The 288,358-nt window shown below is 41.5% G+C and overlaps 1 protein-coding gene and 1 long non-coding RNA gene across 8 annotated transcripts; one reads left to right on the forward strand and one right to left on the reverse strand.

Annotated features, from left to right (window-relative positions):
* Positions 1-19,630: 19,630 nt before the first annotated feature.
* Positions 19,631-219,160, reverse strand: CTDP1 (CTD phosphatase 1). Of its 5 annotated transcripts, XM_089682342.1 has the most exons (13): positions 218,787-219,149; positions 189,514-189,597; positions 183,934-184,027; positions 181,786-181,914; positions 168,615-168,765; positions 159,042-159,132; positions 154,641-154,807; positions 147,293-148,339; positions 140,323-140,464; positions 136,108-136,338; positions 119,045-119,213; positions 61,170-61,339; positions 19,631-21,293 (listed from the first exon to the last, which is right to left on the reverse strand). In XM_089682342.1, exons 1-13 carry the CDS (start codon positions 219,086-219,088, stop codon positions 21,140-21,142), a joined length of 2,931 nt encoding a protein of 976 aa, XP_089538468.1. In that variant the 5' UTR covers positions 219,089-219,149; the 3' UTR covers positions 19,631-21,139. The 5 variants fall into 5 exon arrangements, 4 of the variants coding, with proteins under 4 accessions (XP_089538468.1, XP_089538466.1, XP_089538465.1 ...); XM_089682340.1 differs by lacking the exon at positions 61,170-61,339 and having other exon boundaries at positions 218,787-219,159; XM_089682339.1 differs by lacking the exon at positions 136,108-136,338 and having other exon boundaries at positions 218,787-219,157.
* Positions 219,161-219,170: 10 nt separating this feature from the next.
* Positions 219,171-225,485, forward strand: LOC149458461 (uncharacterized). 3 transcript variants are annotated; one of them, XR_016313468.1, is made up of 3 exons: positions 219,171-219,284; positions 224,934-225,082; positions 225,178-225,485. It is a non-coding gene; the product is annotated as an uncharacterized LOC149458461 (long non-coding RNA). The 3 variants fall into 3 exon arrangements; XR_016313466.1 differs by lacking the exon at positions 219,171-219,284 and adding an exon at positions 219,299-219,454; XR_016313467.1 differs by lacking the exon at positions 219,171-219,284 and adding an exon at positions 220,857-221,896.
* The last annotated feature ends 62,873 nt before the right edge of the window (positions 225,486-288,358 follow it).

The raw sequence follows: 288,358 nt of genomic DNA on the forward strand, positions 1-288,358 counted from the left end.
TAGTGAATTTACTATGTATAAACAAAGGGGCTAAATCGGACACAAGGGGGTGTCAATCTCAGTGTAGAGGGTTATAGAGTTATTGGTAACAAGAGGTTTAAAAACTACTCACAAACGTAAGAAGTATAATAGCATAGTAAAGGAATGCCTTTGGTAAGCCCTCAGTCTGCCAGTGATGTGAAGATGGATCCTGGTTGTGCAAGATGAGCAGAGATGCAGCCGTCAGTGTTCAGCAGTGCAGAGTTTTTTAAAAATGGCGCCAAAACCAGCATGGACAGCAAGGAAGTCAGGACCTCGGCAGGCGACCAATGGTAAGGCAGGGGCAGGGTCAGGTGACGCGTTTCGAAGCACTTGCTTCTTCTTCAGTCCTGATTGGCTGTAGGGTTCTCCGGTGTTTTATAGGCAGAAGACAGGAGGGGGCGGGATGATATCACTCTGACTGGCAGCTGGGGGAAGATGTCAGCAGCTAGGATTGATGGATAGGGATCGGAGCAGGCATATACAATAAAAAAGTAGTAACTGGCATAATGTTCTAGTGTGGTTTTTCACATAATGGTGGCAATGTCTTTGGTGAACATGATTCATGATAATATAGAGTTATATGCAAATAAACAAATAAATAAACGGGGGGGGGGGGAGGAGGAGAAGAGAAGGCACATGCAAGGGAAAAAAAAGAAGGAAAACAAGGAGTGGGGGAGTGAAAAAGGAATGCCGGAAATCATTGGAATGATAATTATTTGGCAAAGAACATGTCAACCTAAAAGGGGGGGTGGTTTGTCATGAACCAAATTTATTATAAAACAGAGTGGGATTAGATTATAAATAAACAGATAAAAAAAAAATATATGGAATATAAAAAAACTATATATATAAAAAATATATATATATTTTTTAAAAATATAGTGGTAGCACTAGTCACTTTATAGCACATTAAGGAATGTTTAAATGAATATTTGGAATATTGAGCACTGGTCACTTTATATTAACGAGGGTTTTATTTAGGATAATGATTGCATATTAGCTCAGTTGAGAGGAGTGATTTTATTATATTTACACTGTTGAGTGCTGTATTTTATTTCTTTTTTGGCTAAAGGTATCAGGAAATATTTGATACAGCAGCTGTAGGGTTCCAAATATTGGTGTGGGAGTTACATTAGGGTAGATAATTTTAAATTTCAACGTAAGTTATCTGTCAGATCTTGGGCAGACATCATCAGCAGCCCAGCACAAAGAACAAAAAGAAAAAGAAGCCAGCCACCGATGACTTGCTATTTTTAAAGGAGGGACCAGTGCCGGAAGAGAAAGGAAGTTAAATATACTGTCAGTCTATTCTTATATGTGAGTAACCATGTTTTACCAAAGAAATGTAAATGGTATGGCATTGCATTAGGAAAAGGGGGGCCCATTTTAAGGAGGCAAGTATAGATCCAACGGTTTTTATATGGTACAACTTAAGAAGTGTCACATATCAAAAAACATTGAACTCAAATGACAAAGTCTGGAACTATGGAACTGTATAACCCATACACATTTGTTACTAGTTGAGAGCAATATTGTACTTGCATTTAAAACTGTGAAAATAGCACATACCTGCAAATCACTCAAAGAACAAGCAACCATGTTTTGTCCAAAAGAAGCATAAACCATTGCACAAAAAGAGGGGAGGGAGAGAGAAGTGCAACAACCATAGTGTAGCATGTAAAGTGTAATTTTAATAGAAAGTGTAAAAAAGCACTCACAAAGTTAAAAAGGAGCTCAGCATGATAGTCAGGTAGCCTCTGGGACAGAGATCGGACAGGCAACCAGGATGCCTTGCCTTGGCCACCGGCAAGGGAACAGAAATGGAATGGAGGCAGGGAACCGCTGTCACTGGAGAGCCAAGGCTGTGGAGGGAACACAGGGCCCAGGATATGAAGCCACCTTATGTTGTTGGAGAATGCTGGAGCTGGAACAGGAACACATTTCAAAGCAACCTTGCTTCTTCTTCAGCCTGTCTACAATTGAGCTACCCACCAACATTTATATAATCAGGAAAAGGCAGGCTCCAGGGAGCCAGCACACACCTTCTCAAACACTGATTACCACAGCTGTCAGCAGGGAGAGCAGCAAATCACCCAGAGCTACCGGAAATTAAAACAAACACCAAAAGCTAAAAACAAAAATTGTAAAAAAAATTGTGTTTGACTGGGCTGTCCGGGGAAAGGGAAAAGAGAAAGGGGTGTGTGTAGGCACAGAAGTCACCCGTTTCTGCCAAAAGCAAATAAAACAAAAAAAATGAAGGACTAAACTGGGTTTGATCACTAATCTGTATGAACTGAAGCCCGCAGCCATTAGGGGACATAATGTCAAGTTTAAAAATCCAGTATGTTTCTCTGGCACATGGTGTTTTGAATCGTTTGAGGTACTATGGAGAGATAAGTTTGTTTTAGACAAAGTCTATTCAACTGTGGAACTTGTCAGCCCTCCTAGTATTTCCTCATTTGAGGTTTCCCGATTATGTTCCTCAAGAGTTTTAGCAGTCAATCATTTTTAATTTTTATTTTTTTTTTCACTTAACATTGTTTTAAATATATTTATATAAAGATACGTAAACAATTTATACTTCGATATTATGTATTGATCAATACCCATTCCCATACTGCACTTATGTTTCCATTATGTCTTCTTTATATTTTCATTATTTTACATGTAATTTTCATTTGCTGTATGCATTTACCTACTCCACCCCACTATTATCATTTTGAATTCATCTATGCTCAGTGTCAGAAATGGGGCGTTGCCAGGTATAAGCCCATTATTGACATCCCTCTCTGTAGTATAGTGTGGCGGTTGCCCCATTTCTACACCTGGCATCTGTAGCGGCACAGTGTATGCACCCTTCCTGCACTGACATGTCTGAGCTTATTCATCCCTCTGTACCTGTCAGTTCAGTTTGGCCCAGAGCTGGCCCTGCTTCAAAAGGAGATGTATCATTTCAATGGCAGTGGCCACTATGGATCTCTTACTGGTCACTTCAATTGGTAGTCCTAAGCGGTTGGCTACATAGACTTGGCTGCAGGCTTCGGTTCACATAGACTCAGTCCTCACTCAGTTCAAACTCAGTCTAGCCCAGCAATGGGCAAACTACGGCCCGTGGGCCTTATACGGTCCGGCGGACCTTTTAATCCGGCCCGCGGAGCTAAGCTCCCGCTAGGCTCCTCTCACAGTCCGCCCTGAAGACCGGTGCAGCATGAAAATCTGTCTCCTGTGAGGATCTGTCCCCCTCGACGTATTTGCGCATGTGCCGGAGATCGCCGATCGGCTGCTAATGCCTGAAACTGGCACATGCGCAGATACGTCGAGGGGGACAGATCCTCATAGGAGACAGATTTTCATGCTACACCGGAACGAAGCGAGAACACGGCGAGAGGAACGCGCGGAGCAAAGGTAAGTGAATTGACACAGGGGGGACTTGGGGACTTAATATGGGGGGTGAATTAATATGGGGGATGAATTACTATATGGGGGATGAATTACTATGGGGGATGAATTACTATGGGGGATGAATTACTATATGGGGGATGAATTACTATATGGGGGATGAATTACTATATGGGGGATGAATTACTATATGGGGGATGAATTACTATATGGGGGATGAATTACTATATGGGGGATGAATTACTATGGGGGATGAATTACTATATGGGGGATGAATTACTATATGGGGGATGAATTACTATGGGGGATGAATTACTATATGGGGGATGAATTACTATGGGGGACGAATTACTATATGAGGGACGAATTACTATATGGGGGACGAATTACTATGGGGGATGAATTACTATGGGGGATGAATTACTATATGGGGGATGAATTACTATGCTTACTATGGGGGAATATTACTATACTTACTATGGATGACACATACACATCATTCATCTACTCTTGGTCCGGCCCCCGGGTCCAATATATGAACCCATTGCGGCCCTCAAGTCAAAAAGTTTGCCCACCCCTGGTCTAGCCCTTAATTTGATTTCACTCATTGATATACAGTATGACATTTTATTTATTGCTTTATTTGCTATTGGCAGTCCCGGGTGACTTATGTGCCAACACACACCTTCTCCTGTTTTCCCCTTACCTGGACAGCTCAGTTGTGGTCAAACACAATATTTAAAATTTTTGTTTTTAGCTTCTATTATTTGTTTTCATTTCCAGCAGCTCTGGGTGTTTTGCTGTTCTTACTCTCTTCTAAATAAACTAAATGCAGGAACTGTGAATGTAGCTTAAGTCATGTAGAGTCGATTGACTATTTGCTAGTTGTGGATAATTTATATATAAAATTGTTACAAAATCTGATAAAGCACACAATGCAGATTTATAGGGGTGGAAAACATCCTCTGGGTGTAAGGTCTCATTTACACTTGTGATTGAGGGGCAGTAAAACCCTGTGGCAAGTGCAAAATTATAATAACAATAATGGATAATAAATATCTTGACAAGAAAAAGATATTTGTGCTAAAATCTGCACTCAAATGAGAATAAGCCCACAGTCAAAAAACATAAAGGTGACATTAAAAGCCTCCACCAAGTCTCCCAAGGGTGTGCGCTCACCTCATGAGTTGACATTCATTACAGGGGTCATTTAGGCTTTTTAATGTTTAAGCCTGAATCACAAATGGTAACAGAAGGTGGGTACTCTCATAGACACATGGATAAAGCCTCTATAGATGACTGGCAGGAACCATAAACTTTATTGTAGACCCAGCCTCAGAAGCACTGCCATGCACCCAGCTCAAAGAAAAATTAAAGCATCATAGTGTTCAATTTTAATAAAAAAACCCAAACAAACAAAAAAACAAAACAAACAAAAGATAAACATGCACTCACTTGTACATAAAACTATGCAAGAAAGTACCAAGCCACTGCCATGCTGGTTACAGTGCATTTCTCTCTGATCCAATGCTGCATCTGTTCCCTGCCAGCTCTAAGGGCTAGAACTGAGCAATCAGACATTGCTGATCACTCAGTTCTCCCTGCTGCTCTGAGAAGGGAGTGGTGACTGTCATCACCGCTGTCTGCTCTGCCTCTACAGCGCTCACTGATGGAAAGGGTGGGAGTGGCTGGCTCAGGATCTCAGTGGCTTGCCAGGTGCCGGACCAGGCTCCTGGTTGGATCCTGACCATATGGTCATGATCTTTCCCTAGCCTGGACTGGCTCTGTGACATCAGCCTGCAGCGGGTTTTAGCCCACTGTCAGCTGAAAACAGGTCACAGGAGTGCAGAAAGAACTGCATTCCTGTGTTCCAAAGGAGAAGTACAACCAAACGAGCTTTGGCTGTACTTCTATAAAGCAGTAGTATATTCCATTTTTAAGTGTGATATGTTACTCATGCACTGCCAATTCTATCTAACTTAAGATACTATTACTAGAGTGAGTTGCTGCTGACACCTAAATGTGCTCCCACACACATTAAACAAATCAAACACTGTTTTTTATCTTGTACCTATAGGTAAGCCTATAATAAGGCGTACCGGTTGTTACAGTGAATATCTCCTAAACGTGCACCATTTAGGAGTTATTCCAATGTGTAGCAACCAGTGACGTCACCTGCGCACGCACACTGCTCGCAATGGGTGGCATTATTTTGAACATGCCCCTTTCAATTAGTGATTCAATTACACAGAATCAGCAGCATGCATGTCATGACTGTTGGGTCTGTTGGATTTCTATTACTCTACTACACCTGCTAGTAAATTATTTGCCATGTAGAAATATCATTTCTACCAAAAACAGTGATTGATCAGGTTAGTGATGTCTGACTGCTATTATTTTGAACACAACTGTATGCCTAACTTTTATTTTATGTGGATTTGGGTTGTTGTAAATGTGATATACTATGAGGTAGTTAAGGTGCACACTGATCTTGCATTTCTTCTTTTTTTTTTTTAAACAAGGCACTTTGAGCTTCCTATCAACATAAAATAAAATAAAAAAAACACAAGAAATAAAAACCTCAAAAACACTGCTGAAACAAAAACCCATGTTTTAAAGACAACCCTAAAAGCAAAACAAAATTTGCTATAGACAGGACAGCAGTTAAAGCAAGCAACTACTGACCTCAAAAATTCAATCGCAGTGGTTGTAAACCCTTACATGCAGTACCTAGTGAAGTGACTGGCCCCAGGTGAGGTGAAACAAATCCTCCTACATTAGTGCACCTGCTTATCTGCAGTCTTGTCTTCTTTACAACCAAAGTGTTGAATTTCTAAAGCTAGTCTGAAAGTTCAGAAAAAAGGGGGCGGGGAGCTGAAATCGCTCTCTACAGAGCTCAATGAGGAGAGCTATAAGAGCTAATTGGAGGGAAGAAATATCCCCCCCCCAGGGGTGAACTGACAACACATGGGGCCCCTGGGCAATAGGGGATCACGTGGCCCCTGTGTCCTCACCAAAACTCAAACCACACCCAAAAGAGCCTATAAAAGGTACCAGGGGCATCTCATGGGGCCCCCTACTGACCCCGGGCCCTCGGGCACTGCCCGAGTGCTCGAATGGTCAATCCGCCCCTGCCCCACCATCCCCACTACACACAGAGCTCACAGGAACAGAGCTGAGTTGGTCAATCTGATGGAGGTCTCTCCCCTGCCACCAATTTTCTCTTGGGGTCAGGAAAACATTTTAGACAGGACTCATGCTGATAGCAGAGGACTGAAGCAGCAGACATAAATAACACTTAGTGCTCTTAATTGGGACAAGATATATGCTTTGTTCATATTTCATGTCTGAGGTTTAGAACCACTTTGAAGAAAAAACAGTCCACATAATTGGAACAACAAAGGGGTTGATTGGCCCTTCTAAGTCTGCTGGGCATAGTTCAAAGGCCATGCAGTACATGGGCTATAAAATAAAATTTATCCAGATGACTCTGCACATAAATTCACTGGGACTACAAATCTTGAACCTGCAGGATTTACTTTAACCATTGGAAGCAGCAAACCCGAACCTCATCCCTAGTCCCAAGTCTTTCACTGCCACTACAATAAGCAACCCAGTTCCTAGGTAATGACTCCTGCATGTTCCAAAGCTTTCTTTCTAATTTTCAGCAGCAAAAAGAACACCATCACTATTTTTGAAGAAACAGCCAGGCATCTGCTTCAACCCATAAAAACCTTTTTTCCTGCACTGCAGAGCAACAGTGAAGGTAGAATACAGTATTTGCAGACTTAATAATAGTAATGGCAGGTCTAATAGGAAAAACAATAATGTTCTACGATTCAGGGGACCTTGTCCTATAAAGGTCTCAGCTGTAGAAGTATCACAAATGACAAAAAGCTTACTTTTGTATATTACATGCCCTGTGCAAGCTCACAGAAATCATGTCAATGCTGTGAGTAGAAAATTTGCTAAATGGAGGGGTGAGCGTGCTTTCTATAACTTTCTGAACAAATGGTTAGTGTGGGAGAGAATGTACCCCATGGAGCAGAAATAAAAGTCATTATAGAAAGCTCTCTGATAAGGAAGCCAGACTGTAACATTATGACTTCCAGAACAAGCACGCTTTAGAAGTTGGCAACTAAAATAATTTAAATCTCCACAGGCCTGACTAAGGTTTTCAAAATCTAAGTGGTTTGCACTCAACAGATTATCCCATCTCTATAGAAAGAACTATTGTTCAATGTAATAGTAATAAACTGCCACTACAGTTAGGCTTTTTGGCTTCTTATGATGGTATAAAAAAAGCCTTATGTGGAAGTTTAAATGATAATGTTTGGATGCAAGTGGCCTGCGGAGTTTGCAGACTATTTCTTTCCTGTGGCTATGGAATGATTTTTCTATTCATGATTGTAGATATAGTTTTGGCTTATAAAAGTGTTTGAATTAAACTTTCATTCTGCTTTGAAAGGGATTGTAGACTAAATATGGATTTGTCTGTGATAAAGACAGCAGATGAAGTTTGAACAGACAATTGTGTAATTGTTTACCATGATACTACATTTCAGAGGTAGCAATATAAATACTCATTCGAAAGGCAATAAAGGAAATGTTAAAGTGGTCCTATTCTTAAAATCCAAACTTCCCATGAATCTTTAAAGTTTACATTTATTTTGTCCCCGACTATGATAGTGAGCCTTTTTTTTAATTATTTCTTGAAAAGTATGGCCATACACTGCTCAAAAAAATTAAAGGAACATTTTTTACTCAGAGTATAAGCATTAAGTCAATTAAACTCCTGGGATATTGATCTGGTCAGTTAAGTAGCAGAGGGGGTTCTTAATCAGTTTCAGTTGCTTTGGTGTTAATGAAATTAACAACACGTGCGCAAGATGGGCAACAATGAGATGACCCCCAAAACAGGAATCATTTTACTGGTGGAGGACATTTACATTTTTTCTGACTGTTTTTCACTAGTTTTGCATTTGGCTAGGGTCAGTGTCACTACTGGTAGCATGAGGCGATACCTGGACCCAACAGAGGTTGCACAGACAGTCCAACTCCTCCAGGATGGCACATCAATCCTTGTCATTGCCCGGTTTGCTGTGTCTCCCAGCACAGTTTAAAGAGCATGAAGGAGATTCCAGGAAACAGGCACTTATTCTAGGAGAGCTGGACAGGGCCGTAGAAGGTCCTTAACCCATCAGCAGGACTGGTATCTACTCTTTTGTGCAAGAAGGGACAGGATGAACACTGCCAGAGCCCTACAAAATGACCTTCAGCAGGACACTGGTGTGAATGACTCTGACCAAACATCTAGAAACAGACTTCATGAGGGTGGCCTGAGGGCCCGACATCCTCTAGTGGGCCCTGTGCTCACTGCCCGGCCCCAAAGAGCTCGATTGGCATTTGCCATTGAACACCAGAATTGACAGGTCCACACTGGCGCCCTGTGCTTTTCACAGATGAGAGCAGGTTCACCCTGAGCACATGTGACAGACATGAAGGGTCTGAAAAAGCCGTGGAGAATGTTATGCTGCCTGTGACATTGTTCAGCATGACTGTTTTGGTGGTGCGTCAGTGATGGTCTGGGGAGGCATATCCATGGAGGGGCGCACAGACCTCTACAGACTAGACAATGGCACCCTCACTGCCATTAGGTATCAGGATGAAATCATTGGACCCACTGTCAGACCAAACACTGGTGCAGCGGGTCCTGGGTTCCTCCTGGTGCATGACAATACCCGGCCTCATGTGGCGAGAGTATGCAGGCAGCTCCTGTAGGATGAAGGAATTGATATCATCGAATGTCCCCCACACAAACCTGACCTAAATCCAATAGAACACCTCATGTTTTGCTCCATCAGACGCCGCCAGGTTCACCTCAGACTCTCCAGGAGCTCAATGATGCCCTGGTCCAGATCTGGGGGGAAATACCCCAGGACACCATCGGTTGTCTCACTAGGAGCAAGCCCCAACATTGTCAGGCCTGCATACAAGCGTGTGGTACCATTTTGAGTTGCTGCAAGGAAATTTCAGCAAAATGGACTAGCCTGCTTCAAAATTTTTTCACTTTGATTTTCAGGGTGTCTTTGAATTCAGTCCTCTGTTGATAATTTTCATTTCCATCAAACGATGGGGCATCCTTACGTTCCTAACACATCAGTATAAATATTCAGCATGAAATTTTTCCCCAATGAGATCTGATGTTTTCAAAGTGTTCCATTCATTTTTTTGAGTAGTGTACATTTAAACACCTGGTCAACCTGCCAGTTCCATTCACACTAATTCATGTTGGCCACACTAGGCATGGATACAGATCTGTCCAAATGTGGCCAGTTTGCTGCTGACATGCCTCCTCTGCCTTCTGTGTGGGAGCTACAGGATACTGTATGCACTTGTCTGGTCAAATCTCTGTGTAAATGCCCTGCACCCAGCTCTGTATTTTTGAGTGGCAGCAGCTGTGATATGTGGTGTCAGCAGGATCTGGAGATCACCTTTCCCACCCCTTGGGGCCCAGGATGCATACCTTACATAGCAATCCAGTGATCGCTTGTAAACTTATAAAAAAGAAGTATTTACTATAAGATTTTTTTTCTGTAAAAGTTTGCCTTAGATTGTTATTGAACATGAATACAATGCTTTAGAATACGTAATTTTCACTTTAAGGTCTATACTGTATATACGAGGCGTGACAATATAATTCCCAGAATGGACTGTAAAAAATATCAAATACCTCTGCATTCTTCAAAAGATTGGATAAAATTTTCAGACGGCATTATTTTTGATCTTCTGTCCAAATCTGAGGCATCTTTGTGGAAATCTCTCTCATTCCCAAGTCCTCCATTAGAATATGCCACACTGTTTCCCTATTCACATTCCATTCTTCTGCCATTATTCACACATTCAAGCTTCAGAGAGTGTATGAGGGTTTGCACTCTGTTTGCATCCATCCTTCATGTTTTTGGCTACCCACTTCCTGCCTTATCAAGGACATCTTCCCAACCCTCCCTAAACTGCCCACACCACTGAAACATTATTTTTCATGGAATGGTCAACATAAGCCAGTTGTAACAGCTAAAGTTTTGCTCACAATATTGCCAATTTTCAGATAAAATTTGATGTTAATCCACTGCTCCAGTTTCTTGTTACTCATTTTCCACCAAATGCACACATTGTTATTTCTTCTACTACTCCTAAAAAGAGTTAACTGGCCTGCAACCCAGATGCGTGAAAGTTAGAATATATACAGTATCAGAACACCCTTCAGTGTGAATGCTATGTTGCAGGCATTCCTGGAATTGTTAAATTGTGTGTGTATATGTTTATATATACACAGTATACAGGCACAAATATCGCTGTAGCCAATATTACAGAAGGTAAAAATCATGTTAAATGTATAATTTTTTTTAGTCTACTTTTGGGAATTGCTGCAGAGAGAAAATTCTAACACCCATCCCTGTCCTCATGCAACTATCACCCACCCACTTACCCGTTCTTAAAACTTTCAGCTGGCTGCTCAAATCTGTCCCCACAACTCCACCCTCCCCCTCTTTCCACTACCCACACACCAAAGATTAGTGCAGCCATCCCCCCAAAAAACTACCTATGTAGGCAAGGGCAACCTGTAGAAGAAAATCAACTGTGCAGCTTTGATACAAGTTTAATAATGGCCCTGCTGTAGTCCATTTACATACCTCCTGAAGCCTGGTCCAAAAGCTCTCAGAGATGGCAGCCTTGTTGCTAGAATGTTACAAGATGATCACTGCCATTATTGCTTGCCCCCACTATTACAAGCTCTCTCTGATTCTCTCCCTGGAAACAATTCAAAACCAATGCAATTTATTCTCTTTTTTTTTTATCAAAACCAGGACACAATTGCATTTAAAATCTGACTGAACACTTTAATTAACCACTTACCATCCAGGCCAAATTTTGAAATTTTTGCTAGAAAATTAATTAAAACCTTCATTATACAGGTGAAACTCGAAAAAATTAGAATATCGTGCAAAAGTTCATTTATTTCAGTAATGAAACTTAAAAGGTGAAACTAATATATGAGATAGACTCATTACATGCAAAGCAAGATAGTTCAAGCCGTGATTTGTCATCATTGTGATGATTATGGCTTACAGCTCATGAAAATCCCAAATCCACAATCTCAGAAAATGAGAATATTACATGCAATCAATAAAACAAGGATTGTACATAGAACAATATCGGACCTCTGAAAAGTATAAGCATGCATATGTACTCAGTACTTGGTTTGGGCCCCTTTTGCAGCAATTACTGCCTCAATGCGGCGTGGCATGGAAACGATCAGCCTGTGGCACTTCTGAGGTGCTATGCAAGACCAGGACGCTTCAATAGCGGCCTTCAGCTCTTCTGCATTGTTCGGTCTCATGTCTCATCTTTCTCTTGGCAATGCCCCATAGATTCTCTATGGGGTTCAGGTCAGGCGAGTTTGCTGGCCAGTCAAGCACAGTAATCCCACAGTCATTGAACCAGGTTTTGGTGCTTTTGGCAGTGTGGGCAGGTGCCAAGTCCTGCTGGAAAATGAAGTCAGCATCCCCATAAAGCTAGTCTGCGAAAGGAAGCATGAAGTGCTCCAAAATCTCCTGGTAGACAGCTGCGTTGACCCTGGACTTAATAAAGCACAGTGGACCAACAACAGCAGATGACATGGCTCCCCAAATCAACACAGACCGTGGAAACTTCACACTGGACTTCAAGCATCTTGCAGTGTGTGCCTCTCCATTCTTCCTCCATACTTTGGGTCCTTGGTTTCCAAATGAGATGCAAAAGTTGCTCTCATCAGAAAAGAGGACTTTGGACCGCTGAGCAACAGACCAGGTCTGTTTTTCTTTTGCCCAGGTAAGACGCTTCTGACATTGTTTGTTGTTCAGGAGCGGCTTGACAAGAGGAATACGACAATTGAAGCCCATGTCCAGGATCCGTCTGTGTGTGGTGGCTCTTGATGCACTGACTCCAGCCTCAGTCCAATCCTTGTGAAAGTCCCCAACACTTTTGAACATCCTTTTCCTGACAATCCTCTCCAGGCTGCGGTCATCCCTGCTGCTTGTGCACCTTTTTCTTCCACACTTTTCCCTTCCACATAACTTTCTATTAATGTGCTTTGATACAGCACTTTGGGAACATCCAACTTCTTTTGCAATTACCTTTTGAGGCTTTCCCTCCTTATGGAGGGTGTCAATGATAGTTTTCTGCACAACTGTCAGGTCAGCAGTCTTTCCCATGATTGTGATTCCTACTGAACCAGACTGAGAGACCATTGAAAGGCTCAGGAACCCTTTGCAGGTGTTATGGCTTAATTAGCTAATTAGAGTGGGACACTTTGAGCCGAGAATATTGCACCTTTTCACAATATTCTAATTTTCTGAGATTGTGGATTTGGGGTTTTCATGAGCTGTAAGCCATAATCATCACAATTATGACAAATCGGGGCTTGAACTATCTTGCTTTGCATGTAATGAGTCTCATATATTAGTTTCACCTTTTAAGTTGCATTACTGAAATAAATGAACTTTTGCACGATATTCTAATTTTTTGAGTTTCACCTGTATGATGTCAAAACCAGAGACAGCAGGGTGAAAGACTGGCCCCTCGGTACCGGAAAGCTTTCCGACAGGGCAGCTGTCAGGGAGCATCTGCAACCAGTCAGACACCAAACTGGAATCCTTTCAGCCATCCCTGTGCAGCCAAAGAGGCAGGAACTTGAAAGAAAAGGCATAAATGAGATGATACTGGCCTACGGCGCTACCAGTGTGCCCTTCGCAACCACCCCTCCCTGTTGAGGCGAGGCACTAGAAGGTCCACATCTGGGGTGCCCCACCATAGAGAGATCAAGCGAAACATGCCTGGGTGTAGAGGCCCCTCTCCCTGAATCAGCATCTGATGACTGAGGTAATCTGCCTGCCAGTTCCCAATGCCTGAAATGCACATGGCAGAGAGCCGGTACGTGGAAGTCCACTCACCGAAGAATGCGTAAGGCCTCTTGCAATCCACATACTGTCCTGGATTTGACCCAAGCCACCTCAGTGGCATTGTCAGATTGGCTACTGACCGGGCACACTCAGAAGATCCGTCCATTTATCTACACCCAGCCCCATCGCATATAACTCCAGGATATATAGGTGGGCAGTTGAGCCACCTACGGTGTTCAACAAATCCTCCCCAGCCAGACAGGGTGGTGTCTGTCGTGACTACAGTCCAGTGGAGAAGAAGGACCTTCCCAAACTGTGGGAGGGAGACTGAAGCCACCAGAGGGGAGAGGCTATGGCCAACAGACCCAGTTGAATCTGGTTGATGAAGGAAGCTAGGAATCCTCTCTGCAAAACTGTGCATATGGAGCATCTCGAAGGGGGGCACCATAGGACCCTGCAAGGCTACAATGAAGACTGACTGCTGGACAGAAGCAACAGGACTGCTATCCAAGCAACCAAAGCTTTTTCATCAAAAGAAACATTTAGGCTTGTGCAGAGTTGAGAATCAAACCCAGATACTCCCACCTTGCAGTCTGAGTCAAGATGGACTGTTTGAAATTCAGGACCCATCCAAATTCCTGCATCGTGATCATCATGTATTCTATCAGCGTAGAATAACTCTCTGCCAGCAGGAGGTGGTCATCCAGGTAGCCATTCCGGTGACCCCCCCAGTGTCCCTGCAATGCCAGCAGCCAAACCAACACCTTGGCAAAAATCTGAGAAGCAGAGACAAGGCCAAAGGGAAGCACCCCAACTGACAATGTGCAGCCCCAATCGCAAAACATAGGAAGCACAGATACCTAGCACAGATGGGGACGTGCAGGTACGCATGCTCAATAACTGTGGAGGTCACAACAGAATGGATGGATTCCAACTTGAACCTCTACACCAGTAAAAGGCATGCAGGGCCTGGAGGCCCAGGATAGGGTACAAAGACCTCAGGCGAGACGGGGGAGGTGAAGATTGGACAGAAAAAATTCCTCTGGAGGATAAGAAAAATTCTTTTTTTGAAGCCAGTTTGCGGATCCAGTTGTCGGAGATGAGCGAGGTTCACAGACCCAAAAACCAGTAAAGATGACCCCCACCCTTGAAATGGGTGGGGATACACCTTCCCACCGAGGGGATCTTGTCTGGAGACTTCAGGGCCATGTGAGGCCAGGAACGCTTGGCACCACAGGCGGGTGCCTTGAAGGGGTTAGAACCCTAGTATGAGGAACCTACTGAGTGCAGAGAAAGGAGGACTGTGCTTCCAATGCGGTTCCTTCAACTTTTGGGCTGTGGGAACAAGGTCCTCTTGCCAGTGGCAAAGTTCTTGAAAAGGCCATCCAAAGTTACCCCAGGAAGGGTATGTCCGTCCAGACAGTTTAGGAAGTCTGGTCAGTGGAACAACACTGTAGCCAAAAGGACACCTGATCTGCACCCAGATTTTTTTTGTCTGAGACAGCAAGTTCCCAGGCAAGGAGGGGAGTCAGGAACACTCCCCCCCCTCTTCCCACCATCAAGAAACCTAAGTCTCCATACAAAGGCTACCAGATTCAATGCTTGCCCGGCATGGCCCTCCACAGCCTCTGCGTGCTCAAGCAACCCAGGAAGGGGGGGGGAAGGCAGCATGCCAACCAGATACCAGCAGTCCCCTCTGACCTAGAACGGAGACTGCATGTCCATCTGGGGGTACAGATAAGGGCCATCCAAGGGGGAAGACAGTACACAGGCACACACAGCCCGGCATCCCTCCACCTACAACCTGTGATGCAGCTTGGAGCCTGGGGAGCTAGGGAACCCAACCCCACATCAATTTTCCCCAGAGGATATTGGGGTAACAGGAGAGACATGCCTGGATGGGAGGAGAACCCCACAGGTCTGACTACCTCAGGGAGTACTCAGACCTTGCAAGGGAGGGAGCATCTACTTACCGATCCACGGAGGTTGCAGTCAACTCTCCCACGACAGATCCTCCTCACAACGGAAGTGGGGGGCTGTCTATCAGGGCACCATTGACACAAACTCTGGTGCCCAGTAATATGTCTCTGCAAGATGTTTAACTCACTGGCTGCCATGGTTCAGGATGGGTCTGTTGCAATGACCCAGCGTGTAGCTAAAGGTCTACGTGTGCTTACTGGCCAGACTGGGGGTGACCACTGGATCTAGATTATCCAGCCCGGCTGTTGACTGAAGGTCTCCACAAGAAAAGAATCCCAAAAAAAAAACAGGGAACTTGGTCCTTACTCTTGAAACACTATAAGAAATAACTGGTTTGACTACAGAGATGAGGTTTAGAACAGCTAGGACTGCCCATAGGTGGTGCCGAGTTGTTTTCCTGCTTAGTGTCCTACTTCTGTAGGTGACACTATAACCCTATGGTAAATAGAATATCTTTGTCCGTCAATGAACATAAGATACATTTTTTTGTTTATAGTTTATTTTTTTTTAATGTAAAATAAATGTAAATTATTCAACTTTATTGCTATCACAAGGGATGAACACACATACCTACATACCTTGTGATAGCTTGGGCAGTGACAGCTAATCTTTATTGAACGATCAGGGACTGCCGTCCTGCAGCCATTGCATGGAACCTAAAGCATCCTGGGATATATGATGTGAATATCCCAGGCAGCTTCAAAACAGAGGAGATGTCATTCTCATCTAGGCAAGATAGATGACCAAGGGATGGGCTACACTGAAAAATAGGGGGGGGGGGGGAAAGAAAAAAAAAAAAAAAGTGCTTGCTCTTGGATCAAGATTTAAGGCAAGAACTCCTCTTCTCCCAAAGGCCATGGCACAAAAGATACATTCCTAATGTTCACTTACAGACGTTGTGGTACTTCCCCTTCAATAATTCATCCCATAGACTCTTCAGAGTGTTGGAAACTCCAAAACAACAGTTGGAAGTACAGAAATATTGTATTGTATAGGACTATAGCCAGAATACATGTTGAGAACTCCTACCAAAAAAGACCCGAATAAAGCAGGTTCTTAAGGCAGTTTTTTAGGCCATGCACATCTTTTAAAGCTTGTAATTTTTTTTAATGTAGATAGCGTTTTTTCCCCAATATCATATACAGAACATTAGTGTATACAAACGTTTGTCTGCCATAAATATCTATACAAAGTTTTTGCAAGGAACTGGTGTGTTCTATAGCGAGTATCATGAAAGTAAATCCTGATGTAGTCCCTGCTAAGGCCATTTGTTACAAAGGCACTTATATTTTTTTTTAATTTGGCTATCTGTACTCTATGCATTTACATTGCAATTTCCTGTACCAAGCTGCATTAATTCTCTGATGTAGTTTTGAAGCACTGCTAGTTAGGCACATGTGCATTTCCTGACATGCAGAGGTGTAAACTAGTTCACCATTTGCCAGGCAGATCAGCATCCCAGTGAGCTACCTAGCTGGCAGATGCATACCTTGTTGTCCAACTGCAATAGAGCTAGGCTGGATTTGTACCTCTGCATTATTCTCCCTGATGTGATTCCCTTTTAAAAGAAAGGAAATGCGAGTCGACTTGCTTTTGAAGTGTGTTGCTTTGCATTTTGTATTAAATGTGAATTTGCATCATAACACGTATCGCTACATGTCATGATGCACATCAATTTTGATGTGTTTGCTGATTTCAGTGGAAAATCATAGCAAAAACATGGCAAATGTGTACCACAATGTCCAGAAATCCCTCTTTAGCATATGAATAGCTTAGTAGTATGTAGTATTAGTTAGAAAATGAGTTCTGGTGTACTATCCATGTGTTCAGAACCTAAAACAATAACTACCAAGATAATAATGCATTTATGTATCTTGATGCCCTACTTGACAGAATGGACTTCCTAGTATTCGATCAACAGGAAATGCCTGAATTTCACTGTTTTGTCTGTCCAATACACCATTTTATATCTTAAAAACCTGTCTTCCAGTTATGTTACAGATCTTGCTCTGTCAACCAATAAGATGCAAACCCTACGGATTTGTTTGCTAGGAATTAGAACGTCTGATTCTTTTATCTTCCAGGAGGGTTCATTCCTAAATTTTGCCTGTCTGAAATATTTTCTTGTATTTTGTCAGTCAGTAATGTGCATTTGATGTGCTGCTTGCCCAAGATTTTTTTTTTTTTCAACCATAATGAATTGCCTGCCAGACAGTGTTGCAACTCAATGTACTGCACAGTAAACCCTATTTAGCATATATTACCATGGTTTTTAGGAAAGGAATGTTTAGAAACTCAACTCTCCAATTTTAAATTACACCAGGTCTGTTTAGCATGCATGACTTTTATTAAGAACTGTTGACATTTACACACAGTACAGTTAAAATTGTATCGGTAGTCTTGGTGCAAATAAAAGTTAGTAAATCGGGAGTCTTGGTTAAATAACAGTTAAAAAGAGGACAAAAATGATTTGGGCAGAGTTTTTTTTCTCCTCTTAGCATGATGTTTTTGAGATGCTGAATGACAGAAGAGCCCATAACACCTAACTATTTGTTAATCTAATTTGCCAACATTGTCATGACAGGCAAGTCACACAGAACTAAAGATGAATTATTCAGGGTGCTTCCAAAATACACTAAAAGATCCTCAGTATTAAAAGAAGCATGAGTACCTTCCAGGGCCTCGCCTTTTTCAGCATTTGTTTACTACCTAAAGTAGAATTGTAGCTTTAATAACTTAGCTTTAATACACATTACAGTATACAGCACACACAGTGGCTGAATTATTATGGAATAAAAACAGTTGCTGGGTCAGCTTTGCCCAAACAATTTAACCGCTAGCCTACAGGGCACTTTCAGCGCTGTCGCACTTTGAATGACAATTGGTGGTCATGCAACACTGTACCCATATGACATTTTTATCATTTTTTTGTGACAGAGCTTTATTTTGGTGGTATTTAATCACCTCTGGGTTTTTTATTTTTTCTTAAACAAACCAAAAACCACTGAAAATTTTGAAAAAAAAAATGTTTTTTCTTAGTTTTTGTTATAAAATTTTGTAAATAAGTGATTTTTCTCCTTCACTGATGTGCGCTAATGAGGCTGCACTGATGGGTGGCACTGGTAGGTGGCACTGATGGGCATTGACAGGCATCACTGATACATGGCACTGATAAGCTGAACTGACTGGCACTCTTAGGCGGCACTGACAGGTGGCACTGACGGGTGACACTGAAAGGCAGCTCAGATGGGCACTGATAGGCACCGATATGTGGCACTGGCACGAGGCACTGCTGAGGCTACACTGATCATCAGTGCCCTGATGATCAGTGTAAATGTCCCCTCCGCGGAAAGCCGATTACTGGCTCTCCTCTCGAGCTGTCAGTGTGACAGCTCGAGAGGAGAGAAATGGCGATAACCGGCATTTCCCTGTTTACATGTGATCAGCTGTGATTGGACACAGCTGATCACATGACCGAGCCGACATCTTCGGCTCTTTCCGTGATCGGTGATCTGCTGTGTGCGAGGGACACAGCGCACCGCCGATCGCTCCCTGAGCCGCACATGCGCAGTGAGAATGGGAGGATGTCATATGATGTCCTCCCAGAATGAGAGAACCACCTTGCTCCCGTCATTGTACTTTATAGTGGGCAGGAGGTGGTTAAAGTGATATTAAAGCTGGAATTCTACTTTAAAGTGCTTGTAAAGGCTCAAGATTTTTTACCTTCATGCATTCTATGAATGAAGGTAAAAATAAAAAAAACCTTAACTGTTCAGCAGTTCCCCCCCCCCCCATAATACTTACCTGAGCCCATCACGATCCAGTGATATGCAGGAAAGCCCCGGCTGTCCAGGGACTCTCCCTCCTCATTGGCTGAGCCATGGCTCTGTGTAAATGGACATGCAGAGCAGAGGCTCAGGAGTGAGCCTGCTTGGGTGCTCCCATAGCAAGTTGTTTGCTCTGGGGCACTTGCCAGGAGGGAGGGGCCAAGAGCGCTGGCACGGGACCCAAGAAGAGGAGGATCGGAGCTGCTCTGTGCCAAACCACTACACAGAGCAGGTAGGTAGAACGTTTGTTATTTTAAAAACAAAAAAATTACCTTTAATAGTGCTTTAATTATGGCAATCATACAAAAAATAGATTAGAAAATTTCAATCAACCTTCAATTCTTAGAAAAATACTCAAATTAGGCATTTTGTGTTCAATGACCAACCAAATGCAGAATTCATTTTTTAAAACCAAAAGAATGCAAGAGCCACATACATTTAATAAAAAAACACACACTAAACTATACAAAATGAATTTGTTTTATTAAATGAAAGAAATCTGCTCTGTGGGTCAAATATGAAATAGAATATACAAAAACTTTACATTAGTTCTCTCAATTGAATAAAACCCTATTTGCATGTTTAGCTGTAGCAACAATTTCCTCTGCCTAGGGAACATCCAATATATACGTTCCCTATGGCGGTGGTACAATGCTGCACTTGGCAGCCATACACACTTGCAGGGAGGTAAGGTTAAAAATCTAATCACTGCTTTTCTAACAAATCCAAACTAATGCACAGAGGAATGTGTAAAAACAAGAAATTTACTCAGTGACATTAGTTAGAGGCAAGTGACAAGTCTGTCAAGTTTACAATTTTCTCATATCACATATCCTAGATCTATACAAATATATATATTGTATTCCTTTAAAAAAAAAAAGAAAAGAAAAAAAAAGTCTTGTTTGATACAGATATATATATACACACCAGGAAAGTACACAGGTACAGATTAAAGTGGAACTTCAGGGAAACTTTTTTTTATACTTCAAATTGGTCTAGCTAAGGTACCTCTAATACTGTATATACTCTGCCTGGATAGCTGCTCAGGATGCAAAAGATCTTACTTGAATTCATGCCAGATAATACTGTCAGCGTTGATCTTCTGGTTCCACTGCAACGAATTCCGGCGCTTGTACAGTGATAGTATCATTTACTCTCCTCCTTCCTCCATTTAAAAAAAAATCTTTTATTCTCTTTACAGAATACAGGGCATTATATGATTGAACAAGGAGTGTTCCTGTTGTTCATTGGTCCTTCTCTCTCCTTGTCTGATTACAGCAAGCCTTGTATTCTGTGAAAAGAATACAAGATGTGTTATGAATGGAGGAGAGGAAAAGAATGGTGAGAGTAAACAAAACTATCCTTCACTGTATGAGAACTGGAACTCTGAGCAGGAGGGAAGGAAGATCAAAGCAAACAGTAGTATCTGTCAAGAATTCAATTAAGATGTTCACCATCCACAACACTTATCTGGATGCAGTATATCCAAAATTAGAGGAAACGCAACAGGACCAATTAAAAATGTTGTTTTCCTGGAGTTCCACTTTAAAATGCCCTTCCCCTCATGATTGAGCTTTTGTCCACTGCTGGACTGTACTCGCCCTCGAACCCCTTTCAGAAAATCAAGACAAAAATAAAATTAAAAACAGACAGACACAAAGCACAGCCCCCTGTCAAAGTCTAGAAAGCTCAGACAAAAGCTTTACGTCTTTGGCATAGCACAACCTTTCCCGTTAACACTTCTCGTTTAAGAAAAAAGATGAAAAAAATGTTTAGCTTGCTTAACTAAAACACCTTTAAAAGAAGTAACCTGAAAGGTGTAAAATAATGTGTTCCCATCAAAATATACAAAAAGATACTTCTGTCATGGAAATAAATCCGTACATACACTGAAGTAGCAGACATGAAAGGTCATTTTGTGTAAATGTGCAAGTACACAGGTTACTGATGTTTTCCCTATTGACAAAGATGTCAAATGAAATCATTAAGCTCTGCTTCAATCGCTGCTGCCATCTCATCAGCTTCTGAGCTGCTTCCTTCCTCATCCTCATTGCTAGACTCACTCGCTCTATCGTCTTCAGCATCCTCCTCATCTTCATCCACATCCAGTTTTCTCTTGTGGCCTCTAGAGGAAACAAGCAAATAAAAACAAAACTTCAGCTTGCAGAGCAGAAAGGAATAAAATGAGTAGGCTATTTATGCCTAATTGTCACAACAGTGCAGTTTTACAAAATTCTGCAAAGCAAAGTTTCATTAAGTGGAAGACAGATGCAATATTCATTTTACGGTCAAGAGAAATTAAAACCAAAAGCAAATAGTTGGGTTTCTTATGTCTTGCCCCCCCCCCCCCCCCACATATCTTTAATAGCAAGCACACTACCCATTATGAATTAAAGTGCACCTGAGCCCAGACTACTGACATCAAAGTTCTTACATATACTTAAGCAGTAAAAGAGCTTTAGGCCTGAATCACACATAAGTTGTATTACTTACATCATACAACAGCTACCTGTTAATTACGTCACACAACAGGTAGCTAAAAATAAAGGATAGCTTCTTTTAAGGCCTCATGCAGAAGGATATATTATCTAAAAATGAATGCTCCAACAATTTTACACTTGAACAGCTAAGAAATGTCTATGTGCATGAGGCCTTATCCCTAGCTGCAAGTTGAGTGAAGTAATTGTAAGGCTCCATGCACACTAGAATTTCTTTAACCTGTTCCCAACTGCGCTATAGCTGAAATATTGCTACAACGTGGTCGGCTAGTTCTGGGGGGGCGTCCATGGACGCGCACTGCGTGTGATCTGTGATCTCTGTGTCCTTCAGACACAGCTGATCTCATGGCTATGGAACGGCCAATCACAGCTACTTTTACCATGTGACCAGCTGTGTCCAATCACAGCTGATCACTAGGTAAATAGGAAATGCTGATTATCGGCAGTCCTCTCCTCAAGCTGACAGTGCAGGAGAAGAGGAAAGCCGATAAGCGGCATCTCGCAGGGGGACATCTACACTGATCATCAGGGAACTGATCATCAGTGTAGCCTCATCAGTGCCCATCAGTTCTGCCTATCAATGCCCATCCGTGCTGCTTAACAGTGCCCATCAGTGAAGGAGAAAAATTATTTATAATACTTTAACAGAAACTAAGAAAAACTTGTTTTTCCAAACATTTTTTAGTTTGTTTAGCATAAAATAAAACCCCCAGTGGTGATTAAATACGACCAAAATACAGCTTTGTCTAAAAAAAAAAGAAAAATTTAGTTTGGGTACAGTGTTGCATGACTGCACAATCATCATTCAAAGTATGAGAGCGCTGAAAATTGGTCGGGCATGAAGGGGGTAAAAGTGCCCAGTAGGCAAGTGGTGGAAGCTAAATGGTGTTATCTTATGTGTCCATGCACATTACTTTAGGCTATTCGCATTTTTTTTCATCTTCAGCAGAAAAGAAATGGTTTTCGTAGAGTTTTTTGGAGCGCTTTTCCAGCAGAAAAAAACACCCCTAACATCTTTTTTTCTAGCTTTTCCTTTTCCGCTACATGTACTGTAAAAATTCTAATAAAATGCTAACGCTCCTAAATGCTACTACCAGCATTTTCTGAGTTAAAAAGAAAAAACCCGCTAGTGTGCATGGAGCCTTAAAGTTCCTCAAAAGTACCAAAGAAACTGTTCCAGTTGGTTTCTAGCAGCTTACGAGCACCTGGTGTTTGTTTATAGTGGAAGGCTAGCAAAATTCTGTAGCAAGAGAAAATACAGGGAAAATAAGTTGTGATTTCAGAGCCTTTGTTGTGATCTTTGAAGATTAATTTCCTCACAATGCCTGTAAATACAGATGTGAATGAGGCCTTATTTTGAGGTGTTTTACAGCTTGTCCAGAAAATGTAAATTCTTTGATATTCACACACTGAAGCCAGTTGGTCAGAATATTAACCAGGAAACTAGTACTTTTAGAAAGGAGAACAGCAATGACAGCCTCTATATTTATCTTGGGAAAGGTTTACTTGATAATTGTAAGCTTTGTTTTCCCATCGTGTGTTTATACATGGTTAATAAACCCATGTGCATTAGGCCTGCAGCTGTGGAAAAAAAACCAAAACATGCCAAATACGATGCACACTTGGAGATGTATCTGAAAAGGTTATATGGAAATTTAATGAGCTATTTCTAAAGTTAATCATGGATGCACTCCATCAAAAGTGAAATGTAGACGAGGCATATAGTTGTCCATTACATATACAGTGAAAAATAGGCTCATAAAATTTCTGAAGCAAAGTTGAACAGAGAAGACAGTACATCAATACAAAAGGTCTTATTTTTGTAATTTAAAAAATCTTTATCTCTTTAATCACTTTGAATCAGCAGAATGTGCGCTCATTTTTAAAGATATAGATAGATAGCAAGTTATGTTTTGGTACTCAGCACTGGATGGAAAACTCATTGGAATATGTTACATATACAACTCAGAGGCAACTGCTTTGATACTGTGTTTTACAGCAACAATTCATTCTAAGTACACAATTTCATTCTAAATAATGTCAGCAGCTGAGATACAGGTCTTCCCTAGGTAGAAGTACTCCGAGGTTCACTTTGTTTAAATCATGTCTAAGTGATAAAAGATAGTCATGTCTAAACATATGGACCTGCATAGAAGTTTTTTTTTGCAAAATGCCATTCCTAAAAGGTCACACGTTTATTCACCTTTGACACTGAGAAGACTAGTGGCAGATTCAGCACAAATTACACAGGCATGGTCCACGGTTGGTAAACTCTGCTTTGAGAAATGCCATACAATCATCAATGAAGGGCATGTATTTATGCAGAACTTTGCTGCAAAAAGGCTGTATGAGATCAACAGTACTTTAATGTAACAAAGGCAGATAAAAATGTGAAAACCTGCATTTTAACCACTTTAAATCCGGACACTTTTACCCCCTTCCTGTCCAGGCCAATTTTCAGCGCTGTCACACTTTGAATGACAATTGCGCGGTCATGCAACATTGTACCCATATGAAATTTTTTGCATTTTTTTGAGACAGATAAAACTTTATTTTGGTGGTATTTATTCACCACTGGGATTTTTAGTTTTTTGCTATATAAATGAAAAAGTCCAAACATTTTGAAAAAAATATATATATATTTTTTAACATACTGTCACCCAAGCAGTACAATGTCACCATGGTGACACTGTACTACTTGTGGGGGGGTTATGATTTTTTTTTTTTTACACAGCTTTAGAAAACGAAATATCGTTAAGTTAGGGCTCCACATCCACTTTCTGAATGGCTTTACATCTACTTAAAAAAAAAAAAAAAGTTAAGCAGGCTATATCAAAAACTAAGGAATCTTTTAAAGAAAAACATTTGTTACATTTACAAAAAGAATGCCACTGTTGCAATTTAACCTGACAAAAAATATATTTTCAAGTATTTAAAGTGTTGCTAAGCCCAGGACCCTGCATTCACTATATCTGGTCTCCCACCGTACACAGAAGTGCAATTACTTTAGTAAATATAAACTGCTAAATACCTTTTCTCATCAGCAGTATATGGCAGTCTTGAGACTTCTATCAGTGTCTGTCCAAGCACTGGTTAATCATGCAGGAGTTTTCATTCTGCTCTGACTGTCCTATGAGGCTGCACGACCCCTGATACTCTGTATGAACAGTGCTGATCGGTCCTGTGCTGATCACATGCACCCTCCCCACAAAAAAACTCTAGCAATACACACCAAACTGAGCAGGCGCAGAGTACCTCCTAGGGCTTTGTACTATCAGCAGATGAATTGGGGATTGTGGAAGAAGGGGATGATCAAAAAGGCCAGTCTAAACAGCCTTTTTACACAGTGAGTATGACCAGCATGCTTTACTGCATATACAGACTGATTTTACTGTTGTGGGTATAGTAACCCTTTAACCACTTGCCCTCCTGAGGATTTACCCCCCTTCCTGACTAGGCCATTTTTTGCGTTACAGCGCTGTGTTACTTTAACTGACAATTGCGTGGTCATACAAGACTGCACCCAAATTAAATGTACGTCCTTTTTTTCCCCACCAATTGAGATCTCTTTCTGTGGTACTTGATCGCCTGTGCATTTTTTGCGCTATAAAAAAAACAAAAAAACCCCAAAAAAACAAAAAACAATGTTTTGGACTTTTTGCTACTAAACATGCCCAGTAAAAAATTAAAAAAAAAATCAAATTTCATCATAAATTTAGGCCAAAATGTATTCTGCTACGTCTTTGCTACAAAAAATCTCAATACGTGTAAATTAATTGGTTTACGTGAAATTTATAGCATTTACAAATGGCGCTATATATACACTGGGATTTTTTTATTTTGTAATGCTATTAGTACAATGCCTTAGTACTTTTTATTTTTTAGTTCTGATCACTGTATTGGTGTCACTGGGGACATCAGTGACACCAAGTTAGTTCCCCCCAGTGTCCACGCTATAAGAAACTTCCTTTTTCAGAAACTTGTAAAAAAAAAAAAAAAAAATTTTAATTTTTATTTGAAAAAAGAATCTTTCAAAGGCTATACATGACTCTCAGCAAATACCTTGGGGTGTCTACTTTCCAAAAAGGGGTAATTTGGGGGGTGTTTATACTGTGCTGGCATTTTAGGACCTCCGAAAATGTGGTAGTCAAGAAATCCAATGTGTAACTAACAGGCTCATTGGATTTTGGTCCCCTGTGTGTGGCTAGGCTGCCAAAGACTCCCATATGTGACATCCCCATATTTGGGAGAAGTAGCAGAATGTGTTTTGCGGTGTAACTCCACATATTCCCATGGCACGTGTGAGAAACATCTCATTAAAGTGACAACTTTGTGTTTAAAAAAAAATGTTTTTCCAAACACTTGTGGCAAAAAATAAAATCTTCCATGGACTCTCAGTAAATACAGTACCTTGCGGTGTTTACTTTTCACAAAGGGTCATTTGGGGGGGTTTTAATGCCTCAAGAAATGTGATAGTCAGAAAGTCAGACTTCCGTTAATTCCAATATATACCATAATTTGTAGATGCTATAACTTTCCAACAAACCAGCTAATATACACTTATTGGGATTTTTTTTTAACAGACATGTAGCAGAATACATTTTGGACTAAATTTATGAAGACATTTGATTTTATTAGATATGTTTTATAACAGAAAGTAGAAAATATTGTTTAAAAAAAACCCAGTGGTGATCAAATACCACCAAAAGAAAGCTCTATTTGTGTGAAAAAAGACATATTTCATTTGGGTACAGTCTTGCATGACCGTGCAATTGCCAGTTAAAGCAGCACAAAGCTGAATAGCAAAAAATGGTTTGGTCATGAAGGGGTTAAAACCCTCCATTAGGTCAAGTGGTTAAACTATTCAATAGTCACAGAGGATATTAATCCATTTGTGAGTCCCAAATGCCTCTGCAAAGCCAGTTACAACTTTGTATTGTTAATGTTCGCTTCTGCATTCTCCTCTGGGCTGCTAGAACAGTCCCTGCACTCTGGCAGTCTATGGCCCTACACTGGACATGAGGATGTGAAGGGCAGTCCACTGCCAAAGAGGGGAGTGCTGATTGCCAGAGGAGTGGAGGATCATGTAAGTAAAATTCTCCTACTGTCCCCTAGACTAAATGAGTAGTTAACCCTTAGAATGTGGGGTAGACCCAATGCAAAGGAGGATTTTTAGTTTTTCCAGGGCTCAGCTTTAATAAATATTGCCATATATTTTGGAGATAAGTAAAGTGGATGTAAATAGGACCAATGTCATGTTAGAGTAATTTTGCATTTTCTGGTGCATCTTTGCAACAAACTCCTGTACATATTTCTGCATGCAGGGGTTGGCGCACGGAGGCAAGACACATTTCTGTGTGCCATTCTTTATGAATTCCAGGGATTACCCTTGTTCAGATGACAAACAATATAACACAATATAATTAGAGCCTGAGGTGGATGTATTAAAACACAAGACCCAACTAGGCCCGTTCACAGATTGAAACTAAAATGAACTACTTTAAAGCAAGGATCATACGCTTGTTTACTGTTCAAGGAATAATTCAGAAGATTTAAAAAAAAAAAAATGCATCGTTTGTACTGACCTTTGCCCCATTATTTAAATGCAGTCATTGTGATACATTTTTATAATCATAGCTTTTCACGATACCTGTCCAAAGCATGTCCTCAGTTTTTCATTAAGTCAATAAATTAGGACTTTTACATTGGTAATTAAACAGAGTGAAGTCAGAAAGACAAAGCGTTTCAACTATAGCTGTATAATTAAATATAATTGTGTGAAAATTCTGTCTGCTCTCTGTATGAAAACTTTCTCCTCCACTAAAAGCACCACTCTCTGATATATCATTACTTCCACTAGTTTGTTTTGTTAGCAAAGGCCAGGCTTACTGCACTAAAATGGTAGGAGGTGGAAACATTTTTAAGTAAAACTGCAATAAACTGCTATTTTAGTCTATGCAAGTTTAACTAGCAATGAAACAAAATTACATTTCAATTTATAAAGCACTTTTAAAAAGGCTCTCTGATCTTTATGGTTTTCCCTGAGTTAAGCACAACCTCCTAAACAGTGCAAAATTGTTGATAGTCCAAAGGATGTGAAGTGGCTGACATTAGGATTGAAATCAAACTTTTTTTAATTGTATTTTTTTCATTTTCATTTCATTTTTTGCCATTTGTGCCTCTTTACAGAATTGCCCCAATATATAGGAAATTTCTTCTAGAACAGTTGCCTCGAGAACAAGTGTCCCCTTTGGAGAGTTTCCCCTATACTCCAGTTGTGGAGGCAACTAAAAATTGTTTTATTGCTCATTAGTGATCAAGACTATTAGAGAGAGTGAATCTCTCTAAAAGGGAACACATACAGCAATAAAAACCTGACAGTAGTTCCCATTCCTCCGTCCAATGCCCAAAAAAGTTTAGCTTTTAGCTATGCTTTAATTTATAAAAACAAGAACAGAAACCTGGATTGTAAGTGTGGAATAAGTCATGGAACGCTTTCAAAATGTTCAAATATCTTAGTGACAAATATTTTTTCTGATAATTTTGGTTTGGAAAAGGAATGATTTCCATGCAATTTGGAAGCCATTTCAGTTTAGAAAGAATCGTATATGACTCTACAATATTAAACTGGAATGATAACAAAGACCATCAAGACATGTACATACCATCTTGTTGCTTTTTTACCCTGAATAGCAGTGGGTTGTTTCTCTGTATACGCATTTAACATGTCATGCCAAATCATTGCAGCTCAAATGGAACTCAAGATATGGGCAATTAAGGCCTCGTTTACACCATGATGCAGAGATGTTCGTTTTCTGCACACGTTCTGCAAGGGCACAACAAAATCAATTGTTCTCAATGTGTCCTGTTAACACTACAACTCTAGTAGCACCTACATATTTTTTCTGTGCAGGAATTGGCAACATGTATAAAACGTATTGAAATTTACATGAAAACTTATGTAAACGGATGTCTGTGCAAGTGAAATCGGCACAACAGTTTCCATCAGTTTTTCTGCATGTATGATGTGAATGAGGCCTAAACCTTTATTGCTTGCAGTTGTATGTGTATACCATTCCACTGACTTGTATTAAGGCCTCATTCACACAAGGCAATTACATACTCTTCTATTTGGTACTGACAACAAGATAAAGAGCACAGCTATGATCACCAGATAATTATCCTAACTCTCTTATCTGCCATGCAGAAAGCAAATGCATCCACACTCCACATTGCTAAAAAAACAAAACAAAAAAAAACACAAAAAAACAGTGCACATCAGTCTATCTGCAATAAATTACATTTAGCAATCAAAAGCTGCAATGAAAATAAACTGAGTTAACATGAATGCCCCATTTGTTTAATAGATGGGTATTCATGGACTCGAAGTTATATCAGATATAACTATGTGATCTGGTACATATGATTTTTAATTGCGTAACACTAACATTTATGCCAGCGTACCGTGTAAACTTTCCGCATTTAATTGTCTTCCCTAGCCTGAATGAGTTATGATATTAACAGAATGCCCAGGAGAGCTACATGTGCATGACTTATTTTAAGTGATTACAGAGCTTATGTGCAATAGCTGTAGGGAATTAGGACTGTGCAATTAAAATGATCCAGGTAGTTCAGCTATAAAGAAACTACCACTGGTGTTTGTGCAGACACTGCATAAAATACAGTGGTGCAAAAGTAAAACTGATTTATTCATAATGAAATGAACCTAACAACTATTTTAACATGAAAAGACACATTAACTGTGCAAACCTTACCTCTGCACTACAAATACTCGGTGTGAACCCCGAACGGAAGCTGTTGCTGTGCAGAAAAGAGCGATTCACCAATGTTGCTCTAGCCTCTTTGTACCCTCCTAGCCACTGCCTTTGTAGCATAAAGAGGAGCAATGAAATCATGGCTCAACTGCATGGTTTTAACACCCCACCAAATGCTAGTGTAAATGAGACCTTAAAAGGGGTTAAAAAAGGCAATACTGCATATCCAACAGTATTTTAGAGGTGGGCTTCTTGGTTTCTTTTGTACCGCCTCACTGCAACCTTACAGTTCACAGACCTGTTAGCACTGGAACTCATTTTAATTCCTGGTTAGAAGTAAAGGGTTCAGCACAGGCAAGCAACCACAGAGCAACAAAGGTTGTCTCAGGATGGGTGATGTGAAAAGAATACAGCATGAACTGTCTCCTTTACATATTAAGAATTTTTAAGAGGATTAGAAAACTTTACAGGTTAAAAAAAAAAAAAAAAAACTCCGCTTGCCACATGATTCCTATATTACAAGAAGATACCAAGATTCATACTCTGCGACATCACAATAGTAATACCAAGAAGGTCCTTCCAGCACTGAATGTACTTTTCTACTGGGCTCATTGTCATTTACACTTCCCACAAAAAAATAAAACTTCATAGACAGAAATATAATTAAAGTACTCCACACTGTACACACATTACCATTTTCAATTAAAATGCCACACAATGGATGGATTTCTTTATATATCATTACCTAACAATGAAGCAGGTCACATGTAAGCATAATTGCCAAAAGACGAACAGTAGTATTTTTTCCAGAATGTTTGCTAAAATATACAATTAATTATAATCATAATCAGAGTTAAAAAAACTGTTTAAATAAATATGTTTTTTTACTTTCAATGTAGCAAATGAACCACAGCTTTCTAGTTAAAGCAGACATTTCAGTAAAAATGCAATTATTTCTCATCTTTCGCCCCTCCTAACCTTACAATTTTTTTGTTATCTTATCAACTACAAATACTTGGATAGTTCAGTAGCATCCTCACACTTTTTCAATTCTTATCTAGGTGAGGGTGATGTGTACTTTTCCCTCACTTGGCCCCTGAAATAGCTATGTCACCTATCCCAGTAGGCAGTGATTTCCATTGCCTATGCAATGCTGTAATATCCTTCTCCAGAAATGCATAAAATTGGATTCATTGGATTTCCCTGGTGAACGCAATTGGATTGCGTTCACCAGGGAAAGGCTGCAATGACCAGAAAAATACAGGCAGATCCTGATTATGTGGAAAAACAAAGATGGTGGCATGAGAGAGAACTGGCAGCAGAAGAGTGGCAAGTGAGAAGTGGATGCTGGACTTGTAAACTACGTCAAAGTAAAAGAGAAGTATTTTTGTGGTGGTTTAAGGCTCACTTTAAACCTTTCCTATCATCAAGTAGGAAAAGCCCTAAGAGCAAGCAGTCTGTGGGATCTCATTAGGACTATGCCAAACGAGGGTGCGTGTCCCTATACACCATCTGGCCAATTGATGAATCAAAAATAAAACCTTTATTCAGAGATTTTATATATATATATATATATATATATATATATATATATATATATATATATATATCATAAAATGTATGCTCAGCTGTAATTAATGCCTCTTGGAGTGGAATATACTGCGCACAACAATATGACTGGATACCATTACAATTATTTACCTTACATCCAAATTGTTAATAACACCAGACCAGATCAAATACCATACCATTTTAGATGAAGTGACGGCATAAAAAGAGACACTGTAATTTGATCATAAACCTATCAGCTTGAATATATAATCTCTATTAAGGAAATGGAGTTACCCCATGGACAAAACTAATTAGATAGTATGATCTGTCTTGCTACAGATATGTAATACGGGTACACTCATCCATGGGCCTAAATGTCAGCCCCTGATGGATAAGCCCCATACATCACCATATCCAGTCAAAAATACCTCACTGTCTTGAGGAATGCAAATGATGAACTGTAAAACGCAGAACAGACCTCTCCAAAAAGGGGGGGGGGGATGGAGAGGAGTAAATACCATGTGCATTCAAAAAGTGCTCTCAAAGAAAAAAAGAAACTACATGTTTCACTAAAAAATAAAAATAAAAAAATAGCGCTTCATCAGGAGTATAAAGAATTAAAATAGGTGGCATAGCGGCTGGAAGTTGTGCTTCGCTTCACATGGTGGCAAAATGGCACCTATCGTTTGTTGCAGCCATTTTTTTTTTATTTTTAATTATTATACAGGATTTATATAGCACCAATAGTTTGCGCAGCTCTTTACAAAATGAAGGTAGGCATTACAGTTACAACACAATTTGGTACAAGAGGAAACAGAGGGCACTGCTCGTTAGAGCTTACAATCTAGGAGGAAGGGTTGAGTGATACAAAAGGTAATAGCTGTGGGGGGGGATGAGCTGATGGAGGAAATAAATGGCGCTTTACTAGGTAGAAGCAGGATAGGCTTCTTTAACCTCCCTAGCGGTATTCCCGAGTGTAGCTCGGGGAAGAGTTTCAGTACCAAAAGCGGTAACCCCGAGCTACACTCGGGCTTGCCATGCAGCGTTGCATAGGGAGTCCCTGCAGCGCTTACCTTGTCCTTCGCTCCCGCGATGCGTCCCCTGCAGCGTCCCTGGCCATCTCCTGCAGCTGATGCCGGCATCCGGCTTCTGTGTTCCGGTCCCTGTGACGTCGGGACGTACGGGTGCCGGAAACGGCAGCAAATTTGAAATTTTTAATAAAATGTTATTGGTCAGTAAAACATTGCTGTTTCAAAACATTTCACATACATTTTGTCCCTACTGCTTTGTCCTGTGCCCTGCCTGCATTTTGACTGTTCTTTCTGCCTGGAAACTTAGAAAAGTCCATGGTGTCCAAAAAGCATCCCTTTATGTCAAAAGCGGCTTTAGACCAGCTAGAGAACAGCGATAGTAAATCAGAACCACTTGCAGAATTGAGTGATGATTCGTGGGGAAATTCGTCACCAGACATTGAAAACGATTCTGCGACTTTGCTCAGCGATGTGCGAACTTGGCGCTATATTTCAAATTTCAGTGTTTTTGGTTTGATTATATTATTTAATTAAATTTATTATTTTTTATGATTATTTATTAAATTATAATTTATGATTTTGTGTTTCAAGTTTTATCATATCTGGAATGTTTACTAGACTCTTGTTCGGACAGATTTCAATGAGTTATTCCTAAATTACAGGCCTACAATAAAAAAAAAATACATATTTCCATGCAAAAAAATGGTACCGCTTTCAGCACCAAAAATCTGAAATAATCATACCGCTAGGGAGGTTAAAGAGAAAGGTTTTCAGGGATCGTCTAAAGGTGGATAGATTAGGAGACAGCCAGACAGATTGAGTTCCATAGGATGGGAGAAGCTCGGGATAAGTCATGGAGGCGAGCAAGGGAGGAGGTGACATGGGAACTAGAGAGCAGAAGGTCTTGGGAGGATCAAAGAGAGCAGTTTGGTTGATATTTTGAGACCATGGTTGGTGATGTAGCTGGGGGCAGAGGTGTGGATGGCTTTGTAAGTTGTTGTTAGTATTTTTAATTTTATTCATTGGGCAAGTGGAAGCCAGTGGAGGGATTGGCAGAGTTTGGTAAGCTGGGTGAGCCTGGCAGCAGTATTCATGATGGACTGGAGGGGGGATAGCCTATGTAAAGGTAAGCCAATGAGGAGGGAGTTGCAGTAGTCGAGGCAAGTGATAACCAGGGAGTGAATAAGGTGCTTTGTGGTATCATTCGTTAAAAAGGAGTGTATTCTGGGGATGTTGTGGAGGTTGAGGCGGCATGATTTGGACAGGGATTGGATGTGGGCCTGAAAATATAGTTCAGAATTGAGGGTTACACCTAGCACCTTGGCATGCAGGAATGGGTTGATAGTGGTGCTATTGATCTTGACCGAGAAATCAGGGGAAGAGGCACGTCGGGAGGAAATATTATAAGCTCAGTTTTGGATAGATTGAGTTTCAGGAAGTGGTGTGACATCCAATCTGATAGGTCTGTTAGTAAATTGGTGATATGTGAAGAAACTGATGGGGTGAGCTGAGGAGTAGAGAGGTAGATTTGTGTGTCATCAGCATAGAAATGGTATTGGAAACCATGGGAAGCTATCAGCTGACCCAAAGAAGAAGTGTAGATCGAGAATAGGAGAGGTCCAAGGACAGAACCTTGGGGGACCTAGACAGTAAGAGGAGTAGGAGAGGAGGAAGTAGAGTTGTAAATTATACTGAAGGTGCAGTGAGATAGGCAAGATTCGAACCAATGAAGAGTACAGTCATGGAGACCAAGTAAATAGAGTTTTTTGAGGAAGAGGAGGTGATCAACTGTGTCAAAGGCAGCGGTGAGGTCCAAGAGCAAGAGTACGGAATAGTGACCGTTGATTTTAGCAGTTAGTACGTTTTAGGAGAGCAGTTTCTGTGGAGCGTTGTGGGCGAAATCCAGACTGAAGGGAATCGAGAAGGTTATTCTCAATAAGGTGGCAGCTCAGCCAGTTGTAGACTAAACGTTCAAGGAGTTTGGAGGCAAAAAGGGAGTACGAAGATGGGTCTTAGGTTGCTAAGCTTGATGGGCTCCAGTGAGGCTTTTTTAAGTATGGGGGTGACTAGCACATTTTTTAGAGAGTTGGGGAAGATGCCAGTAGAAAGGGAGAGATTGAAGATATGAGTTAAAGAATAAAGGACAGAGCTAGAGGTTCACCGTAATATTTGCGAGGGAACAGGGTCCAGGGGGCAGGTGGTTAGGTTGGCTTTAGAAAACAGTTTATCAACCTTCTCTATAGTAGCTGGGTTAAACAAGGGAAGTATAAATTGTGCAGGTGGACAAGGAGTGTAGGGTGAGGGTGATATCTGTACAGTCAAGATAGCGTCCCGAATTGTATCAATCTTATTTTTGAAGTGATTATTGATCTCCTGGGCAGTGAGTGAGTTAGTGGGTGGAGGTAAAGAAATATGAAGTAAAGAGTTAAAGGCAAAAAAAAAGTTGATAGGGATTGCGTGAGAGGGTGTTAATGAGAGTGATAAAATAGGTAGGTCTGTTTGGCAGTGTGGAGACAAGAATTGTATTTTTGAAGGGCAGAATCTCTAAATACCTTTGAATGCCCTTATTCCTGATGACAGTGTCTAGGGTTGATGGTCTGAGTAGGACAGGGGAGCAGCAAGCTCCGGTGTCACTGCTGAGACAAACTGGCATGCTGGCAGTTTACGTTCAGATGACCTGATTTGCCAACTGCTTGTAATCGCTTGTTTTAAAAGTCACAGTTCATGTACAATCCACATGAAAAGAATGAACATTTATGGGGATTGCACACAAACGCTGACTTTTGACACTAGCACCAGGATTAGTAGAAACAGCTCCATGGGGAGTTTGAGTGACTTTAAGAGCACTGTATAAAAAAATGTGGGATACTAGATTTAACTGCAATATCAGGGATGAGAGAAGGCTGATCTGAAAATAAATTGTCAGTATATTGGGCTGTCCTAGCAGTAACTGGTGAAATCGCTGCCCCTCTATCCTGCTCAAAACACATTATTTTACTAGTATCAGTAAGGTCACAAGCAGAGAAAGTTTTACAGAAATTGGTATGCCAGCTCTGGCACAATGATAGTCCATCCTGAAGGAAGAGGGCTATTAGAATATACAAGACTGCAGAATGCTATACCACTTAGCAAAGATATAGCATGCCCTGCAGACCCCTGCCACTGATGTATACTTTTCAGAGTCCTGTGATGACCACACAGGGTAGAAAAAAGGCTTCAATAACAATGCAAGCTAAAAAAATGTTGCTGTAGCACCCTCTGTGGGGGGAGAAGGTGGGGTGCTCTAGAACTGGTGCTTTAAACTGAAAATCAAGCCTTGAAAATGTAGAGAGAACATAGGCTTGTCTGTTTCATTGTGGCTTCAGTTTTTTACAAAGGGAAAACTATAGCACACAGGTCCACCAAAAGTTCTTTGGTAATGAAAGCACCCTTTTTTGCTCACCAGTTTGGTAAGAGGAGATACTCCCAAACACAAATACTGCATGTTCTATTCACAGAGAAAGCTTGATGTATCACAACATCAGTACTAAAGAGTTTCTCACAGGACATAAACACTACTGTATTTTGGGCGTGCTAGCTGTATTCCCAAGCCTTTGGCACAGTGTCTTAGAGAACTTTTATAATAAGCATTTTGTGTAAAGTAACCAACAAAGAGACTATGGATCTGAATGACTAGCAAAGATGTCAATGCTCTAGTGGAAAAGCATTCCTATCAATACTCTAGTTTTTTTTTAGTGGGAAAATGTTCTGGTCATCTACACCTTCCAATATACAGCATCTCACAGAAGTGAGTACACCCCTCACATTTTTGTAAATATTTTATATCTTTTCATGTGACAACACTGAAGAAATGACAAGCTGTATACTCACTACATTGTAGCAGTGTAAATTTGATGTTCCCTTAAAATAACTGAACACACAGCCATTAATGTCTAAACCGCTGTCAACAAAAGGGAGTATACTCCTAAGTGAAAATGTCCAAATTGGGCTCAATTAGCCACTTTCCCTCCCGGGTGTCAAGTGACTCTTTAGTGTTACAAGGTCTCAGGTGTGAATGTGTTAAACTTGGTGTTATCGCTCTCACTTTCTCATACTGGTCACTGGAAGTTCAACATGGCACCTCAAGACAAAGAACTCTCTGAGGATCTGAAAAAAGAACTGTTGCTCTACACAAATATGGCCTAGGCTATAAGAAGATTGCCAAGACTCTGAAACTGAGCTACAGTACGGTGGCCAAGACCATACAGCGGTTTAACAGGACAGGTTCCACTCAGAACAGGCCTTGCCATGGTAAACAGAAGGTGAGTGCACGTGCTCATATCCAGAGGTTGTCTTTGGGAAATACACATGAGTGCTGCCAGCATTGCTGCAGAGGTTGAAGGGGTGGGGGGGGGGTCAGCCTGTCAGTGCTCAGACCATACGCCGCACACTGCATCAAATTGGTCTGCATGGCTGTCATCCCAGAAGGAAGCCTCTTCTAAAGATGATGCACAAGAAAGCCCGCAAACAGTTTGCTGAAAACAAGCAGACTAAGGACATGAATTACTGGAACCATGTCCTGTGGTCTGATGAGACCAAGATAGTTATTTGGTTCAGATGGTGTCAAGCGTGTGTGGCAGCAACCAGGTAAGGAGTACAAAGACAAGTGTGTCCACAGTCAAGCATGGTGGTTTGAGTGTCATGGTCTGGGGCTGCATGAGTGCTGCCGGCACTGGGGAGCTACAGTTCATTGAGGGAACCATGAATGCCAACAAGTACTGTGACAAACTGAAGCAGAGCATGATCCCCTCCCTTCGGAGACTGGGCCACAGGGCAGTATTCCAGCATGATAACGACTGACCCCAAACACCTCCAAGACGACCACTGCCTTGCTAAAGAAGCATCTGTGGGGCATCCCTAAACGGAAGGTGGAGAAGTGCAAGGTCTCTAACATTCACCAGCTCCGTGATGTCGTCATGGAGGAGAGGAAGAGGACTCCAGTGGCAACCTGTGAAGCTCTGGTGAACTCCATGCCCAAGGGGGTTAAGGCAGTGCTGGAAAATAATGGTGGCCACACAAAATATTGACAATTTGAGCCCAATTTGGACATTTTCACTTTGGGGTGTACTCACTTTTGTTGCCAGCGGTTTAGACATTAATGGCTGTGTGTTGAGTTATTTTGAGAGGACAGCAAATTTACACTGGTATACAAGCTGTACACTCACTACTTTACATTGTAGCAAAGTGTCATTTCTTCAATAAAATACAATAAAATATTTACAAAAATGTGAGGGGTGTACTCACTTCTGTGAGATACTGTACATAAAGCCATCCTGCATGTTTGCTGACTAAAATAAAGCAAGAAGAATATAGGGTGGGTCCAGTAGGCAGCAAAGCATTACTTAACATGAATAGTTGTGTTTACCAGAGATCACTTGTCTGTATGGTGGACGTTTTACATAAAAGCAATTACTTTTTCTACTGTGTGCTCTTAATGGCTAAAAAGTCTGAACTGCACAGCTTAAAAAAAGTGCTTCTCCAAACCGTAAACGCTATCTTAAAATGCCATTTATTTCAACAGCTAAAATTATCATTATGCCTTAAATAACATTCTGACAAATGGAAAATTTATGATCGTCTGAGTTAAATATTAATCATTGCACTTAGCATTATGAATATTGAATGGGGTTTCTTGCAAACATTTCCACAAGTTGCATTATTTTACAGATCATCAATCAACATTTAAAAGTCCTTTGAAGTACAAGACAAGACTAAGTACCAACAATTACTAAGCATCTAGAGCAAATTTTCTTGTTTTGGTTTACACTATTCTTCACAGGTAGACCAGCCGAACCTCACAATTTTTAAATGAGCACAAGAATGAATTCTTCTATAGAGTTCAGTGCTGTCAGGGCTTGAATAACTAAGAATATCAACAAGGTGAAAAGGTCATCCATTAACACTTTTGGAAAATAAGGCACAGGACATGGTCTCATGATGGCAGAATCAGGTTGCTTCCTTTGTGAGCTCTGCTCCAACACCTCTTTCATTCGAGCTGATCACCACTCTGTGCAGTGATCTCTCATGCGCAAAGGCAGTAAAACAATCCACAGATTGGGACCCGCTACCCACAGCTCAGTGGTAGCAGAGTTCTTCGCTTCCTGCACCCCAGTTTCCCATAAGGCTCCAAAATGGTGCCTGCTACTGTCAGTGATGGCACTTCGATGCCCTCAACCGCAGACTCTCCTCTTAGAGACCCTTTATTCTCCCTCATGGGTGAGGGTCCCAGAGACCTCTTGCCATCAGGTACTGGGAGAGAGATGGCTACTTCCTCTACTGAGTGGGGACCAGTTTCCCCTGTCCTGGTGCAGCTTCCAAATTCAGACTGGCTGGAAGCAGTAGACCAGGGATTGAGTCATTCCTCCTCTCACTCAGTACCAAGCGGGACCTGCAGGCTTTTGCAGCCATGATGCAGAAGGCGATTTGGGATGAATTCTGTGATGTGAAGGATGCCATGCAACAACTCACTACTCATGTGGATATAGCGGAGTCGGGCCACTCATCTATTGAGCATTGTTGGGATCAGCTGGAAGCTAAAGCTGCGCAACAGAAACATCATCTGCTCTCCCCCTGACCTAGAGCAGGGGTTTTTCATAGTGCGCCCTGGGGGCCAGATGTGGCCTCCATGCGACTGTGTCCTCCATCTTGAATACTTACAAATGTGTGGTTTGGTTCTCACATTGCCATCATCCCTAAATTCAATATGTGTACAAATATGTAGATTCTCTGTGACCTTATAGGCAATTCAGGGGTGAGGAAATGTTTTTAAGAAACTACTTGTCTGGGGACTAATTCGGGGTCCAAATCTCCTTGGCCATCATGACAATCTACTTATCCTGATTTAAAAAAAAAAAAAAAAAAATTTTTTTTACTAAAACCATATTTAAATAAGGTCTTATTTGTTATACTACTGAATGAGACCGTTTTATCACTAGGGATTTACAATGGATGTATGAAAAATACAAAGGGTTGATGTTTTTTATGAGGCAGAGCTACTTTTAGGAATGTCTGGGGCTTTCAAAAATGAAAAAGGGTTCATGGTGACCTAAACTTTTAATTTTTTTTAACATTGCATAGTTTATATCCTACTTAACTCCCTGCCCATCTCCAGCACTGAACCCGAGGACTAGCAGGGAATGGAGAGACCTTTCTGTGTGACGAGCACTGATTGGGTGCTCATCAGGAAAAGGGAGTGTCGGTCTCTCAATGCCCAGAAGAGACGCATCTGCTGAGCGAGTAAATTACCTTCGCAGAAACACTTGGGTACTCAGTACAAGCACATGCAGAGCAGAGAAATCAAGCTCCGTTGTCCATCAGGGTCGGATAATTTTTTTTGTTCAACCTGCTGGTTGAATGAAAAATATGACTAATGTATGGACTGCCTTACTGAGTCTACCTTAAAAAAGAATTTCATTAATACCAGCAACTGTTGGGACAATAAGCATCTTAGTCAGGTCTATGTACAGTATAATGTATAGAGTACAGGGGTCAGGAGTAAGTAAAAAACAAAACAGATGGAGTGCAGCGGTCAGGATGAGAACCATGTTCACATCAGAGGCCTCCTTTGCATCAAAGTCCCCAGCAATTACCTCTATACATTAGAGTGCGCCCTTTCGTTGGACCGCGGCAGAGTGCGCCCTTTCGTCAGACCGCGCCCTTACATCAGAGTGAGCCCTTACATCGGAACGCCGAGGAGTGCACCCTTACATCCATTGGAGCGCGGAGGAGTAAGCTCTTACATCACACTGGAGTGCGCCCTTATGTCACATCAGAGCACAGCAGAATGTGTCCTTACATCACATCAGAGCGCAGCGAAGTGTGCCCTTACATCACATCGGAGTGCACCCTTACATCACATCAGAGCACGGCAGAATGCACCCTTACATCACATCAGAGTGGGGTGGAGTGCGCCCTTATGTCACATCGGAGTGCGCCCTTACATCACATCAGAGTGCGGCGGAGTGTGCCCTTACATCACATCAGACCGCAGGGGAGTGTGCCCTTGCATCACATTGGACTGTGGCGGAGTGCATCTTTACACAATTCAGTTGCTAACCGCACATGCAATGGTTAAGTGTGTGAAGCGCCTGGAAGAACAGGGGGAGGGGAGGGAAGGGAGATGAGCTCCATTAGTGCAGAGATCCTTCAATGCAGGCTGCTCTCTGCAGACTCAGACAGAGGCATTATTGGTACAGCCAGGTGGATCATCAAATTTCCCACCCACACATGCCCCCTTCCTCAAGCAATTACTGGCTGGGGGGGTTGGAGTGTGGGCGGGGCAGACACAGAGAAGAAGGGCGGGTAGAGGTAGAGCAAACTGATACCTCTCTCTTCTGCTCTCCTGTACGTATGGGGAAGGAGGGTGGAGAGAGTGCTTGCTGGACGAGTATTACACTCACCGTGCACCACAGCAGCTGTTCTGCCCGTTTTTACCGACAGCCCAGCTGCTTTCCCGCAGCAGGGCCAAGTGAAAGAAATAAGCTGCCCAACGCCCAGAACTACAAGTCCCAGGCATCGGGCGATATGATTTGCACATCCCTGCAATTGTATAATTGTTCACAAAAGTATAGCAAAAACTTATTTACAACTTTATTGCACAAATATATATATATATATATATATATATATATATATATACACACACACACACACACACACACACACACACACCATAAAAACACATTTGTTGGCACAATGCAATCATACATAATACCCCTGTAAAAAAGTCAATAGCTGGGGAAATTATAGAAACATATCCAGAATACAATAGTAGTCAAAGTCATCCCCAGACATCTGGACCAACCCGATGTGTTTCGGTTGGGTTCCTTCTTCAGGGATACACTGGGTATCAATTTATCTACAACATAATTTCAATGCTCATTATTGTTTAAAGATGGCATAACACAGAACACCACTAATTGGAAAAGAGTTCCATACACAAAATATATACATTCAAACAGCAATGTTAAAATCATATGTACAATGTCTTGTCACTCTTCACCTGCTGCATAAGACTTCCCAACAGAGCAGCACACATCTGCTGAGGCCACTGGCTCTGTGCCTATGGTGAATAAAAAGTGATTTTCAGCCACAAAAAAGGGGTAAATTATCCTTATAATCACCTCTAAGGTATCCATAGGTATGTATACCCAATGTCCCCAACAAATTAATTCAGACAAAACATTCTGTAAGGTAGGGGCCTGATCCATAATTTAACCAAACTCATAAAAATATTTATAAAGTAGTTAGCTCCCATAATGAATATACTGTATACCCCTCTAGGGAAGATATTATCTCAAAGGTATGTATGCATGTGACCCCTATGGTATAGTCTGTTCCACCACATACCCCTTACCAATGATTTAAAAACACACACACCTCAAAAACATTAAAGGAACACTTTTAATCAGAGTATAGCATCAAGTCAATTAAACTCCTGGGATATTGATCTGGTCAGTTAACTAGCAGAGGGGGTTGTTAATCAGTTTCAGCTGATTTGGTGTTAATGAAATTAACAACAGGTGTATTAGATAGGAAACAATGAGATGTCCCCCAAAACAGGAATGGTTTTACAGGTGGAGGCCATTGACATTTTTTTTCCCTACTCACCTTTTCTGACTGTTTCACTAGTTTTGCATTTGGCTAGGGTCAGTGTCACAAGTGGTAGCATGAGGAGATTCCTGGACCCAACAGAGGTTGCACAGACAGTCCAACTCCTCGAGGATGGCACATCAATACATGCCATTGCCAGAAGGTTTGCGGTGTCTCCCAGCACTGACTCAAGAGCATGGAGGAGATTCCAGAAGACAGGCAGTTACTCTAGGAGAGTTGGACAGGGCCGTAGAAGGTCCTTAACCCCTCAGCAGGACTGGTATCTGCTCCTTTATACAAGGAGGAGCCCTACAAAATGACCTCCAGCAGGCCACTGGTGTGAATGTCTCTAACCAAACAATCAGAAACTGACTTCATGAGGGTGGCCTGACGTCCTCTAATGGGCCCTGTGCTCACTGCCCGGCACCATAGAGCTCGCTTGGAATTTGCCACTGAACAGACCAGAATTGGCAGGCCCGCCACTGGTGCCCTATGCTTTTCACAGATGAGAGCAGGTTAACCCTGAGCACATGTGACAGACGTGAAAGGGTCTGGAGAAGCCATGGAAAATGTTATGCTGCTTGTAACATCATTCACTTTAATTTTCTGGTGACTTTGATGGAAAATAAAATTCTCAACCTACAGAGGACTGAATTCAAACGATGGGGCATCCTTTACGTTCCTAAGAGCTCATGTACACTGCAGCTGCTAAACTGACGTTCAAGAGCTGTTGAGCGTTTTTTTCAGCAGCCCCTGAACTCTCCTTTATGTTTTCCTATGTGTCCATGTACACATAGTTGTTTAAAGGCAGTTGAGTTTACAGTCATTTCCTTGAGCGCAACAAAATCACGTTCAGGAGTAGATTTTACCAGCATTGCAAACGCCAAACGCTTGTAAACACGGTTAACCACATTTATGCGCGTTTGCGTTTAGATGCTTTTTTTGGCTGGACCATATCTAGGGCACAATTCTCTAAGCGGTATCTTACCGCATAGCATTTTGAAAAAAACCCATTTGAATCCACTAAAAAAGGCTAAAAATACCACGAGTTATTTTATCAAGTCATGCGGTATTTTAGTAGTGAAAAGCATGCATTAATGTTTCAGCTGTCAGCGGGGGTTCACACTGACAGCTGAATGTAAACAAAAGAATTGTCGGCAATTAAAAAATAATTTTAATAAAAAATGGCGTGGAGTCACTGTCAAAAAAAAAAAAAAAAAAAAATTGGCTTGGGGGTCCCCCCCAAAATCCACACCAGACCCTTACCCGAGCATGCAGCCCGGCAGGTTAGGAAAGGGGGGGGGGGGGGAGTGAGTGCCCCCCCCATCCTGAACCCTACCAGGCCACATGCCCTCAACTTGGGGGGGGGGGTGATTTGGGGTAGGGGAGCTCCCCCCCAAAGCACCTTGTCCCCATGTTGATGCTGACAAAGGCCTCTTCCCCACAACCCTGTGCTGTGGTTGTGGGGGTCTGCGGGCGGGGGGCTTATTGGAATCTGAAAGCCCCCTTTAGCAAGCCCCCAGATCCTGCCATGTGAAAGAGTATGGGGTACATGGTACCACTACCCATTCACAAAAAGGAAAAAAGCTGTAGTGTGAAAAAAAGACAGGAGACATTCTTTGACAAGTCCTTTATTAAAAGAAGGAAAATAAAAGAATGTCCCCTGAAGTCAATCCAAGCAAATAAATCACTGAACACAATACCACCACAAGGCCCCGCTCACACGATTGCTTTGGCGCATCCAAAATTGTAGGCATATTTCCATCCCTGGGCTCTAGTATACAGCTGTCCATAGTAATGAATGTCTGTATGCTAGCTGTACGTGACTATCTGCTGTTCTTACATAAAGCTTTTGCACATTACGGGAATTGCGACCTGTACAGGGTTATTTAAACACAGCACTCATACCCACGTACAGCTATTTATTACTATGGACAACTGTACACTGCAGCAGTCTATATCCTGGGCATGGAAATACACCCACAATTTATGTCAGAACCCTCAAACCAACCATGAGGTCTAAAGAAAGCCCTGCTTGCCTCCCCCCCCCCCCAATGCTGAATAAATAGTGTTGAAACTGAAAAAGGCTCTGCACAAAACTGGTTACTACCCTTATCACTTGTAAGTCATGACTCCTCAATACTAAAAACTCATGAAAGGAATTTATCCAGCAACTACAGAATCAACCATATTTCTAGTGCAAAAAAGGCAACCTCTCATATCCATCCTCAGCAAAGAATTTTTGGCAGGTTTTGTGTGTACTTGCCATCCCTGCAATCCTGGGCATACACCTGTGACAGTGTACCACGTAGAGATCTGGGACATCGCTACAGAAACCCACAGCAACAAAAGACAGAAATGCCATTTTCTGCAAAAGACATGAACCGTCATCAGTTTTTTATTGCTGTCTGTGTCCTGGTTTGTGGCCATATATATTTTACCACTTCAAGTTCAGACACTTTCATCCCCTTCCAGTCCAGGTCAATTTTCAGCTTTCAGTGCTGTCACAATGAGTGAATTACTCATTCATGCAACACTGTACCCATATGAAATTTTTATCAATTTTCTTTGAGACAGAGATTTCTTTTCTTGGTTTTTATTTTTTGCCAGTTTTTTTTTTTTTTAGTGAAAAAATACTGAAAAATGTGAAACAGTCTTTCTTCAAAAATGTAGGCCAAAATGTATTCTGCGACAATTATGGGGTAATAATAACCCAAAACTGTCTATATTATTTAGTCTGTGTGATCAGAAAACGCTAGAATGGAATATGGGGTGATCCGAATGCTGGTATGGGGGTGATCAGGATGATGGTATGGGGTATGGCATCGATCAGGATGGTGGTATGGGGTATGGCATCGATCAGGGTGCTAGTATAGGGTATGGCGGAGATCAGAGCACTGGTATGGCATATGGTGGTGATGAGGGCACTGGTAAGACTTATGGCAGTAATCAGGAAACTGATATGGGGTATGTTGGTGCTGACAGCACTGGGACAGGTGCTGACCTCATTATTTATTATGGCTACACTGGGGCAGTGATCAGGGACACTGGGGCAGGCTGGCACTGCAGACAGTGTACATGCAGCCTGAGAGGCTGCTGTACACTCACAGGCTGCAGCATTGGTTCTCTCTGATCTCACAGTGAGAGCAGAGAGAAACGATGCTTACTTTCACTTTGCATTGCTTCCTATGTGATTGCTGTAATTGGACAGTTGTGAGTGTCCGAGTGACACACTGATCGCTGGGCTCCCGGGTGCACGCTCTGTGAGCCACGCAGGAGTCGTCAATGCAGGCTGACGTATAGGTATGTTAGCCTGCATCGGCACTGCTTCCCATCAGCCATTTATAGGCTGTCGGTGGACAGGAGATGGTTAAGGACCCCAGCAACAGGCCTGGCCATATTTATTAGTTTCAACATTTCTTTTTCTCTTTTAATTTTTCTGAAAGTGATATTGAGGGACATGTTTGTTTACAATTACACCAGTCAATTTTGTACATTTACTATAAAATGTTATCCCAATAATGACCCACCCAAAACCAGTTAGTGAAGTTTAAAAGCTTCACAAATGGTACAGCAGCACCTACTTGCAATTTAGAATTTTACATTTCTTCAGTTACACAAAGACACTATAATCTTGCATTTTGTACATGTTCTCTTGGATTTTACAATACAGCTGACTGTAAAAGTAAATTTACTTGTACCATAAATGCATCAAATACTGAAAAGAATAAATCCCATATACATCTGACGTTTCCTTTGTAATAATCAAGATGTCCTTATGACTTTGAAAACTCTAAATGATTGTGTTCTTTTGAAAAATGTTCATCTTATTCTAGTAATGAAGTAGACCCTAAAGCTTCACATTTGCCGGCTTTCTGCGCTCACCTCCTTTGCTTTCTGTGCTAGGCACAAAGTATTATAATAAGGGACACCCCCAAGGTGTCATTGTATAAAAATAACTGTTAATCTTTTTACGCATACTTTCAGAATTCAGTAGACACAAATGTATGAGTCTTTTGGTGGATCTGTCGGGTTTAAAAAGGATTTAGACAAACTTGCCATCTCTTAATATGTATGGTCATTTAAAAAATCTAATTATTTTCAAAATACCAGCTGGAGTGGGGTGCATAAGTTTAGCAGATGGGTGCCCTCTGTAGGTGTTGTGTCACTCTGACAAACATGCAGCAGTTGAATTTGAGCGTGTCTTCCTATATTAGGCTTGAACATATTTTTTCATTAACAAGCTTCTCTCTAGATTTATTTTATTCATTTACATAGCACCGACAGGTTTTCTGCATCATTTTATAAACAACATTTAACTATTCACAGTTATTCACAACTATCCTAGCTGCCCTGCAGCATCCAATCAATGTTCCTTTCATAATCATGTACACACAGGAAAGGTAATTTGGGTGCAAACCATTTATTTTCCAGTATCCTTTTAGGCTTATGGTGAAAAATGTGAAGAAAACTAACAAAGACACAGGGAAAGACACAAATTTTATACAGATAACAGCGTTGGTGGGAACAAAGCACTGGACACTGCACAGCAAGGCAAGGGCACAAACTACCTATCAACCATGCTTTTAGACACCCATCAGTTCATTCATTTATTAGTAAAAGCTACCACAGATATACATTTATCTGTTTATGTACAGAGATGTTGCACATCATATAATGCAATGAAATTAGGTAGGAATGTCTGCTGTATACACTGTTGGGCAGTAAGATTAAGTATAAAAGTTTAAAAGAGTATCCTTAGATGTAGTGGCTTCATTAGTTTTTTCCTTCTTTTTTTCCTTATTTTCACTTGGCGAGCCTGCCCTAGGGTAACAATGCTTACAATATACTTTATCTATTAAGGAGCAATGTTGTCACCCAAGGCTGCTTTCTTGATTTGGACTACAAACACCTACCCTTACCACCTACCATTCTCCCCATCTCTATTACATAGAAGGGAATTGCTTAGAGGTTCAAAGAAGATTATTCATGAAAGCGGATAGCTTGGTATGAGATTTTAGCTCAGTATGCAAGAAATTACAAGGACACAAGATTTTTTGCAAGATCAACAGGAGTGTGTGATGCCTCAAACAGTAACATCAAAACTGCTTAAAGAATTGATGGTTTAAAATATGAAGATTTAAAGCCCAAACAAACTACTCCTAAAATACTGAGGAAAAAAAATAGATCTTAAAATCAATTAAAGCACCACCGCTTAAAAAAAAACACAAAACAAAAAAAACAAACTAGAATGCATGTGCTCAGTAACCCATGAAAGATGCAGCTGAGCTCTGCACCACTGAGGCATCAGATCGCATTTAAGACCCTACCAGACATATAGTCATGGCCAAAAATATTGGTACTCCTGCATCTCTGTCAGATAATGCACCACTTTGCCCAGAAAATTGTTGCATTTACAAATGTTTAGGAATTCTCATGTTTATTTCTTGTGTTTGTATTGGTATGACACAAAAAGATAAATCTGAGACATTCCAGCAAAACCCCCAAAATGGACTGAACACAATTATTGGCACCATCAATTTAATATTTGGTAGCACGCCCTTGGAAAAAAATCACTGAAATCAATTGCTTCCTGTAACCATCAATGAGTTTCTTGCACCTCTCTACTGGAATTTTGGACCACTCTTCTTTTGCCAACTGCTCCAGGTCTCTCAGATTCCCAAATGCTGTTTTGAGATCTCTTCACAGGTGCTCTATGGGACTGAGATCTTGACTCACTACTGGCCAGTTCAGTACTCTCCATCGCTTTGTCTTAAACAACTGCTGGCTGCTTTTTGACATGTGCTTTGGGTCATTGCCCTGCTGTAAGACCCATGACCTCTGATGTTGACCCAACTTTCTGACACTGGGCCCCACATTGCACCCCAGAATTCTTAGGTAGTCTTCAGATTTCATAATGCCATGCACACGGTCAAGACATCCAGTGCCTGAAGCAGCAAAGCAATGTCAAAAAATCAGTAAACCTCCACCATATTTGACTGTAGGAACTGTATTCGTTTATTTAAAGGCCTCATTTCTTTTTCTCAAAACAGTAGAATGATGGGCTTCGCCAAAAAGCTGTAATTTTGTTTTGTCTGTCCACAGCACATTCTCCAAAAATAACTTTGGTTTCCTCAGGTAAGCTTTGGCAAACTCCAATCTGGCTTTTTTATGTTTCTGTGACAGCAGTGGGGTCCTCCTGCATCTCCTACCACAGCTTCCCATTTCATTCAGATGGTGACATAGTGCGAGTTGACACAGTTGTACCCTGTGCCTGAAGGTCATCTTGAATTTGTCTGGAAGTTGATTGAGGGTTCTTTATCCACCATTCGAACAATCCTTTGTTGTAATCTTTGATCAAGTTTTTCTCTTTTGTCCATGTCCAGGGAGATTAGCTACAGTGCCATGGGCTGTAAACTTCTTGACAATGGTGCACACAGTGGACACAGGAACATTAAGATCTGTTAATTGATACAGGTGAGTATAATTACAAATTACAGGAGCATCACAAACTTGGAATGCAATTATTTCTTACAATTTTGAGAAGGTGCCAATAATTTTGTCCAGACCATTTTTGGGGTTTTGGTTGAATGGGTTAGATTTGACTTTTTGTTTCTCCACTTCTTTGCGTCATATCAATACAAACAAAAGAAATACACTTTTTCTTTTTATTGTTGAACTGGATGGACTTTTGTCTTTTTTCAGCCAGACTATGTAAAAGAATGCCTAAACATTTGTAATTGCAACGATTTTCTGGGTGAGGTGGTGCATAGAGAAATGCAGGGGTGCCAATATTTTTGGCCATTACTGTATCAACCTCTGATCTGCATTACTTCCCCCATCCACCTGCTGCCATGGATATGGCTCCATCAAGCTCAAAAATAAAGCAAAGAAGCTGTTCTAAAAAGGATGCCTTGATGCAGGCTGCAGCGTAGAGGACACCTTTAGAAAATCCTTCTCATTAGGCCGCACTTAGGCTTGTTTCAGTGCTGGTTCACATATATGCAGATTGGATACGGTTTGAACTACATGACATGTGAAAAAACACTGCTTCCTATGGTGCCTGTTCACATATGTCCACTGGAAGTGCAGATTCAGTGCAGACTGAAAAAAAGTTGTGTATGATTTCTGAGCACTGTGGTCCTGTTCAGGTACGGATTACAGGATATTGACTTCTATGGGAGTCATTTCTAAAACCACACGTCATTATAGTTGTCAACAGGATAAAATCCTGACCTGTACCTAATGTAAACCTGGCCTGAACAGCTGAACAACTACTGTATTAATTGGCTGTGAAACCTGAGCTTCAATCCGCTTCAAGCATATATGCGAACAGCAAGCTTTTAGAAAGCAATTGCAGAGCTTTCAGCAAGCTTTGCTGAAGCTTTCAAAATTCCATTCAGCTCCAGCTTGTAAACGTTGAACACAATCCTAATAGGAGTGCTGATTGCCAGTTTAAACAAGCTGCTAGCAGGCTTCAGCACTAATTGAAGCTTGCTGAAAGCCTGCTAACAGCTTGCATAAAGTGACAATGAGTACTCCCCTTAAAATCTGCATATAACATTTTTTTTAAAAACGGGAGCAGAAGAGCACTTTAAAGGCTTAAAGAAAAGCTTGCTGTTCACACAGCTGTTATATAAGATGAAGGCAATGTGAAACAGGGCTCATTTACGTGGAGGATGACAGACAGTTGAGGAAGTTCATCTTATCTATCCCTGGAACTCTCTGCCCACAAAGACCTTCTCAGAAAAATTGTCTGAATGCTTCACAAAGCTATGCAGGTCACCTCAAAGAAAATCTGCAAGCAGCTTTTTAGGGAGATTCGTGAATTAGGCCAATGTACGGTGGTCCTGAAAAACACAAACAGGTGATACACACAAACATTCTGATAGATAAGTACCATATGGAACTGGACATGCCCAAGGAGGAAAATAAAATGCTGCATTACAAACTCCGTGACACAGAAAACTGGTCACGGTGATCCAGCCACCACAAAAGCAGTACACCTTAGATGGTGCTAAACTTCCAGTGGACCTTTACCATGTTCTTTCAAAAGAGATGATCCCTGCTATCTGGATTGAGAGTAATCTTCAAGCTAATCATGATAAGCCATTACTCTACTTCCAGGGTTACACTTACCAAATATTTGCAGACCTTGCCCCCTCAACCACTGCCAAGCACCAAGAATTTAAACTTGCACTATTACTCTTACAAAAGCAAAACAGCATATGAGTGGGGCTCTCCGTTCAAGCTGACATTTACACATCACAGCCACTTATCCCACACCACCACTCTGACTGAAGAACAATGTTACTTCCTACTCCTGCGTGTCACTAAGATATCATCCATCCCAGAGCAGCCTATACCATGCCACCAGCCTGGCTGAAGTACAATATCCTGAAGCACTGCAACCTCCTTAAACTCACCACGAGCCCACGGCAGCTTATTTTACAACACCACTCTTGCTGACATACACCACCATCCCTCAAGACTTGTGTACCTCTCCTACAGCCCAGAGCAGCAAACCACCAACCACAGAAATGCTGTCCAACTGCTGGGATCTCACTCAAGTTGCCAGCATCACTCAGAGAAGATAGAATAACCAGAGGAGGTGATGAAAGGAAGAAAGAAAAAGAGGGGGCGCTTTATGCTACATATTATATGCCACCAACCACAGTGCAGTTATATAGCTATAAATATCCACATCAATCTCATAAAAACAAAAACAAATCCATACAAAAATTAGTCGATAGTGTCCATAAATTCTTCCACTTCTATAATTCACCTCCACCATAGGGGATTACACCACCCAAAGTGCTCTGGCGAATAAATTACTCAACAGACCAAAATGACCCCTTTAACCGCTTCCTGCCCGCCATATAAGGAAATGACGGGCGCAAGGTGGTTCTCACTTTCTGGGAGGACGTCATATGACATCCTGCCACTCTAACTGCGCGTGCGCTGCTCCAGGGGCGCGCAGCACGGTGATCGGTGGTGCGCTGTGTCCCTGGGACACAGCGGATCACCGATCAATGGAAGAGCCGAAGACGTCGGCTTGGTCATGTGATCAGCTGTGTCCAATCACAGCTGATCACATTTTGCTGACAGCTTGAGAGGAGAGCAGGTAATCGGCATTCCTCAGAGGGGACATGTACACTGATCATCAGGGCACTGATGATCAGTGTGCTCTGATGATCAGTGTAGCCTCAGCAGTGCCACCTGTCAGTGTCCATCAATGCCAGCTGTCAGTGCTCATCAATGCCACCTGCCCGTGCCCATCAGTGCCACATATCAGTGCCTACCAGTGCACATCAATGCCACATATCAGTGCCCATCTGAGCTGCCAGTCAGTGCCACCTAACAGTGCCAGTCAGTGCCAGCTAACAGTGTCAGTCAGTGTTGCCAAACAGTGCCATATTTGAGTGCTGCCTTTCAGTGCCCGTCAGTGATGCCTATCAGTGCCACCTACCAGTGCCTCATCAGTGCCACCTATCAGTGCCCATCAGTGCAGCCTCATTAGCGCACATCAGTGAAGGAGAAAAATCACTTATTTACAAAATTTTATACCAAAAACTAAGAAAAAAAAGTATTTTTTTTTACATTTTCAGTTGTTTTTGGTTTGTTTAGCAAAAAATAAAAACCCAGAGGTGATTAAAGACTACCAAAAGAAAGTTCTATCTGTCTCAAAAAAAATATAAACATTTCTTATGAGTACAGTGTTGCATGACCGCACAATTGTCATAGTGTGACAGCACTGAAAGCTGAAAATTGGCCTGGGCAGGAAGGAGGTAAAAGTGCCCTGTAGGCAAGGGGTTAAACAAAAGGTCATTGTCTGCTTTTGCCTTAAGATCCTCAAAACAGCACTCACAGAGGGTCTAATAGCTGTGTCTGGCATTTCTCCTCCACTCCACCATAGAAAGCATGAAATAAAAACTAATATAGTGTAGTAATTTTGTTTAATACTCATAAAAAGTATACATATAAAAACTGCTCATATTTAAAAGGAAGCGATGAGACCTCCCAATCGACCTCTCCCAGATCTGCTTGCGACAGCTGACCTTGGCTTACAAAGCCTTCTGTTTTGGATCATTGACAGTTAAGTTGGTTGCTCTGCCCTTTATCCCCAAACCCTCATATGTGGCCTTTAACACTCCTCTCCAGAATTGGGCTAAACAATCTGGTACAGCACACCTAAGGTTAACTCACTTAAGCCCATTATTAAGGCTCAGACCAAGGGATCACTATTGTGGTCAGTTTGATCTACCTTGAGGCTGCTGTTGGAAGTGAATACCAGAGCTGTAACCGCATTCTATGGACTGGCTGGACTTGGAGCAGTTGTTATTTTGACACTGACATGCCACTGCTTGAAGATATTCTTATAGCTGAACCTTCACATTTTTCTTCACCGTATTGACTACTTCCATGACCTCTATTTCATTTGTGTTTACGCTGCTTAAAGCATCTGCAGTTTTTCAACTGTATTGACCTGCACTCTTACGCCTTCGCCTGTGAGGTAGCACATCATACAATTTTGTTTGTATTAATACGAATGCTTATGGCACATTGTTCTCCAGGGACCCTTTTTCAGGACTGTGAACTGTACTATATTACACAGCTGGCACAGGATTGTCACATTCTAGCCAATACCATACAAGGCGAGTGAGCTGTAAATGATGTAAATATCCCATCTGAGTGAACACATTCTGTACACTTTCTATCTTCTGCTATCACTGCCCCTTCCCCCCCTCCTCAAGGCTCAAAAAGAGCTTCCTTGTGAAGGCTGGCAGGAGTGCAAAAAAAGCTCAGGAGGATTTTTGTACTTTAGAGTGTAAGAGCTGGCGATGAGTTCTCTTAGCCATCTAGCAATGGTGGACTTTGAAGCAGGATGTCCCTTGCGAGAGATGAATTTGGGGTGTCTTCCTGAAAGCTGTTGCTTCGAAGTAGAGTCTGATGGCTTTGTCTATGTCCAGTCAATAAAAAGTGGTTCCTCTTCACGTTAAGCTTTCTAGCAGCAGCCTGAAGGTTTTGTGCCAATATTGACTGGTATTTGCAACTGTTCATAATTCCCTCTACCTTGACTAAGACCCCAGTTCCAGTTCAAGAAAAACAGCTCCAAAGCATGATGCTGCCACCAAGCTTCACTGTGGGTATGGTGTTCTTTTGGTGATGTGCAGTGTTGTTTTTGCACCAAACATATCTTTTGGAATTATGGCCAAAAAGTTCAACCTTGGTTTCATCAGACCATAACACGTTTTCCCACATGCTTTTGGGAGACTTCAGATGTGTTTTTGCAAAATTTAGCCGGGCTTGTTTTTCTTCGTAAGAAAAGGCTTCTGTCTTGCCACTCTACCCCACAGCCCAGACATATGAAGAATACGGGAAATTGTTGTCACATGTACCACACAGCCAATACTTGCCAGATATTCCTGCAGCTCCTTTGATGTTGCTGTAGGTCTCTCTTGGCAGCCTCATAGACCAGTTTTCATCTCGTCTTTTCAATTTGGGAGGGAAGTCCATTTCTTGGTAATGTCACTGTTGCCCCATTTTCTACACTTGATGATGACTGTCTTCCCTGTGTTCCATGACATATCAAATGCCATGGAAATTCTTCTGTACCCTTCTCCTGACTGATACCTTTTAATAATGAGATCTCTCTGATGCTTTGGAAGTTCTCTGCGGACCATGGCTTTTGCTGTAGGATGCGACTAAGAAAATGTCAGGAAAAACCTACTAGAACAGCTGAACTTTATTTGGGGTTAATCAGAGGTACTTTAAATGATGGCAGATGTGTACTGACTCCTATTTAACATGATTTTGAATGTGATTGCTTAATTCTGAACACTGCTACATCCGCAGTTATAAGAGGGTGTGCACACTTATGCAACCAGATTATTTTAGTTTTTTATGTTTACTTCCTCCCCTAAAAGATTTCAGTTTGTTTTTCAATTGAGTTGTACAGATTATAGGTCACATTAAAAAGGTGGAAAAAGTTCTTAAATTATTAATCTTTGTCTCATTTTTTTACATCACAGAAACCTAACATTTTAACAGGGGTGAGTAGACTTTTTATATCCACTGTATGCCCCGTCATGGTTGGTGGCATCTGCCAAGCATGACCCATTCAAATGAATGAGGCCACTCTACAAGTGCTCTGCAACCTTGTACAGTACAGAAAACAAGGGGTTAAAGCAGGCAGTGCTGTTTTGCTTTATCACTACCTACTTTAACCCCTTGGAGCCAGCAGGAGCATGCAGTTGCGGGACGCTTGCAGAGTGGCCTTATTTGCTTGAATGGGTTGCGATTGGCAGGCGGTAGCACCCATAAAAAGCAACAGGGGGTTTACTACCTGCTGTGGCATGTGTACACCTTTGGCTACCGCATCAGCAGCTAAAGGGGGTAGGGATTGGGGAGATAAAACTGCAACTCAACCACAGGGTTTTACCAACCCCCAGCTGTACGTGTGAACAAACCCTAAGGGTGCCGCTGCAGAATGTAACTAAGGGCTCACTCAGAACTGCAGAAGGCACTGCTGCTCCTCTGAAAAGCGATGCAAGTGTGTTTGACAGGTGGTGAGGAGGCGTTATGTTGCCTACTCACCACCAGATAACCCATGATTGCTGTGCAATGCACACGACTGCAAAATGGTAGTATGGCAATTAGAGGTTTAAATCAGGTGTGATAAGGTGACACTGTGCCCAATGAGCTTTGACTTCTTCCATGTTGTTCAGATAGATCTCCACCTCTTTAAGGTTACCTACCCCTGTACTAAAAGGAATCAAAAGAGAAAAGCAGGAATTGCTCAGTTAAGGCAAGATCCCAGGACACAGGATCGTGTTGGTTGTTCATTGCTCAAGTCTAGTTGGCTGCAGTTTGACAGACAGAAATCGTAGCGATAGATGGTTGCAGAGCTGGGCCTGCATATGAAAAGAGAGCCTTTAAGAGCACCTCATACTTTCTACCTACATAATAATTAAATGAAGGAAGATCTTCAATTTGTACAGAAAGATGTTGTTTGTTTAAAGCCAATGTGTTACCAAAATAAAAAAAACTGAAAAATCAGTATAAAGGAACAGAACTTTAAAACGTGCAGTCAATAGGATGTGTCCCTTGTGTGGATTCCTCTTGTTAGAAGGAATCATCCTCAGTCCATGCTCTCTCCACCATAATCTTCAAGTGAAGCAGGGGTTAAAAAACTAACTGGTTATCACGGGCTCTCATCAAGAGAGCCCAAATATGACCGCCCTTTCGCCCCACTGCTCCATTCACAGAAACCAACTACAATGTCTATGAATGAAACAGGATCTATCAATGGAGGACAGGCAGATGATTGAACATTGCGCTCTCTCCATTCATAGATCGCTTTTCATTCACAGGAGCTGAAGTACAGCTTCTTTAAATGGAAACGATGGATGGACATACCGCACCGGAATATTACAGCAGAGGGGGCGGGGAGGCACAAACTTTGGAGGATTTTTAAAACAGAAGAGGAACCAGCAAAAGGGACATTCTGACTGTAGATTATGTACATCGTGCTGATTCTTCTGTTTTTTCTTTCAAATACACGTAGGTTTTAATACTGCGATAGCACGAACCACTGAACAGACCACTTTTTAGTGCTCTTTTCTCACTGGATGGAGCTTGGCAATGATATTTGGATGAGTGAAAAACGTTCCTGGATTGATCCAATTGTCATGGATTGCCCATTCTATTTGTTCAAGAACAGGAAATTTTAGATTTAGCAGGTTCGTTTGTACCCAAGAGAGGCATAGTAAGGCAGGGGAGATTCAAGTGCAACAGTGAATATGCTTTAGTGCACATCAGAAGTGAAATTCAACATTTGCAAGCATATTGCATGAAGGTGTAACTTCGGATCTATAAGAGTCTGGTGGTGAAAAATATTCCGCAGCCTTCTCTAACTCTGCCTCTGGGTCCTTCTCATTCCCTTTTTATAAGTGTGCATCTTGTGGTGTGATTTAACACCTGGTCATCCACTTGAGACGAAGCTCTGGGTAGTTGAGTTTTAGCACCAAGTTTGAAAAGTGAATATATTCCAAGCACAGCCCCAGTTTTAAATATTAACAGCCAGAAATACAGAGTGACCTTGTCTTACCTGTCCACAGAGTGGGTCCCAATATAGGGTCCATGCTTTGTCCATCAGAGTGAGCATACACCCGAAGGGGCCTTCTGGGTATGTGCTCCATAAAGATGGACCTTGGACCTGTACCTGTATAGCACCCTGCAGCTAACTACACGTGTTGCACAAAATGCTGAAGTGAGTGTCCAAGTGGGATCCAGTGCCTGAAGCCACATTAAAAGCTGCCCCCCACTGCTTGGAATCCAGGCACAGCTCACAAGGTTTTAACAAGATTACACCAAGACAGGTGCACTGCTTCTATTGTTGTATTAAAAAACTGTGAAGAGTTGATTAAAGAATCTGAAGATACAATAAAAGAGTTATTTCTCTGTAAGTAGAGGAGATCCATTATTTTTGGACACTAGCAAAAAACCGAGGTCTCACAAAGTGGGGTAGGGTTATAGGAATGTCCCCGGGGGATGTGTCCTCAAAATCTTTGCCAGTGTTCAATCATCTGAACGTGCAGCCTATAACCCAGGGTCTAAGAATACTCAGCTTGTGTCCAGTACTGAATGATTAAGATAACTGAATTATCTTTCACAGCAACTGTCCAGGTCTTAAGGGAAGAGACCGCTGGGTCCACAACAGGGATGGATCACCAAAAAGCGAGAACTAACTTCTGTACAATGAATGTGTGTAATACTCCTGTGCTACCCGTAACCTATGTGTAGATATTAGTGCAACCAACTGCCACAATCGTGTGTTCCCACACTACAAATCGATGCAGTAGTAAATAAGTGCAACATTGCTACTATTCACAAAACTACTAATGTTGGAAGTGCTAAAGAAAGCATAAACAAAAGAAAAACAGCCTCAGGGTCCAAGAACGATTGACCTGGGAGTTCCTAATCAATTATAAATTCAAACCAGCCACAATAAAGATTAGATGAATCAGAGTAACTTGCGAGCCACAGGTGTGATAATTACTAGAGGGTCGCAAACATGAAAACATAACTACAACTGTGTTGGAAATATCTACAAATATATGTTGCGCTCCTAAATACTTCTCAATAAATAATAATTAAATTATTACCATTAAATTAATTCAAATTATGATACAAATAATAAAAGTGTATAAATACCAAAAAATATTTAAATAGATAGTTTCAACTAATCAATCTCCTCCAAATAAATATCAAAATAATTCCACATGAAATACTCCTCTAAAAAAAAAATTTTTTTTTACCAAGTGCTCATAAATCATAATACCCTAATTTAACATAATAAAAATAATAAACCAACTAATAACCCTCAACTAAAACGCATTTAGATGATCCCCCATAAATAAAAATAACCAAATGCTCATAAATAATAGTGATTAGTATGAATCCAAATATCATCAAAATAATAGTCCCATTGAATAAACAATTGTTTATATATATAGTGACTTGGTGCTTGTTGTTCTTCAATTTGTGACTTTTGTGAATCCTTCAAATAGTGAAGATGTGCGCTCACCTCCTTTGATGCCTGCAATTAGGCTATACACGCTTTCGGTTCACTTTCCCTGGAACCTGCTAGACATATACTTTTACTGGTGAAATAGGGAGATCCTTCCTTTAGGAGTAATGGATGTATCCTCTATCACAACCCCCTGATGAAGCCACGGGATTGGAGGCGTAACGCGTAGGGGAGGGGCTACGTCATCACTCGGAGAGGAGCCGCACAACACGATAGACAGCAGGTGTATGACTCAGAGGCCAGCAGAGGATTTCCAATGGGATATTGCGTTACTTAAACCTGTGTAATGTGAGTTTAATACTTGGATGGTGGGAATAAAAAGTTTTAAAAGGTAAAGCACTATGTCCTCTATTTCTTCCTGCATGCGGAGTAACACAAGGAGAGGATAATTAGGAGGTCTGGGATAACAAAGGAGTGTGTAATCCCTGAGGGGATAATCAGCCACCAGAGGATACATCCATTACTCCTTTCATAAGAACCTCCCCCATACACTGGAAATGTAATTGAATGAATGTCCTCATGGAGATAAAATAAAGCAGAGTCCTCAATACATCTCTGTGTTTGGTGTGATCCAGAGGATAATATCAAATAGCATATATCAATGCAAGTTCCTCACCTCCCTCTAGCGCCTGGAAAAAGGGGGTTGTCCAGAGGAGCATAGAGTATATGTATCATGAACCTCTCTCACACACCAACAATCAACAGAAAATCTCAATCCATGTTAGGGATCTCAAAACAAAGTCAAATAATTATGAAAATTCCACAGAAGGAAGACTTGTCCTTGTATGTTAGCCAAAGTCCTTCAGTAGCAATAAGGCTTTGTATAGAGCAGTGAGGATAATGATGTAAGCAAGTTGGATAAAGTTATCATGCTGTTGCTGGCATAAAAAGGTCATCACCACAATTAGAAGCCATGGAGAGTGAATGAGCCATCCTGAGCAGTTTTGCCAGATCGCCCGGCTGCCTCAGAGATAGGCTTGTGTTTTGAGGTTGTTCATATATTTTGGCCACTGGTGTATTTTTGATATATGGTTTAATGCAAAAACCCACAGATTCTGGTTGAGTCCATACCTAATCTTTATTGTGGCTGGTTTGAAGTGCTAAAGTAAACACGCAACATATACGGTGCAAATACAGTGATAAAACCTAATTATTCCACCTGTGTAACAGTATCAAGATATACACACATCTAAAAAAAAAACAAAAAAAAAACAAACTATGAAATACAAATAATTTGTTTCAATCGTTTTTATTAATTTTCAAAAAAGTAGTAGAAAATGACATGGTACAAAACCAAAAGTAATATCATTGCATACATCCATAGCATCATTGAGGAGTAGCTGGGAGAGCCAAAGAAGCGAAGCACCTCAGTCAAAAAATGTAAAATGTCCATCATGCTGGAAAATATTTTCTTAACACACAAGCACTTCTTATATGATCCTCATTAATAAATACTGGTACAAATTAAAACGATGCAAAAGTGAAAAAAAAAAAAAAGTGCCACGCTACTACTTCCTACTGCTTACTTATACCAATTATTATTACACTTATTTATTTCAGGTACTTATATAGTGCCGTCAATTTACACAGTGCTTTACATATATATATTGTACATTCACATCAGTCCCTAACCCTCAAGGGGTGTACAATCTAAGGTCCCTAACTCACATTCATACATACACATACTAGGGACAATTTGGACAGGAATCAATTCACCTACCAGCATGTCTTTGGAGCGTGGAAGGAAACCGGAGTACCCGGAGGAAACCCACGCAAGCACAGGGAGAACATGCAAACTCCATGCAGGAGGTGCCATGGTCAGGAATCGAACCCATGACCCATTTACTGCAAGACGTGCTAACCACGAAGCCACTGTGCCGCCCTAAGCCACTTGCTAAAGTGCTAACCACTAAGCCACTTGCAAACTGGTATAAGTAAGCAGGAAGCAGTAGCATGGCACTCATTTACTATTGCACCAATCTATATATGGTGAAGATCATATAAGTAGTACACGTGTTTTAAGAAATGTCCAGCATGATGGACAATATTTAAAATTATAGTATTTATTTGTATTTTATATTTTTTTTTTGTGCGTAATTTTTGACGCTGTTACACTGATGGAATCATTAGATTTTTATCACAGTATTTGTTTGTTTAATGTTATCACATTAATGTGATAAAAACCCAGCACAAAAAATGTGATATACGGCAGCTTACCAATCCCTCAATGCAGTGGTCGCTTTAATTTTCTTTTTGGCTTTTCCCTCGGTTATCATCTGGTGATCTGATTATCTGACCAGTAATGCACTCTCAGTATTAGAGTGGCCCCACTCTGAAGGAGCACAGGGGGTACCTTTGGACAGCAGCATTGTCAGTCTGGGGTGGGAGCGGGTGGTGGGGAGGTGTTCAATAGAAGAGCAGATTTAGATACACTAATTGAAGCCAAACTCCAGCTTACACTGCAGTTACACAAGCAGTTACAGCAACAGGTTTTCCTTTTCATACATTCTGATCATTGTAAGCAACCTGTCAGTAGTAAATGGTATGTCTCAACACTCTAATTGCTATGTTTGCAGGACAGCTTGGTCTGTTGAGAAACAATAGACTCACTGGCTGGATCAAAAGGGGAAAATAAAAGTCTTAAAAAAAAACACCCAAAAACAAAAAACTAAGGCAGCAATCACATCCATTCAATAAGAATTGGTAAGATGTAATATAATAAAATGTTTTCCACTGGGTTTAATACCACTTTAATTAGGTGAGGTGAAGGAGAGACTAGAAAGAGTGAGATTGGAAATGGTCATGAGTATATTTAATGGAAAATTACACTGTGCAGTGCCGCTTTTGAGAAAGTAAACTTGTGATGAAATGGAACAAAGGCAGAGAGCCACGTCATCGCTCAGCGCTATGAGTATGTACATGGAACAGTCCGTGCGACATACACTGATTCTAACTAGTTTAAATAATCTAACCCTGTAGAAAGCAGAGGGTGTAAATATAGGAGACCCAGCCAGGTGACTTGTTAAGGCTTGGGACAATTTGGGAGATGCTGTTAAGCCCCTGGGGACCATCCCTAAAAACTGGGTTACATCCAAGTTTCTTGGGTGACTTGACAGCTCTGCCTTTCTCCAGCAGACACTTATCTTTCATATGTCAAAGCTATTTTACCTCAACAGAATATTTACATCCTTTAATTCTCTTGATACAAAGAAAGAGTAGTATATTTTAGGAGGAAAAAATGGGCATGTAGGATCTGCATCAGACTGGCTTGTGGCAAATAAAAGCCAGACAAACCATGCCCCCATAGCCTTTCCAGAGCTTGCCATCGTTCTCTTGTTTTATGCTAACAAAAATGGTAACTAATCTCAGAATTGATCATGCTGAAAAATCCTTTCAAAAACAATTGGGAGAAACACCAATTCAGTTGTTCTAAGCCAGGATGAGTAGCTAATTTATTGATCAACCATTTAGTGCAACTGATTTCTGAAATATATAATTCTTCATCAAAATTATTGTTATACTATATGACTTTCAGATGCATGGGTATTTTAGGGAGTGGTGGAAAATGTATATACCATGCTGGCTCTGGTACAGGTTGGAGAATTGGAAACCAGTTCTTATGAGAAAAAGGTACCTATTCTTATTTACTATAGCGTGTACCACAGTATGTAAACCAACTTTTACACTGCTGATAGGATGACTGCAATCAGATTCTACCCTACTCTAAGGACAGAAGCCTAAAAAATGAATATAACTGGCTGGTTTAGAAGAACACGGACAGTTATGTACAATATTTTACAAAGTAAGAAGAAATTATTTTCACTGAACTGGTTTACTAAAAACATACAAAATGTATACATTCAACAAAACAAAAAAAAACTTAGCCTCTCTTTCTAACAAACAGTAATGTATATATTCACTCACCGTGGCGTTCTGTCTGACAGGCTTTGCTCACTTGATGAGGATGATTCTGCCCTGGATACTGAAGTTTTCTCTGAACTCTCTTGTTTTGTATTCTGAGACTTCTTTACCTTTACAGTCTTCTTTTTCTCACTGTCACTGTCATCACTTCCTTCTCCCAAAATGTCATCAACCTAAAAGCAACAGGGGAGATTTTTTTAGGAAAATGTAAAGGAAATCATGGTGTCTGCAACAAGGGTACTATATATTCACTATCTTTAAGAATCAGCCTCCAGCTGAAAGTTCCCAATAACCTACAACAGACATGCCAACAGTCTGCTGTTCCTCCAAGGCAACTCTAAGGCAGTGGGCGTATGCCAGATAAAGAAAGTCATTCAGTACAAGTATGTTCAAATAACAGAGTTCAACTATCAGAATCTGCCCTCACCCTAGACCAACACGCTACTAATAACTTCTAGCTTAAAGGGTTCGTTCACCTTTATAAAAAAAAAATAAAAAATACCTATGCAGGAAAGGGACATTTGTTGATAAAAATGAACTGTGCAAATCTGAAAAATTTGAATGATGTCCTTGCTATAGGTGTAGGCCATTTACATACATCATGAAGTAATAACAGATAGGCCTCACATCCTGGGAGTATTTCATTCAAGCTTCATGAAGTACATAAATGGCCTACACCTATAGCACCTATAGCAAGAGCATTGTTCAACTTTAGTCAGAGCTGAACAGTTTGTTTGTATCTACAGATGCCCCTTTATGTGCATAGGCAGGTGAGCTAACCCTTTAAAAGATAGCCTTTGTGGATAAAAATACACTGCTCAAAAAAAAAAATGAAAGGAACACTTTTAATTAGAGTATAGCATCAAGTCATTTAAACTCTTGGGATATTGATCTGGTCAGTTAAGTAGCAGAGGGGGGTTGTTAATCGGTTTCAGCTGATTTGGTGTGAATGAAATTAACAACAGGTGCACTAGATGGGCAACAATGAGACGACCCCCAAAACAGGAATGGTTTTATAGGTGGAGGCCATTGACATTTTTTTCCCTACTCATCTTTTCTGACTGTTTTGTTCTCGCTTTGCACTTGGCTAGGGTCAGTGTCACTACTGTTAGAATGAGGGGATACCTGGACCCTACAGAGGTTGCACAGGCAGTTCAACTCCTCCAGGATGACACATCCATACGTGCCATTGCCAGAAAGTTTGCTGCGTCTCCCAGCACAGTCTCAATAGCATGGAGGAGATTCCAGGAGACAGGCAGTTACTCTAGGAGAGCTGGATAGGCCCTTAGAAGGTCCTTAACCCATCAGCAGGACCGGTAATCTGCAAGGAGGAACAGGGTAAGCACTGTCAGAGCCTTCAAAAATGACCTCCAGCAGGCCACTGGTGTGAATGTCTCTGACCAAACAATCAGAAACAGACTTCATGAGGGTGGTCTTAGAGCCCACCGTCCTCTATTGGGCCCAGTGCTCACTGTCCAGCACCAGGGGGGTATTTGCCACGAGGCTAACAAGGCACTTGCCTAGGGCAGCACTTTTCAGGGGGGCGGCGCCATGCCTCAGAAGAAGGGACGTCAGTGAAGTCACTACAGCAGAGGAATACAGTGAGGAGTGGGAGTATCAGGCCTCCACTGGACACTGCCAACATCCAGGATCATTTCTCAGCCCTGGTTCCCCATCACCATCCACTGTGGAGAGCTCAGTGAGCTCCAACCCTCAGAGCAGCCTACAGCCTGGCCGAGCGCACTGCCTGCTGGGAGTTGTAGTCCTTCCCCCACCTCAGACCTGCTGCCTCCACAGGAGCGAACTACAATCCCGGCAGGCTGTGCGGGGGAAGGACTACAACTCCCATCATGCAGTGCCCGGCCAGGCTGTAGGCTGCTCTGAGGGTCAGAGCTCTCCGCAGTGGATGGTGGTGGGGAGCCAGGGCTGAGTGATGATCCTGGAGGATGGCACTGTCCAGGGGAGGCAGGGATCGATGTCACAGAGATGAAAGAGGGAAGGGAAATGCGGCTGTGAGGGGGATACTTATCAGCAGTACATGGCTCCTCCCCTTGGTCTCCGCCCCTCCACCAGGCCTGGTGAGTGATCTCCATCCTACTACTGTGTATACCATGTATACTATGGGGAAAGGGGGTGGGGGTGGCAGATACTGACCAGAGACAGCCAGGTGACTGACTCATACCACTGACACCTTCACACCACTCATACCACTAACTGACACCTTCTCGCTGCTCATACCACTAACTGACACCTTCACAGAAAGATGTGGCTGACCACTAAGCTCGTTGATGCACTTGAGACAGTGGGGGTGCTCTGGGGGGGGGGGGGGGGGGGGGGGGACAGTTTTTGTGTTGCCTAGGGCAGCACAAAACCTAAATGCACAACTGCCCAGCACCATACAGCTCAACTGGCATTTGCCATTGAATTCCAGAATTGGCAGGTCTGCCACTGGCGCCCTGTGCTTTTCACAGATGAGAGCAGGTTCACCCTGAGCACATGTGACAGACGTGAAAGGGTCTGGAGAAGCCATGGAGAACATTATGCTGCCTGTAATATCGTTCAGCATGACCGTTTTGGTGGTGGGTCAGTGATGGTCTGGAGAGGCATATCCATGGAGGGACACACAGACCTCCACAGGCTAGACAATGGCACCCTGAACGCCATTACGTATCAGGATGAAATCCTTGGACCCATTGCCAGACCCTACACTGGTGCAGTGGGTTCTGGGTTCCTCCTTGTGCACGACAATGCCCGGCCTCATGTGGCAAAAGTATGCAGGCAGTTCCTGGAAGATCAAATAATTAATACCATTGAATGGACCCCACGCTCTCCTGACCTAAATCCGATAGAACACCTCTGAGATATCATGTTTCAGTCCATCCGATCCTGCCAGGTTGCACCTCAGACTGTCCAGAAGCTCAGTGATGGCCTGGTCCAGATCTGGGAGGCAACACCTCAGGACACCATCCATTGTCTCATTAGGAGCATGCCCTGACATTGTCAGGCATGCAAACAAGCATGTGGGGGCCATACAAACTACTGAGTACCATTTTGAGTTGCTGCAATGACATTTCAGCAAAATTGACTAGCCTGCTCCATCATCTTTTCACTTTGATTTTCGAGGTGTCTTTGATGAAAATAATCAACCTACAGAGGACTGAATTCAAACCATGGGGCATCCTTACGTTCCTAACACATTACCCAGTCCATCAGTATAGATATCCAGCATGATATTTTCCCCCAATTAAGAGCTGATGTGTTTTCAAAGTGTTCCTTTAATTTTTTTTGAGCAGTGTATAAGAGCTGCCACTGCCAATTTGTGTTTAGGGTATAGGAACTGTGGCCATCATCCTCATTGGGCTTCTTTGCCTATTTACTAACCTGGAAAAAGCATGCATCAAGTGATGTCTGATATTCATCCTGCATGCTAGTTCCAGGTCAGGGACACACTTGATACTGAAGCAAGAAAATATTGAATCCTTGGAAGAAGGATTGATGACGAAACCGGTCGGATGGGACATCAGAAGTGACGTCAGACGCTGGAATTGACACAACTGTGTATCCTGGAAATGCAGCCATTTTGGAAGTGGTTACAGGTGTTTTTCACACTGAAAGATTGTAAGTGTATATATTTTAATAAATATTTGATTTTATAAGGATTTACTGCAACATGATCTCTGTATGATATCTCTGGCATGGGAACCCTGGAGAGAAGCTGGAGTTAAAAAGGGGATTGTTGGAAGTGGAGGAGTTTGATGGAAAGTGATTTGAAAGGCACCGATCTGGTAAGGTGCATGGAGTGACACTATTAAACACCTGCATGTGGTGGATCTGTATCATTTAACCGCCTCCTGCCCGCCATATAAGGAAATGACGGGCGCAAGGCGATTATCTCGTTCTGGGAGGATGTCATATGATGTCCTCCCACTCTTGGCGCAGGGACACAGTGGATCACCAATAAACGGTAAGAGCCAAAGATGTCGGCTTTATCATGTGATCAGCTATGTCCAATCACAGCTGATTGCACATAAATAAGGAAATGTCAGTTGTCGGCATTTCTCTCCTCACGCTGACAGCTCGTGTGGAGAGGAGAGCCGGTAATCTGCATTACTCAGAGGGGACATGTACACTGATCATCAGGGAACGGATTATCAGTTTGCCCTGATGATCAGTGTAGCCCCATCAGTGCCACCTGTTGGTGTCCATCAATGCCACCTGCCAGTGCCCATCAATGCCACATATCAGTGCCTACCAGTGCACATCAATGCCACATATCAGTGCCCATCTGATCTGCCTTTCAGTGTCACCTATCAGTGTGCATCAGTGCCGCCTAACAGCGTCAGTCAGTGCCACCTATCAGTGCCATGCCACTGCCTTTTAGTGCCCATCAGTGACGCCTGTCAATGCCCATTAGTGCCACCTACCAGTGCCTCCTCATCAGTGCAGCCTATCAGTGCCCATCACTGCAGCCTCATTAACGCACATCAGTGAAGGAGAAAAATCACAGCAGTGCATGACCGTGTAATTGCCAATTTAACTAGTGAGGCTGAATAGCAAAATATGGCGTAAATTCCAATATCTACAGTGAGGAACAGAAGTATTTGAACCCTGTGATTTTGCAAGTTCTTCCACTTATAAATCATGGAGGGGTCTGAAATTCACATTGTAGGTGCATTCCCACCCTGAGAGACAGAATTAAAAAAAAAAAAAAATTCAGGAAATCACATTGTAGGATTTTGAAAGAATTTATTTGTCTTGCACTGCTGAACATAAGTATTTGAACACCTGAGAAAATCAGTGTTAATATTTGGTACAGAAGCCTTCGTTTGCAATTACAGAGGTCAAACGTTTCCTTTAGTTCTTGACCAGGTTTGCACACACTGCAACAGGGATTTTGTCCCACTCCTCCACACAGATCTTCTCGAGATCTGTCAGGTTTCGGGGCTGTCGCTGAGCAACACGGAGTTTCAGCTCCCTCCAAAGATGTTCTATTGGATTTAGGTCTGGAGACTGGCTAGGCCACTCCAGAACCTTGATATGCTTCTTATGGAGCCACTCCTTGGTTATTCTGGCTGTGTGCTTTGGGTCGTCATGTTGGAAGACCCAGCCACGACCCATCTTCAATGCTCTGACTGAGGGAAGGAGGTTGTTGCTCACAATCTCACAATAATTGGCCTCATTCATCCTCTCCTTAATACAGTGCAGTTGTCCTGTCCCCTTCGCAGAAAAGCACCCCCAGAGCTTGTTACCCCCCCCCCCCCCATGCTTCACATCAGGGATGGTGTTCTTGGGATGAAACTCATCCTTTTTCCTCCAAACACGACGAGTGAAGTTTAGACCAAAAAGTTCTACTTTGGTCTCATCTGACCACATGACTTCCTCCCAGGTCTCCTCTAGATCGTCCAGATGGTCACTGGCAAACTTCAGACGGGCCTGGACATGTGATGACTTGAGCAGGGGAACCTTCTGTGCAATGCATGATTTGAAACCATGACGGCGTAGTGTTCTACCGACAGTGACCTTTGAAACTGTGGTCCCAGCTCTCTTCATGTCATTGACCAGCTCCTCCCTTGTAGTTCTGGGCTGATTCCTCACCTTTCTTATCATCAGTGATACCCCACGAGGTGAGATCTTGCATGGAGCCCCAGTCCGAGAGAGACTGACAGTCATCTTTAGCCTCTTCCATTTTCTAACAATTGCTCCAACAGTTGATCTATTTTCACCAAGCTGCTTGGCAATTGCCCCGTAGCCCTTTCCAGCCTTGTGGAGGTCCACAATTTTGTCTCTGGTGTCTTTTGACAGCTGTTTAGTCTTGCCCATGGTAGTAGTTGGCATCTGACTGTGGGGTGGACAGGTGTCTTTAAAGAGCTCAGACAGGTGCTACTAAGTTAGATTAATGAGTGGAGTAGAGGTGGACTTTTTAAAGGCACAGTAACAGGTCTTTGAGAGCCAGAATTCTTGCTGTTTCTTAGGTGTTCAAATACTTATGTTCAGCAGTGCAAGACAAATAATTTTTTTAAAAATCATACAATGTGATTTCCTGATTTTTTTTTAATTCTGTCTCTCAGAGTGGGAATGCACCTACAATGTGAATTTCAGACCCCTCCATGATTTCTAAGTGGGAGAACTTGCAAAATCACAGGGTGTTCAAATACTTCTGTTCCTCACTGTATACCACAGTTTGTAGACACTATATCTTTCACATAAACCAATTAATATACACTCATTGGGATTTTCTTTTACCAAAAACATATAGCAAAATACATTTTGGCCTAAATTTATGATGAAATTTGAGTTAATTGGATGTTTTTTATAACAGACATGAGAAAATAGTTTTTCTTAAATATTTGGTCTTTTTTTGTTTATATCACAGAAAATAAAAACCGAGCAATTGTTAGTTGAAATAGTGCAACACTGAGTAGCAAAAAAATGGCATGGTCAGGAAGGGCGGTAAATCTTACAGAGAGCAAGTGGTTAATGGCCACCAGGAACAGCACCCAGTCTCATGCACATCGTGCTTTATGCTGGCAATAAGTGACATTCTCATGTACAACAAAAGAAGTTTCAGCTTGATGCTTGCGACTTTGGCCATCTGGCCTATCTTAAATTTTTGCTGCCCCCAAAAATGCATGCATTACTAAAAGTGGTGAGTAAATGATCCCTAAATCTTGCCCTGACATTTATATTGGTATTGCTGCACCACCATTTCTACAGACTTTTCTCAAAGTGACAATATAAATAGTCAATGTAGAAAAACAATGAAACATTTTGCTATCAATTTATTTAGCAGCAATTGTGTTTATGTTCTTAAAAGCAAACACTTGCTGAACCCAAGAACAAAAATGTTATAAAACTACAGCTTACAAGTCTTTTCATGTGGTAGCTGCATTTGTATACTTTTTTAAGGCTACAAGTGCAGAAATACCTGTTGACCCTGTAAGAAATCTTGTTTCCTTATAAGTTCCTATGGATTGAACTGAAATCTCAACCCCCCCCCCAAAAAAAAAGCAACCAGCCTTCTCAGCCATCTTCTGTGAAAATAAAAAGAAATGCCCTTCTATATAATAGAAATGAGATGTTTATAGAAATGAGAGCAGCCTAGGGTGACAGTGTTGCTGCTTTATATACAGTACAATGAGAGTAAGTGTGGTCACAACCAAGTATGAAGTGTGTTTTTGGCAGAATCAGGTCTAAAGTAAAAAAAGCTTTTTTAACCAATTGCCCTCCAGAGGATTTACCCCCCTTCCTGACCAGGCCATTGTTTGCAATATTGGGCTGCGTTACTTTGACAATTGTGCGGTCATGCAGCATTGCATTCAAATTAAATTTTACCACAAATAGAGCTCTCTTTTGGTGGTATTTGATCGCCTGTGCATTTATTTTTTGCGCTATAAACAAAAAAGACCAGCAATTTTGAGAAAAAAAAACAAAAATATTTTTTACTTTTTGCTATTAAACATGTCCAGGAAAATTTTTTTTTAAAAATTTGCCATGAATTTAGGCCAAAATGTATGTCTTGACTAAGAATAAAAAAAGACCAATACGTGTAAATTAATTGGTTTATGCAAAAGTTATAGCATTTACAAATAGCGGTATATATACTGGGATTCTTTATTTTTACTAGTAATGGTGGCGATCGGCAACCTATAGCGGGACTGCGGCGGGCTTTGGGACACTGGGGGGGAACTGACTTGGTGTCAAGGACATTCCCACTGACACCAATACAGTGATCAGTGCTAATAAAAAGCACTGACACTGTACTAATGGCACTGGGCAGGAAGGGGTTAACATGTGGGGCGATCAAAGGTTTACCTGTGTGTGCCTGTGCTTTACAGTAAGCACTCTGCTTTGCATGGCTCTGCTATTCAGAGCCCTTCAAAACAGTGTGCAGGAGCTGACAGGGGAGAGAACTGTATTGTTTACATACAGTTCTCTCCCTCCGTTGGTAATGCTCCTCGATCACCGACCGGGTGCTGGTAAGTAATCACTGGCTGGGACCTGGTGATTGACAGCCGAGACCACAAATGGCAGGGGGGGGTTTGAGCGCACACGGAACGGCAAAATTTTATATATATATATATATATATATATATATATATATATATATATATATATATATATATATATATATATATATACATACATACATACACACACACACACACACACACACATATATACACATATACACACACACACCCGTGCTGCCCTGCAGCAGTATTTCTCCTATAGGGCAGAGGGAAAGCGGTTAAAAACTCCAAGCGTTCATGTGTTTTCACTTAGGAGATGCTTCTATCTAGAAACTCTTCCATAAAGCCCAGATCAATGGAGTGCTGCAATGATGGAACTTTGTCCCATCTCCACACAGGATCATTGGAGCTCAGTCAGAGTGACTGTCTGTTTCTTGGTCACCCTCTCTCCCTCAATTGCTAAGTTTGGGAACACAACCAACCCTTAGAGGAGTCCTGGTTGTACCCTTGTACCTTGTGCTCTTGGGAACCTTCAGTGCAACAGAAACTTTTGGTAGCCTTCCCCAGACCTGCGCCTTACACTAATCCTGTCTCTGAGCTCTCCAGGCAGTTTCTTTGACCTCATGGCTTTTGCTCTGATACAGTATGCATTGTCAGCTGTGAGGCCTTCTATAGAGAAGTGCGTGCCTTTCAAGATCATGTCCAATCAATTTAATTTACCACAGGTGGACTCCAATCAAGGTGTAGAAACATATCAGCAACAATCAAAAGAAACAGGAGGCACCTGAGCTAAATTTCAAGTGCTGTTGCAAAGGGTCCAAATACTTATGTCAATGAGATATTTTAGTTTTTCTTTTTTCATAAATTTGCAAACATTTCTAAAATTCTGTTTTCACTTTGTCATTATGGGCCCTTTCACACTGAGTTGCTGAAGCGCTTTTGTGTTATAAAAAAAGTGCAAGAAAAAACCCATTAAAAATTATTTCCTTGTATGTTTTCACACTGGGGTGTTGTGCTTCTGTTGCGGTGCGGTTATGCTTCCGTTACAGCATTTTTGGAGCATGTTTGTTCATAAAAATAAATTAAAAAACGCACCAAAAATGCACCTTCCCATTGAAACAAATGGAAAAAGCAGCAAAAACACGAAATCAGCACCAGAGATGCATTTTTGGTGCAGTTTTGAGTTTTTTTTTGTTAAAAAACACACAAGTGTGGTGAAAACGCATACGCGTTATTGAGTTTTTGTGGCGGATCAGTGTGAAAGTAACCTAAGGTACGGAGAGTAGATTAATGAGAAAAAAAAATTTATTTAAACAGTAGTATCAGGCTGCAACATAACAAAATTGAAAAATTGAAGGGGGTCTTAATACTTTATGAATGCACTGCGTGTGTTTATATATAAAAAATATTTTTTCCATACCGTCACCACAGCAACCAACCTTGACACAAAGTCACCATAGTGAGACTGCACTGGCTGCTCTGATGACACAGTGTTATCAAAGTAGCCAGCCATTGTACATGATTACCATTACAGCAGTGCAATGTCCCCAGACCAGTGCAGCCAGTCACAGTAGCCGCAATTACCATCACACTAGTTCCAGTGTCACCAGAAGTCTTCTTTCACGTGTGGTGCTCTCTGAAGAGAAACCCGTGTTAAGATCACTCTGACAAGTGGTGTGGAGGCATTGTACAGCCTCCTCACCACCTGCTGTAACCCTCTGGATCCTGAATAAGCACCTCCATTCACTTGAATAGGTAGCGGTCAGCAGGCGCTATGCCTGCCGAAGTGACGGGGTGCAGAATTCCTGCCATGGCTGCGAAGCAAAGAACAGAGCTGTGAAAATGTGAAATAGGCTCCCTCAAGTGTTGTTTCTGGCCAGCTCAGTGGATTGCTTTAAAAAAGGCCTGGATTCTTTCCTAGATACACATACTATAACTGGATACTAACATTTATAGGTAAAGTTGATCCAGGGAAATCTGATTGCTGATCAGGAAGGATTTTTTTCCCCTGCAGGAACAAATTGTATTGTGTTTTGCTGGGTTTTTTGCCTTCCTCTGGATCAACTGTGGGTATAGGATTATAACTTTTTTTTTATGGTTGAACTAGATGGACTTTTGTCTTTTTTCAGCCAGACTAACTATGTAACAGCCATGGCATGTGTACACCCTCAGCTGCTGCCTGTGCAGCTAAAAAGAGGAGTGGCTGGGCGTGGCAGGCAGTAAAACCATGGCTCAGCTGTGAGATTTTACCACACCTCAACCTGATGTGTATGAACAAGCCCGAATAGTACAGCCAGTCAGTGTCTATAAATGTCAGGAAATTAGATGTAATTTATGACACTAGAATGTCTGAAGGGGCTCCATGTACCTTGGGCCTCTCTATGTGGCTAGGCCAGGGGTGGGCAAACTTTTTGCCTTGAGGGCCGCAATGGGTTCATATATTGGACCCGGGGGCCGGACCAAGAGTAGATGAATGATGTGTATGTGTCATCCATAGTAAGTATAGTAATATTCCCCCATAGTAAGCATAGTAATTATTCCCCCATAGTAATTCATCCCCCATAGTAATTCATCCCCCATATAGTAATTCATCCCCCCTATAGTAATTCATCCCCCATAGTAATTCATCCCCCATAGTAATTCATCCCCCCTATAGTAATTCATCCCCCATAGTAATTCATCCCCCATAGTAATTCATCCCCCCTATAGTAATTCATCCCCCATATAGTAATTCATCCCCCATAGTAATTCATCCCCCATATAGTAATTCATCCCCCATATAGTAATTCATTCCCCATATTAATTCATCCCCCATATAGTAATTCATCCCCCCTATAGTAATTCATTCCCTGATGTGTATGATGTGTATGTGTCATCCATAGTAAGTATAGTAATATTCCCCCATAGTAAGCATAGTAATTAATCCCCCATAGTAATTAATCCCCCATATAGTAATTCATCCCCCCTATAGTAATTCATCCCCCCTATAGTAATTCATCTCCCCTATAGTAATTCATCCCCCATATAGTAATTCATTCCCCATATTAATTCATCCCCCATATATTAATTCATCCCCCCTATAGTAATTCATTCCCTATATTAATTCATCCCCCATATTAAGTCCCCAAGTCCCCCCGTGTCAATTCACCCCCCATATTAAGTCCCCAAGTCCCCCCTGTGTCAATTCACTTACCTTTGCTCCGCGCGTTCCTCTCGCCGTGTTCCCGCGCCGTTCCGGTGTAGCATGAAAATCTGTCTCCTATGAGGATCTGTCCCCCTCGACGTATCTGCGCATGTGCCAGTTTCAGGCATTAGCAGCCGATAGGCGATCTAAGGCACATGCGCAGATACGTCGAGGGGGACAGATCCTCATAGGAGACAGATTTTCATGCTACACCGGTCTTCAGGGCGGACTGTGAGAGGAGCCTAGCGGGAGCCTAGCTCCGCGGACCAGATTAAAAGGTCCGCCGGGCCGTATACGGCCCGCGGGCCGTAGTTTGCCCATTGCTGGGCTAGGCTGTAAAACAATCTCACACATGTGGTGTTACCATACTCAGGAGTAGCAGAATGTGTTTTGGGTTGTAATTCTAAGTATGCCCATGCTGTATGTTATTAATATCTTCTTTACTGATAACTTTATGTAAAAAAAGGCTTCATTTTAATTCTGCATTTTACAAAAAGTTGTGGCAAAAATTAAATCTGCATAAGACTCACCTTGAGGTGTTGTTTATCAAAATGTGGTCATTTTGGGGGTATTTCTGCTGTTCTAGTGCACCAGGGCTTCAAAAAATGTGATGGGTAGTCAGGAAGTTTAATGCATATTTTATGCCTATTACAAGCCTGAAGGTGCTCCTTAGATTTTGAGTCTCTATACGGCTAGGCTATGAAAGTCTCACACATCTAGTATCTCTATACTCAGGAGGTGTAGTACAATATGTTTTGGGACGTAATTTTAAGTATGTCAATGCTGTTTGTGAGAAATAACTTGTTAAAATGACATTTTTAGGAAAAAAAACAATTACATTGCTTCATTCTCCAAAAAATTGTGACAAAAAATAACTTGAAGAAAACGCACTATGCCTCTTAAAAAAAAAAAAAAAAAAAAAAAGGTAAATTTCAGGTATTTGTATAGATCTTGCATTTTAGGGCCTCAAGTAGACAGATAGGCAGTCAATACATCAGGATTGATCAATTTTCAAATATATATACTATAGTTTATAGACTCTAATTTCTTTCACACAAACTATTATACACCTGATTATTTTCACCAAAGAAATGTAGCAGAATACATTTTCCCTAAATGAATGAAAAAACTTTATTGAAAAACAGAACCAAAGAAAAAGGTTTCATTTTTCCAGAATTTTTGGTATTTTTTCCTTTATGTAGTAAGAAAGTAAAAACCCAGTGGTGAATAAGTACCACCAAAGGAAAGCTATCTGTCTCAAAAAAGAAAAAATATATAAAAATTAATTTGGGTACAGTGTTGCATCACTAAGTAATTGTCATTCAAAGTGTGTCCGTACAGAAAACTGAAAAATGGCCTGGTCTGGAAGGGGGGTGAAACAGTTTGGTCTTGATGTGGTTTTAGGATAAATTCTCACCTTTCTCCATTGTGGCCGACAGCTTGTTCTTCATGAACTGCAAGGGTACTCTCGTAGTCCATTGAGGCTCCTGGACTTCTGGACTTCAGTAAGCGCCTGCCCATATTGGAGTGTACTGGCAGTCTGCAAGAGCCTGACATTGCACCCGTGATCTTCTAAATGTGGGTGCAATGCTTTACAGGCTCCCAAGAAAATAAATAAATGCGCATTTTTACCCGCAAAAATGGTTATTCATTTTTTTTTTTTTTTTAAAGGTAAACTTATACTTTAAGCAGTACTAGGGTGTTTGGTGTCTGCCAATCAAGTTAAAAAGCAATATTCCCTACGCACACGCTTCTGAAAATGGCTATTCTGTCTTGCTGGGTGCTGTAGAGACCACAGGCTCAGAAATGCAGACAATTCAAGTGCCGAAATGTCACTAGGCGTCACTTGCCTGCCGAAGAGGCCCTGTGTAGCCCTGAAACACTGCTGTGTTCACCATGTGAACACGAAATAAAACTTTGGACTCCTTTTGAGGAAACCTTGGTGTGCTGGAGACATTTCTTCACTTGCTTTGCCAACTGAGTCAGATATCTGCAGCATATGCAGTTTCATGGCAATGCTGGCGGTTAAAAGAACGTTGTGGAGGTCTAATGAGCATGGAGGCCTTCGGCAATAGCCCAGTTTGACATTCAAAGGCAGTGCCTGGACAGCATTAATTGGCCTTCTTCCAATCCAGCACAAATAGAGAGTTTGGGAGTATCGTATATTGAGGAGCCCTTGACAGCCCTGAAAGACTCTGAGACAAAGCAACTGTACCGCTTAAAAAAAAAAAACTATCAATTCAGAAGAGAAAAGCCACAACAGCCATGTGCAGCACATTGCTTGTTGCCCTTATTGCCGAAGCAGAATATGGTTGTGTGACCACAGCATTGCTGTTTAAGGCAAAAGCTATATATTTACACATTGCAAGACAGTAGAATTGTGTGTGCACAGCAGATTGTTCTCCACTGTCTATGGTGCATTTAACAGTTAAAAGAAATCTTACATTAAACAAATTCTATCAGCAGTATTTCCAGCTTAGAAAAGAAGACAAAGATAACTCATATATATAAGCTATTTTTTTAACATACTATTTCAGACATATCATTCAGCTTAGTAACTTTGATATTAATGATCAAACATGTTTATCTATTATTCAAGCTGGTGAAGTGACCTTTAAAAATAAGTAACATACAAAAAGAAAACCAAAAAACAAACAAAAAAAAAACATTAAAATACATTGTTCAGTATTAAGCTGGGACACTATAGAAAACACAATTTAACCCTTAATGTGCATCATCAAATCTGTTCATCATAATAAGTAACTTTCATTATTTAGCACATGAAATATGCATCACACACTGAACTATGCAGAAAATGGCAATATGTTCAGGCACTGAATACATCACATTTAAGAAGCTAAACTAAAGATGCAAAAGTATTACGATTCATAATGTAAAAAACCAATAGCGCCTCTTAAAATGTAAATAGCAAAACATAATAAGATGCAGGTGACAGAAGATAAATCCTGCTTTCAGCTTGCAATACATTCAACATTGGCTATTCAGCAAACGTGCTTAGCGGTATGCAAATCGGGAAATATAGCACATATACGTTCAAAAAGATTATTTTAACCACTTGACCTCCAGAGGATTTACCCCTCCTTAATGACCAGGCCTCTTTTTGCTACTCGGCGCTGCACTAATTCAACTGATAATTGCGCGGTCATGCAATGCTGCACCCAAACAAAATTTACATCCTTTTTTTCACACAAATAGAGCTTTCTTTCGGTGGTATTTGATCACCTGTGCGCTTTTTATTTTTCACGCTATAAACAAAAAAAGGCCACAAATTTTGAAGAAAAATAATATTTTTTACTTTCAGCTATAAAAATTATATAGTAAACTCAAAGTTGGTTAGAAATTTAGGCCAAAATGTATTCTGCTCCATGTTTTTGGTAAAAAAAATCCCAATAAGTGCTTTGTGTGAAAGTTATAGCGTCTACAAACTATGGTATAGATACTGCAATTTACGCCATTTTTTTGCTATACAGCGCTGCGCTAGTTTAACGGACAATTGCGCGGTCATGCAATACGATACATAAATGAAATTTACATCCTTTTTTTCCCACAAATTGAACTTTCTTTCGGTGGTATTTGATCGCCTGTGCGGTTTTTATTTTTTGCGCTATAAAAAAAAAAGGCTGACAATTTTGAGGAAAAAAAACTATATTTTGGACTTTTTGCTATAAAACATGTCCAGTAAAAAAAAATTTAAAAATCAAATTTAGTTATAAATTTCTGCCAAAATGCATTCTGTGACATGTCTTTGCTAAAAAAAAAAACCCAATACGTGTAAACGAATTGGTTTACGTGAAAGTTATAGCGTTTACAAATGGCGGGAAAAATACTGGGATTTTTAGGGTTTTTTTATACTAATAATGGCGGCGATCAGTGACTTATGACGGCGATCAGTGACTTATGGCGGGACTGCGGCGGTCATTCTGACATTGGGGGGTACTGACTTGGGGTCACTGACACCAATACAGTGATCAGTGCAAAAAAAAAAAAAAACACTGACACTGTACTAATGGCACTGGGGAGGAAGGGGTTAAGTTTATTATTCAGGGAAAGGGTTGACTGTGTGAGGGTAGTGTTTTACTAGGGGGCGGGGTGTGTACTGCAGGGAACACCGCTGATCGGGAGAGAGAAACTCTTCTGTCCCGATCAGCGAGTCCTGGAGCTGTCAGGGAACTGACAGAAAGCACAGCTACTGCAGCTGTGCTCTCTGTCAGCGATTGCCGCCGATCGCCGGGACATAGCTGGTAACGACCTGCTGTGACCTGGCGACTGACATCCGCAGCTATGATCAGCGGGACAGGTAGGGCAGGAGCGCGTCCCCTACCCGTTTACAAAACACGCGTTTTAAAACGTGCTTTTGCCCAGCCGTGCCATCGTATTTATACAATAGCTGGGCGGCATGTGGTTAAGCTGTCACAAAACAACATACACTAGAATCCTAACAATGTATAATACAATATTATTACATTCAACCTTATGACATTCAACCGGAGAAGTTCAAGGAATGAGCCAGGCACAAAATTTTGGACAAATTGAGAAAAATACCCACAGCTGTGCTGAGCAAGATTCATAATAACTAAAAATGCCCATACACCACAATTCAAGCCAATTCTGGGCAGTAACTCACCTAACATAATGTGTGTCTGTGGCAAATCGCCCCCAATCCCAGTAGGTTGATGGACAACAAGCTCTCCTGTGGTGACCAAGATCTCTGGACTGAGAGGTAGTTCAGAACTCACCATACTGGTATCTCTTGTCAGGACAGTCCAAGCTAAAAGGAAGACAGCAGAGCCAGTATCCATGTGGAGATCCACCAGTCCAGTGACAGTCTTATGCTGGGGAGTAATGACTGTGTCCTCTTGTCCCATGCCTCCAAGACATTCCGTTAGCGGGCCTGGAATATAAGTGGGCAAAGTGCATGGTCTCAAAGGGGGTAACTGTCTTTCCCAGAACCCTCATGTAAAGAAAATCAAGGGATTTGTCAGCGTCTTGAGCAAGGTCACTTGAGTCCTCAGACAAAGACATTTGTCTGAAGGGAGAATCACACTCATCTGCAATAGTATTCAGCATCAGGCCAAGATATTCTAACCTATAAAAGAGCTTGCAAAAGTTCAAGTCTTTACTGTGGATTCAAAGAAACATTTGAAAGCATTGTGAAGATGACTTTTAGAACTAGGATTGGGGTTTAGATTTAAATCTCGAGGCTTAAGAATGACAAAAGGAATGCCTCTTGGAAGGAGAAGCAGCATCATGGTTTTGAATCATAGGTTTTGCCTTTTTTGCACACTGGGAAAAAAACAAAAAAAAACCCCTCCAGTTCCCTTGGCAGAATAAATACGGTCGTATACTCTATATATAGAGTGTTTTTGTACATGAAGCGGCAACATAGTACTCTTAGGCCATATGCACACTGCAGCACAAAGAAGCTGCTCCTACAGGTGTTTCAGCTGTGTTGAGCTTTTACTTTTCTCTGCCTGTTAACTCCCCCCCAGTGTCCATGCACACTATACGCGTTTTGCAGGAGTTTAGTAGCAGGAGAGTTTACAGGCAGAATCCCCCCCCCCCCCCCCAAACCCTCCAGCGAACCATGGTTACAGCCCTTATCCACATATTTAGAAAAGCTGGAACAGTGGTGAATCTTCCCAGTAGTGGCCGGTCTAGCAAAATTACTCCAAGAGCACGACAACAACTTATCCAAGAGGTCACAAAAAGAACCCAGAACATCTAAAAGAACTGCAGGCCTCACTTGCCTCAGTTAAGGTCAGTGTTCATGATTCAACAATAAGAAAGACTGGGCAAAAATGGCATCCATGGGAGAGTTCCAAGGCGAAATCCACTGCTGACCACAAATCACAAAGGCTCGTCTCACATTTGCCAAAAAACATCTCTATTATCCCCAAAACTTCTGGGCAAATATTCTGTGGACTGATGAGACAAATGATGAAGTTTTTGGAAGGTGTGCGTCCCGTTACATCTGGTATAAAACACAGCATTTCATAAAAAGATCATAATACCAACAGTCAAACATGGTGGTGGTAGTTTGATGGTCTGGGGCTGCCTTAGGACCTGGATGACTTGCCATAACTGATGGAACCATGAATTCTGCGCTCTACCAGAAAATCCTGAAGGAGAATGTCTGACCATCAGTTCATGACCTCAAGCGCACTTGGGTTATGCATCAGGACAATGATCTGTAAAAACACCAGCAAGTCCACCTCTGAATGGCTCAAAAAAACAAAATTAGGGTTTTGGCGTGGCCTAGTCAAAGTCTGGACTTAAATATGATTGAGATGCTGTGGCATGACCTTAAACAGGGTGTTCATGGCTGAATTAAAACAACTCTGCAAAGAGTGGGCCAAAATTCTTTCACATCGATGTGAAAGAATAATTGGCAGTTAATACAAATGCTTGATTGCAGTTTTTGTCACCAAGGGTGGCACAAGCAGTCATTAGGTTTAGGAGACAAGTACTTTTTCTCATAGGGTCAGGCAGGTTTGAACAGCTTTTTTCCCTTAATAAATGAAATCATCATTTAAAACCTGCAATTTGTATTTACTTAGGTTATCTTTGTATAATATTAAAAAACTTGTTTGATGATCTGAATCATTTAATTGTAACAAATATGCAAAAAAAAAAAAAAAAAAATCAGGAAGGGGCAAATACTTTTTCACAGCACTATATGAGAAATCCTCCAGACTACTTGTCCACTAAGAAGTTAAGAGCACATGGGAAATCATCCAGACTGCTAGTGGTTTTGTTATCTTCACTAGTAAGATCCCTCTCTCTGGTCACACGACAAGTTCAGACTGTAAGACTTTGGCCCATACCAGAGCACTGAGACATCTTTAAATAACAGACACATGAGGGACTTATTGAGATGAGAAATTGCCAGATCCACCGATGACATACTCCATATCTTAGCAAACTACCATTACATGGGGCATTGCTGAACCTTTTGTGCTGAACTAACACCTTGCTAAGGAGAGCCCAGAATGTGTACAAAACATCCTTAAAATGATGTGCAGAAAGGACAGAGTATGTTGTGCCAGGTTCCAAATCCTGTAACGTCTGGAGTAGAAGACTCAGGAAGCTGGGTTTCTTCAGGAGTAGAGATTTCAGATGAGAGGTCTTCAGTGTCCCATTCTAATAGAACATTTCTATCTTTCCCTACCTTGTCCTCCACTGGTTGCTCTTTTGTTAATAGAGAGGTTGGGGGAGAGGGGAACACTTCTGTTTGCAACTCAGGTGGTCAAAACCAACAATTATCTTGGAAAGCTGACACCGTACCCCAGCAACAGCAGATGAGAACTACTCCCTTGTCACAAAGGACCTGGAGGAAGGCACCCCGCAAGCAGCGGAGATACCAGATATGTGGAGGGAGTCGGAGCTGCATGGAAAAAATGAACCTTCTGGGGATACATGAAGATCACTTAAGACGGTATCTGGGACCCCTCACCCTTACATCCCACCCCCTCTTTGCTGTTGATAAAACATGGCATGCTGACCCTCCTTGGGAACAGTTGTCAAAGTCAGCTGAGAGAGCACTGAGCCAGTAAAAGTCCGCTGGTTACACCAAGAGGTTTCCCACTAAATCTGCCAGTGCTCTCTATCCCCACAAGGAAAGGTGGTGTGGCCCCTCAATACTTTCTGCGACCTGTAATGCCACAAGGAATGCTCTGCTGTGACCAATAGTTCCAGAAGGGATGCTCTGCTCTGACCTGTATTCCCAATAGCAAATTGTAGCAACCTGTAGTCCCACAAAGTACTTCTGCTGTGAGCTGTAGTCCCACTAGATGTTGTCCTCCGCAGCCTGTACTGCCGATATATGTGAAGATGGCTGTCCCCAGAACGCTCCACCCCAATCATGATGTCGCATTTGCATGGCACATGAGCATGTGGCCAGGAATGTTCCTGAGTGGATGCAGGGGGTTTAGGAAAAAAATTTCTGCCTTTGCCACCCAAACCCTCCGGGACCACCCCTACTGTGCTATTGCTATGTAGGGTCCGGGGCAGCCTGGGTATACCAAACACTACACCAATTGTGAAAAAACATAAAAAATAATATTGCGGGCCACCTTTCCTGTCCTGCCCCAGGGATGGAGAGGTCACTAGGTTAGGATACCAGTAGGGACTAACCAGAACATATTGCAGAATCCCCTAGGGAGTCCAATCTTCACATAGCACAGCAGGCAATACCACAAGGGCCTTTTGGAGACTTGATTCCTCAGTTGGGGATCACTGCCTTGGACGTGGATGCTATTGGGCCGCAAGAAATTATATCATTGTGCAGGGACTCGATCTGTAGGGTTCAGTGCTAACTGGTAACATTACAGGCCATGTTTGCATGTCCAGGTCCGAGTGAAATGCCTCAGCCTCCTTAGTGGGCTAGAATGCATGCAGTGGAATTTTGAAAATCTAAGACCCTCAAGTCCAAAACAATTATATTTTTGTACCCATCATGAAATTTCCGTTCATTGCTTGTTCTTTATCTATATAATTTTTCCTCCTTTTTAATTTTTTTTCTCTCTCTTTCTCCAGATCACTCTCGGGATGGGTCTGGCTCCAGTCCTGTTGAATGGTCATCCTCCTTAGCATCCAGAATGGGATATGGCTGGATCTGCTGGGTTTTTCTTTCCTGCGGCCCACCCCACTCCTTTTCCCCTTGAATGTCCTTCCAGGGCAATCTTCCATGCTGGGGGCATCCTGCAACTGCCCACACGTCACGTTGTACTGTTCAAGTGCCCCGTCTTGGGATTGGGATGCACTGCGCAGGCGCTGACGTGGCGTCATCAAGCCATCTCATCATGGCGGGGGTTGTCGGCAGAGGCCGAGGGTTTTCTTCCCTCATGGACGCCAGGGTGGCCATATGGTGAAGTCCCCTGGCATCATTGGCGGCACCCAGCCGCCTACTCCAGGCCTAGGCACACAGGTGTACCAATTCACTCCCTAATTGGAGAACCACGCATCTTCAGCCCTATTTAATGAGCACACATACTACATTTGGTCCCTGGTCTCCTGACTCCTAGGCGGTTTTTGGATCACTGACGATTTGGTGAGCATTGCATCTGTTTTTGCGCTTCTGTTACGAAGAGATTAGCTGTGACTATGGATGATTGTTCAATGCATACATGGTTTGACTTGACCCCATTCATAGATTACTATTTGGATATATTGATTAATCTCTCAATGGATACATGGTTTGATTTGTTTTGATCTATAGTTAATTACTTGGATGCAATTTATACTAATTGAGGCTCACCATTTTTTCTACCTACTAGGGATCTGGTGGAACGGTTTTCTACAGCTGCTTTTTTGTGTCTCTTTGTAGACTTGGTGAGCAATAATTTTTGCTGCCTGTTAATTGTAGGATATATAATATACTATACAATAATGTGGTTTTCTCTTCCTCTTTTTCCTCCAATAATCTGCATTGATATAAATCTCCTCTAACAAGATATCTACTATTTGGCATTGATAATGTTCAGTTCCCTGTGTCACCATTGGCAACTACTGCTAATTGCATATACAATATTTTTATTTTTATTACAGCCTTATATGCCTTTTTGGTCTCTGTCCTATAGGATCGGTTATCCACAGCAGCTTTCTGTCTTTTTTGCAGACTTGGTGAGCAATAATTTTTGCTGTTTGCTCTTTGTATGATATATTACTATATATCCCATAACTAGGTAATCTCTTTCTCTCCAATAATCTGCATCAATATAAATCTTCTTTTGCAGTAAAATATCCTATATTTTTATACTTTGCCCTTGGTTCCTGGTGATTTACAGCTGACCACTCTTGCTTTGTTGGATGGTGCATCCTGCTGGAACATGGAGTCCTGCCTCCCATCTTGAATGTCATCTCTATTTTGCTCTGACACGCTTTTGTAAATATTTTTGGCTATGTGATAAAATTCTTTTGATCATTTGTTTATTTTCTTATATACTCAATTCATGATTGTTTATATATTTTACTAGAAAGTTTCCTTGTCCTTATGGCCCCTGAGGAAGATCTAAAATGTGGAATGATCAAAACCCGTAGGGTTATTCTTCCTTTTGTGTGGTCTTTGACCTTGTATAAAGAGTCCTTTTGTAAGAACACTGTTAGAGCAATGTTTCTTTTAAAAATTATGTATTTAACATAAAATGTGCATGTAATAAAACTGACTTTTTTTTAATAATGTCTTTTTGGATATATGCATGATCTTTCATTGCTGCAATAAAGTCCCACTTGGGGGGGGGGGGTCTTCTGGCATATATTTTAGTCCCCAGGAGCTGCCTGTCATACTGAAAAAACATTTTACAATTTCTGTTTTACACAGCAAATATATTTGGTAGTACTCTGTTAAAAAGATAAACACCATTACCTTCATGATGAAGTGCCATCAACAGACTGAAGGCTAGCTTTTTTTCAATAAGTGATCACTATATCAGTTGTGACAATGATCACATGATCAGGAAACATTCTGATTGGTTCCCCATCCTCAGTGGAGACCAGAGCAGTTACTGACAGCTGAGATTCAGAGCTTCTAGATGTGTCAGCTGATTGCTCTCAAAAAAAGAAAATTTACTTAATGTATCCCCTTCATGAGCTGAAAATCCTTAACAGATTGTGGGTGAGAGTTAAAGGTAATTTCAGTAGGATGTTTAATATTTTTAATTTGCACAGTTTAACCACTTGCACTCTACAGGATTCCCCCCGACCAGGCCATTTTTTTGCGATACAGCGCTGAGTTACTTTAACTGACAATTGCGTGGTCATGCATCACTGCACCCAAATTAAATTTATGTCCTTTTTTCCCCCCACAAATAGAGCTTTTTTTCAGTGGTATTTGATTGCCTCTGCGATTTTAATTTTTTGCACTATAAACGACAATTTTGAGGGAAAAAAAAATGTATATTTTTAATTTTTTGCTATAAAACATATCCAGTAAAATTTAAAAAAAAAAAAAAAATCAAATTTCATCATAAATTTAGGCCAAAATGTATTCTGCTACATGTCTTTGCTACAAAAAAAAAAAAAAAAAAAAAAAGAACCAATACGTGTAAATTAATTGGTTTACGTGAAAGTTATACTAGTAATGGTGGCGATCAGAGACATATAGTGGGACTGCGTCGGGCATTCTGACACTGGGGGGGGGGGGCACGAAGTGTCACTGACATCCCCAGGGACACTAATACAGTGATCAGTGCTAATAAAAAGCCCTGACACTGTACTAATGGACACTGGGCAGGAAGGGCTTAACATCTGTGGCAAAGGGTTAACTGTGTGCTTTACTGTGTAAGCATACTGCTTTGTATTGCTCTGTTATTCAGAGCAATGCAAAGCAGCATGCTGGAGCTGACAAGGGAGAGATCTGTATTGTTTACATAACGACCTTTCCCCCAACAACGTTCCTCGGCGATCGCCGAGTGCCGGTGTGGAATCTCCGGCCGAGACCCGGTGACCGATAACTATAGCCGCCAATGGTGGCACAGGTAGGGCCGCGCACGGCCCCTACCCAGAAATACAAAATCATGTATATATACATGAGTAGTTCTGCAATAGGGCGATTGGGAAGCGGTCAATGCAGCTTGCTATCATGAAATTTACTTTTTATATGCAAGTACTGTAAATACCGACTGGCTTGGTATTGTGGTGGTTTATGTAAGGATTTATTCTACTTATAAAGGGTGGTGTCCCTTTCCCTTAAATAAGATATTACAGTGCCTCCAGCCGTCAAATACGGCAAATATTTAATGAACCAATAATTTGGACACCTTGATAATTTGATCACCACTTATTATACCTTGAATCCTTTTAGCCAGTATGATTTCGTACCATACACACAAAATTTGCCTTATAATAGATAAATATATAAATTTATTTATGTACAAAAATTATATATATATTAACACAAAACGCAAAAGACTGGTGATGAATGAATACTGGTACACACGATCAAAGATATATACTATACCAATATTATACACAATACAATATTTCTAGATAATGGTAATACAGATTACAATATTTCTAGGTAATAATGATTAAAAATTAAATTTAGTAATAAATGATAATTTAGAGTCTCTCAGAAGTCATTTTCTTCCAAATATTCCCTGATAAATTATACTCTAACCAATAAAAATGTATGATTTATGAAATATGTAAATTTTTAAAATGACACCAAACAATTTTAGCGGTAATACATGGATCTCTCTCTATATATATATATGAACACCCAATGCAGTTATTATCACTCTAATGTAATTCTTATCACTCTAAGCACAGAGGAAATATGCAATACAATATCAGATTTAAACAGTCTCACCACACCGAAAACGGGGTTATGACGCTTCCCCAATGGATTCAGCTGGCAATGGAAACGCCTTCAGAATAATGGCCGCAGGGGCAAGTGAGAGATAGCGCAATAGGTAGTGAGGTTGGAAAATGTAGGAAGTTAGAGGTACAGAGATTTAGAAGTTTAGTAAAAAGTTTAAAAGTTTGAAAGGATGAAGTAGTAGTTCTTCAGCAGGGATGGATTTTAGCCTCGTCAGATTTCTTCAGCTTGTTTCAGTTTGTTGTTTTTTCAGTGAGGTTTTTTCTTTCAGTGAGTTTTTTTTTTAAATGAGGTGCATGGCTTTTTTATACCATCTAAACTATTGTTCTAAAAGACCCTCCCAACAGGCTTTTTGATTGGCCGGTCGAGAAGTGTATGTACCTAAGCTATCTCTCACCTGTCCACCAGGTGTCAGTCAGGGATCACAAAACAATTTGAGTATTTATGATGACTCATACCTCGGGTGGAACCCAAGGTGATTTCAGGTATTAAAATATACGTCTCATCCAGATATATATATTTGATTATACCTATAATGTCCTGGATAGGAACCATAGAAGATATATGTGTATTCAGTTATTCATTTCCCTGAGATACAAACGTGTGTGAAAGCATTTGTTTTCTGATAAAACATACGACTGATACTAATTCACAATATATCTTACTTTTCATCATTTCATACTCAATTTAGTGGTATACAATCCCCAACTCTGCTGAATATATTTTTGTTTGAGAAAGCGTGTGAATTTTGTGTCTTTCTTTTAATGTCTCTGTGGGTAACAATATAAGTTTTGAGTTTCAACTTTTTGGTCTTAAGAATGACACAGGAAACCGCTGTTTACGTCCATTGTAAAGATAATAGGGCAAACAACCAGTTCTCTGTGTGGTTCTTTGAGAAGCCTGTTGGTTTATCACTCTCTTCAAGGTTTTGTTTACTCTTCTCAGACTTACAAGTATGGTCTTTATATATTGTTAACTGGGTCGGTGTGGTGACTCACTGTTTAGAGGCCCAACGTTGTATTTGACTGTCTGATTAACTTTTGTAGGTGCAATCTCCTCAACCCCAATAGACAAACAGCATTTGTTGACATATATACACTTTAGCTAGCCTTATAGTGGCCAACCTAAGTTCTCAGGATTGTGGGTCTTAGACCACCTGTAGATATTCAAACAGTCTATTGTCTCTGGAAAGAGCCTCTTCCACCCATTGTTTGCGTGTAACTTCACTAAAAGGCCTTTTGAATTCCAACCAGGAAAAGTTAACCCTTAACAGATGGCTAGGTTGGTTGGCTGTTGAAACGAAATTATGTTTTTGATAAATAATCTCAAAAGGCACTACAGTATGGACCTCTGACAGTCACTGCAGAGCAGAAAGGAGGCAGATATAGTCAATCAGGTGTGCTGTAGTGTAAGGAAGATGCTGAGGTGAGAAGATGGGAGGCCAGGGTAACATATGAGCTTATCATTGTGTTGCTTTGCCTTTCAGTGTCCAATCATAGGCTGGGATGTTTAAGTGAAACTGCAGCAGAGAAAAATCAGGTCCATTCCCCTGCTAGACAGGATTGTGCTGTGTGTCAGATCTGCTAATCTCAGGACTGAATGAACAGAAATACAAATCTTTTAGCAGATTAAACTCCTCATATATTTAATTCATTTGTGCAACTTAGCAGTTTGCTGAAGTTCAGCAGATGTGATGAAATATAGGCAAATCTTCAACTACGACTTGTATTTCGAAGAAAAAAAAAAAAAAAAAGCTGTAATATAGAAGTACTGTGTAGAACTACAAATCATGAAAAGTGAGCATTATATCCTCAAGGTACAAGAGAAAAATAGTGATTAATCTTTCAGGATACTCATCTTCTATTATCTCACGCATATAGCGCTTGAGAGGGAAAATGTCAAAATATATGCATAAAGTTGCCATGACACATTAAAATTGGTGCGAATACTGGCTGATATAACCCACAGGGAGTTACATTAGACAAAATTGTATTTAAAGTTTTCTGGAGATGTTGTAAAGAGGATTTATTATGAAAAATAGAGTATATTGAATGCATACATTAACTAGTTCCTTATTTGCATATAATCCTAGTATATGTGTATATAAATAAGTATAAATATTTACATTTTGAAAATGAACAATTAAATATATGGAACATGAGCACTTGCCTACCAGACCAATTTTAAATATTTTTGTCATATATGTCAAAATCTGCATTTTAATTGCTAGAAAATTGTTTAGAACGCTCAGGTATTTTATGTATATATACACACACACAATTTTTTTTTTTGTTTTTTTTAAGCAGAAGCCCTAGAATATAAAATGGTGGGTGTTGCAATTTTTTATGCAACACTATTTGTGCAGTGGTTTTTCAAATGTAAATTTTGTGGGAAAACACACACTTTAATGCATTTTAGTGAACACAAAAACAATAATACCCATTTTTTGGTAAAATATAAAAAAAGTTACGCCAAATAAATACAGTGCTCAGCATGAGTATACCCCAACAGATTTGTAAGAAAACCTTTACTTTACTTTCAAAATACTCCCACAAATGCAAGCAAGATTTTCCGTGCCACCCTATAGCAGAAATACTGCTACAGGGCAGCATGGGTGCGCAAAATCACGTATGTATACGTGATTTGCACTACCGTGCGCCCCTGCCAACTCGTGGGTTCCGTGATTTAATCCCCAAGGGATCAATCATCCAATTTAGGCCAGTGATGGTTGGCCTAAGTCGGATGATCGATCCCTGTCCTATCAGGGATCTTCCTGTACCTTTGTTTACAGTTACACAGGTACAGGAAGTGATGTCATCTTCCCTCTCTGGGCATGTTTGCCTATGAGGAAGTCGATTCAATGACAAAACGCCTCAGCCGGATGTGACGTCAGATGCAACCAAAAGTGCCACGGCAGCCATTTTGAGTACAGGTAAAATCAAGCTGCTTGTATTCCAAACACATGTAAGCGCAATTTGTATAATATTAAACTGGATTTTAAGCAATGTTGCACTATGAGAGTATGTTTATCTTGCATGGTCAATGAGAATGTGAGGTGAGGAGGCGATAGGGCACGTTGATATTTGGCTATTTACAAGACATGCAGTTTGAGGTGCATGACTGAAGGGGAAGGGATCGAGCACGTTGTTATGGCTTTGCACACAGGTGGTTGATGAATGACAGACACCCGTGTTGTGGATTTGATTCACGTTCAAAAGTGAAATGCACAATTTTCACTTTTAGAGGGTAAGAATAATTAGGGGAGGAGTGGTTCCCCTTTTTTTTTAATGCACACTTTATTGCCAATAGCTGCATATGCAATTTTTGAGCATAAGAAATACTAAACTATAATAATTTTTCTTTTTGGAGATTTGGATCAGCACATTGGAAGATCACAGGAGAGAGAGAGATTGAATGGTATACAACACATTCGGGCAAAAGGAGATCTCGATGGGAAAATAGGAGGATTGGAATACGAAGTGGTGTGCTTTTGCTGGCATAACAAAGACTTTCATACCCAGGGGGGTATTGGACTGAGAGCTGCACTTTTGTTTGTGTGATCAATTATTTTTGTGGCACTTCATACTATTATAATATGGCTCTATATAATGCTTTTGTGCTTTACAAAGCAACTGGACAAAGTGGATCCTTCCTAAAATTTCAGGAAGAAATCATCATGGCCCTTTTGTATCCAGAAGGTGCTGTGGCCCAAACCCCCAACCCAGATGCAGGTAGCTGGCTGTATGAGAAGCATTTTCCCGATGCCATTCCTGAAACCCCAACCCAAAAGACACCCCAAAAAAAGATGTTTGGTCTATAGCAGACATGGAATTAGGCATGACACCCACTTTTATTGTCCCTCCTGTCCTGGCCAACTTGGTCTCTGCTCAAGGACTGCTTCCGTCGCTACCACAGCACAGTTCAGGGTACAGCACAGCACAGTTCAGGGCACATATTTACACAGGGTCTCAAAAGATGTTAGATAGTCAGGAAACTGGCTATCACATTTTGAGAGACAGTACAATCTGTCAATCTGTTTTAAAAAGTAAAAACAAAAAAAAGCATAAAAATTCAAAAAGTATAAATCCCCCCAAAATGAAACATTTTAAAAACCAAAAATAGTTTTTTGTTGCCGTTACTGTTCTACTGTTACAATTTTACTGTTTTATTGTTAACCATTGCTGTTTTCTTTGCAGGAATGCCATTCAGCTGCAGCACCGACTTGTTTATTCTGACAGCAACAGGGTCTTGCTCTCAGAATATACATAAGTAGGTGTGTGCAGTGCTGTTGGATGAGATTTTTCATATGCAGTTAAAAAAAAGAGCATATATGCCTAAGCATAGGGGGCCTGGGGAGGCCAGTAGGTGGATGGTCCCTATGCTTCGGCATATAGATTTTTAGAATATTTTTTGCCATATTTCATCTGTGCCCACCATTAGAAGTGGGTGGATGCAGGGCCGTATATTCTAATGGTGGGCATACCACACACTTTCTGGCAGAGATTTCTTCTCTTTTGTTCATTCAGCCCACAGGCTGCATAAAAAAAAAAAAAAAAAAAAAAAAAACCATAGCATATACACCCAACAAGGACCAGCAACGTACTGGTACATCACTGGACTTTTAATGGTCATACCAGGATGATGCCTGCAGCTGGCATCATCCTGGTAGGTTTTTTTTTTCCAGCCGGTGATCGGCTTTCATGTAAAAGCATTCCTAGTGGCTAGGTAAAACACACAGGGAGCGCTCTCAAAGAAACAGCAGCTGAACATCCAGGATAAAACGCATATAAAAATCCTCAGTAAAACATATACATATAAAAATGCAGCGCTGTAAAATGATCAAATCATGCAAATCAACACAATACTAGTCCTGAAAAGGTGCTCATTAATTCCTACTGCCAATGGAAAGAATGCAAACTAACCAGAAGCGCATTTAAAATACGCATGTGTGTAAGAAATCCTGGAGATTCCCCTCTCTCCCTCTGGTCAGAAAATGGATATGTGCTGAAATGGATGACGATAACACCCTCTTGTGGGAAAACGAAATCATGCAGGTCAGGAAGCTCCCAGGATAGAATATTCCTCTTCAGTGGAACCAGAGCTGGGATAGAAATCACTCTATGGCTGTGAAATTGGGAGAAAGACCCCTCACAGAGAACACAGAGAGATACTCATAGTGTAGTATATTACTTCAATTTATTTAAAAAAACCAAGTAAAACATATAATCAGGTGGCAAGTGAAAGTGACCCACTGACCCTCTTAAAATTATAGGTGGCCGCCGGGCCTCCACATGGCACCGGCGGCGTAGTGTCAACGACGTCCACAGGCTCCTCCTAATCGTCATCCATTTCAGCACATATCCATTTTCTGACCAGAGGGAGAGAGGGGAATCTCCAGGATTTCTTACACACATGCGTATTTTAAATGCGCTTCAGGTTAGTTTACATTCTTTCCATTGGCACTAGGAATTAATAAGCACCTTTTCAGGACTATTATTGTGTTGATTTGCATGATTTGATCATTTTACAGCGCTGCATTTTTATATGTATAAATCCTGGTGGCTAATCAGCTGCAGGATTGCTTTTACAAGTAGTGGCAGAAGATGCCCCCCCTCCACGGCCTTCTCGGGCAGTTGTGTGCCATCGGGGGAATCTGAGAATGCAGTCGGTGTTTCTGCCAGCTGACCATAGAGCTGATTGGAGACTGAATGGTGCCAACCATCTCTATAGCCTAAGAAATCGGAAGCTACGAGCATTTCATCACTTCCGTTCCACAGGATATAAACAGCGCCATTTGTAAATTACACCGATCTTGGTTTGATTAGATAATGTAAGGGCAGAGGAGATATCTAGAGTCTGACAGATCCCAGATTTCTCAAAAAAGAATATATGACAATGCCCATTGACGTTATAGGGGATATTTGCATTCCCTGTGATAGCGTTAAAAGTGATAAAATATATATATATATATAAAAATAAAAGGGACAGTGTAAAAATAATAAAACAAAATCTCCAAATGTGATTTTATGCATTAAAAACAAGTTTTTTTTCCTTCAAAACATTTGCGTTTGAAAAAAATCACTGCGTGAGTACTATAAACCTAAAAAAATTGCAGCACCGCCATTTTAGTAACTAGGGTGTCGGCTTTAAAAAAATTTGTAATGTTTTGGGGTTCAAAGTAATTTCCTAGCAAAAAAAAAAAGTATCAGAAAAGGCTTGGTCTTCAGGTGGTTAAGAAGAGTGAGTGATGTGTGGCATAAACTTCTAATGCTGAGCCACAAGTTTTTGGAAAATGACAAGAAAAAAAAATGTATTTTTACACAAAATGGTCACACATGCCATGGGTACATTCTGCTACTTCTCCTGAGTATGGGGATATCACGTGAGACTTTTTGGCAGTCTAGCAAAGTTCAGGACCCCAAAATACAATAAGCACCTTCAGGCTTTATTTCCTCATTACACTTCCTGACTACCTATCAGTTTCGGAGGCCCTGAAATGCCAGGACAGCACCAAACCCCCACAAATGACCAGTTTTTGGAAAGTAGACACCCCTTGGAATTTGATAAGAAGCATGGTGAGTATTTTGCAGATCTTGTTTGTTGCCAAAAGTTTTTAGAAAATTAAAAAAGAAAACAAACATTTTTTCTTTTTTTTATATTTCAAAACCTTGTGAGAAAAATGAGAAGTGCAAAATACCTCAAGAAATGTGATAGGCAGTCAGAAAGTAAAAGCAATGTAAATTCCATTATCTATACCATAGCTTGTAGATGCTATAACTTTCACACAAAGCAATCAATATACACTTATTGGGATTTTTTTTACCGAAAACATGTAGCAGAATACATTTTGGACTAAATTTATGACGAAATTTGAGTTTGTTTTGGATTTTTTTTTATAGCCGAAAGTAAAAAATTTTTTTTTTCTCAAAATTCTCAGTCTTTGTGTTTATAGCGCGGAAAATAAAAAGCGCACAGGTGATCAAATACCACCAAAAGAAAGCTCTATTTCTGTGAAAAAAAAAGTACATAAAAATTTAATTTCTGTACAGCATTGCATGACCATGCAATTGTCAGTTAAAACTAGTGCAGCGCTGTATAGCAGAAAATGGCGTAAATTGCAGTATCTATACCATAGTCTGTATACGCTATAATTTTCACACAAAGCAACCAATATACACTTTGTTGGATTTTTTTTTTTTTTTTTTTTTTACCAAAAACATGTAGAAGAATACATTTTGGCCTAAATGTATGACTAACTTTGAGTTTACTATATATTTTTTTTATAGCCAAAAGTAAAAAACATTTTTTTTTCAAAATTTTTGGTCTTTTTGTTTATAGCGCAAAAAATAAAAAGCGCACAGGTGATCAAATACCACAGAAAGAAAGCTCTATTTGTGTGAAAAAAGGATGTAAATTTCATTTGGGTACAGCATTGCATGACCGTGCAATTACCAGTTGAAATAGTGCAGTGTTGAATAGCAAAAAAGCCTGGTCAAGAAGGGGGGTAAATCCTCAGGAGGGCAAATGGTTAAAGAAAGCCTCTTTTCATCTCATGCTATCAGCAATGCCACCACATGGAAGAGGAATGTCACAAGGCCTGAGAAAGAAAAAATTATTTCTTTACACAAAAAAGGTGAAGGCTAAAAGAAGATCAGCAAAGTTTTACTATTTATCAGAATACTGTAGCATAAGTGATACAAAAAACTTTAAAGATGGAACTGTAACCATCTCACAGAAACACCCAGGCCATCCACAGAAGTTAACACCTTGACTGGAGCACCTTCTGATGAGAAGGTTTGAAGAAAATCGCCATGCAAGTTCACTGCAGTTAGCTAAAGAAGTAGAAAGCCAAACTGCGGTCACTGTTTCCCGTGACACAATACGGCGTACACTGCAGAGGAATGGCATGCATGGGAGTCGTCCACAAAGGAAGCTTCTCCTAAAGCCCATGCAAAAAAAAAGCCTGCCTACAATTTGCCAGGCCCCATGCTGAAAAACTACTGGGAACTCTGTACTCTGGAGTGATGAGACCAAGATAAAGGTTTTTGGAACTAATGGCTTCAAAACTGTATGGTGCCACAAAGGTGAGAAGTATAAAGAAAAATGCACGGTGATGGCAGTGTCCTTAGGTGGGGCTGTATGAGTGCTGCTGGTGTCAGGTAGCTGTATTTCATTGATGGTATCAGGAATTCATGGATGCACTGCTGTACATTGAAAGAGAAGATACTACCACCACTCGGTGCCTTTGATCGTCATGCACTTTTCCAACATGAAAAAGATCCGAAACACACATCTAAGGCCACTGTTACATTGCTGAAGAACAGGGTGAAAGTGATTCAGTGGCCACGTACATCTCCTCATCTGATCCCAATGGGGAATTCTGAAGAGACAAATTGAGCATCACTCTCCATCCAGCATCCAGGCTCTAAAAGAGGTCTTTCTTGAAGAATTGAATAAGATAGATGTTGCAATATGTCGCCTGCTTGTTCAGTCCATGCCTAGGAGACTTGTTGCTGTCCCTACAAATCATGGAGGTCATACAAAATACTAGATGGAGTAGTTTTTGTTGTGGGGTGTATTCATTTTTGCGTGAACTAATTTGAGTAAAACTGAAAATTTGTAATCAAAGTTATATTATAACATGCTATACAAATGTTCTATAAAACTCAGTTTTCGCAAAATTTTTAAAATTGTTCTTGTGTTCATTGAGATATCCATTAAATTTTTACTCATTTATGCTAAGCACTGTATATTGTACATTCACCTCAGTCCCTAACCCTCAAGGGGCAAACCATCTAAGGTCCCTGGCTTCCCCGAACACAGTGAGAGGAACTGATGTTTCTCCCACTGTGCGATGTCAGAAACCAGAAGCAGGGAGGATTTTGTCACTTTCGGTTTCAGCTTTTGTTTACAAGCCGTTACACCAGCTTGTGAAGCCAATCTCTGATCTGCTGCTTGGCCAGGGGTCCTCCCATGCTTCCGCGCAAAGGAGAATGCACATGTCGGTCCTGCACACATAGTTAAATGGCGATCATACCACACATGTAAGGTATCACTGCGAACGTCAAAGCGAGAGCAATAATTCTAGGTTTAGACCTCCTGTGTAACTTTAAACTGGTATCCTGTAAAGACTTGTAAAACATCCCCTATGGATAAATGAATGTACCGTACCTTGTTGTTGTTCTATGGGCATTCGCAATTTTAAAGTGTGACATGTTGGGTATCTACATGGTCAGCATAAATGAGTACACCCCTGTTGAAAAGTAACATTTTATTTGCATATCTCAATGCACACAACAATTTCCAAAATTTTGACAAAACAGTTTTATAGAACATTGGTATAGCGCATTCCATGAAAGTAAGGTTAATATTATAACTGATTACAAAATATTCAGTTTTACTCAAATTAGTTCATGCAAAAATGAATACACCCCATAACAAAAACTACTACATCTAGTATTTCGTACGACCTCCATGATTTGTAAGGACAGCACCAAGTCTTCTAGGCATGGAATGAGCAAGCTGGCGACATATTGCAACATCTATCTTTTTCCATTCTTCAAGAAGAACCTCTGTTAGAGCTTGGATGCTGGATGGAGAATGATGCTCAATTTGTCTCTTCAGAACTCCACATAGGGGGTTCAATTGGATTCAGATGAGGAGACATACTTGGCCACTCAATCACTGTTCTTCAGAAATGCCACGGTGGCCTTAGATGTGTGTTTTGGATCATTGTCATGTCGTGAAAGTGCATAACGACAGGAGTGATGATAGCATCTTCTCTTTCCATATAGAGCAGTACATCTATGAATTCATGATACCATCAATGAAATGCAGCTCCCTGACACAAGCAGCACTCATGCAGCCCCACAGAAGGACATAGCCCCCACCATGTTTCACTGTAGGTACCATGCATTTTTCTTTGTACTCCTAACCTTTGCGACACCATACAGTTTTGAAGCCATCCATTCCAAAAACATTTATGATGGTCTCATCACTCCAGAGTACAGAGTCCCAGTAGTCTTTTCCAGCATGGGCCCTGGCAATTTCTAGATGGGCTTTTTTGTGCATTGTGAACGACACCCATGCATGCCATTCCTCTGCAGTGCACGCTGCATTGTGTCACAGGAAGCAATCACCCCAGTTTGGCTTTCTACTTCTTTAGCTAACTGCAGTGAACTTGCATGGTGATTTTCTTCAACCCTTCTCATGAGAAGACACTGTCAAGGTGTTAACTTCCATGGACAGCCTGGACATCGCTGTGGGATGGTTGCAGTTCCATCTTTGTTAAATTTTTGTATCATTTTTGCTACAGTATTCTGAATGATAAGTAAAGCTTTGCTGATCTTATTCACCTTTCTTTTGTAAAGAAATTATTTTCTTTCTCAGGACTTGTGACATCTCTCTTCCATTTGGTGCCATTGCTGACAGCACAAAATGGGATGGGGTTTTCTTGTTAAGTAATGCCCTTTTATAATTAACTGTCTGCTGGACACCTAATTAATGAATAATTAGACTCACTGTAACTGAATTCTTGTTAATTAGAATTTTGTCTAAAATTTAGCTTTGACTCAAAGACTTTTATTGGGCTGTACTCATTTTTGGTCTTCAATGAATTTGTTAGGAAAAATACTTTGTGTTTGTGCAAATTAACATATCTTGTTTGCAATCAACGGCCTGCATTTGTGGGAGTATTTTGCAGTATAGTGTCCCACAGAAAATGTTGATTCTGAAAGAAAAGTAAAGGTTTTCTGATAAATTTGTTGGGGTGTACTCATTTATGCTGAGCACTGTATATGTAAAGCGCTGTGTAAATTGATGGCGCTGTATAAGTACCTGTAATAATAATATGCTTTTTTAAAAACACATAGTTTAAGGGCCATTAAAAGATAGGCAGCTTCTTACATTTGCCATATCATACCTCTAAGAACAGTCATAATATGGAAGAACATTTTTAAATCCTGTCTCGTAGCCGCCGTTAATGAACATGGCTGTACTTATAACCTGTACCAACATAATTTGGGGTACAAAAATATTGCTCCGTATAGGAGTCCATTCCATACGTGGTCTACAAAAGCAATGGGCTGTACTCTAGATGCATTCAGCTGCCTGCTTCCTCAGGAGGTCAAGACAATAAAAAAATCAAGGTAGAATATGATGTATCCAAGTGGAACCCAAGCACCACGTCTGCACAAAAGCACAGGTGGAAAATAAGCACAGCAAAAACAGCCCTTCTGTATTTCAGTTGTCTGCTGATGTGAACGTTCAGATCTTAAACTTTAAATTCTGTACAAAACTTTCAATCCCATAAGACTGCTACTTTCAGATATGCTTTATTATGTGCACGAAGTGTCATTAAAAATGAATTCAGCCATGTAACCTCCAGAAGGCATCTCCTACACTAGAAACAAGGAGGATTACATGCCTTCAGTTGCATCATACATTCGTGGCCAAATGTTTTGAGAATGACAAATATTAATTTTCACAAATTCTGCTGCTTCAGTGTTTTTAGATCTTTTTGGCAGATGTTAGTATGGTATACTGAAGTATAATTACAAGCATTTCAGAAGTGTCAAAGGCGTTTATTGACAATTATATTAACTTAATGCAGAGTCGATATTTGCAGTTTTGACCCTTCTTTTTCAAGACCTCTTCAATTCACCCTGGAATTCTGTCAATAAGTTTCTGGGCCACATCCTGACTGATGGCAGCCCTTTCTTGCATATTCAATTCTTGGAGTTTGTCAGAATTTGTAGGGGTTTTTGTTCACCTGCCTCTTGAGGCTTGACCAAAAGTTCTCAATGGGATTAAGATCTGGGGGGTTTCCTAGCCATGGACCCAACATTTTGATGCATTGTTCCCCAAGCCACTTATTTCACACTTTTGCCTTATGGCAAGGTGCTCCATCATGCTGGAAAAGGCATTGTTCGTCACCAAACTGTTCTTGGATGGCTGTGTCAGGGATGGACTCACCACAGGTGGTGCTGGGGCTCACCTGCCTTATGAGCTGCAGTACCAGTGCTGGCCAGCGGGTGCTCTCAGCAGCCAGAATCTCACTCCTGCAATCAAGCCATCACCTGAGGCTGATTGCAGGAGGTGTATTTAAACAATGGCCAGGCCTGTAGTCAGTGCCTTGGTGTTGTTTCCCATGAGCCCCTGTACCTGGTATCCTGTGTTCCTGCATATCTGCTGATCTGATTTGTTGCTGACCCTGCTTTGATCCTGACCTCTGCTGACTTCTCCTGCCCTGATCCCTGGCCTGTCTGACTTCTCTTTGGATACCCTCATTGGATCTGATCTCCTGTTACTGACCCGGCGAGTAACCCGACTATTCTGTGCCTGCTGCCTTGTACCGCGCTGTCCCCACCGTTACTGACCCGGCCTGTCTGACCACGCTTCTGCTCAGCCATCCATCCGTCCGTCCTGCACGGACCCATCCGCCTCTTCACGTCAGGCTCTCCTCCAGAATATACCTCTGGTGGATCCCTCTACAACGAGTGAGTGTACTCAGGGGCCGCAACCTGGTCTCTGTCTGCTCCAAGTCCATCCCCACCATCAGGGGCCCTGGAGAACAAGCAGACTGGGACTTAGACTCTGCACTCTGGGGAATCCTATTCCGTGGGTTGCTAGAGGTACCGCCAGGCGGTGCATTACAGACCCATACGGCCTGCCTGACCATTCCACCTCTCCAGCCCTGACTACGCCTGTGTTCCCACACATTTCTGGTCATACCCGGATCCCTGACAGGCTGGGAGAAGTTGCTCTCAGAGGAAATTTTTGGACCATTCTATATTCATGGCTGTGTTCTTAGGCAAAATTGTGAGTAAAATTGTGATAAAGCAAGCGCTAAACTTAATTGATGGAATAAGCAGCTGAACACACTAAAAGGTGAACCACAATGCCTTCAGATAACAGAGTAAATATTGGTGCAGCGCTAGAAGTTGAACAAAAAGCCTAATGTATGTCTTATAGACGCATGTATGAGATAAATGCATTATGCATATATATAGTAAACATGAATAACAACAAAAGTACACTGGAGGTGAACGAATGAGTTAGTGTGTGAATATTCATTAAAAACGCATGATCATGACATGCGTAGAAGTATTACAGTTGCAATAAAAAGTATGTGAACCCATTGGGATTATGTGGAGTTTTGCATGAATTGGGCATAAAATGTGCTCAGAACGTCATCTAAGTCACAACAATAGAAGAACACAGTCTGCTGAACAATAATACTACACAAACATTAGATATTGCCATGGTTTAATTGCACATAACATGTAAACATTCACAGGGCAGGGAGGAAAAAGTATGTGAGGCCCTAGCTTAATGACTTCTCCCAGAGCTAATTGGAGCCAGGAGTGAGCCAACCTTGACTCCAATCAGTGTGATGATATTGGATGTGATGCTGACAGCTATCCTGCCCTTAAAAAACACACACCTGTTTTGGGTTTACTGGTTTCAAGAAGCACTGTCTGATGTGAACCATGCCTCACAGAAAAGAGCTCTCAGAAGACCTATGATCAAGAATTGTTGACTTGCATGAAGCTGGAAAGGGTTACAAAAGTATCTCCAAAAGCCTTTCATGTTCATGTGTCCACGGTAAGACAGACTGTCTACAAATGGAGAAAGTTTAGCACTGTTGCTACTCTCCCTAGGCGCGGTCATCCTGTAAAAATGTGAGCTAAAGACCTACAGAAATCTCTGGCACATGCTAACATTTTTGTTGACACATCTACAATAAGGAAACCATTAAACAAGAATGGAGTACATGGGAGGACACCACGGAGGAAGCCATTGCTGTCCAAAAAGAATATTGCAGCACATTTGAAGTTTGCAAAAGAGCACCTGGATGTTCCAGAGCACTACTGGCAAAATATACTGTGGACAAATGAAACCAAGATTGAGTTGTTTGGGAAGAACACACAACACTATGTGTGGAGAAAAAAAGGCACAGCACACCAACATCAAAACCTCATCCCCACTGTAAAACATGGCGGAGGGAGCATCATGGTTTGGGGCTGCTTTGCTGCCTCAGAGTCTGGACGGATTGTTGTCATTGATGGGAAAATGAATTCCAAAGTTTATCAAGACATTTTGCAGGAAAATGTACGACCATCTGTCCGCCAACTGAAGCTCTGCAGAGGATGGGTGATGCAACAGGACAATGACCCAAAGCATACAAGTAATTCAACAAAACAATGGCTGCAACAGCACAGAATATGCCTTCTGGAGTGGCCCAGTCAGAGTCCTGACCTTAACCTGATTGAAATGCTGTGGCATGACCTTAAGAGAGCGATTCACACCAGACATCCCAAGAATATTGCTACAATGAAACAGTTTTGTGAAGAGGAGTGGTCCAAAATTACTCCAGATCGTTGTGCAGGTCTGATTTGCAACTACAGGAAACGTTTGGTTGAGGTTATTGCTGCCAAAAGGAGGGTCAACCAGTTAAGTCCAAAGGTTCACATACTTTTTCCTCCCTGCACTGTGAATGTTTACATGTTATGTGCAATTAAACCACGGCAACATCTAATGTTTGTGTAGTATTATGTTCAGCAGACTGTGTTCTTCTATTGTTGTGACTTAGATGACGTTCAGAGCACATTTTATGCCCAATTCATGCAAAACTCCACGTAATCCCAAAGGGTTCACATACTTTTTCTTGCAACTGTATAATGTTCAAATGTCTTAAGATCAAGTGCAATCGTCAAATAACTTCTCTGGAGTCCCAGAATGTTATTTCTCCTTGGGATGATGTAATAAATATACAGAGTGCGCATTTACCAGATGCGCTAATAGAAAGCGCATTGTATATTGTACTCCTGGTATGCAGGGGTCCCTCAAGTATGGATAAAGGTGCAGCCTGGGGGTGATGAATCTTCCTCACAGTGCTGAGGTGCGATGGTCCGTATAGATAGCTCAACCTCTTTAGGGTGCTGGAGCAATAACTGGAAGTGGTGCTGGGGGATTTAAGGTGCTCAATGCAGAGCAAACATTAGGAATATCCCATAGTGTAGTATTATGAAGGTGCTTTTATTGGTAATATTAAATGTTGTATTTAAAAAAACCTACAAAAAAGAACTGCAGTATATATGAAAGTGCCACGATAAAGAGTCACATATGTAATACACATGAACAACTGACCAGCTGGAAATATGAAGTGGCCATCGGATCCCCGTGATCCGACGGCTTGACATCAACGGCTTACAAGGTGGAAGGTATTTCGTACAACATCGACCCTCCCTGCATCAGTATGTTGTTTCAAACTGGATGAAAGAGCCAGGAGGAAACTGGTCAGAGAGGCTACCAAGAAGCAGTTGCAGGAAAATATGATAGATTGGCCACAGTGTGATATTGTTGTCACATGCACACATTCTCCACAAATGTGGCTTGTATGGGAGGGTTGTAAGAAAAAAAGCCACTCTTCAAGAAACGCCACATATAGTCACGACTGAGCTTTGCTAAAACCCACTCTGAAGATTCTGAGGCCACATGGAAAAAGGTGTTATGGTCAGATAAGACTAAAATTGAATAATTTGGCCTCAAACTAAAAATGAGTCTGGCAGAAACTCAATACAGCTCACCATTCAAATAACACCATTGCTACAGTAAAGCATGGAGGTGGTAATATCCTTATATCCTGGGGGTGTTTCTCTGCAACAGGGAATGGAGAACTTGTCAGGAGAGAAGGAAAAAATTGGATGGGGCAAAATACCAAGTTCTTGAGGAATATCTGCTGTCCTCTGCCAAAAAGTTATCAATGGGAAGAAGGTTTACCTTCCAACATAACAATGACCCAAAGCACACAGCACAAATTACCACAAAGTAGTTGAAGGAGGAAAAAAAAGTGAATGTCCTTGTATGGCCTAGTCCAGGGGTGGGCAAACTTTTTGACTTGAGGGCCGCAATGGGTTCATATATTGGACCCGGGGGCCGGACCAAGAGTAGATGAATGATGTGTATGTGTCATCCATAGTAAGTATAGTAATATTCCCCCATAGTAAGCATAGTAATTAATCCCCCATATAGTAATTCATCCCCCATAGTAATTCATCCCCCCTATAGTAATCCATCCCCCATATAGTAATTCATCCCCCCTATAGTAATTCATCTCCCATATAGTAATTCATCCCCCATATAGTAATTCATCCCCCCTATAGTAATTCATTCCTCATATTAATTTATCCCCCATATTAAGTCCCCAAGTCCCCCGTGTCAATTCACTTACCTTTGCTCCGCACGTTCCTCTCGCCGTGTTCCCGTGCCGTTCCGGTGTAGCATGAAAATCTGTCTCCTATGAGGATCTGTCCCCCTCGACGTATCTGCGCATGTGCCTGTTTCATTAGCAGCCGATCGGCGATCTCCGGCACATGCGCAGATACGTCGAGGGGGACAGATCCTCATAGGAGACAGATTTTCATACTACACCGGTCTTCAGGGCGGACTGTGAGAGGAGCCTAGCTCCGCGGGCCGGAGTAAAAGGTCCGCCGGGCTGTAGTTTGCCCATTGCTGGCCTAGTCAGAACCCAGACTTAAACCCCATTGAAAATCTGTGGAATGACTTGCAGATTGCAGTCCACAAATAGTCACCATCAAATTTAACTGAACCTGAGCAGTTCTGCAAAGAGGAATGGACAAATAATGCAAGGTCTAGATGTTAAAAGGTAGTAGAGCCATATCACAACAGACTAAAAGTTGTAATTAAAGCAAAAGGTGGTTCAACAAAATACTGACACAAGTATTTGAATTCAACACTGAATTTTTTTAATTTGTTCTGGCACGTTGGTGTTATAGCTTTCACTTGGATGTTATAAAGTGTAGTGAGCAAATACAGCTGGATAAAACAAAAACTGTGCCTGTCTTCATTTCAGGTTGCAAAGCAAACAAAATGTGATTTTAAAAAGGGGAGCGATTCTTTTCTATATCCACTGTATGTGGGCTAAGGCAGGCCATACACGACTCTTTTCTTCATTCAACCAGCAGGTTGAACAAAAAACAATTAGCCAATTCCCCCATCAACATAATCTAGATGCAAAAGGAGGATTGCTCATATCAGTCAAAAGATCTTTGATACGGGCATGTATGTCACCTTGTTTCAAGTGTAGGAGACACTTGCTGGAGGTTATATTTTGCAGTCCAAAGTATACACAGTAGGAAGAGGTTATAGGTACATTCATATTCAGAAGTGGTGAGGTAAGATTTGATTGTATTCCTGTTTGAGACTTTTTACAAATAAAAGTATGATATGGCAACTGCAAAAGAACTGCCTGTCTTTAATGGTCTTTGAACATTTGTGTGCATTTATAATAACGTACATCTGTCCTTGACTCATATTTGGCACCCTAAAATCCCAGCCCATTTGAGTTGAGTATATAATACAGTATGATTATCTAGGGATGGGGTGCCTTTGTGTAACCCTTACACTACAAAGCTTTTCTTTATTGGTGCTATATAAATCTTGTAGAATCACAATAATAGTAATAATACCTACTGAGTGGTATAGAAACTGCTTCAACTGTTGTTCAGCCATGAAAAACCAAAGATGGTATAGCTTGAAAGTCATAAAGATGTGTGGATGAAGTTTTTTTTAAATCACTTCTATCACCTACACAATTTTTTTTTGTTACTAAAGTGCTAAATGACCACATTTTTACAGACTGGCCCCATAATCACAGTCTACAAAACTTAAAGAAGGCAGCCCAATCTGTCTTTGACTGGTCAGTGTAAACAAGCCTGCTGCTTAAATTTCGGTTACTTAATAACATAAGATATTGCAAGCTAATCAAGATAAAATTTGATTGATTTGAAGAAAGATTAAAGACCTAGTCACAACTGCCATATACACAAATCTTTTAGGATCTTTGTGTCAAGACATGAGCTATTTATCTTTTCAAAATATGTTAAGGGAAATGGTCAGCATCTTTATTATGGACTGGTACAATGTAAAACATCTCCCAGCACCAACATTTTATTACATATTACCTCTGCTCCGACATAGCAGATTCAATGCTATTTATAGCATGTGTCACAAAACCTCAAATTCATCAACATTCTATAGACTGTGGGATATTGCCTGAAAAAAATGTGTTGCCAAATGACACGGTGAGTAAAGAATGGCAGCAACAAGAAAGAAGAATAAAAGCCATTAATTATTTTGTGAAAGCATAAAAATATACTGTAAAACAATTTCAATAACAAGGTTATGTTTTAAAATGAAACATGCTGTTCCTCGGTTATTTAGCTATTTTTAGGCTTAGTACAAATGTAGGCACTCAAAAGCGCCACCACAGGGTACATTAGTAGCTCTCATTATTACCCACTCGATGCGTGGACAAATGTTCTGTACTTCACACCCAGAGCAGAATGTGCCCCTGCTGTGTTTTCTTTGTGCAGGAACACATAGGTGAACTGTCAAGACAGGCAAAGAAAAGTACCCAGAAATCATAAGGTGAAAAAACATTAAGCCCAAAGGGCTTAGCTTTCTAAATGACACAAGTAGGAGAACATTTAAATGCCGAAGACTGATTGCACAAAATCATAGGCATAAGCACAACATTCTTTCCCCTTTCATTCTCTGAACAATTACTTACTTAGGAATATAACTGCCATCTGCGACAGCTTTCTAAAGTTTGAGAATTAGAGTCGGTGCATTTTTGTCATGCAGTAACTAGAGTCCGCCAATTTCCACAGAACAGTTGTATATGCAAGAAAGTTTCTTCTATGAAAATGTTTATTACATTCACACAAAAAAAACACAAAACAAAAACAAAGGGCTTTGTTTGGCGTTGATATACCATACTGTAAAACTGGAAACCAAAGTTCAACCATTCCCAAATAAATTGTTCCTGGCAGATCCGCAGGTGTACAACTCAATTTATCTAGATTCAGAAGTATTACACAGTAGTGTACTATTCTGCATGTTAAACCTTCATATGACTATCATTACTTTTGGAAAAGTTCAAACTTTTCTCTCCTTGGTTCTGTAAGCAGGCAACTCAGACATGTACTTACAGACTTCTATCAATTGCACAACGGAAACAAATAACAGTGTGTACGGTGTCCATTTAAAGATACAGTTTAGCTGGCGTGAAGATACCTTTTGGAAGTTTTGTTATCTCATTTCTATGTTTACAGCCAAATCTAAATTTCTTAATAAAGATGTACTCCAGAAAGCTGTGCAAGGATCAGGAGGGTGGAGCATTCAGAATGTGAAACACATCCCATTTGTGTACCTATGCACCCATAGGTAGTTTTAAAGTTCAGGGCCTAGTACACTGCGCCAGTACAAAAGGTAATACCATATCTATACACCTCAGTCAACTAGAGAACACCTTTTATGTTATGAAGACTAGAGGGGAAGTTGTTCTGTACTCCTAACACTTCCTGTCCTAGGGTGACAATGATGCTCCTCCATACACATCTCATCACCCAAGGGGTTGTGTATTACTTGCAGGACCACCAACCACAATCAAAAGACTGGCTAGCTGCAATATGTTTTTGTTCTTCATATAAATACATATTAAAACTGATATTGTGCAGGGTGACTGGCTTTATATGCCCCCTCCTGTAATTTTCTGCATTCAGCCTACAATTGATGGGCTTGTGGGTCCATCCTACAGCTCTGCTCTTTACACAGGCTATGTGCAACAAAGTGATGTTACTACTACATTAAAAAGATATGTGGATTTGCAAAGGAATTTGGTGCACATAACTGTCACTGTCACTTGATACATTGCACACAAAACCACAGTGTTTGCAGAATCAGGCCTGATCTCTGTTAGCACTTGCCGGTAAATTTTGATGACTCTCATATGCAGCAGAGTGCCAGTACTAGTGCCGCTCTACATTTTGGTGAACTGGTGAGCACCAGCGGCCTAGTACATCCTACTCTTTCACATACCTCTTAGATTGTAAGCTCCAAGGGGCAGGGCCCTCCTTGTATTGAAAATGCTCTCACCCCCCAAAACGACCCCTTTTTGGAAAGTAGATACCCCAAACTATTTGCTGAGAGGCATGTTGAATCAATAGAATAGAATCAATAGAAGAATTTATTTTTTTACCACAAGTTTTTGGAAAATGACAAACAAAAATTTTTTATTTTATTTTTTTATACAAAATTGTCAGTTAAATGATTTATTGCTCACACATGCCATGGGTATATAGGAAATTACTCCCAAAAATACATTCTGCTAATTCTCCCGAGTATGGGGGTACCACATGTGAGAGACGTTTTGGCAGTCTAGCCAAGTACAGGACCCCAAAATCCAATAAGCACCTTCAGGCTTTTAAAGGGCTTTATTTGCTCATTACACTTCCTGACTACCTATCACAGTTTGAGGCCCTGAAATGCCAGGATAGCCCTAGGCCCCCAAATGACCCATTTTTGGAAAGTAGACACCCCAAGGAATTTGATAAGAAGCATGGTGAGTATTTTGCAGATCTTGTTTGTTGCCACAAGTTTTTGGAAAATGAAGAAAAAAAAACAAAAAATTTTTTTCTTTTCGTTTTTTATATTTCAAAACCTTGTGAGAAAGAATTAGATCTGCAAAATACTCACCATGCCTTTTTTTAAATTTCACACAACTTTTGTCTATTGGGATTTGGAATATTTCTATTGTTCTACAGCTCAATAAGCATTATGGACAGTTGCAATAGTGATTTGTTGCATTAATATAGGCAGTTATGCCAATGTATTTTCTGATTTTTATTATAGTTCAAATAACTTCTTTAAATCTGTGGTTCTGGGAGATCTGTGATGTCTTCACCAAAATAGTAATAAGCACCTTAGTGCTTTGTGCTAACCGACCAATTTTTCAATACAGTTAGTTTTGTTTTCATAGATTTATCAGAACCTCAATTTTTAGACCCTTCCAACTAGCCTTGTATTCAACTTACATTATATATTCTATGATGTTTTTAGAGGAATACTGCGGGGGATTAGATGTTCCCCAGTTGCTGTCAGCTTTAGGATGGATATTTGACCACCCTTGCTCTTCTTGATGGTCCATGTAATTGAGGCTTTGCAATACGCGGTCTCATCCTGGATACCATTGTTTTACAGTTGCTCTGATGAACGTTTAATTTTTTGTAAGTATCATTATGGTAACTACTCTAATGCCATTTATCTGCCATCCATGTGCATATTATCACTTACTTTAATATGTCTAACTAGAAATTCTTCCTGCATACATGCCCCCTGAAGAAAATAAAAAAATGGAATGATGGAAACGCGTCGTGGTAGTCTCCCTTCCTTTGGGATTTTTTTTATGTTGTCAAGTACCTTGTAGCATTGTCAATGTTCCTTAAAACTATGCATAGTTTAAAAGTATGCATATGGAATAAAGCATGTATCTTTTTTTAAAGAAGTCTTTATGAGTATACGCATTATGGTTGCTGCATTAACGTCCCATATAGGGGGTCCCTCATGTGTAGGCTATAAGAAGATTGCCAAGACCCTGAAACTGAGCTGCAGCATGGTGGCCAAGACCATGCAGCGGTTTAACAGGACAGGTTCCCCTCAGAACAGGCCTCGCCATGGTTGACCAAAGAAGTTGAGTGCATGTGCTCAGCGTCATATCTAGAGGTTGTCTTTGGGAAATAGACAGATGAGTGCTGCCAGCATTGCTGCAGAGGTTGAAGGGGTGGGGGGGGGGTCAGCCTGTCAGTGCTCAGACCATACGCCGCACACTGCATCAAATTGGTCTGCATGGCTGTCGTCCAAGAAGGAAGCCTCTTCTAAAGATGATGCACAAGAAAGCCTGCAAACAGTTTGCTGAAGACAAGCAGACTAAGGACATGGATTACTGGAACCATGTCCTGTGGTCTGATGAAACCAAGATAAACTGATTTGGTTCAGATGAGAAGCGTGTGTGGCGGCAACCAGGTGAGGAGTACAAAGACAAGTGTGTCCACAGTGCTGCCGGAACAGGGGAACTACAGATCATTGAGGGAACCATGAATGCCAACATGTACTGTGACATACTGAAGCAGAGCATGATCCCCTCCCTTCGGAGACTGGGCAGCATTCCAAGCGTAACAACCTCAAACACACCTCCAAGACGTCCACTGCCTTGCTAAAGAAGCTGAGGGTAAAGGTGATGAACTGGCCAAGCATGTCTCCAGACCTAAACCCTATTGAGCATCTGTGGGGCATCCTCAAATGGAAGGTGGAGGAGTGCAAGGTCTCTAACATCCACCAGCAACGTGATGTCGTCATGGAGGAGTGGAAGAGGACCACAGTGGCAACCTGTGAAGCTCTGGTGAACTCCATGCCCAAGAGGGTTAAGGCAGTGCTAGAAAATAATGATGGCCACACAAAATATTGACACTTTGGGCCCAATTTGGACATTTTCACTTAGGGGTGTACTCACTTTTGTTGCCAGCGGTTTAGACATTAATGGCTGTGTGGAGTTATTTTGAGGGAACAGCAAATTTACACTGTTATACAAGCTGTACACTTACTACTTTACATTGTAGCAAAGTGTAATTTCTTCAGTGTTGTCACATGAAAATATAGAACAAAATATTTACAAAAATGTGAGGGGTGAACTCACTTCTGTGAGATTCTGTATATCCCCTGTGGCTATGAAGGAATATATGTTAATTTTTTTTGTGCATGGAGTTCAGTTTTAAAGTGGTAGTAAAGGCAACGGGAAAAAAGCCCCTCCCTGCAGGTTTAAGCCATAATGTGCTAGCATACACTGCATACTAGCACATTATGTCAGACTTACCTTTAGAGCGTATCCCTTTAGCGTCACCCTGTCACCGCTGACAGAGATTCCATCTTTCCCCGGTCTTCTTCCATGTTTGCAGACTCCGGCTGTTTGAGCGGCTGAGCTGCGATGACGCATGCACGCAGAAGCCCTGGGCATGGCACAGAGCTCTGAAGGAATGACACGGGTATGCCGTTCCTTCAAAGTGCATGCACCGGTGGGGTCACTGGCTGCTACTCACTGGAATATCTCCTAAATGTTGAATGTTTAGGAGATATCCATTTTACCTACATGTAAGCTTTATAATAAGCTTTCCGGTAGGTAAAAGTTGCAAAGCGGACTTTATTACCATTTTAGAGAGCAAGTCTTGATCTCCAGTCAAGTGACTCTGCCTAGGCTGAGATGATGTAATAAATCTGCTTCGGGCAGGAGGAAGCATTTTCCTTAGTCTCCTCTGTCCCAGTAATCACTCAATGCAATATTGTAACTCTGTAGCAACTCCACTAAGATTTACATGATTGTGTCACCACTGAGCAAGCATTTTATTCCATACATTAAATGCTTACTTTTTGGTTAAAGCTAACCAAAGAGGGCTACATCCTTCTAGAGAGAACATCAGATGAAGGTTACGCTTTTTGGGAGTACTGTGATCTCTGTGAGAGGTAAAAAACATACCCGCATCTCTAATCCTTACAAATTACTTAGCATGAATGCATGCACTAAACATGAAAAAATATCTATATAAAGAAACTTCAGCGCTGTGTGATGTTACTATATTGCAGGCAGATATAAATAATACCAAAGCAAATGAATAAATCAATCAATAATAAATAAATCACAGTCCAGTAATGGTGCTCACTGATTCCCAGTGCAAAAGTTAGAAATGCGCACTAACCAGAAACTTATTAATAATACGCATGTGTATATGATATCATGAAGAATCCCCTCTCTTTTCTGGTCTGGTAATGGGCAGGAGCTGGAGATAGTAGAGATGAAGCGCCCTCGTGTGGCAAAATGGAGGTCCAGCAGGTCACAGAAATCCTTACAGAAGTGTGTGAAGTGGAAAATTTCTCCCCTCAAAGGCTGGTGCAGGGATCAATCTGGGTCCGCAGAAGCTGAAAAGGCTCATCGCAGAAGACACAGGAAAGAACCCATAGTGTAGTAGGTTGATGAAAATGATTTTATTCAAGAAAAACAGGAGTGTTCAGGAAAAACTCACAATGGTGCCAGGTTTACTCAAATGACTGACCCTTTAAGATTAAAGATGGCCACCGGGCCTCCATGTGGCACCGGCGGCGTAGTGTCAATGGCGTCCTGGGCTCCATCTGACGCGTTTCGTGCGCACGCACTTCTTCAGAGGTAGAGCTGAGGATCACCATGACCAGATCACTGTCTATATATATAGTGTCTGGCACATGCACACTAGTGCGGCGCCATCTTGCCGGAGTCGGAATGTCACATGTGCAGTAGATTTTTGCAGACATTCCGACTCCGGCAAGATGGCGCCGCACTAGTGTGCATGTGCCTGACACTATATATATAGACAGTGATCTGGTCATGGTGATCCTCAGCTCTACCTCTGAAGAAGTGCATGCGCACAAAACGCGTCAGGTGGAGCCCAGGCCGCCATTGACACTACGCCGCCGGAGCCACGTGGAGGCCCAGTGGCCATCTTTAATCTTAAAGGGTCAGTCATTTGAGTAAACCTGGCACCATTGTGAGTTTTTCCTGAACACCCCTGTTTTTCTTGAATAAAATCATTTTCATCAACCTACTACACTATGGGTTCTTTCCTGTGTCTTCTGCGATGAGCCTTTCAGCTTCTGCGGACCCAGATTGATCCCTGCACCAGCCTTTGAGAGGAGAAATTTTCCACTTCACACACTTCTGTAAGGATTTCTGTGACCTGCTGTACCTCCATTTCGCCACACGAGGGCGCTTCATCTCTACTATCTTCAGCTCCTGCCCATTACCAGACCAGAAAAGAGAGGGGATTCTTCATGATATCATATAGACATGCGTATTATTAATACGTTTCTGGTTAGTGCGCATTTCTAACTTTTGCACTGGGAATCAGCGAGCACCATTACTGGACTGTGATTTATTTATTGATTGATTTATTTATTGATTTATTCATTTGCTTTGGTTTCATTTATTATTTATATCTGCCTGCAATATAGTAACATCACACAGCGCTGCATTTTCTTTATATATATATTTTCGGGACTTTTATGTGTTTTCCTTGAATGTTCAGCTGCTGACCATTGGAGCGCTCACTGTATTTTTTATACTCTCATGAAAAAATATCTAATGTCCACTTTAGAGACTAAGATAGTAATTGAAAAGAGCTGTTTGTCTTACAGGGCTTCTCTAACCACATGTGCATGAATCTTCAATAAGTAGATGCTTCAGTATTCCCGGCCAAAATTTCAGGTGTTTATTTTGTCCATATTTGTGCATGTATTTGTCCATAAATGAGAAAAATAAGTTCTAACCTCTTCAAATTCGCACGTTAGGCATATATTTGCACTCATAAAATACTGAATGGCAACTTTGATTTCTATATTTTTTTTTTACTCATTTCTAAGCAGCACATGTTTATGTGCCTGGGTGTACTGGCAGATTGAAAACAATGGGCTGCATTTTGATTACTAAAAAAAAAAAATTATACCTGTATGCCTGAAAACACTTAGTTTCATGGCAGCAGTGTGCAAAAGGCCTTAAAAAAAAAAAAATAAAATCAAGTTCTGCATTCACATCATGCAAATGTTAGTTAAAAGGCAGTGACTAATGAGGGGAAAAAGGAAATCATTGGCTAAAAATAACTTCCATTTCGAGAAGGTTACAATCCTCTAGATCTTTTGCATGTTCAAATGCAATTTTGGACAATGTTACCCATCTCAAGGGCAACGATAATTACGACTTCCCAGTATAATTTTGGATTAAACAACATTAATTATTTACAATTAAATTTTGCTTTCTTAAAGTCTCAAAAACTCCAAACACACTGCCGTTTGATCTGTGTAGTAAGACATCAATAATATATAAGCCAAGGATTTTGTCAACTTTTCAAGATGAATCCTTGGGTACAAAGTCATGAAAACAAACTTGCAGTCAAAAACAATCTAGGATCCAACAAACAACTTTTAAGGTGTCAGGTAGCAGGGTATTCCATTGGCAAAAGAACAAGCTGAAAGGGCTGGGATTTATCCAGCGATAAATACTAAAGAAAGAATAGCAAGGGTCTAATGCAAACTTATTTATAACTGCAGCAAAAAAAGTTTGGCTTAAAGCCCTCTTTTAAAAAAAAACAAAAAAAACAAAAAAAACAACCTCTGTTGAGAAAATCATACTGTGGGAGACTCAAGATAGGAATTGTGTACGGTGCGGTGGACATTACAGTTGAATGAACTTTTCATCAAAACAATTCCATGCTTTGTAGTGGCTGAGACTTCTAATTAGTCTGAACAGTCTCACCCACTGCATCTTGCTCAGGTCATGTTCTATTCTGGTGCTGGTAGTTAAGGAAAGATTGAGTGCAGTAGTGTGAATCAATACATGGCAGGCAGAATTACTCATACAAATTAATAAGCACGATACCAAAGTCTCATGACACACACATCAATACTTACCTTGCAGAAAAGAGAAAGAAACTCCACAAAACATCAGCTATCCTAGTTACCATTTACAGGTGTGCACCTATAGTGGGAAATCTAGGGTTAACATTTTCTACTTGAACTGTACAAGATGATTTTAGCTACTTTGAAGGAATATTTTGCGGGTGGGCGGTCAAGTAGTTAAAAAAAAACCTCAATATTTTATTTTTTACGATTTAAAAAAAAAAAAAAAAAAAAAAAAAAACTCAGAAGTTCAGTGCTAACATTGTACTACTCTGGGGGAATGATCACAGACTTTTTTTTTACACTTTTCATTGCAGGAGCAAAAGATTATTGCTCCTACAATGCAATCCTTGCTTTGAACTGTCAGGAATGGTTCATGACTGTTCAAAATACTAGTGATCTATTGTTATTGGCTACAGCTAATCCCATTGTACAGGGTGCTGTGATTGGCCCATGTACCATGTGGGCAGATCACAGCTCACCAGGAAGAGAAGCAAAGCTGTTATGAATTAGATTGACTAAAAACGGCTTTGCTAACATTGTGATCATGTTATCGCATAGTGATCACATGATCACCGGGTCCAATTACTGGAATCTGCATATACTGGATAATCACATGATCACCAGACACAACGGCCGCAGGTCATGCAGCGCCCCCCATGTTAATACAGCCAGAGTGACATACCAGTACATCACCCAGCCTGTAGCTGCTGCTTGTCCGCAGTACTTGTACTGCGGGTGGTTGGCAAATGGTTAAAGAACATTTTTTTTAATTTGTAAATTTTAGTTTTGCTGCATTAGGTTGCATACATCTTTTGCTATACATCTTTCAGATACACCATGTCACAGGCAAGTTAAGTGCATCTCCAGGCATGTTTTGTAAAGGAATTCTGCATTTTCAATCTTTCACTTTGAGCATTGTTAAAATCGTTGCACCCCATCAGATTCTCAGTAAATGCAGTGTGCTCTTTCTTTGGACAAGATGGAGCGATGATATCACAATCTCCATTCTAGCTAAACCAGAGAATACTTTGTATTCATTGAGAAAATGCAAAATTGTTTTGTGAATGGTATTTGGGCTGAGCAAGTGGCCTCCTGTGTTCACTAAGCAGCAAGGCAGCTACTCGGCACAGGGCTCCAAAACCGGTGGCAATTACAGCAGTGTCTACCACAATGAATTCCAGCTTCCAAAATAATTGGTCAGGTATAGAGCATGCACACTTATATTGGAACTATGAAAAAATATCCATACTTGGAAATCAGATTTACAACTAAACGCTATGCAAAGCGCTAAATACACAGTTCAAACATATACAGTATATCTATTTTAATCCCTTCACACCTAAGGGTAAAACAAATCTTACCGCCTAAGCACAAATTTTGACATGTGTGTAAATTTGTACATATCATCACAACTACTTTGTACATCCAGGTGAATTATACCTTGTTTTTTTTTTCAGAACAAATTGGGCTTTCATTTGATGGTAAATGGAATGGATATCTCCTGATTTTTTTTTTATCAAAGGAAAATTGGCCCAAAATAGTAAAAAATATATATATATTTTTTTTTAAATTTAGCTGTGTGTTTGTTACTACCATAACCAACCACCAAAGAACAACCCAAAATAAATTTTCCAGCTCTTGACAGTCGCATACCATATATGTGTATGTCATTTGTACCTGTACTACAGCCTAGAAACAATAGTGCGCATTTTGTTTTTTATATCAAAAACACACTGACACCAATTTAAAAAAAAAAAGAAAAAAAAAAAAACCGACCCTTGACCTTGAGCCAAACTAACCCTGGCATTGAACTAGATCAAACCTTGATCTAGGTATTTTTTCCTTTTTATTTTATTTTTTTTAATATTTATCTTTGTTTTTTTTTTTTTTTAAAGAAACCTGTTTTTTTTTTGTGTGCAAGGAGAGAGATACAATCTCTCTCCTCCATTCAGAGAGAAAAAAAAAGAAAAAGGGGGGCGGGCTGTACAGTGACTGATCACTGTGATAGCCAAATCAGAGGCTATCACAGCGATCATGTGACCTGGAATTGGGAGTTCTGGATCCCTACCATTAGAACAGGGGTTCACCCCGGTCTTTGTGCTGGAAGTGCGCTGTGCGGCACGCTCCCAGTGCAAAGACAGGTACAGAAATATGCGGCCCCATGGAAAAAAGCCCAGTTCTGTGAGGCTGCATATTTGTGTTAGGTTGGCGTCAAGGGGTTAACACAAACTGCTAATCACATGGCAGCAACTCAATGCATTTAGGAATCTAGAGGTGGTGAAGACGCCTTTCTGAATGTCAAACTGAGTATCAGAATGAGAAAGAAAGGGAATTTAAGTGACTTTGAACGTGGTATGGTTGTTGGAAAATGGATGAAACCAGAACTGGAAAAAGCGACCACCACTGCATAAAAGGTTGTGCAGCTTCAAACAAGGCTGGGGAAGCCCGACCAACACTGCAAAGTGAAACAAAAACGAGAAGCGCACCAACCTTGTGCATTACCTCAGTAACCAAAATTTATTAATTAGAAAAAGGTACTCAGAAACAGCGAATAAAATCAGGCAAGTTGTTGGTGCAAGACAGGCTGGTCTGAGTATTTCAAAAACTGCTTATCTACTGGGATTTTCATGCACAACCATCTCAAGGGTTTACAGAAAATAGTCAGAAAAAGAGAAAATATCCAGTGAGTGGAAGTTGTGTGGATGAAAATGCCTTGTTGATGTCGGAGGTCAGAGGAGAATTGGAAGACTGGTTTCGAGATGATAGAAAGGCAACAATAACTTAAAATACCACCTCGCTACAACCAAGGTATGCAGAATACCGTTTCTGAAAGCATGACACATCAAACCTTGAAGACCTCACGGGGTGCCACTCCTATCAGCTAAGAACAGGAAATGGGAGGTACAATTTGCAAATTGGACAATAGAAGATTGGAAAACATTGCCTGGTCTGATAAATCTCAATCTCAGCTGCGACATTCAGACAATAGGATAAGAATTTGGCATAAACATGAAAGCATGGATCCATCCTGCCTTGTATCAATGGTTCAGGCTAGTGCTGGTGGTGTAATGGTGTGGGGGATATTTTCTTGGCACACTTTGGGCCCTTAATACCAACTTGGGCCTACCTGAGCATTGTTGCTGACTATGTCCACCCCTCAATGACTGGTGTATCAATCTTCTAAAGGCTAATTCCAGCAGGATAATGCACCATATCACAAAGCTCAAATTATCTCAAACTGGTTTCTTGAACAAGAAAATGAGTATATTGTACTTCAATAGCCTCCAGTCACCAGATCTCAATCCAATAGATCACCTTTGGGATGTGGTGGAATGAGAGATTCGCATCATGGATGTGTAGCCAACAAATCTGCAGCAACTACGTGATGCTATCATGTCAATATGGACCAAAATCTCTGAGGAATGTTTCCAACACCTTGTTGAATCTATGCCATGAAGAATTAAGGCAGTTCTGAAGGCAAAAGGGGTCCAACTCAGTACTAGCAAAGTGTACCTAATAAAGTGGCCGGAGAGTGTATAGAGGTCTATAACTATATAATTCCCCTTTAAAGCTATACTCCAAGCTGTGGTGCGCTTCGATTATGTTAAACATAAATTGAACTGGATTATGGTGAATAATAAACTCATCTGTACCCTCCATAATAACCGTACTAAATTTCACAAAACCTGGGACTTCTGGATTAAGTATCTCTCTCCCGTGATTGAGAGTGAATAGGTCTCCTTATCCCTCCCGCCACTGGAACACCCTCTTTCTTTTCTTTCAGTTATATTCCTCAGACCATTACTGAACCATTTCTGCAGTGTGGCCGGGCACATTATCCTGCTGAAAGGGGCCCACTGACATTAAGGAATACGGTTTCCATGAAGGGGTGCACTTGGTCAGCAACAATGTTTAGGTAGTATTATGTGGCATTCACCTGAATGGCAGGACTAAGGTTTCCCAGCAGAACATTATCCAAAGCATCAAACTTCCACCACTGGCTTGCCTTCTTTCCATACTGCATCCTGGCACCATTTCTTCCCCAGGTAAGTGATGCACGCACCCCTGGCCATCCACATGATGTAAAACAAAACTGGATTCTTTGGACTAGGCCACCTTCTTGTTCCACTGCTCTGTGATCCAGTTCTAATGCTCACTTGCCTATTGTAGGTGCTTTCGACTGTGGACAAGGGTCAACACAGGCACCCTGACTGGTCTGCGACTCCTCAGCCCCATAAGCAAGAAACTGTGATGCTCATTTTTTCTGCTTTCAACACACCAACCTGTTTACTTGCTGCCCAATATATCCCACCAACTTTCAGATGACATTGTAAGGAGATAATCAATGGTATTCACTTAACCTGTCTGTGGTCAGAAAATTATGGCTGATTTTTGTGTTGTTGGTTTGCTATAAGCCAATACAGCCAGGAAAGATAACACATTCTACACATTTAACAATGCAAACATATGTAGTATTTTCTGCCAATATCTGTACTTGCTGTAGATTTTTTTTTTTTTAGTTTAGCAACAGATACATTACATTTCTCAATGTTTAATTTTTAAACCTCTACTTTTTATTCCTACCTGTATTCGCAACAGAGATTTCCCCTCTGGGCGGAGGATAGCGGTGACCAGTAAAATTTGTTTCTTGAAGACAATATGGGACGGGGAAGATATGCTTCTTCTGACAACCAAATCCCCTTCACCAAGAGAGAATTCAGGACTGCTCTCCCGTCCTACAAGCATCTGTTGTGAGAACTTTCCACGCCTGTGGAGGAAAGTGCTCCCGTCTACAGTGCTGGACTGAAAATCAGCCACGTTAGGAAAAGTTGCACCTTAGGGGTTTGAAGCATGTCGCCACAATGTTCAGTAAAATCGCCTGGAGTGTTACTGGGTGTACAACATGGCCTCTCAAGAGGTAGTCATTAGGCCCAAGAGTCTTGCACAGGCACGAAGCAAGGGTTTCCTCTCTGCCCAAATGACCAGGGCAAGAGTGTGGGGAGATAGCAGTTTTTCCAGAGGCAGGAAAATCCTAGACTGGACTGTGTCTGTCAGGCTCAGGTATTCTAATCTGTGAGATGAATCTAGCAATAACTTGAGGATCCAATCTGCAGTTTCCACTGGAAGTTGGCTAACAGACTTCGGGAGGACTGATCCTAACAACAGATTGACCAGGTAACTGACATGAATCCCCTAAACATGTAGCAGAGTCAGGACTGGGGCAAGCACCTTAGTGAAATCTGACATGCTGTGGACAGGCCCAAAAGAGAAAGGCGACACATTTGCAATCCTGATTGCCCACTGCAAAAAGTAGGTAATGTTGAGGAGGGAAGATGAGGATGTGCAAGTAGGCATCTCAAATGACCCATGCAGAGAAAAATTCCCAAGAGGAAGGGATGCAATAACCAACCAGGCAGTTTCAATGCTGCACTTGTAATCCCACAGGAACAATTTAAGGGTCTTAGATCCAGAATGGGATGGACTCCTTCATTCGGTTTGGGAACTGTAAAGTGGTTTGAGCAGAAGCTTTGAAATAATTTTTTTTTGGTAGTGGCCCCTTAAGACAAAGACCGATAGACTTCAGCAAAATAATCTGTCTACCGTAGCATGAAGCAGAGAAAAGGCAGAGTGAGAAACTCCAGTTTTCTGCCTCTGGAAATGACACCAAAGCAAGACCTCTGAAATTTCCCACCACCAGAATGCTGACAGACTTCACCATAATCTGACAGTGGGGGCAGCCTATCATTGGGAGAGGCTTTGGAAGGCCATATTTTCTTATGATAGTAAGTGCACGACTTCGCTTTGGAACTGGAAGCCTGAGGGATGAAAGGATCTTTTCCTAACCTACAGAGTAGAAGTCTTTTTGTAAGAGGAGCAAGCCTTATTTCTCTGGGGAAAAGAGAACCCCTGTGATCTCCTTGATGTACTTATCTAATGAGGCATCAAACAACTGTTCACCTTCACAGGGTAACTGCTCAAGACAATTCTTGCAACAGGGCAAAGCTTACTAGCATTTTGACAAAGTGTGTATACCAGGCCACTCAAGGAATAGTGTATGGTCACTGGTATAAGCTCAAATTGTCTGTGGACTGAAAAATCCATTAGAATGGAACCAGGATCATGGGCCATGCACTTGGTCCAAACAGCAATGGTCTTCCAGACAGCCACAAAAGCAACCACAGACTGCATGCCAGGGCCTGTAAAGAAAAATGGCTTTCAAAAGGGCCTCTAACCTTTTACCTATCAGGTCCTTGAACATGGGATTATCCTCCACAGGGACCATGTGCATCGTGTTGAAAAAATTACAAGATCTACCACAAGAACTGCTCACATGCACAGGGAAAAAAAAAAAAAAAAAAAAAAACTTTCCTCCAAAGAATATTGCTGGACGAAGCTTTCTGGAGACATAAAAACCTTTTATAAGTGAGGCCATATATGGCAAGCTCCACCAGCAAGTGCACTGGGAAAGTCTTGTTTTTAGCAATTTAAGGGACCCTATGCAGGAGACCTTGGGGTGAGCATACACAAGTCATTATAATGCAAAGCAGGAGTGTACAGCGTCAATAAGGGTAGCAATAGTATTCTTACGTTTGGATGAAATCTCAACCACGGGCGACTTAAAATGATATGATTCCTCAGGAGGAGATTGGGGTTTATCCTTCGCTGCTGCCTGTCTCAAATGTCTGAAGGGAGGCTGAAGGGGTATGATTGTGATCCCTGGTATCAAATAGCCTCTATAAGGCATGGGATTCTGGCCAAGAATTAAAACATGGAGGCAGAAAAATCCTCCCTGGAAAAAAATAAAATAAAAAAAAGAAGAAGGAGTAAGATTGTGTTGTTGATGGGCTAACAGAATTGCCAGTCAGACTGGGGGGCGAGCATCTGAGCAAAGAGCACTAGGGTCCCATGTGGATAAACTACCACCCCCTTTGGAGCTATGTGCCAAGCCTGAGATAACAATGCCATCTGACCCTTTTAACCTTGTGGTCTGCCATGTGCTGTGAATTTTGTCCACATAGGGGTAATTATGACCTCTGCTGCTGTGGAAAGGGAGGGGAGAACACTCTGGGCCAAACACTCTAGGTCTCTGAGAGACTGAGACCACAGTGCCTATGGAAAGAGGGTCAGAAGCAGTTGCCAGTCAAAAAAAGCCCTCAGAAAGCAGCAGCGCACAAAGTTCCAGAAACCCTCTTGAGAACAAGGTGGCACAGAAGGCAACAATTCTCAAAGTTGCACTGGTGCACTAGGGTGCCGTGGAGGAAGCTCTTGTAGACACTTTAGCATTGGTACAGTAATGCATCAAGCTGTAAAACGGCACCAAACTTGACCCAAACCAGCTTCCCAGCTCCAAGCCATGAATCAAATAAGTCTTTGCCAGCAGTACCCCACACACCCAAGGTCTTGGGAGGTTGTGGCACCCTTGGCACGACAGGGCTTTATGTATGCAGGATTTGAAGAAGGTCAGACTCCATCCGGATATAACCTTCCTTTCATGATGGGCACAGCCCCCAGAGGTCTTGGCCAGTAAGGCACCCTGCCACTAACACCACACGTAGTACTACTTGGCAAGAGGTACAGAATCTAGTGCATACAGCAACAGTCTTCCTGTCCGAAGCTATTCGCAAAACACCTGTCTGTGCCTGCAGCTAACAGACTAATCTGAAGAGTGTACAGCCCTAGACAGATGTTTGAATTAATTTTTTTTTTAAATTTTGCTTAGTCAGGCAACAGTGATCATCAGGTGGGACTATGTATGTTTAACATTGTGACCTGTTAGTAGCAACCTAGCTACAGCACAGATGTGCAAAATAAAACAAAAAAACACAATGTATGCACATGTACCCTAGGGGGGTGAACACTCCAGCAGTCACGCATGTGCTCTTAATATCTAGTGTAAGGTAGAACCTCAGCAGTAAGTAACTGCAAATTAAATGTGTGGATCTATGCTGCTTTGTAATTAGTGGGACAAAACAAATAATATACAGAAGCATATAACAGCATTTATCATTTAATTTCTAAACATAATAATTTTGTTGATTGAGCTTACTTCCTTGTCCATGCTCTCTAAGTCTTCCTTGCAAAGTGTATACAAAGGCATAGTTTCAGACATGCTAGGCTGACGCTTTCTTCGAGCTGGACCAGACTGTTCCTCCTCTGCACTTGCTGTAGGCAGCTCTTCATCATCAAACAGTTGTTCTTGACTGGGCTGAACAACTCTGTCAAATAAAATGGGTTTCCTTAGTCAATTACCATGCTGTTTCTTTCAGTACATGAGCAAGCTTCTTGGCACTGTAAACGGAAGTGCTATTCTACCTTCAGATAGTCTTATATTCTATTTCTTCCTGCCTTTCTGGATAATTTTTTTATTTAAATGTTTTTGATTAGGCAAATATTACAAACAAGCTATGTATATTTAAGAAGTAAATTCTAACAGGACCCAGCTGATTCCACATAATGAGTAACTGAACTCTGCACCTATAAAAATGGCAGAAAAGAGCAAAGGGTCTCCCTGCAGCTGAACCTTTCCCTATTACTAACATACCACACATTATTCTGCACTCAGATTGGAGAAATATGAGGGTCCAAAGCCCCCAGAGTGTCCAGAGCACAGCACACCAGCTAGTGCTGACCAGCCATGCCAGGCACCCAAAGCAGGAGGGAGCCAACTCCTGCAGCAATTGAGTGAGTGAGTCTGCTCTCCTCGGCTCCAGTCACAATTGTCCCCGTCAGGAAAAAATAGCACGGGGGGAGATAACTATACTAACACCGCTTGAGTTAGTACAGCGATCGGTTTGCTAATAAAAAGAAAAAAAAAAATACTGTGTATGGGGTATTTCTAGAGGCAGGGCATGTCAACTTTCAGCAAGCAGAACAGTGAGTAGGGAAGTAATAACATCACCAAATCTTACTCAGTCGAAGACAGTGCCCTCAGATGCTCTTACATTGTAGATTTACAACTACAGGGCTACAGAAGAGGTGTACCTAGGGACCAGAAAGTGTACTGCTTTTATTTAGGGATGAATTCCAGAGCAAAATAGAATTTTTCAGGGTACAAATTAAACAAAATTAACATTTCTAGATGTTTCCTCTAATTACTCCTGTAACTTTTTTTTTCCTCGTCTATGTCCTGTTTGATTGATTTGTCTTAAGCTTTTGTCCCAAAGACACAGCAGAAAGCAAGATCTCCATGAAATTTGGAAATATCCCATCAGACACTTTCCACCAAAACAAGTTTAACAGGTTTTATCCCTGTGAACAAATTAAAGAAAGAAACAAAAAACCTGCCACCCCCCCCCCCCCCTTCCAAAACTTAAAAAGCATGTGCTTTACATATACTTTTATGATTGATTGATCATAGCTTAGATCATTTTAAATAATTTGTTCCAAAATACAAAGATCAGTTTGATTTAATTGAATTGACTGAAATTTCTACCAAAAAAAAAAACATTTTATCAACAAAAAATATTTGTGAATTGATCTTTAAAGAGGTTCTCTACTATTCTACTATAGAAAAAAAAATATTAAACGTCAGCAGCTACAAATCCTGCAGCTGACGATTTTTAATAAAAAGACACCTACTTGTCCAAGGATCCGGGCTACTTGTCCATCTTCATCCGGGCTCGTTCTACACTAGTCTCCGTGTTTCTGGCGCCAGTAGCTTTAGTGTGGAAAGCAGACTGACAGCTACTGGTTTCCTATTGTACATGCACGAGCTGCATTGCACTTTGCGGATAGTTCTGAAGCCCTCTGGGACCTGTGATATGTCCCAGAAAGCGGTGGGTGAAGTGTGGAGGCCTGACTTTCCACTTGCACAGGCAATCTGAGCGGGAGCAGATACCAAAACCAGATAACACCCCCCCTCCCCCCCAAAAAAAAATACATGCCAAATGTGGTGTGTGTCCCTATTGCTGGATACACACATAAGAAAATTGGAAGAAGAATTCCATACAAGGAGCGATCATTTGATTTTCATATAGTGTGTATGACGGTCTACATCCAATTCACTTTCCAAATGAAAACATTTCCAAAGGGACAAACTCCAAAAATGTTTTCATGGACACGTCGTCCGTTTTTAATGTGTACAGTAAATCGTACGGAAATAATCGAATAGAGAAAAATGCACCTGATCAGAAGCAAAGAACAACCCGGTAAAAAGTGGCAAAAAAACACAGAAAACACAAGAAAGAACATTTTCCTTTGTCATTCGAGAATTTTTGTACAACTTAATACCACTGTATTAATGATACGCACCTTCATTGAAAATTTGATGACCAGACGTCCAATTTTCTCAGTGTGTACCCAAGCTTATGATGGCTTTCAATGTCCGTCCAGGAGCTTGTCCAAGACAAATCTACCTCTACTATTTTCCAGGCAGGATCAACTTGCCTGTGGAATAGTACGGCCAGTATCTATTTTAACCAGAGGACAATAATCAAAGAATCCAAACAGCAGCAGTACTTTGAAATGAGACTTCAAACAAGCTGACAAAAAGCATAAAACACAGTTTCCTTCCTAGCCCGTTAGCTTCCCAAAACTTTATTAATAGTCTTTTAAAGTTGAACCTTTTTTTAGATTTACTAGCCATTTATAGGAGAAAGTTCAGCAAAGCTTTTGCATCCTAGGACATCAAAGTCAATGTGGGGTGTAAAAATTAAAAATTCATAATAATTACGTTTGAAAAGGTGCCCGTTTGGATAGAAATATGGACACTACCTTTGCAGTCTTGGTACAAACTCCAAGCCTGTCATCCTCATCCTTGTTTAGGAACAGTCACTAACCCAGAATATGTGTTCACACTGAGGCATCTGATATGCATGTCTTCTTCCAGATCAGTAACTCAATAATGCAGCAAAGCCTCAGAGGTGTGTGTGTATCTGTTTAAGTCAAAAAGCTTATGTCCCTTTCTCCTATGCACAGAAGCAGAGGGCAAGGTATCCAACAAACCTATATGTATTCCAGATGCTGAAGGTCTTTTGGAAAGCTTAGTACTTCAACCGAGCTAGGTTAGGCAATGATGGCAGTGGGACAGGAAAACAAAGTAGTTTTACAGACAGGTGGTCTATTTACCTTAATGCGGTTTATGCATTAAGGGAGGAAAAAAAAAAACACTTCTGTGTGCCCCCCCCTCCTCCAGTCCCCCCTTATACTTACCTGAGCCCCATCTCGATGCAGCGATGTGCATGAGAGCAGGAGCTCTCTTAGGACTCTCTCTCCCCTCACTGGCTCACACAGCAGTGGTAACCATTGGCTCCTGCTGCTGTCAATCACATCCAGTGAGCCAATGAGAAGGACAGTGGGGCGAGGCCAAGCCACACTGCGTGCATGAATAGACAATGGTCATTCCAGAAGTGTGGCTTGGGACGCTTGCTATTGGGAGCACTCAGCAGGGGGAAGCAGCCAGAACTACTGGGGACACAAAGATAATTGGGGCTGCTTTGTGAAAAACCATTCAACAGCACAGGTAAACATGACTTTTTAAATTATTTTATTTATACAGTAAATTACAACCTTTAGCTTCACTTTAATTGTTGTCTTTTTGCAAGTTAACATTTTTAAAATTAGTGAGTCGCTGTAAGATACAAAAAATGGAGTTGAGCATCAGGATCATGCAATTTCACTGTGGATATGCAGCAGTTACATCATCACTACTGGCCACTCAATGAGAAAAAAGTGAAGATGCTGGATCCATCATTGGAAATGAAGGTAACAGATGGACTGGAGAAAGGTCTGTCAGTACTGAAGCAAAGTGGAGGTAAGTCTGCAATAATGTGCAAGCATTCTTTTGGCAAATGTGGAAACCTAGAAACTAAAGTAGTACCTAATGAGCAAATCTTCATAAAAGACAATAAGGCAATTTAACTCTCCAGCACCTACCAAAATTTCAAATAAGATTTTTGTCTTACTGTAAAAACTTTCTTGAAGTCCATGGAGGGAAGAAGTAATTTATAGATATATGGGTTAAGATGCTGCCTTCAGGAGGCTGACATCAGCAAATAAAAATGCTAAAGGCCTCCCCACCATAACCCGGCCCCTAACCGTCATGCCTCAGTTTTGTGAACAAGTAGTACATAGGGTCAAGGCACAAAGGTAGGACCTGTCCCCCTAAAGAGACTCATGAAAAATACTTTACCATAAGAGCAAAAATGTAATTTTATTTTTTTGTCCATTGAAGGACCATGAGAAAGTATTTCACAGAGAAATGGGATGTCTAAAGGCAATCCAGCTGAGGGGTGAACAAGTCACTGAGATTCAACAGACATGGAATTAACCAAAATTAATTAAGGAAATTTTGGCAGAAAGGCCAAAGAAAAAAAAAATCCGAAGAGCAAAAGGGAACGGATTCTACAAGAAAGGGATGCCAAAGGGGAGTCTGGTGTATCCAAAGCAGATCGGCAGTGCCGCAAGGAAAAAAGTAAACATCCTCCGAGAGGACACATATGGGAAAAACTAGAACAGCAAGGTGGTCAACATTTTTAAAAAGGGAGGTAAAGGCTGAAGCCTAGGATAACAACCCCTAACATATTTGGAAAATCTTGTTTGTGCTGAAGACTGCGCAGGACATAGTGGATCAGTCACTGGTCAGAGGTGGGTGGTTGCGTGGTTGGGTAGGGGGAAATCCCTCCAGTCGGTTGTACCCAGTGGTTGATATTGGCGTTAAACCCTCTTGGGGTTTAAGCTGCTGCCTTTCTGGTAAGGCCTTGAGGTCATCTTCACACGTATACTTGGAATAGTAGAAAAGAAGGAGCACCTGATGTCCAAAAGAATGCACTTTTGATGGTAGAGTAGGAGACATTTATTGAGAGTAACAACAAGTACATCAAGCCAACGCGTTTAGGGAGAAAAGACTCTTTCTTCAGGGCTGTTACTGCATGCTATTAAATAGAAAAAATTCCAACGTTGGTTATATATTTTCCAGGTTTCTATGGAAAAAAAATCACTCAGTCGACGCTCAGGCAGAGACGCCAGGGACCAGAAAAGTAAGAAAGAGAAGCTGGACAGATGATATAAAATCATTTCATTTTTGTTCCTTTCATGGCGGAGACCACACAAATGTATGGATTGCTTTACCATAAGCTCTCTCACCCACGACTTCTCAATTGCCTCACAAGGATCATACGATGCCCCGAGGGCCACTGTGTGTGTGGAAAATGGCAGCCCAAGCACAGACACAACTTCAAAAGTAAGACATAAAGCACCTGGATTCCTGTGTCAATTCCGATGTGCATAGAGCTTACGTATGTGAACCAAGTTCCCATAAATCCTACAATCCTGTAGTGGGTAAATTACAGATTTAGTAAAGCTGATTCACTCAGAAACTTGTGCACCTGTAGCCAATCAGTTTCAAACAGCAGCTTGTTCATGAAAGCTTTAGCAATAAAACTTGTAAGCTGATTGGTTTCTATACAGAACTGCATGAGATTCTGAGTGAACCAGCTTTAGTAAATAAACCCCATAGTGTCACTATAATCCATAGAGGAGATATCACATGTAATAAAAAGGGAACTCTAAGAACTAGGACAACAAAAATATTTCAGTGAATCTGGAAGGCATGCTCTAAGCACTATAGCAGGCGTAAGTCACTGTTATTAACACAAACTTGGATCTTGGGAATCACAAGACAAAAATAGGCATTGACCACATGGGTTGAAAAAAATACCTCTGAGGGAGTCAAGACTTAGGAGGTCAAAGCACCACTAGAGTAAAAATATAGAGAGATCTTTAAAGTGGTTCTAAAGGCTCAAGGTTTATTACCTTCACATATTCTATGCATGAAGGTAAAAAAAACTTCTGTGTGCAGCATCACCCCCAGGCCCCTATAATACTCACCTAAGCTCTCTCGATCCAGCGATGTACACTGGTGTTTCGGCTATCCTGGGACTCCTGGGGGGGGGGGGGGGGATCCAGGCTGCTCTGTGCAAAACCACTGCCCACAGCAGGTAAGTATAGACATGTTTTGTTCTTTCTTGAAAAAAAAAAAGAAAAGCATTTAGAATCACTGTAGAGGAGAATGTGGAACTTACAAAATACACACAATCCACTAGTAAGTGGAGATATGGTTTTAAACAAAAGTTTTACTAGTAGACAATCTGCAGTCCCCATGGGAGAAAGATTTTGCTCACATATGATGTAGTTTAGCTAGCTGTACTAGAAATAGGCCAAAATTCTTCCATGTCATTACTATTTGCCCAAATAGAGTTTGTACCAACAGATTCAATCCAGCTAGTTCAAACTGGGACTAATACAAGGGCTAGGGTTCACACTATTGTGGCTCTGCTAGCCGCATGTTGCACAAGCATGGAAGCCCATTCATTTGAATGGGCTGCCTGCCTTATGAAATGCAGTGAAAAGGTCCCTGCAGCAGTTTAGAAATAGCAGCCTACACGGAAGCTGCAAGTGCAATGCGGTTCCCAGTGCAGGAGCGATTTCCAGTGCGTGCAATTAAGATGAACACATCTGCGATTTTCTGTGGGGGTGGTTGCGGCTGTGGAAACAGGTGCACTCCTAAAGTGCTAAAGATGAGAAACCTAGAAGTTCATGAGAGAAGAGGTAATGAGAAAATGTTTATTGCAGTAGGAGCCACAGATGAGTCTGTAATCTGGCTAAAGAGCAGACTGAGCTACCATAGGAATGGCCAAGTGTACAGCGTTAGTGAATCTGACATGCTCAATCCTATGTCCAATTTGGCTTTCTAACTGAAAAAAATAGGAATAAGACCCTTAGGAACATTTACAGTGCCAGAGAGGCATAGAGGCATATGCTGCCCATGAGAAAGTAATGGAAAATTAGGAATATCAGTTAGCAGACTGCTTCATTATTTGTGCGCAAACTGACAGGAAAGTAGAAGTAGAGATTGGAGGACTAGCAGCAGGCTTAGGCAGCAAAAGAGCAGAGCATCTGGTGACAAGGACAAACCTATACAGGATTTTAGCTACAGAGGTCATGTCTTTGAGGGGAATCGGAAAACCATCCATGAAATAGATGGGGAGCATGGGACAATATCACTTGATGTAATAGGACTGTCCTCAACATCTCTTAAAGCACATTTTGCACCTGTGTGTTTAAAGCACACTTTGCCTCCATTACTCACAAAGCAGAGCAGATTGAGGTGAAGTGCAAAATGGGTAGCCAAAAGGGATTAGCTACAGAATGCAGAAAATGGATCAGACCAGGCACTGGAGAATTCACATGATGCATCCCGTAGGAAAGCAACACCAGTTTTTCTCCTCAAAGGGCAGGAAAAATTGATGTGCACACAGTGTTTTATGCTGCAAATAATTTCAATCAGATGGTGTTACCCTAGGTGACAAAGCATAAAGATTTAAAAAAAAAGCCTAACAGCTGACAGTCATGAGGTAGTTCCAGCTGTTCCTGCATCACCTTAACCACTTGCCTATTCCCCTTCCTGCCCAGACCAATTTTCAACTTTCAGCGCTCTCATACTTTGAATGACAATTGCGCGGTCATGCAACACTGTACCCAAACTAAATTTTTATCCTTTTTGGAGACAAATAGAGCTCTCTTTTGGTGGTATTTGATCACCACTGGAGTTTTATTTTTTGCTAAACAAACTAAAAAAGGCCAACAATTTTGGGGAAAAAAAAAGGGGGGTTTTATTGGTTTCAATTATAAAGTTTTGTAAATAAGTAATTTTTCTGCTTCACTAATGGGCACTGATAGGATGCACTGATGGGCCGTGGTGAAGAGTCACTGATGGGCACTGATAGGTGACCCTGATGGGCAATACTGATGGGTACTGGTAGGTGGCACTGTTAGGCAGCACTGATGGGGCTACAATGATTATCAGTGTAGATGACCCACTGAGAAATGATGCTTACTGGCTCTCCTCTACTGCTGTCAACTTGAGAGGACTGCAGATAACCGGAATTTCCTATTTACCCGGTGATCAGCTGTGATTGGACACAGCTGGTCACATGGTAAAAGCGGATGTGATTGGCCCATTCCTTAGTCATGTGATCAGCTGTGTCCGAAGGACACAGCAATCACAGATCACAGGCAGTGCGCGCCCCATGGGGAGCGGTCCTGGAAGCATATTCATGGGCGCCCTCCCAGAACTAGCTGATCTCGCTGTAGCCGTCTTTTGGCTAGAGCACGGTCAGGAACTGGTTAAGGGGGAGCTACTGTTCCAGGACTAGATATAGTAGAGCACCATATAGGCATCTAAAAACAGTAGCTAGGAACCAAGGTTATACCAAAAAAAAAATGCATAAACCACAGACATCTAGTGAGAGTCAATATTCAGAAATTCAGGTACCGAGAACTGTAACACGACTGAGTATGGAGACAGCACTCTGCTCTTAAGGTAGAGTACACAGGAACAGGAGATGCTATAATAGAACTGAATGACCATGTAAGTGATTAGTAGAGATTCGGGTATACAGAGGCAATACCTTTGCTCCTAAACATTATAGCACTCTATTGGCCAAAAGACAACACAGTTAGGTGAGCACTCAGTGTGTTTGAGAGCAATACCCCATGATGCCTTCGTTATTCCCTTAGGTGAATTAAGCAGAGACTGGGTATACCAAACAAATACCCTGGCTCCTAATGAGAGCACTCGTAATGCTAATATACCTAGTACAATGTAGAACCCAGTGTTTGAAGGTCCATAATAAGATGCCTTCATTAATTCCGGAGTTAAATTTTTTTTTTTTTTTTTACAGGTAAATACCAGAGACTGGGTATACTAAGGTAATGCCTCTGCTCTTGAGAAGGAGAGTGAACATATTGTTAGAGGATTCAGCAATGGAATGTTAACATGAAGAGGCCCTGTGAGGCCTTGAAACATTGTCTCCTAATTAAAAGAATCTAGACATTCCCGAGGAAGTGTTAACATATTTCACTTATAATATTCCCTGGCTAAAGTTAACAGTGCTGAATCATGTGTTTGTCTTTAAAAGAAATCCATGTGAAATTACTTGGATCCTAGAGTTAGACCATGCACAGGGCCTTGACTTCTATATTACTCTCAGCAGACAATACAGAATTGTAGGGTTTCGTTTCTCAACAGCGGAAGACTACCAAGTTATACACCTTAACTACATTGTCTGAACCTAGACAATTTCTCACATCGCTGAAAGCTTTTGGGGTGAACAGTTTCCAGAAGACATGTGCAGAACAAAAAAATTACCGTAGTTTTGTTTCGATTCACTATTTAAATAATTTAATTTAGGTAAATTAATTTAATTAGTTTTCAAAATTTGTTTAGTTTTGTTTATGCAGAAAATTAGAATCGGCATTCAAATTTATTCTATTCAAATTTCGGAAGACTGTTCTATTCTATTGTTTTTTCTAATCATTTATTTTATATTCTATTTGAATTTCAATTTTTTTTCCATTTAATTCTAATTTCAGAAGACAGTTATATTCTATTTCATGCTATTGTGTTTTCCATTCTATTCTTTTAGTTTCTATTTTCTATTCTTTTCTATTTAAATTTCTTGAATTTTGGAAGATGGTTATATTCTATTCTTTTCTAATTATTTATGCTACTCAAAATTTGAATTTCGGAAGAAGGTTTCATGCTATTCTACTAATTCTAATATATTCCTTTATTATCTATTCTATTTTACTCAGTTCTTTTCTATTCTATTTAAATTATTGATTTTATATTTCATTCTATTTTTTTGTATTCCTTTGTATTCCATTTTATTCTCGTTTTATTTTCTATTCTTTTCTAATTCTATTCGAAATTCAAATTTCGGAAGGCAATTATATTCATGCTAATTTTTTTTTTATTCTATTTAATTCTCTTATGTTCTACTTTATTTTATTTTCTATTCTGTTTTACGCTATTCTCTTCTATTTACTATACTATTTGTCTATTTTCTATTGTTTTACTTTATTCTTTTCTCTTCTTTTCTATTCTTTTATTTTATATAAGGTACTTATATAGAGCCAGCAATTTACACAGCCCTTTACATCTGTATTGTACAATCAAATCAGTCCCTGCCCTCGAGGAATTTATAATCTAAGGTCCCTAAACTCACATTCACACATACTAGGGCCAATTTAGACAGGATCCAATTAACCTACCGGCATATCTTTTGAGGGTGGGAGGAAATCAAAGTACCCAGGGAAAACCCACGCAGGCACAGGGAGAACATGCAAACTCCAGGCAGGTAGTACCGTGGGTGGAATTCGAAACGATGACCCTAGTACTGCCTGGTGGAAGTGCTAATCACTTAACCACTGTACTGCTTTCCTATTTTATTTCTTTACTTTCTATTCTATTTTATTCTATTCTTGTTTTCGAATTTTGGATGAATTCCGTTTAATTATTCTGAACTTGTTTAAATTTATTACTATTGTAATTCAGATACATGCGAATCTCCAAACAAACAATTTGTCCGAATTCCGATTCGGAACGAAACAAACTGCACATGTCTAGTTTCCAGTTTTCCCAGGATACATCCTAGAGCAATCAGTGCAGGGGTATTTTGACTCCTCACACTATTGTTCTCTCTCAGTATAGCTGCAGCACCCCTTCCATCCCCACCCAACCAGCAATACCTTCATTTCCTACAGCACAGATTATTTGTTAAAGTCATATTAGGCTTCATGCACAGTGGCTAAAAAAAAAAAAAAACACTGCATTGACATGAATTTTGTGTTTTGCCTATAGAAGCAGCTAAATGTTATCCTATGTGTCCATGCACATTAGAACGTTTAGAGGCATATTTCAAGTTCAGCATTTAGAGGCAGAAAAGAAAAAAAACCCTTCTAGTTTGCGATTTTGACAGGTGTTTTCTGGCAGAAAAAACCCTAAATCTCTCCTAAACTCCTGCACAAAAATGCTGTATATGAGCTTTTTTTAAGCCAAGGAAACTGGCGTTTTTTAAGCCCAGTGTGCATGAAGCCTTAAAGTCATTCTAAAAGGGTTATCTTTGTTTTTTTTTATAATTATAACAGGTTATATTTACCTGATCTGTATAATAGTTTTGTACAGAGCAGCCCTGATCCTGTCCTCTCATTTCTCCTTCCGGCACTCCTGACTCTTCCTCCCTACTCTGAGGCAGCTTCCTACTGGGGCACTCGTGCGGGCTTGCCTCTGTGCATCCATAGAATGCATGAAGATAAAAAACCTTGGACTGTTAGAACCACTTCAAACCCAAAACCAAAAATGTAATATACTGCAACTTAACAATCCCTAGTGTGGTAGCTGCATTAAATTTCTTATTTTAGTTTTTTTTTCCCCTTTGTTTTCACCAGGTGATGTGAGCAGCAACACACCTCCTGTAATAAAGTGCCTCTACTCTAGATGAAGGAGCACATGGGGCATTGTCAGTTGGTGGAAGGGGGGGGAGGAAGTGTTAGATGTACTAGCAGATCTAGATACAATAAAAAATTGAAACCAAACTCCAGCTCACACTGCTGTTACAGCAACAGTTTATTTTTCCTTTTGGATAAAGATTTTACATGAATACAAGCTGATCATTGTAAGCACCCATGTTTAGTGGTAAGTGCATTTGCAGTAGAAGCTTGTTCTGTTGAAAAACAGGCTTACTGGCTAGATGAAAAGGTGAAAGGACAGAAAGCCTAAAAAGAAAACAATTGTAGCCATCGCATCTAAGAATTGGAAAGCTATAAAATGTTTGCTTTTTGGTTTAACCGTTTCAATACCGTGCAATTTTACACCTTCCTGCCCAGGCCAGTTTTCAGGTTTCAGTGCTCTCACACTTTGAATGACAATTGCGCGGTCATACAACATTGTACCCAAACTAAAATTTGATCATTTTCTTCACACAACTAGAGCTTTCTTTTGGTGGTATTTAATCACCGCTGGGGTTTTTATTTTTTGCTAAATTAACAAAAAAAGACCAAAAATTTTGAAAAAAAAACACATTTTTCTTTGTTTCTCTTATAAAAGTTTACAAATAAATAATTGTTCTTCATAAATTTAGGCCAAGATGTATTCTGCTACATGTCTTTGGTGAAAATAACCCAAATTAGGATGTATTTTTTAGTTTGTAGGAAAGTTATAGAATTCACAAACTATGGTATAGATCTGAATATTGATCAATCCTGAAGTACTGACAGCCAATCTAATATCTTGAGGTCCAAGAATGTCAGAACAGTACAGATATCCCCCAAATGACCCCTTTTTGCAGAGTAGACAGTCCGACGTACTTCATAAGAGGCATGGCGAGTTTTTTGAAGTTGTATTTTTTTGTCATAATTTTTCGGAAAATTAAAAAATTAAAAAAATTATTTTCACTATTTTTTTTTTTACATACTGTCACCAGTGCAATACAGCGTCATCATATAACTGGCATGGCGGTGAACAGCGACACTGACTGGTGACAGTATGAAAAAAAAAAATATATATTTTTTTTATTTTTTTTTAATTTTTTTATTATATTTAATTTTTTATTACATTTTTTTTTAAGATTTTTTTTCATATTTTGCTATGACCAAAATAGTACAATGTTACCATAGTAACACTGTACTACTTTGGGGAAGTGATCAGTATTTTTTTTTTTTTTACACAATTTGCTTATAGCAAATAATTACTTTGCTATAAGCAAGCATTTACCTGAATGAAATCGATTCATTCAGCTTTTTTTTTTTTTTTGTGCTTAGCTGTGATTTGGTCACAGCTAATCACATGATATGTGCATGTGATTAGCTGTGACCATTCACAGCTAGGCACTAGTATACAATGGATGGCATCATGAATGAAGCCATCCATTGTATACAACTGTCATGTGACCTGCTGTGATTGGTCACAGCAGGTCACATGGTACCGGCAACGGGAGCCGGTACTCGGATCTGTCATCGGCCGTGTCCGAGGTGCACGGGCGGTGACAGATTGCACTGCTGCGTCGCTCTGCAACCGCGCAAACCGCGCATGTGCGGGAGCACGCCAAATGGCGTGCACCCGGAAAGCTGCAGCGCTTTTCAAGCCGCCAAACGGCCATTGGCCGGGCGGCTAATGGTTAATACCACTTTACATATTCTGTAAGTATTCCAGTGGTGTTAATCACAACATTGCATATTACTGATATGTGCCTGCTGTACCATGTACATGTATGAAAAAGGATCCTGTTCGCATTGCTTCCTTTGTGTGAAATCCCCGTTGTTCATGCCAGTCCTTCTGCTTTACAATTAGAAACTGACCATACTAAGCAGAACACACCATGCTCAGTTCTCTAGCTGTGCTGGGAACTCAGCTTGTTCTCCTTCAATAACCAGGCTTGTCCTGACACCCCGCCCCCTTCCCACCCCCACAGCCATTCACTGGTAAGATCAGTGTGCTGCTGTTTGTTCTCAGCTTCATAAGAGCTTGACGAGGAGAGGGAATGTGATAATTTATTTAAAAAAAAAGGCACACACTTCAACAGTAAGTGGTCATTAACTCTGGTTAATGCAATATATAGCAGTCCTTCAACAATTGTCAAGCAATCCTAGACACAAGATGTAAGAAACCCCATCAACTGATCAAACAAAAGGCCTGTGGTATCCCTTATCCGTGCTAGAATAGTACACTTAAAACTGCTGCCTTCTCCAGAATTACCTTCACTGCACACCAAACGTCAATCTTTTTTTCCCAACTGGAAGAATATTTACTCTTAATCAAAGAACAAAACCTCAGCTGCTATACTATGCTGGGAAGAATTAGACCAAACTATGTAAAACCATCCTTTACAGACTCAGGGTCTTTAGATAGTCAATCAGACATGTCCTTAGCATCAGTAGATTAGACAGGCCTTAGCAGCAGAAGAGTAGGGGGCTTATTCTCTACTTAGAGGGACATCAAAGACCTGTTAAACAGCCTGGGCAATGGATCCAAGAGAGCACCAAGATCAAACTAGGAGACTTACAGAAGAGTTTGCAGGCACTTGATGTGTGCAGATCAAGCTCATAGCAAAAAACACGGTTTTAAAGCCCTGTACTGGATTCCATTCCTGTCTGTTGGCTGCAACCACTGGACTAATTCTCATCCAAACCCTACACAAAATCCACAAGAAAGGAAAAAAAAAACAAAAACAAAAAAAAAACAAAAAAAAAAACAGGTGAGCCCTCTGTTAGGTGAAAAATTTCAGAGAGTATCGTCCCAGGCAGGGTTTTGCTTTTAATGTGCATGGAACTACATTTTTATCACAATATTGTACTCTGTGTGCAGCCAGTTCTCTCTTGTTCACTTTAAGCTTTACTGGTCCAGTTGCAATCTGCAGACAACAAAGATGAAGTTGAAGGCGATAATTCTTTAGTTGTCAAGGCTTTTATTTATATGTTGATATTACACATTGCTCATCCACACTCATGTCTTACCTATTCTAGGTTAATACTGTATGTGGATATGGACAGGCTAAATGGTTAGATTCTCGGAGAAATGTCACTTGCACTAAGCTTCTATGTAGCAGAACGCATAAGTACAACATGCAGAGGTTGCAGGAACAATACGTGCCAAGTAACACGTTTAAGATCATTTTCATACACTTTCTCCTTTCACCTCGTCTGTGGTTTTTTAGGAGGAAAGTTGGGCCTCTAAAGTTTAGGTCTAATGTCCTAACATATCTTGCCACAGATTAAGGTCTATAACAAACCAAGCATTCTTGCTTCCTACCGAATAAGTGCTTTGAAAGATACACAAAGCAAAAAAACACACTAATAAACGTTACATAGATTTTATTACCATAATTTTACAGGATACAAAAATGTACTTAATAAATTATATATATATATGTTTAGGCAGTGTAGCCTAAACATTAAAATAAAGGATTTATCCAGGTAGGTCTGTAATAAAGACATTTTGTACAACAAACCCTGACCCTACTTAGGAGACAAAAAAGGAACCAATTACACAGACTCCATTAATTAAAGATTTACTGATCCAGTATCTGCAGATGGAATGTTCTGGCACTGCACGTATGCTGCCTTTCATGGTAACTAGATTTTGCTAGATGCATCTGTGCAATTTTATCATGGCCCAATCCAGTCTAATATCAACTGAATACTAAGCGGTTCCACTGGACACTGAACAAAACATTGTCTTTAGAATATCCACATTTTGTTCACAGGCTGTCATCCAATACTAGGTAATGTGAACTGTCAATAATAAGGGCTGCAATGCAATGGGATATATAAAATAGCAAGTCATTTTTGGCACTCTGGAAAAAATAAAAAATACATATTTTTTTTTTTCTTCCTAAATTCTGCTGCTGCATTAAAAGCTACATGTACTCTCACATGGTTGCTGCAAAGGGTGTACATAAGCAAAACGCCCAACACAAATAAATTCAGTTCCTGCACACAGGACTTGAAATTATTTGTCCTCTATTTGTTTCCTTTATGCAAGAAACAAGGCACCATTTTGCCATGTTTCATTTTTTATTTGAACTAGCAAGTGTGCCAGTTACAGAACAAGAAAAATTAGAGATATGACAAGCAATGGTCAAAATGTGTCTTAGCAGGCTCCACAAGGAGAGGAGTGCAGAGTTGTGACAGTGGACAGTTTGTGCAGAAGAGAAGTGTGGAGGGTATGACAAGGAGCAGTACATGCAGGAGAGGAGTGCGGAGGGGATGAAAATGTTAATGTGATGTGTGAAATTTAGGGCAGCAAAATAACCATCTTGATTTAAAAAGGGTGGTCACTGATATCCCAATAATTAGCAACAAAATCTCTAAAATTATGGTCATAGCCATAGAGCTGAATGAAAGGGGTGCAGAAATGTGTCCCATAATGCATTGAGCATTCATTTACAAAACTGAGTAATTATAGAGAGGTAGAATGGGAGCCAATCTATTCACATGGAGCGTTTAAAATAGGAGGCAGAGGTTAAAATCTGTGTCCAGGAAACAGGCCAATTAAAACTGAAGCAAATTGTTCTGGGACAATGAATGTGTCGCAATTGTCACCATGGACTGTAGAGGTGGTGAGGAGGATACTAATATAGGAGTAGTAGGTCAGTGCAAATGGGGACTCTGTGAAGGGAGTCCAGAAGCAGCGGAGGTAGTTGCTGGGGCAGGACTCTGTTTCTGGGGATTGTTTAAAAAGGAAATAGGGCAATGTAGAGAAGATTCCCATTGGACCAGAATCAGTGGATATGGCATGGTGCACTGAATAAATATGAGAGATTATTGCATATGTGCAGGAAACTGTTGAGAGGTTAACGCAAAGAGGATGGGCAGAGGCAATTTTGCACATGTGCTGGAAGCTGAAACCTAAGGGGTAAATGCTGAGGGATTAACCTACGTTAACTGTGTACTGGGTGCCGATAGGCTAATATACAAAACATACATCTTCAGGATGAGCAATGAGAAGATAAAGCACACGAACTGAGAACTGAATATTGAGAAGCTACCACACTGCAGAGAGGAATGGGCTCTGAGGGGTTAACCACCTGAGCAGGGGCTGGAGGTTATGGATTTTAGGCAGAGAACAGGTCACTGCACACACATGGAATATTCATCACTAAAGGGGTGATGCACATGCCCCTGAAACAGATCACTATAGACAATGAGGGGCAACAATTGACACCTAGAAGCTGGAGGACTGAGGGGCAACGTTTTTCCCTGTGACAGATTAATTACTGAGAGGTTAAGGCACTTAAGCTGCAGACCGGTCACCGACTGGTTAATGTACATACGCTGCAGAATGGTCATTGATGGGATAAAACTTTTGTTGTGTGGTGTAAGAACCTTTTTATTTTATTTTAGAAAAAAAATGTTAAATCTCAAAGCAACCAACAGAAGTGAGGAAAGATCTTAAACCCAAAGAAGTTGAAACCCTTCACTACTCTGTTCAGAAGTTTTGGTTTGCTATTACCAAAATGTAAGCTCTCTTGTATTAGAAAACCAACAATGAATGTTCAAATATACTGAAATACTGCTAAATCAGCAAAAAAGTGCCTATTGCACATATTGTATAAACTGAGAGGATGCAATGCTCCTACTAAAGATTACTACAATGAACTCATCCAACCCCAGTAATATACATTGTAATCTCTTGACAATTGTGTGGTGGTGGATTGCTTACACAAAAAGCAAATACAATGTAGATTGAAATGCAAGCAATGGTTGAAATATCACACCAACACAAGTAAAATGCCTTAAAAAATACAGTCCCACATTAGTGCTTCTTTGTACCTGAAGGATGAATGTTCTCCATGGACAGCTAGGCCTAGAGATGGGCACGGTGACTGAATGTATGGCGACTGACTGGAACCCTGTGATCCTTTTCGAATAAGCTTGCCAGTGACTGGGTCATACTGTCGGACATCTGGACCTGGCCGAGTCTTGGGGTGAATAGGGGTAGGATGATAGAGTGGAGTCTGAAATGCAGTATGAATGTCTGGGAAGGTGGTGGGGCTAAGTGCTCTGTTGAAGAAAAATAAGCCAAAAAAAATCTGCGTTTAAGAAAAACATAGCAAAAAAAAAAGCATAAAAATTGCTTCAAAGCCCTATGAAATATTTAACTATACTGATAATTCTATTAACCCCTTAGTGACTAAAGGTAGCAACTGTTAACGCCTAAACACAATTTTGCAACTTTTGACATGTATTCCTAAAAACCGTACATATCACCACAACTACTTTGTGAATCCAGGCTGACTATACCTTGTTTTTTTTTTTCAGGACAAATTGGACTTTATTCTGGTGATAAATGGTAACTGATATCTTCTGATTTTTCTTTGTAGAAAAACTGGTCCAAAATGGTAAAAAAAAAAAAAAGTTAGCTGTATATTTCTTTCCATTATCATAATTTTCCACCAAAGAACAAGCCAAAATAATTTATCCTGCTCCTGTTGATCGCAGAGATACCACATATGTGTATGTTAGTTGTTGGTTGTACCCATAGTAGAGCCCAGTAACTATGTTGCGTATATTGCCTTTTATCATCCTACCTAAAACATACTGGACACAATTCGCTAAGCAATATTTTACTGCATCCAAGTATGCGGAAAAATATCACAGCGTAAAGTAAAACATGAATTAATTCATGAAGAAATGCTCCTTAAAATCTTCTATGCGTTTTATTTCCAAATTATGCGTTAACTTACCACATGGTTTCATGCAGTAATTATCACGAGCACATTGCATAAACATCACTACATTCACAACAATCAGATTGGCATCACATACCACTTGGATAATTAAGGAATGGTAAATTTCCTGTTGTGTTAGATATGCTCCTTAAACGATGGTGCAAAAAAAGCAAATGGGCGTACAGTCAATTGCACCTAGAACATCTGAGATTCTGGCGATACGATAATCCTTTTTGCTTTGATCCCACTCCTGATTGTGGAAAAAATATGTATTGGGCTGCTACTGCATGGAAACTGTACAGTATATTGGTGAAGAGATGTGAAATTGAGGCCTGTGAAATTTCCACTATCTCGCCAACTACCATCTGATAGGATGCTTTCTCAAAAAATGTAATGCACCCAACAATTTAGTCATGGCTGGTATGGCATAGCTTCTCTCGGTTGAGGGCTTAAAGTACCCTATGCGTTGGTTATGCAGCTCCATAGTTCATGCCTTGGGTAACCAGAACTTCTGCGGGGTATCAGCATCCGTGTATTTATGTAGCAATGTGTGCACCTTAAAGCATTTTTCCTTTAAAAGGACCACTCGAGATCTTCTCCTCCTGCTCTATTACTTTAAAGGGGATTCAAGGGGCTCAGTCTTCTGTGCTATGCAGTCTGCCAGCCTCTAGAAACAACTCCTGAGTGGAATCTAGCTGCCACCTGCTCCAGCTTGCACTTTCCTGCTGGAAACCAGTCATTGAATTCCTACCTTGGGTCTGACCATTGTCATAACTATTGCAAGCTTGGATCACTATTTAAATTTCAGCATACATTTATTTCCTTCTGTGAATTGACTTTAATACCTTATTATGCGGTATTTACCAAGTGTTTTTGGTGTTTGCGCTAAATACCTTATATAAGAAATAGTGAATTTACATTTTCATAATCGCATGCATTATGTGGTCATGTGACCATCATAGTGCACGTGATAACCTTTAGTGAATTGTGCAGACTGGCACTAACCAAAATATTACAACTACGATCTATGACCCCAGACCTTTGACCCTTACATCGACCCTAACCCTGGCACTGACCTAGATGAAACCTTGATCTAGTCTTTTTATTTTTTATGTATTTATTTTTAAACACTTGTTTGTTTACATCTTCCTCTCCTGCAACAAGATAAAGAGACAATGTATCATTTCCTTCATTCAGAAGCAGAAGTAAATACAGGGGCAGGCTCACAATGACTTATCAATGTGTTAGCCAATTGAAGGCTATCACAGCAATCAGGTGAAACGGATCTGAAGTCCCGGGTCTGGATAGTTGGTGAGAGCCCGGTCTCTGTGCTGGGAGCGTGCTGTGCGGCGAACTGACAGCACAAAGAGAGATACGCATACATGCTGCCTCACGGATAAAGACCCACTTCCATGAGGCTGCATGTATGCGTACAGTCGGTGGGAAGGGGTTAAACAAATTGTATTTACACTTACAAATCCCCAAAATTTGGAACATATCACCTTGGGACTGACATTCTGCATATTACACTATTTATTAATTTGTGCTGCATTAATAAACATATAAAAACACACACACATATATACATATATATACACATATATATATATATATATATATATATATATATATATATATATATATATATATATATATATATAAACATACATACAGTGAAGGAAATAAGTATTTGATCCCCTGATGATTTTGAATGTTTGCCCACTCACAAAGAAATGATCAGTATAAAAATCAAGTGGTAGGTGTATTGTAACACAGACAGAATAGCAACAAATAAATTCAAAAGACATGCATGTCTAACAGATTATGCACTGATTTGCATGTTCATGAGGGAAATAAGTATTTGATCCCCTTCACAAAACATGACTTAGTACTTGGTGGCAAATCCCTTGTTGGCAATCACAGAGGGCAGGCGTTTCCTGTAGTTGGCCACCAGGTTTGCGCACATCTCAGGAGGGATTTTGGCTCACTCCTCTTGGCAGATCCTCTCCAGGTCATTAAGGTTTGGTGGCTGATGTTTGGCAACTTGAACTTTCAGTTCCCTCCACAGATTTTCAATCGGTTAAGGTCTGGAGACTGGTTAGGCCACTCCAGGACCTTAATGTGCTTCTTCTTGAGCCACTCCTTTGCTGCCTTGACCATGTGGTTTGGGTCATTGTCATGCTGGAAAACCCTTCCACGACCCATTTTCAATGCCCTGGCTGAGGGAAGAAGGTTCTCACCCAAGATTTGACGGTACATTGCCCCGTCCATCATCCCTTTGATGTGGTTGTCCTGACCCCTTAGCAGAAAAAACACCCCCAAAGCAGAATGTTTCCACCATGTTTGACAGTTGGGATGGTGTTCTTGGGGTCATAGGCAGCATTCTTCCTCCTCTAAACACGGCAAGTTGAGTTGATACCAAAGAGCTCGATTTCGGTCTCATATGACCACAACACTTTCAACCAGTCCTCCTCTGCATCATACAAGTGTTCAATGGCAAACTTCAGACAGGACTGGACATGTGCTTTCTTGAGCAGAGGGACCTTGCGGGTACTGCAGGATTTCAATCCTTGCCAGTGTACTGTGTTACCAATTGTTTTCTTGGTGACTGTGGTCCCAGCTGCCTGGAGATCACTGACAAGATCCTCACGTGTAGTTCTGGAATGATTCCTTACTGTTCTAATGATCATGGACTCCACAAGGTGAGATCTTGCATTATGCAGCAGACCTAGGGAGACTGACAGTTGTTTTGTGTTTCTTCCATTTGCGAATGATTGCACCAGCTGTTGTCACCTTCTCATCAAGCTGCTTGATGATAGTTTGGTAGCCCAGTCCACCCTTGTGTAGGTCTACCATCTTGTCCCTGACATACTTGGACAGCTCTTTGGTCTTTGCCATGGTGAAGTTTTTGGAATCTGATTGTTTGATTGATCCTGTGGACAGGTGTTTTTTTTATATAGATAACAAAATGAGATTAGCAGCACTCCCCTTAAGAGACAGCTTGTGTTCTCAGCTGTTACCTATATGAAAGACACCTGGTAGCCAGAAATCCTGCTGAATGATAGGGGATCAAATACTTATTTCGCTCCGTGAACATGCAAATTAGTGCATCATTTGTTAGACATGCATTTCTTTTGAATTTTTTGTTGCTATTCTGTCTCTCAGTGGTACAATACACCTACCATTCGATTTTTAGACTAATCATTTCTTTTTGAGTGGCCAAACATTCAAAATCAACAGGGGATCAAATACTTATTTCCTTCACTGTGTGTGTATACACACACACACACACACACACACATCACCTAATGCATACCTCTGAGACTTTAAGTAATCCTCTTTTAAAGGAAAGAGTTGCTCTTCTACTTTTTCCCATCGCTCCAGGCAACTCCAAAGCCAGTCTGGGTTCACAACATAAAGATGTTTGCAGTTCTGAGCTTGCTTAACTTTTTCAGTACCTGAAGTCAAAAACACAGTGCTTATATCAAAGAAAAAAATACACAGATTCTAAAAAGGGATAAAACCAATATGAATGTTTGAATATGCTATGATAAAATGTTATCCCTTTAACTGCAACCTATGTATGTCATACATGAGTGGCAGCAAGGGCGGGGTGCATGTAATCTTAAAATCCAGTTCTCTGCTTTCAGGTAGAAATGATCTGATAGCAGTACAGGCGCTGGATCGCTACCAGAGACTCCAGTACACTTGCCACCGTTTAGCCCACAAAAATTAACTTTCATGAGAACAGACACTAAATGTTATCCTTAGTCTTAAAAAAAATAATCCACACACATCAACTACTTAGTGGCCCTGTAATCTATTTTTCATTAAACATTTTTACTTTGTTTTTCCTGCCTCCTTGTAATGTCTTCTGACCTCCTGGACATCTCCTTTTGCCCTTCTCTCTTCTGTTTCTATGAAACAAGCATTGCACATTAGTGGTCATGTGTGTTGCTTTATGCACACTACAGATCCCATAGTTCACAGTCCCTAGATCTAACAAATCTGATCACAGGAGCAGGAATTTGTAAGTGGAGCAGCAAACAGAATGTTTTCTTGGAATTTAGTGTCAGTAATGCATTCTTCTCTTTTTTTGCAACCCAAAGTTTGAAAACTGTGTGCCCAACTTTTAGGAAAGACCATGCATACTTTTTTTTTCCTTTTTGAAGTTCAGAACACGAATACACACACGCGCGCTATAACCGCCTCCCGCCCGCCATATAAGGTAATAACGGGCGCAAGGCGGTTCTCTTGTTCAGGATTTCATATGACGTCCTCCCACTCTAACTGTGCGTACGCGGCTCCGGGAGCGCGGCGACCAGTGGTGCGTCGAGTCCCTCGGACATAGCGGATCACTGATCAACGGAAAGAACCGCAGAGGTCGGCTCGGTCATGTGATCAGCTGTGTCCAATCACAGCTGATAGCCCTAGCAATGCCACCTGTCAGTGCCCATCAATTCCAGCTGCCAGTGTTCATCAGTGCCACCTGCCAGTGCCCACCAGTGCCTCATCAATGCCACATATCAGTGCCTACCAGTGCACATCAATGCCACATATCAGTGCCCATCTGAGCTGCCTTTAAGTGCCATCTATCAATGCCAGTCAGTGCCACCTATCAGTGCTGCCGATCAGTGTCACCTATCAGTGCCAGTCAGTGCCGCCTAACAGTGCCACCTATGAGCGCTGTCTTTCAATGCCCATCAGTGATGCCTGTCAATGCCCATTAGTGCCACCTACTAGTGCCTCCTCATCAGTGCCCGTCAGTGCCACCTATCAGTACAGCCTCATTAGCACACACAAGTGAAGGAGAAAAATCACTTAATTACAAAATTTTATAAAAAACAAACAAAAAAAAAAAACCAGGAGGTGATTAAATACCACCAAAAGAATGATAAAATGATAAAAATTTCATATGGGTACAGTGTTGCATGACCGCGCAATTGTCATTCAAAGTGCGACAGCACTAAAAGCTGAAAACTGGCCTGGGCAGGAAGGGGTATAAGTGCCCTGTAGGCAAGTGGTTACAAAAGCAACATCTTAGGCCTCATGCGCACTGGGCACCCCTGTCAATTTATTTATTTAATTTTTTTGCCATCTGTGTCCCATTGTGGAGATTTCCCTTCACGTCCAGCCCCATAGCTAAACAGGAAGTGAGAAGAAATGCCGGCAAATTAAGAGAATTTCGTAGGGACCCCCAGATCACCGGAGTGTCCCCACTGAAAGATTTCCTCTCTATTACTTCTATTACTTTTCTGGGGACAACCCAAAATTTGGGATTTTCTTTTACTTTCAATTATAATGGTAAAACAGGACAAATAGAGGGTTAATATCTCTAACTGGGGCACAGACAGCAATAAAAACTAGCAGGTGTTCTAATCCTTCTCCACTCTATCCAAAATTGAAATAAAAGGAACAGGTACACCCCCCACTGCTGGCAGCCTAAAGAACTATGAGAGGCTGACAACTGCTCTGGCTGGACTGTGCATACTAACATTTTCGGCAGTATATACTGCCCAGGCCCTAACAGAGGCAGCAGCTTTTAGTGCCCAGTCATACTAATGCGATTTCAGGTGTGATTTGAAAATTGAAATCACACCTGAAATCGCATCTAATGAACGTGAATGTCAGTGTCTTAACATGTGCGATTTGCTGCAGCGCCATTTCTAAAGTAGTTCTTGCATTACTTTTTCTGCAGTTTTGTTACGATTTCACATACATAGATAAAATGGAAGTCGCACTGCAAATTGCAAGAAATCTTTGAAAATCTTCAGCAGCAATAAATCAGTAGCAATAAAGTCTTCAGAAATTGCACCTGAAACTATGCTGAAATTGCACATAAATCGAAGTGTTGTGACTAGTCTCTCATAGAATTTAACAATCTACCAGCAGCTGGGCTGGATGGTGCACCCATGCCTTCCATCGTCCACATCTTAATGTTGGAGGCACATGCACTGGGGCTAAATGACCAGTATGCATTGGGTCATTTGTTAAAAAAATGTATCTCCTAGTCACAACTCCAGCAAATGTACGTTTTTCACATTTTGAAAAGCAAACATATTTCCACAGCACAAATAGCAAGAATTTAGAATGCGAACAGTATAAATTTTGTTTAACCACTTCCTGCCCGCAATGTACTACGGCTGGGCGGCAGCTACAGGCAAAGCGGCCTACCTGTACGTCACTCTGGCTGTACCAACACAGGGGGGCACAGAGCGCCTGAGCAGGTGTGCTGAGCTCCCCCCACCCCCACGACAGCAGAATGAAGATCCCGGTGAACGGGACCCAGCATTCACATGATCACAATGTAAGCAAAGCTGTTATGAATCAATCTCATTCATAAGAGCTCTGCTTCTCCTCCTAGTGAGCTGTGATTGTCCCACAGCTGTCACATGATACATGTGGCCAATCACAGCACCCTGTCCCATGTGGTCAGCTCTAGCCAATAACAGGTCACTATCTTATGCTGTCAAAAACCTAACTCATTCATGACAGTTCAGTGATAATGGGAGAGCAACTTTAAAAAAGCATCTGTCAAGGAGGACACCTGTGTGATAAGACTGATGGGAACAGGCAGTTCATGAGGTAGCAAACTACTTCCGGTTTAGCTTTGCTGTCCCAAAACAAGCATGCTCCATGAATCAAGAAAAGGCTGCTAGCATAACAACGTAATCACAAAGCGGTTAAGCTTTGCAATAATGCCTAAACCACTGAATAAGACAGTCATATGTCTACTGTACACTGACTTTTTAGACAGGTTCAGGTCAGTTCGGGATTATGTGCTTTGCTTTTGTACTTGTATACAAGTTAACTAGAATACTTAAAAAATACATCTTAGAACCTTAAAGAATATGCAAACCCAACATTTCATATTCCTGATATGTGCCTGCTGTACCATGTAGTTGTATGAAAAAGTAGCATGTTCTATTCGAATTGCTTCCTTGTGCCTTTGTGTGAACAGCATGGTCAGTTCTCTAGCTGTGCTGGGAACTCCATGTGCTGTCCTCCACAGATCAGACTTCTGCTGACATCCCCCCCCCCTTCTGCTGATACCCCTTCCCCAAAAGGTCAGACATCTGCTGATACCCCCAAACTATTCGCTGGAAAGTTCAGTGTCCTGCTATTTCTCCTTCCTCAGCAATCTGTTTTCAGCTGCAGTAGGAGCTTAGAGGGTATGTGATCACTGATAAAACAAGGGAAAAGATACTTATAATTGTTGTTAATATCTACACACAAATGTCTTGTCTTTCATTCCTATTTTAAACTGAATGGGTTGTTTTACAAGGTGAGGGTTCACATACTTAAACAAGATGAACCATCCTTGCAAAAAACTGGGACATAACACAGACAACTGGTATTTGTTCATATAAAGTCCCTGTGCCCCACACACATGGCTCTTGTACTGGGCACCTAATTCAAGGGAGCATGGGTGAAAACTCTTTTACATTCTTCACTGACCACCAATGTGAGTGGTCACTCATATCGCCACACACTGGTGGTGAAATGTAATACTCTCCTACATTGATTGCCAACCAACATGTGAGCAGAAAGGGGGGGGGGTTAACAGCACAGTCACTGAACACCAAAATCAGGTCCAACTGGGTTAAGCAACACTGCCACTAACCATCAATTTAGGTTGGGGAGGTTAGTTAGGTAACTGCTATTGACCATCAATGCAGGAGACTTAACAATACTGTCATTGACTATCAATGAAGGGGTGTTTAAATAGAATAATACTGATAACCATTGTGGGTGTTATTTCTGTGTTACGGACACCATTGCTGAGGGTTATTATTGCAGTTACTGATACCAATGAGGAAGGCATTATTGCATCCACTAAACACAAATGCTGAAGGTTACTATTGTGGTCAGTGATACCAATGCTGGTGTCACAGCGCGAGGGACATTTTTCAGTATTGAGGTACATCACACACCATGAATGGGCTGCCTAACTTGCTGAAATGAACATTTGAAAACTAGCTGCTACTGTTCCACCCAGTTATTCTCAAAAGGCAGTGCTCGAGATCCTCTACAATTTTCAAGCTGACCACCATAGATCTAAAGAAAGAATTTTAGTAAGGCATTTGAGTTTACACATTAACCACTTGCCTTCCTGATGATTTACCCCCCTTCATGGCCAGGCCATTTGTTTAGTTATGGTGCTGCTTTATTTTAACTGACAATTGCGCGGTCATGCAACACTGCACCCTAATGAAATGTCCATACTTTTTTTCCCCACAAATGCTTTCTTTTGGTGGTATTTGATCGCCTGTTCTTTTTTTATTTTTTGCGCTATAAGCAAAAAAAAAAAGACCGGCAATTTTGAGAAAAAAAGCCTATTTTTGACTTTTTGTTATTAAACATGTCCTGTAAAAAATAAAAAAAATAAAAATCTAATTTTGTCATAAATTTAGGTCAAAATGTATTCTGCGACATGTCTTTGCTAAAAAAAATAAAAATCCCAATACATGTGAATTACCATATTTTTCGCTCCATAAGACGCACTTTTCTCCTCCCAAAAAAAGGGGGAAAATGTCAGTTCGTCTTATGGAGCGGCCAGTCTGGTATTTCCACCGCCGCCGTGTCAGAATACCGGGCTGGCCGCTCAGCTCTGCAGCAGGACCTTACCTGTTCCTCTGTCCCGCGCCGGCTTCTTTAGTGTGGGCTCTCGGGTTGACAGCCGGGTGCCTGGTGCATGTGCGCGAGAAGCGCTACGCTTTGTGAATGGTACGGCGTCTTTTGGGACACATGACAGGTCCCAGAAGACGCCAGATCAATCACAAAGCGTAGTGCTTCTCGCACATGCACACTGGGCACCCGGCTGTCAGCCGGGTGCCCACACTGAAGGGAGGACAACTCTGCGGAAGAGGGAGCGGGTACCTGTCAAATTCAGGTACCCGCTCCCCCTCCCTCCCCAAATAGCAGTCATCCCCTGCACTGTCCGCAGTCTCTGGTCATCCCCTGCACTGTCCGCAGTCTCTGGTCATCCCCTGCACTGTCCGCAGTCTCTGGTCATCCCCTGCACTGTCCGCAGTCTCTGGTCATCCCCTGCACTGTCCGCAGTCTCTGGTCATCCCCTGCACTGTCCGCAGTCTCTGGTCATCCCCTGCACTGTCCGCAGTCTCTGGTCATCCCCTGCACTGTCCGCAGTCTCTGGTCATCTCCTGTACTGTGTCCGCAGTCTCCGGTCATCCCCTGCACTGTCTGCAGTCTCTGGTCATCTCCTGCACTGTCCGCAGTCTCTTGGTCATCCCCTGTACTGTCCGCAGTCTCTGGTCATCTCCTGTACTGTGTCCGCAGTCTCCGGTCATCTCCTGTACTGTGTCTATAGTCTCTGGTCATCTCCTGTACTGTGTCTATAGTCTCTGGTCATCTCCTGTACTATGTCTGCAGTCCATTGGTTCAGAATATTTTTTTTCTTGTTTTCTGCCTCTAAAACCTAGGTGCATCTTATGGAGCGAAAAATACAGTAATTGGTTTACGTGAAAGTTCTAGTGTTTACAAATGGCGGTATAGATAATGGGATTTTTTTTCCCTATTAGTAAGGGCGGCGATCAACGACTTTTAGCGGGATTTCGGCGGACATTCTGACATTGGGGGGGGAACTAACTTGGTGGCACTGACACCAATAGAGTAATCAGTGATATATAAAAAAAAAAACAAAAAAAAACCAAAAAACAACACTGACTGTACTAATGGTACTGGGCAGAAAGGGGTTAATGTGAGGGGCGATCAAAGGGTTAACTGTGTGCTGGGAGTGTCTTACTAGCGGGCAGGGGGGTGTGCTCTTCACTGCAAGCACACTGATCAGGATGGCTGTACTGTGCAAAGCCATCCCGAGCAATGTGCTTGAGCTAACAAGGAGGAAGATTGTTTTGTTTACAAACAATCTTCCTCCCAGTCTGAGATGCTCAGTAATCACTGGGCGCAGGTGGGTAATTGACATCCGCAGCTGCGAATGACGGTGCGCGCGCCCCCTACCCGGAAATACAAAACCCCGTATATATACACGTGATCCTGCGCACATGTGCTGCCCTGTAGCAGTATATCTGCTATAGGGCAGTCCTTAAGCGGTTAAAACTAATGCGCATAGCAATTAATCCATAGCTGGGACCACAAGAATATCATAAGTTAACTAATTAGCGCTCATGAGGTCTGTAGTCATCCTTTCTTATAATGCAAAAATAATGTAAAACAAAACAGTGTCAGGTTTCTAAAACTTTAGCCACTGTCCTGATTTATGAAGACATGCCTAAGTGTACTTCATATAACAGTAGTTCACCTACCTGCCCTTCCTGCAATAAGGTGTGTCACCCAGTTTGGTTCATCTTCATTTAAAACCAGTTGTTTGCTAATCCTTGAGCCCAAAGCTCTGGCATGATAGTATTCCCGTGTCCTCTCAATGGGAAAGTTTGTAGGATGAAGTCCACTGAATGCAATCACTGTGTTTTCCAAAACTTTGCTTTTCAGCTCTGGCACTATATTACGAATATCAGGAGCCTCCTCCAATTCCTTCTTCAGGAATCGATCATACTTTGCATAGTAATCTGTATGTACTCTAACAAGAATCTCCTCAAGGTATATTAAATGATCATCTTCATCAACATCATCGCTATCACCATCATCGTCTTCCATACTCTGATCTAGTGACTCTCCTACTGTAATACCAGACTGCTCACTATTTTGGGACTCCGTTTCTACCTCTTTCTTGTCTGTACAACCATTACCCAAGTCACAAAAGCTATCTTGGTCCACTCCCTGAACTTCCATATTGTCATCTCCTGTAGGCAGTTTATCTTTTGTTTCCAATGTCAGTCTTTCATCACTGTTATGGTTTTCAGTGCACTGTTTTTCAGGTAAATCTTGTGTGCAGGATTCTTGTACAACACCAGATTCCTGGTCTAACGGTTTTGACTTTCTACAACTTCTTTTACATTCATTTTCATTCCCAGGCGAAGGAGGGGACGGCGGTTTCCTGTTTTCAGTCTCACTATCACTATCGCTTGAAAGATCAAAGTCCAAGTCTTTTGCAGCCCCAGTCTTTAAAAGAGATTTAGAAACTACCGTCCTTTCATCCTGATCAATAGGTGGCTTAACTTCTGTCAACTGTGTTGAATTCTTGCCACCAGAAATGCTGCCAGTATGTTGACTTGACAAAGAGTCTTGTTCTTGTAATCCATCACTAGCGTCAGACTCTTGTTTAAGAATGCTGCTTGGAGGATCACCATTAAGTTCCTTCCTGGCTTTCCCAAGTCCATTGCTTTGTTCCTCTACAGGTATGTCCTGTGTAGATGGTTCAGATGACTGCACCGCACCAGATTTCGGACAGCTTACTATTCAAGAAGAAAAAGAAAAAGCCTGTTAAAAAGTCTATTAAAGAGCAGTGATGATAATGTTCTAAAATTGTTTTTGTATTTAATCAGCATAAATGTGCAAAAAGGTACAAGTTTTACATACCATATCTGCTTAAAGAGACATGATCACCTTGCCTCTCCAAACCACACACACACACACACACACACACACTTACCTGCTCTCCTTGGCGTTCCTTCTTCCATTACAGCAAGCATTGAAATCACCAGTGTAGACAACAAGGGGGAGGCGTGATGTCATTCTGCCAGTCATCTGAACTCCTGCCCTGCATGGCCTTACTATGTTAGCTCCCTTAAGGCCCTGTTCACACTTAACAGATGCTACTGCGTCACACTTTTTGCACTTTCTAGTGTGGCACCTTTCATTTGAGAGGGCCTCCCTCCACTCCAAAACCCACTAAAAGAGGCTCATGTACCTTTGGACATGAGCCAAGCACTTTGTATTGCGCATTTTGTCACATGGAAAGTGCAAAAAATGCATGGGTACTTCCCATGTTTGGGGTGCCATTAAGGAATAATGGCAACACAAGCATGTTGTACATTTTAGAACGTTTTTCATGCGTTTGCAGAAACCCTCTCTTTCTGCCTGCATTACTGCTACGCCCAAGCGTGAACAGGATGATCTTTAATGTCTCCATGTTTGGGTAGATCTCCACTACCCTAAGGTTGCATACCCCTGTTCTAAACTAATTAAAAAGCAAGATTTTTTTTTTTGAAAGGAGAAATAGCTGAAATAAATATACAGTACACTATAACCTACTATACAATGTGTTTGGGTAAAACCAATATACTAAAATTACATAGTTGGTAATGCTGAATAAAGACAGCAGTCCATCCAGTTCAATCTGTGTGTGCATGCATTTATGTCGCTAACACATCCCATATTCCTGTATATTGGTTACGTTAAGATGCCGAAGAGTTTTTTTTTTTTTTAATCGTTAACGTTTACCGCTGACAACTGTGGAAGGGAGTTCCACATCTTTACCGTTCTAACAGTTCTAATCATGTTGACAGGACAAATTTAAAATTACACAAGGTATATTGTCAAATTATATTTTTCATGATATGGGCCTATTCAGTTATGATGGTTCCCCTAAGGGGAAGGTATATTTGACCCCCCCCCCAAAAAAAATGTTTTGACTGGTCTGTAAAGATCTCATCTTGGAGTACAGAACAGGATCTGCTAGGGCCACCCCTACAGCATAATCCTAACCATGCCCTTTCCGCAAGACTGCAGTCTATTTTGAGCCAGTAATAGGGAGTGATCTAAACACTGAAAGGAGGGGGCCAGTATCCTGTACTGTATTCCAAGATAAGGAACATACATGCAAGTCAAAAATCCTATTATCCTAATCATACATTACAAGACATGTATCCATAGACCATGAGACATACTCAAGCAATAAACTGAGAAATGGGTAAAATGGCATACCAGACCCACAATATAACAAAGGTAATGAACCCGAACAAAACACTCAGGTAACAGCTTGAAGTGCCTCGTGGCCAAAGATCGCATCAAAAGAGGCCTGAACATCAACTGAGTAGAACTTGGAGAACTCATGAAAAGGAGGACCAAGTGGCGTCCCTGCAAATCTGCGCAGCAGTTGTTTGATGCTGAAAAGCCCAACAACCCTGGTGGAATGGGCTCCGCTAGGGAAAGGTGGGACTTTGCCCCTAAGGCATAAGCCCTGGAGAGCAGTTGAATAAACCACCTGGCAATGGTGGGAGTGGGAAGCAGGATACCCACTATGAACAATATGGGTGCCAGGTAGACCAACCGCTCTGACCATTTACAGGCAATCTCTTCGTCATGTTTGTAGACAGAACAAATGGAAGGAAGAACAATGTTCTCATTAGGGTGGAAAGCGGAGACCACCTGAAGTGGGAAGGAAGGTTTTGGTCTCAAAACCACCTGGTCCAAGTGGAAAAAAAAAAAAAAAATATAGGGCACTTTACAGGAAACACCTGCCAACACAGTCCAAGCTGACACAGAAGGTCAAATTTATATAAGTAACTCCTATAAGAAGAGCTTTCAATTAAGGACTGAGACAAGAGGGGTCTGAAACAGAATTGATAAGGCAGAAACCTGCTCCTTTAGGGTACTCAGGGCCAGATGCTGGTCAACACCAGACTGAAGAAAGGCCAAAACGTGAAAGAGTATTCTTTGGGATTAAGCATCCTGTGCTTGCAGCAAATAGTAAATCTGGCAGGAGCTGGATTTTCTTACTCTTTGTAAGGTGGGAACAAGAGTCAAACCTCTATCTTTTAGGATTTGGGTTTCAACAGCCATGCTGTTAAAGACAGTGGCTGAGAAGCAGGCTGGCATAGGGAGCTTTGAGCCAGTAAGTCTGGTCTGTTTGAGGAGGCCAAGGCCCCACGTGCTTCTTGGCCAATTTGGTGCAATGAGAATCACCTAAACCCTTTCCTCCTCTATCTTGAACTGCAGTTGTGGGAGGATCTTCATTGGAGGGGAGCCATAAACCAGCCTATAGTGTGTCCAAGTAATCACTAGTGCATCTACTGAAAAGGTTAGAGGATCCCTGGTCCTGGCAACAAATTTGTACGGCTTGTTGAACCTGAGGGCCAGGGTGTCCATATCTGGTTTTCCTCATCTTTGGCAGAGATTTTGAAAGATCTCTGGGTACAGAAACCACTCCCCAGGGATATGAATGACCGAGACAGTTAGAATGCAAGTTTCTGCACAGAAGAGTATCAGACTTGTTTTGCTTGACCTCCAGTTCCCCCTTGATGGTTTATGTACGCCATTACTGTAGCATTGTCCAACTGGACACTGACTGGGTGACCTTGCAGAGAGGAGGTCCACTGTTGTAGAGATAATCTGATGGCTCCTTGTTCCGGAATGTTTATGGGAATTTGACTCCTGTGGGGGGACCAGGTCACATAAGACAGTCAGTGAGTTGTAAACTCCACACTACCCTGCAAGACTGGCATCCATTATAATCACCTTCCAGGGGGTGTGAAGAAGTGACTTTCCCAATTCCAGGGCAGGATTGGAGATCCACCATGTCAAGGAGAGCCTTGTCTGGATGGGGATGCTTCCAAGGATTGGATTTGTTGCAGGTCCAGAGTATACTAAACTGAAGAGGTCGAGAAACATCAAGTCCAGAAGAATCATGCAAATACAAACGGCTGGGGTGCAGTTTTCACCCAAGGGTCCAAGTGTGGGGCATAAGGGAAAGTAATTTTCTCCAAAATTAGACCCAAGTACTCCAGATAGTGTGCAGGTTGGAGAGCAGACTTTGGAAAGTTGATTATCCAGCCAAAATTATGAAGGAACTGAAGTAGGGCAAACAATTTTGACAACACGCTGTGTGCAGAGGAGAGCCCCATTGATAGTGACACAAATTAGCAGTGTTGAAAAATACAGAAAGCACCAATGTGAGGAATGATGTAAATACGTAAATGGGCATCTGGTATATTTACGGATACAAGAAATTCTCCTTGTCTGAGAGAAAGAGAAACAATAACAGATCTTGTTGATTCCATATGGAATTTTGATATAGGAAAAGTGTTTAGAGATTTAAAAAGGTGCACTAACAGATATGCTTATTCTTTAAAAATTATGCATACATTTCCACTACCTAATAAACCAATAATTAATTTTTCATGAAATTGTTTATTGGGTTTTTCATCCTCCTAATGTTCTCTGTGGATACCCGAACCTTTACTACCCCACATTTCCATTCGTTTGAAATGAGAAGTGAAAACTACAAATACCATAGTTCATTATCTTTAGTTCACACCAGGAGAGAGCAAGGCAAGGTAGCTACAGTCCCAAATACAGTGGAACCTAGGGGATCGAACACAGCCACCCTCAAAACAGTCAAGCACCAAAAAAAAAAAAAAAAAAAAAAAAAAGGTAATAAGAGATTTGGAGGAGCAGAGCAATATAAAATGGTTTATTGAGTGAAGAATACGAGGGGCAGAGGTAGAAACATTTTTGTACCCCTTTGAAATGACCGATTGAACCAAGTCAAGGACATTCTGGATCAAGACTGGTGCAAAAGCCAACAGACCGCCTTGTGAAGAGGGCTTCTGGGCAAGCTTGAAAGACTTGGAAATCCAGGGCTTGAGACAAATTAAAGCGTTAAGCCTTGGTTTGGAAGCTGACACCTGGGGAGAGCGAAAAATGTTTGTTCAATTACCTAAGAACCAACAATCAGTTTTGTCCAGATCAAAAAAAATTAAACAAAAATAGGACAAGGATGTACATTTTTTTACATATCCACTGGAATTCCACATACTAAGACTAACCTAATGGAAAAAAGAAAAATTAAAACACACAACCTATCACCTGAATTATACACCTCCTGATCATCTGCCAAAAACATCATATGCACAAAAATAGGCTGCTATAGTGAGTTCCAGCAAAATAAGACATGGAGCAAGATTATGTCATCTGGCAATTAATGGTAAGAATTGCCACAATCCGTAAAAAAGTCCTCAGAAATTCTTGTTTCTCCATTATTAAATGCGCTGATTGTAAATTAGTGGGAAGGAGATACACAAACTGAAAAATCTTACTTTATTGACCTTTTTTCACCTGTCACTTTGCACTTTTTTTTTTAATTTGATTATAGAATAGTACATATTTCAGTACTGCAGGATCAAGCATCATCTATTGAATGGAACAAACTTAAAGGATAAGTTCACCTTTGGGAACATGTTACATGGTCCACCTGTTTTTAGGGTGGAACATGTAACATATTCCCATTCATGCAGCCGCTCCCTAATCCAAACCTTCTCTGTGACAACAGGTGGGGGATCTTCTCCCCATATCCGCTGACACTATTTAAAAATAGCGCGGCCGTGTGGGGCTCCGCCCACATGGCCACATTATTCATTCACAGAGTTCTGTGAATGAATGAACTACAAGTCCCAAAATTCTTTGCAGCTGTTGACTTGTAGTTCTCAACTACCAGGGCGCTGTTGCGTTCTCTAGGTAGTTCATGGATTCTTCCTGTTTTTGTGAAACTACCTGTGACACAGCTTACACTGACAGTCCATAGGAGTCTTGTACTGTATCTGCGATCTGCTGATCGCAGGTGCAATGTTTTCCAGGGTGCTACAAAAAAAAAGTAAATGCACATTTTTTTTTAACCTGCAACGGATTGTGCATTTATTTATTTAATTCATTATATTTAAAAGTGAACTTCTCCTTTAACCACTTTACAACTGTGCTATAGCCGAAAGACAGCTACAGCGCAGATGTCCAGTTCTAGGAGGGCGTCATAGGACGTCCTCCCAGAACGCAGCCCCAGCAGCGCGCACCTGGTGCTTTCAGTGAGTGATGTGTCCTATGGACACAGCTGATCACATGACGAGATAAAAGGCCAATCACAGCAGTCTTTTACATCATGATCAGCTTGTCCAATGACACAAAGTAAATACAGTTGCAGGTTATCAAAATGCTATCCATGCCACCTCATCAGCGCTGCCTATCAGTGCAGCCTCACCAACGCACATCAGTGAAGGAGAAAAATTAACTCCTTGGAAAAGTTTATAAAAAACAAAGAAAAAAAGTTAGTTTTCAAATTTTGTGCTCTTTTTTTGTTTATACAGTAGTGCAAAAAATAAAAATCCCAGTGCCGATTAAATACCACCAAAAGAAAGCCCTATTTGTGTGAAAAAAATTATAAAAATTTCATATGAGTACAATGTTGCATGACCGCATAATTTTCATTCAAATCGCAACAGCACTGAAAGCTTAAAATTGGCCTGGGCAGGAAAGGGGTAAAAGTGCCCAGAAGGCAAGTGGTTAAGCACTTGAAGAAGTACAGTACCCTTGATTGTGGCTCCGCCACCTCTACCGACACCACCACTGTCGATCTGGAAAGAGGTTCAGGACCTGTTTCACTGCGGCGTTGTTGCACAAGGAAAGCCACTCATGCACAGATCTGGCAAAGGTCTTTGCTGGGTCCTGAAGCCCAGCAGAGACCTTCAGCACATCTGTGTACATGTGCAGAGTGTAATTCTCGCCCAGGCAAAAAGGGAGGAAGTGCTGCAGCACCAAAATTTTTTTTTTTTTTTTTAAATATCCAATTGTGGCAGAAGGAGGGGGCTGGAGCCTGGTACAACCAACACTGAGTGCTTTTCAAAAAAAATAAAAAATTTTATTTATATTGTATTTGCGTGCATGAAATCAGACACACTAAAAGAAACTCAACACCCAGAATAAACCGAAGTACACATACATTGGTTCACAAAAAAAGTACTTTAAATTAAAACACAAGTTACTAACCTCTGTTCTTTATCTGTGCCTCCTTGGAACCAGGAGGGGCGTTGATATCCCCCGTGCCTTGAAAGTAGACATATTTTTTAACTGTAATTAAATTAGGTGCAAATTTCCATACATCTTCTCGATCGTCTATAATGCAAACCATAGAGTCTCCACAAGGAAAAAGATTCCTAAAAAATAAAAATTCAGAATATGATATTACAAACAATAGTTTATATTTAAAAAAACTGCCCAGTGTTGAACACAACAAAATTTGATTCCTTCAGTACTACAAATAATATTAAATCATTTTCCTATGCAATGAAAAAAAATATTTCGAAAGAAAGTTTGACAATGTCTGTAATATATCCTAATACCCTTTCCTCCAGCTACCATGGCAACCTGCAAGCACCTCTGCAAAGCTAACATTAGTATCCCTAAACAACCTTCTGCTTAGAACTGCAACCATGGCAGCAGAAGTGAAGGTGGCAGGTTGAAAGCAAAATTAAATAAAGTAGTATGCAAAACTAACAGATGCAAAAAAGTTTTAGTTACACAAACAAAATGTAGATATAAATATCCTATATTTCAAAGTACATTTACATAAAAATTAGCAATTTAGCTTTTTTGTATCCACTATCAACATCCACACAAATAAGGGGTGATAAAAGAAATGTTTGCAGGTCAAAACAAAGTATATATATGGCCAGGTTTTATTCTATGCAATAAAAAAGGCACACTGTGGGGTTGATTTACTAAAACTGGAGGGTGCAAAATCTGGTGCAACTGTGCATGGTAGCCAATCAGCTTCTAATTTCTGCAGCTCACAGGACAGTCAGGAGAGAATGAAGACTCCTCCTACAAGATTAGCCAGTGCTCGGCTGGACACTGATAGAAGTCACAAAACTGCTATCTACTGCTGAAGAGAAAAGGTATTTGGCAGTTTATATTTACTAAAATAATTGCACTTCCATTTTCTGTGTACTGTGGAAGACCGGATATAGTGAATGTAGGGTCATGGGTTTAGAAACAGTTTAACCGCCTCCCGCCCGCCATATAGTGAAATGACGGGCGCAAGGCGGTTCGCTTGTTCTGAGAGGACGTCATCCCATCCTAACCGTGCATGCGCGGCTCCGGGAGCGCGCAGCGTGGTGATCGGTGGTGTGCTGTGTCCCTCGGACACAGAGGATCACTGATCAACGGAAAGAGCCGAAGATGTCAGCTCGGTCATGTGATCAGCTGTGTCCAATCACAGCTGACCGCATGAAAATGCTGGTTATCGGCATTTCTCTCCTCACGAGCTGTCACGCTGACAGCTCAAGAGGAGAGCAGAGCTGCTAATCGGCATCCTTCAGAGGGGACATCTACACTGATCATCAGGGCACTGATGATCAGTGTGCCCTGATGATCTGTGTAGCCCCAGCAGTGCCACCTGTCAGTGTTCATCAGTGCCAGCTGTCAGTGCTCATCCATGCCACCTGCCAGTGCCCATCAGTGCCACATATCAGTGCCTACCAGTGCCACATATCAGTGCCCACCTGAGCGGCCTTTCAGTGTCCTCCATCAGTGCCGCCAGTCAGTGCTACCTTTCAGTTCCCATCAGTGATGCCTGGCAATGCCCATCAGTGCCACCTACCAGTGCCCATCAGTGCCACCTACCAGTGCCCATCAGTGCTAATCACTGCAGCCTCATTAGCGCACATCAGTGAAGGAGAAAAATCACTTATTTACAAAATTTTATAACAAAAACGTTTTTTTCCCCCAAAATTTTCAGTGGTTTTTGGTTTAGGAAAAATAAAAAACCCAGAGGTGATTAAATATTACCAAAATAAAGCTGTCACAAAAAACGTATAAAAATTTCATATGGGTACAGTGTTGCATGACCGCACAATTGTTATTCAAAGTGTGACAGCGCTGAAAGCTGGAAATTGGCCTGGGCAGGAAGGGGGTGTAAGTGCCCTGTAGGCTAGTGGTTAAAGAAAACAGTTAAATATGCAGCTTAAATATAAATGAGTGTTGTGAATGCATAAATACATTTGGCAAGTAACACACCAGATCCAGCCCTCAAGCAGCTGACAAACTAAAATCCCTATCTCACAAACATACCATGGCCGGTTTAGAAAAGATCCAATCAACCAGTATGTATTTGGAGTATGGGAGGAAAGCAGAGTACAAAGAGGAAACGCATGCAAGCACAGGGAGAATATATAAACTTCAAGCATATAGTGCTTTGACTGGAATTTGAGTTTGGGTAATCACAAATGGACGCTAAGAAATGGATTTTAAGAGTACACAAATCTTGTTTTCTCTCTCTTCCATTGAGAGACACTAATTCACAGACTGTGTGGATGTACAAAACTAATCCAACTATAGCAAAACAAAATGCATCAGGAATGACAAAAGACAGTCTTTCTACTGCAAAAGGGGGCTGTAAGGTAAACCTGTCCAGTCTGTTCTTGAACCTGGAGGCACACATCTGGCACCCTCACCTTTGACACAGATCCTGGAACACCTATGGGTCTAGAGACTACTTCTGCAGGTACAAGTGTTGCCAGCTAAGAAAGTCCACGACAGAGATGTAAACAGCAGAAAGTCATAGAACGTAAAGTTCAGCCCAGGACAAGATCTGCTCTACCTCTCGTGCTGCGAATGAACTACATCTGGATCAAATTACCTAAAGTTCGGTAGTCCAACCAAATGCTTGATATTCCAGAATGTTGATCAGGAGATTCCTTTTAACCCTCCACCGATATGGTACCCAGGACTCATTCCCAGCCCAACATGCTGGCATCTGCTGTGAAGATCTTCAGGAACACAAGAAGAAAGGTTCTCCCCTGACTCCAGAGCAGGAATCTTGAGTCACCAAGCCAGGGACATGCAGGACGGTGGCAAATTAAAAAAAAAAAAAACACCGTCTGTCCTACAACTTCACTGAACCGGATGTTTTGTTGTAAGGGTTTAGAGTGAAAATGGGCAAATGAGAATTCCTCAAAAGGAAGCTACCATCAGCAGTGGGACTCTCATGCAGACAGGAAGAGACAGTCAATTCCTGGAAGGAAGAGTCCAGGTCTGGGAGTGGAAAGTCAGAAGTTACCTTATGGAAGAAGAATTTGAACAGTGTCTAGGATTAGACCCAGATGTTCCAAGCAATGAGTCGCTTTCAGAGTCGATTCCTGACAGTTCAAGACTTTCTAAACCTCTGCAAGGTCTGGATAGTCAGAGCTAGGTTGTCCATCTGAACCATTGCTGATGGTTCCTTCAACAGGAGTTCGTCTAAATGTCCCACAATGGGGATGCCCAGAAAGCACAGTAAGGCAAGCACAGGGGCCAGCACATTGTTGAATTCCCAGAGGACAGGCTGAATGGCAGTGCCACAAACTGTGCAGAGGACCCAAAGCAAACCAAAGAAAATCGCAGGTATGCTGGAAAAATTAAGGACATTCAGGTGAGTGTCTTTACGGTCCACAGAGCCAAAAACTCTCTCTGCTGAAATGAAGCCATAACAGACCTAGGGGAATCCATTTGGAATATCTGGGCCTGAATAAAGACATTTAGGACCTTTAGATCCAAGGTGAGACGATGACCCCTTTTAGTTTGGGAACTGAACAAGCTGGATTGGAACCCCTTGAACTGTTTTACTACGGGCAAAAGCACAATGAAGCCTTGCTCCAGAAGATCCATAAAGGATGTGTGGAGGAGATTCACTTATCAGTGCAGGGTAAACCTTCTCAAGCTAAAAACAGTGTGTTGCAGTGCCATTTACTCATTAAATGGCACCCAAACGCACTAAACTGCACATTCAACCCACACTACTGTGCATGGTGATGCACTGTTTTTAGCAAAAAAGGAGCAGGTTTGATTTTCTTTGTCTGTCCACATGCATTGGCTTAAAGTCCGCCATAGATGGATCCCTGCTGAATCAGTCGAGATTCAATACATCTATGGGTAGGCTGATTGCACCAAAGTCGATCCACTGATAAACTTGGGTACAACCAGCCTGTTAGATTTTTCTGCATGTGATTACCGCCTGCAGCTATAGCCACTAGCAGTAATCATCCTGTTCTGCCAGCCAGGAAGGCTCCCCGCACCCCCTATGCTGGCAGAACACAATAGTGCTCAAGGAAGGATTCCCCCATCAACACTGACTGTGTTTATGAGGAAATCAAGCAATTTTCTTTGCTTCCACCAATGGTGGAAGAAAAGAAATGAGTTATCTATGGCTTGCCTAACGCAATGCATCAGAACGGACAGGTCCTAATAGGTACTAAGGAATAAACAGTTCTAAGTAAAAAGTGTTCTGTAAAGAACAAATATATTTTCTTAGAAATAAAACAAATCTGTGAAAAGGAAGTGTTCGTTGGAGTGCTAGGAAAGAAAAAATTAAATCCAATTTTAAAAAGGAGCCAACAAGATGCAAATACAAACCTAAGATTTCCTGTTTTGGAATATGGATCAATGCATTCATCCCTAGATAATATTCGATGAGAGAACAGTTTCTTCTCAGAATCTAAAAACCCTACAAAGCAAAACAAGAAAAAAGATAAAATTAGTGTGCACTGCCTACTAAAGAATCACATAGGGCTTATTTGCTGCCATGAAGTGAGCGTACAAATGACATCAGGAACCTTAACATGCATATAGTATGTTGCAACTTATATAAAACTGTCTTTTTCGGCAATGAACAAAAGACAAAATGGTAAATGAAAAAGGCAGTATCAATGATAATAACCAAAGTCTAGCAGTCATTTTTCTAATGACTGGTAAGAAAAACAGTGCCACAAAAATTTTCAACTCTTGATAGCTTGCAAAGGAAACACAATTACGCCATCTCTGACCTCTATGCGCAATTAAACACTTACTTCAGTTCTGCCACCAATCTGAAAAAGAGGAACAAGGACTTTCTGGAAGACACTCTTGTAGACAAACTTCTGGAAGGTTGTAATAAAATAAGCAAATATATGATAAATGAACCTTGGAGAGAGACTTCGTTTAAATTGATCCACAGGGCCTTCATACCATTTCTTCCTTCTAAAGCAGTTTCTCAGTCTTCCACATGCCTGCACTGGCATTACTGCATCATTTCTGGCATTGCCAAGGGGTTTCCATCTTTTGGGACCAAGTCCAAAATTTTATCTTTGGTGTTACAGGGGTACGTATACCCAAGGTTCCTCTACTCATGCTTTGAGAACCGCCCCCCCCTCCTTCAAATTGCTCCTCTACAGAGAGGAACTGGATGAGGAAAATCAGAACTATACCCCTACCATGCATTTCTTCATCAGATTTAAAGCCTTTATCGAGCATACCCTGTCAGCATCAGCATGCCATCTATAATGGTTTCCTTCAAATATACCGAACGGTATGCTAAAGCAGATCTGACAACTCCTTTGGCAAGCTAAAAATCAAGGTCTCAACTATAATATGTTTGTAGAAGACAGGAAAAGCACTGGAGTTAGAAAAACAAAATGCACAACAAGTTAAATTAAAATCGGACTCTTACATGTTAAAAACAATGTTCAGCAAGTAGGAACCAACACTGGCACTGCACACATGATGGAGTATTACAGCCATAGGAAGCCACGTAGGACATGCAGCAGGCAAGGGAAAAGTGAACACTATACACTGCTCTATGAACTGGCAGGCAAAGCAGATGTGTCCTCCATCATGGGAGAATTAGCAGCTGTCAAGATCCAACAGTGATATTAGGAATGGACGGGCAGGAAGAACCTGTCAACTGTGGCTGGTGATGTTGGCAATAGGAAAAGCCGCTATGCGTTTCCAGGGCTCTGCCCCCTTTATAAAGCAGCCCGATTGTATGCCAGGAGCCTTAATTTATAAGGAACACAGATTGGCTCTGATGGGAGGGGACAAAACACCTTTATGAAAACCAGAGGAGAACCGCTGGAGACAGACAGGAGCCAGTAAACAAAAGAGGGACACAGAAAAAGACACTGCTGCACGTATACTTGTACAAAAATGGAAGCAAACTAAATTACAAAACTTGAAACACATACTGGGTGACAATGGCAAGAAAGGACTATATTTATTAACCCCTTGGTGTCACCATCTCCCGCCCCTTTAAGGGTTTCAGAAACCGGGAGGTGGGGTGGGTTTTAGTGTCATGTGACCGCCGTGACACGCCGTCATGGTGGTCACATGATCAGGAAAGGTTCCGATCGAAAGAGGAGATCGGTACCTTTCAGTGAGTACCGGACATGTGTGCTGGGAGCACACAGCGCACCTGCTCTCAGCACATTTTTTTTTTTTTTTTTAATAGAACGCAAATGTGCGGCTGCTCGGCATCTAGGCCCAGCTACCAGGAGGCCGCACAGTTGCGTTCTTCCGGCGCCAAGAGGTTAATGTACACTATATTGCCAAAAGTATTGGGATACTCCTCCAAATCATTGGATCCAGGTGTTCCAATCAGGTGTATAACATCAAGCACCTAGCCATGCAGACTGCTTCTACAAACATTTGTTAAAGAATGGGTCGCTCTCAGGAGCTCAGTGAATTCAAGCGTGGTACCGTGATAGGTTGCCAGCTGTGCAATAAGTCAGAACGTGAAATTTTCTTGCTATTAAATATTCCACGGTCAACTGTTAGTGGTATTACAACAAAGTGGAAGCAACTGAGAACAGCAGCAACTCAGCCACAAAGTGGTAGGCCACGTAAAATGACAGAGTGGGGTCATGCACATCCTGAAGCGTGCAGAAGTCGCCAACTGTCTGTAGAGTCAATAGCTAAATACCTCCAAACTACGTGTGGCTTTCAGATTAGCACAACAGCGAGTAGAGAGCTTTATGGAATGTGTTTTTATGGCTGAGCAACTGTATCTAAGCCTTACATCACCAAGTGCCATGCAAAGTGTTGGATTCAGTGATGTAAAGCACGTCGCCACTGGACTCTAGAGCAGTGGAGAGGTGTTCTCTAGAGTAACCAATCATACTTCTCTGTCTGGCAATCCGATGGACGTGTCTGGGTTTGACGATTGCCAGGAGAACGGTACTTGCCTTACTGCATTGTGCCAAGTGTAAAGTTTGGCAGAGGGGGGATTATGTTGTGGGGTTGTCTTTCAGGGGTTGGGCTTGGCCCCTTAGTTCCAGTGAAGGGAACTCAAAGCGTCAGCATACTAAAACATTTCGGACAATTTCATGCTCCCAACTTTGTGGGAACAGTATGGGGAGGGTCCCTTCCTGTTCCAACATGACTGTGCACCAGTGCACAAAGCAAGGTCCATAATGGCATGGATGAGCGAGTTTGGGATTGAGGAACTTGACTGGCCTGATCTTAACCTTATAGGGATGAATTAGAGCAGAGGCTGCAAGCCAGGCCTTCTCATTCAACATCACTGCCTGACCTCACAAATGCGCTTCTGCAAGAATGGTCAAACATTCCCATAAACACACTCCTAGACCTTGTGGACAGCCTTCCCAGAAGAGTTGAAGCTGTTATAGCTGCAAAGGTTGGGCCAGCTCAATATTCAACCCTACAGACTAATGCAGGCCATAGACGGGAGAAAATCGGCTAATTTATCGGCCGGGAAAAAAAAAAAATAAATCGGCCGATTTTCAGATTGTTAGTGGGGTAATTGGTCGGCCGTTTTTCATGATTTTGTCGGTCGTGTTGGGGAAACAATTGGCCAATTTTGTCGTTCAGCTGATTTTCGCACCAATGATGGACATATCGGCCGATCTTTTTTACGGATTTTAAAAAAATGCATATGAGCAGTGACCAGCAAGAAGAAGGAAAAGAATATGAATAAGAAGAAAAGAAGAAATAGAATATGGATAAGAAGAAGAAATAGCATATGAATAAGAAAAAAAAAAGAATTTCAGTCTGATATTATAATTGACATTTAAAATTATAGCAACATTATATCTATTTGTATCCGAATAGAAACATCTGTATCCAAAATGGATACAAATAGAAACAATGTTGCAACTTTTTCTTCTTATTATTCATATTCTATTTCTTCTTTTACTTCTTATTCATATTCTATTTCTTTTTACTTCTTATTCATATTCTATTTCTTCTTATTCATATTCTATTTCTTCTTATTCATATTCTATTTCTTCTTATTCATATTCTATTTCTTCTTTTACTTCTTATTCATATTCTATTTCTTCTTATTCATATTCTATTTCTTCTTATTCATATTCTATTTCTTCTTATTCATATTCTATTTCTTCTTTTACTTCTTATTCATATTCTATTTCTTCTGTCAAATATAACAGGGGAGCTCTCTGCAGGGACACCGCTATTATATTTGCCGGTCATAGACCGGACGAAAATCAGCCGACTTTTTTTTACCAATGGTGGTAACGTCAGCCGATTTTTCATTTTGATGAAGAAAAAAAAAAACGGCCGGTTTTCTCCCCGTCTTTGCCCTGCATAAGATTGGGATGCCAAGTTCATATGCGTGTAAAGGCAAGTGTCCCAATACTTTTGGCAATATAGTGTATATGACACTATGTAAAATCAATTAAGAATAATTAAAATCCTAAAGATCAATAATAAAATCCTAACGATCTATTATTACAAGCAAAAAAAAAAAAAAAATGTTATGTTGGTGCAGATATTTTATTTTTTGTCTTCTCATCCATGACTTCAGATAAATTGTTTCTCCACTTCGTGCAAGGAAACTTTGCTTTGGGATAACAGTCAGTCACATATTTCCAGCTCATTGCTCTTGTACTTTGCTCTAGATTGACTGGCTACCTAAATCGAGCTGGAAGTGGAAAAGTGACACAGCAGTAGCGTGACCAGCACAGAGCAAGAAAAAAAATAAAGAAAAAAAAGAGAGGATAAGAAAAAAAAGGTACTTAAACATTTTCAAAATTTTTACAGCATATGCTCTAGCATATTTAACTTGTTTCCCGTCCAAACAGGAGAATGATGGCTGAGCGGGACTCTCGTCGATCTGGTTGGGCGTCATATGACGTCCTTCCCGGGCAGCGCTGTGGCGAGATTTGTCACCGGCTGTGTACCTTGGACACAGCTGATGACAGATCTGTGTACTGGTCCATGGCCAGTACCATGTGACCTGCTGTGACCAATCACAGCAGGTGACATGAGGATTGTAAACAATGGATGACTTCCTTTCATGCCATCCATTGTATACAATTGTGTCACTAGCTGTGATTGGTCACAGTGACCACATGTACAGACTGAGCCAATCACAGCACATCTGTGTCTCGTGGCCAATCAAAGCTAATCACAACAAAAAAACCTGAATGAATCGATTTCAGTTAAAGCAGAGCTTCACCCAAAAGGGGAAGTTCCGCTTTAAGGCTATGTCCCTCACTCCCAGTTAAAGATTGGCACCTCTTGGGGGGGGGTGAGGGGCGGTCTACCTAAATTTGACAGGCACACACTCCCACTTCCGCTGCAATTGCCTAGGAAATCAGAAGTTGACCTCCCCTCTTCTGTCCTGTAGCCTTCTGGGACACGTGACAGGTCCCAGAAGACTACGAGACCATTAATGCGCAGAACGCTATTCGCAGCCACAAGCTGTCAAAGCCGGGTGCCCACAGTGAAGATGCCGATGCTGAGGAGACAGGATGGACAGTCAACCCTGCCAGTGTGAGGACACCGTGGGATCATGGGACAGGCAAGAGTCAATTCAGCCTGGACCTCCACTTGAAATTCTTTGCTATAGGTATTAATAAATATTAAAGAAAGAAAAAAAATAAAACAAAAAAATTATAAAAAACAAAAAAATTTTTAATCTCATTTTCCAAATATTTATGGAAAAAAAATTGCAACTTCAAAAAACTTGCCATGTCTCTTACTAAATACCTCGGACTGTACACTTTGCAAAAAGGGGTCATTTGGGGGATATCTGTACTGTCCTGACATTTTTGTACTGTGTTAGTACTTCACTGTAAATGTAAGCACACTGCTTTGCATGGCTGTACTATGTACAGCCATGCAAAACATTGTGCAGGAGCCGACAGGGGAGAGAACAGTTTTGTTTACATAATTTTGTGCACAGCTGCTGCCCTGTAGCAGTATATCTGCTATGGCGCGGCACTAAAGCGTTTAAATACCACCAAAAGAAAGCTCTGGTTGTGTGAAAAAAATGATAAAAAATTACTTTGGGTACAGTGTTGCATGACCACACAATTGTCACTCAAACTGAGCGCTGAAAGCTGAAAATTGGCCTGGGCAGAAAGGGGGTAAAATTGTCCATTACTGAAGTGGTTAAGCTGATTGTGCTTACCAAGAAAGCATTGCATGATGTAGATAAAGTTCACAAAATACTTTAAAGTAGAACTATAGCCAAAATCTTTTTTCTTCTTATTTGTTTTCAATTTTGGATAAAGTAAGGGAGGGGTTATAACCTCTGTCTGTTTATTTTTTGCCATCTGTGTCCCTTTGGGAGAGTTACCTTTACTTCCTGTCCCAAAGTCAAAAACAGGAAGTGAGAAAATCTCAGTAAATTATTGGAATAGCTTGGGGGCCGGCCCCCAGGTTACGGGAACTAGTAACCCCATTGTAAAATTTCCCCTCCATTACTCTTCTGGGGACAGCACAAAATTTGGGGTTTCTATAACTTTAGATGATAATGGTAAACTGGTAAACAGGACAAATAGAAAGGGTGAATCTCCCTGACGGGAGAACAGACAGCAATAGAAATCAGACAGGTGTTCTAATTCTTCTCCACTCAATCCAAAACTTTAAAAAAAAAAAAAAAAAAGCTTTTCCAGGTAAATGTAGATCATGTACAGACTAGGGTATAGCACTGGCAAAACAGTTTAGTTATGTTAAATGGACACTGGCTATTTGATCCATGTGCACCAAATCTCAGTGTTCTGGGGCAGGATGCACAGGTGCAGCTTCCAGCCCTGTTGCCAGCAGCCTGTCAAAATCTAGGACAAGTTGAAGTACACAGTGGCTGGACACTGTACTGAGCAGTACACGTGTTTAAGGCCCCATCAGTTGAAACACATATGCCTCAAACACACAATTCCTGCAATTGGGGAATATGTCCCTAAACATATACGACCCCAAGTGTGAGCACTGCTGGGTTCAGTATCAAGCTAGCAACGTATTTCGGCCTCTTAAATTTGGACAGGCTGCTGGCAGCAGGGTTAGATGCTGCACCTGTGCCTCCCAAGGAACCAAAAACATTTTTCTTATACACTAACACACTGCAAAACACAAGTAAATGCAATATAACAAAAAATAAATACATATTGCTGAAGAAACACCACAGAAACACTGCTAATCCATTACATATGCATGTAAATGTGAATGCAGAACTGCAAAATGAATGTGGGGGGACTGCGGTGTAAACAAGCACTACAATTTCCATATAAAAAAAAGGTATAAATTTTATTATAAATTCACAATTAATACAATACTGAAACACAAGTTAGAATATATTAAAAAATAATTTTCCAAACCACCCAAATACTATCAAGACTCCCTGCGATGTGAACAGGCCATGATTTGGCTAAATAACTTGACCGGGCTTCTTATAAAGTTGGGGTCAAAACTCGACATGTTTTGCAATAAAGATCGCTTCTTCAGGAGCTGTGCTACTAGTTTAACCCCTAGGCGCCAATGCCTTCAGGACCTTTAAGGGGTTTGAAGGTGGGCTGGGATTTAGGGTCATGTGACCACCATGATTGGCTGTCAAGGCAGTCACAAGATTGGAAAATTCCTGACCACAAGTAGCGATCAGGAAATTTCCATGAGGCGCCGATAAATGTGCCAGTATGCGCGCAGGGCAAGCTCTCTCGGCACATCCTTTGTTTACATTGGGTACACAAATATGCGGCCCCTTAGCGCCAACGCCCAACCGCCAAGAGGCCGCATATTTGCGTGCGCCTGTGCCAACAGGTTAAAAACAGCCGATTACAATACCACATCAAGGTAATGGTGATGGGTGTAGTCCAGGGGTCTCCAAACTTTTTAAACAAAGGGCCACTTTACTGTCCTTTAGACTCTGAGGGGGCCAGACTGTGGCCAGTGTAAGTAGAAAAGACTCTGGTGTCAATGAAAGTATAAAATTCCCCATCATTAGTGGGAAAAATAATGCCTCATCATTGGTATCGGTGGGAGGAATGGTGCCCCATCATTGGTATCAGGAGGAGGAAAGGTGCCCTATCATTGGTATCAGGAGGAAAGGTGCCCCAAAATTGGTATCAGTGGGAGGAATAGTGCCCTCTCTCTGGTGTCAGTGCAAGGAATAGTCCCTCATTATTGGTGTGAGTGTAAGGAGTGCCCTGTTATTGGTGTCAATGAGAGGAATAGTGCCCCATCATTGATATCATTGGGGGAAAAAAAAGTGCGCCTTCATTGGTGTCAGTGGAAGGAATAGTGCGCCATCATTGGTGTCAGTGGAAGGAAAAGTGCCCAATTAATGGTATCAGTGGGAGGAGTAATGCCCCAAGGGCTAGATAAAAGCAAGGAAAGGGTCACATGCAGCCCCCGGGCTGCAGTTTGGAGACTGCTGGTGTAGTCCAACAAAGACTAGGCACCAAAACAGATGTGGGTATCCAAATATGAAGAGGAACAGAAACGAAGGATGGTACTAGAGTATGAGGGCTTCTTGGACCATCTACTGTATCAGAAATGATTCTCAACTGTGTCCAGATAGTTCCAGGGCCTGACGAGACCTAATGGGACCATGGTGCAGGGTACTCAGGTTTAATTAAGGAAATACAAGATGAAAGTGGTGTTCTTCCAGCTATATAGGCTGTGGTAATGCATATTCATTGTGCCACCATGATGCAAAGAATAATACCAAGGTAACCTTTCATCACACATTTCAGCACCTGACTACAAAGTCCATCCTGTGCAAACACTGTTCATTACCTGCTTACCTGCCTTCACGGCAGATGTAAAATAGCAGTAGATCCGATTCTAGCCAAAGACACAAAGCATGGTGAGCAGCCATTGAGGATAAGAAGAGCCTCTGGATTATAGATTTTAAGGGCTATTTTTCATGTGAACTGTTGAAAATGGAATTTACCACAATTAAAAGAAAACAAAGCAGAAAATGAGTGGTTTGAGTATGTGGATTTTTCTGCATATTTTTTTTCATAAATATTTGTTATATTAAAAACAGTATACATTATTAAAATAAAAATTGACTGAATAACACAATTCAAAGGTTGTAAAATCTAAATGCACTCCTATGATAAGGTATCGCGTTGAGATTTATTTTGCAGCATTGCACTGCCCTCTAGTGCTCAAAAGATGTCCAAAATGTTTCTTCCAAGTAAAAAATGCTTTCCTTGTGTAAATTACATTTTTGAACTTTGTGCTCAAGTAGGTTTGTATTTTAATGTGCAACTATATGTAATTGAGAATGCAACTTCATTTGAAACTGTTTTATCCCATATATCATAATATGTTCAAATTAGGCTGGCTCTTAACAGTTTGCTGTCCATAGAACAGTAACAACTACCTAGGCAAACCCCTTAGTGAATGAGGGTAAAACAAATGGTAATGCCTGCAGTTTTGCAACTTTGACATGTGTCAATAAACCCATACATATAGCAACTATTTTGAGTTTCCAGGTAGATCACACCTTGTTTTATTCAGGTAAATTCGGACTTACTTTTTATGGTAATGGTTATCTCCTGGGTGTTTTTTTTTCATTATAAAAAAAAAAGAAAAAAAAAAAAAAAGAAATAAAACTGGGAGTGGGAAGCGGATGTTACACTCTACAGATCTCAGCAAGAACTGAGACCTGATTGAAGGGAAGGGACACACACTCCTTCACAAAGCACACAGGTACAGAGCTGAGGCTGTCAATCACAGGGTGTGTGCTGGAACTCCCTCCTTTGTCAACTTTTCTTGGTGTCAGGAAAACTTGTCAGAAGTGACTCATGCAGAAATCAGAACGAAGTAGCAGACAGAAATTACACTTAATGCTCTGGATTGCAACAAGTAAACACTATAGAGTGATTACGCTCTGTTCATATATCATGTCAGCGGTTTACAAGCACTTGATTGTGGACATTTACATTTGGCATTACTACTGACCTGCGATAGTATGTGCATAAAGCCTGCTACCAAAGGTGAAAACATGCAACTCATACAGCTTAGCAATCTTCTCCAAAAACTCTTTACAATGAGGACGCAGGCGGGTGTGCAGCATTGGTTCTCCTCTCCCTAACTGGAAATGGAAAATGCCCTGTAAAACAACAGAAACCTTATGAAACCAGGATATATTACATACATAATAAATTAAACAAAGAGATCTGGAGATGTATAGATTATTTTTGAAAATAAGGATTTCAGAAAGTGCACTAAACCCACAGGGTAGAATAGAAGTCTATGGGTAAGAGCAGCAAGCCCATAGGATATAATAGAAGTCTACAGCTATGTGCAAAAAAAACCTGCAGGAAAGCTTCAGATACACTGAACCCACAGTGTGGGCAAACCACAGAGCATCAGTGTAAATGCAACCCTAGTGTCATTTAAACGAAGCAAACTGAATATGTTTACAATTCACAGCTGTTCAAGATTTGGTCTACTCCAGTTTTAGTAAGTTCCCCCCAAAGCCTTCTTTAGCAACAGAGCCTCTGCAGTTATGAAAGCAATATTAAACCCAGAAGCAAGCATTCATTATGTTGCAGCTCACCAGTTCTTAGATGTGATGGCTGCTCTAGTTTTCTTTTTTAGGCTTGCTTTCTTCTATTTTCATCTGGTGATCTGGCAATTAAGTCTGTTTTTTAAAGGAACAAGCTCTCTTCTATATTTATCAGTTTTCAAGGATGAGACAAACCATTTATCACTGACAGGGGTGCTTACAATGATCAGCTTTTATTTCTGTAAAATCTTTATTCCAAAAAGGAAAAAAAAAAATAATAATTGTTGTCAAGGATTAGAACGTGTGAGTTGGACTGTGGCTTTAATTTGTACTTTGAACCCCCAAACATTATATAATTTTTAAAGCAGATACCCTAGTGAATAAAATGGTGGGTGCTGCAATTTTTTTTAGGTCACACAGTACTCGCGCAGCGATTTTTCAAACGCAAATTTTTTTGCAAAAAAAAACACTTTTTTTTTTTTTTACTTTTAATGCACAAAAACACAATATATTGGCCAATTATTTGGTAGAATATAAAAGATGATAGTATGCCGAGTAAATAGATACCAAACATGACATGCTTTAAAACAGTGCATGCCCCGTACAGTGGCAACAAACTGCATACATTTTTAATATCCATAGCCAACGCTTTAAAAGCCTTTACAAGCTACCTTTATAGATTTATGCGCATGCGGGGGGGGGGGGGGGGGGGCAGGGCGAGGGTGCTTTTTATTTTATTTTTTAATTATTTTCACACTGTCCCATTAGTGATGATCTGATCAAAGATATTGATCCGTTCAGACACTATACTAGCAATGGAGGTTTACTGTGTATGAGCGTATTCCTAGCAATCAAGGGGTTAAATGTGATTACTGGTGTACTGACGGGCAATCTGATACTATCTGGGAGGGGTGTGAAAACCATGGGAGCGCGAATCACGTATATATACACACGTGATTTCGCGCACCCATGCCGCCCTGTAGCAGTATTTCTGCTACAGGGCGGTCAGGAAGCAGTTAAAGAAGCGGTTTGCATTACGTCGCTGCGTTACTTTAACTGACAATTGCGCGGTCATGCAATGCTGCACCCAAATTAAATTTACGTCCTTTTTTTCCCAGGAATTGAGCTTTCTTTCTGTGGTATTTGATCAGCTGTGCAGTTTTTATTTTTTGTGCTTTAAAAAAAAGGACTGACAATTTTGAGGGAAAAACAATATTTTTGACTTTTTGCTATTAAACATGTAAAAAAATGTAAAAATCAAATTTCGTCATAAATTTAGCCAAAAATGTATTCTGCAACATGTCTTTGCTAAAAAAAAAAAAAAATCCCAATACATGTAAATTAATTAGTTTATGTGAAAGTTATAGAGTTTACAAATGGCGATATAGATACTGGAATTTTTTTATACTAATATTGGCGGCGTTCAGCGACCCATGGTCAGACCCCACACTGGTGCAGTGGGTCCTGGGTTCCTCCTGGTGCACGACAATGCCCAGCCTCATGTGGAAAGAATATGCAGGCAGTTCCTGGAGGATGAAGGAATTGATACCACTGAATGGCCCCCAAACTCGCCTGACCTAAATGCAATAGAACACCTCTGGAATATTATTATTATACAGGATTTATATAGCGCCAACAGTTTGCGCAGTGCTCTACAATATAAGGGAGACAGTACAATTACAATACATTTCAGTACAGAAGGAATGTGAGGGAATATCATGCTTCAGTCCATCCGACACCACCCGGTTGCACATCGGACTGTCCAGGCGCTCAGTGATGCCCTAGTCCAGATCTGGGAGGAAATAACCCAGGACAACATCCGTCGTCTCATTAGGAGCATGCCCCGATGTTGTCAGGCATGCATATAAGTACACATGGTGGCCATACAAACTACTGAGTACCATTTTGAGTTGCTGCAATGAAATTACAGCAAAATGAACCAGCATGCTGCATCAATTTTTCACTGACTTTCAGGGTTTCTTTGAATTCAGCTCTCTGTAGATTGATAATTTTAATTTCCATCAAACGATGGGGCATCCTTACATTCCTACACATTACCCAGTCCATATCAGTACAGATATACAGCATGATATTTTTCCCCACTGAGATCTGATGTGTTTTCAAAGTGTTCCTTTCATTATTTTGAGATATATATATATATATATATATATATATATATATATATATATATATATATCTATATATATATATATATATATCTATATCACACACACACACACACACACACACGAAACTCGAAAAATTAGAATATCGTGCAAAAGTTAATTTATTTCAGTAATGCAACTTAAAAGATGAAACTAATGTGAGATAGACTCATTACATGCAAAGCAAGATAGTTCAAGCTGTGATTTGTCATAATTGTGATTATGGCTTACAGCTCATGAAAACCCCAAATCCACAATCTCAGAAAATTAGAATATTGTGAAAAGGTGCAATATTCTCAGCTCAAAGTGTCACACTCTAATCAGCTAATTAAACCATAAGACCTGCAAAGGGTTCCTGAGCCTTTAAATGGTCTCTCAGTCTGGTTCAGTAGGAATCACAATCATGGGAAAGACTGCTGACCTGACAGTTGTACAGAAAACCATCATTGACACCCTCCATAAGGAGGGAAAGCCTCAAAAGGTAATTGCAAAAGAAGTTGGATGTTCCCAAAGTGCTGTATCAAACCACATTAATAGAAAGTTATGTGCAAGGGAAAAGTGTGGAAGAAAAATGTGCACAAGCAGCAGGGATGACCGCAACCTGGAGAGGATTGTCAGGAAAAGGCCATTCAAAAGTGTTGGGGACTTTCACAAGGAGTGGACTGAGGCTGGAATCAGTGCATCAAGAGCCACCACACACAGATGGATTCTGGACATGGGCTTCAAATGTCGTATTCCTCTTGTCAAGCCGCTCCTGAACAACAAACAACATCAGAAGCATCTTACCTGGGCTAAAGAAAAACAGACCTGGTCTGTTGCTCAGTGGTCCAAAGTCCTCTTTTCTGATGAGAGCAACTTTTGCATCTCATTTGGAAACCAAGGACCCAGAGTATGGAGGAAGAATGGAGAGGCACAAACTGCAAGATGCTTGAAGTCCAGTGTGAAGTTTCCACAGTCTGTGTTGATTTGGGGAACCATGTCATCTTCTGGTGTTGGTCCACTGTGCTTCATTAAGTCCAGGGTCAATGCAGCCGTCTGCCAGGAGATTTTGGAGCACTTCATGCTTCCTTTTGCAGATGAGCTTTATGGGGATGCAGACTTCATTTTCCAGCAGGACTTGGTACCTGTCCACACTGCCAAAAGCACCAAAACCTGGTTCAATGACCGTGGGATTACTGTGCTTGATTGGCCAGCAAACTCGCCTGACCTGAACCCCATAGAAAATCTATGGGGCATTGCCAAGAGAAAGATGAGACATGAGACCAAACAATGCAGAAGAGCTGAAGGCCACTATTGAAGCATCCTGGTCTTCCATAACACCTCAGCAGTGCCACAGGCTGATAGCTTCTATGCCACGCCGCATTAAGGCAGTAATTGCTGCAAAAGGGGCCCAAACCAAGTACTGAGTACATATGCATGCTTATACTTTTCAGAGGTCTGATATTGTTCTATGTACAATCCTTGTTTTATTGATTGCAAGTAATATTCTAATTTTCTGAGATTGTAGATTTGGGGTTTTCATGAGCTGTAATAAGCCATAATCATCACAATTATGACAAATTACGGCTTGAACTATCTTGGTTTGCATGTAATGAGTCTATCTCATATATTAGTTTCACCTTTTAAGTTGCATTACTGAAATTAACTTTTGCACGATATTCTAATTTTTCGAGTTTCACACATTACGTATGTATATATATATATATATATATATATATATATATATATATATATATATATATATATATATATATATATACACATACATACATACACACACACATACATACATATACACATATATACAGTGGGGATCGAAAGTTTGGGCACCCCAGCTAAAAATTTGTATTAATGTGCATAAAGAAGCCAAGGAAAGATGGAAAAATCTCCAAAAGGCATCAAATTACAGATTAGACATTCTTATGTCAACAAAAGTTAGATTTTATTTCCATCATTTACACTTTCAAAATAACAGAAAACAAAAAAATGGCATCTGCAAAAGTTTGGGCACCCTGCAGAATTTATAGCATGCACTGCCCCCTTTGCCAAGCTGAGACCTGCCAGTGTCATGGATTGTTCTCAAACATCGTCTGGGAAGACCAGGTGATGTCAATCTCAAAGGTTTTAAATGCCCAGACTCATCTGACCTTGCCCCAACAATCAGCATCATGGGTTCTTCTAAGCAGTTGTCTAGAAAACTGAAACTGAAAATAGTTGACGCTCACAAAGCTGGAGAAGGCTATAAGAAGATAGCAAAGCGTTTTCAGATGTCAATATCCTCTGTTCGGAATGTAATTAAGAAATGGCAGTCATCAGGAACAGTGGAAGTTAAAGCAACATCTGGAAGACCAAGAAAAATATCAGACAGAACAGCTCGCAGGATTGTGAGAAAAACAAATTCAAAACCTACGTTTGACTGCACGATCCCTCCAGAAAGATCTCGCAGACACTGGAGTTGTGGTACACTATTCCACTATAAAGAGATACTTGTACAAATATGGTCTTCATGGAAGAGTCATCAGAAGAAAACCTCTTCTACGTCCTCACCACAAAAACCATCGTTTGAACTTTGCAAATGAACATATAGACAAGCCTGATGCATTTTGGAAACAAGTTCTGTGGACCGATGAGGTTAAAATTGAACTTTTGGCCGGAATGAGCAAAGGTACGTTTGGAGAAGAAGGGGCACAGAATTTAATGAAAAGAACCTCTGTCCAACTGTTAAGCATGGGGTTGGATCAATCATGCTTTGGGGTTGTGTTGCAGCCAGTGGCACAGGGAACATCTCACGAGTAGAAGGAAAAATGGATTCAATAAAATTTCAGCAAATTTTGGATGGTAACTTGATGCCATCTGTGAAAAAGCTGAAGTTAAAGAGAGGATGGCTTCTACAAATGGATAATGATCCTAAACACACCTCGAAATCCACGTAGGATTACATCAAGAGGCGTAAACTGAAGGTTTTGCCATGGCCTTCACAATCTCCTGACCTCAACATAATTGAAAATCTATGGATAGACCTTAAAAGAGCAGTGCGTGACAGACAGCCCAGAAATATCAAAGAACTAGAAGACTTTTGTAAGGAAAAATGGGCAAAGATACCTCAAACAAGAATTGAAAGACTCTTGGCTGGCTACAAAAAGCGTTTACAAGCTGTGATACTTGCCAAAGGGGGTAGTACAAGATATTAACTCTGCAGGGTGCCCAAACTTTTGCAGACGCCATTTTTTTGTTTTCTGTTATTTTGAAAGTGTAAATGATGGAAATAAAATCTAACTTTTGTTGACATATTATAAGAATGTCTAATCTGTAATTTGATGCCTTTTGGAGATTTTTCCATCTTTCCTTGGCTTCTTTATGCACATTAATACAAATTTTTAGCTGGGGTGCCCAAACTTTCGATCCCCACTGTACACATATACACACACACACACACACACACACACACACACACACACACACACACACACAGTGTTATTTTGGTGGTATTTAGTACCAGCTTTTTTTCTGCTATATATAGGAAACATTTCTTCATAAATTTAAACCGAAAAGTATTCTATGGGGGAGCATGGCATGGCAAGCAATGTGGATGGCAGCACGGTAAAGGAGATCCTTCCAGCCCACAGCTTCTAAGCTAAAATACTGGTCTACTACTCGGACATGGGCAAGTCTACCCACTACTATTCGGGGACGCAGGCATGCAGCCTTTCCACTGCTTCAGGCTCCCGTAGTATCCCGGACATCTTTAAAACACAGCCATGGACAGGCCACGGGGAGACTGCAGCCAAGATGGTGCCAGCTGAACACAAGGAGAATTACAGTGACGGTTCGCAATCAGACTCAGAGGACATGGTAAGAGGCTCTGAATCATCAGACCACCCTTTCGCTTACTCGGATATGTCGGCATTTGTAGCCGACATTAAAAACACTTTTTCCTTGGCTATCACAGAACTTAAAGCGGACTTGTTAGCCCTTACAGAGAAGATGGCGGGGACAGAGAAAGTGGGACAAAGGAGAGAAGGCCATAGCGTAATTGGAAACAGTCTCAGATACGCACACTGCACAATTGATCACTATGAATCGACACCTAGAGGATCTGGATAACAGGGGTCGGAGGCATAATATTCGGATAAGGGGTTTCCGGAGTCAATTACAGGTGTACCCCGGTTTACGAACGCCTCAGTTAATGTAATTTTCAGTTTACGAATGAAAATCCATTGAAAATAATGCCTCGGTTTACGAATTTTTAAATGCAATTGCCGATTTTTAAATGCAATTGCCAGCATTTTTTTTCTTCACTATAGCTCACAGAATTAGCTGCCACTTTCCCCAGAGTTAAAGGAAACTGTTTCTTTTAAGAAACTGAAAGGAAACATTGTTTCTTTTAACTTGGGAAATAAACTAAAAGGAAACTTTTTTGTTTTAGCTAGGGGGAAAGTGTCAGCTGAATCTCTGAGCTATAGTGAAGAAAAAGCGGTAATTACATTTAAAAACCAGCAACATAATAATTAAAACAACGTTGTCGGACCTGGTCCCTTTCTTCCATGATCAGGGAAATTGAACGAATGCATTGGTTAACCGGTATACCCCATTTAAAGATTCCTGCACATATAACTGTGTGTTGTAATACCCTGTAGATCGAATACTCACCCAAATTTCCTGTAATAGATGTACATGGGCCCCTATGGCTGACCTCACTGGCTTGTAGCATAAGCCCCCCCCCCCTTTTTTTCCCGTGCTGACAGTGATGGCCCACTTAAGAAGCCTCCAGCTTTGGAATTTGGGGTATCTTATTTCTCCATACATTATGCGGATGCCTGTGGCAGGTCCTTGTGGCCCCAAGTTCTTCCCAGTTTGCAATATATCAATACTAGGTGACCAAACCAATTCTAGGTTTAACAACTTAAATTATAATAGACATGACCAGTATTATTCTATGTTAATAGTTTTCTTCATGCTCTTAAGACTGTAAGCTGCAGGTACAATACAATGACACTTTCATGTAATGTTTGTTGATTATACTACAACTCGGTTCACTCCTCCCACTACCCCCACCAGTGTGATACAAGTGCTTATTAAGTATTTTTAGAGTGTTCTTGCATTTAAACGACTTTAGTGGCACTTCTTCCTATTAGTGGAAGTAAGCTTTGATACTTGTTAAAGCATTTCATCCCCTTGTTTAAGGGATTCTTGATACCCATACCCCCCTCTTCCCCCCTTTTTCTCTTCTCTTTCTCCGTTTGAAGGTCTTTAGTTTCTCTTTAAACTATGACTTACTCTTATTTAGGTAAGAGCCCCACTATAATTTCACATAAACGTCAGAGGTCTCAATATCCCAGAGAAGAGGACACAACTGCTAAGAGAGCCAAGGAAAGTAAAATCTTCCTTTGTGTTTCTGCAGGAGACCCATTTCCAATCCCAGTCTATACTGAATCTATTTGATAGACACTTTCTGAAGGTGTACCATGCACCAAACATGGTACAAAAATCTAAAAGGCGTGTCAATACTTACACATAAGCATACAGTGTTTGAATTAGAACAACAACTCATAAATCCCCAGGGTAGACTAATCTTTTTGAAGGGTAAGTGGTGAAATACCCCAGTGACGCTGCAAACCTCTACTACCCAAATACTGGGCACCTCGCCTTTTGTAGACCACTTATTCCAGAAGGGTTTGCCATTGGATGTATTCTATTAGGTGGTGATTTTAACATACCTCTACACCCCACACAAGACACATCTAAGCATAAGTCTAGTAGAAGCCTATAAAATTTTGAACATTTTTTTTTGCTGAACTCTCTCACCTTAGTGGATTCATGGCGAGTGGTGCACCCCACAGGCACAGACTACACCTTTTATTCGGCACTTCATAAAAAACACTCCTGTATGGACTATGTCTTCATTACACAACGTGATTCACACTTCAGTCTGCAGACATAGGGATACAAACCTCCTCTGACCACTCCCCGATGTCAGTCGTTGGAATTTAACACTCCCTCACATAAATTAAGCAACTGGTGTCTCAATCCCACTCTTTTGACGGATCCTTCTACCCTTCAACAAATTACTGAAACCATACAGTCCTATTTCCAACTAAATGTCTTCTCTGACAGTGTGGGAGGCTCATACATGCGTATTACGTAGGGAGTTTATACTCCTAGGGTCCCAGAAGAAGAAAGAAGCATCTGAACATATCAGATCTCTTGTAGAGAAAATTGCAACCCTTGAAGCACAAAATAAACAGTCAAGAGTTGAATTGTTGGCCACTGAATTGTCCGCTATCCGACAATTACTATTCTTGCTATACCTTAAAGCCAAACATATCCTTTTCTTTAAAAAAAGAGTTTTATTACGAACATAGGGATAAGAGTGGCAAATTTCTTGCAAGAGCTTTGAAGTTCTTAGAATAGAACTCATCCATTTTATCAATCAAAAATCCGGAAGGAAATCCTGTGCATAATTCAGATCAGATAGCAGCAATTTTTCATGATTTCCACACTACACTTTATAATTTAACTTCTTCACATAAACCAGTCGACACAATAGGGGATAGAGCACAGATTTTATCACAATATCTACAAGATAATAGTCTACCAATCTTAACCTCCAAAGAAGCAGAATCACTAGATAGCCCTATAATAACAGAATAACTCTTAATTGCAATTAAAAATTTGAAACCAGGAAAAAGCCCAGGTCCGGATGGTTTTACCACTCTTTACTATAGGACATTTGCAGAATTAATCAAGACCCCCCCTTTTACATGCCCTGGACCATCTAATAGACCCACAACCAGTCCCTGACTCCTTTACCTTGGCTCACATCGCCCCGATACCCAAACTTGCTAAAGACCCAACTGATTACTCCAATTATAGACCGATATTCATACTGAATACAGACCTGAAATTGCTGGCAAAAATTTTGGCTACACGGTTACAGACCTTTCTGCCAAAACTGATTGGTGTAGAGCAGGTGGGCATTATGCCAGGGAGAGAAGCCCGGGACAACATAACAAAGGCCCTTAATTTAATCCACCACGCTCATTCCAAGGGACTCGAGGGCCTTCTGTTGTCGACTGACGTGGAAAAGGCCTTTGACTGGGTCGCTTAGGTCTACATGATGGCTACTTGCAGGTATATTGGTTTGAAACCACACAAGCTATCATGGATATCGGCTATATATCACAATCCCCAAGCGATACTCAAGGTAAACGGCACTCTTTCTGATGTAGTTCACATTCACAACGGTACTAGCGAAGGCTATCCCCTTTGACCTCTCCTGTTTATTTTAACCTTAGAACCTTTAATTTGCACGATCAACAATAACCCTTCTATTGGAGGTTTTGCGATAGGCCTTAAAATCTATAAAATTGCAGCTTATGCAATTGTAGGGGTTCGTGTAGATTTCCAGTCTCTTGGAATTAAGTCTTGGCGGCATTTAGGTGGTGTCTAGTGAGGAACCGTTTGTATCTTTTCATAGAGCAATTGGCTACATGGAGAGGCCAGCAGGCTGGTGTGAGCGAGTTTGGTGCCAGTAATATGCAGAACCTTTTTTTTCTTAACCCAACCCCATTTATCTATCCCAAACCTCATTAAGGCTTTCAATATTTTGGATTAATTTCTAATCTTAAAATTAAGTATACCACATCTGAGGCCCTTAATCTTGCCCTCACCCCGGATACACTCCAATTGACTCGTTCTAACTACTCCTTCAAATGGTAACCCATTCGGCAGAATTACTTAGGCATCCGTCTCACCTCTAAAATAACAAATATCTATCAAACCAATTTTAAACCATTATTAGATGGTGTCAGACATGACTTGACAGTGGTCGTTCAAGCCTTTTTTCATGGTTTGGACGAGCGGTAATCATAAAAATTATGATTTTACCAAGAATACTTAACCATTTTCATAACCTGCCTATTGCTCTCCCTTCCAGTTTCTTCAAACAACTTCATACTATGCTTCGAGATTTTATTTGGATGGGATGGAGACCATGTATTAATCTTAATGTCCTAAGCCCAAACCTAAAGGGGGGCTAGGTTTACCCAATTTCAAATTCTACCATTATGCTACACATTTAGCTAGAATCCGAAACTAACTTACACTCCAAAAGTAAAGACTGGGTGACATTGGAGGAGGCAATGACCCCTTTACCCCTGGCTCACTTACCATGGATCCAAAAAGGAAATATACACACCATATCCAGCAACATCCTCTTTTAAAGGCTACAGTAGATGTTTTTCATAGAGTAAATAAGGAATATGATATCTCTTCTTCTCCAGGCCCTCTTACCCCGATCACACAGAACCCAGATTTCCCTCCGGGTTTGGAATCCTATACTATACCGCCAAAAGATTAAACTACTCTTCTTTTGATAACGCATTGTATATCTAAGAATAAGCTAAAATCCTCCGAAGCTGTGGAGTTGGAACTAGGACAACAGCATCCTCTTTCTTGACCTATCACCAACTGCATAATTATGTTTCTGCTTCTATTCAAAAAAATATTTTTTTTAGGTCTCTTACTCCTTTCAAATCCTTATATATTTTAAGATGGATCCTATAGGTAGAACCACATCACTCATTTACTCTTGGTTTCAATAACGACTCCGCAAGGATCGGACGCAGTAGGAGAATGCTCTTCAAATAAACCTTACAGACAAAAAATGGGAGCGAGTTTGTCTTTGCACATAAATGCTCAATTAGTACTAGAGTACAAGAAACATCCTATAAAGTACTTACTAACTGCAGTAAAACTGAAACTGTGGTAATTGCTGTCCTCCGATCGCTGTTGGAGAAGCGCCCAGGCCAAAGGAAGCATGTTACACATTTGATGGGAATGTCCACCGATAACGCCCTTTTGGCAGAAAATATGTGAGCCGATTGTCCATATTACCGGCATCAAACTCGCACTCAAACCAGCCTGCTGTCCATGTAGCCAATTGCTCTATGAAAAGATACAAACGGTTCCTCACTAGACACCTCCTAAATGCCGCCAAGACTTAATTTCAAGAGACTGGAAATCTACACGAACCCCTACAATTGTTGAATGGCTACAGGTAGTGGAAGACACACTATTCATGTGGAAGAAACAGTAGTTATTGCTAAAAAAACAACTAAAAAATTTCATAAAAATGTGGTCCGATTGGCTTATTTTCCAGTATTCCAAACTACTCACAGATAATGGTCTGACGCCCTTTTGGTTTTTCAGTATTATCTGAACAGTCTACGATTGTTCTTATTGATTGATTTGTCTCTGGGTTTCACAGATCAGGGTTGATCTATATGTGGCCTCTTTTTAATTGTAATGACTTTGATTTCTGACGTCTGACTTTTGATCTGCACCATTGCACCATATGGGAACTATCCAAAATATCCCTTTTTCTCCCCTTCCTTCTCCCTCCTGCTCCCTCATCCCTTCTAATCTGGTTTGAAAAAGTTATTCTTTATTGACACTGTATTTTTGGAGGGTTTGGTTTAATTGCGATTATTTTGCTTATAGTATATTTTCTGCCGAGCTCTTCCAGTGGATGATCCTTAGGTTTAACATTGTGCATTGTTGTATTTACCAAGAGCTTAATACATTTTTTTTTTTTTTTACAATAATAAATAGGATTCTATAAGGAGGGAAGAGGGGGAGGTAGTGATACATGTACAGACAAGGAGGGGGGTTTAATAATACTGTATAAAGAATATCTAAACAGCCAGTCTTCACAAATCTTACTGTAAGAAGAACCACACCTCTGTGGTGCCCTTTTTTTTTGCAGCTCCCATAAATATTATGATGCTTTCGTAATAAGACAGTTAAAAATAGAAATATTCCAGCAGTTTTTTTGAGAGACTTTTGTTGCATCAGTGTCCTTAGTACATTTTTTCTGTAAGATACAAAACTCACCCTACCCACCAGTGATGCCATGAAGACTGAGATTGAGCTCTGCAGTCACTGTTGCAGCAATTGTTTTCTTATTCTGGGGTCACAATCCAGCGCAATGTCCTTTTGTCTTTTCCGGACAGGTGACCATGTTGACATCACTTATGCTTACCAGATGACGTTTTCCCAGAAACAGTATATGCTTCCATAACCTTTGATACTGTATCCGGTGACACAGCAAATAAATTGGCAACTTCAGTCCCAGAGGCAACAGCTAAGCAAGCACCAACAATTTGCCCTTTTTTGAAGCTCAGTAAGCTCTAACATGACAGTATTACTAGCAGTGCACACAATGAATGACGAAATTGATGCTTCCCACCTGTTAGCTAGGTGAGGCTTCCCACCTGTTAGCTAGGAGTCTCATCACACAGTGGAAGCAAAAAAAGTTACATCACTTACACTTTCTATGCGAAACATGATGTCACTTTCACACCTGCAAATCATGTAGTGTTTACATTTTTTGTCTAACCACTGTAGACTGTAAATGCCATTGAAAAAAAAACAAAAAAAAAAAAACACCTTTTACCTTTCTAGACATATGTTGGCAGTGCTGTTCTGTGGTATGGATTAATGTCTGGTCTAGGTCAACCATGAGAACAAGTTTCCTATTTCGATGTAATCTCTGCTGGTCTTCACGACCTAGCTGTTCTGCTTGCTAAAAGAAAAAAAAAAATTAAATCTAAAAATACACACAGACACGTAATTTGTTGAAATGTAAAGTGTTAATCAGGCAAATTATGACCATTACCAAATGCTGACTAAAAGGATAACAATAATGGTTTTTGGTCACTTGTTTAACATTTTTAATTAGTAAGTTTATAAATCCTATAATTATGATGTGCTCGCTCTACAAAAACAAAGCTCTCAGCTCTGCATTAAAAAGCAGAGCCACCTATCAAATCAAGGAAGTCAGGTGAGTCAGGATCCTTCCTGAGCCTGACACGGTTCTGCCCTGTCAGTTGCCCACTACCAGCTGACTCTGGGTCACAGGAGGACAAAAGTAAAATGTATTCTTCTGACTGCCAAGAAAAGCACAGCCAAAAAAAAATAAACTGGCCATGTTTCTCTGTTAAAGAAATACAACCCCAATTCCCAAAAAGTTGGGACACTGTGTAAAAGCTACATTAAAACAAAATGCAATGATTTGCAAATCTCAAGAACTCATATTTTATTTTCAATAGAACGTTTGAGAAAATGTACCATTTTAAGAACAAAATATAAGGTAATTTTGAAACTGATGGCAACAACACATCTCAAAAAAGTTGGGACAGGGCAACAAAAAGCTGGCAAAATAAGAGGTACTAACAAAGAGCTGGAAGAAAATTTTGCAAGTATTTTAATTGGAAACAGGTCAGTAACATGATTGGGTATAAAAAGAGCATTGGACAGAGTGTCTCAAAGATGGGCAGAGGTTCACCAATCTGTGAAAAGTTGCATCTAGACAAACGATATCAGAATAATGTTCCTCAACGTACAATTGTAAAGACTTTAAATATATCATCCGTAACAGTACACCAACCCATTAAATGGTTCTGAGGATATGGAGAAATCTCTGCACTCAAAAAACAAGACCGAAATGCAATTGGATGCCCATGTCTTTGGCCCAAAGTTGGCACTGCATTAAAAATGGGCATCAGTGATGGACATAAACTGCATGGGCTCGGGAATACTTCCAAATATCACTGTCTGTGAACACAGTTTGTCATGCCATCCAAAAATGCACGGTAAAGCTCTATCATGCAAAGAAGAAGCCATATCTGAACATGATCCAGAAACTCAGCCGTCTTCTCTGGGTCAAAGATCATTTTAAATGGTCTGTTGCAAAGTGAAAAACTGTTCTGTAGTCACACAAACCAAAATTTAAATTTTTTTTCGCAACCCTGGGCACTACATCCTCTAGACTAAAGAGGAGAGGGACCTTCTGGGTTATCAGCGCTCAGTTGAAAAGCATACATCTCTGATGGTATGAGAGTGCATTAGTGTATATGGAATGGGCAACTTGCACATCTGGAAAGGCACCATCAATGTTATTGCCAGGTTTTAGAGAGCATATGTGCCCTTCAAGATGACATCTTTTTCAGTGAAGGCCTCGCAGATTCCAGCAGGACACTACTAAACAATCTCTGACAACAGCTTGGCTTTGTAGTGGAAAAGTCCAAAAGTCCTGGTGCTTAACTGGCCTGCCTGCAATCCAAACCTTTCACCAATTGAAAATATGTGTCACATCTTGAAACAAAAAATGACAAAACACTCCACAGGACTGTTGAACAATTAGAATCCTATATCAGGCAAGAATGGGACAAAACTCCAGCAATTGGTCTCTTCAGTTCCAAGATGTTTACAAAGTGTTGTTAAAAGAGGAGGGAATGTTACACCATGGTAAACATGGATCTTTCCCAACTTCTTTAAGACATGTTGCTGCCATATTGCTACCTTATTTTTTTTCTTAAAAATGGTAGTTTAACATCTAAACATTTGATATGTTTTCTATTTTCTACTGTGACTATAATATCAGTTTGAGATTTGCATAGCAATGCATTCTGTTTTTATGAAGATTTTACACAGCACCCCAACTTTTTTTTTTTAAATTAGGGTTGTACAATTGACCCAAAAGATAGCTCCCCTTTACTGCTTTGTAGACTTTAAACATTTTAATTAGAGTAGTGCAGCTTACCTCTGAGCTGACCATGAGTTCTGGGACGCTGTGAACCATGGAAACAGTAGCTGTTGACAATGGCACCTGCTGCTTTCCATTCTTGTTTTGTATCCTAAATAAATGAGAGACTTAGTAGGGGACCAACGTTTCCAAATAAAGTGCATGCAAAAACATAAGAAACGCCTCAGCTCTATATTGTCAATATCCGACATACTGCTACAAAACAGGGCCTTTATTTTTCAGTACATTTGATTCCAAACCAGCTATAAAACAATTTTTTCTAACATCCAGCACTGTTGCAAAAAGCACAGAGCTTACCACAAAAACAGTTGCCAAAGTGATTTGCAGAAACCCATCAGGTGACCTGCCTTTGCTTAAGCTGGCCATGTTCAAATCTCGGCAGTTTCAGCAGGAACTGACCAAGTGCATTTGATCAGCACAGGGCCACTCGGCACTGTCCAGACAGAGGTCAGAGGTCCTGCATCCTCCTACAGGAGAAATAATGCTTTAACCAGTGCTCTGCTGGACACTGACAGAAGTCACAAGACTGATCAAACTGTTGATGAGAAAAGATGTTTAGCAGTTTATACACTGCTCAAAAAAAATTAAAGGAACATTTTGAAAACAAATCAAATCTCAAGGGGGAAAAATATCATGCTGGATCTCTATACTGATATGGACTAATGTGTTAGGAATGTAAAGATGTCCCATCATTTGATGGAAATGAAAATTACTAACCTACAGAGGACTGAATTCAAAGATACCCTGAAAATCAAAATGAAAAAATGCATACATAAATTAGTGAAGCACTAAAAATAACTAAATAAATTCATACTATAGTGCCATTTATAACTGCATAATAGTGCTCTGTGATAAATGACTCAAACATAAGTGTATCCTTACAGTGAAATGAATACACAAACTTAAAGTGAATAGTGATAACAACTATGCCATGTGTATAAATAATATTCAATCTAAATAATTATTCAATAAATTAACATACAGCTGTGAATCACAAATATATAAAAAAAAATCCGTGAGTAATCAATATATAACAGCAAGTCCATGCAAGTGAAAACTGTGTGAAAAGGTGATCTTCACTTCTAGTGCATAAATCCTCAAATGGCAGCAGTGCCTTCTCACCTCCACACACTGACCCACACAGGGCCAAAAGGCTATTAATCTCCTGTATACCAGATCCTCATAAGTATGCTGGTCATCCAGGGACCACAGGGTAAATGGAGACTCCTCCCCCAGTGTTCTATTCCACTCCACCTCCACTCAATAGTATATAGATAAGACACAAAGAAAATCCTCGTGACCGGAAATGGAGTACCGACGCGTTGCGTCACGTGCATCGTGACTTCATCATTGCAGCAATTCAAAATGGTACTCAGTAGTTTTTATGGCCCCCACGTCCTTGTATGCATGCCTGACAACGTCAGGGCATGCTTCTAATGAGACGACGGATGTTGTCTTGCGGCATTTCCTCCCAGATCTGGACAAGGGCATTACTGAGCTCCTGGACAGTCTAAGGTGCAACCTGGTGGCGTCGGATGGCCAAAACATGATATTCCAGAGGTGTTCTATTGGATTTAGGCAAGGCGAGCTTGGGGCCATTCAATGGCATTAATTCCTTCATCCTCCGGGAACTGCCTGCATACTCTCGCCATATGAGGCTGGGCATTGTCGTGCACTAGGAGGAAACCAGGACCCACTGCACCAGCATAGGGTCTGACAATGGGTCCAAGTATTTCATCCCAATACCTAATGGCAGTCAGGGTGCCATTGTCTAGCCTGTAGAGGTCTGTGCGTCCCTCCATGGATATGCCTCCCCAGACCATCACTGACCCATCACCAAAACGGTCATGCTGAACAATTTGACAGGCAGCATAACGTTCTCCATGGCTTCTCCAGACCCTTTCACGTCTGCCATATGTGCTCAGGGTGAACCTGCTCTCATCTGTGAAAAGCACAGGGCCCCAGTAGTGGACCTGACAATTCTGGTGTTCAATGGCAAATGCCAATCGAGCTCTATGGTGCCAGGCTGTGAGCACAGGGCCCACTACAGGACATTGGGCCTTCAGGCCATTCTCGTGAAATCAGTTTCTAATTGTTTGGTCAGAGACATTCACACCAGTGGCCTGCTGGAGGTCATTTTGTAGGGCTTTGGCAGTGCTCATCCTCTTCCTCCTTGCACAAAGGAGCCGATACCGGTCCTGCTGATGGGTTAAGAACCTTCTACGGACCTGTCCAGGTCTCCTAGAGTAACTGCCTGTCTCCTGGAATCTCCTCCATGCTCTTGAGACTGTGCTGGGAGACACAGCAAACCTACCAATGGCATGTATTTATGTGCCATGCTGGAGGAGTTGGACTGCTGTGCAACCTCTGTAGGGTCCAGGTATTGCCTCATGCTACTAGTAGTGACACTGACCCTAGCCAAATGCAAAACTAGTGAAAAACAGTCAGAAAAGATGAGTAGGGAAAAAAACGTCAGTGGCCTCCACCTGTAAAACCATTCCTGTTTTGGGAGTCGTCTCATTGTTGTCCATCTAGTGCACCTGTTAATTTCATTATCATCAAAGCAGCTGAAACTGATTAACAACCCCCTCTGGTACTTAAACTCCTGGGCTATTGATCTGGTCAGTTAACTGACTTGGTGCTATACTCTGATTAAAAAGTGTTCCTTTAATTTTTTTGAGCAGTGTATTTACTAAAATAAGTGCATTTCCATGTTCTGTGGGTGACTAGATATAGTGAATACAGGGTCCTGGGTTTAGTAACAATTTAACACTAGCTTATCAATTGAAGTACTTGTGCGTATTTATAAACAGCCACTTTTTGCATTACTATTCATCACCCCAAATAAAGTGACACAGACTCTCACTTTATCCTTTGTCTTTTCCTTACAAATGCACAAATCAATTAGATGGCAATAGTGGAACAAATATGCAGCTTTAGTTGACAAGGCCATTTACACTGCAATTTCTAAATAAACCCGCAATAAATAAAAATCACAAAACAATGGAATTTTTGCACTCACTGTAAAATTCTGTTCGCCAAGTACATTAAGGGACACAGCTGTTATCCATAAAATGTGTGGGTTTACACTGTCACCTGCAGGAGGATACTAAGGAGTCCATATATTAAATGAAAAAATAAAAAAAAACACCAGTTACACTTACCGGTAACTGTGTTTCAAGAAAATCTTCCAGGACGGCACACTTGAGAGGACAAGCTTGACCTGACAGGAATCACAATCAAAAACCAGAGTTTAAATTCCCAGCCCTTCCCCTCACTCCTCAGTTATGTAAGAGTATCACTATATCCTAGTGCACGTAGGGCACTTTGCCCAAATTGTTCAAACACAAAATACGGGTGGGAAGTAGGCCTGCCGTCCTGGAAGATTTTCTAGAAACACAGTTACTGGTAAGTGTGACTGGTATTTTTCTTCAGTTATCTTCCAGGACAAGGTAACACACCCAACCAACCCAGTAATAGGGCAGTGGGAGCTCCATCTCTCAAATGAGTGGCAACAAAAATAATTTTATGGCAAGTACAAAATTTTGTTGATTGAGCAATAAAGCTATCCATAAAACATGTGCAATATCCACAAGTATCACCTACTAAAGGCGTGGCTAATCAATGAAAATGAAAGACCATGGAGTACCTGCTCTAAGCCTCAGAGGATTACACTACCGTGTCCAAACCTTGCAGCCAAAGCTGGCATCAACAGATGCCAGCAAGTCAACCTTACAGAATCCAGAAAACATATAGGAAGACAACAATCGCACTGAAGCCTGGTCACAAAACACCTAAGAAGCACAGACTGCTCTAGCAGAGTGAGCTGTAATAGGAAAATGTGGATCCTTGTGTCGCAGGGCATAGGCCTGACAGATCTCTTGTGAAATGGTAGAGGGTGACACTACAACCACTTTATGTTGATCTTCCACAATTGCAATAATTTGTCTTTAGGAATCAGAAAGGGATAGAGAAGACAACATCAAAAGAATGCAAGGCAATCTCATTAGAGTGTACAAGGTCAGACAAAGAGGTTCGATCTCCTTAAGATAAAAAAATGATACCACTTTGGGCAAAATTGAGATAAAAAAAGTATGCATAAGCAACTTGTCCTTGTGTACTATTAGCAATCACTAAACCTTAAAGTGTTATTAAACCTCAACTACAAAAAAAACCTTATTACATGCTACATAACAGAGTGTGCATACTCACAAAGCAAATAAAGCATTCATTTTGTGTAAAGTGAAATATACCTAATTGATCCTGCCCTTCAGCTGTCCCTCCCACCTTCTCTGTGTCCTCACTGCAGACAGATGGTGTAGACCAACCGGTGTCCTCTACTGATCATGCTTAGTTTCAGGTGCCTTCTAAGCTCTTAATTTCCTCAGTTTTCTTATCCATGCAGCCCACGTGACTATAGAGCTACATATGTGGATGTATACACAGTGGTAAATGACGCTCCCCTGCCTCCCTCCTCCATGCCCTCCTACTGCTAAACACTAGGGGGGGCAGGATCAGGGGTGTGGAAATTGACAAAAATTACTTGTCCAGGGACTAAATCTGTGTCCCAATCTACTTGTTCCTCATGACAATCTACTAGTACATATAAAAACAAAAACAAAAAAAAAAAAAAAAAAAGTGTAAACCGTATTTAAATCCAAGGTGATTTTTAGAATGTCTAGAGCTTTTAAAAACAAAAGCGGCTTTATGGCGGCTTAAACGCGTAAGTATTTTAACATTGTACGGTTTATCTCCTTCTCCCCTGCCTGTCTCCAGCACCGCAACCGGGCACTAGCAGGGAGGAGAGAGACCATGCAGTGTAATGAGCAATGACTGGCTGCTTTTCCTTTATCCCTTTCTCTTCCAGAGTCGTTTTTGCATTTTTTTTTCACGTTTAAAAACAATTTTAGGCCTGAAGATTACATAAAAGCCCCCAAAATTATATATTTTCTGAAAGCAGAGAACCTAGAGAATAAAATATTGGTAGTTCCATTTTTTTTATGTCGCATGATAGTACCGCAAAATTTCAGTAAAAAATACAAGTTAATTTTAGGGGACAAAAAAAAAAAAAAAAAGAAAAAAAAATCGAGGAGTAAACAGATATCCAACATGTCACACTTTAAAATTTGATTGCGCTCGTGAAATGGTGACGAACGTCAGTACCCACAGAACTGATGGAAATAGCACAGACTTTCAAAATGTACTAGTACTAAAGTTGAGCAGCTGCTGGTATGTAGTACAAGGATTTATATGTTCTTGTCACAGATGCATAGTTGTCATATCTGCTTGATTTTTACAGCCATGCAAACGGCCAATTAGCTGGTATAATAGACAGTTGCAGATACACTGAAAATGGTCTGAATTAGAGGAAAAAAAAAAACAAAAAAACAAAAACATCAAAGAAAACAATATACCTTACAGCAGATGGCAAATCTTTTACACAGACTTGCTACAAAATTAGAAAACATCTCTATAGTGTGACTTCACAATTTTCTAAATATTTTAAATATCATAATTAAAATACAACAATGAAAAGAATGAAAAATCTGAACACAGGACAAAGAAAAGTTTACTTACTGTGTCAAGTCCTGACCACATTCTGCACACAAGCCTTTCATCACCACAGGATGGTTACAGCCCGATAACCTCACCAAGACACCTCTAAAACATAAAAATAAAAGCCTTGGTAGACGCAGAACAACTTGGCAAACCATTACCTAAAAACAATTGGTAATATTTATCATCTTGACGCAAAGAAATGGTAAACAGGAACATTAAGATTGTAATGTACAGCGCTGAGTGAACTATCGGCGCGTTATAAATACTGTATAAAAATAATTAAGATGCATCATGAAACATTTATTACAGGTGTATCTAGGTTTACACATGCCTCGGTTAATGTAATTTTTGGGGGGTTTTTCTTCACTATAGCTCACAGAATTAGCTGTCGCTTTCCCCGGAGTTAAAGGAAATTGTTTCTTTTAAGAAACTAAAAGGAAACATGGTTTCTTTTAACTCGGGGAAATAAACTAAAAGGAAACTATTTCTTTTAGCTGGGGGGAAAGTGACAGCTGAATCCCGGAGCCATAGCAAAGAAAGAGAAAAAAAAAGTGGTAATTACATTTAAAAACCGGCACCATAATAAACAACATCGTGGGGTTCCCCCCTCCATTCATACCAAGCCCTTTAGGTCTGGTAGAAGTTTTGAGGGGAAACTGCACGCCAAAATTAAAAAAAAAAAAAAAAAAAAAAACACGGCGTGGGAGGCCCCCCAAGAGCCATACCAGACCCTTATCCGAACATGCAATCCGGCAGGTCAGGAAAGGGGGAGGGGTGGGAGAGACGAGCAAGCGCCCCACCCCAAACCTTACCAGGCCACATGCCCTCAACATAGGGGGGTGCTTTGGGGCAGGGCACCCCAAAGCACCTTGTCCCCATGTTGACGGAGACAAGGGCCTTTTCCCCACAACCCTGGCCGGTGGTTGTAGGGGTCTGCAGGCAGGGCGCTTATCGGAATCTGGAAACCCCCTTTAACAAGGTGGCCCCCAGATCCCTGCCCCCCCCCCCCCCCCCATGTGAAGGGGTATGGTGTGCATGGTGCTGCTACTCATTCACAAAAAACAAAAAGTGTAGTGTGAAAAAACACAGGACATGGTCTTTGACAAGTCCTTTATTAAAGGAAAAAAAAAACTAAAAGAATGTACCCCGAAGTAAATCCAAAATCAATCACGATGTCCGCCGATCCGAAAAAAGAATTTAAAGAAAAGGCTCCGCTCCCAATGCTGGCTCCCGGCCGTCTGCCTGCTCTTAAACATGTAGGGGGCGGGGCCACCCAGTGAAATCACGCCTCCTTGTGGTATCAAACGGAGCATGCTGGGTCAATGATGTCACAAGGAGGTGGGGCCACACGCATGATGTCACTGGGAGGCCTAGCCTCTTACATATTTAAGACCTGTCAAGCCAGCTCAGAGGCAGACGGCCAAGAGCCATCGTCAGGAGCGGAGCCTTTTTTTCTTTATTCTTTTTTCCGGTCAGTGGCGGACATCTGGATTGACGTTGGATCTACTGTGGGGGACATACTTTTAGTTTTTTTCTTTTAATAAAGGACTTGTCAAAGACCGTGTCCTGTCTTTTTTCACACTACACACTGGTTTTTGTGAATGAGTAGTGGGACCATGTACCCCATACTCATATGGGGGGAGGGGTGCCGGGATCTGTGGGCCCCCTTGTTAAAGGGGCTTCCAGATTCCGATAAGCCCCCTGCCCGCAGACCCCCACAACCACCAGCCAGGGTTGTGGGGAAGAGGCCCTTGTCCCCATCAACATGGGGACAAGCTGCTTTGGGGTATGTGGCCTGCTATGGTTCGCTCGTCCCCCCCCCTTTCCTGACCTGCATGCTAAGATAAGGGTCTGGTATGGATTTTTGGGGGGGACCCCCACACTTTTTTTTTTCATTTTGGCGTGGGAGTTCCCCTCAAAATAGATACCAGACTCAATGTGCTTGGTATGGATGGGAGGGGGGACACCACGCCATTTTTTACATTTTTTTTCTTAATTGCCGGCAATCCTCTCTTTTACATTCAGCTGTCAGTGGTTAACCCCGCTGACAGCTGAAACATTAACACAGGATTGTCACTACTAAAATACCATATGACTTGATAAAATAACTTGTGTGGTATTTTAGTAGCATTTACTTTTTTCTGACCTCCGAAACGGATTAATTGGTTTTCAATGCATTCCTATGGGAAACGGCTTTTGGTTTATGAATTTTTCGCTATACGAAAAGTCCCGCAAAACAAATTAAATTCATAAACCGAGGTATGCCTGTGTAATGTTTCAACCAAATTCAGAAATGTCACCGTTGGCTATAGTAAACTCGCACTGTGACTGAATGAATGAAAATGTTATAAAAAAAAATTCACATACATTTAAATCTATCTTTGAACTTTTCTAACTGTCAAACTTGGTGGCCCAAGAATACAGATGTACAGGTTTGTAAACCTGTCAGAGACTTTGCAACTAACTCGGTCACCAATTTGCTTGATAAATATCCCCCAATAATACAAGTTATCAGTTCATAGACAAGGGTATCAAGCATTCTTCGTGTTTGTTCCATCGAGTTTTAGAACAACCATACCTTTGTACAGTTTTCCTTTAATAAGTTCCACCCATACCATGAGGTGAAATACTAATCTTCATCCCCAATACAAGGATCTTTACTATGCAGCCCCACAGCCTTTCTACTGCAAATGGTGACTTCATACCGTAAATGCATGCTGAGGGCATCAAGAGGACAACATTCATATTTCCTAAGTATATACATGCAATCCATACGTACAAAGAAACCAAAACAAATAAGTTCTGAAATTAAGTTATTTGTAAAAAAATGGAATGACACAAAGAAAAAGGTATTGAACACGCTAACTGAAAAGTATTACTTGGTAGTGACAGCTTCAAGATGCCTCCTGTATGGAGAAACTAGTCGCATGCATTGCTCAGGTGTGATTTTGACCCATTCTTCCATACAGTCTTCAAATCTTAAAGGTTGCGTGGGCCTCTTCTATGAATTCTAATCTTTACTTCTTTCCATAGATTTTCTACCGGATTCAAGTCAGGTGATTGGCTGTGCCATTCTAGTAGCTTTAGTTTCTTTGAAACCAATTGAGAGAGTTTCCTTGGCTTTGTGTTTGCGATCATTGTCTTGTTGAAATATTCACCCTCGTTTCATCTTCATCATCCTGGTAGATGGCAGAAGATTTTTATCAAGAATGTCTTGGTACATTTTTCCATTCTAAAAAAACAGCCCCACACCATGATGTTGCCACCTCCAAACTTCACCCCCAAAACACTATACAAACAGCGATGTGCAGTGCTATCTGACGTCCAAACAGTGTGTATTATGGAATCAAAAAAGTTCAATTTTGGTCTCATCTGATCAGACTATATTATTCCAGTATTTCACAGTCTTGTCCAAATGTTGTGCAGCAAACTTTAGGTCTTGAGAGAGCTCTTTGCTTTTACCCACCATAAGCTGTTTCTTGTGTGACACCTTGGTATTGAGACACCTTTTTATAGGCCATCAGTTGAGACTGAACTAGCGGATATTTGCACTGACAAGGGGCAGGACTGCTTTCTTAGAACGGAGAGATTTCAGCTGGTGTCTTGGCTTTCAATGCCTTTTTGTACCTACCTTTCTTTGTGTGTTCAATACTTTTTCCCTGAGTCATTCCTTTTTATTATACATAACTTAATTTCTGTATTTAATTTGTTTTGGTTTATTTGTATGTATGGATGGATTGCATGGGTTGTTATCAACAAGTGATGAAAATTTCATGTCAATAGCACCTTTAGAAATATATTTACTGAGAAAAATAGTGGAGTGTTCAATACTTATTTTGCCCACTGTATATACCATTAGAGGTTCAATCTGGTAAAAATCAGACTGAGAGATCAAAATTTTTATTCAAAAGGGGAAACATTTTTTTTTTTAAAAAAGTTCTAAAACACAGTTCTGCAGATTTTTTAGACAGGACTAATATAATACTATGCATGACAGACTCCCTTGTGATAGGCAGGTAGCCTGAATTAAACTACCTGCATCTGCAATCGCTAAGACATTTAGTAGCAGCAGCATGCTTTTTGTATAGCCTGTCATGATGGGGTTAAAAATACAAAAATTAGCCCTTTATAATACAGATAGCAGATAATCACTATTATAAGGTGTTAATTTATGTACCCAGAAGTAGGAAATAAAGGGTATTTTTAACTGGGAGTCAGACATGAAGCGATACGAAGGGTGGAGGGGGGATATAAATCTTTTATATTAACCACTTGCCCTCCTGAGGACTTACCCCCCTTCCTGACCAGGCCAATTTTGTTACTTTAACTGACAATTGTGTGGTCGTGTTTTACGTCCTTTTTTTTTCCCCCACAAATTGAGCTCTCTTTCTGTGGTATTTGATTGCCTGTGCGATTTTTATTTTTTGCACTATTAAGAAAAAAAAAAAAAAAAGACCAACAATTGAGAAAAAAAAAAAATATTTTTGACTTTTTGCTATTAAACAAGTCCAGTAAAAAAAAAAAAAAAAAAAATCAAATTTGGTCATAAATTTACGCCAAAATGTATTCTGCTACATGTGTTTGGTAAAAAAAAGAAATCCCAATACGTGCAAATTAATTGGCTTACATGCTGTGCACAGCCATCCAGAGCAGTGTGCCCAAGCTGATAGGGAGGAGGACTGTTAGTAAACAAAACAGTCCTCCTCCCCATTGGTGATCATCAGAAATCACCGGCCGACGAGTAATTACCAGCCGAGGCCCGCTGATTGACAGCCGCGCCTAATAATGACGGCGCGGGTAGTGCTCACCCGCGTGCGCCCCCTACCCGAAAATTAAAAATCACGCGATTCACCCTGTACCACTGGGGGGGGGGGGGGGGGTTGGTTTGGGGTTAGAACTGTTAGTAAATAAAACATTTCTCCTCCCTGTCAGCTCCTGCACACTGCTTTGGATGGCTGCACACAGAACAGACATGCAAAGCAGTGTGCTTACAGTGATGCAAAAACTCATTCACAGAACACAAAACTAACCCTTTGATCGCCCCACGTTAACCTCTTCATGCCCAGTGCCATTAGTACAGTGTCAGTGCTTTTTATTAGCACTGATTGCTGTATTGTATTGGTGTCAATGGGGATGTCAGTGACACAAAGTCAGTTCCCCCCAGTGTCAGAATGCCCGCCGCAGTCCTATTATAAGTCACTGATCGACGCCATTACTAGTAAAAATGAGGGGGAAAATCCCAGTATATATACACCGCCATTTGTAAACGCTACAACTTTCACATAAACCAATTCATTTACACGTATTGGGATTTTTTAAATTTTTTTTTAGGAAAGTCATGTCGCAGAATACATTTTGACGTAAATTTATGCCGAAATTTGATTTTCAAAATTTTTTTTACTGGACATGTTTAATAGCAAAATGTCAAAAATATAATTTTTTCTCAAAATTGTTGGTATTTTTTTTATAGCACAAAAAATAAAAAGCGATCAAATGCCACAGAAAGAAAGCTCAATTTGTAGGGAAAAAAAAGGATATAAATTTAATTTGGGTGCAGCGTTGCATGACTGCACAATTGTCAGTTAAAATAACGCCGCACCGTAACGCAAAAAAAGGCCTGGTCAGGAAGGGGGGTAAATCCTCAGGAGGGCAAGTGGTTAAAGTGATTGTAAACGTTGGATTTTTAAAAATTATTTAATAATAAACTTCTCATACTTAACTGCTCTGTGCAATGGTTTTGCACAGAGCAGCCCTGATTCTCCATGTCTGGGGTCCCCCGCCAATACTTCTGGCTCCTCTTGCCTTCGGAGTGCCCCTCTAGCAAGCCGCAAAGTATAATATAGATTGTCCCTATAGCAAGGTAAAAACATTTCTGCCTATAGAATCACTTTAAATCACCCTGCCCAGGACTGTCACACTGGGCATCCTGCTCCTCATACATTTACAAGTTATCATGCCCTTACTGACATGTATGCAGGGTGTACTGAGATGTATGTGTGCTGCACTGTGTATACTGACATGTATGAATGGTGTACTGAGCTGTGTGTGTGCTGCACGGTTTTTTCTGATATGTAGACAAATAATGCATTCTGTATGCATGACAGTTAATCGGTTGACCAACAAATCAATTATGAAAATAGTTGACAATTTTCATAAGATTATTATACAGGATTTATATAGCGCCAACAGTTTGCTCAGCGCTTTACAATATAACGGGAGACAATACAGCAACAATACAGTTCAATACAAGAGGGTTAGGAGGGCCCTGATCCTGGGAGCTTACAATCTAGGAGGGAGCTTATAACTGATTATGTCGATAAGTTGTTTCAGCCCTGCATTTCATGCTATGTTACTTTTTCATTCAACAAATATTAAAAAAAGTGTTCTATTTTATTTAGCAAGCATGATAATAAATCAGGTCCTTCTATACAATATTTGAGCACATTTCTTCTGAACAACCAACCACCACCCCCTCCCCAGGGTAGCAGCACATGAAAATGTTCAGCTGCAGACACGCCTCTTGCCTGTCAGACACAAATTGTTTACTACAAGTCCTCAAAGGCTCTGAAGGAAAACAAGAATGTCCCTTTATTCCTTCTCTCTAAGGACTACAAACACACAGATGGCAGCAATAGCAGAATGTGTTTTGGATTTAGTTTAGCAATCTGCTGTACACCATTTAATAAAAAATAAAAATATCAAAACAGCCCTCCTACTCTATTATGGGTCCACATAAATATGACAGTGTACATTAAAACAGTTTATCATGTATGCTTTAGTCAGTGGCAAATATTTTATTATGATGATTACTCTTTACATAAACATGCATCCAATGACCACATAAACACAACACGGATTAAAGCAATTTAAGAGAGGAGAGGAGCAGCTGAGAAGGAAAAGGGTCCTAAAAATCTATTTACTATTTAAAGCTGAACTCTGGGCTACAGAAAACCTAACCCTTGCAGTATTCATTTTTTGCATTGGAGTCTGCAAAGCACTGCAACCACCTTCAGAGCATTGCGGGTGTAATGCACATGGTTCTGCAGGCTCTTCCTTAAGCCCCATAAGCCTGAGGTATCTACTGAGGTACAGAGCTTTGGTTATTTAACCATTTCCATACCGGGCAATTTCACACCTTCCTGCCCAGGCCATTTTTCAGGTTTCAGCGCTCTCACACTTTGAATGACAATAGCGCAGTCATACAACATTGTACCCAAACTAAAATTTTATCATTTTCTTCACACAACTAGAGCTTTCTTTTGGTGGTATTTAATCATTGCCTGGGTTTTTATTTTTTGCTAAAATAACAAAAAAAAACTGAAAAGTTTGAAGAAAGAAAAAACACGTTTTTCTTTGTTTCTGTTATAAAAGTTTGAAAATAAATAATTGTTCTTCATAAATTTAGGCCAAGATGTATTCTACTACATGTCTTTAATGAAAATAACTCAAATTAGGATGTATTTTTTAGTTTGTAGGAAAGTTATAGAGTTCACAAACTATGGTATAGATCTGAATATTGATCAATCCTGAAGTACTGACGGCCAATCTAATTTCTTGAGGTCCAAGAACGTCAGAATAGTACAGATATCCCCCAAATGACCCCTTTTTGCAAAGTAGACAGTCTGACGTACTTCATAAGAGGAATGGCGAGTTTGACGTATTTTTTTTGTCATAATTTTTCGGAAAATGAAAAGATAAAAAAATTATTTTCACTTTTCTTTTTTACATACTGTCAGCAGTGCAGTACAGCATCATCATATAACTGGCATGGCGGTGATCAGGGACACTGACTGGTCAATTTTTTTTATTTTACATTTTTTATTACATTTTTTTTAAGAATTTTTTTTCATATTTCACTATGTCCAAAGTAGTACAATGTTATGATAGTAACATTGTACTACTTTGGGGAAGTGATCAGTATTTTTTTTTTTACACAATTTGTTTACAGCAAAGAATTACTTTGCTATAAGCAAGCATTTACCTGAATGACATCGATTCATTCAGAGTTTTTTGTTTTTTTTGTGCTTAGCTGTGATTTGGCCCCAGCTAATCACATGACATGTGCATGTGATTAGCTGTGACCATTCACAGCTAGACACTAGTATACAATGGATGGCATGAATGAAGCCATCCATTGTATACAACTATCATTTGACCTGCTGTGATTGGTCACAGCAGGTCACATGGTACCGGTAACGGGGCCGATACTCAAATCTGTCATTGGCCGTGTCCGAGGTACACGGCCGGTGACAGATCACGGCTGGTGACAGATCGCGCCGCTGCGCGGCTCTGCAAGCGCGCGAACTGCGCGAGTGCGGGAGTACGCCAAATGGCGGCCTCCCAGAAAGCTAGTACATTTTTCCAGACGCCATACGGCTATTGGCCGGGCATCAAATGGTTAAATTGTTAATGAACCCACTACAGTAAAATCAGTCTGTATATGCAGTAAAGCATGCTTGTTATAATCTCTGTCAAACCTAAGGGATTAAACCTCTGCATTGTATAAAAAGTCTGTTTGATCCTTTCTTCTCTGTCCCTCCCCTTTTTCAAGCGACCATTACTTATTGCCACACTGAACTGTAGGCATGCACATGCTCAATTTGGTGTGTATTGCTAAAGAGGTTTTTTTTTTCCTTGGGATAGTACATGTGATCAGCACAGGGCCAATCAGCTCTGGTCAGACAGAGGGTCGGGGGATTTGTATCCTCCTACAGCAGAAAGAAAACAACAAGCTTTTGCTAGTGCTGGGCTGGACACAGATAGAAGTCACAAGACTGCTCTAACTTCTGATGGAAAAGGTATTTAGCAGTTTAGATTTACTAAAATAATTGCACTTCCATGTTGTGTGTACTGTGGGAGACCAGATATAGTGAATGCAGGGTCCTGGGTTTAGTAACACTTTAAGGTCTTGTTCACACATGCAGAAAAACTGATAGAAACTGATAAATCTGCAAATCAGTTTCTATCAGTTTTCATATGCGCGTCAATGAGTTTTATAGAAGTTGCAGATACCTGCGCAGAATAAAATCTGCACGTGATACTATTGTGGTGTGAAAAGGGCAAATATAAAACAATTGATTTTGTTGTACTCGTGCAGAAAAACTGATGGCTCTGCACCATGGTGTGAATGGGACCTAACTAAAAGATGTAATCAATGGACTTGGAGTGTGGCGATGTCAATACGCTTGTGTTTCATTGAGGCAGATGGAACTCCCAGCATCTTAAATTCAAGAAAGCATAATGTGCAAGGGGTAGTTTGAAGGTGGGAGCTGCTAAATGGCACATTCCATCATAAATATTAGAACATAAAACATAGTATGCATGGTGGAATTAGGCTCTATGCACACTAGTGTTTTTTAAGCTGCTAGAAGCTGTTATTAGCATTTTTGTTCTGTGTCCATGCACACAATTTTAGGCTAGTAGCCTTTTTCAAGCTTCAGCGTTTAGGAGCAGGAAAAAAAAAATTTTTGCAGAGTTTTTGGGAGAAAAAAAAACAAAAAAACAAAAAAAAAAACCGCTAAAAAACTGCTAAACACTACTAAACCGCTAACAGCTTTTTTCTAGCTTTTCACCCCCTACATGTACTTTAAAAACGCTAATAAAATGCAATGCTACCAAAAAACCACTATTACCAGTGTTTTTTGAGCTTTAAAAAAAATGCTAGTGTGCATGGAGCCTTCAAATTCTTGTGTTATGTAGAGGTATAGGAATAAGGGGATTGTTTGTTTTTATAGTTTTTAAAGGTTAGGTTCACACATATGTAGGTGTGGGAATGTGTGTAAATCACACATTCCCACACCCACAGGCAAAATGCGCAGCTATTAAACAGACGCACAGGAATGCCAATAATTCTTAATGGCACCCCCAGTGCAAAACCAGTGCATTTTTGGGTGCAGAAGATCACATGATGCAAAAGCACCATGCAATTTCCCTGCAAGCTGCAATTTTGAACAAGATTAATTTTGCACATTGCATTCTGACACGCTGTAGTGCATAGCAATGTTGCTAAATACAAATTTAATAAAAGCCAGTGCACAGCAATGTGTGAATAAGCAATTTCTACAATGTGGCCTTTGGACACACTGAGAATACACCTGAAGCTCAATGTATTTAACCACTGCCCTAGACTAAATAATCATTCCTTCTGTACTGAACTGTATTGTAATTGTACTGTCTCCCTTTATATTGTAAAGCGCTGTGCAAATTGTACAATAATAATAAAAAAAAAACACAACAAACAGGTTTATACTTAAAATGCTCTGTGTAATGCAATCGCACAGAGTGGCACAAAACCTCCTTTTTTTGGGCCCTCGCAGGTGTTCCTGGCTCCTTTTTTTGGTGTGCCACCATAGGAAACCCCTTCCTATGGTGGCACACCTGCATGCTCCGGATCCCAGGCATTGACACAGACAGTGAGACGCTGCCCATTCCCCCCCCCCCCCCCCGATCCCTTGCCAATGGATTTGACAGCAGCGGGACCAGTGGCTCCTGCTTTTCTCAGCCAACCTGTGAGAGCGAGAACAAGAGACGACAGTCAATGCAGACGGACGCTGTGCCAAATCGTTTAAGGGCTTGGGTAAGTAGAAGTGCTTTTTGTTAGGCACTCCCACTCCTCCAGGTTTCCTCTTTGCACTGCTCACTACAATATTCCAAAGACACTCTTCCATCAGCTCCAGGGGATAAATCCAGAAGACTGACCAATAGTTTTATACCACTTAATTAGTAGGTTTTTACCTACTTCATGACCAAGGCATTTTTTGCTATTCAACAATGTGCTACTTTAACCGGCAATTGCTCGGTCATGCAACACTGTACACCCACAGTAAATTGAAATCATTTTTTTCACACAAATAGAGCTTTCTTTTGGTGGTATTTGATCACCACTGTTTTTTTTATTTTTTGCTATGTAAACAAAGAAACAGCCAAAATTTGGGGGGGGGGTTAGTGTCACGGGGGAAACACACTTTCTTAGATTTGGTTATGAAATTCTGCAAACAAATTATCTTTCTTCATAAATTTAGGCTACATTTCTTTGGTAAAAATAACTCAAATCAGTGTATATTTATTTTTTCTGTTTGAAAGTTATAGCATCTACAAACTATGGTAGTGTGTGTGTGTGTGTGTGTGTGTGTGTGTGTGTGTGTGTGTGTGTGTGTATATATATATACACATACATACATACATACATACACACACACACACATATATACATACATACATATACATACATATACACACACACACACACACATTTTAAAAACTGATCAATCCTGATGTACAGTACAAATATCCCCAAATGATCCTTTTTTGAAAGTAGGCGGTCCAAAGTTTTTTTTACATACTTTGAATGCTTGTTACAGTGATGATCACTGTAACAGCAATCGTTTGAACAGTCATGAATGGCTCTCATTTATGACTTATTGTTTACTATTATGAAGCTGATGTGATTGGCCACAGCTAGTCACATGGTACAGGGTGCTGTGATGGGCCCAGGTGCCATGTGATAGCTGTTGAACAATCACAGCATCACAATACTATTGAAAGCCATTCATGACAGTTTTGCTTATATGTCATCATGTGATCGCTATGACCGGTCATAGCAATCACATAAATTCCACGGTCGCTCACATCGCCTGGGTACTGAGCACTGTGATCTGCTGTGTCCACCAGACACAGCAGATCACAGGATCGCGCCACTGCCACAGGGGGTGCACCAGTGTGCAAGATAGCAGCAAAATACGAGTACATTGTGGTTCCTGGGGAAGCCGTCTGCAAGCAGCATAAATACTGCTGGTAGTCGGCAAGTGGTTAAAACCAACACAAATTGCACACTTACATCAGTATGTATGGAGAGCAGCCTATTTTCTATTAGCTCTGCCACTTCCTGTCCAATATGGGTGCACACTTCACCGCAGCGGAAGTGGCATCACGGATGTGGTTCCACCCGACGCGTTTGCGTTGGTAGAACATCTTCAGGTAGGTATACGGTATGCCTCTAGTGATGCCAATAGAAAATTCCACATAACTCATCTCCCCCTAATGAATGCTTACAACTATAATCCATTTACTCATCCAAACCTACAAAACCATAGCATTCCACAACAATCCCTTCCCATCCGTGCCATCTTGTGAATGATTACTATATTACATTTAGTACAGAAATTAAAACAAATTTCTGAAGCATTATGATCCCGTCTAGTGCCATCTTGTGAATAACATATTGCATTTAGTATATAAATGTAACTTTTTCCTAAACAAATTAAAATAATCATTCGTTACACAAAACCATATAGAAGTTTTTCCAATATTCCTCATTAAAATTCATAAAATTAATTAAAACAAATGTATTCATTAGTAATTTGTTATTAAACAATTCGTATCTCCATATTAAAGAGGTTGTAAAGAATGCATTCTCTGCATTAAGGTTAAAAAAAAAAAAAAAAAAAAAAAAAAACTTTTTCAACACTAGCAACCCCCCTAGCCCTCCGATCTGCAGCAGCTCTACTCTTTCCGCTTTCAAAGGCTTGGCTGAGAGCAGAAGCTTTCTGTTGTCAGTCAAAACTTGTGAGCAGAAAGCGGGGGGGGGGGGGGGGGCGGGAGCTTGGCTGAGTCTTTGAATGGAAGCAAACAGCCCGGCTTGGGAATGAGCACGAACAGGTGTCCCCATAGGAAGTGGCTCCCTATGGGAGCACTTCGTGGAGGGGAAGGGGGGTAAGGAGCTAGGAACGCCAAAGAAACCCAGAAAAGGAGGATCAAGGCATCTCTGTGCAAAACCATTATAGACAGCAGGTAAGTATAACAAAAAAAATCCAACCGTTAGACTTACTGGTAACGGTATTTCTACAAACCTTCCAGGATGGCACACCTGAGAGATGAGAGGGTCCTCCCTATAGGAAACTCAATCAATTAACAGCTGTTATAAGTCCACACCTTTCCCTTGACCCTCAGTTTGTAATAAAGTAACTCCCGAAACTGGTCCACAAAGGGAATAATTCTACATAGGTACTCACTACTTACTACTTTTTGGAGTTTTCTCCCCCCTTAATAGGGTGGGAAAGTAGGCCTGTTCTCCTGGAAGGTTTGTAAAAATACCGTTACCGGTAAGTAGAACGGTTGGATTTCTTCTCTCACCTTCCAGGATAGCACAGCTGAGAGGATAATAAAGTATTCACAGGCCTACCTTAGGGTGGGACCACTGCCTGCAGGACCTTCCTGCCAAATGCCAGATCCTGCTTTGAGTGTACCTTCGCTATATAACCATCTGATGAAGGTATCTTGGCTGGTTGGATCCTATGGCTGATCTGCTCCACTGATGTCCTGCCTTCTCTGCCCAGATGCCGGAAGTAGCGGAGTGTGCTCTTACTCTTAAAGCTGATGGAATCAGAACAAATTCAGAATTTTGCAGGTTACAGAGGTCCACTGCCTAAACCATCTAGCAATCATGTCCTTTCCTGCCTATGCAGTAATACTCCTGAAACATCCAGGTTTCTGCCCTCCCCAGAACTGCCTATCTTTTTAGATGTGTCAGGAGTTTGTTCAGTGGCCTAAATAGATTGTAAGAGACTCTCACAGGGGAGCTGGTATCTAGTAGGCCTCAGCACTTTACTAAATCCATCACTCTTAATTTACCCCAGTAGGGCTTAGAGTGAGAGGATGGAAACTTTACGTTGCAATGACCACAACATCTACAGAAGAGGAAGCTGTGGAAGGTTGTTAGCTGAAGCTTCTGGGCTGCTTATCTCCACACCATTAGGGAATAGCACCCCTCAGGAAAGGGGGTCATATCTCAATTCCCAGAAACCACCTGGCTGCGATTAGGGATTCTGTAATTAAGCTCCCAAGGCAAAGGGAAGTACTCACCACTTGTTTTCATCTCCCTTTTTTGCCACAGCCACAGGGCTCGCTTTTCTAGTTTCGGGTCCACATGAGTGGAAGATAGCGGCCAAACTCACGCCTATTAATTTACCACAGTAGGGTTTGCAGGAGGCTGACAACTTTATGTTGCAATAACCACAGCATCTACCAAAATAAGAGGAAGCTGTAGAAGGTGGTTTAAAAGCAGCTTTTGGGTTATTTTTCTTCACACCATTAGGGAGAAGAATAGTAGCACCCTGCATTAAGGAAAGGGGTTTTTATCAATGCCAAGAGAGCACCTGGCTGTTATTAGGGATTCTGCTGTTAAGCTCCCAAGCAAAGGGAAGCATTCACCACTTGTTGTCTTCCGCCTTTTGCCACAGGGCTCGCTTTTCCATCCTTGGAAGAGAGGAGGATAGCAGCCAATTTCACCCCTCCAAGTTGCTGTCCTTCCTGGAAGGCTGCTAAGTTAGGCTGTGTGTCCTACACTATACCCACAGCACACATGGCTATTAAATCCAGGGGAGAATTGTACAGTCTGCTGCAGCGGCAGACACACTCCTTGAGTCTGGATTGCTGCTGTACATTCAGGGCAGCCTGTGAGAGACACTTGGCCTGCAGGCTAGTTCAGCCTCCGGCCTCCCTATGCCTGCTTCACAGGGGTACCATCCGACCCTCCCCAGTCTTCTGGTCAGTGAAAACAACAAACATTTTGCTGTGTAGGGAGAAACAATCAATACTGAGGGTCAAGGGGAAGGGTGTGTCAATTGCTTGTTTCCTGCAAGGAGGAGCCTCATCTCTCAGGTGTGCCATCCTGGAAGGTGAGGGGAGAAAAAAAAAAGTTTTACAATCACTTTAAGATAATCTGGTGGCAGGGTATCCAATTTATATAGTCCACTGTGTCTAATTTTGTGGGGGGCCTGGGGATTAGAGAATGATGCACAGAGAGTGTGTTCGGTGTGGCGGGTGAACTTACAGGAACTGATCCCCTGTGTGTCTCTCCTTGCAGCAGCTGAAAGAGTGTCAGAGGGGAAATCAGCTTTCAGCTTTTGCAGGGAGAGACACACAGGGGACTGGTTCCTCTATTTGACCTCCCATGCAGCAATCAACCCTTTCCTGTTTATATCTAATTCCTCTGCTACCCAGGCCCCATGCTGGCCCAGTACTACCCCCTTATCTGTAGCCCTGGTGGTCCTCTCCACAGACTGCAACTTGCAGGGGCATTTGTACATACAGGGGTTGGACAAAAATATGTAAACACTACGTGATTTTCAGGTGTGAAAGTGTTGACATGTTTCACAGTGAAAGCGGAAGTGATGTAACATTCTTTTGCTCCTGCTGTACGATGAGACCCCTAGCTAACAGGTAGGAAGCCTCACTTTCATCATTCAATGCGTGCGATGCTAGTGATAAAGAGTTACATCAGAGCTTACTGAGCTTCAAAGAGGGCAAATTGTTGGTGCCCGCTTAGCTTATGCCTCTGTGACTGAATTAGCCAATTTATTTGCCATGTCACGAGTTACAGCATGAAAGGTTTTGGCGGCATATACAGTTTCCAGGAAAACCTTATATGATAAGCATAAGCGCGGTCGACAAAGCCAACTGACTAAAAGAGAAAGGACATTGCGCAGGATTGTGACCCGGAATAAGAAAACAACTGCTGGAAAAGTGACTGCAGAGCTCAATCTCAGTCTTCCAAAACTTGTCCAGAAAGAGGGAACTCCACAAGGAAAACATTCACGGGCGTGCTGCAATTGCAAAAACACTAGTGACGGATATTCATGCTCAAAACAGCAGAGGGGCACAACATCCCTAAATCGTGAACCATCGATCAACGGAAGACTGTAATATGGTCCAATGAATCGAGCTTCACACTGTTCCCAATTACTGGATGTGTTTACATGTGGCAAACACCATGCCAAGCTTATGACCAGAACTGTCTTGTGCCAACAGTAAAGCATGGTGGCGGTGCACCATGGTTTGGGCAGCTGTTTCTTGGTATTCTGCAGGCCCCATCGTCACCTTGAAAGGCAGAGTCACTGCCAGTGATTATGTACAAATGTTGGCTGACCATGTGCACACCATGGTGCAGAAATTGTTTCTTGAAAACAGCGCCATTTACCAAGACAATATTGCAACATTCAAACAGCTAGTGTTGCCAAATCATGGCTAGGTGCTGCAGTCGCCAGACTTCAATATCATAGAGCCAGTATGGTCAAATTTGGAGAACAAGGTTTTGGCTCGTTTTCTGCCTCTGTCATCTCTGCACAAACTGGAATTATTTTTCCATGAAGAGTGGTGTCAGATTCCATTATCCAACATCCAAGACTTATATTTCAATTCCCAGGAGAATTCAGGCCATATTGGATGCCAAAGGCTGCCTAACACCATATTAGGTAAAATTTTTGTTATTTTTCCTGGTGTTTCCATAATTTTGTCCAACCCCTGGCATGCTGCATTTTTTTTTGGGGGGGGGGGGTGTTGGGGCCAAGTATGGGAGCTCTCCTGTAAATGAACCTTGGTATCTTGGCCATTTGACCAATGTGTTTGTCCACGTTAAGGTTTAGGCCAATGTTGTTACAAACAGTGACAAAGGAAATTTCCTGATACGTGGATCTATTCTTTGGTTTCTATCCATACTTCTTATTTTATTGCTTTTCCAATGGACTCTATGACCCTTTTTTGTAAAGTGCTCGATCATTATTTTACTTTGTGTATCATAATCTGCTATGGCTCAGAGTACCATTAGGTGACACAGACAGGAGGAAAGGGGAGTATTTAAAGAGTAAGCTTTAGTTAAACAAATGTACTATAGCAACAGGGTCACTTTAAAGATAATTTGAATCAAGTAACCTAATTTTTATTTTTAAGAGGAGTTTTATGATTTTCAGGAAGAAGTAGCTTTCAGGAAATTACAAGATCTATTCTATTGTTATTTCTCTTCGTCTCTATGTCATTAGATGACAACTGATAAAACTTTGCTGTGTAAGGGCCCCTTTACACTTGAGCATTTTGGCACACGCATTACTACAATGCAGGGCAGCGCACCTGCAGCTGGTTTAGAAAAATTGTCAGCAGCAGATCATTGTCAGCAGTCACCCATGTGTCATCAGCCTTACCATTCTCCACTCATAAGCTGGGCACAAAGTTTTTTTTTTTTTTTTTTCCTCCTACAAAGTGGCTCCCACTGCTATCAAAATAGACTGATCAGCAGCTGCAGACGATGATTGATAAAAGTTGTCCATTAGATCCATTTCTGTTAAACATGGACAGTTAGGGCTGAAACAAATAATCAAAATAGTTGTCAACTATTTTGATAATCGATTAGTTGGTTAGCGGATTAGTTGGCCTGCATACAGAATGCATATATGTTTACATCAGAAAATACAGTGCAGCACACATACATCTCAGTACACCACTCCTACATGTCAGTATACACAGTGCAGCACACACAACTCAGTACACCATTCATATATGTCAGTAAGTGCCTGAAAACTTGTGAATGTGTGAGGAGCAATGCATCGGAGTCCTAGGCAGGAGAAGGAAGCGAGTTGATTCTAAAAGGCAGTTTGTTTTTTCACCTTGCTATAGAGACACTCTATACCAGCCTTTTTCAACCACAGTACCTTACACGTTTCTTCAGGGGTGCCTTGGCAAAATGCCTAAAAATTGCCCAAAAATTGTATACAAGTCAGTAGGTGGATCAAGCATGCCTTTTAGTTACACAAAGCACTAGGTTTTCAATGTGCACCATTGCAACCTTCTAGCCACTGGTGTCTTAATAACCAATGACGCCATCATTTGATATGGAGGATGTCGTTAACCTGCACGGCATCCTTGTTTGACTCTCCCCTGCCCCTCTCTGTCAGTAATGGGGTCAAATTAGCTAGTGATAGATAGAAATATGAGGGAGAAGAGAAACATTGTAATATTAGTATCAGCATGCAAACGTTTATTTGCTTTTGAAGAATGAATTTCCTCTAACATTGGGTGTCCTACATGTGTGGGTGATGCTGCATTAGGCAAAACTATTAGAATAGTTTTTTACATTTTAGAATAGGGTGCCTTGAGACTATCCATAACTTTAAAACGGTGCCTTGACTGAAAAGTGGTTGAGAAACACTACTCTATACTATACTTAGAGGCTTGCTATAGGTGCCCAGAAGCGTCGGTGGGGGACCCCAGAAGAGGAGAATCAGGGCTGCTCTGTGCAAAACCACTGTTTACAATCACTTTAAGAACTCTGTGCAGGGAAGATCAACAGAGAAGCTGATAGACTGGAGATAATACAAGGCATTACAATTTAAAGAAAAAGTTTACCAGTATTATACATTATATTTAAAATGATTTATAGTTAAAGCTTCATGTCTGACTCCCAGTTACAATACCCTGAATAACCTGAGTATATTTATTATTATATATATTGTATATAATATTCTTACTTAACCCTTTATAGTAGTGATTGTCTGCTGTTTTTGTACTATAAAAGGGCTATTTTTTTTTAATTAACCCGATCATGAAAGGTGACTACAAAAAGCATGTTGTTGCTACTAAATATCTTATGTTGACCATGCACGTATCGATTTTTGAACAAGAATATTCAGATGAACATTTGTATGAAAATTTATTGTGCATTCAATGAAAGAACGTCGTTCAGAAATTACATTAGTTTAAAATTGAATGTTAAATGCCAGTGAAATTTTTGAACGAAAACCACATACACGGTCTGAAAATTGGCTTGATTGGGAAAATTTTTCTATTCTGTTCCTTCTAATTTTACCGTTACTGTGGTGGAATACAAACGATTAGAAAATCATGCAAACATTCTTAGATTGAAAATTTTCAAAGGAAAAATTTGTTTGTGTATGGCCAGCATAAAGTTGGGTACACTATCTGAATATCGGCCAGTTCACCAGGAACCAGCAAACATTTGGACCATGTGTACAGCTGTCCTTCCAACAGAAATTGGTCTAAAGACCGCTTTTGTCAAAGGGACATGCTGGAAAACCAGCATCTGATCAGCGCTTGAAACCAATGGCTGATTAGTGCATTCTGACGGGGGGTGGGGGTGAAGTCCCCCTGTCAAAACACAAAGGCACAGTGGGGAGATCACTACGCTAACATCACTTAGAACTCTCGGCGGGCTGAACAAGAAAAAAAAAATAAAAATACTGAATGTGTGTACCAGGCTTAAGTGACAGCAGACAGAGGTAGCTTGTATCAAGCTACCTGCCTATGACAAAGGAGTCTGTCATGCATATTATATGACAATCCTTTCTGAAAATCTGCAAAACAGCATTTTAGGTCTTAAAATTTTTATGTAAAGAAAATTTTTTTTTGATCTAAGAGTCTGATTACCGTATATGTACCAGATTTAACCTTTAATAGTACATACACCTCTCCTATCTGTTATTCTCAGGGTGGATTAGAAATTTTGTTACCTGACAATATATTGTAGCTGGTTATTTATATTTCACACTGCATATAGATATTTAATAAATTGTGTTTGTTTTTAAACTTTACATATTACCTAAACTGCACAGCACATTGTTTTTGAGGTTTTTATCTGATTAATCGAAACAATCAGCCAACTAATCGTTTAAAAATAATCGTTACTTGCAGCCCCTAAGGGACAACCAAGCACAGATCAAAATGCGCCTGGTCCCTGCTGAAGCAGCCGAAATTTGATCTGTCTATGCTCAGCCTAAAGTCTAATTCACGCTATTCTCTGGGAAATATAAAAATAAATTTATTGCCAACCAGATCACTTTTTCCTCCATTCAGATGTTTCTACTTTAAAAGCAGATTTAGATGAGTTCAGGCCCTATTAGTTGTGTTTACATGCATTCAGCTACACTCAACTCCACAAAATCAACACTAAATAGATCACGAATGGAAATTTTTCTTGAGTTGGAAAATGTAACAGAGCTTGTAAACGCTTCTGAAAGTCTAATGTAAAAGGTATACATAGATGCATTCAGATTGGTCTAAAGCTGGCCATTTCCTATATCAGCCTTTCTCAACCAGGGTTCCTCGAGAAGCTGCTAGGCGTTCCCTGAGCAACTTCTGCTTCTCAGATAAGTAAACTACAGACACCAACAATATTTATTATCAATAAACATTATATTGCCAAAAGTATTGAGTTGGCCCAACCTTTGCAGCTATAACAGCTTCAACTCTTCTGGGAAGGCTGGCCACAAGGTTTAGGAGTGTGTCTATGGGAATGTTTGACCAGTCTTCCAGAAGCACATCTGTGAGGTCAGGCACAGTTGACGGACAAGAAGGCCTGTTTCAGTCTCTGCTCTAATTTATCCCAAAGGTGTTCTAATTGGGTTGAGGTCAGGGCTCTGTGCAGGCCAGTCAAGTTCCTCCACCCCAAACTCACTCATCCATGTCTTTATGGACCTTGCTTTGTGCACTGGTGTGCAGTCATGTTGGAACAGGAAGGGACCATCCCCAAACTGTTCTCACAAAGTTGGGAGCATGAAATTGGCCAAAATGCCTTGGTATGCTGACACCTTAAGAGTCCTCTTCTCTGGAACTAAGGGGCCAAGTCCAACCCCTGAAAAACAACCCCACACCATAATCTCCCTGCCCCCTCCCCAACAAAACTTTACACTTGGCACAATGCAGAGTCCAGTGGTGGCGTGCTTTATACCACTGCCTCCGACACTTTGCATTGCACTTGGTGATGTAAGGCTTGGATGCAGCTGCTCGGTCATGGAAACCCATTTCCCTGAAGCTCTCTACACACTGTTGTTGTGTTAATCTGAAGGCCACACAAAGTTTGTAGGTCTTCAGCTATTGCTCTGTCATTTTACATGGCCTACCACCTCGTGGCTGAGTTGCTGTTGTTCTCAGTTGCTTCCACTTTGGTATAATACCACTAACAGTTGACTGTGGAATATTTAGTAGCAAGAAAATTTCATGGACAGACTTATTGCACAGGTGGCAACCTATCACAGTACCATGCTTGAATTTAGTGAGCTCTTGAAAGCGACCTATCCTTTTACAAATGTTTGTGGAAGCAGTCTGCATGCCTAAGTGCTCGATTTTATACACCTGTGGCCATGGAGGTGATTGAAACACCTGAATTCAACGATTTGGATGGGTGTCCCAATACTTTTGGCAATATAGTGTACCTCAAGATCTTCTAATGTTGTCTCCTGGGTGCCATGGATGCAGAAACGTATCAACCAGCTAAGCATTTAGCAGCGTTTAGAGTGGTTCTAAAGGCTTTTTTTTTTTTCCTTAACCACTTGAAGACCAAGCATTTGCTGGACATTTTGTTTACAAGTTTTAATTGGTATTTTTTGCTAGAAAATTACTTAGAACCCCCAAACATCATATATCTTTTTTAGCAAAGACCCTAGAGAATGACATGGAGATTGTTGCAATTTTTTTATGTCAGATGGTATTTGCACAGTGGTTTTTCAAATGCAACTTTTTTGGGGGGAAATATACACTTTAGTGAATAAAAGAAGAAAAAAAAAAAAAAAAGATATACCTCATTTTTTTTGTAATTTTTTCTTGCATGTTACAGAGAGTAAATAGATACCGAACATGTCACACTTTAAAATTGTGCATGCTTATGGAATGACAACTATGGTACTTATCTACTTGTCTAACGGGCACTTTTAGCCTCTTCCTGCCCAGGCCAATTTTCAGCTTTCAGGGCTGTTGCACTTTGACAATTGCACAGTCATGCAACATTGTACCCATATGAAATTTGTATCTTTTATTCCACACAAATAGAGCTTTCTTTTGGTGGTATTTATTCGCAACTGGGGTTTTTATTTTTTGCACTGTAAATGAAAAAAAAAAAAACGTTTTCTTTGTTACTATTATAAAATTTTGCAAACAGGTCATTTTTCTACTTTACCGATGTGCATTGATAAGGATGCACTGATAGGCAGCACTGATGGGTCCTGATAGGTAGCACTGATGAGGCAGCACTGGTGGGCTTTGATGAGGAGCTACTGATGATGCACCGATATGCAGCAATGGTGGGCGGCACTGACTGGTAGCACCGACTGTTGGCACCGACGGGCGACACTGCTGGGCAGAACTGATAATCAGTGCCCTATTAGTGCAGATCTCCCCCATCACATTTGCCAGTTATCGACAGTATTTCCTCACGCAACCGATAACTATTTACATTTGTGATCTGCTGTGTCGTGATAAAAGCCCGCCATGATTGGCCTTTTACTTTATCACATGATCAGCTGTGTCCATATGACACAGCGATCAATGACGCACACCCAGAACTGGACAACCACGCTGTAGCCGTCTTTCGGCTATAGCTCGGTTGGGAAGCGGTTAAAAATCTCCATAGGGGACACTTTAAACATTTTTATTGGTTACCCGTTTAGAGATACAGAGGAGGTCTAGTACTAGAATTGTTCTCAGTCTAATGTTCGCGGCGATACCTCACGTGTGCAGTGAACACATATGTGACATATGCATGTGCGATTTATGTATGCATGAGCACGGTGGGATAGGGGCGTTTTTAAAAAAAAAAAAAAAACTTACTTTTACACTGTCCTTTTAAAAAAATGTTTCTCTTTTATTCCTATTACAAGGAATGTAAACATCCCTTGTAATAGAAACATGAATGACAGGTCCTCTTTAACCAGTTGCCGCCTGGCCTATAGCCAGATGGCGGCCGGGCGAGCAGCTCGTCCCTCCAGGTGGACGCCATATGGCGTCCTTTCAAGTATGCGCATTGCGGCACAATCTGTCACTGGCCATGTACCTTGGACACGGCCGATGACAGATCTGTGTACCAGCCCCGTTTCCAGCACCATGTGATCTGCTGTGACCAATCACAGCAGGTCACAACAGTTGTATACAATGGATGACTTCCTTTCATGCCATCCATTGTATACAAGTGTGTCTAGCTGTGAATGGTCACAGCGATCACATGCACAAGCTGGGCCAATCACAGCCCAGCTGTGTCATGTGATTAGCCATGGCCAAATTACAGCTAAGCACAAAAAAAAAAAAAAAAACCCTGAATGAATCGATGTCATTCAGGTAAATGCTTGCTTATAGCAAAGTAATTCTTTGCTATAAGCAAATTGTGTAATAAAAAAAAAAATACTGATTACTTTTGTCATAGTGAAATATGAAAAAAAATATATATTTTTTTTTTTTAAATTTCAATTTTTTTTTAGTACTTTCACCAGTGTCCCTGATCACCGCCATGCCAGTTATATGATGACACTGTACTGCACTGGTGAGAGTATATAAAAAAAATAAAAAATAGTGAAAATAATTTTTTTAATTTTTTCATTTTCTGAAAAATGACAAAAATTACAACTTCAAAAAACTCGCCATGCCTCTTATGAAATACGTCGGACTGTCTACTTTGCAAAAAGGGGTCATTTGGGGGATATCTGTATGGTTCTGACATTCTTGGACCTCAAGAAATTAGACTGGGCATCAGTACTTCAGGATTGATCAATTTTCAGATACAAACCATAGTTTGTGAACTCTATAACTTTCCTACAAACTAAATAATACATCCTAATTTGGGTTATTTTCACCAAAGACATGTAGCAGAATACATCTTGGCCTAAATTTATGAAGAACAATTATTTATTTGCAAACTTTTATAACAGAAACAAAAACGTTTTTTTCTTTCAAAATATTTGGTCTTTTTTTGTTAATTTAGAAAAAAATAAAACCCCCAGTGGTGATTAAATACCACCGAAAGAAAGCTCTAGTGTGAAGAAAATGATTACATTTTAGTTGGGTACAGTGTTGTATGATCGCGCAACTATCATTCAAAGTGTGAGCGCTGAAACCTGAAAAATGGCCTGGGCAGGAAGGGAGTAAAAGTGCTCGGTATGGAAGCGGTCAAACAGCCCCCCAAACCTCATTACCTTTAAAAGCAAAAGATCAAAATAAAAAAAGGTTTTTTTTAACTTTTGCTTTAAAAAGAAAAAAAAAAATTTGTTTACTTCTGCCTCTGATGTGACATCATGACACCGCTCCAGTCCTCCATCATGATAGAGGTGATCAAAGACCATAGAGGTTTCATCACCGCCATCTTGAGGAGGCCACACCATCGGATTGTTTCTCAGGCCAGAAAATGTGAACGGTAAGCCCAAGAAACGCCAGAAAGCAGCGCACGTCCCCTTCCACCGCTATGGAAAGTGATCCAAAGCCTCAAGAGCTGCCAGGACCCCTGTCATGGGAAAGCCAGCCGTTCACGGAAAAAAAAACCAAAAACGCAGTACTGGGGTTATGGCTGAATACTTCAGCCATAACCTTGATAAACCACTTGAAAACCGCAACATTTATATATGTATTGCGGTCTTCAAATGGTTAAAATAGCAAACATGCCATACTTACCTGCTCTGTGTAATGGTTTTGCACAGAGCAGCCCTCATCCTCCTCTTCTTAGGTCCCAGCCGACATTCCTGGCCCCTGCCCCTCGCCCCAGCGGTTTGTGTTGGGGGTATTTCAACTACTTCTAAAGAGCCGTCAATTTATGCAGCGTTTTACACATATATTTTGTACTTTCACATCAGTCCCTAACCCTCAAGGAACATACAATCTAAGGTCCCCAACTCACATTCATACATACACATAATACTAGGACCAATTTAGACAGGAGCCAATTAACTTACCAGCATATCTTTGGAGTCACTGTGGGTACTCGTATGTGCTCGCTCCTGAGCCAGCTGTGTCTATAAGGTGTGTTTCAGTCCCACCCCTACTCCCTCGTCACTGGCTGTAATTGACAGCAGCACCAATGGATCCAGCTGCAGTGTCTCAGCCGAGAGAGCTAGAGAACACAGAGACTCTCATGCACAGAGCTGGATGAAGATCAGGCTCATGTAAATATTGGGGGGGCTGAAGAGGGGAGCTACATACTGAAGGTTTTTTACTTTCATGTATAGAACAGAATTCTTAAAGTAGAACTATAGGCAAAACTTTTTTTTTCATTTTTGATAGAGTAAGGGGGGGTTATAACTTGACAGATTTTTTTTCCCGCAATCTGTGTCCTATTGGGGAGATTTCCCTTCACTTCCTGTCCCATAGCCAAAAAGGATGTGATAGAAAATCCCTGCAAATTCCTTGGGGACCCCCAGGTTACCAGAACTAGTGTCCCCATTGGAAAATTTACCCAAAATCTGGGATTTTTTTTTTTAACTTTCAATGATACTGGTACAGGACAAATAGAGAGGGTGAATCTCCTTACAGACAGCAATAAAAACTGACAAGTGTTCTAATCCCTCCAAAATAATAAAAAAAATGTTTTGCCTTTAGTTATACCTTAATAGAGTTGGCCTTTTGTTGTGTGATTTTCACCTAGGATTTTGTTTTCTATTTTTAGATTTTTCCACATTATTGTGGTCACATTTTTTTCTTGTCTTTAGACAGTTATTAATTTTGCTGATGCCTATCAGTAATTTTACTGTCTATATTCAGTGCACATTTAAAGTAGAACTAAATCCTCCTATACTTTACAGCCAAGGAAATTGCTATCTTAACCTGGGTACCTCACAGATTCCTACACCCTCACAAGCAATATGGATGCGGGAATCTCCCCCACTGTGCTATTATATTCTGACAGAGGCAACTCTCCCCCCTTTGGAATACTGTGATCCGAGCTGCAGGCATTGGTTGCAGCATATGAACGCATCTGAATGCACATTTTCCTGCAGTACTTTTCAACAGAAGGCCATCTAACAATTGGCTTCTGTTGAACAAAGAGGGCTACATACAGATCAAAATTTGCCCGGTGCCTATATAACAGGCCAAATATTGATCCGTGTGTAGCCAGCTTTGGCCCTGGTTTGATTCGCAGTTGTCGTGGTGCTGCACGTGATCAGCTATGACTCCAGCCATTTGATTGCTTGACAGCTTGGTTGAGAGCCAGCATAAGCACACTGTAATTATAACAGCTGCCATTAAAGGCTGTTTTGGGAAATTGTTAAAGCAGAACTAAATCCATGGATTTAACGGTTTCCCAAAACAGTTAATTAGATTCACACCAGTGGTGCAAATTGTAGAAGCAGGAATACTTCGATTCCTGCAGTGACTCTCAGCGGCTGCCACAAAGTGCATCCAGCAGTGATCACCACAGGTATTCACTAGCTGTGCAGACAGCTGTGGATAAATGCGGCTGCCACCGCCCTGTCATAGTGACAGGAGCCGCACCAGGAATGAGAAGATTCCAGCTGCTACAATTCACAAAAGCCTTCATTGTGAATATAGCCTTATATTCAAGGAATGCTGGGAATGATAACTGTCACAGCTACTTCTGCACTCAACCGAACTGCCAATCAAATGGCTGGTGTTATCACTGATCACATGTACAGCACCAAAGCAACTGCAGATCAAACAGAGGCTAAGAAGGCAGATCCCTTTGATGTAAAGGATAGGAGTGTTTAGTTCTGCTTAACACCCCGGTCGCACTGGGTGCAACTTGGCATGCGATTTGCATGCCATGTGACTTGCAAATCGTATGCCAAGTTGCACCCTATTGTCCGTAATTACAGCGGTCAAATCAGTGCGTTTCTGACCTGGTCGGAGCTGCACTGATTTCTAAAGTAGTACATGCACTACTTTTCGTGAGATTTGCATAGACATCTGTGTCAGATGTCTTGCAAATCGCACCTGAAATCGGCATGTCCCCCGACTTTGAAATCGTGCGACTTCACTGTAAGTCGCATGATTTCAAAGTTGGCCTTGATGTGACCAGGGTGTTAAAGTGGAACTAAAGTTCCACTATTCTGCCTGCTCACAGTGAAAAAGAGGCATGCAATGTCTTTTCTGAAATTAAAGCACACCTACCTGCCTGTTTCACAGCGATCCCTGGAATGTAAACTGAGCTGTGCATGCACAGTTCAGCTTACAACAGCTGGCCTAAACCCTATATGCAGGGATGAATATGTGCAGAAGTGACATCATCCCACGCCAACTAATGAAGATTGCTTAAAACCAGCAGACAGAAGATGCTGGTGAAGGACAGCACCACTGCAAAACGGTGAGTGTTCCTCCCTTTAGTTCCACTTTAACCACTTCCTTCCCAGGCCAATTCTGACAGGTTTTGTTTGCTAGAATATTAGAACCCCCAATTATATAGAGATGAGTGGAGGCTATCTTTCCTCCACTCATCTCTGCGACAGACAGCCGCGACCGCCAGGTTGGTTTTCGGTGCTACCGATCATCCAGGTAAGCCCGAGACCCACTGGGAAGCCGCTGCTAAAAGTGATCCAGTGGTTGCTTGGACCATTTTATTGGTTAGAGACTCACCAGCTGAAAAAAACAATACCGGGGTTATAGCCCATTGCTGCAGCCAGTATTCCAACTGAGGAAGTCTTTTGACTAAGGCCCAGTTGGGAAGTGAATAAATCAGTGAGTTTATTTTCACTTTAAATGGCTAATTGTTTTTAATGCCCTGTACTATACAATTTATGGCAGATCTAAAGAAGATTGTACAGTCAGACTGTATAGCATCAGCCAACATGAAGCCTAAAGCCTAGTACACACTATCATTTTTATTTGTTCAACCCAGCGGGCTGAACAAAAAAAAAAAAAAAAAGGAAAAAAAAAAAGAAGATTGTCCTAATAACACAAGCCATGTTGGTGTTGCAATCTCCCTACTGTGCCTTCGTGTTCTAAGGGGGGGTGGGCATTGTTTAACTGTAGCTCCACCCAAATAAATAATTTTTTTTGGATAGCACAGGGAAGGGTTAACAACCCTGTAATGTCTGTTTTGCTGTCTGTGCCCCTGTTCAGAAAATTTCAACTCACTTTCTGTCTCTGTGACAATTGGATTTTGAAAATTTGGGGTTGTTGTAGATTGGTGATAAACCTTCAGTGGATAAACCTTTTTCCCATGATAACTCTTACAGGAGTGAATTTCCCTTCCTTGGGGAGGATTTCCTCTCACTTCCTGTTTCTCCCTCCATTCAGAAGTACAAGTCGTTCATGACTCAAATGTTTGTAACTGGGGGACTGTCTGTACGTCACTTCTAAAGTTGTATTCGGTCTTACGAGAATTTTCGGAACTTTAGTAACTTGTTCCTTTTTCAATATGGGACTAAAAAGGCAAGCTTAGGAGATATTCACTGTACCTACAAGGTAAGCCTTATTATACGCTTACTTGTAGGTATAAGTTCTAAAGCAGACTTTACTACCACTTTAAAGTGGTTCTAAAGGCTCAAGGTTTTTTACCTTCATGCATAAAGGTGAAAAACCTTCTTTTTGCAGCATCCCCCCAGCCCCCCCTAATACTCACCTAAGCCCCCTCTTGATCCAGCAATGTGCACTGGAGTCTCGGATATCCCTGGACTCCCTCTCCTCATTGCTGAGACAGATGTGGGAGCCATTGGCTCCCACTGTTAATCACAGCCAGTGAGCCAATCAAAGAGGGGGTGGGGCCGAACCACAGCTCTGTGTGTGAATGAACACAGGGAGCAGCAGGTGCCCCCATAGCTGCTTGCTGTGAGGGCACCTGGCGGGAGGGAGGGGCGAGGAGTGTCGGTGAGGCACCTGAGGAGAAGGATCCCGGCTACTCTGTGCAAAACCACTGCACACAGTAGGCAAGTATATATATATATATGTGTGAGCCTTTAGAATCACTTTAAGGCTCCTTTCACATTGGAGCAGAACAGGACTAAGGTCACATCCATGCCTGTTCAGTTTATGCCGAGGGAACACAGGCAGTCCCCTGTCAGCTCTTTAGGCAGCTGAGTTTAAATGTCTGTCTATATTAGGCTCCCTCCAATCCGGTCCACAAGAACATGTAGGCTTTTTCCGCTTTTCTTTTCTACTCCAGAGGGAGGTGGGTGTAACAGTCACCAGTCTGTTTACATCTTCCTGTCCACAGATCAGGGCCACCTGAAGAACTGACAGGCAGGCATGATCGGATCTCCAGCGTGAAAGAGGCCTAAAATGTAAACAAAATGTGGCGACTAGAGCTAGAATTGTTGGCCCAGTCGGGTGAATATGAGCGGACTGTACTTTTCCTATACAAGGCTGGCACTCTGCAACATAATCATCTCCACTACAATGGATCACTATGATCAGATGTATCATGAATATACTTCATAGAAGAACACGATCCCATGGAGCAGGCAGGCCAGACTAGGAGGTGATCTGTGTACACAGAGCTGTCATCTCCCGTTGAGGCGCAAACACGGAGCATGTGGCCGGGCTGTAAACAAGCGCACAGGGAGGGAGGGGGCTGGGCTCCTCACATTGGAGGGAAACCACAAGCCGTCACTACACACCTCCCTGAACTCTTCTGCCCACCGCCGGTAGCCTCAGGACTGGCTCTCTCGGGGCTGCTCCGGTTCCCCCTGGGCAGGGTCTCTCAGGGCTGCTCCGGTTCCCCCTGGGCAGGGTCTCTCGGGGCTGCTCCGGTTCCCCCAGAGGCCGAGTCTCTGTCAGGACTGGCCGCACACAGCGCTTACCCCGCACAGACGACTTGTCCCGGCCTCACACACAGCTCCAGCACCACTCCGGCCCGGTCCGACTTGACTTTCCTCTCGGGGGGTCTGGGCGGCCTCCCCGCCTCCTCCTGCGGGCCACGCTGCTCTCTGCTGTCCGCGGCGGGGATAGGGAGCCCCAAGGCCAGCACCGAGCCTATCTGCACGGACGCGCCCGTGGAGACTTTCCATTCCAGCAGGCGCATGGGCCGAGGCCCCGGGAAGCGCACCTCGCTCTCCTGAGCCGGGGGCCGCGCCTCCCCGTCCTCCTGCGCTCTCCGCTGCATGCTCAGCGTAGCCCAGGCTGCACAGTAGATGCTAGAATGGAGTTGTTTAGCGGAGGGGCGGAGAGCCAGGGCTCACGTAACGAGTCACATGGCAGGGAGGAGCAACGAGCATCACGGCTCTTCCAGTCCGCTAAACCGTAGGCGCTGGAACGGAGTGGTTTAGCTGAGGGGTGGGGAGTCGGAGGTCACATGACAGGTAGAGAGTCTACATGACAGCGGTCCCAGGCTGTAGGTAGATGATTACCGAGTGTTAGACGTGGGAGTATGAGGAGGAGCGATAGAGCTACCTGAGGGGGAATGGGGTGCGCTCCATTTCTGGAATATAGAGTAGCTCAGTGAGCACACCTGAGGATGCAGCTCTGTGAGGTATAGAGGGAACGTGGGGTGCCTTGTGGGTCACAGAGGGGTATGGGGAACACGTGACCCGTGATGGATTGTAGAGGAGTATGAGGGCCTTGTGGGGTGTACTGTGGATTATGGAGGGGTGTGCTGTGAGTTATAGAGTGATAAGTGGAATACTGTGTGGGGTGCAGTGTAGGTCATAGAGGGTACATGGGGGATGTGTGGGGTTCATAGTGGGTTATAGAGGGTACACGGGTGATGTGTGGGGTGCATAGTGGGTTATAGAGGTTACACGGGGGATGTGTGGGGTGCATAGTGGGTTATAGAGGGTACACGGGGGATGTGTGGGGTGCATAGTGGGTTATAGAGGTTACACGGGGGATGTGTGGGGTGCATAGTGGGTTATAGAGGTTACACGGGGGATGTGTGGGGTGCATAGTGGGTTATAGAGGGTACACGGGGGATGCGTGGGTTATAGAGGGTACACGGGGGATGCGTGGGGTGCATAGTGGGTTATAGAGGGTACACGGGGGATGTGTGGGGTGCAGTGTAGGTCATAGAGGGTACATGGGGAATGTGTGGGGTGCATAGTGGTTTTAGAGGGTACATGGGGGATGTGTGGGGTTCATAGTGGGTTATAGAGGGTACACGGGGGATGTGTGGGGTGCATAGTGGGTTATAGAGGGTACACGGGGGATGTGTGGGGTTCATAGTGGGTCATAGAGGGTACACGGGGATGTGTGGGGTGCATAGTGGGTTATAGAGGGTACACGGGGAATGTGTGGGGTGCATAGTGGGTCATAGAGGGTACACGGGGGATGTGTGGGGTGCATAGTGTGTTATAGAGGGTACACGGGGGATGTGTGGCGTGCATAGTGGGTCATAGAGGGTACACGGGGGATGCGTGGGGTGCATAGTGGGTTATAGAGGGTACACGGGGGATGCGTGGGGTGCATAGTGGGTTATAGAGGGTACACGGGGGATGCGTGGGGTGCATAGTGGGTTATAGAGGGTACACGGGGGATGCGTGGGGTGCATAGTGGGTTATAGAGGGTACACGGGGGATGCGTGGGGTTCATAGTGGGTTATAGAGGGTACACGGGGGATGCGTGGGGTGCATAGTGGGTTATAGAGGGTACATGGGGGATGTGTGGGGTGCATAGAGGGTACATGGGGGATGTGCGGGGTGTACAGTGGGTTATAGAGGGTACATGGGGATATGTGGGGTGCACAATGGGGGATATGTAAGGTGCACTGTAGGTCATATAGGGTACGTGGGGGATGTGTGGGGTGCACTGTACCTCATAGAGGGTATGTGGGGGGTGCACTGTTGGTCATAAAGGGTACGTGGGGGATATGTGTGGTGCACAATGGGTTATAGAGGGTACATGGGGATATGTGGGATGCACAATGGGTTATAGCGGGTACATGGGGGATATGTGGGGTGCACAGTGGGTTATAGAGTGTGCATGGGCTGCAAAGGTGTGTGGGGTGCCCTGTGAGCTATAGAGGAGGGACACGTAGTGTGTACTATGAGTTGTAGGAGAGTACATAGAAAACATGCGGTGGTCTGTGTGGCATGGTAAAGTGTGTAGTGGTACACATAGGATGCATTCTGGGTATGGGAAAGTGAATGGAAATATTCAAGGTGCTCTGTTGGGTATGGAAGAGTGCATTGTGTACAGTGGGCTATAGAGGAGCACAAGGGGAATGCATAGGGCGCCCTTTGGGGTGTACAGGGGATGGCAAGAAAACGTGGAGTTAAAATCGTGGTGGGCAAGAGTGGAGGTCGGGCACACAGTGGAGGAGTAGAAGAGCATGTAGGGGACAGTAGACTACAGTGGGAGGGAGGTGCAGAAGAGCTTAAATAATTCACAGTGGGGGGCATGGAATTTACACTGGAAATCATGGGGGAGATGAACACGGTGAAAGGAGGGTCAGGAGAATGTAGTGGGTAAACAGTGTTGGTGGGATGGATGGAAGAGGGAATGGCATCCCAATCTTAGTCTGTATTAAGTTGGTCCACCCTTTGCAGCTATAACAGCTTCAACTCTTCTGGAAAGGCTGTCCATGAGGTTTAGGAGTGTGTCTATGGGAAGGTTTGCCCTACGTGAATGCCTATTGTCTAGAGGCTATTCACAAACCATCCTAAGGAAGGCCTTTAATAAGGCTAGGAGGCATGATAGGATCTCTTTGTTATACGATCCACATCATAGAAAGCAAGAAACTACGGGTAAACTAGTAACCAAATTTTCTGCCCTTCATGACCAGCTTCATACTATCCTTTCCAATCATGGGTATCTCCTCACAGACCATCATATCCTAAAAGAAATATATGACATTGAGCCCTGAATTGTTTTTTTGTCGTGCCACTTCTTTGAAAGATCGTTTGACGAGTGGTTATTTATATGAACCAGGGCTTTTTCCGCTGTGGCTCATATCCACGTTGACCCTGGATCCAGGAAGGTACTAAAATTAAATGACCTAATGGTGAATTATTTCCACCGTGCACTTTTGCAGATTGTGGTACCAGAGGTACCATGTGCAGTCATGTTGGAACAGGAAGGGGCCATCCCCAAACTGTTCCCACAGAGTTGGGAGCATGAAATTGTCCACAATGTCTTGGTATGCTGACGCCTTAAGAGTTCCCTTCACTGCAACGAAGAGACCAAGCCCAACCCCCTGAAAAACAACCCCACACCATAATCCCCCCTCCACCAAACTTTACACTTGGTGCAATGCAGTCAGTCAAGTACTGTTCTGAAAACTGCCAAACCCAGACACGTCCATCGGATTGCCAGACAAAGAAGCGTGATTCGTTACTCCAGAGAACACATCTCCGCTGCTCTAGAGTCCAGTGGCAGTGTGCTTTACACTGCTGCATCCAATGCTTGGCATTGCACTTGGTGATGTAAGGCTTAGATGCAGCTGCTCAGCCATGGAAACACATTGCATGAAGCTCTCTACGCTCTGCTGTTGTGCTAATCTGAAGGCCACATGAAGTTTGTAGGTCTTCAGCTATTGACTAGAGACAGTTGGCGATTTCTGTGCACTGTGCGCTTCAGTATGCACTGACCCCGTTCTGTCATTTTACATTGCTGTTCCCAGTTGCTTCCACTTTGTTATAATACCACTAACAGTTGACTGTGGAATATTTAGTAGCAAGAAAATTTCATGGATGGACTTATTGCACAGGTGGCAACCTATCACGGTACCACGCTTGAATTCACTGAGCTCCTGAAAGTGACCAATTCTTTTACAAATGTTTTGTAGAAGCAGTCTGCATGCCTAGGTGCTTGATGTTATACACCTGTGGGCATGGAGGTGATTGGAACACCTGAATCCAATGATGTGGAGGGCTGGCCCAATACTTCTGGCAATATAGTGTAGATCTTTTCCTCTCAGGAATAAATAGGTGTATTACCTTTGATGGGCATCTGATCAAACTTACTATATCATTTTGCAGTATTTTTGTTTGCTGTGCACATGGAAACATGGTAGACTTGTTGCTTTGTGATTGGCATGTAGTTTTGGGTGTAATGTAATCCTGTATGGTAGCTGGTATTGCCCATGTGTGATGACCTTTAACCACCTCCCACCCGCCATATAAGGTAATGACGGGCACAAGGCGGTTCTCTTGTTCTGGGAGGACGTCATATGACGTCCTACCACTCTAACCGCGCATGTGCGGCTCCGGGAGCGCACGGCAATCAGTGGTGCACTGTATCCCTCGGACACAGCGGATCAAAGGAAACAGCCGAAGACGTCGGCTCGGTCATGTGATCAGCTGTGTCCAATCACAGCTGATCGCATGTAAATAGGGAAATGCCGGTTATCAGCATTTCTCTTCTCACGAGCTGTCACGCTGGCAGCTCGTGAGGAGAGGAGAGCTGGTAATCGGCATTCCTCAGAGGGGACATGTACACTGATCATCAGGGCACTGATGATCAGTGTAGCCCCAGCAGTGCCACCTGTCAGTGCTCATCAATGCCACATATCAGTGCCTACCAGTGCACATCAATGCCACATATCTGTGCCCATCTGAGCTGCCTTTCAGTGCCATATATGAGTGCTGTCTTTCAATGCCCATCAGTGATGCCTGTCAATGCCCATCAGTGTTGCCTGTCAATGCCCATCACTGCAGCCTCATTAGCACACATCAGTGAAGGAGAAAAATCCCTTATTTACAAAATTATATAACAAAAACTAAAAAAAATGTTCAGTTTTTGGTTTGTTTAGCAAAAAATAAACCCAGAGGTGATTAAATACCACCAAAAGAAAAGGCTCTATCTGTCTCAAAAAAATAATTTCATAAGGGTACAATGTTGCATGACCACGCAATTGTCATTCAAAGTGCGACAGCACTGAAAACTGCTTTTGTACAGTTCTGCGGGTCCAGCATATAAAGACAAGTAAAGAAGGATTCAAACATGGCTGAAGATAGCACAAGAAATATATCCATCACAGGAGTCTTATACCAAAAAGAAACTAAATGCAAGTATGGCTATGCAAGTACAAACTGCAAGTACAAATGTATGCTTTTTGTCACTTTTCAATTTATTTGTGATATATGTTAGGTAAAAATCATCAGTGGTCTGCAAACTGCGGCCCAGGGGTCGGATGCAGCCATTTGCTTCAATTTATCAGGCCCTTGACTTGAATGAATAGGACACAGGAGTTGCTGTTAATTCTGCTTTTTGTCACGTTTGAAAAAGTGTGTCCTCCAGCCGAAAGCCATCGAGTTCACAAATATGTTATGCAGGGCACATGCTGCTTTAATAGTGTTTTATAGCATGTTTAGGTGCATGAAAATGTGCAACAAATGCCATTTATTAAGGATGCCACAAGCACACTCCTCATCTCTCCGTGCCCCGGTGAGGCGATAATTAAACACCCTCCGGCTTGTATTCAATGAGTGACCAGAAAAGGGCTTTAGCAAGTGCTAACCTAGTGCAAATGTTTCATCCCCTACAAAAACATAATATAGAGCAGGGCTCCTTGTTCCCGGTAGCCAGTTTTCTGGAAGGCCCAATCCATTTTCTTGCAACAGCTAACCAAAGGAGGAGTATGATAAAATACTGGGGTCAGAGCTGTACCCATAAGACCCTATATCAATATAGAGGATATGATAACTGGCATTTGCCATTGCAATCAGCACAAAGTAGAAATATTTTTATAATTGTAAAAACTGTTGCCGTTAGCTACTGGCTTAACTATGCATATGTGTTTCCTATCTTTCCCCTCCACACCATTGTGGAATTTATAGTGCTCATAAGTGCTTTAAAGTGAACAAAGCAGCTACCTTAGACCATTTATCCACTATTGGTTTCTTGAAGACCTCATCCTTCAGTGCTTTCCATATGACTGAGCAGGCATCCCAGACAATATAGCTTGCAGTAGATTTGCCCATCATAAACTCAAAATGAAGACTTGAAAGACAATGTCTTGTTGCAAGGTACCTGATATTAAAAAAAAAAAAAAAATTACATTTTATGTTTTGCAGTAAAACAGATTAGATGGAAGAGCTCTAAGGACAGCTACAATAAGCACCTCAAAAATGTAAGACTCATGAGAAGTGGTTCAGCAGCTAAACCTTTTTCTCCATACATATGCACAGGATCTTGAATTCTATAAGCCAGTTCTGGAAAGAAGGTAGGCTAGGATCATAGGATATGTATAACCTGTGTATATTTGTAATTGGACTAATAATAATATTAACCAATCTATTTTTTTTTTTTTTGGTTGAGATTTGCAGCATGGACAGCAGCTGGAATCCTTCACAGGACAGAAGTGATGAAGACCCAGAGTAAGGTCCATCTGCTGCAACCCAGGAGACCCCCAATTACAGAGTCTCTAGTTTCACAGGCTGCTGCAGAAGATATGGTTGAGGAGGAGAGGACAGCTGCAGCACCATCTCTCCATTGCTCATTATCTAGAAGGGGAGGTGATTCAAAAGGATTAACACCTAGACAGAGTGATAAACTCTTTGACGTCTTAACTGCAATTAGGGATCCATTTATGAAGAACATGTCATTTTCTTAAAAATTTGCCAGTACATTGATACCTTTTTATTGATCAGCTTACTCTAGAGCTACAGGATGTGGATTGCAATATTACAATGTGCTACATCATTTATCAGCCCCGATCACTGCCAGCACTTGTTTAGCCCCCCCCTACAACAAGTGTCAATATACTTTTTCTAATCTCTGCCACCTCTGATACATTGCACAACTGCAGTGTTAGCAAGTTCAGGCCTGATCTCTACTAACACTGGCTGTTAATTTAATATCTAGTGCACAAGCAGTCCCTGATTGTTAGCTAGGAGATCTTTTTCACAGTCACCACTAGGTACCTGTAAAGTTAGTGCCCAAAATGTCCAAAAAATGGTACACAAGTGATGAGGCGTACAGGATTCTGAGCATGACAGATGAGAGCAAAGGGAAGGCTTCAATGTCAGAATCTGGCTCAAAATATGAACCTGTAGAAAGCAGCAGCATGCTGAGAACTAGCTCAGCTGATGGTGAAAAGGTCCCTGCTAAAATCAGGTGTACTCAACCCTATGTTGCTTAAGTGCTAAAAACACATATGCTCATATGCAGCAGGGTGCAAGTGCTAGTACTGAACTACTTTTTGGTGATCTGGCAAGAACCAGCAGCCTAGTACATCGTGCCCTTTTAGACATCAGCACTGCAGTATTTCATGGTGAAGAGGCAAGCACCAGCAGTGCGGTACAAGCTGGTGAGGTGGCTAGCACTAGTAGTGTAATGCATCCACACCCACCAAGAATTCAAACACAGGCTTTCAGAGCCCATAGTAGCCCTGCAGAGGTGCTTGCAAACCCTGATTGACTTCCCCCAGATTCAACACCCATTATCCCTCTTTTTGCAGCTTAGTCCGGGGTTCTGGTGGAAACAGCCAACTTAACAATGCCCCTTGACTTTTTCTCACATCACCTTTGAGGACAGCACCTGGAGCACAGCTCCACCCACAATTACAGGAAACACTGCAGCTTTTAAAAAGTCCGCCTCTTCCACCATGCTCTCGGTTATGTTTCCTCTACCATGGTAGAAGCACTGCAGGGAACCTTTGATTGGGGGGACTGTGCTCTCTCCAGGTGGGGGTGGTATCCTTACTGATGATGTGGCTTTCTAATGGACCATCCCAGTACCTCCTTCCGGCAGATGACGGGGGTGTTCTGGTGCCTTCTTTCCCCCTCTAGTCAGGGAAGCGGTGGCCAGCCACGAAGTCCTTGTCCAGGGGCCCTAAGGGTCTGGTAATTGGGGAGCAGGTCTCCTAGTGGACGGGAGGCCGTGCAGTGAGGGCAGCTTCCTGCTGGTGTGGGTCTGGGCCAGCAGGTGACGCCAGAGCCAGTGGGCGTGAGTTCAGGCAGCGGCGTGGCAGCAGTGGTTCCGGCCAGTGGAATGCAGGGGAAAGAGGTGAGTTGGCTGGTGCATCTGGGGCACAGGGACGCCTGCAGGAGATACAAAAGGACTATAAGTCCCAGCATAGCTGCGCGCCCTACAGGATGGAAGAGGCAGAGGGTCCGGTGGTGGAAGCAGGCGTCTCTTGCACCAGCCTAGCCCAGGTGAGGGGGATACAGTGGTGCCTTTTATCCTTGCTGTGGGGCATTTTGTAGTCTTTTGTTATTGTTTCCTTCCCTTCTCCTGTGGGTCTTTAAAGGGGAAGCCTGCTGCTAGGGCACAGAAGTGATGTCACTGTGTTCCATGGCTTGGTGTGGGGTCGCCCGACAGTACTAGGGGCTGAAAACTTCCTTCTCCTGTTGCTCTTTCTCTCGCACTTACAAAATGGTGGCTTGTTAGTGGCAGGGGGGTAAGGTCAGGGTCCTGGTGTATGGGAGTCTGATGCTGCTAAGTTGTTGTTCCCTTTCTGTAGTTCAGGCCAAAACCGCAATTACCGTATATACTCGAGTATAAGCCGAGTTTTTCAGCACATTTTTTGTGCTGAAAAACGGCCCCCTCGGCTTATACTCGAGTCAACATCTGCAGGGGGGGCGCGAGGCTCCGTCAAGGGGGGCGCGTACAGGGGTGGGCAGAGGGCTGCTGTCTCTTACCTAGCTCCGGTCCCAGTCCCACGATGATCCATCCAGGAAACGCTGCTCCTTCCGTCACTCCGGCCACTCCCTCACTCCTGCCGCACGGCTCCGCCTCCTCACCGGTGATTGGCCGCCAGAACTGTAGCTCAGGAAAGGTACACAGGCGGCCAATCACGGGCGAGGAGGCGGAGCCGAGCGGACCCGCGAAAATCGAGTGAGGGAGAGGCCGGAGTGAAGGACAGCTGACAGGTAAGTGTGCAGTGCAGAGGTGCTGCTGCAACCACATATGCTGGCTGCAGCAGCACCATACTGCAACAGGGGTCAGCAAGTGTCATTGGTGTCAGTGGGAGGAATAGTGCCGCATCATTGGTGTCACTGATACCAATGATGGGGCACTATTCCTCCCACTGACACCAATGATGGGGCACTATTCCTCCCACTGACACCAATGATGGGGCACTATTCCTCCCACTGACACCAATGATGGGGCACTATTCCTCCCACTGACACCAATGATGGGGCACTATTCCTCCCACTGACACCAATGATGGGGCACTATTCCTCCCACTGACACCAATGATGGGGCACTATTCCTCCCACTGACACCAATGATGGGGCACTATTCCTCCCACTGACACCAATGATGGGGCACTATTCCTCCCACTGACACCAATGATGGGGCACTATTCCTCCCACTGACACCAATGATGGGGCACTATTCCTCCCACTGACACCAATGATGGGGCACTATTCCTCCCACTGACACCAACGATGGGGCACTATTCCTCCCACTGACACCAACGATGGGGCACTATTCCTCCCACTGACACCAACGATGGGGCACTATTCCTCCCACTGACACCAACGATGGGGCACTATTCCTCCCACTGACACCAACGATGGGGCACTATTCCTCCCACTGACACCAACGATGGGGCACTATTCCTCCCACTGACACTAACGATGGGGCACTATTCCTCCCACTGACACCAACGATGGGGCACTATTCCTCCCACTGACACCAACGATGGGGCACTATTCCTCCCAGTGACACCAACGATGGGGCACTATTCCTCCCAGTGACACCAACGATGGGGCACTATTCCTCCCAGTGACACCAACGATGGGGCACTATTCCTCCCAGTGACACCAACGATGGGGCACTATTCCTCCCAGTGACACCAACGATGGGGCACTATTCCTCCCAGTGACACCAACGATGGGGCACTATTCCCCCCAGTGACACCAACGATGGGGCACTATTCCCCCCAGTGACACCAACGATGGGGCACTATTCCCCCCAGTGACACCAACGATGGGGCACTATTCCCCCCAGTGACACCAACGATGGGGCACTATTCCCCCCAGTGACACCAACGATGGGGCACTATTCCTCCCAGTGACACCAACGATGGGGCACTATTCCTCCCACTGATACCAATGATTCCCACCCTCGGCTTATACTTGAGTCAATAGTTTTTCCCAGTTTTTTGTGGTAAAATTAGGTACCTCGGCTTATATTCGGGTCGGCTTATACTCGAGTATATACGGTAAGTTGAAGGTAGTTGCCTCGGTTAAAAGGAAGTGTCCTTCCTGCAAGTATCCCCTCAAGAATTCTTGGCCAAAGTGGTAATGTCGAGCTTGTGTGGCAGACTTAATCAAGGAAGATTCTTTGCAGTAGTGTAAGAACATGTATTCTTTGATCGAGAAGGTGTTAACAGAGGCTCTGCGATTGTTTCATTCCTTGTTGAATTAACTGCCGGGGCTGCAGCCAGGTCCTCAGCAGAGCACCCTATCCAGTCCTCTGCCATTCGCCTCAGGCCAGATTGGGGTTAGTGATTCAGAGGGAGAGAGAGAGAGCATCCTACTCTCCCTTAAAGATTTGGAGGAGGAGGTAGAAGAGGAGATTGCAAGATCGGCCAGATATAAGCTATCTTGAAAGAGGTAGATGATTTGCTAAAGGCAATTTACACAACTCTAGAAATTCAGGAGGAAAAGGTCCAACTGTTCATTCATGGCAAAATGTACCAGGGCCTGGGACAGGCTAAACAGAATCTTTCCAGTCCATCCAGTTTTGTTGGATGCAGTAAGAAAAGAATAGAAGGCCCTTTCTTCTCCAAATCCCTCAGAAGGAGATTCCCGTGTTGAGGAAGATGAGTCCTTGGTCTAGAATAAGAAACCGAAACACAGCCTTCTCACAGACTTCTAGGCACACGGCCTTGGCTTTCGAGGACATGGGCATTCTAAAGGATGCAATGGATAAAAGGGCAGACTCTCCTTAAGGCTTGGGATTCTTCCCTGACCAACCTCAAACTGGCAATGGCTTCCACAGTGGTGGCTATAAACCTGGAGTGCTGGTTAGAGCAGTTAGGGAGGATGTGGAAGCTGGGACCTCTAGAACAGAGCTCTTGGAGTCTTTCCCTGTCCTCTTAAAGGCTGTAAGATATATGGCAGATGCATCAGTAGAGTCCATCAGGATGTCAGCCAGGTCCACTGCCTTGGTTGACTCAGCCAGGAGCGCCATCTGGCTCAAAACCTGGCCGGGGGTCCAGAGGTTGTCTTTTGGAAATAGACGTATGAGTGCTGCCAGCATTGCTGCAGCGTTTGAAGGGGTGAGGAATCAGCTTGTCAGTGCTCAGACCATACACCACACACTGCATCAAATTGGTCTGCATGGTTGTCGTCCCAGAAGGAAGCCTCTTCTAAAGATGATGCACAAGAAAGCCCACAAACAGTTTGCTGAAGACAAGCAGACTAAGGACATGGATTACTGGAACCATGTCCTGTGGTCTGCTGAGACCAAGATAAACTTATTTGGTTCAGATGGTGTTAAGCGTGTGTGGCGGCAACCAGGTGGTGAGTACAAAGACAGTGTGTGTTGCCTACAGTCAAGCATGGTGGTGGGAGTGTCATGGTCTGGGGCTGCATGTGTGCTGCCGGCACTAGGGAGCTACAGTTCATTGAGGGAACCATGAATTCCCACATGTATTGTGACATACTGAAGCAGAGCATGATTCCCTCCCTTCGGGGAATGGGCCGCAGGGCAGTATTCCAACATAACTACCCAAAACACACCTCCAAGTTGACCACAGTCTTGCTAAAGAAGCTGAGGGTAAAGGTGATTGACTGGCCAAGCATGTTTCCAGACCTAAACCCTATTGAGAAATCTGTGGGGCATCCTCAAATGGAAGATGGAGGAGCACAAGGTATCTAACATCCACCGGCTCCGTGATGTCATGGAGAAGTGGAAGAGGATTCCAGTGGCAACCTGTGAAGCTCTGGTGAACTCCATGCCCAAGAGGGTTAAGGCAGTGCTGGAAAATAATGGTGGCCACACAAAATATTGACACTTTGGGCCCAATTTGGACATTTTCACTTAAGGGGTGTACTCACTTTTGTTGCCAGCGGATTAGATATTAATGGCTGGGTGTTGAGTTATTTTGAGGGGACAGCAAATTTGCACTGTTATAAATGCTGTATACTTACTACTTTACATTGTAGCAAAGTGTCATTTCTTCAGTGTTGTCACCTGAAAAGATATGATAAAATATTTACAAAAATGTGAGGGGTGTACTCACTTTTGGGAGATACTGTATTTAAGAACTGCAAGCCAGCAGAGCAGTCAGACGGCCGGGAGCCAGCATCAGGAGCAGAGCCTTTTTTCTGATGGCAGTGGGCATCATGATTGACGTTGGATCTACTTCAGGGGACATTCTTTTTTTTTAAATAAAGGACTTGTCAAAGACTGTCTCATGTCTTTTTTCACACTACAGGTTTTTTTTTGTGAATGGGTAGTGGTACCATGTACCCCATGGGGGGGCCCGCAATCTGTGGGCCCCCTTGCTAAAGGTTCCGATAAGCCCCCTACTTGCAGACCCCCACAACCACAGCCCATTGTTGTGGGTAAGAGGCCCTTGTCCCCATCAACATGGAGAGACAAGTTGCTTTGGGGGGGAGCCCCCCCTGCCCCAAAGCACCCCCTCATGTTGAGAGCATGTGGCCTGGCATGGTTTGGGGGGCGGTCGCTTGCCCCCCTTTCTGATCTGCAGAGCTGCATGCTCGGATAAGGGTCTAGTATGGATTTTGGGGGATCCTCCATGCCATTTAAAAAAAAAATTTGGTGTGGGGGTTCCCGTCAAAATCCTAAATCAGACCTAAAGGGCTTGGGATGGGGGGGGGGCAACCCCACGTCATTTTGTTTGTATTTTGTAATTGCAGGCTTTTTTTTTTTTTACATTCAGCTGTCAGTGGGGAACCCTGCTGACAGCTTATTTCTCATAGGTTGTTAGGGACTTGGCGGCCAACCATTCCTTAACAGATACAGTACACACTGCAAGCCTGGACTACTACTTAATTACTGCATGTGTTTAATTATTTATTTCCTTTTGTGAATTGACTTTAAGGTCTTTTTATGCAGTATTTACTGTGTGTTTTTGCTATTTTCGGTAAATACTGTCTATTAGCAATAGTGAATTGATGGGAATTGGTGTTTTTGAGGCATTTTTTTTAACTCCCCTAACATGCCTCAAAGATGCTGCAAGCAGGAGTTTTTACACTGTACTGCAAGCATAACACCTCAGTGTGAAAACATACTTAGATATACATTCACAAACACAGGGAAGCAGTTTTCTTGAGCTTTTCAGGTGTTTTTTTTTTTTTTTAACGCAAAAACACTTCACAAACTCCTTAGTGTGAAAGCAGCCTAACTAAGGTTTTTTGTTTTGTTTTTTTTGGGGGTGGGGTTAATTGTTTTTCACTAAAGAGCTATACAATTTAATTGCAAAGTAATGTTTATGTCCAATAGTACATTGCCACCAACTCAAATTCATACCTTGCCAGGCCAATTGCGTGGATTCCTATCATGGTTTCTGAATTTAAAACTTTTAGGCCTAACCCTTAACATGGGCATTACAGAAAAAAATGAATTGCAGTCATATTGGTCCACAGACCCCATTCATCTGCCTGTGTTTTCTGCTACAGTGGCCAGGAAAAGATGAGATAATAATGTGTTTTGTGCATTTCAATAACAAAAACCTCTGTCATTCCTGGGGTGACCCTGACTATGATCAGCTCCACAATATTCGTCCCCTCTTAAATCACCTGTCTCATAAATTTGCATTTGTGTATATGCCTCCCAACAAAACATCTGCATGGATGCGCAAATGTATAAGCTCTGCAAGAGGGAAACAGGCTATACATACTGCTTTAGAATTTGAGGAAAAAGTCAAATGGAGCCCTCTGGATGCGCAGAGTAGTGGTAAGATAGTATGGGACTTGTCACCTTTGTTCTGTATGGGGCACCATTTGTACGTGGACAACTTTTATGCAAGCTTGCCACTTTTTAGGTATTTGTTCCTTCAAGAAGTTGACTGCAGTGGAACCATGCAACCTAATTGCAGGGGCTTCCCCCAATGGCTCGATAGCATCCCACTTATGGGTAGAAAGCCTGCTTAAGGAATAAAGAACTACTAGTATTAAAATGGAAGGACAATCGTGATGTATTCGTCCTCTTTCATTCACCCAGAAACAATGGTCCAAATTCACATGGCATCTGTTGTCATTGAAAAGTGTCTCTGCGTCCCTGACTATAATCTAAACATGGGAGGTGTAGACTTCAATCACCAAATGATAAAGCCATATTTATCCTCCTGCAGAGCTAAACACTGGTACAAAAAAGTTCCAATAAATGTATTTCAATTGACTCTATACTATGCATTTATTTACAAAGCTACTGGAAGCACTGAATCCTTCATAAAATTTCAGGAAGCAATAATCTCAACCCTTTTGTATCCAGAAGGCGCTGTGACCCAAATCCAGATGTAGTTAGCTGGCTACATGAGAGGCATTTTCCAGATGTTTTCCAACCTACCACAACACAAAAGTCACCCCCCCAAAAAATGTGTCTGCGGAAAAAGGCATGACACCCATTTTCTTTGTCCCTCCTGTCCTGGCCAACCTGGTCTCTGCCTCAAGCACTGCTTCTTTTGCTACCACACCATAGTGGACTATTAGTCTAGGGTATAGCAAGGCACAGTATAGGTGTCCACACAATTCTGCACAAGAAAGGTCTCTAAAGATGTTAGGTAGTCAGAAACCTCTATTGCATTTTGAGGGACCCTAAAATGAAAGACTGGAAAGGGTATTGTTCTGGAAAGTTAAGCTACAAATCAAAGTAAAAAAAAAAAAGTTTCTTTTGAGCAAATGTTAAATTGTTACTGTGTGTTATTGTTAAATGTTTGCTTTGTAGGAACGCCAACCAGCTGCAGCACTAATCTGTGTATTCTGACAGCAGTAGGGTGCTGCTCTCAGAACACATACGTCAGTGACTGCAGGGAGAGATTTCTCCATCCGCACTTGAGAAAAACAAAAGAAAACCATGTATGTGCAGCATTAGGAGCATGGGGTGGTCACGGGCAGTAGCTCCTATGCTTGGCATATACCTTTTAACTTTTCTCTGGCAGAGGTTTCTTCATCCACATTGATGTGAATAGAAATCTTTCAGGCGCTTTGTTTTATTTTTCCAAAAAGGGGTCATTTGAGGGGTCTTTATACTGTCCTAGCATTTTTAAGGCCTCTGAAAATGTAATAGGTAGTCAGGAAATCCAATGCATTATTAACGCCCCTTGAAAGCCTGAAGGTGCTGATTGAATTTTGGCCCCTGTACATTGCTAGGCTGCCAAAAAGTTTCACACATGTGCTATCCCCATATTCAGAAGTAGCAGAATGTGTTTTGTGGTGTAATGCCACATATACCCATGACGTGTGTGAGAAATATCTCAGAAAAATTACTAAAAAAAAAAAGTTTCATTTTCCAAAAACTTGTAGAAAAAAAATTAAATCCTCCATGGACTCCGCATGCTTCTCAGAAAATACCTTAGGGTGTCTACTTTCCAAAAAGGGATCATTTGGCGGTGGGTGGGCAGGTTTGTACTGTCATGGCATTTTAATTTGTATAATAGAAAACCCAACTTATTCATCTTTTTAGTTCCACTTCATCTTCCGCATTCCTCTCCACAGATGCTGAGAAGGCTTATAATAGGTTACACTGGAGGTTTATGAGGTGCACTTTTCAATATATCCCGATTGTGGCAAATGTGATGAAATGGATAGATGCTCTGTACGATTATCCAACAGCAACAGTTAAAGCCAGTGGTGCACTATCAGCCAATTTCACTCTGGCAAATGATACCCGTCAGGGTTGTCCCCTTTCACCACTTATTTTTGTCCTTCCCTTGGAGCCATTGTTACTACATATTACAACCAACTAGGACATAATAGGGGTACTGGGAGGGAAAGTGTCTTATAAAGTTTCTGCATATGTGACGATTTACTATTTTTTGTTGCCAGCCCAGAAGTAACTTTACTCAGTTTAGTGAGATAATTAGACCTGTATGCACAACTATCAAATTATAAAATTAATTATGCAAAATCAGAAGTAATGAATCTTACAGTCCCTGAAACCAGAGTGGGGACCCAAAAAGATCAAACTTCCCATTTAGATGGGTGGCAGAAAAACTTAAAGTGGTTCTAAAGGCTCAAGGTTTTTTTACCTTCATGTATTCTATGCATGAAGGTAAAAAAACTGTGTACAGCACCCCCCCCCAGTCCTTACCTGAGCCCCCTCTGATCCAGCAACATTCTTGACAGGGGCCTGGGGACTCTTCCTCCTCGTTGGATGAGACAGCAATGGGAGCCCATTGACTCCCTCTGCTGTCAATCACAGCCAGGGATCCGAGGAGAGGGCGGGTCTGAGCCGTGGCTCTGTGTGTCTTATGGACACGTAGATCTGTGGCTCGGGGACGAGCACACAGTGGTGCCCCCAGGGCAAAAGGCTTTCCCTGGTGGCACTGCTCAAGGGGGAGGAGCTAGGAACATTGTGGAAACCTGAAAAGAGGATCAGGGCTGTTCTGTGCAAAACCACTGCACAGAGCAAGTAAGCATAGACGTCTTTGTTTATTTTTTAAAACAACATTTTATTGTCACTTTAAGTATTTAGGGATATATCTTACACAGTCCCTAGGCAATGTATTCCAACAAAATCTTTCACAACTGTTCTCCAATATTATGTAATCTTTGGTGCTGGTGACAACTCTTTTGCACATGGCTTGGTAAAAATTGTATTTTAAAAATGAATGTACTCCCTCAAGTGCTGTATCCTTTTCAGACCCTACTGGTGACAGTACAGAATAATTTCCTGCGACAAATTAAGTGCAAGCTTGTGCAATTTTTGTGGGTGGGTCATCCACCAAGGATTAGAGCAAAAATAATCACTGTGCCTAAGTGTTCAGGGGGCATGGGATTTCTGGACCCAGTGCAGTATTATCAAGCTGCACATTTACTATGGATATTGGACTGATGCAATCATGGTCAGGTAAAGAGCTGGGTAACCCTGGAGCAGCATAAATCATCTATTCCGCTCAAGGTCCCTCCATGGATTAATACTCTGTCTGGCTCAGGTGCGGGAGCATCCTATCCTAGGTTCTATGTTTAAAGTAGTCTGTTCATTAAAATCCAGGGGGATAAGTCCTATAACATCATCACTTTTGATGTCAGTAATAGGAAACCCTGACAAATTTTTGGCTGATTAAAGAGACTGTATCTCTTGGAGACTTCAGGAAGCAGGGCTCAAGCTTTTAACTATATGGTATAGATCTTCAGAGTAGCTGCACCGTATGTTTTTGAATGCCAACCCCATTTATTGGCGCTGCAGAGAAAAAAGGGGAACACTCTTCCATACTTTCTGGATATGTCCTAGAATTCGCCCCTATTGGAAAGAGGTGTATACTTTGTTTAAAGATATCTTTTGTCCCTTGATCGGGTCCCAGCAGCATGTTTGTTACATGTTAGCACTCTCTCTCAAAAGGGTAGATATCGCCAATTGCTGGTTAAGACACCTCCTTAATGCGACAAGGGCATGTATACTGGCATTCTGGAAGTCCTCTCCACCAACGGTGGGGCAATTATTAGGGCTATGAATGAGATAATGCATGTGGAGGAGCTTATGGCATCGGTGACAGGAAGCTTGTTACTGTAAAACCTGGAGCCGGTGGATTAATTTCACCTCAGTGGTGAAATATAAGACATTCTTTCCCTGATCCTGTGTCCAAAATATCATTATTTAATAGGGTGGTCGATAACACCCAGCAGTGATTAAATACCACCAAATAAAAGATCTAATTGTGTGAAAAAATTATATAAACTAAATTTGGGTACATTGTTGCATGACCAAGCAATTGCCAGTTAAATTGGCACAGTGCTGAATAGCAAAAAAATGTCCTGGTCATGAAGGGGGTAAAAGCAGAGGTCAAGTAAATAAAGTGGAATTCCATCTTTTCCATCTTTTCTATCACTGGCAACAGTTTGTTTAGGTCATGCTTATTTGCATTACATATTGATGGATGTACTGTAACATACATTAGCAGCATACAGTAACGTAAGCAGTGCTGTGTTCCAACAATAGTACAGGCGACATCCTGTCTGCTGCTGCTGCTGTAATTTAAAGAGTCAGGCTGAGTGATTCTCAGCCACCCAGGATTATTTTTATTAATTGAAATAAGGCTTCCTCGGACAGAGGTGGAAATGGTGACATCATTTGCCAGCCCCGCCACCTTCACTAATTGGAGGAAGCCTTCTATTCATTGATAAATCTACAAGGCTCTTCCCGAATGGCTGACAAGCACTCAGCCTGTTTGTTTTTAATTCCGGCAGCAGACTGGAAAGCAGTCAGCGCTGCTGCCGAAACACAGCACCCCCTACTGTATGTAGTTAATGCTGCAATTGTTATGATGCCATCAATGTTTAAAGCGATTCTAAAGGTTCTTTTTTTTTGTAAAATAACAAACATGTCTACACTTACCTACAGTGTGCAATGGTTTTGCACAGAGAAGCCTGGATCCTCTGCTTCTCGGATCCCCCGCAGGCTCTCCTGGCTCCTCCTGTGTGTCGGGTGGCCCCCACAGCAAACAGCTTGCTATGGGGGCACCTGCTGCTCTGTGTGTCCATTCACACATGGAGCCGCAGCTTGGCCCCACCCCCTCTCTCTCCTCATTGGCTGACTGGCTGTGATTGACAGCAGCAGGAGCCAATAGGTCTCTCGCTATCTCAGCAATTGAGGAAGCAGAGACCCATGACAACTCGAGGCTGTCATTCACATTGCTGGATTATGATGAGGCTCAGTTAAGTATTGAGGGGGCTGGGGTAGCTGCTGCACAGAGAAGGTTTTTTTTACCTCCATGCATAGAATGGATGAAGGTAAAAAACCTTCAGCCTTTACAACCACTTTAATGGAAATAGTTTGGGGCTGTTTGGCCCAAACAAGCTATTTCAAGTGATAGGAACAGCTGGAATTCTACTTTAACTTTGTAGTGCAGTACACACCAAGCAATCTTCAAGAAAATAATTACTAAAACAATGTTAACCCATTTATGCCAAACTTACACAAATTTGCAGCATCACAGAGGTGGGCCTTGTTTTTCGCTCTTAGCACAGAGACTGCGATGTCACCAACAGCTCATTCTAAAGATTGGGAGCAAGGAGTACCTGCATACAATATTATGATTGCTATAATAGCCCTTGGTTGGCTATCACAGTGAGCACACTGTAAATTCTGCTACCATATTTTTTCTTCTTTGAATGGATTGAGGGATTTTTTTTTAAACAGCCAGAATCTGGAGCCGTGCATGGCAACCAGTGAGTTTCTATCTTTCATTTTCAAAGCTTAGCTGAATAAGCTGAAGATGGAAGCTGATTGATTTCCATGCACAGTTACTCCAGATTTGGTTTTGAATATTTAAAAAAAATGTATATATATCTAGAAATTATCAGATTCAAGATCAGGATCAGCGTGTTTTAGATAGAATGAAAAAAGTTGTTTCGCAAATTGCAGTGCTTACTAGCAACAGAAAGTAGTTTATGGTGGGATGTAGCTTCTTTCGAAGAATGTATAAAGGAGAAGAGGATCCCAAGGGGTTTAAGAATAAAGAAGTTTCCCTCTTTCCAAATTGAGGATGAAAACTTCAGGACCAATTGGACCCAAGTCCTGGATGAAGCTTCTTTCAAACTAATAGGACTCATAGTGTAACACAAGAAACAAGTCTTGAAACTCTCTACCAGGAGATTTTGGAGCACTTCATGCTTCCTTCCGCAGATGAGCTTTATGGGGATGCTGACTTCATTTTCCAGCAGGACTTGGCACCTGCCCACACTGCCAAAAACACCAAACCTGGTTCAATGACCGTGGGATTACTGTGCTTGATTGGCCAACAAACTCGCCTGACCTGAACCCCATAGAGAATCTATGGGGCATTGCCAAGAGAAAGATGAGAGACATGAGACCGAACAATGCAGAAGAGCTGAAGGCCGCTATTGAAGCATCCTGGTCTTCCATAACACCTCAGCAGTGCCACAGGCTGATAGCTTTCATGCCACACCGCATTGAGGCAGTAATTGCTGCAAAAGGGGCCCAAACCAAGTACTGAGTACATATGCATGCTTATACTTTTCAAAGGTCCGATATTGTTCTATGTACAATCCTTGTTTTATGGATTGCATGTAATATTCTAATTTTCTGAGATTGTGGATTTGGGGTTTTCATGAGCTGTAAGCCATAATCATTACAATTATGACAAATCATGGCTTGAACTATCTTGCTTTGCATGTAATGAGTCTATCTCATATATTAGTTTCACCTTTTAAGTTGCATTAATGAAATAAATGAACTTTTGCACGATATTCAAATTTTTCGAGTTTCACCTGTAAAGTGCCTCAATGGGAGCCTGGTTTGCACCTACATATGCCAATCTCTATATGGGCAGTCGGGAGGAACAATTCATCTACAGTGCTTCCAATCCATACAGACATCTTATTAAGGCATACTATGGCTATATTGATGACCTAATCTTCATAGTGGACGAGGAGGTACCACTTGAAGATTTTCTTCTGTATTTGAATAACAACACTTGGATTTTGGGATTTACTGGTGAGCAACGCATCAGAGGCCATGGCCAGAGTGACGGCTGAGGTCATCCATTACACACAGCGTTGTTCTCCAAGTCCTGGGGATCGGTTGGAGTGGCGTTCACCTCTACATACTACATCAAGTCTCTGGAATAACTTGGGATGCTGCTCCATCTATCTTTCTCTGCTGACAGGATGATTATCATTTACAAGCAACCTTGAGCGTTGTCAGAAGCTTTTCATTGAGTCGGCTTGAACTGCATCTTTACTTTATGTATATCTACACTCCTTGATTAGTGCGCTGATGCCTGCTCCCATATTCGGGAGAATGGTCATCCTCCAGCTTTGAGCAGCATGCTAACTTCATAGGTGATCAAAGTGGATATACTGAGTAGTTGCAATTTATTTGTAATTATTTTTACTTCAATACATTTTTTGTTTTTGGTATGCAATAAACTTACACAGTAAGATTAACATATTTACTTGGAGAAAAAAGTGCAATGTGTCACACAATCATGTAGAGTTTAGCCAGGATATTGTACTGCATACCTTGAATATATAATAGAGTAATACCCGGTATGTTGTTCAAATTATTCTATTGTTGATCATATCTGAATAAACAAGTGTTAAAAAAAGAAGAAAAAGGATTCCTGTCTATTTCAGTCTGCCAGATTTATATTTGTAAGATTCACAAAACGGTTTAAAGTGGTTCTCAAGGCTCAAGGTTTTTTACCTTCATGTATTCTATGCATGAAGGTAAAAAACCTTCTGTGTGCAACGGTCCCCCAGCCCCTCCTCTAATCCTTACTTGAGCCCCCTCCAATCAAGCAATGTTCTTGACAGCTTCTACTGTCTGAGGACTCTTCCTCCTCATTGGCTGAGACAGAAGTGGGAGCCCATTGGCTCCTGCTGCTGTCAATCACAGCCAGTGAGCCAATGAGGTGAGAGATAAGGATGAGGCCAAGTCACAGCTCTATGTGTCTTATGGAATCATAGAGCAGTGGCTCAGGGACAAGCATGCAGTGGTGCCCCCAGGGCAAACAGTTTTCTTGAGGGGGAGGAGTGGCAGCGGGAACCAGAAAGAAGGGGATCAGGGCTGCTCTGTGCAAAACCACTGCACAGAGCAGGTAAGTATAAACATGTTATTTTATGAAAAAAAAAAACCAAAGCTTCAGTGTCATTTTAGTTCTGAGAAGTTTTCATTCTTGATGCTCACTTGAAAGTGAATGGATATGTTTAATTACAGAATAATAATACATCTACGATCTGAGAGACAACAGTACTATTTTTTCCAAGATAGTTTCCATTTACCATTAGGATATGCACAAAAAGGGGTTTCTGGTTGTTTTGATATGCTTAGTTTTACTAAAGTTGTCAAGGCTACCAAACTGGGTTCAGGCATTAAGATCTGTCACTCGTGTGGTTAACAATGCTTTATCCCCCAACACCTCAGAAAAAATGCATTACAATTTAAAGCTAGTAAAGACAGAAAACGTTTCAAAACTTTGGAGACTGTATACCAAAAAAAGACCCTAAGGCCCTGGTGCCCAACCTTGGGCCTTTTTTTGTATGACCCTCTGGACCCCTACAGACAATAATCTCTTTTCTAATTGTCCTGTTATAGTAGTGAATTTTGGCAGCCTCATTTAATAAGTGTGACGGGAGTGACTTTTGGGGGTGGGGGACCCCTGTATCAGCTCCTCATGTTCCTCTTATGTGTAGGCACCCTGTGCCTGTTAGGGGTGCAGGGTGATCTGTCCTAATATTGAGTGTCTTGGTTTGGTGGGGTGTGGGGGTTGTTCATTGTTTAATGCAATGTGGTTGTCCCATTGTTCTATTGTGTGTCTGGCTTGGGAGCAAACTATTATGGGTTGTAGATGTTTGTGTATTGGCTTGGTGGGGGGTGTCTGCTGATGTCTCTGGTTGCTAGATTTGGTTTGCCACGCCTTGTGCCCATATGCAGGGAGGTGGGTTGTTCCCTTGAATGTATATATCTTGTGTTTGTGTTAAAATAAAGCAGTTGACTTCCTGTCTTAAGAAGAGTCTGGTGCTGTCTATTTCCTACATGATCAGCGGTGGTGTCCGGGGATTTTGTGTTTGGACAGGGAAGCTGGAGTCTACCGGAAATACCCAAGTGCGGTCTGGGTCCGGTTCCGTGACAATATGTCTCCAGTATATGACTGTTTCGTGAAGCATGTCTCCAATCTCCAACAACTCCTGTAACATGTTCTGTGTCTGATGGTATCTTGTATCATGTCTGACCATCTTATATGTTATGTCCACAGTCTTTGATCATCTACCATTCCCATAGTCTTGGACTAAATCCTGTAGTGTGTCTGCTGTCTCTGCTAATGAATATTTACTGAGTTTATGAGCTTCCTTCTGGTGATGTTAGGGGCCGCACTTGAGTTCTTTCATATCGAAAAAATGTTTACCACCACTGCCCTAAGGGGGTCTATAAATAGACCCTGTAGTTCTGTTGTATTTTTACAGTCACTCTTGATTGCTGTAGATGTCGGGATGGGACTGATTTACAGGAAGGACTTTCTCCATAGTCAGAACACCTGATTTCACCTAAGTATACCACATAGTGAAATTAGTTACCAAATTTCACTAAAAGCAAAATTGGTAATTTCACAGAAAAATAAATATTGCTGAAAATATTTTAGCGTAGGGGTTTTCTAAAATTATATATACCTGGAAGCTATCAGTGCTGACATTGACATAATATATTTTCATGACTTATTCCAGGATCAAGATATTGCTTTGGGGGAAAGGAAAAATGGAATCTGGTCAAACTCTTGTTATCCCTAACCACTTTGGCACTAGAGCAATTTATTCCTTATTGGCACACATGTAATAAATCTGTATTTTGGGCTATAAAATTACTAAAAAAAACACAAAACATTATATATTTATCTGAAAGCAGAGGGCCTGTAGAATAAAAAGATAGTTGTTGCAATCTTTTATGTCCCTCAATATTTGTGCAGCTGTTTATTAAATGCTTATTTTCAGGAAAAAAATATAAATTATTTTTAATAATGTACCGTATTTTCCGGCGTATAAGACGACTGGGCGTATAAGACGACCCCCCTACTTTTCCTGTTAAAATATAGGGTTTGGGCTATACTCGCCGTATAAGACTACCCCCCTCTTCCAACCAATCACGGCAAGCAATGTACCAGTATTTTTGGGGACACTGTGCACACTGCATACAAAGCCTGCTTGGATTGGGTGGGTCAGCTCTCCCTGCCTGCCCAGCCCTGCCTGTCTCCAAGATACCATAAATTGCACAGAACTGCCACAGACATTATAATATTAATAATTAATTACCGTATCTCATAGCAGTTAAGGGGACAAGGTCGGATGCAGCAGTACCATACCGGTACTTCCGAGCTGACACTTCTGCACATGTCTAGGGCAGCAGTAGACGATCACTGATCACCATTCCTCGCAGAACTGCATGAGACGTCGGATGCAGCCGTTCAGTGCTCGATTGATCGTGACTGAAACTGTGACATGCGCAGAATCACTGTGTATCCCTTCTCTGCATATCACAGTTTCAGTTAAGCTCAATCGAGCACTGCTGCATCCGACGTCTCATGCAGTTCTGCGAGCTACGGTGATCCGCGATCGTCTACTGCTGCCGAAGACATGCGCAGTAGCGTCAACCCGGAAGTACGGTAAGGTTTCAGCACAGCACCCGGCGTATAAGACGACCCCCGACTTTGTAGACGATTTCCAGGGGTTAAAATGTCGTCTTATACGCCGGAAAATACGGTAATACCTAATTTTTTTGGTAAAATATAAAAGATGGGTTTGCGTCGAGTAAATCAATACTGTGTCACTTATGGATATTGCATCACTAGAGGGGAGGTGGGTATAAGCAAACTTTAGTTTTGCATTAAAACAAATCATCCTGCTATAAGTTGTCATTTAACAGTTTCTGCCATTAACCCGTGGCTGCGATTTTTTTTTCTTCCCAAATAGGTGTATAGAGTTTAGCATTTTCAAAATCCCTCTATAAAAAAGGGAGTTCTCCAAGTATAGCAGTGACAAAATTGCTTGCTTTTGTATAACAACATGTTCTCATTGGGATAGGGAAGCCAAATAGGGCTCTGAGTATCACAAAGGTACCACATCCCATAAGGCAGGGGTGTCAAACTGGTGGCCCTCCGGCTGTTGCGAAACTACAAGTTTCATCATGCCTCTGCCTTTGGGAGTCATGCTTGCAACTCTCAATCTTGCAATGCCTCATGGGACTTGTAGTTTTAGCAACAGCTGGAGGGCTGCCAGTTTGTCACCCCTGCCTTAAAGTGTTACTAAACTCACGACAGTAAAATTAGTCTGTAAAGCATGCTTGTTATACTCACTGTGGAACCTAAGGGGTTAATCCTCTGCATTGTGTAAAAAGGCTGTTTGATCCTTTCTTCTCTGTTCCTCCCCTTTTTCAAGCAACCACCTCTTATCTCCTGATAAGACAGACTGAACTGTAGGCATTTGCACATGCTCAGTTTGGTAAGTATTGCTAGAGAGGTTTTTTTTTCTTGTGAGGGTGCATATGATTAGCACAGGGCCAATCAGCACTGGTCAGCTCTCTATAAAGCTGCAGATGTCAGCAGACACACTGGCTAGCATTCGATGCAATCCTGTTAAAAACAGACAGATAAGGATCCATTCCCCATCCGTCTGGTGGATCGGATCGGATGACAGTCGGATGGAAATGGACAGGTGGTCCGTTTCCATTCGACTGCCCCGTAGATAAGTGGACTGTGTTCCTGTCCGCTCTGCATAGCAGAGTGGCCACAGAGCTGTCATCTGCCTGATCAGGGGAGAGATCCTCCACTGAGCAGGCGGATCTGTTTGATGGAGTCAGTCCCATCTGAAAGGGGCCTTATACATTAATCAGCATAGTATTATGTTATGAACATTGGAGTTGTTTGAATATCTCACCACCACAAAGGTCCTAATTTGATTTAGGATATACAGCAGCAGTCAACAGTAACTGCCCTGAGAAGGGGAACCAAAAAATAATAGTAAGTTCAGGATTTTACATTTATTGGTCCCATGTGCAGATTCAGGGGACGTGGAGTACCGCAGGAGAGGCAAAAAGACCTGCCTATCCCAGGTGAATGGCTGTACAGGAAGTGTGTGGGGGGGGTGTTAGCAGAAGTCTGTTCATTGGAGGAGAGCACATGGAGTTCCCATCACAGCTAGAGAACTGACCAGGCTGTGCTCTCATGGCTAGTGTGGTCAGTTTGTAATAGGAAAGCAGAGGGACTGGCAGGAACTCCAGAGATTTCACAGAAAGGAAGCAATTAAAAGAGAACAAGATACTTTTTCATACAAGTACATGGTACAGCGGGCACAGATGAGGTGTTTACAAACACACATAACTGTGTGTAAACAGAACAGCAATCTGGCTGTTTTTTCTCCCTGAAAAGCAGGTAGAAAACACGGCCAGATCTATCAGTAAAAGCAGCACACATTACACTTGTTATGCACACAGTTAACCCCTTGGTTAGTATTATATCTGATCACTGCATTAGTGTCACTAGCGACTCCAGTCAGTTAGTGTCCCTCCCAGCCAGTGTCTGTTAGCACCAGATTGCCCACTACTCTATCACAGTCCCACTATAAGTCACCGATCACCACCATTACCAGTATACCGTCTATATCTGCGTAAATTCCAGTATATATACCATATTTTGTTTACACTATGACTTCCACACAAACCAATTAATATACACTTATTGTGATTTTTTTTACCAAAGACATAGCAGAATACATTTTGGCCTAAATTTATAAAGAAATTTGATTTTTTTAACTTTTTTATTGGATATGTTTTATAACAGAAAGTAGAAAATATTTTCCCCCCACTTTTTTTTGTTTATATAATAGAAAATAAAATAAACAGTGGCGATCAAATACCACCAAAAGAAAGCTGTATTTGTGCGAATTAATGATATAAATCTAATTTGGAGATGTGTTACATGACCAAGCACTTGCCAGTTAAAGTAGCACAGTGCTGAATAGCAAAAAAATGCTCTGGTCATGAAGTGGGTAAAACCTTCATGAGGTCAAGTGGTTAATTAAATTATGTAAAAAAAAATTGAACAACTGTAAAGTTAACGAAAGTGGGAAATCAGGAACCCTGCTTATTAACACTAGGTTTGATGCCTTAGAAGACATTACTATACGCATCAAAATGTAAGATATTTACCAATTAAAGAAACCACTGAATGCCAAGAATCCTACTTTTTATTAACAGCATAAATGATTAAGGTAGTTAATGATGTAATAAAGTTCCTCCTAATGTAGTTCACTTACATTGAGTCAAGCAAAGTAACACGGGCATCCCAAGTTCTGGCAAGATGGCCTCTAGAGCTGACAGCATTTATACCTCTCCCACCCACGCCAGCGCCTGACGTCATTGTGGGGTTCTGGTGTCATTGGCTGCCACTGAGCATGTCCATTCCAGCTCTCTTCACCTCAGCAGGCTGGGGTGCATGCATCAAGGAATGCCACCCGTCAAGAAGCCACAGAGTCGCAAACATATCCATTCATCGGCAGGAAATGGCCACAGTGTAGGAGAGCACCTCACATTGAGCAAAGGAGCACAGAGCACACTACACACTACACACTGATCACACCCCCCAGGAGATGGTAGTGCCTCCCACCGCCACCCATACCTGCACCAAAGGGACAAACATGGAGGTGACAAGGCGATGAAAAAGGATAGGGGTGAACTGGCCCAGAGCACCAACATCGCATTAGGGCACAGTGGGCTCCTGGAATCTCGGGATAACCCCCGAATGTCGCTGGACACTCAACTGTGCCCTGGGCATCTGTACGATCACCAGATCACTCACCTTTGAAACTGCACCCAGAGACAAGGGGAAATCAACATGTACATAATCATCATAAAAATAATCCTGCAAAGTAATGGGGAGATACCTATTACAAACAACACATAACAAAAATATTGTCAAAACACCAAGGCATAACGAAACAATATTACACAGAATATAAAAATAAGACACTATAATTATATTACTTAAACCCTGACAAATTCCATAGAGCAAAAAGAAAGAGATGATCAAAAGAACAATAAAAAAAATGGGCTCTATTAAATGGCTTGAAACTAATGGATTTGTTTAGGCCCATATATCAGGTGGCATTGAGTTTATATATCCATTTTGTCTCACGTTGAAGGAGCATTATGCCAACATCCCCCCACATTCATGTGGATGTATGTGTTCTAAAGCATAGAATTTAATGGCAGATGGGTTAAAATATGGTGTCTCCATTTTATTTATTTATTTATTTTTTTAGTAATAAGGTAAAAGTGATCACAAAATCTTTTTAAAAAGGAACATTTTGGTTTCACTATATAAAAGGCCCTGCAGACACATTTCATTAAATAAATGACACCTACAGTTTGACAATTCACATTGTCACACTGTTCACACAGTGTGACAATGAATATTGGGCGCAATTCACTAAGCGGTATCTTACCGCATCCGAGTATGCAGTATGATACTGCACAGCAAAAAAAAAAAAAGTTTTAATTCACTAAAAAAATGCTAATAAAATATCCTATGAGTTATTTTATCGTCATACGGTAACTTAGTGATGATAACCATGCGTTAGTGTTTCAGCTGAATGTAAAAGATAGAATTGCCGGCAATTCAAAAAACTGGCTTGGGGTCCGTCCTCCATCAATACCAAGCCCTTGGGGTCTGGTATGGATTTTGAGGGGAACCCCACGCCAAACTTTTTTTAATAAATTGCGTGCTGGTCCCCCCCAAAATCCATACCAGACCCAAAGGGCTTGGTATGGATGGAGGGGGGACCCTATACCGTTTTGTTATTATGGATTTTGAGGGGAACCCCACGCCAAACTTTTTTAAAAAAATGGCGTGGGGGTCCCCCCCAAAATCCATACCAGACCCGAAGGGCTTGGTATAGATGAAGGGGGGACCCTATACCGTTTTGTTATTATTTTTAATTGCCAGCAATTCTTTTTTTTTTACATTCAGCTGTCAGTGGGGAACACCGCTGACAGCTGATGACTCATAGGTTGTTAAGGATTCCGCAGCCACCCATTCCTTAACAACCTATGACAGTACTGAAAGATACCAGTATATACCACATGCCTGGACCACTACTTAATTACCACATGCTTTTAATTATTTATTTCCTTTTGTGAGTTGACTTTAAGGTCTTTTTATGCTGTATTTACCGAGTGTTTTTGCTATTTTCGGTAAATATTGCATACTAGCAATAGTGAATTGACATGTTCAGTATTGCATGCGATATGTGATCATGCGACTGACTTAACTCATGTGATAAGCTTTAGTGAATTGTGCCGATTGTGTCGGCTCATTGGGATGGGGTTTATTTATAAAGGGAAGATAACATGGTAATTTTGTAACATGATTAGTAACTTAGCTTAGTGAATAGGGTTGATCCAGACTGGGAATTCAAACTGAACACTGCTTCACGTTATTCACTCTGTTCATTTTGCAAATTGAGCATACAGTTTTCAAAGTGAAAATACAATTTACTAGGTTAACAGACTCCACTCCTTATGTTGTAAACAAGGCCTTACTATGCAAACTCTATGAACATCTCCCCAAATTAAACAACATTTAAACTTAACTTAAAATTAACTAAAACAAAACCTCATTGCAATGGATATTGTCATTTGGAATTATGTTCTGTAAACACTAATGGATGAAAGCAATGAGCTGGGTAATGAACAGAAAAGTAACATTTCAGCCCCTACATTGAATGCATTTTCTAAAATTGAAAAGGAGAAACATTTTACAATTAAAATTGAAGGTTTTAGAAATTTATAGCTAGCTGCAAGCATTTTTAGTATCCATAACTTACACAACAGCTTCTAAAATAGTTTAAAATTAAATGAAAATGCATAAGATATATATTTCTGAAAAGGTATGGAAAACCATGTACATCTAGTGGTGAAGAGTACCAGTGTATGAGGTTCTTGCCCCTTTCCTAAGGCTTTGTTCCTTAAATTACTGGTTCTAGATTTTCCTCCAAAACATCTTTAGTAAAATAAAATGTACATCTTCAATCCATTTTTATAAAACAAAATAGTGCAGTGGATTTATACTGTCAAAAACTTGGTAGGCTTGTTACATAAAGGCAGTAGTAGAAGTCCAGAACTATCAAAGCTCATTGCCTTTGATCTATTCTAATTCTAATGCTGCTGTAATTTTTTTGATTCAGTTTAGGGCAAAAGAAAGCTGCAGTGTGACAGCTGACAATTTACTTCATTATAAGGAAAAAATATTTCTGGTCTTTGTCAGTGGAAGAAAATTCCTTAACCACCTGACCTCTGGAAGATTTACCCCCATTTGTGACCAGGCCATTTTTTGCTTTTTGGCATTGTGTTACTTTAACTGACAATTGCATGCTCATGCAACACTGTACACAAAGAAAATTTATATAATTCCCCCCTCTACACACACAAATAGAGCTTTCTTATTTTGGTATTAGATCACCACTGGGTTTTTTATATTTTTCACTATAAATGAAAAAAGACCAAACATTTTGAAAAACAAACAATATTGTTTACTTTTTGCTATAAAACATATCCAATAATAAGATTTAAAAAGTAAAATTTCTTCATAAATTTAGGCCAATATGATTCTGCGACATATTTTTGGTAGAAAAAATCCCAATAAGCATATATTGATTGGTTTACACAAATGTTACAGCGTCTACAAACTATGGTACATATACTCAAATTTTTTTTTCCAATACTAGTTATGGCGGCGATCAGTGATGGGACTGTGATAGTATGGCAGGCAGTCTGACACTAACACTTTGTGGGAACCAGTGACACTAATACAGTGATCAGTGCTAAAAATATGCTGCCACTGTACTAATGACACTGGGTAGGAAGGGGTTGACATCTTGGGCAAATAAAGGGCTAAATGTGTGCCTAACCAGTATTTATGTGTGTACTGTGTGCTGCTTTTATTAAGGGATGTAACAGTTTTTATTCCCTGCTTTGCAGGGAAACAAAAGCTGGCGCATCCCCACTGACTGGATAGAGATCTGCATTGTTTACATGTGCAGAACTCTGTTCTATCTTCCTCCTTGCCATTCAGTGGGTGCTGGTGGTCATCCATTGGCCGGCTCCCACTGATCTGCTTCTAATCACAGCACAACCAGTGCACTGGCGGCGCATGTCCCCTACCCGGCAGTGCCGGATCATGTACTAGGTACGTGATCTGGCACAGGAAAGGCAGTCTGCCGCTGTATAATGGCATTATGCGGCCAGCAACTGGTTAAGGCTACGTGGAGTACCCACTAGTGAAAATCATTAGATTGTTACTATATGTCATATTAGAGAAACTTTGATATTAATGCTGCTTTGGCATGACCTAATACATGTCTTCTCCAAAAGCAAACTGTAAAGGAATTTGTATTAAGGCAAAGGAAGAGTACAAAGCCAAACAACAACAAAGAGGAATAGATGAAGGCATAAGATCACCAGCATGTTGACCAGTGGGACCCCTGGAGGTATTTTACTGCACAAAACCTGGCCAGTATTGCAGTATGCTTACTGGGGAAGGATCATATGAACATTTTGCGTAATCATCTGCCCAAAATTCAACTCTGACCCTGGGACAGAAATTCACATTTGTGACTTCTGGTATATCTTTAACAAAGGATCAAGGATTCAGTTTGCTGGGACCCAACTTTGGGTGTATCTCAGAACTGGACAAGAAGCCCTGGTATGAAAGATTCAGTAATAATCGTTGTATGTTAGTCTTTAGAGGACCCCGTTCTTCCCTTTCCATCTCCCTGTTTGTCCCATTTCCCTATATGAAACTATAATTTATGTATATCCCTATTTGTAAAAAAAAAAAAAGCCAGCCAACCATTTTAAAGAGTCAGATGGTCCTTCATTAGAGTTCAAACAGAGTACATTTTACCCTTTGTAACTGCTCTTTTGAGCAGTTGCATGCAAATAGAGCCAGGGTAGGCAATTTTCTGGCCTCAGCTAAATGGTCAGCTTGTATGGACATGCAGTCTACATTCAAATTCACTGTAATACTGTTGGTAATTGTCCTCTCTGCGCAGCAAAATCCAAATTCATGACTGTGCAACTTAAATATATCAACCTATTTGGAACACTTGTTTTTTTTTAAATCTGTAAGAGACGTTCATGGGCAAATGTTAGTCTCATGGTTACATGTGCAAATGGGAACAGTAGTACAATGCTCCAGAATCCCCCAACACTGTGAGTAAAGAACACCAATTAATTACACAATAAGTTACCTTTTTCTATGGATTGTTTTGTATATTCTAAATCTGTGGCTGTGTTGTGAGATAGGGCATTATGTAATATAAGAATTGAATTATCCGCTTCAACACCGCCTTATGCATGTGTGTGGGTATATATATATATATATATATATATATATATATATAAAAATATACACACTCACACACAGGTATATATATTGGGTTGAGGTCAGGGCTCTGTGCAGGCCAGTCAAGTTCCTTCACCCCAAACTCACTCATCCATGTCTTTATGGAGTTTGGTTTGTGCACTGGTGTGCAGTCAGGTTGGAACTGGAAAGGGCCATCACCAAACTGTTCCCACAAAGTTGGGAACATGTCCAAAATATCTTGGTATGCTGACGTCTTAAGAGTTCCCTTCATTGGAACTAAGGGGCCAAGCCCAACCCCTGAAAAAAAACCCCACACCATAATCTCCCCTTCACCAAACTTTACACTTGGCACAATGCAGTCAGGTAAGCACCGTTCTCCTGGCAACCGCAAAACCCAGACACGTCCATCGGATTGCTAGACAGAGAAGCGTAATTCATCACTCCAGAGATCACCTCTTCACTGCTCTAGAGTCCAGTTGCGGCATGCTGTACACCACTGCATCTGACACTTTGCATTGCACTTGGTGATGTAAGGCTTGGATGTAGCTGCTCGGCCATGGAAACCCATTCCATGAAGCTTTCTGCGCACTGTTGTGCTAATGTGAAGGCCACATGAAGTTTGGAGGACTTTAGCTACTGACTTTGCAGACAGTTGACGACTTCAGTGCACTGTGCACTTCTGCTTGCGCTGACCCCGCTCTGTCATTTTATGTGGCCTACCACTTCGCGGCTGAGTTGCTGTTATTCTCAGTTGCTTCCACTTTGTTATAATACCACTAACAGTTGACTGTGGAATATTTAGTCATTTAGCCTGAACCGCTGATACAAGGCAGGATGGATCCATGCTTTCATGTTGTTTATGACAAATTCTGACCCTATCATCTGACTGTCGCAGCAACTAGTCTACCCAGTCTCCTCTGACCTCTGACATCAACCAGACATTTTTGTACACACAACTTCAGCTCACTGGATTGTTTCTCTTTTTGGACCATTCTCTGTAAACCCTAGAGATGGTTGTGTGTAGATCAGATGTTTTTGAACTACTCAGACCAGCCCGTCTGGTACCACCAACCATGCCACGTTCAAAGTCACTTAAATCCCCTTTCTTCCCCATTCTGATGCTCGGTTTTAACTTCAGCAAGTCATCTTCACCACGTCTAGATGCCTAAATGCATTGAGTTGCTGCTATGATTGGCTGATTAGCAATTTGTGTTACCAAGCAATTGAACAGGTGTACCTAATAAAGTGGCTGGTGAGTGTATATGCTGCCTGGTATTGAAGCAGTTATATTGGTACATGTATCATTTTGTGAAGCAGGCGATTCCCTTTTCTGTAAAAGTAATCCAGGTGGTGGAAGAAGGTCCTACCCCCCTCCTGCCACCTTCACGGGGCTCTCTCATTCAATCGGGGAGCCCTGTAAAGATGCAACTGACAGCATCGGCTCCCCCAGACATAGTGGTAGAAACTGATGTTGTTCCTCCCATTATGTGATGTCAGAAACAGAAATCACAGAGGATGTTGTCACTTCTGGTTTTGGTTCTGTGCTTGGTGGCCAGTTACCAGCCAGTGAAGCCGCTGATCAGACTGATCTGTGCCTGATCGGCTACATTGGAGGCCAGAGGAGAGATATGGGTCTAATAGAGCCCAGATCTCTCCATAAAGAGGACCTGTCATGGCCCATGCTGTCACAAGGGATGTTGTTCATCCTTTCTGATAGCAATAAACGTGATCCAAAAAAAAAAAGGTACAATATAAAAATAAGAAAATTTAAAAAATAATAATAAAAAATGTAAAGTGTCCCCATCCACCCGTGCTCCAGCATAAAGGTGAACACACGTGTTGGTCCAACATGCATATGTAAACAGTGATCGCACCACACATGTGAGGTACCACCGCGAATGAGTGAGAGCAATAATTCTAGCACCAGATTCATGTTTAACTCTAAAGTGGTAACCTGTAATTTCCTTTAAAGCGTGGCCTATGGATAATTTAATGTATCGTAGTTTGTTGCCATTCCATGGATGTGCACAATTTAAAAGCATGACACGTTTGGTATCTATTGACTTGACGTAACATCATCTTTTATGTTACCAAAAAATGTGGTATTATATTGTGTTTGTGTTCACTAAAATTCATTAAAGTGTATTTTTTCCTAAAAATTTGCAATTGAATAACCGCTGCGCAACTACTGTGTGACGTAAAAAATTTGCAACACCCATCACTTTATTCTATAAGGCCTTTGCATAAAATATATATAATGTTTGCGGGTTCTAAGTAATTTTCTAGCAAAAAATATGATTTTTACATGTAGGACAGAAATGTCTGAACTAGTACAAGTGGTTAAAATATTGAATGCATTTCTGCAGTATATTTGCATTTTTCAGTTTACTTTTCTTTTTCTTGGAAGCATTCATCAGCTTTGCATCCGATATTTTTATGGTTTAAATGATTACTGAGTGATGAAGACGGTGGTCATTTTGCTACCTTGCTAATAGTTTTACTTCACTTTAGCCACTAGATGGTAGCAGGAGGATTCTGATTACTATATTTCAGCAGCATGTTGAAATCTGTAATACTTGCGAACAAGTGTTCCATTTTGACTGTTAGAATGTACTGCAGAAGTGGCACATTGTTTAGGAAAGAATATCTGTTAAACTGTTAGTATGTCACACACACCTATCTCTCAATGCCTGAATTTTTTACTCCTGCTGCATTTTTTGCAACGTACCAAAATTCACACTAAAGAGAAAGTTCTCATTGGTGTCAGTGGCAGCAGTCAATCCCCCCCCCCCCCCCCCCCCCAAGTACTGGTGTCAGTGAAAGCAATGATAACCCTCAGCAACAGTGGATGCAATAAAACCCCCAGCACTGGAGTTAGTGGCACAGTAATAACATCCAAATTTGTGTCAATGACAGTAAAAAAAACCTCCAGCATTGCTGTCAGTGGCAGTATTTTTACACCTCCCGATATTTGATGGTCAGTGACAATGCTGCTAACCACCCCTCCTGCACTGGTGTTTAGTAGTAGCTCAGTACTATTCAACCCCCTTCTCAATGGTGGACAGTGGCAGTGTTTTTATTTTTTTTATTAACTCCCCCTCCTGGCATTTGTGGATGGTGTAGTGCTTCTCTAACACCCCCCCCCACACACACACACACACACACACACATTGGTGGTCAGTGCTTTTAAACCCTCTACTCCCATATAGTTTTTTGTTAACCCCCCCCCCCCCGGCCTATCACATTAATGGTCAGTGCAGGTGCTGTGAAATTTTGCTTTACCTGATCCCATGCTCCTGTGCCGCTGTCTGTTCAATGAGCCCAGCACTGCTTGTTTGCACTGTTAGGCAGAGATCACTCCCCTTGATAGTGCTGCCTAAACTGTTTACTATTGCCTTTACTACCCTGCTGGGTGTTGAAATGCTTGGCACCCCACTGCAACTCTGCAAAGTCCACAGGCACCCATTAGGTGGTGGAACCAGCACACAGCCCAGGACCTGTAGGCCACATGTTTGACACCAGGGCCTTACATACTATGAGACCCTTATCCTAACATGCTTACATTCTATATTTCTGTTATTATGACCTTCCTTTATATCAAGATGATTTACAGCACAATTTACACAGAAGAAAATTAAATAAGAGTCTTAATAGGAGCTCATTTTTTTCCTTTGTTCAGACCAAGCTCATTTATGATTTTAAAAAATGAAAGTTGACACTAATATGAACCAAATTTCTCAACATAGACATAAGAATTTGAGGCAGAAGAGCAAAGCAAATGTGAGTGTTTTTACACACAGTTGTCATTTTTTTAAATTATTTTACTAGATTATTTTATGCTGCCTTTTAGATATAAATGATACTCTTAAAGTAGATTGTACGCCCATTGAGGGTTAGGGACTGATGTGAATGTACAATATATATGTAAAGCGCTGCGTAATTTGATGGCGCTATATAAGTACCTGAAATAAATGAATAAATAAGTAACCTTGTTGACACATAAAGTAAACTTTTTAAAACTGGTGCATGGAAAAGAAAATCTTTAAAGACACTTACACATGGACTTGAATCTGCTTTGTCCAGTAGGGGATCTCTACACTGACCCCCTGCTGAGCATAGATGACCGCTCAGCTTATGCAGAATAGACATGGACACAGCCCATTCTGCTCTATGGGTGGCCTGGTATAAACAGACCCGCTGTCTGTTTACACCTGACTGCCATCCGATCTGATCCTCCTACACAGAGGAGAATGGATCCCCTTCCGCTTGCTTTTAGAGGACCGGATCGGAGGAAGGTAGGTGTAAATGGACACAAGTCAGTTTACACCCACTGGTCCATAGAAATAAATGGGCCATCCAATCAGGTCTCCCTGAAAAACTGACAGGCGGACCTGATCGGAAAGGTTGAGTGAAAGGGACCTAACACTTACCTGTTCTACCTCCCACACTGTCAAACTTATTGTTGGAAGAAATATCACTGGCTGAAGAATGTTCTGTATCCAACACATCAGATGTGTCAAAGGCCTGGTCCCCTTCTTTTTACTCTGTGGTTCCTCTCACCAGCCCCTACATCATTACTGAAAAGGTAAATATTAAAAGGCTTCTTTGCAGGCACCCTTTTTTAAAATATCCTTTCGGTAGTGACAGGGTTGCTTTAAAGTTGAACTACAGGCAGAAATCAAACGTCAACCAGGTATAAAGGGTTTCACTATAGAATATTATTTTTCTATATTCTCCTCCATTTTGATAAAATTAATAATAAAAGGCTGTGTTACAGTGGTAGGAGTCCCATATTTCGCTGGACAATCTGTTCATTTCCTGTGTCCAGGCCTCCTTGTCAGTCAAGATCAAGGCAACACTGACATCATCAAGTCAGTTCTGCTAAATTAAATTGGAGTTCTGCCCAGTTTTGCCCCACACTGCCTCTTCATAGTACCCTACATGAACAGGATATGTTGTAGAGTATCCTGCAGATCCCTCCAGGTACCCACACCAAAGGATCTTGCAGCAGATGACTGATGACGTCACTGGGATTTCAGAATGGAATCTTGAAGGGCCCTCTGGTGACTTTGTTAGCTTTGGATCCCCACCGAGGTCACTAGGCTCAAGCGCCTTACCCTTATTATCCCTATGTAAGATCAAATCTAATGTTGGGTCAGAACACTGCTTTTGTTAGAGGCTGTAGGGAGTCCACAGGTTGGCATGGGAGGTCTGTGTTCCTTTCCTTCCCTGCTCTAAAGTGAATTTGTCATGAATTGGGAAGCTCAGGTTTGAAACCTGTACTAAGAGAAATACTGTATATAGGCAAACATTGCTATTTCCTCCTTCTGAAAATGCTCATTTTGCCTAGTTGTCATGCCTATACTCTGGACTTTAAGTGATTGTAAAACCCTCACCTTGTAAAACAGCCCATTCAGTTTATTATTATTATACAGTATTTATATAGCGCCAGAAAGGTTTGCTCAGCGCTGTACATTATAGTGGGGGACAGAACATGAGACAATACAATAACAAAACAATACACGAGGGGTTCGAGGGCCCTGCTCTTTCGAGCTGGAGTTTAAAATATAAATGAAAGGCAAAACATTTGTGTATAGATATAAAACCATTATATAACCTTTTTTCCTCCTTCTTTATAAGTGATCACATACCCTCTGTTCTCAGCTGCAAAAGAGCTGTGGGAGGAGAAACAGAAGCACACTGATCTTCTCAGTAAAATGTTGTGCAGAGGAGGCAGCACTGACTTCCCAGCATAGTTAGTGAACTGACCATGCTGTGCTCTCCTGCCTAGCGTAGTCAGTTTAGAATCACTTCCAGCCGTCCGTACGCAGAAATGTGACCTCTCAGTGGGTGAGCTTTAAAGCCGAGCGGCCACATACATATGTCCCTACATAAACAGTTTAAGGTGCTGAGAGCTCGCTCCCTGTGTGCTCCCAGCACATTAAAAAACAAGTATCGGAAAGCTTCCAATACAAACTCGCAATTGAGAGCTTTCTGGTCATGTGACCATTGTGACTGAATGTCCGCCTCTGCCTCCCGGTAACCTGTTAAAGGGCTGGGAGGAGGGGGCTGGAAGGGGTTAATAGGAAAGCAGAGGTACTGGCAGGAGCACCTGGGATTTCACACAAAGGAAACAATACAAAGAGAACAGGATACTTTTCACACAGGTACATGGTCCAGCAGACACAAATCAGGAATATGAAATGTGGGTAAAAATGGGTTTACATATTCATTTTTGAGCCCTTGACCAAGAACAATTATGCTGATCCGTTTGTGATTCAATTTCTTTACTGCACACTTCCCTTCTTTGTCACTGAAGCAGGTGGTCCACTGGGAACAGGTGGGAATCACTGGAGTCGGCTGTGCTGTGGATACAGCTGTGCTGTAAACCCTTGTCTCTGAATCACGTCTTTGTTACTGCATTTTCACAGCAATGTTATACCGGTGGTTGCGTTTCTTTTTAAATCCTAGCTTCTTTGATTCCTGTTTTATAATGCTGTTAAAATTTAAATGAAGTGTTCAATATTTGCTGTTGTTTTAAAATTTGAAGGAAGCTTTCAAACGTACAGATGTTACAGAACATCTGGAGTCACCTTCAGACTTGCATTGATCATCACCTTTTTTTTTAAATTAAATTTGTTTTTCTTAGGATAAATTAGTAGTTCAATATTGTCAGATGCTGACTTTAGTACATAATGTAGATCATAACAGTGCAACTAAATTTTGCCCTTTTTGTTAAAGACTCCACTGGTCCTTTTTTAGAAGTTTATTTGCTAAATAACATTAATTTTCATGTCAGATCATTTCTGATCCAAAATTCATAAAACATACTGAAACTACTGGATTAATTTACTAAGTACAGAAGAGATTGTTCAGTTAGCAAAGGAAATATGTTTACTTAAAATGGTTGTAAAGGCTCAAACTGTTCCCACAAATTTGGGAGCATGAAATTGTCCTAAATGTCTTGGTATGCTGACACATTAAGAGTTCACTTCACTGAAACTAATGGGCTAAGCCAAACCCATGAAAAACAACCCCCACACCATAATCACCCCTCCACGAGACTTTACACTTGGCACAATGTAAATACCGTTTTCCTGGCAACAGCAAAACCCAGACATGTCCATCGGATTGATAAACAGGCATGATTCGTCACTCCAGAGAACACGTCTCCACTGCTCTAGAGTCCAGTGGCAGCATGCTTTACACCACTGCATCTGAGGTGGCTTACCATTTTGTGGCTGAGTTGCTGTTGTTCCCAGTTGCTTCCACTTTGTTATAATACCACTAACAGTTGACTGTGGAATATTTAGTAGCAAGAAAATTTCACGGATAGAATTATTGCACAGGTGGCAACCTATCACAGTACCACGCTTGAATTCATTGAGCTCCTGAGTGGGACCCATTCTTTCACAAATGTTTGTAGAAGTCTGCATACCTAGGTGCTTGATTTCATACACCTGTGGCCATGAAAGTGATTGGAACACCTTAATCCAATGATTTGGAATGGTGTCCCAATACTTTTGGCAATATAGTGTACATTCACTTTATGGTTGAGCTATGCAGTTTCAGCTTGCACTCAAAAGTTCATAAAGAAATGTTTTCTTCGCTAATTACACAGAAATTATACATTCATATCCCTCATATGGGGATATGTTTTTTTTTCTGCCTCTAAAATGTAATGTGTATGGACACATAGGATAACATTGAGGTGCTTCTATAGGAAAAGGGCAAAAATCCTGTATAAGTAGCATTTTTTAAGCCAGTTGGCATGGACCATTAATTTGTGAAGTTAATCCTGCATAACTTAATTTGAAGTTAAACTGATGATGTTAGATGGATTATAGTTATATATTAAGTCTTTCCTAATATGGCATGCACCTTCCCTGTGGTTAGGTATCCTGCCTTTGTTTTATAACACTCTGTTGAAAGATTCATATAACTGGATTCACCATATCTCTAATTATTATTAATATTATTATTATACCGGATTTATATAGCGCCAACAGTTTGCGCAGCGCTTTACAAAATGAACATAGACATTACAATTACAATACAATTTGTATTTCAATGTTTTTATTAATTTATAAACCGTTTAAGACAGGAGCAACAAAACACGGGGCTATCAATTGCACATAAATTAAAAAAAAAACAAAACAGTGCTCTAACACCAACAAAAGGTGTGCCCACGCAGGGGCTATCAATGGCACATACATGACAAAATTATTAGTATAACACTGACAGTAATTCAAACTAAAGGCAGCTATCCACTGCCACACCAAAAACAAACAAAAAAAAAAGGAAAGAGGAGTAGAAAAGGAAAAAGATAACAAGACCAAGAGCAGGGGTCCGAGAACGCCAACACCGAGCAACATCACAACCCCAGACTAGCCGGGGGGAGCGTGGGAAAGATATATTGCAACCACGGCTCCCATATTCTCTTCCAGGCCTGAGCAATTGTTCTAGTGGCCGTCAAAAACAAATAGGAAGCCAACTTCTGCTGGTGAGCCAAGAGGCCCGGTATGGGACAATGAAGCAAAGCATTCAGAGCATCCCGGCATATGGAGAGATGAAACAATGTGAAAAGGAGGCCAAACACACGAGACCAAAAAGGAAACAGTTTCAGGCATGACCACCAGCTATGCAATACATCACCACGATGGCTACAACCCCCGAAAGCATTGATCACTGCAGGCAGGGTTCGCCTGGGCCAAATGAGCCAGAACCCAATATGAACGAAACAATACTTTGTATGCCACCTCCAGCGTGGTCGTATTAAATGAACATTTAGCTATAAGCGACCAGGTCCTATTCCAGTCCTCCAGATCCACGACTGCCCCAGGTCGTGCTCCCACAGAGCGACATATGAGAGAGAAGTATATGTCAAACGTCTGTTCAAAGCTGCATAGAGAAGGGAAATAAGGACCGGGGCGCCTGGACGCTGTTGGCAAAGCAGTTCAAAGGCAGATTTCTGGTACGGAAAAGCGGAAGTGCCCTGCAGTGAGGTCAGCCAATGCCGCAATTGAAGGTAACTAAAAAATTCTGCCAGAGGGACATCCCGTACTCCCGAGGAGAAAGCCAAGTGGGGAAGGACCGAGAAGTCAAAAAGTGTCGCACCTGCGAAAAACCATTGGCCACCCACCAAGAAAACACCCTTGGTTGATCTAAACCCGGTGGGAAGAGAGGGTTGTTAATAATTGGGAGCAAAGTTAGGAAAGGTGACATCAGGTCACTGGAGTAACGTACCGAGTACCACACTTGTAAGCCATGGAGCAAAATCGAACTCAGTGCCATAGGGCGTAGGGCAGTGGGAAGCCATAGAAGACGACTTGCTGAATTTCCATCTCTAGGGTTTACAAAGAATGGTCAGAAAAAGAGAAAATATCCAGCGAGTGGCAGTTGTGTGGACGAAAATGCCTTGTTGATGTCAGAGGTCCGAAGAGAATGGGCAGACTGATTGCTGCGACATTCAGATGGTAGTGTCAGAATTTGGCATAAACAACATGAAAGCATGGATCCATCCTGCCTTGTATCAACGGTTCAGGCTGGTGGTGGCAGTGTAATGGTGTGGGAGATCTTTTCTTGGCACTAGCAAGATGTACCTAATAAAGTGGCTGGTGAGTGTCATTTATTATTATATTTAAAATGTTCTACAATTTAGTGATCACAATTATTTTTAGCAGGGGCTCCCCAAGTCCTTAAAAATATTTCAAGGGTTCCTCCAGGGTAAAAAAGTTGAGAAATTCTGCTGCAATTAAAAAACAATCTGATACATTTGTTTCTAAAAGACAGCAGGCTCAATTCATTAAGCTTTAACACGTGTTATTTGCTATGATTGTAATTATCTGACATGTGACTATTATTTTCAGCTCTCGACTGTCATTGCTGAAAACAAGCAGCCTTCTGGCACATCATTTTCATTATGACTTGGTGAATTGAGTCTATTGCCTTAGTGAATATTTTACAACTTTTGCTTTTAGATTCTACCTTTTTTTTACAATTGTTTTCTTATTGCCAGGTGTACAGGTGCTAGGTATCCTGTATGTTACATGTAAAATAAATATACAAAGGATACAAAAATGAAAGCATTCTACTAACAGTAATTATTTCTCTTTCCTTTTTTAAATTTAAAACATTTAAATTAACAGGGAATTTTGTGAGAATGGGTCCGATATTCCACCTCTGGCAAAACTGAAGGTGCTATAAAACTCTCATTTGCTAAAATGTTCATGTGAAGTAAGGGACCCATATGGCTCCAATTCTCTTCTGTTTAAACAGCAAACTTGCTGATTTCCTCACTTTCACAGCATTATTTGGATGCAAGCTGAATATCATACTTGATTAAATTACAGTAGGGTGATCCAAAGAAGACTGGCATTAAACCAAGCCATATGCACACACATTCATTAATAGCAGCAGTAGAAATGTCTGTGCACACAACCACATTTAGAAATCGTAATCTGATTTTTCTTAGCCTGCATCATAAATTCTTCTACAAGTCCTGAGGTTTGCAAAATTATTTTTGTAATTGTATGTTGTATAGGCATATACGTGAAGAGTTACTGAAGGTGTCTTTATTACATACAAACTGAAGTACAGTGCATTCTCTATTGTAGTTGAACATATAAAAAAAAAGTAACTAGATGTACACTTTATGAATATGGTGTATCAATGTCTATTGGAGCTGCTGGATCATATTTATTCATAATACCTTATTTATAATACGTTATAAAGTGGGTATGATAATACAAAAAAAGGAACTGTAGATGTGAATTATTTACAAAATTGGGCAGTTTATCCTATTAAAGTTGTATTAAACCCTCTGTGTTTTTTTAGCTTAACTCATTGAGTACAATAAAACAAATATTCCACAGAAAACTACTTATTTAAATTCTTACCCCAGCACTTGCAGATTATGCACTCACAGGCCTCTTTATTAGGTACACCTGTTCACTTGCTTGGTAACTAAGATTGCTAATCAGCCAATCACATGACAGCAACTCAATGCATTTAGGCATCTAGATGTGGTGAAAACGACTTGCTGAACTTCAAACCAAGCATCAGAATGGGGAAAAAAGGAGATTTAAGTGACTTTGAATGTGGCATGGATGTTGGTGCCAGATGGGCTGGGTTCAGTGCTTCAAAAACTGCTGATCTACTGGGATTTTCATGATCAACCATCTCTAGGGTTTACAGAGAATGGTCCGAAAAAGAGAAAATATCCAGTGAGCGGCAATTATGTGAATGAAAATGCCTTGTTGATGTCAGAAGTCAGAGGAGACTGGGCAGACTGGTTTGAGATGATAGAAAGGCAACAGTATATCAATATGTACCAAAATCTCTGAGGAATGTTTCCAACACCTTGTTAAATCTATGCCAGGAAGAATTAGAGCAGTTCTGAAGACAAAAAAGGGTCCAACCCAGTACTAGCAAGGTGTACCTAATTAATTGGCTGGTGAGTGTAACTTTCAATGCTACTGGCTCCTGCTGTCTGATTTTTGCTTCCCTGAACATCTGGTCTTTACAATGGACAGTGCAGCCTGGAATTAAACTGGCCATAGATGGTTTGAATCTCAGCCAGTTCCTGCAGAACTGAAATAATAGAAATAATCACTGTGTTTTCCCGGCAGGGGTGGCTCCCCGCGCCTCCACTGGGAGAACACAATAGCTATGCGGGAGGGATTCCCCCCTCAACACTAACTGTGTTGAAGGAGGAACCCAGTGATTTTCTTTTCCGCAACCCATGGTTGCAGGAAATAAAATCACATTACCAATGGCCTGCCTTAGCCTGTTAGCTTAGAGAAGGGGAAACCTGGGGCAGTGGTCATGGCACCAAAGGCCGGTGCTAGACTATTTTGCTCCCTAGGCAAGACCAGCTACTTCCACCCCCCCAAAAAAGCATTTTTAAAAACAGTAGAAAATATTAAATCAACAAAATATGAAACTGATACATTTATTTTGCAAAAATAAGTGCCATAAGCAACCAGAGCACACCCCCACCTTTTAATTGGCTCCAGCTATGTAGAAGAAGGTGGAGCCAGTGTTGGACACACCCCATTTGGTCACTAGCTGACTCCCTGTAACAGCTGGAGGATTGTCTGTGTCAGTGTGTGTGCAGGAAATGTACGGACTAATCCAGAGACTGCTGACCCTCCGGGGTCCTGGGCTAATGTCCTCACTTCCCATCCTAGGGGGAACCGACACTTCACTGCTACATGGAATACATGTGTGTGTATGTATATATGTGTGTGTGTGTGTGTGTATATATATATATATATATATATATATGAACTAAATGGCCATGTGTGTGGACAGCCTGTGAGACAATTGTGCAGAATAAACATACCATCATTCCCTCATCATTCCATGTGTATGAGGAGAGGGGGACTCTGCTGGGAAATGAAGAATTCATACAAGAAGTTCATAGGCCACACAGAGAGTGCAAGCTTGTGCTGCACCCAGGCACCCCTAGGCGTCAGTGCACCCTAGGTGGCTGCCTAGTGTGCCTAGTGGAAGCACCAGCCCTGATGGCACCAGCTTAAACAGGAACACAGGCAACAAAAGATAAACAAACTACATACTCAGTAAGCGATTAAATCAGCTGCTGAAAGTGATTAAAAATGAGGATTTAAGCTTGTAGTTAAGCTTGTAGGCACCATAAGGTTTCACATCATATCTGTTCTCTAAAACCAAGATGCAGCTTGCCTTTTTGCATATCTTCTAATAGATGGGAATAGGGGGCACCCTTTAGCACTTTACTCTTAACCAAAGGGCATGCTCTTTTACCATTTCTGATCACACGACCATAAAGAACTTTTGTACAAACAAATGATCAATTCTTCTCACTTCTGTGAATGGTGTCACATCCAGTACTTAAGCCTAGTATACAAATCAGAAAATCATACAAAAAACACCGCTTTCGAAGTAATTGTACAATAATCTGATTGTTAGTACACAGCTTTCGGCTGACATTGTTTGAAGGGACAAGCACAAACACTTTTCTTATACGATACCATATCGTACGATTTTCGTTTAATTAGTACAGTTTTTTCTGAAAATACAGTACAAATACAATATTATTACATACATTACATCACTTCAGATTTTTTTTTCTGTCATACAAGAATTTTCATAACTTTAGCAACCTCTTCACTTTGGATATTAGAGTAGCATGCAAAAAAAAGCAAAAAACAAACGGACGAGCATTCATCCGATATTCTCATTGTGTGAATAGGGTTTTAGGAGGCATCAAATTATCATAAAGACTTTGTAGACCATAAAGTGTCATCAAATGACCCCTCCTATCAAATGCACAAGTAATGGTGAGTTTCCAACCAATAAAATGGTGAGTTTCCAACTGCAGCTCATAAACAGAGGGGCCATAAATGGCGATTTTCAATAGTTCTTAAAACTTTCAAAAAATTAATATGGTATACTGTATACTTTCTTTTAAAGAGTATGGTTAGAGTTTGTGTTTTTATTAAAGTATTTGTCTCCTTTGGAGTGATTCTCCTCTACTGCTGTGTGGCCCTCAGGGAGGGAGTGATGTAAAAAAAATGACAGCGGTTCTTATTCTTCTCTATCCTCAACTAAATGAGCACATTTTGCCAATATTTGGGCTTTAATGTGGATCATGTAAAATAATGCATTCTCATCCTTTCTCAGTGCTGTATAATAGTTGTATTAAAATGTACCTCTCTCCCTCCGCTTCACCACTGTTCAGACCTCCACCTCACCTAACATTCCTCACATTGAAGCCCCCTCAACACTCCACTCCTTTGACCTTACTACCATTGAGGAGGTCACCAAGGTCTTCTCTGAAGCCCGTCCCACCACCTGCCCCCTCGACCCTGTCCCCTCACAACTCCTACAACCTCCCTCCTCCTCCATCCTACTCTCCCTCACCCACACCTTTAATCTCTTCCTCTCTTCCGGTCATTCCCCTCCCCTCTGAAGCACGCGCACATCACCCCCATACTTAAAAAGCCCTCCCTGGACCCCACTGACCTGAGTAACCTTAGACCCATCTCCCTGTTGCCATTCACATCAAACTCCTCGAGCGCTTAATCTACAATCGCCTAAGCTCCCACCTCAACGACAACAACCTCCTCGATCCGGCTTCTGTCCCCTACACTCCACCGAAACCGCCTTACTCAAACTCTCCAATGACCTGCTAACCACCAAAGCTAATGGCCACTATTCAGTGCTCTTACTCCTCGACCTCTCCGTGGCTTTCAACACAGTCGACCACCCCCTCCTCCTCAAAAAACTTCACTCCCTTGGCCTCAGAGATTCCGCTCTCTCCTGGCTCTCGACCTACCTATCATAAGGCTTTTTCAGTGTTACCTATAACGCTACCACCTCCCCCTCACTCCCCCTCACTCCCCCTCTCTGTTGGGGTCCCTCAAGGCTCTGTCCTCGGGCCCCTTCTCTTCTCCATCTACACCTCCTCCCTTGGCCAACTCATACACTCTCACGGCTTCAACTACCACCTCTATGCCGACGATACACAAATCTATCTCTCGATCCCTCTCCTCACCCCTCAGTCTCCGCCAAAATCACAAGCCTACTGAACGACATATCAGATTGGATGTTGCTCCACTTCCTTAAACTGAACCTCTCCAAAACCAAGCTCCTAGTCTTCCCCCCAGCCTGCACACCACCCCCCACTTAATTTTCCATCACGTCCAACAATGCCACCATCAGGCCCGCCCTGCAGGCCAGAGTACTTGGTGTCATTCTTGACCCCAATCTATCCTTCCAGCCCAAAGTCCAATCACTAACAAACTCATGCAGACTCCACCTCTGCAACATCTCCAAAATACGCACGTTCCTAACCCCAGAAACCACTAAGCAGCTCATCCACTCCCTCATCATATCACGACTCGATTACTGCAACTCCCTCCTCACTGGCCTGCCACGCCACAGGCTATCCCCGCTTCAGACGATCCTGAATACGGCAGCCAGACTCATCTACCTTACCAACTGCTCCGTTTCCGCCACCACCCTCTGCCAATTCCTCCACTGGCTTCCGATTGCCCAACGGATCAAATTAAAAATCCTAACATTGACGTACAAAGCGGTCCATCATACTGCCCCAACTACATCACCAACCTAATATCCAAGTACCACCATACACGCACTCTCCGCTCCTCACAAGACCTCCTTCTCTCTAGTTCCCTAGTCTCCTCCTCCCATGGCCACCTCCAGGACGTCTCCAGGGCGTCACCCATACTCTGGAACTCCCTACTCCAATCCATCAGACTATCACCTACTCTCCTCTCCTTTAGGCGCACCCTGAAAACCCACCTCTTCAGGGAAGCCTACCCCACCCCCTGCTAATTCCCTACCTCCTCCACTCTTCCTACCCCTCCATCCCCCACAGCTATTTCCTCCTGTACCACTATCCCCTCCCTCCTAGATTGTAAGTTCCAAGGAGCAGGGCCCTCGAACCCTTCGTGTATCGCATTGTATTGTTATTGTACTGTCGCATGTTCTGTCTCCCATTTTAATGTACAGCGCTGAGCGAACTGTTGGCGCTTTATAAATACTGTATAATAATAATAATAATAATGTAACTGTGGTGAAAAATGTAGAACAAATACTGTCCTAAGCACCATATTCTGCACCACAATGGCCAACGTCACTTGTGAAATCTGGAATTCTCAACATTTCCAAGGTTATTGCCAGGAGGATTGTGACATCACTCTTTCCTAGGAACCTCAGGCCGAAGTCGGGAGCAAGGCAAGTATATATTCTAACATGTTTCCCAACAGGTACATTTTGGTGAAGGGATGGACTGTCAAGGTCCTACCTTTTCCCTGAGGTTATGTTACTCCATGTGCTGGCGTCCATCTTGGATTTATGCTGTGCATGGTGGGAATCCTTTTATGCCTTCAGGTCTCTGAGGTCCATCCCCCAGAGTGGTGTGGCTGATGACATATAAGCCTGTGGTCCGCACATGCTCTTTGCACTTGTGTCTTGTGTCGTTGTGTTGCTATTACTCTGTTCTGACTCTTGTGACTCTCCTGGTATCTGATTCGGCTTGTGACTCGACTATTCTTTGCGTTCTCCTTTGATCTGACCCTCTGTTGCTGAACCCGGCTCGTGACCTGTGATTCTCGTCTGCTGTCCTGTACTGTTTTGTCCTGTTGTTGTTGACCCGGCCTGCCTGACTACTCTTTTGTCTCTTCCACCAGCTACACGCCATTGGCGGCGGCCATTACCGCAGCTGAGGTGTCTCGGGGGCCGCGACCTGGTTCCTGGCTGCATCAAGTCCATCCCCACCATCAGGGGCCCTGGTGAAGGGCAGCCTGGGACTTAGAATCCGCGCCCTGAGGGACTTCGGTCTGTGGGTGGTGGTTGTCGTCAGCCAGGGCGTTACATTGTTAGGCCTGCCTGTCCATTCCTCGGCCCCTGCCCTGACATGGACGCTGCTCAACCGACCCCAGGAGTCCAATGTTAAGGAATGGCCCCAGCCACTGTTCTGGCCACGCTCACTGACGCATTTCACTCCAGCCTCCGGGGCTTGGTCACAGAGCCAAGGTGGGAGGGGTGAAACCCATCAGAGGGCAAGGCCAGAATGACAGCTGAGGCCATTCCTTTGGACTCCTGGGGTCGGTTGGGCAGTGTCCATCCCTTCACTTGTATTGGCTGACACTGGAATCACTCGGACTCATGCTCCCCTCTTTTCACTTGCTTGTGGGGTGATCCCTTTCCTTCCATCCATAGCTTGGAGCAGCGCCATAAGGTACACTTTTCACTAGGTACATTTGGTACTACTATTATACAGCGATGTAAAAAATGGGAGGTGGTCCTGATCTAATGAGAAGGGGCCACTTTAAAATTGCTTATTGAAATGTGACCCATCCTCTTCCTATATAGTTAAGTTAAACTATTAAAGAAAATATTAAAATCCTATGCATATATAGAAAGTAATACTTTACTAAAATAACAAATATTAAGATATTAAACATTTTTAGGGCATTTAAAATTGAATACATTATTGCAAACAAATTATTCTATCCCTGATACTTAGCAGCTTAATCTCAAAAGATGCAAAAAAACATTTATTTTTTAAATAACCAAAACAGTCTATGACCCAGAGAAAGGGATGTAATTTGTCAGTATTGAAAGCTTCAGTATTTTTTGTTCACAATGAGTAGTCTATAAAATATACACACAACCATAGACATTTTCATTAGAGTGAATTATTGGACATACTGCTGCCCCAGTCATAACAAGGTTTAGAATTACATGTGCTGCTTGTGGGACCCATAACAAATCTATACAGTTTTTGAGTGCCTTCTATATTAACTCTTTTCAGTTCACCAATATCACCATGTAGTCAAAATGATTAACGTTGATGTCAACATGTAAACGCAAAATAAAGCTTAACTGCTTCCTGCCGGCCATATGCACATATGCAGCCTCTCGGCGGTTGGGCTTTAACTCCGAGTGGCCGCATACATGCATCCCTATGTAAACACTTTACTGTGCTGAGAGCACATTCCCTGTGCACTCCCAGCACAGTAACTGACGGGTACCAGAAAGTTACATAGTTAGTCTGGCTGAAAAAAGACAAAAGTCCATCCAGTTCAACCATTAAAAATAAATAAATAAAAGTTATAATTCTATACCCACAGTTGATCCAGAGGAAGGCAAAAAACCCCAGAAAGGCATGATCCACTTTGTTCCTGCAGGGAAAAAAATTCCTTCCTGATCCCCCGTGAGGAAATTGGATATTCCCTGGATCAACTTTACCTATAAATGTTAGTATCCAGTTATATTCTGTGTATCTAAGAAATAATCCAGACCTTTTTTAAAGCAATCCACTGAGCTGGCCAGAACCAACTCTTGAGGGAGTCTATTCCACATTTTCACAGCTCTCACTGTGAAGAAACCTTTCCGTGTTTGGAGATTAAATTTCTTTTCCTCCAGACGTAAAGAGTGCCTCCTTGTCCTCTGTGATGACCTCAGGGTGAATAGCTCTACACCGAGTTCCCTATATGAACTACTGATGTATTTATACATGTTGATCATATACCCCCTTAATCTCCTCTTCTCAAGAGAGAATAAATTCAGTTCCTCTAATCTTTCCTCATAGCTGATCTCCTCCATGCCTCTTATCAGTTTGGTTGCCCTTCTCTGTACTTTCTCCAGTTCCCCAATGTTCTTTTTATGAATTGGTGCCCAAAACTGAACTGCATATTCCAGATGAGGTCTTACTAATGATTTACAGGGGTAATATGATATCTCTCTCTCTGGAGTCTATACCTCTTTTAATACAAGGGAGGATTTTGCTCGCTTTAGAAACTGCAGCTTGGCATTGCATGCCATTATTAAGCTTGTGATCTACCAGAACTCCCAGATCCTTCTCCACCATTGATTCCCCCAGTTGTACTCCCCCTAGTATGTATGATGCATGCATATTCTTAGCCCCCAAGTGCATAACATTACATTTATCAACATTAAATCTCATTTGCCACATAGTTGCCCAATTAAACAGAGCATTGAGGTTGGCTTGTAAGTTAAAAACAATGCCCTGCATCCACGTGCATGCAGACAGGAAGTGGTTGCAAACAGGCTAGAGAAGCTTTTGCAGCACTTAGATGCAATCAAGAATTAAAAAAAGTGGTGAAAACAAGTATTTTATTTAAAAATGGCAATTGTTTATGGTATACAGAACCTTAACAAATTAAATGTAATACAGTATGGGTTTTCATCTAGTGTACATAGAAGCTGCCCAATAGAAATCAATGGCTGTGCATGACTCTACACAGGTATACATCCATACTTGCATAAACATATGCATGCATATGGCTATATAACTCTGAACACAAAGTGTGCACCCAGGGTTGTATGACTTGTACACAGCACAAGTACCAGCATATACCTGTGTACAGCCACCAAGTTTTATATGCGGCAGCTGCTTTAGCTCCTGGTCAGGGAAATATGCCAGTTTTTACATTGTATGGACCCAAGCACCCGTGTGTACGAGGCCTTTAGATCTATGCTTATCATCTGCAATAAGAACAAACGAAAGCACACCAACCTTGCGCATTACCTCGGCAATAAAAATAATTTATTGAAGAATAGTAGATGTATACTCACAAACCTCACAGTTATAAAAGCATATATTGTAATGTCCAAGGCTGGACCATAAAGCCAGAGTCATGTGCGAATCCCAATGACTCTGGCTTTATGGTCTAGCCTTGGACATTATATGCTTTTATAACTGTGACGTTTGTGAGTATACATCTACTATTCCTCAATAAATTATTTTTATCATTGAGGTAATGAGCAAGATTGGTGCGCTTTCTTTTGTTCTTTATTGCAGTACTGTTCTAGGCTTCCCCGGCATTTCTTTAGAGCTGCACAACCTTTGATCTTTTGGTGAATATGTTGTCATGGTGGTCGGCTAATCTACCAATCCTTGATCTGAGTCTCTGAGTGCAGGAGGTATTGTCTTAAATATTGAAAACTATGCTTATCATCCCTATACTGGAACTAAGGCTCTCTTTGAAGGCTTCAACAAAGCTGTTGGAAGCTGGCTGAAATCTTTCTGAAAGTTTTGCACAGGTTTTCTGTGCTTATTGCTGTTAGACAATCTAAAACCCACATGAATGTGGTCATAGAGAAAGAAGCAACAGTGAAATTTATTGTAAAAAAAATGCAAGTTTCTGGTATAACCTCTGTTTCTATTCCTGTAGAGGGGAGAAGGAAGCATACTCAAACTACATGTAAATCTAATCACTAATATCTAATAACTATAACATGTTAATGTAGTTTCAAAAATGGTGATCCTGAAGTGAATCTCCTTAGGGTGACTGTTCTGTCCCTGTCTCTCATTGTCTCTCCTGTGTTGTCAGCCTGTCTTTGGATCTGTACTCCAGTAACCCATTTTCAGCCGACAGTGGGCTAAAGTCCACTTTTGGTTGATGTCACTGAGGCAGTCCAGGCTCTGAAAAGATCCCCAGAGAGCCTGAGCCAACTTGCATGTTTAGGGGAGCCTTATCAATCCCCAGACCTGGCATGTTGGCTAAGACAGCCCTAAATGTGAGAGAGCCTGAACAGCAGGGGAGTCGGGTGGAAGATGGACTGAAGGAAGGTGCTGGAGAATTTAGCCTGGGAGGGGGCTCAAGGAGGGGCCTACCTACAGGCTGGAGCAGACAGGAAGATCTCCACTGTACCTCAGTCTCCTAGGGAGGATGGCCTGTCAATGGGGAAGAAGCCAGCCCAGCATAAGGCTTGAAAGCAGCTGCAACCCACTAATCTACCGGAAAAGGACAGTAAGATTCATTCTACACCCCCTGGGCCACAGAAGGGAGATTGCGGTCAGGTGCAACACCTAACTAGTTCTCCTCTGAGACTACTCATCAGTAGATCTTGGAAACCCTTGCCCAGGGATACTCTCAGGACAGCTGGGTGGATGAGGAGAATTTCATTAGGGGTCTGAGAAGGTTTATCAAAGGGGAGTCGGTGCTCCTTACTAAAACTGCTGCTGATTTTTGTCCACGTTGTTAATTTTTGTTAAGACATTGTCCTCAAAGTTCTACAAGTCCTCTGGCATCCCATATACCCCTAGACCCCTTTAAAGTTTTTAACCTTTATTAACCTTTAACCTTTATTTAAAACAACAAAAACAAACTCAAGGACTGTTTTATTGACTCTGAGGAAAAAAATTAGGAAAATGCATATTTCCTGGTTGTGCAGAGCTTAGGGGGACCCAGCAAAATCCAGCGGCCCTCAAGGGGGTAGCGCTACACAAAAAATTTGTATTGTACCAAGGCTGACGTGTACCCAAGTGTGTTATGAGGCTTAGCGTCTGTAGACATAGCGTCTACAGAGGCAATGTTTCTCAGGGTTTAGTAGTCAGCTGTCCACTTTTCATAATTATATGCTTATTTTAGGTAAGCCTCCATAATATTAAAGTTTAATTAAAACCAAAACTATTTTGTTTTGGACAGAGTGAAGCAGGGCCCTCCTAACCCTCTTGTATTGAACTAAATTGTTGCTGTATTGTCTCCCTTTATATTGTAAAGTGCTGAGCAAACTGTTGGCACCATATAAATCCTGTATTATAATAATAATAATATAATAATAATTCGAACACCTGTCAGGTTTTTATCGCTTTCTGTGCCCCAGTTAGGGAGCGTCACCTTCTCTATTTGTCCTATTTATCATTATTACTGAGAGTAAAATTTAAATCCCAAATTTTGTGTTATCCCTAGACCAGTAATAGAGGGGAAATCGTCCAATGAGGACACTAGTTCTGGTGACAACCATGCATTCCCTCACTTTGAAGGGATTTCTTCTCAATTCCTGTTTTGGCAATGAGACAGGAAATGATGAGAAATCTCCCCAATACCACACCGATGGTAAAAACCTAACAGGATATCTAACCCTCCCTTACTATATAGTAAAATGAAAAAAAAACAAAAAACGTTTTTAGAGCCTTTAGTTCTACTTTAGCTCTCAGAAAATTTTGGCAGTGCACCATAATGAGCCCAACATTTATCATTTATACTGAAATGTTGATGAATGTAATAATGCAGAAGTGCTGCTAAAATGCTTGGTGGATCCATCCAAGTAAATTTCAAATATACACTCAGGATACTTTGTATGATCTGTTTTAGTTCCAAACCTAACCTAACATTAACTTCCAGCATGCCAGTTTACAGCCAGATGAGGCCGGAACTGGCAGTGTTGCAATTTAGGACTGGCAATCTTTGCCAGAAGGTCTGGTCTGTTTGAAATTATAAATTGGCTGGTGTGAGAGCATGTGGATGGTTCAGTCTCATTCACAGTTTCATGTATAGTGTACATTTTCTGGATAGAGCTAGATTTTAATGATAAGCCCACTAAGGCTGCTATTACTGCTCTACATGTATGAACACACAATTCCTGCACAATTCATGCTACTTGAATAGAACAAAAATGAGTCTTCTCCCTATATATTAATTCCTTTAAGTGATATTAAACCTTTAGTTGCATTAAGTACTTTCAGCAGCTTTTTTAATGACTTACTGAATATGCAGCTTCTTTATCTTGTAATTCTCGCCTGTGTTTCTGTTTAAAGCAGTTCTTCACCCTAGAAACAAAAAATAAATAAAAGTCAGCAGCTACAAATACTGTAGCTGCTGACTTTGAATATTAGGATACTTACCTGTCCAGGGATTCAGCGTGGTCCTCACCCGAGCCAGCTCATCAGGTCACTGGCATCTTTAGTGTGGGATGCCGACTGTGACAGCTTGTGGCTTCTCAGCCAGCTTGCCACTGTGCATACTTAAGCTGTGCTATGCTTTGTGAATGGTCCCGCAGCTTTCTGGGATCTGAGATGTGTCCCAGAAGGTTGCAGAGGAAGGGGGGGGCAAACATCCACTCCAATCGCCTCTGCGATCCGACCAGAAGTTGGAGCGGGCACCTGTCAAATCCTTTCCCTCCACGAAAAATGTAAAGTGACAATACTTAAGAAGTAGGGAGGAAGGGGCAGATAAGTGGAACTACTCCTTTTGGGTGATGCTCCACTTGAAGCTGGTGCCATGACTGCTGCCCCAGGTTTCCTTTTTCAGAATGGCTCCTTTCTCTTGTAGTGTCATAAGTTGTCCTCCTTGTAATACAGGGACAAGTGTTGATTCTCCCTACACTGTGTGCATCAATGGCATACAGCCCTTCAGACTAGGATGGCAAGGTACTCCCCTGTTTCTCCATCTGTCTCCCACCTACCTTCTCCAAATCACATACGGACTGAAGACTGCACTGTCTACTATTATTTCTTTACTGTGCATACTGGAAGTTTAGGGAAGCAGCACTGAGAGAGCAGGGGCTAACAGCATTGGAAGTTGTAAACTGCAAGTGCTGGGGTAAGAATTTTAAGAAAATATTAACTGGGTAATGTGTATTTTGTTGTGATCAATGTGATCAATTACTACTTTAACTAACTTAGTATCCAACAGTAATCGGCAAAAAAAAAAATAGTTATGTGCTCAGTTACCTAGAAATAATTTGATGTTCATGAATGTACTTTGTTAGGATTGGAAACTGAAATATGGACAGGGCACAGCTAACCTAATCCACAATAGACATGGAATACTTACTTCTATTAGTAGTCTAACATTGCTGTCCTGTGCTTTTTTACCACTGGGGGGAGACATTGCATTTTCTATGTAAACAAGTTCTACTATCCCAAGATACTTGGCTTATTATCAGTTGGTTTTGCATTTAAAACAACATTTTACATACCCAACATAAAAATCCAAGTAGAATCAGTGCCACAGAAAGACCACGGACAATTTTAGGGGGGGGGGTCATTAGTCATTTCATTAAGTGCTTTTTGTAAGAGATTGTTTACACGATTGTGCAATAGTTTCCAAAACTTATCAGCTACCTCGCTCAGAATTGATCTGGTGGTCACTTTGCAGTAAATGGCAAATTTTCTTGGCCCCTGACCCATTCAAGGAGTTTAAGGATGACTAAAGCCAAGACTTGAGCACATCAATCAATAAATGAAACCACAATGGTATTAAATATTTATACATTTGCATATCATGTTGTTTAGGGATATAATGTTTACTAAGATTTGTCATCAGTTTAGCTAGTTGGAGTTTGGCTTTTTTAAAATGTGTAAAATAAAGGTTATACCAGCTCTCTGTGCATCTGCTGATATTTACAGAAAGACATCAACACCCCTAACTGAGTTTTCATGTGATTATACTGAGTTCACATATTTATAGAGTACCAAGGATGAGATATAGATTAGGAATATAGATCTTATAGCGAAGCTCCAGTCAGTTTTGTGTTTATTAAAAGTCAGCAGCTACAAAAACTCTATCTTATAATAAACACAAACTCACCTGTCCCAAGGTCCAGCGATGTGCTCACCCGCACCATCCTTTCTCTGCCTCTTCTCTCCTCGGTGCCGGCATCACAACTGTGGGCACCAGGCTGTGACAGCTTGCGGCTTCACAGTCAGGTGCTCACTGAGCATGTGCGAGTCGTGCTGTACATCCTGATTGGTCTGGCAGTCTTCTGGGACCTGAGAAGGTTCCCAGGAGACTGCGAGAGGAAGGAGGGAGCCGAACGTCCCGATCACTTCGCCGCAGCAAACTAAGCCAGAAGTGAGAGCGGATACCTGTCAAAACCAGGTACCCACTCCCCCCCTCCCCCAAAAATGGTGCCAAATATGGCAGTGGAGGGGGGAGGAGGCAAACAAGTGGAGCTTTCACTTTTGAGTGGAACTCCGCTTTAAAGTGGTTGTAAATCCTTACATATACCCAGTCAAATGACTGGCCTCAGGTGATACACAGAGATTAAACAAATCCTCCTACATAAGTTGTACCTGTTTTCTGTAGTCTTCTCATCTCTACATCTGTTCAAAGTGCTGAATTTACACAGCTTGTCTGAGAATTCAGAAAGAAGGGGGTGGGGAGCTGAAGTTACACTCTGCAAAGTGAAGTGAGAGCTGATTAGAGGGAAGGGACACACCTCCCTTTACACAGCTCACAGGAACAAAGCTGAGGCTGTAAATCACAGGATGTGTGCTTGAGCTCCCTCCCTTTTCACCCTTTTATCTCTTGGTGTCAGGAAAGCTTGTCAGAAGTGATTCATGCTGGTAGCAGAGGAACTAAACAGCAGACACTTAGTGCTCTTAATTGAGACAAATACACACTATAGAGGGATATGCTTTGTTCATATTTTATGTCTGAGGTTTACAACCACTTTAAAGTGAACTTGTAACAAAACTATCATAATGATCAGCAGATCCAGAGACATAGGCAGCTGAAATTACATTATATTATAAATAAACAGAAAGTGTGACAGTATCATAATGACCTCTATAGTGAGGAGGTTAGGAGCTATGGTGAGGAGACCTGGATGATAGATTACATTGGGAACGCAAGAAGCCATTGAGAGGAATGTCCACCAAATGTTGGAATATCAGTTCTGGATGGCCTTATCCATAGAAAATAAAACAGGACATGTTGGGTAAAATTGGGAGTACCCGTATGAATTAAAGCTGAGCATCATATAAACTACAGTAAATACTCTAAATGGGTAGTTAGATTTATGTACATGTATTGTGTTCTTAAAGTAGAACTTTTGACTTTTGCTTAGAGCAGGGGTCTCCAAACCTTCTAAACAAAGGGCCAGTTTACTGGCTTTCAGACTTTAGGGGGGGCGGACTATGGCCATTGGGAGTAGAAATTGTCCTGCGTCTTTGGGAGTAAACAATGCATCTTTGGCATTAGGGAGAGCAAAAGTACCCTATTTTTGGTGTAAATTGGAGAAATAGTGCTCCATCGTTGGTGTCAGCGGGAAGTATGGTGCCCCGTTGTTAGTGTCAGTAGGAGGAAAAGTGTCTCATGGCTTGTTTCAGTGAAAGGAATAGTGCCCAATTGTTGGTATAAATGGAAGGAATAGTGCCTGTTGTTGATGTCAGTAGTAGGAATTATGCCCCCTTGTTGGTGTCAGTGGGAGGAATAGTGTCTCATGGTTTGTTTCAGTGAGAGGAATAGTGCCCAATTGTCAGTATAAATGGAAGGAATAGTGCCTGTTGTTGATGTCAGTAGTAGGAATTATGCCCCCTTGTTGGTGTCAGTGGGAGGAATAGTGTCTCATGGTTTGTTTCAGTGAGAGGAGTAGTGCCCAATTGTCAGTATAAATGGAAGGAATAGTACCTGTTGTTGATGTCAGTAGCAGGAATTATGCCCCCTTGTTGGTGTCAGTGAGAGGAATAGTACCTTGTATCAGCGGGAGAAAAAGTGCCCCAAGGGTCAGATAAGGACAAGCAAAGGGCCGCATCTGGCCCCCTGGCAGTAATTTGGAGACCACTGGCTTAGAGCATGCACCTCAGAGAGACTCCTATTACTTTCTTGCCACTTTTAAAGCATATTTAAAGCCAATACGTTTTACATTTTAAATAGAGAATAGTTATAATGCCTGTACGTTTTGATTTTTTTTTCCTTCTGTGTCCCATTGGGGAGATCTTCAAATTTTTACTGTTCCATGGGCCGTGTTGCTCATTAGGCTACTGTCTCAGGTGGCACTCATGGAGACATGGTGAGGGTACCAAACAATCCGTCCTCAATGCAGTTCAGTAATGCTGAGCCTGGTGAAATCACAGGCTCAGTTACTTAGCTCCCTAACTGGCCACTGCACCTGTCACAGGCAGGCATAGAGGTTAAGCCTCTTCAGTGTCGAGGAGCCTAATAAAAGTGCAGGTTGATCATCACTGAGCAAAGCATTGCCGGCAAATGAACCTGCTTGTTCCATAGGTGCAGCAGCTCAGCAAAAACTCTGATTTGTGATGCTGAACCTGCAGCTTTAACAGGTTCCTCACTACTGAGCTTGACTGTGTGTGATCTCATAAAGTGCCTACTGGGATGTGTGGCATAGACATCCAAGATGAAGTACACGGCCTGGAGCTGAGCAAAGCTAAGGGGAGAGCCAGCATGCCTGGGGCTTTGAAATGAGGCAGAAATTTAATAGGGTGGGAGTATATTCATTTAGTAGGGGTGGTGGCTCACCTGATTGGAGTATGTGAGTGAAGAGGGTGGTATTTCCAGGATGAGGAGAGGGGTTGGGACTTGTCAAGGGTCAGTTGGAGCTTGTGCCAGCACTGGTGAAGTTAATGGGCTGTATCTGAGACTATGTAGCTGTAGCATTGTCCCTGAGGTGGTGTAGTAGCGGCTGGGGGCCTTTTCATTGGGTGTCAGACACAGCCAAGTTATTTGATGTGAGTAGCAGTGCCTTTGAAGACCTTGGACCCAGTTGGGATCATTACTATCAGTTAATACATTGATTGTACTTGATGAAGTGTTATGTAATAGGAGAGTAATGTGGTTATTTCAGGTGGGGGAATGTTGAGGGTGGTTGTTTTATTAGTTGGTTGGTAAGTATTAGCCTTGATATTCTGCATGTCCCTCAGTCAAGTTTACGAGATCTTGTGCATGTGCACACATGCCGCAGAGTTTCTGCCAGAAGATGTGTGTTTTGCAGTATGTGTGTTCATGCATAGGTAATCTGGCACATGCGCAAACATACTGTGGGATTGACAGTGATAGACCTGGGTGTTTGAAAGTGCGCTGTTGATTTCCAATTAAATATGTTGGCGCTAGAGAAGAGCATCTCAAGGAGAACTTCTGCTTCAAGCAAAGCAACTCTGGACTTCATGGTGTAATAAGTATGTAAGTTTTTTTTTTTGTTTTTTTGAGATAAGGACAACTGTTAGGGATTTTTATTTTTTGGAAGTTAGGGAGGGGGAAGTTCCTGGCTGCTTATTATCAGTTACAAATCAAATGTTACAGCTAGTAGTGGTACTGCAACACAAGTGAATAGGGCTGCCATTGAACAGCTCATAAGTGGATGGTTCCCCAGCACAAGAAAAATAGTGTTTCTAGCATGAAGACAGGATCCATAGGAATCTGCAGTGATATTATGCCACTTAGATCTGAAGGTAAATTATTCATTTCAAGTTCACACCCTCAAACTACAGCAAATATATCCTTGGCTGCAGGCAGCACTATTAAATAGACTTTTGTCCACACCCTGACTTTAGCAGGACCAAGACAAACATCTAGAATTAAGACTACAGATCTGCTGGGCTGAAGAAAGTTCTAAATCTGCCCATCAAGGAGACCTTGTATACACAATAATTTTTTAATTACAAAAGAATATAGTCCCCCATCACTAAAGGACCCCTTTGAAAATGTCAGTCCTCCACTGATGGTAACAAGAAACAAAAACTGAAACCTGGGTATCTTCCCTAAATTCCATTCTAAAGTGTTTTGGCTTATTACACTTATACTGTATATTATATTTTATATATATATATATATATATATATATATATATATAGATAGTATACACGTGTATATGTTTATATATACAGAGAGAGAGAAGAGAGAGAGTTTTAAGGACCTCTCCTGGCCTCCTGGTGGCCCTGAGATTTGCATCAGCCATCCACAACAGGACAGCCTCAGCTCAGTGCACCAAGCTTGTTCAATAAACCTTTGCCTTCTTCCTTTTAATGCTACTGGTATGGTTACTGAGCACTATGATTAGAGATGAGCGAATCGAACCAGGCGAACCGGAATTCGAGTCGAATTTCAGGAAATATTCGATTCGCGGCGAAACCGAAATTTTGCCTACTTCGGGTGCGCGAATCGAACATTTCCCGATCAGCCGGCAAAAGTGTCCCTGCAGTGAGCTCCGCTATTTCTGACAGTTCTCTGACAGAAGGAACACATGTTTAGCGGTTGAAACATTGTATCTATTAGTTTACATTTAGGATACAGATGTTTCAACCACTGTTCATGTGAAGAAGCTGTGAGAGAACTGTCAGAAATAGAGGAACTCTGCACATACACTTTTTGCCGGCTTGGAATTATTCTTCTTTTCATCCTACTTCTTCTTCTTCTTCATCTTCATCCTCAGAAGAAGAGGATGAGGATGAGGATGAAGAAGAAGAAGAAGAAGTAGGATGAAAAGAAGAATAATTCCAAGCCGGCAAAAAGTGTATGTGCAGAGTTCCTCTATTTCTGACAGTTCTCTCACAGCTTCTTCACATGTACAGCGGTTGAAACATCTGTATCCTAAATGGAAACTAATAGATACAATTTGTATCTATTAGTTTCCATTTAGGATACAGATGTTTCAACCGCTGTACATGTGAAGAAGCTGTGAGAGAACTGTCAGAAATAGAGGAACTCTGCACATACACTTTTTGCCGGCTTGGAATTATTCTTCTTTTCATCCTACTTCTTCTTCTTCTTCTTCTTCTTCATCCTCATCCTCATCCTCTTCTTCTGAGGATGAGGATGAGGATGAAGAAGAAGAAGAAGCAGTAGGATGAAAATAAGAATAATTCCAAGCCGGCAAAAAGTGTATGTGCAGAGTTCCTCTATTCTGCAGATACACTTAGAGGAGCTCTGCACATACACTTTTTGCCTGTTTGGAATTAATCTTATTTTCATCCTACTTCTTCTTCTTCTTCTTCTTCTTTATCCTCATCCTCAGAAGAAGAAGAAGAGGATGAAGAATAAGAAGAAGAAGTAGGATGAAAATAAGAATAATTGCAAGCCGGCAAAAAGTGTATGTGCAGAGTTCCTCTATTCTGCAGATACACTTAGAGGAGCTCTGCACATACACTTTTTGCCGGCTTGGAATTAATCTTATTTTCATCCTACTTCTTCTTCTTCTTCTTCATCCTCATCCTCATCCTCAGAAGAAGAAGAAGAGGATGAGGATGAAGAAGAAGAAGAAGAAGAAGTAGGATGAAAATAAGAATAATTCCAAGCCGGCAAAAAGTGTATGTGCAGAGCTCCTCTAAGTGTATCTGCAGAGCTCCTCTAAGTGTATCTGCAAAATAGAGGAACTCTGCACATACACTTTTTGCCGGAAACCGCTGTATGGAGGGAATGTCATGGAACTGTCAGAAATAGACTATTAATGACAGTTCTGGGACTGTCCTTCCATACAGCGGTTGAAACATTGTATGTATTTGTTTCCATAAATGGATCCATTTATGGAAACAAATACATACAATGTTTCAACCGCTGTATGGAAGGACAGTCCCAGAACTGTCATAAATAGTCTATTTCTGACAGTTCTATGACATTCCCTCCATACAGCGGTTGAAACAGCTGTATGGAGTGAATGTCCCAGAACTGTCAGAAATAGACTATTTATGACAGTTCTGGGACATTCACTCCATACAGCGGTTGAAACATTGTATCTATTTTTTTCCATAAATGACATTCTGCAGATACACTTAGAGGAGCGCTGCAGATACACTTTTTGCCGGCTTGGAATTATTCTTATTTTCATCCTACTTCTTCTTTTTCTTCTTATGAGGATGAGGATGAAGAAGAAGAAGTAGGATGAAAATAAGATTAATTCCAAGCCGGCAAAAAGTGTATCTGCAGCGCTCCTCTAAGTGTATTTGCAGAATGTCATTTATGGAAAAAAATAGATACAATGTTTCAACCGCTGTATGGAAGGACAGTCCCAGAACTGTCATAAATAGTCTATTTCCGACAGTTCTGGGACATTCACTCCATACAGCTGTTTCAACCGCTGTATGGAGGGAATGTCATAGAACTGTCAGAAATAGACTATTAATGACAGTTCTGGGACTGTCCTTCCATACAGCGGTTGAAACATTGTATGTATTTGTTTCCATAAATGGATCCATTTATGGAAACAAATACATACAATGTTTCAACCGCTGTATGGAAGGACAGTCCCAGAACTGTCATTAATAGTCTATTTCTGACAGTTCCATGACATTCCCTCCATACAGCGGTTGAAACAGCTGTATGGAGTGAATGTCCCAGAACTGTCAGAAATAGACTATTTCTGACAGTTCTGGGACAATCACTCCATACAGCTGTTTCAACCGCTGTATGGAGGGAATGTCATGGAACTGTCAGAAATAGACTATTAATGACAGTTCTGGGACTGTCCTTCCATACAGCGGTTGAAACATTGTATGTATTTGTTTCCATAAATGGATCCATTTATGGAAACAAATACATACAATGTTTCAACCGCTGTATGGAAGGACAGTCCCAGAACTGTCAGAAATAGTCTATTTCTGACAGTTCTGGGACATTCACTCCATACAGCTGTTTCAACCGCTGTATGGAGGGAATGTCATAGAACTGTCAGAAATAGACTATTAATGACAGTTCTGGGACTGTCCTTCCATAGAGCGGTTGAAACATTGTATCTATTTGTTTCCATAAATGGATCCATTTATGGAAACAAATAGATACAATGTTTCAACCGCTGTATGGAAGGACAGTCCCAGAACTGTCATTAATAGTCTATTTCTGACAGTTCTATGACATTCCCTCCATACAGCGGTTGAAACAGCTGTATGGAGTGAATGTCCCAGAACTGTCAGAAATAGACTATTTATGACAGTTCTGGGACATTCACTCCATACAGCGGTTGAAACATTGTATCTATTTTTTTCCATAAATGACATTCTGCAGATACACTTAGAGGAGCGCTGCAGATACACTTTTTGCCGGCTTGGAATTATTCTTATTTTCATCCTACTTCTTCTTTTTCTTCTTATGAGGATGAGGATGAAGAAGAAGAAGTAGGATGAAAATAAGATTAATTCCAAGCCGGCAAAAAGTGTATCTGCAGCGCTCCTCTAAGTGTATTTGCAGAATGTCATTTATGGAAAAAAATAGATACAATGTTTCAACCGCTGTATGGAAGGACAGTCCCAGAACTGTCATAAATAGTCTATTTCTGACAGTTCTGGGACATTCACTCCATACAGCTGTTTCAACCGCTGTATGGAGGGAATGTCATGGAACTGTCAGAAATAGACTATTAATGACAGTTCTGGGACTGTCCTTCCATACAGCGGTTGAAACATTGTATGTATTTGTTTCCATAAATGGATCCATTTATGGAAACAAATACATACAATGTTTCAACCGCTGTATGGAAGGACAGTCCCAGAACTGTCATTAATAGTCTATTTCTGACAGTTCTATGACATTCCCTCCATACAGCGGTTGAAACAGCTGTATGGAGTGAATGTCCCAGAACTGTCGGAAATAGACTATTTATGACAGTTCTGGGACTGTCCTTCCATACAGCGGTTGAAACATTGTATCTATTTTTTTCCATAAATGACATTCTGCAAATACACTTAGAGGAGCGCTGCAGATACACTTTTTGCCGGCTTGGAATTAATCTTATTTTCATCCTACTTCTTCTTCTTCATCCTCATCCTCATAAGAAGAAAAAGAAGAAGTAGGATGAAAATAAGAATAATTCCAAGCCGGCAAAAAGTGTATCTGCAGCGCTCCTCTAAGTGTATCTGCAGAATGTCATTTATGGAAAAAAATAGATACAATGTTTCAACCGCTGTATGGAGTGAATGTCCCAGAACTGTCATAAATAGTCTATTTCTGACAGTTCTGGGACATTCACTCCATACAGCTGTTTCAACCGCTGTATGGAGGGAATGTCATAGAACTGTCAGAAATAGACTATTTATGACAGTTCTGGGACTGTCCTTCCATACAGCGGTTGAAACATTGTATGTATTTGTTTCCATAAATGGATCCATTTATGGAAACAAATACATACAATGTTTCAACCGCTGTATGGAAGGACAGTCCCAGAACTGTCATTAATAGTCTATTTCTGACAGTTCTATGACATTCCCTCCATACAGCGGTTGAAACAGCTGTATGGAGTGAATGTCCCAGAACTGTCAGAAATAGACTATTTCTGACAGTTCTGGGACTGTCCTTCCATACAGCGGTTGAAACATTGTATGTATTTGTTTCCATAAATGGATCCATTTATGGAAACAAATACATACAATGTTTCAACCGCTGTATGGAAGGACAGTCCCAGAACTGTCATTAATAGTCTATTTCTGACAGTTCCATGACATTCCCTCCATACAGCGGTTGAAACAGCTGTATGGAGTGATTGTCCCAGAACTGTCAGAAATAGTCTATTTCTGACAGTTCTGGGACATTCACTCCATACAGCTGTTTCAACCGCTGTATGGAGGGAATGTCATGGAACTGTCAGAAATAGACTATTAATGACAGTTCTGGGACTGTCCTTCCATACAGCGGTTGAAACATTGTATCTATTTGTTTCCATAAATGGATCCATTTATGGAAACAAATACATACAATGTTTCAACCGCTGCATGGAAGGACAGTCCCAGAACTGTCATTAATAGTCTATTTCTGACAGTTCCATGACATTCCCTCCATACAGCGGTTGAAACAGCTGTATGGAGTGAATGTCCCAGAACTGTCAGAAATAGACAGAAACTGTCACAGAACTGTCCTTCTTCTCATCCTTCTTCTTCTCATCCTTCTTCTCATCCTTCTTCTCATCCTTCTCCTTCTTCTCATCCTTCTCCTTCTTCTCATCCTTCTCCTTCTCCTTCTTCTCATCCTTCTCCTTCTCCTTCTTCTCATCCTTCTCCTTCTTCTCATCCTTCTCCTTCTTCTCATCCTTCTCCTTCTCCTTCTTCTCATCCTTCTCCTTCTCCTTCTTCTCATCCTTCTCCTTCTCCTTCTTCTCATCCTTCTCCTTCTCCTTCTTCTCATCCTTCTCCTTCTCCATCTTCTCATCCTTCTCCTTCTTCTCATCCTTCTCCTTCTCCTTCTTCTCATCCTTCTCCTTCTCCATCTTCTCATCCTTCTCCTTTTCCTTCTTCTCATCCTTCTCCTTCTGCTTCTCCTTCTCCTTCTCCTTCTCCTTCTTCTCATCCTTCTCCTTCTTCTCATCCTTCTCCTTCTTCTCATCCTTCTCCTTCTCCTTCTTCTCATCCTTCTCCTTCTTCTCATCCTTCTCCTTCTTCTCATCCTTCTCCTTCTCCTCATCCTTCTCCTTCTTCTCATCCTTCTCCTTCTCCTTCTTCTCATCCTTCTCCTTCTCCTTCTTCTCATCCTTCTCCTTCTCCATCTTCTCATCCTTCTCCTTCTTCTCATCCTTCTCCTTCTTCTCATCCTTCTCCTTCTCCTTCTTCTCATCCTTCTCCTTCTTCTCATCCTTCTCCTTCTCCTCATCCTTCTCCTTCTTCTCATCCTTCTCCTTCTCCTTCTTCTCATCCTTCTCCTTCTCCTTCTTCTCATCCTTCTCCTTCTCCTTCTTCTCATCCTTCTCCTTCTTCTCATCCTTCTCCTTCTCCTTCTCCTTCTCTTTCCTCATCTCCAAGGGCATTTAAATTAAAGGTACAGTGTTCTGCACTAATTTAAAGGCTCTCTGAAGCCTAGAAACCCTTTTTATAAGTCATCTTCGTAGCGAAGAAATTCGCATCGAATCGAATTTCACACTGGAATTCGCCGAATCAGCCGAATCGAATTTTTGAGAAATTCGCTCATCTCTAACTATGATGATAGGAGGAGGCTGGTAGAATGGCTCCAACTGTCTTTTGGTGCTTTGGTGCAGCATTGGACTCAGGCAGTTCTGCAATGAACCCCTTACTCTTGCTATGTCATGCCAGGAAGTGATGGGAAGTCTCCCTAACTGCAATGGGCACACAGACAAATACATTTTAGTAGTGTGGAAAAGAGTTAGATCTTCAGACAATGTTTATATTGCTATCTGTGCTTTTCTCTTTCAGTGACAACCGCTATCCCACTTTCTTGTAGTGTCGAGGACAGGATGTGAGGGATCATCTCCCAGAGGGGTCATAGACAGAGATAAAAATCCTGGCAGAAATTATAACTTATCTCTAATCTGTCCAAAACTTTTGAAAAAATGGCTGTTTGGGTTTTCACAAATACACCTACCAACTTGCAATCCTGTATTTGATTAGGGGTGGAACTGATCATGAAGTGTGGAACACTTATAAACCAAGGCACCTTTCTAAGGCCAGCCATACATTATTCTTTTTTTTTTTGTTCAACCAAACAAAAACAAAAATGACTCAACATCTCCATCCACAACTCATTGTGGATGGGGGAGTCCCTCCAACTGTGTATTCTGAAAGTGGGGAGAATTCACCGCCGTCAGAATACAGTGTTCAGCACCACCGACTATAGCCAATGGCACTGATCAAGAGAATATTTTCCAACAGGCTGGTTGTACACAAGTGAAATGATAGAGCAATTTGTGTATGTCCAGCCTATACATACTGTACATGGATCGAAATTTGTCCAGTCCCTGCTGAATTTTGATCCAAGAATGGTCAGCTTAAGGTGAAGCAAAGCAAAGCAGTTCTCCATACAGGTGAACAACAGAGCCCTTCCCTTCATAGGAAGGTGTTGATTTACTAAAAGCAAGCAGACTGTTCACTTTGCAAAGGAACTTGCTCCAGAGCTTAGTGATTGAGGTGAAGCTCTGCTGACATTAGGGTTGCCACCTCATCCCTTTAAAACCGAACACATATTAATTACACAGGTACTGGGGCAAATGTAATGCAGATAAGGCACCAAGTGGGTTTAACCACTTTCCTACCGGGAACTTTTACCCCCTTCCTGCCCAGGCCAATTTTCAGCTTTGAGCACTGTTGCACTTTGAATGACAATTGCGTGGTCATGCAACATTGTAGCCATATTACATTTTTATCATTTTTTTCACACAAATAGAGCTTTCTTTTGGTGGTATTTAATCGCCACTGAGTTTTTAATTTTTTTGCACTATAAACAAAAAAAGAGCAAAAATTTTGAAAAAAAAAGTTTTTCTTTGTTTCTATTATAAAATTTTGCAAACAGGTAAATTTTCTCCTTCACTGATGTGCATTGATGAGGCTGCACTGATAGGTAGCACTGATGGGCACTGATAAGCAGCATTGATGGGCACTAATGAGGCAGCTCTGAGAGGCACCACTGATAGGCTGCACTGATGAGACGGCACTGGTGGGAATTGATGAGGAGGTACTGATGCTGCTGCACTGATATGCAGCACTGATGGGCACTTACAGGCAGCAATGATGGGTACTGCCTGGTGGCACTGGCTGACAGCACTGACTGGCAACACTAACTGGTGGCACTGACTGGTGGCACTGATGGACTCTGATGGGTGGCACTGCTGGGCACTGATGGGTGGCACTGCTGGGAACTGATGGGTGGTACTGCTGGGCACCACAGCTGGGTACTTTTGGGGCTGCACTGATAATCAGTGCCCTGATTATCAGTGCAGATGTCCTCTGTGACACTTGCTGGTTATCGGCAGAACTTTCCTCACGCTGTGACAGCATGAGGAAAGTGCTGCTGATAATCAGCAACTGTATTTACTTTGTGATCTGCTGTACCATTGGACACAGCTGATCACATGATAAAAGGCCGCTGTGATTGGCCTTCTACCTAGTCATGTGACCAGCTGGGTCTGTAGGACACAGCGATCACTGACAGCACCGGGAGCGCACCACTGGGGGCACGCGGGGGGCACGTTCTGGGAGGACATCATATGACGCCCTCCCAGAACTGGACAGCTGCACAGTAGCCATCATTTGGCTATAGCCCGGTTGTCAAGTGCTTAATGACCACCTCAATCAGCCACGGAACCTGTACAATTAATATGTGTTTGGTTTTAAAGGGATGAGGTGGCAACCCTAGCTGACGTGCTGAAAATGCTACTTTTTTCTTTTCGTTGCATGTGATTGGGTATTCTTTGCAAAGCAAAACTTCACCACATTTACTAAGAACTAGGGCAATTCTTTTGAAAATGTCCAGTGCAAAGTGAACAGCCTATCTGTCTTTAGTAAATCAACCCCACCATCTCAGCAATACCTCCCACCACCAATCCCAGGTACATTTAATGTCAGACCTGTATATTTGTAAAGAACACTTCTATCCTCTAAATGTAATTAATTTTATTTTTTAATCTGTTTGTTTTGCAGTCTCCTATATTCTGCATCAGCCTTTTCTTAACTTTTTGTATTACCCATTCTTTTGTAATCTGTTTATCAAGTACCCCACAGTGTCATACCAATGTTTCTCAAGCACTATTCTGCCTGTGTAAATGTTTTGCCAATGCATTCTGAATGTCTATTCATATTTCCCAGTCAATTACTTATACTTTTACCTAGTCTATGCATTGCTTACTTTGTTCAACTTTAAACTATTATATTCTGTTTAATCAGACAGCCATGGCTGCTTCTTGAACATATCCTAAGTTTTCCTTTGGTACATGCACCGGCACTTGAAAAACTCTGCTATCCACATCCGATAAATATGTTTAATAATCAGTAGCTTGTAAAATAAATTGTGAACTCATATTTTAAGGCCTGGGAATCGAGATGGCAATATACAGCCTTGTGACAAAATGCTCTTCAGAAAAGGGAAATGGAGTTAGAGGTTATCGGTGCTTTATGCTTATAATAGATAATAATACAATAGCGACTAATTAAAGGATGTGGCTGGCAAGGATTAAAGATAATATTGTAAACTGTATAATATGACATTAAGGAACTTTATTATGTTTTGAGGCCAAGTGAGAAATGACATCACTGTAATACAGTTCATCTATAAAATAAACACTTGGTGGGAATTATTTATAAAAATTAAAATTTTAACTTTTACTTATTTTAAATGTATCAGTTCCAATGTTTGTTTCTATTTGTAAACTGCTCTGGACTATTTCTCCAATAATTTCCCCAAATGACCCCAGTTCAGCTGTGTATAATTAGCGATAATACAGCAACTAACATTAAGGCTAGGTTCACACCTATAGAATAATGAACAACACAGCGCAAAAAAATTACCGTATTTTTCGCTCCATAAAAAAAAATGGGGGGAAAATGTCTGCGTCTTATGGAGCAAATATGGAGCGGCCGGCCCGGTGTTCCCTTGTCGCAGCCGCCGTGTTAGAATACCGGGCCGGCCGCTCGGCTCTTCTGTGCAACAGAACCTGCTCCTTGGTCCTACCTGTTCCTCGGTCCAGCAGTGTCTTCACCACCGCTGGTTTCATCAGCCGTCTTCTCTCCCCGGCATCTTCAGTGTGGGCATTCAGCTGTGACAGCTTGCAGCTTCA

Source organism: Staurois parvus, unplaced genomic scaffold (assembly GCF_062004578.1).
Source record: "Staurois parvus isolate SC_StPar_1 unplaced genomic scaffold, SC_StPar_1.0 ptg000287l, whole genome shotgun sequence".
NCBI classification, from domain to species: Eukaryota; Metazoa; Chordata; class Amphibia; order Anura; family Ranidae; genus Staurois; species Staurois parvus.

Bases quoted from the DNA above. Each gene is read 5' to 3' on its own strand.
- CTDP1 (XM_089682342.1), bottom strand. From the start codon at position 219,088: ATGCAGCGGAGAGCGCAGGAGGACGGGGAGGCGCGGCCCCCGGCTCAG. The intron at 159,133-168,614 runs GTCAGTAGTAAT...TTTGCTTTGTAG, and splicing joins TTATGCACATACTATCGCAG to GGTTTTTAGATTCTGAGAAG. The intron at 61,340-119,044 runs GTAAGCTCAATC...TGTTGCTTTTAG, and splicing joins TAGAGAGCATGGACAAGGAA to GTTGATGACATTTTGGGAGA.